The sequence below is a fragment of the Phocoena sinus genome, chromosome 16, assembly GCF_008692025.1.
Source record: "Phocoena sinus isolate mPhoSin1 chromosome 16, mPhoSin1.pri, whole genome shotgun sequence".
In the NCBI taxonomy this organism is placed as follows: domain Eukaryota; kingdom Metazoa; phylum Chordata; class Mammalia; order Artiodactyla; family Phocoenidae; genus Phocoena; species Phocoena sinus.
Genome location: NC_045778.1, coordinates 50,516,728 through 50,805,085, shown reverse-complemented (window position 1 = coordinate 50,805,085; position 288,358 = coordinate 50,516,728). Strand labels below are relative to the sequence as shown.

The window sequence follows — 288,358 nt, the reverse complement described above, 5'->3', positions numbered from 1 at the left end:
TGAAAAAGTCACTAACCATCAAAGAAAAAATGGACATATTGAAGTTTTTCAAGTTTAAAACTGTCTTCTCTTTAAAAGACACCATTAAGAAAAGAAAATGGCAAGCTGCTGACTGGGAGGAAATATTTACAATACATAAATCAGACAAAGGACTTACATATAAGAATATACAAGAAACTCATAAGACAAAAACGTTGGAAAAGAGTTCAATAGATGCTTCACCAAAGGAGATGTAAGTAATGGTCCATATGTACACGAAAAGATAACATCATGAGTCTTGGGGAAATGCAAATTTAAGCCAACAGGAGAGCAAAACTACAGTGAGAAGGAAGATGGGTGATTGCCTGGAGACTGAGGTCAGCAGATGGGATCAAAGGACATAAGGAAACTTTTTTAGAGAAGGCTCATCGACCTCCTCAGTGACTGGGTAAGTCTCTCTTGGTCTTGGATCTCTCGTCTTGGTTGACGATTCTGAGTTTTATTCAGTGGGTGGTAAACTTGTTATGAGGAGTAGGTTTTCCTTGAACTTAAGGCAGTTCAAGAAGAGGTACCTGAATTCTCAGTTGAAAGACACTGGGAAGGTTGCTCAGTTCAAATGCACTGAGAAAATTGTCTAGCTGAAAGACACTGGGAAGGTTTGGACTGGGTGATTAGGTAAGGGCTAACCTGGTGTCTTTCCTTGAATGGGCTACTTTAACAGAGTTTGTTGGAATAAAAATGAAGACACCATATGAGAGCTTTTAGCTCCAAAACAAGAGACAAAATGCTTCTCCCAGCTGGTTACAGCTTTCTCAGGCAACTGAGAAATTTACAGGAGTGGTGGAGGCAAGTCTTCATACCATGCAGCGGTCCCGTAGAGAAACCCATTCATTAATTAAAGATATGCTCATCTGGGGTTGTACACATTAGAACTGGCCATCCAGTGCTTGAGCACCCATGGTGGTTTTAGTCTGCTGAAGGGAGAAACCCAGACACGCTTCTAGGAGGAACTTGCATTATCTCCCTGTGCCTTTGAGATGTAAAGGTACCTGATCTTCTTAGGCATCTTGTTCTGTCTTGAGAGCTTGGTTTGTTGATCAGTGAGAAAACTCTTTCTGGCCCCTGCCATCTGGAAGGTACTCATACAGTGTACATTTGGAAGCCAGTTGAAGAGACTAGGATTCCGAGCAGTCCCTTTGGCCCTGTCAGCTCTCAGGAGAGTTTGTCATAAGGGTTCCCAATCCATAAGGGGCCTTCATCATGTCAACTTTCATTGGATCCACCTGTACAATAAAGGCCTTTACTTTCTTAGACTATTTTTGCAAATAAACTTTCTGGATCTTGTGTCTTACTGCATCCTTCGCACGATCCTGTGGGGACACCTCTTGTGTCTTACTCGTTTGAATCCCTATTCAGATCCTACTCATCAATGGCCAAATCATGGATCCTTTAAATTGGAAAAACTTCTAAACTTCTAAACTTAAATTTTTAGAGAGCTCTCCTCGTAAACAGCTATTTTATTGGTAGCTATGGAAAGACCAAATTAAAAGGTGGACACAAATGTAATGACTAACCTTAAGGACTCCCTTAGTTTAAAAAAAGAAAAAAACATCTGTTCGGGAAGCCGATTTGAATTTGTGAAATCAGCTTCCCTCACTGGGTCTTACAGATGCTAATAAAACATTAGGTTAATTAATGTTAATTAGGTTAACAAGGGAATAGAAAGGGTTATTAAGGGGAAAGTCCTGTGGCCTGGATATTCATGGGATTGAAACAAAGCTTTTGAAACAGCACTACTTAAGGTTGGATGAGCCAAAGGGACCCTCTGTGGGTCCACCCAATATTAAAGGGCCCCAAACAAGTTTGCTCTATTTACCCCAGTTTGGAAAAAAGGGGCTGGAAGGGAAAATTTACACTGAGAGACCCCATCAGCAATTGCTTAGAGCAACAGTTAGGCCAATTAATCAAGTTAAACATTGACAAAAGGGCCTGGGTTCCTTGGCTGGACCCCTCACTGGGGACCCCAAAGCCTTTTATGCAGGAATGGATAAAACAGCTGGCGGATAAAAAGGAAAAGTTTCTGGAACTCCTTATAAGACCAAGACTTGCTGATGGGGTCCTAATGGAGGCTAAGGTTAAAGATTAAAAAAAGGAAGTTATAGAAAGCTTATGGAAAAAGAACCCTGAGAAAAGAGTTTTGTGTATGGTTAGGCCTGGCTAGGATTACAACAAATTAAATAAATGAATCTTAAAAGTAAGGTTGTACAAAACTAGAATTTTATTCTTTCTGTTAAGAGGACAAAGTTTTTTTGGAATATCTGCTTTTGATAACGGTTTCTTTACCTCTTAAGTAATCTGTTGTAACTTTCTATATTTGCCTTTGAAATCTTCTGTTATCACTTTGGTTAAATGAATAAGTACTGTTTCACAGTGATCTACGCTACGATCCTAATTGATCAACTGTTTTTAAAACTTTTGATATTTTTGACAAACTTCCCCAAATCAGATTCTAAATAGAGTTCTTTTGACCTCTAGCTAACTTTGGGATGTTTCAGAGGGCCCCTGAAACATCTCAAGGAGAGGTATTAAACTAATTATACTTATTTGGTTAAACTACATGGGAAGCATTGTCAAATAAGTGATGATAAGCCTTCTTAAGTTATAGTTAGTTAACATCTATTTCTCTCTACCTGATCCATCCAGAATTTGGCTTCTTTGTCTGGCTCCCCTCTGGACTTGGTGTTTTTTTATGATCCAGGTTGCAACTAGTTATACTAATCATTGTTCTAATTGATCTCCCTTTGTAGTTTTTAAACTGTTTATGCTTTGTGACTCTTGCTGCTGTACTATAATCTTAGTAATGTTACTAGTAGTGATACTAGTATCACTAGTTACTAGTGATATCCTGTTATTTTATGATTGTTGTTTCTTGCATCACCTGCTGTGTAACCAGCTCTCTGACAAAGTTGATGACAGCTAAACATCTTGAGGCAATTGATCACATATATAGCTCTGTATAAAATTAATTTTAATATATATAGGAAGAAGCAGCAAGGGAGAAACATTTCCCGGATCATAATAGACTAGTAAGACAGATGATCCAGAGAATTTTTAGGTTATTAACAGGACCGGATCTAGATATAGCACTTGAATGGGCTCTCAATTAAATCCTCACTAAACCTAGGAATGAGACTTCCTAGCACCATGGGACAAATTTGTCATAAAATGCCTCTCAAACCTTAATCGAATTTATGACCAAAAGGGGAGAGACTGTGAACAAAAAAGAATAAACAGCGTCACTCATCACCCAGTTATACAAGTGGGTTAAATCACAACCCACCACAGTCACCCACCAACAGTGCACCCTAAGGGGAATTCAGGATGAAAAAACAGGATGAGGCATTCTGTGCTTTGGCCCCTAGATAATTAGGTGCATATCTCAGGAAGAATGTCTTTTATTTTTATTCTTTTCCTCTTTGGCTGAGTTGGGTCTTCGTTGCTGCGCACGGGCTTTCTCTAGTTGCAGCGAGCGGGGGCTACTCTTCATTGCGGTGCGTGGGCTTCTCATGGCGGTGGCTTCTCTTGTTGTGGCACGCAGGCTCCAGGACGTGCGGGCTTCAGTAGTTGTGGCTCGCGGGCTTTAGAGCGCAGGCTCAGTAGTTGTGGTGCACGGGCTTAATTGCTCCACAGCATGTGGGATCTTCCCGGACCAGGGCTTGAACCCGTGTCCCCTGCATTGGCAGGCGGATTCTTAGGCACTGCACCACTACGGAAGTCTCAGGAAGAATTTCAATGACCCCAGATTCTTGCATCTTCCCACACACAGAAAAACCTAAAATCATTAACTTGAGATGTCTGTTCTTTGTGATTAGCAGTGATCTTTTACCAAGATGCATGCCTGACTACACGTATTTCCCAGCCAAAACAAAGTCATGTGTATCCTGGCTCCTCGCCCACCTCTTCAGAGCAGTTCCTCAGAGCTACTGAGTGGCTGTCTCCAACCAGTGGCAAGCACAGCCCCACACGTGGCAGGTATGTGATGCATTCTTTCTCTTCATAGTAGTTTCCTTTTTTTTTCTTTTTGCGGTACGCGGGCCTCTCACTGTTGTGGCCTCTCCCGTTGCGGAGCACAGGCTCCCGGACGCGCAGGCTCAGCAGCCATGGCTCACGGGCCCAGCCGCTCCGCGGCATGTGGGATCCTCCCGGACCGGGGCACGATCCCGTGTGCCTTGCATCGGTAGGCGGACTCTCAACCAATGCGCCACCAGGGAAGCCCTGGCACTGTAAGATTTAATGAACACAAAGATGAAGGGAAAAGCAGGGTCTGAATGTGCACCTAAGATATGCAAGGGCTCTGTGTTCTTAGGTGAGTGTTTGTACTCAAGAGAAGAGGGAAAACTCATTTTAACAAGTTCTTGAGAGGATTAAATGAGAAAATATGTGAGAAAGTTTTTGGTAAATACATAGGGTATCAAAATTGGGTTGAAATTATTTGACAGTTTTGCCCAGGGACCAGTCTAATTGTGTGTGTGTGTGTGTGTGTGTGTGTGTGTGTGTGTGTGTGTGTGTGTTTGCTTAGCACATTGGGATTGTGGCACCCCTGGTGATCCTAAAGTGAGAATTACCGCTGACGTTGCAAAGATGAATTTGTCCACCAGAGGGAGACAAAGCACTTCTCCATGAAAAAGGCCCCACATAAAACCCATTCTCCGACGTCACAGCTGCGTCAACTCCAATTTATGTAATGTGCCAAGCAGCACAAATGTGGGAAGATAGGTAAAATTATCGTTGGTACTGTTCTTGCCACCACTGGCAAAAGTTCCAGGTCTAACTTAAGGAACAACATGTGGAGAAAAATATATCTTATTCACCCAGGACTAGCATCTAGAAATATTTTCAATTCCTTTTCTAGCTCACTTTGATAAAATAGACCATATAAACTGACATCAAAACTGAAAATAAAAAAGGATGGGGGATTTCCCTGGTGGCGCAGTGGTTGAGAGTCCGCCTGCCGATGCAGGGGACACGGGTTCGTGCCCCAGTCCGGGAAGATCCCACATGCCGCGGAGCGGCTGGGCGCGTGAGCCATGGCCGCTGAGCCTGCGCGTCCGGAGCCTGTGCTCCGCAACGGGAGAGGCCACGGCAGTGAGAGGCCCGCGTACCGCAAGAAAAAAAAATATATATATAAATAAATTTATTTATTTATTTATTTATTTAATTTATTTTTGGCTGCACTGGGTCTCTGTTGCTGTGTGCGGGCTTTCTCTAGTTGTGGTGAGCGGGGGCTACTCTTAGTTACAGTGCGCGGGCTTCTCATTGCGGTGGCTTCTCGTTGCAGAGCACAGGCTCTAGGTGCTTAGGCTTCAGTAGTTGTGGCACGTGGGCTCAGTAGTTGTGGCTCACAGGCTCTAGAGCGCAGACTCAGTAGTTGTGGCACACGGGCTTAGTTGCTCCGCGGCATGTGGGATCTTCCCAGACCAGGGCTCGAACCCATGTCCCTTGCATTGGCAGGGGGATTCCCAACCACTGCGCCACCAGGGAAGTCCCCTAAAAACTTAATAGATTTTATTTGGGGGGGAACAGTTTTAAGTTTATAGAAAAATTGAGCAGAATGTACAGATTCCAAAATACTCCATTCTCCCCCATTTTACCACCCCAACACAATTTCCCTTATTAACTTCTTACTTTAGTGTGGTACATTTGTTACAATTGACAAATCAATACTGATATATTATTGTTAACTAAAGTCTATAGTTTACATTAGGGTTCACTCTTTGTGTTGTACAGTCTATGTACAAAGGGTTTAACAAATACATAATGTCATGTCAACCATTATTACAGTACAGACAGAATAGTTTCTCTGCCCTAAAAATCCCCTGTACTCCACCTATTCATCTATCCCTCCTCTTATAACTTCCGCCAACCATTTTACTGTCTCTATAGTTTTGCCTTTTCCAGAATTTCGTAGTTGGAATAATACAGTATGTAGCCTTTTCAGAATGGCTTCTTTTATTTAACAATATGCATTTAAGTTTCTTCCAAGCTCTTTTTTTTGATAGCTCATTTCTTTTTATTGCTGAATAATACTCCACTGTATGGATGTATCACAGTTTATCCATTCACCTATTGAAGGACATCTTGATTGTGTCTACATTTGGAGAATTGTAAGACTGCTATAAACATCTGTGTGCAGGTTTTTGAGTGGACATAGTTTTCAACTCATTTGGGTAAATACCAAGGAGCATGACTGCTGGGTTTTATGGTGAAACTATGTTTACCTTTGTAAGAAACTACCAAACTATCTTCCAAAATGGCTCTACTATTTTGCATTCCCACCAGCAATAAATGAGAGTTCCTGTGGCTCCACATCCAGGCCAGTATTTGGCATTGTCAGTGTTTGGGATTTTAGCCATCCTAGTAGCTGTATAGTGGTATCTCATTGTTTAATTTGCAATTCCCTAATGACATTTGATATTGAAATAGTATCTTTTCATCTGCTATTTGCCATCTTTGGTAAGGTGTCTGTTCAAATGTTTGGTTCACTTTTTAATGGGGTTGTTTTCTTATTATTAAGTTTTAAGGGTTCTTTGTATATTTTGGTTACAAGTCCTTTACTAGAAACAGTATTTTGCAAATATTTTCTCCCAGTCTGTGGCTTGTCATTTTATTCTCTTAAAGCTGTCTTTCACAGAGCAGAAATTTTTCATTTTAATGAAGTCCAACCTATCAATTTTTTCTTTCATGGATTGTGTTTTTGGTGTTGTATCTAAAAACTATTGCCAGGGGACTTCCCTAGCAGTCCAGGTTAAGACTCCATGCTTCCAATGCGGAGTGGGTTCCAAGGTGACGTGGGTTCGATCCCTGGTCAAGGAACTAAGATCCCACATCCCACATGGTGCAGCCAAAAATAAATAGATAAATAAAAATAAAAACTATTGCCAAACCCAAGGTCACCTCAGTTTTCTCCTATATTATCATCTAGGAGTACAGTTCTGTATTTTTCTGTTAGGTATAAGATCCATTTTCAGTTAATTTTTGTGAAAAGTATAAGGTCTGTGTCTAGATTCTTTTTTTTGCATGTGGATGTCCAGTTGTTCCAGCACCATTTGTTGAAAAGACTATCCTTTCTCCATTGAATTGCTTTTGCCTTTTTGTCAAGTATTGGTTGGCTATATTTGTAAGGGTCTATTTCTGGGCTCTCTATTCTGTTGCATTGATCTATTTGTTTCTTGTTTAATACACACCATCTTCATTACTGTAGCTTTATAGTAAGTCTTGAAGTCAGTAATGTCAGTCCTCCAACTTTGTTCTTCAATATTGTTTTGGCTATTCTGGGTCTTTTGCCTTTGATATAAACTTTAGAATCAGTTTGTTGGTATTCTAAAAGTACCTTGGTAGGATTTTGATTGGGATTGTGTTGAATCTATAGATCGTGTTAGGAAGAACTGATATCTTAACACGAGTCTTCCTGTTCATGAATATGGAATATCTCTCCATTTATTTAGCTTTTATTGATTTCTTTCATCAGAATTTTGTAGTTTTCCTCATGTAGATAATATATATATTTTGTATATGCATAATACAACCACATGTTGTCTCAAGGAGGCTTATTTTGGATACAAAGACACAAAGAGATTAAAAGTAAAAGGATGGAAAAGATATTCCATGAAAATAGTAACCAAAAGAGAGCTGAGGTTGTTATATTATTATCAGACAAAATAGATTGTCAAAAAAGGTTATGAGACAAAAAAAGATATTATATATTGATAAAAGTTTCAGTTAATCAAGAATATATAAGAATTATAAACGAATACCTAATAACATAGCCCCAAGTTATATAGAGTAAAAATTGACAGAAATGAAGGGAAAAGTGGACAATTCTACAATAATAGTTGACTATTTCAATACCTCACTTCCAATAATGGATAGAACAGCCAGACAGAAGCTCAATAAGGAAACAGAGGACTTTGACAACACTATAAACCAGGTAGACCTAAACACACATACAGAACACTGAACAACAGCAGAATACATTCTTCTCAAGCACAAATAGAATATTCTCTAGGATAGACTATATGTTAATCCACAGCCAAAACTTAATAAATTTTAAAGGATTGGTATCATACAAAGTACCTTTCTTATTTCAATGGAATAAAACTAGAAATCAATAACAGAAGGAAAAAAATAGAAAACTAACAAATATGTGGAAATTAAACAACATACACTTAAAGAGCCAATGGGTCAAGGAAGAAATCACAAGGGAAATGAGAATAGCGTGAGGAAAATGAAAATAAAACTACAACATACTATATGTATAGCTGATTCGCTTTGTTATACAGCAGAACTAATACACCATTGTAAAGCAATTATACTCCAATAAAGATGTTTAAAAAAAAATACAACATACTAAAAATTATGAGATACAGCCAAAGCAGTGCTAGGAGGGAAATTTATAGCTGTAAATACATATATTAATGAAGAAGAAATTTCTCAGATCAATCACCTAATTGTTTACATTAAATAACTGGAAAAAGAGGAGAAAACTAAACCCAAATGTCACAGAAGAAAGGAAATAATAAAGATTAGAGAAACGATAAATGAAATAAAGAATAGAAAAAAAAATAGAGAGAATCAACAAAGCCTAAATTTGGTTCTTTAAAAAGATCAACAGAATTTGTGCACATGGAGTTGTCATAATATTCCTCTATTATTGTTTTAATGTCTGTGGGATCAGTAGTGCTGGCCTCTTTTTCATGTCTGATATTAGCAATTTGTGTCTTCTCTTTCTTGATTAGCTTGGCTGGAGGCTCATCGATTTTACTGATCTTTCAGAGAACCAGTTTTTGGTTTCTTTGATTTTCTCTATTGATTTCCTATATTCAATTTAATTGATTTCTGCTCTAATTTTTTCTTTTCTTCTATTTATTTTGGGTTTAGTTTGCTGTTTTCTAGTTTACTAAGGTGGAGGCTTACAGATATTAGATCTTCCTTTTCTAACACATGCATTCAATGCTATATATATTTTCCTTTAGCATCACTTTTGTTGGATACTACAAATTTTTATAAGTTGTATTTTCATTTAGTTCCAATTTTTTTTTAAATTTCTCTTGAGACTTGTTTTTTGACTTGTGTGTTATTTAGAAGTGTGTTATTTAATTCTGTTATTTGGGGGTTTTGCAGCTATCTTTCTGGGGTTTTTTTTGTTTTTTTTGTTTTTTTTTTTTTTGCGGTACACAGGCCTCTCACTGTTGTGGCCTCTCCCGTTGCGGAGCACAGGCTCCGGACGCGCAGGCTCAGCGGCCACGGCTCACGGGCCCAGCTGCTCCGCGGCATGTGGGATCTTCCCAGACCGGGGCATGAACCCGCGTTCCCTGCATCGGCAGGCGGACTCTCAACCACTGCGCCACCAGGGAAGCCCTAGCTTTCTGTTTTTGATTTCTAGTTTAATTCCATTGTGGTCTGAGAGTACACTGTATTATTTCTGTTTTGAATTTGTTAAAGTGTGTTTTACACCCCAGAATGTAGTCTATCTTGGTGAGTGTTCCATGTGAGGTTGAGAAAAATGTATACTCTGCAGTGCTGGATGAAGTAATCTATAGATGTCAACAGATCCAATTGACTGATGGTGCAGTTCAGTTCAACTACATCCTTAACTGATGTTCTGCCTGCTGGATCTGTCCATTTCTGATAGAGAGGTGTTGGAGTCACCAACTATGTAGAGGATTGGTTTATTTCTCCTTTCAATTCTATCCATCTTTGCCTCACAAATTTTGACTCTCTGTTGTTAGGTTCATCCACATTAAAGACTGTTATCGCTTCTTGGGGAATCGACCCATCATTATGTAATGCCCCTCTTTATTCCTGATCATTTTCTTTGTCTTGGCTCTACAGCTGGAAGGCCGGCGCTCGTCGCTGCGGACTCGTTCGTGAAGGGGACGCGCAGTTCCTGTTTGTGTGAGGTTGCTTTAGGTGACCTGCTGTTATCTGCGGAGGAACAGCCAGGAACGGGTCATAAAATGTCGCGAATCACTGTCAGAATTTTGGGCCTTAGCCGGCTCCACATCCTCTCCCGCAGTGGCTTTTCGACTTGGTGCACGGTCTACGGGATGAAACTGTTCGCGTTTCCTCCAAGCTCCTCAGGTTCTGCAGTTTGGCCACAGAGTTGAAGCTCTTTTCACCCTGGGCAGGCAATTTGCAAGTGACCTTGTCGTTGTCAAACCCTCGCCTAGCGCTTCAGCGCCTCCCGGAGCTCTGGCGGACTCGGTGGCCCGAGTCCCAGGAGCTGGGGCTCCAAGCGGGGACACAGGCGCGAGGCTGGAGGGTGACGGACAACTCGGTTCTCGGCAGTCCCGCCGCTTGCGCCCATCGCGGCCGTTAAGGATGTTGATTCGTTACCAAACGGCCATCTAGAAAGACAGTCATGATTTAAACTTCCATCAGAGATCATTCAATTACCTCGGGAGAAGGATTGGATCTTACTTTGGTACCCACCTTGCAATTTATTTAATGTTTGGGAGAGGGTGATTTTTTTTTTTTTTTTTTTTTTTTTGCGGTACACGGGCCTCTCACTGTTGTGGCCTCTCCTATTGCAGAGCACAGGCTCCGGATGCGCAGGCTCAGGGCCATGGCTCATGGGACTAGCCGCTCCACGGCATGTGGGATCTTCCCGGACCGGGGCACGAAACCGTGTCCCCTGTATCGGCAGGCGGACTCTCAACCACTGTGCCACCAGGGAAGCCCCGAGAGGGTGATTTTTTAAAAAATGTATTCTTCACCAAAAAGTGAGACTAATTCCTAGTGACGAATCTGCAAATCCAGATTTGTGTGTGGCAACTTGATGTGATTACAGAGCCTCTGAGGTCTTACGGTGTGGGATGTGCGCTTAAACTTTGGAGCCCGACAAATGGGTTTGAATTCTGGTCAGACACTTATCAGTTGTGCAGTCTTAACCCCAATTTCTTTCTCTTTAAAGGATTGCTCGATTATGTCTATGCAAAGGGCAGGCGGATCTTGGTGAATAAGAGTGAATTATCAACTTACTTGGATGGTCACTCCAACTTAGCTGCTCCTCAAGATGTCATTTCTTTGTTGGAGCGAAGCAACACATTCTTTGGCGCCTGGTATGTCTAAGTTGGAAGTAATTTACCTCCTGAATTTTGTTTGCATACATAAATGATACATGTTAGGGCTTCCCTGGTGGCGCAGTGGTTGCGAGTCCGCCTGCTGATGCAGGGGACACGGGTTCGTGCCCCGGTCCGGGAAGATCCCACATGCCGCGGAGCGACTGGGCCCGTGAGCCATGGCCGCTGAGCCTGTGCGTCCGGAGCTTGTGCTCCACAGCGGGAGAGGCCACAGCGGTGAGAGGCCCGGGTACCGCAAAAAAAAAAAATGATACATGTTATTGTAAAGAATTCAAAACATATAAATATAAACAGAAGAGAGTAAAGGTAGCCTGAAAGCTGCACCCTAAATTAACCCCCAATATTCGGGGAGCCTAGTGGACAAGAGGCTCACTGTTTGGTGTGTAGATTCTCACTTGTTCCCGTGTTTTCAGCACAGCCTTACTGCCTACAGGGGAGGCTGGGGCCCTAGAGGCCAGAGCTTTGTTGAATGAGCATCTCCAGGGAGTAAACCTCCAGTCTTCAACCAGTGGAGTGGATATGGGCTTCCAGCCACTGTGTTCAGACTTGCACTGACTTCCCCGAGTTTACACCAACCTGATCCTCCACAGGATCCCTGATGCCTCTGGTCCAGAGCTTCCGAGGGGCTGCAGCAGGGAAGAGCTTACTCACACTCTGTTGCTGCTGGTTAGGTTTTGGCTTCCCACGTTTGCAGAAAAGTTACTACTTGTACACACCCATTCTTGCTTCCAAACTTTTATTGCTATTGTCTTCCTGCCACTTCTGCTTATCCTTGTGGTTTGACCTTGTAAATTATTCCCTTTACTATCATTTTAGAAGTTATAGGAGGGGTGGAGAGGTAAATGCCCTTGTTCATTTTTTGATGATTAGTGGGAACTATCTCATAAAATTCTTATACACATTTTATGTACTATTTAAGTTTAATCTAGTGTCCTAGAACCCTTAGAGCAGAGTAACTGCTGTGTGTGTGTGTGTGTGTGTGTGTGTGTGTGTGTGTATTGAGGATAAGGGTGCATCAGTGCTAGACTCAAATGTTTAATTGACCCTAATTTTATACTATTACTATATTTAATCACAAATGTAATCTTCTTTGTTCCTTTCCCCTCATATTTTATAAATAGCTTAAGTTTTAACATCTATTCTTTCACAAATTGACCTTAAATCTATGTCAATATTTGTTCCTTTCCAGGAACAAGTAGAACCTGCCTTGCCTGGAATGTATAAATTTTTCAAAATACAGTAGGACCTCAACTTTTTGTTAAACATGCTTTTGTCCCACTTACAAATATTAAGAAAAACTAAACATTAAAAACTAAGAAAAAATTGTAAAGAAAATAAAATTTATCACAGTTCTCACAGATGAAGGGTTATAAAAATAAATCTACAATCATTTCTGTTTTTATTTTCCATGTCCTTCTGATATGAATTAAAAGCACTCTCATATAAGTCCATTTATGTCTGTAGTACAAACAAATAGCATCAACAAATGTTAAGTGCCAATTTTATTCAAATATTTCAGATTCTCTTAGGTGCAAGTGACAGAAACTTATCTCAAACTAACTGGTTGAAAAGGTAATTTATTTGTTTGAATACCTGGGAGTTCCAAGGGTTTATTCAGCTCTAGTTACAGCTGGATCAGAGGGGGGTGTCAAATGATATTGTCCGGATTTGAGTGTTATGTGTGTCTGTCTATCTATCAGAAACATTGTTTCATAAAAATGTTATCAGGCTGTTGACAATAATATTTAAACAAATATCCAAACAAGTGTTTCATTTCAGGTGGTTCCCTCAGGAGAATAATTTTTCTCTTGGGTTTTCCTTCAGGTAGTGCAGATTAGAGCCACAGAGTGAAATCGGTCTGGTAATTTTATAATCATAGTTCATTCACTGGTCCCCAACTGATATACTTTCTCTTATGGACACTTCTGTATTGCATCTGCAATCCCTTGGATGTTTGGTCTTTTCCCACCCTTATTAGCCATAGTGGGATGCAGAGGTTGCCTCACTCAATGGGAGATGAAAATGCCAAACTCTTGCTTTCCTAGACTCCCTTGCAGCTAGGGCATGGTCCAGTGACTTACAGTGACTTGGAAGTAGGAACCAGTGACTCAAAGGGGTAGGGACTGGGAGCCTCCACATGGATTGAGTTCCTAGGGCAGCAGTGGCAGCAAATGGTATGCAGGGTGCAGTGCTAGAGGGGTTGGTGGTGCAAGATGTAGACTCTTTTGCTTGCTGGTGGTGGTAGGCATGTCCACACTTGATTAGTTGTGCCATGTGGTAGTGGGCATTGATCCTCTGTTTCATAGAACCTGGCTCTCCATCCATATTGGCAATTTCGTGATCTACCCAACATTATAAATTCCTTTCTTGTCAGACTCAACCTGAGTTGGTTTCCATTGCTTGCACCTGAGACCCATGAACTGATAACCTTGTCTTTCTCTGTGTCATCTCTCCTTTACTCCTTTACTCTCTACTTACATCTTATAGCACTCCCCTGGCCTATGCCACTTGAATCTTCTGAGAATTAGCTGGAAGAGGGGGTCTTGGAGAAGAGATCAGGAGAAGAGGATGGGAGGCCACACTGGGTCTGGGAGGCAGAGAGAGCCCTGCTGGAGGCCGTCAGAAATCAGGCCAGCTGATTGCTAATTCAGCAGGTGCAAGCTGCCAGCCACGGGGACCCACTCCTCTTCCCACCTTTGCATCCATGACCCGGTCCAGTCTACCATCACCACTCGTCTGGAATGTGGCACTGTTTCCTGGCATCCGTCTGCTTCTGCCCTTGTCCCCCTAAACGCTTTATCAAACACAGGGATCCTGAGAAAACATAGCATCAGCCAATGTCAGTTCTCTGTGAAAACTCCCCAATGTCTCCCCATTTCTCTCAGATTAAAAGTCTTTTATAGAGGACTAAAGTTTTTCCCCTACTAGTAATGAGTAATTCTCATTACTATGCATTTGATCTCAGGAGAAACTAAGTGCAGGAGGGGATGCTGGGAGGGGAGGGGCCACCTGCTGGGGTCCCCCTGGCCCCCACCCCATTTGGGAGCAAAGGCATGTTTTCTTGGACCCCTCAGAGCATCCAGCCTGTTCCACGGGGCAGGAATAGGGAGTGGAGGGGAAGGGGAGCCCTTGGTCTAAGTGGGGGATGCAGCGCCATCACTGGCCAGCGCCCATAACCATCCGTCTCCACACCAGCTGCGGGGTTAGCAGGCAGGGAGCCACTCTGCCCAATCTGTCCCCCAGCCCATGGACAGGCGACATTGTCAGGAAGGGATGGCTGGGAGACAGAAAGCCGAGGCAGCAGGGTCCGGTGGGAGGAGCTCACTGCAGAGGAACTAGATTTGGTCCAGATCAATGCAATCCAGGGAAGCGATGGGGAAGAGGATGGTGGGTGGTGGCATAGTGGTGCTTTTAGACAAATGCTCTCCTAGAACGGAGAATGCTGTGTCCCTGTCACCAGGGAGACCAACGACCCAGGGGCCCCAGGGGGAGCCTAATGTCCCTGCAGCCCCTCCACACTCCCAGCCCCAGAGTGCGTGGGGGAGGGATGGCACAGAGCTGGCAAGGAGGACAGCCACCCCTTGCCCAGCGCCCTGTGGAGAAACGCCAGCTCTGGGGAAGGAGGGAGGGCTCAGGGCACACGGTGGAAGGAGACCAGAGCGCCCCCCCCCCACACACACACACACCTCTGCAGCCCAGGGGCTGAGGTCGGGACAGGCTGCGCTGGTGGTTTGCTTGGAGGGGAATGTGGGGCGGAGTGGGCAGAGTAGAAGTGGGCCCTGCTAGGGGCCCGAGCCCCTCCCAGTCTCGGTGTCCCAGTGGAGCGGGGAGGAGAGGGGGCCGCTGGCCAGCAGCTTCCATCAACTCGCCCTGAGCCTTCCCTTTCCACCTGGGAGCTTCCTACCGCCCTGCCTGTCTGGGGTCCTCGCCAGACGCAAGTGATGGTGGCCACTCCGCCGACTCTGAGTAAACAGCTGTGTGTTCTCACTGGAGTCGCCTGTGTTTATCTTACAGGGCATCGTGCCTCCCCACTGGGTGGAAGAGAAGAGGAGGAGGCCGCGGTGGGAGCAGGGTTCCAGGGAGACGCCCGGCCTGGTTGCGAGTTGGACCAGGTGGGCGAGCGCGGCCTCAGCTCGGGGCAGCCCTCCTCTGGTCCCCGGGCGTTGGTTCCGGAGGCGATGCTTCTGGAAGCCATGGAGACGAGGGTCCGTGTTTCGATCCTCCGGGTCGGAAGGCCGCCCTTCCTGCTCGCGAGTCCCGGCTGCTCGCATAGCTGCGGTTCCTGCTTTGGCCGCACCTGCAGCTGCTTGCTTGGAGCGCCGCCTGCCCCCGCATCGTCTCCTGCCTCCGCATCGTCTCCTGTCCCCGCATCGTCTCCTGCCTCGCATCCTCTCCTGCCCCCGCATCCTCTCCTGCCCCCGCATCCTCTCCTGCCCCCGCATCCTCTCCTCCCGCTCCACGGAGCTCGTGGTCTACATCGTCCATCTCAAGTGTAGTGAGCGCGGCTCACGTTTTATCTCTGCCTCGGCTGCTCACCACGTGAGTGAGGGGTGTCATCCCTCTGTCTTGGCTTTCAGGTTCATTCAGGTTCCTCCGGCAAACCTCGATTTCTTCCTGTCGATTTGGACTTGAACTTCCTGAAGAAGCTCCCAGTGGAGCCGATCGTGGCTTTTGCCGCTGGCGGAGGCTGGGGTCTCACCTCAGGGCAGAATGTCTGGGTCTGGCACCTGTCAGGCTGCCCCTGTGGGCGAAGTTCCCTTTGGACAGAGCCGGGGCTCCACTCCCTACTGACCTTGCAGGTAGACGGGTGGACTCGGGGACAGGTGGGGGCTGTGCTGGGCTTGGGCTCCTCACAGGTATTCTCCGCGGGGCGGGGCCCGGAGGCCCCCCGTGGGCTGCACTTGGATTCCTGGTGCAGGCGGGGCCGGGTTAGACTGTGGCCGAAGCCGAAGCCAAGGGGGCCCCGGACCTGCACGGTTAGGCTGCCTTGGCCATTCTGCACGGAGGCCTGGCCGAGGCTGGCCCTCTCCCAGCGCCGGGGATTCCTGCTCTGATTTGTGCCGGTGGAGAGGGCGCTGGGGGTGGGCGGCAGCGGCGGTCTTCTTCCCCTGCCGCTCGCTGGCTGTGCTGTGGCCTCCGCCCTGCGCCCTGATCTTCCTCCACATCTGCGTTCCTCCCCGGCGGAGTGTTCTCAGAGTAGCAGTTAGAGGTGGGAACGGGCTGCCTGCAGCTGGTGGGGACCCTGTGCCGTTCCTGGGGGCGGGGAAGGAGTGCTGCGGTTAGATCCGCTGAAGGCTGAGGCTTCAGGGTGACCCGGTAGCCCTCTGGCTCAGATCTCTTATAACCCAGGAGCAGATATTGGAACATTACCTTGTCTTTCCGGCCTGTCAGTGAGTCCTGGATCTCTGTCTCCACGTGTAACCATGGATGCCATGAATTCAGTCCGCTGGGGGTTTCTGGTAGTCAGAGAGCGGCTCCATGTAGAGCTTTAGTTCCTCATACCCATGACCCACAGTAATCCACGGATCCTTCATGATTTGCTCTTACTTCTTACTGAGAATCAGAGATTTCTTAAACAGATTTTCATTCCATAAACATGCAGAAGAGAACATAATATATTCTGTCCTAGTACCCCTCTGGCAGTCCTTGAAGTTCTGTCCATCAAGAGGCAGGAATCCATCGGCCAGTGTCGACAGAATGACTTCCTGTGCTTCTTCCCTGGAAGAGTTCCGGGCAGCCTGAGGAAGACCACCCCAGAAGGTGTCCAGCTTGTTGTAAAAGGTGCATTTGTTGCTGAAGCCAAAGTGTGATGTTCACATCCAAGAGCAGATTTTCTGCCTTTAAATCTCTGTGGACAATACCCTCCTGGTAGACTCTGCTCTCAGCTGCTTTGCTTTCCTACTGCCATGAGCCACGAGGTACTCAAACACGTCTCCTCCACTAGCGTCCTCCTAACAAGGCGGAGAGTTTCCTCAGCCTCCGTCACTTCAAATACTTCACTATGTTGAGATGATCCAAACCTTCATGATTCCTGCTTTGCAGGACAGTCTCCGGAGGCTGGAGGAGTTCCGCTGAGTCTCATCAACGATCTTCACGGCTCTCGCTTTCCCAGCCAGGATGTGCCGGCCAACTTCACCGTAGCCCAGTCTCCCTTGCCAACCGTCTCGAGGGTCTGGAGGACACCATGTGAATCTGGGTCTCTTCTCAACAGAGACGGCTCAGAGGCCCCGCAGCATGCTGGACTCACTGCTGCGCTTGGAGTCGAGGCGTCCTAAGTCGGCTTACATCTGGGAAGAGCTGGTGAGAAGCTTGGTCCAAATCAAAAGAAAACCAGTTCAAAGTTCACCCCATGAACTGGTCTTTATGACTGAATCAAAACACAATGCCAAACAAAACTAAAAAGAAACAAAAGCAAATACTAACAAGCTAAATTTAAAAAGAAAAAATTGAGGGAAAGAAAAATAATAAAAGTAAAATTAGGGCTTCCCTGGTGGCGCAGTGGTTGAGAGTCCGCCTGCTGATGCAGGGGACACGGGTTCGTGCCCCGTCCGGGAAGATCCCACATGCCGCGGAGCGGCTGGGCCCGTGAGCCATGGCCACTAAGCCTGCGCGTCCGGAGCCTGTGCTCCGCAACGGGAGAGGCCGCAACAGTGAGAGGCCCGGGTACCGCAAAAAAAAAAAAAAAAAAAAGTAAAATTAAAGAATAAAGAAAAGAAGTGAGGAAAAAATAGACCAAAATGCCAAGGAGAAAACAAGCTAACTTTCGTCAGAGTCCCTCAGGTCACTGAAAAGCAGCTTACTGAGCCAGAAGGACTAATAAACTAGTCCTAACTGGGAGCTTATTTGGTTCTTGGAATTCTAAAACAATAGCTCCTTATGAGGTCATAGGAAGAAACAGACCTATCAACAAAGTTGGGGATAACCACAGTGATTTTCTCACTTTTTGATCTCAAGTGAGACCCATTACTCATAAAAAAAATTAGGGACTTCCCTGATGGTCAAGTGGTTAAGACTCTACACTTCCACTGCATGGGGCACAGGTTCGATCCCTGGTCAGGGAAGTTCCACATGCTGCGAGCAGAGCAGCCAAAAAAAAAAAGAAAATTGAGGACCCCAAAGGGCTTTTGTTTATATGGGTTATGCCTATCAATATCTTGTTAGAACTTAAAACCTGTAGGATGCTTCAGTGCCTTTTCATTTCTAGTTTGAAAAGCTGTAATTTTGGCTTTTTAAGAGCTCATAATGTCTACACTTAAAATATTCAATTCCTTTTTCTTTAAACTCAAATTGATTGCTCTCAAAATGATGCCACAACTTAACTGGCATCATGATACTGTGTGAAAATGTTCTGTTGCATAAGAAAGAATAAGGTACATTATTAACATCTATTAAGGGAAGATAGTTCTCAGGTTTTATTTACAGTTTCACCCAGTTCTTAGTAGATTCCTCCCTTCCACAAGCCAGAGAACTCACTGTGTCAGTTTCAGCAGCTTTAAATGTAGAGGTTGCTGTTGTGAGTTGAGAAAGCACGACATCTACTCTTTTTAAACCAACAATACACTGTGTTCTGTTCCCCTCTTATTCAGCATGAGATGCGGGTAGGGGTGGCTGGGTGTCATCACCAATAGTTTAGAGGAGGGAACCAAGACACCCCTGCATGACTTTTTAAAGATGTTTTATCAACCATACTGTAGATACTGAAAAGGGCGCAAATCATCAGTGTGCTGTTTGGTGGCTGCTCGCAAATTGAATTCACGTACTTAACCAGCATCCAGATCAAGGTCCACACAAAGTACACACAATGCTTTAAATTATTCAAAATATTATTTATTTTGCATATTTAGTGCCTGTTGTCTGTCTCTCCCATTTGAGTATCAACTCTGTGCAAGTGGTTTTTTTGTCTGTTCTTTGCTATATCTTCATCACCTAAAACAGTTACTGGCACGTAGTAGGCTTGAATAAATGTTTGTTGAATGAATGAATGAATGAAAGAATGAAGTTCACAACATGAATCTAATGGCCCAAAGAGTATGTCAACATAGTCAGATCTGTTTATTTTCCATCTCTAAAACTTCACGTAACTTTCTGAGCTTCAATTTTCTTATCAGTAAAATAGGGCTAAATAACACCAATTTTGCAGGGTTGTTGTGAGAATTAGACAAAATACGTGTACAATGTCTGACATCTAGCACACGCTCAGTATAGCTATCTTTATTTTTCACTGTAACTGCCTTTATAAGGCATAAGCAGATGGAAGGTATGTAGTAAAGAACTTGGCCCTGCCCAGATTGGTCTGACCTTTGTCCCTGGTTCCTGGGAGATAACCTTTAAACCCCTGGAATTTTCCAAGTGATGGGCATGTCTTCCTTATTCATGTTGGGCCCCTTTGCTCACACCTGATAGTTTATGCTAATGAGGTGGATCTTGGTCTGCTCAGGCCAGGTGATATCAGCCTCACCTCCAGGGGGTGGAGCGGGGCTGGAGTCTAAGTTCAATCCTATGGACAATAAATCAATCACTCATGCTTATGGAATGAAGCCCCAGTAAAAACTCTAGACACTGAAGCTCGGGTGAACTTCCCAGGTTGGCCACACTCCATGCGTATTGCCATATGTCAATATCAACATCTGGAGGGTCATATGTTCTGAGGACAATCGAAGCTTTGCATTTGGGAACCTCCCATACTCTACCCTTTGTATCTCTTCTGGCTAATTTTGATCTGTATCCTTTCCCTGAAATAAACCGTAACTGTGAGTATAACAGCTTTCAGTGAGTTCTTTGATTCCTTTTAGTGAATCTGTCCAACCCAAGGGTGGTTTTGGAAACCTGAACTTGCAAGGCAGGCAGGACCCCTGTGCTCTGGTCCAGGCTCAGTAGCTGGCTGTGTCAACTGGCAAGAGCCACTTGGCCTCACTGCCTCAGTTTGCTCATCTGTGAAACTAGGAGGATAAGCCAAATGGTCTCTTGGCTTCTGTAGCCTTATTGTTAAATGAAGTTCTTTTCTTCTCAGGGAGCATTTGTCTCTGCCTGTTTCTCATATGCAAACACACAAACAGATGTGTGCAGAAGCCAGTCAGGGGAGAGGCCACAGCCCTGTCATGTCAGGTGAGGGTGACACAAGACCCCTTTCCAGGACTTCCCTGGTGGTCCAGTGGTTAAGACTGTGCTTCCACTGCAGGGGACATGGTTTTGATCCCTGGTTGGCCAACTAAGATCCTGCCTGCCGTGCGGCCAAAAAAAAAAAAGACCCCTTTCCCGGAGTAGTTGAGCTGACTTGATGAATTCATGACTTGTTCTTCCTTCCCTGTTCCCTGGAGAGAGTCAGCTGTGTTTGCTTCCAGGGTTGATGAATGCCTGCTGGCTCGGACAGCAGGGCCATTGTGACTGCACAGAAGGGCGCTCTGCTTTCTTCAAGTTCCTCCTGAGGCCCTGCACGGGGGCTCTCACCGCACCAACCCTCTCCACCCACCCTTAATCCTTCTCATCCTTTCCTCCTTATCTCCTTCCCATCCTCCATGTCCCACTTAAAGACTGGAGGAAAGAGGGGCACCTAGGGTTTCCCTGCGGTTCCCCCACTACTCCAAACCCCACGTTATAATCAATCCTTGAGCACTTGAGCCTCTTCACAATGCATGTCATTTCATCCTCACAGCCCTGAGAGAGAGGGATTATTATTGTCCTTTTGCAGATGAGGAGCCCAAGGCCAGAGTGGTTAAGTAACTTGCCCAAACACACTCAGACAAGGAAGTAGGTTTGAATCCAAGTCTGGCAGATCCCAAAGGCTTAATGATTCCGTCATTCACTGGGCCTCTCTGACAGTGGGGTGGCAGATTTGAAATTGGGGTTGGGATGGTACGGTAGATTGATTATGGTCCCAATTTTTCTCCCCTCCCTGGATCCACACATTTGATAATATCCTCCCATCCTGACTCTGGGTTTGACCTCACCACTTGCTCTGGCCAAAGGAGTGTGGCAGAAATGGCAGGTATGTCCATTCCAAGCCTAGGCCTCCAGAGGCTTTGCGTACTTATGTTCTGTCTCTCTGGGGCCTCTACCACCACCTACCAGAGGATAACGGAGCACGTGGGTGGCAGCCCAGGTGTCTCATTCTGGGCCACCCTAGACCAGCCTGCAGACCTGCCCAAACATGGGAGATAGATAGCCCAGCGATGATCAGTGGATCCCACAGCTGATAGCAGCTGCGTAAATGAACGTGGTTAAGACCAAGGAACCACCAAAATCACCTGTAGACTTGTAGGAAGTGATAAATTCTCATTGTTTAAATTTGAGTTTGGGGGTGACTTGTTATGCTGCGATAAATGAAACATGAGGAAAACCTGGTCACAAGGTTCATCAGTTCCTTAAGAGCAATTAGAAAGAAATTCTAAACTCCTAGTTCCTGTGATTTCTTCTCTGGGCCCTTAATACTCTCCTTACTCGAATTACTTTACACCATCTCTCCCTCAACTCCAAAGTAACCCAGTCCCCACTGGCCTTATGTTCTAGACCTCTGTCTACTATTTCTCAACCTGCATGTCCTTCCTGCTCCACAGGCAGCTCCTCTCAGGAGCTCATGGTGTTTCCTTCTTTTTAAGGCTGAATAATATTCCACTGTATGTATATACCACATCTTCTTTATTCATCTGTCAATGGACATTTAGGACATGTCTCCATACCTTGACTATTGTGAACAGTGCTGCAATGAACACAGGAGGGCAGAAATCTCTTTAAGATTCCACAGATGAACCTGTGGACATTATGCTAAGTGAAATGAGCCAGTCACAGAAGGACAGATACTGAATGATTCCACTTACGTAAGGGACCTAAAATAGTCAAGCTCCTAGAAACAGAGACTAGAACGGTGGTTACCAGGGGCTGGGGGGAGGGGAAATGGGGAGTTTTTCAATCGGTATAGTTTCACTTATGCAAGATGCATTAGTTCTGGAGACCTGCTGTATGGCACAGAGCCTGTATTATGCACTTAAAAATTTCTTAAGAGGGTAATCTTCATGTAATCGCATAAAAACCAAACCAAACCAAACCAAAGGGACATAAGGAAACTTTTAAAGATGATGGCTATGTCTATTACCTTAATTTTGGTGATGGTTTTGCAGGTGTATGTATGTGTTCAAACTCATCAAGTTGTATATATTACATATGCACAATTTTTACATATATCAAATACACCTCAGTAAAGCTGTTTTTTAAAATAAGCATCAGCAGCTCATGGTACAGGTGGAGCCAGTCCTTTTCAGCACAGCTGTATGCTGTGGGCTTTGATTAAATTGGCCTGTTGGTTCAGAGGAAACTGGTGAAGCCAGTTTTGCTTTCTTTTCTTTATCGTGGCGGGGCGGGGGCGGGGGCGCGGGGGACAAGGGCGCTGCTGGAGAGAGTACTGGAGCTCGGGAAGCAGAAGCTTAGGAAGAAAGGTGAGCCCTGCTCGCGCTCTTGGCCTTCGAGCCTGTGCTCTGGTTCTACATCCTGCTTCTGGAGACCTGCTGGAGGTAAGCGCGGCCCTGAGGGCCCTAAAAGTAGCTGGTGGCATAGGCTTGTGGAAGCTCAGTTCCCGAATCCAGCTCCTCCCTGTACTTTCCGTCTCTCCCATCCTTTCTTGGTCAAGGAATCACCATTGCCTCAAGGTGCACCCCGGCCACAGGCTCAAGAATTGCCAAACCCTTTTATTCAGAGGGCTTTGAGCAGGAACAGAAAGTATCTCACATTTTAATGGTATCTCTCTGGTTGCTGGTCTGCAAGGGAGAAAAGGCAGAAGCAGTGACACCAGTCAGGAGGTTAAAAATGATGGGGACTTAGACTGTGGCTTGAGCCGGGTGGGTGCCAGCAGTGTGAGATGTGGTTGGATTCTGGATGTATTTAAAGGGTAGAGCCAGCAGGATTTGTTGATGGATTATATGTGCGGAGTGAAAGAAAAAGGCTTTTCCTAAGCATAACACCCTCTAGGTCCATGCATGTTGTCACAAATGGCAAAATTTCATTCTTTTTTATGGCTGAGTAACATTCTACTGAACATACACACCACATCTTTATCCATTCATCTACTGATGGGCACTAAGGTTGCTTCCATGTCTTGGCTATTGTAAATAACGCTGCAACAAACATTGGGGTGTATATATCTTTTCAAAATAGTGTTTTCATTTTCTTCGGATAAATACCCAGGAGTGGAATTAAAAACAACAAAACAAAACAAAACAAAATCCCCCCCAAATGAACAAACAGAACAGAAACAGGCTCAGAGATACAGAGAACAAACGGGTGATTGCCGGAGGGGAGGGGGTGGGGGAGAAGAGTCAAACAGGTGAAGGGGATTAAGAGGTTCAGACTACCGGTTATAAGATAATAAGTCACAGGGGTGTAATGTACAGCACCGGGTATAGAGTCAGTATTTTATAATAACTTGGTATGGTGTGTAATCCATAAAAATATTGAATCACTATGTTGTACCACCTGAAACTAATATAGTATTGTAAGTTGACTGTACTTCATTTTTTAAAAAAAGGCTTCAAGATCTTGGGGCTGAGCAATTGGAATTGCAGAGATTAACAGAGGTTGGGATGAGTGGGGGAAGGTAAAGAGCTCAGGATACTATATATACATGTACACACACACACACACACACACACACACATGCATACATACATACACACCAACGCACATCCTGTCATGCTCCTCACTGCAACCTATAAGGTAGAGCTCATCATTCCTATTTTGCAGATGACAGCAAATGGGCTCAGAGAGGTTAAGCCCAGGGGCACAGTGCAGAAAAGCCAGGACTCAAACCCAGCGTGTCTAACTCCAAAGCCCATGCTTCCCAGCAGACATGAAGCTGCCTCCTGAAACCTATATCCCCTTGCTGGGCCTGATTCTGTAAATGTGCCTAATGTGAGCCTGGGCCTCCCTGTCTGACTGGGGACGTTCAATGCTGACACTCAGTGCCCTGGTTTTGAGAATTGCCTGCAGTGAAAGCAGGACACAGGAAGTGCCAAGATGACCCACATTCTCAACTTGAGGATATTGTGATGTATTATGAATGGATCCTTTTGAAGTATGGTTTTAACACCTAGTTAAATAATAATTCATTCTCTGATATGAGACATTTTGACTGATAGACTCTAATGGGATAATATTATTACTGGTGAATTGGAACATTCCATTAAATATGACATTGCATTCTTTTCTGTCATCTCCAGCTTTCTCCTTCGGGGGAAGGGGTGGTGATGGGGAAACCTGAATTTCTATGGAAAGCAGAGGTTCCTGAGCCCCTTGCATGCGTTTTTCGGTGTCATTAATAAGCCAGTCTTATTGGGAACAGGAGGAGAAACAAAATCTTGTTTCAGGATTTTCACTCACTTATTAAGACCTGATCCTCAGTAGGGAAGTAAGCACTCAAGGCTCTGGTTCCTGGGCTGGGTCAGACCTCTGTGGAAATTCTGGTTTAACTGCTTATTAGCCAGGGGGCCTGTTACAGGTACAGCGACCCTTTAGAAAACCTTTCCTTTGCCATTTCTGCTTTGACCCATGAGTTATTTACAAGTGTGTTAATTTCCAAATATTTGTGGAATTCCTAAATTTCCTACTGTCTTTTATTTCTGATTTAATTCCATTGTGGTCAGAAAACATACTTCATATGATTTCAGTCCTTTCCTATTTATTGAGACTTGCTTTTTCATCCTGTTATTTTTATCCTGGAGAATGTTCTAAGTGTGCTTGAAAAGAATGTATATTCTCCTGTCACTGGGTGGAGTGTTCTATAATTGTCAGTTAGATCTAACTGGAAGATGCTGTATATCCTTCCTGAGGTCCTGTCTGGTTGTTCTATTTCTCATTTCAATTCTGTCAGCTTTCTTCATGTATTTTGAATCTCTATTATTAGGTGCACATACAATTATAATCGTTATACCTTCTTGATGTCATGACTGTTTTATTATTATGACATGTCCCTGTTTGTTTCTAGTATTTCTAGTCTTAAAGTCCAGCTCTCTTTTGGATACTGTTTGCATAGTGTATCTCTTTCCATCCTTTAACTTTCAATTAATTGTGTCTTTGAATCTGAAGTGTGTCTCTTATATGCAGCATATAGTTGGAGCTTGCTTTTTTATCCAATCTGACAATTTCTGTCTTTTTTTTTTTTTTTTTTGGCGGTACGCGGGCCTCTCACTGTTGTGGCCTCTTCCATCGCGGAGCACAGGCTCCGGACGCGCAGGCTCAGCGGCCATGGCTCACGGGCCCAGCCGCTCCGCGGCATGTGGGATCTTCCCGGACCGGGGCATGAACCCATGTCCCCTGCATCAGCAGGCGGACTCTCAACCACTGCGCCACCAGGGAAGCCCCAATTTCTGTCTTTTGATTGGAGTATTTAGTATTTAATGTAATTATTAATAATGTTGGATTTAAAATCATACACTTTACTGTTTTCTGTATCTATTATACCTTGCTCATTTACTGCTTTTGTGTTAAACATTGTTATTGTATTATTCTAATTCTTCTGATTTTTTTCTATTGATTTTAAACTCTTTCTTTGGATTATTTTCTCAGTGGTTGCTGTAGGACAGTGGTTCTCAGCTAGGGGCGATGCCCCCGCCTCTAGCCATCTGGATAGGGTATATTTAGAGACCTTTTTATTGGTCATAGCTGGGAGTAGGGGTGTGCTACTAGGAGGAGGCAGGGATGCTGCTGAACACCCTACAAGGCAAAGGGCAGCGCACCACAGCAGTTCCCGACACAAAGTATCAGTAGTGCCAAGGACCGCAATACACAGCTTACTGTGTCACAGTCTACTCCAGATTAATACTGACTTGATTCTGGTAAAACATAGAAACTTTGTTCCAATAAAGCTCCATTTCCTCCCCCTCTTTTGTGCTATTGCCACATATGTATGTTAGGAATCCAACAATACAGTGTTAGAATTTGTATGTATTTTTTTTTTTTTTTTTTTTTTTTTGCGGTACGCGGGCCTCTCACTGCTGTGGCCTCTCCCGCCGCGGAGCAACAGGCTCCGGACGCGCAGGCTCAGCGGCCATGGCTCACGGACCCAGCCGCTCCGCCGCACGTGGGATCCTCCCACACCGGGGCACGAACCCGTGTCCCCTGCATCGGCAGGCGGACTCTCAACCACTGCGCCACCAGGGAAGCCCTTGTATGTATTTTTGTATTCCCTGAATAGTTTTGAGGTATAATTTATGTCCCATGAAGTTCACATGTTCAAAGTGTCAAATCAATGGTTTCTATTCTGCAGTCATATTTTATAAGAAATTAAGAGAACTGAGAAATCTTTATGTACTCTTTTTTTTTTTTTTTTTTGCGGTACGAGGGCCTCTCACTGTTGTGGCCTCCTCCGTTGCGGAGCACAGGCTCCGGACGCGCAGGCTCAGCGGCCGTGGCTCACTGGCCCAGCCACTCCGCGGCATGTGGGATCTTCCCGGACCGGGGCACGAACCCGTGTACCCTGCATCGGCAGGAGGACTCTCAACCACTGCACCACCAGGGAAGCCCCTATGTACTCTTTTTTTTTTTTTTTTTTTTGTCTGTATGCAGGCCTCTCACTATTGTGGCCTCTCCCGTTGCGGAGCACAGGCTCCGGATGCGCAGGCTCAGAGGCCATGGCTCACGGGCCCAGCCGCCCCGTGGCATGTGGGATCTTCCCGGACCGGGGCACGAACCTGTGTCCCCTGCATCGGCAGGCGGACTCTTAACCACTGCGCCACCAGGGAAGCCCCCCTATGTACTCTTTTTAATTTGCCCATATATTTAGCATTTTGGGTGTACTTCATTTCTTCTTGTGAATTCAAGTTACCATCTGTGTCATTTCCTGTCCACTTGAAAGATTTCCTTTAGTATTTCTTACAAGGTAGGTCTGCTAGCAACAAATTCTCTCAGATTTTGTCTATTTGGAAACGTCTTTCATCTTCATTTTTAAAGGATGGTTTTGCTGACTCTATAATTATTTGTTGACTTTTTCTTTAGTTCTCTATGCCACTTCACTGCCTTTTGGACTCGTTTCTTATGATGAGTGATTAATTGTGCTGTGGATCCTCTGTACACAATGAGTGATTTTTCTCTTTCAACCTTTTCTCTTTGTTTTGGCTTTTAGCAATTCAACTATGATGTATCTAGGAATGGATTCTTTGTGTTTGTGTTATTTGGGGTTTGTTGAGCTTTTCATGAAACTTGAAACATTTTTGGCTCTTATTTCTTCAGTTTGTTATGTCTCTCTCTCCCCTCCTTCTAGGACTCTCATTACATGTAAGTTGGTTTGCTTGATGTTGTCCCACAGGTCTTAAAGGCTCCATTCATTTTTCTTCATTCTTTTTTATTTTTTCCCCTTTGTTCATCAGATTGGATAATTTCTACTGAACTATCTTCAGGCTCACTGATTCTTCCTTCTGCCCTCTCAAATCCACTGTTGAGCCTATCCAGTTGATGAAATTTTTCATTTTGGTTGTTTTCAGCTCTAGAGTTTCCATTTGTTTTGTTTTAGTCTAGTTGATATTTTCTTTTGAGGTTCTCGATTTACTGAATGATTGTCATATTGTCCTTTAGTGTTTTAAAAGGTTTCCTTTAATTATTTGGGCATATTTAAAATAGTTGCTTTAAGGGAACAGTCTTCAGTGCTTTCTGAAAGACTGTCTCCCAGGTTATAATCTTCAGGATGGCTCAAATAAAAATTTCCATTTCTTTCCTCAAAAACAAAACAAAACAAAACAAAAACTCAGTTGCTTTGAAATCTTTTTCTGCTGAAATCAACATCTGGGCTCACTCAGAGTCTGTTTCAATAGAGCGTTTTCCTTTGTGCGGACCACACTTTCCTGTTTCTTTGTATGTCTTGTAGTTTTTTTGTCAAAAGCTGAAGAAAATTCAATATAATATATTCTATAGCACCTAGAGATTCTGATTTATTTTCCTGAGGGCTTCTTTTAGTTTGTTTCTTTGTTTTGTTCTGTTTTGGTTTGGTTTTAGTAACTTGCCTGAACTTACTCTGCAGAATCTGTCTTCCCCACAGTGTATAGCAGCTGATGTCTCTGCTCAGTATTTTTTTTTTTGCGGTACACAGGCCTCTCACCGCTGTGGCCTCGCCCGTTGCGGAGCACAGGCTCTGGACGCGCAGGCTCAGCGGCCATGGCTCACGGGCCCAGCCACTCCGCGGCACGTGGAATCTTCCCGTACCGGGGCACGAAACCGTGTCCCCTGCATCGGCAGGCGGACTCTCAACCACTGCGCCACCAGGGAAGCCCTCTGCTCAGTATTTTTATGCTTATTTTTAGCCTGACTTCCTAAGGGAACCCATGTGTCAACATAGCTTAGTAGTTAGCCATTGATTCGGGCAGAGGTTGTATTTAAACACCTTGAGCCCATAACATTCTCACCCTTCCCTCATGGGTCTGTGTGTGGGGTGAGGAGGGCATTCCCAAGTCTGCTGTGGCTTTCACTTTTCTCTGGGCCCTCTCATGTCTCCCTGAACGTGTGTATAGTTTTCCAGTCAGCTGCAGACATGTGGAGAGCTTACTTAGGCCTTCTATCACCCTGTCACTTCCAGAGCCTTCCTGTCGAACTGATCCACCACCCATCCCACCTGGGACCACAGCCCCAGGCCAGCCAAGCTGCAGGCTTTCTATGTTCCTTTTCTACCGGGCTTGCTGCTGTCAGCATGGACTTTTCACTCTCCATTCCAAATCAAGTTTGCTCCTACTTACTTGCAGTCAAGCTGGTTTTCAATTTTTGTCCTGCTCTAGTAAATCAGCTGCACCTACCAAGCTGGGTGGTGGGATGGAAGCTGTCCTGGCCAATAAGGCTGCAGACTCCTATTGTTCTTACACAAAGTTCCAGCAAATTCGCTAGAAATAAACATCTCTCAATTTGTTATTTGCATTTCGTTGATCTACAGAGCCTTGAAATGGTTTGATTTTGATAATTTCTTCGATTTCTTCCTTGTGTTTGGTGAGAGAATATTTGCCTACCTCTTCATATTGTTATAGCTGGAAGTCTCATTTCTGCACATTTTAAAGATTTTAATACCTGTGATCAAACTTCTCTCAAAAAAGACTTCACGTGCACCAGCTAGATTCGAAAGCACAAGGAGACAGACTTGTACATTTTATATATTGGTCCTAGTTATCCAGACCTTGCCTAACACTAAAGGGGGCTTCTTACCTGGTTTTAGTAATAAAACTCATGTTCTTTAATGGCAGAATTGTTATACATTTGGTGTTTTTCAAAGCATTCATGGAACGTAAGTGGAAATCGGAAAGTGACTTGAAAATTTTCAAATAATCATAAATAAATGAATATCCTTTGCTTCTTTGCTTCTCTTTCTTGGACTGTTGCCCTTCAGTTTCCATGGGAATATATGTTTGGGAAGAAATACAATCACATCGGCTTATGTTCTTAGCTTAGAGAGATAGGGAAGTTTTGTAGAGGACTGAGGATCTTTTTTTTCTTTTTTAATAAATTTATTTATTTTTGCCTGCATTGGGTCTTCATCGCTGCACATGGGCTTTCTCTAGTTGCGGCGAGAGGGGGCCGCTCTTCGTTGCAGAGCACAGGCTCTAGGCACGTGGGCTTCAGTAGTTGTGGCTCGCAGGCTCAGTAGTTGTGGCACACGGGTTTAGTTGCTCTGCGGCATGTGGGATCTTCCCGGACCAGGGCTCAAACCCGTGTCCCCTGCATTGGCAGGCGGATTCTTAACCACTGTGCCACCAGGGAAGTCGCAGGACTGAAGATCTTGAAAAGGGGATATCTGGCCCTAGTAAGCTTTGGTGAAATGAATCCAGGTTTCTCAAGACAAACAGATTTTGGTAGTTTAATGATATTTTAAAGATAAGACATGCAAGACATGATCTTTTTTTTAAACCTCAAACAACATAGAAAACAATTATATCCTCAAAAATATTTCTCCCAACTCTGTCAGGTTCCCAGTTCCCCAACCCAGTGGCAACCACTATCACCAACTGTTTGCATTTTCCTCAAGACATATTCTATGTAGATTCAAGAGTGTTTGTGTGTGTGTGTGAGAGAGAGAATGTGAGAATAAGTGACAGACTCCTTTTTACACAAAAAGTAACTTTTTTCACTCAATAATATATTTTGGAGATTATTTCACATCAGTACTAATGAGCTCTCTTGTTTTATTTCTTAGGCTTGTTAATTTTGAATTCTGAAATAATTTCAGGCTTAAAGATAAAACTGTATAAGTAATACAAGAATTCCTGTATAACCTTTCTACAGCTTCCCCAAATGTTAACAACATCTATAACCACGAGACAATTATCAAAACTAGGAAATTAGTACTGACATAATACTACTAGTAATCTCCTTACCTTATTCAGGTGTCTCCGATTGTCTCACTAATGATCTTTTTCTGGCCCAGGATCAAATCCAGGACCCTGTATTTAGTTTTCATGTCTCCTTAATTTTCTCCTGTCTTGGAGAGTTTCTCAGTTTTGTTTTTGTCTTTTATGACCTTGACACTTTTGAAGAGCACTGTCCAGTAATTTATAGAATGTCTCTCAATTGGGGTTTATAAGATGTTTCATTATGGTTAAATTCAGGTTATGCATTTTTAACAGAACACCACAGAAGTGATGTGTGTCCTTTTCCTTGCAGCATATCAAAAGGCATACGATGCTGATATGTTGCATTACTAGGGATGTTAACTTTGAACAGCTAGTTAAGGAGGTGTCTGCCGTATTTCTCCACTGTAAAGTTACTATTTTCCCCTTTGCAATTAATAAGTATCTTGGGAGAGCTTTGAGACTATGTAACACCCTGTTTCTATCATACATTTGCCCATGAAATTTGGTATCCATCAATGATCCTCACTTGCAATAATTATTACTGTGTTATTTGCCAATTGGTGGTTTTCTATTTCAATCCTTCCTTGAATTTTTATTTAACTGGAATTCTGCTCTAAGGAGGAGCCTCCCCTTTTCCTACATATTAAAGTTTATTCAACTATTTATATCATCAGGACTTATAGATATTTTACTGAGGGCAATAATCCATCATTGTCATTACTTTTTTGCTCAAACTATATCAGATTTGGCCACTGGGAACTTCTTCAAGTAGCCTCCTGACTCTCATTCTTTGTTCTAATAATTCTGAATAATAATTAGAATAACTTTAACTTACCCTTGATTCTTCCTAAGGCAGTTTCACAATTATGTCATATGATCCTTGTCAGATGAGGCTTTTATTATTTCTGCAAAAGATGGAATTCATTGCTTGCCTGACCAAGCCTCATCAAGGAGAGATCTGCACCCACCCACTCCCAACCATGGTCCTGGGCCAGGGATGGATATTTTACTCAAAGAGCCAACTGAAAGACCAGCTAAGAGTTTATAACTTATCCTTGCCCTGACTCCAATGTCATCTCTTGGAGTGGACTTTGAGACAGAAGGGGTCATAGTCATTTGTTGGGCACTCAAAGTGGAAAGGAGAATGGGGGAATGCAGTGAGAAGCAGAACCCATCCAAGAGACACACCCACACTGCCCCCAAGAGAGGCAGACAGCAAATGTTCCCACAAAGCCCTGCCTGATGAATAAGAGTTTGTTTGTATAAGGGTTACAATTTAAGTATAAATGAGAACAATTTAAATCAGGGGACCTAATTACCGCTCCTTACCATAAAAAAATGAAATCAGTTAAAAGTTAAAAAAAAAATTATTGTTTCCAGACCTATGTAGTATATGGAGCAGAAAGGAAAAATGGAATAATAACTTTACATATTATTATAAAACCTAAGAATAAAAAGGAAATAGCCCATTCACCACATACTGGATTTAATAAGAAAAGGCAAGAATAAAGCAAGTAATACTTTGATACACCCTGAGCTAAATTTTAAAATAATATACATGTGTTTTTTATAATAAAAGTTTTCTATTAAAAAAAAAAAAGCCCTGCCTGCTGTACCTCGCTTCTTGTGCTTGTCTTTTGAGTCATCTCTCTCTCTTCCCACTCAGTATCTGCACAGACATATTTCACCTGGGTTGTCTTGAGTCAACTTTGATTTCTTGTACCCAGAAACCATGGACTAGAACAAACCCGATTTTAAAGTGGAAATCCAGGCCTTGAGGTGTGGAGCATCTTGTCCTTAATTCTGTAGCTGGTTGGCTAGAGAACTAGAAACTGAGTCCCTGGCTACTGCTCTGTTCTCACTAAAGCTCCAAAACCTCAAGGGAGGTATTTTAGAGGATACTCTTAAAGCTCTGATTGTGTTCCTCTAACCTAGAATGGAATGAGGAAACATGAAAGGGGTGTTGGTCCATGCTCACCTGAGGAATTCTCCTTGACTAAATCTCATCATAAATGTTCTTCTTTTCCAAAGGACAACCAAGGATTGTTGATTATCAAGGGTCAGAGAGAAAACGTTGGCTTTAAAGATTTGATAGGTCCAAAATAATTCTATACTGGTGATCTGGCCAGAGAAATATTTTGATTTTTATTATTTCCAAAGCCTGTCTCCCTAAATAGGATCAAAGTCGATGGAACTTGGTCGCCGCCAGCCAGCCCTGATGCTTGTGGGACAGGGGCAGGCTGCAGTAAGGTACATCTTAAATGTTCCAGGGTGTGGCATAGCTCCAATTCCCCCTTCCCAACTTCCCCCATAGGATCAAGGAACATCATTACACAACAAAACAGACAAAAAAGAGATGACAGTAGCAAGTCATGGGCCCAAGGGTGTTCTGAACCCTTAACAATCATCACCAGCTCCATCCATACTAAGGAAACAGTTCAGACTATGAAAATCTCCTTGATCTTGGGCTGGAATGGGCCTAATAAATCAGACCTCCCTAAACCATACTGGCAGGTTTTGCCTAGGACCTATGTCCCCAGAGGCACTGTTATGTCCCCAGAGAGGTTAAGCGGTTTGCCCAAGGGACCCAACTAGTAAGTGGCGGTGCTGGGATTGGACCATCAAAGCCTTAAACGTGATCTTAACTGTTACCCTGTATTTATTGTATGGGAAGCAGCCAGGGTGCTACCAAATAAACATCCCTTCATTTGGGTAGCTGGGGGTGGTGATAGCACTTTCTTTTCAATCTTTTTCCTATACGTATACTTATTTCATAGTTTTTATAAATATTTGTGTACATACACATGTTGTAGCCTACTTATTCACTTAACACCATATCATTAACATTTTCCCATATCAAAACTTTTCCTAAACACTCTTTCTAATGGCCATATCATAACATCCCCCTAGAGGATGCTCTCTCCTCCTTGATTCACATCCTTTCTCAGTGACTCAGAATATTTCTCTGTTAGCACTTGGATAACTTTTTCCACTGTTTTATTGTGAAATATATAGAAAAGTTCAAATAACACCAATGTATAGTTTCACAAATAATCCAAGGTGAGCTCCCTTATGACTACTTACCAGACCAAGAAACAGATGAAAACCAGTCCCCAGAGCCCACTCTGTGCTTCCTCCCTCCTCCAGACTTTCAGCTAAAATATTTTAAAAGTTCAGTGTAATATGATGTTCATGATCTAATGACTTTACACCACATTTAGAGGAGCAACCTTTGTCCAAAAGGGACAGATCCTTTTCTTGGGCTTTGCAAATAGCTCAGAGACATCAGACTCTCCAGAATTTGTTTAAAATTGCACATCTCTAAAGAAAGAAAAAAGAAATTGCACATCTCTTGACAGTCATTTAAGTACCACAGCTTTGCCCTAGTATTCTTTTGCTCAGAGTTACTTTCAAGTCATTTCTAATGACCATTCCCAGATGCCTAGATCTGCTTGTCCTGCAATCTGATCTAGCATCTCTGTCCCTAAAAATAGCTTCCTTTTATGTTTTACCCTGGTTTTTCAGATCTCCCCAGTGGTCTTTCATCAGATCCTCTCCTCCTGTCTAATTACCTGTGTCCTGGAATCTCTGTCAAGCAACTCTCCCTTCTTTCGTAATGCAAACGTTAACCCACTTCAACGCCCACTAATTAGACCTTTTTTTCTGCCCTAGCCAGACAGGAATACTCTCAAAACCACATGGAAGGGATATAGGCATTTTTATCATGCTTCCCTACTCCCATATGTACTACCTACTTGGAGAAATGATGCTCTGGAGTTATACCATTGGGGGTTATTCCCTTCAGTCCTGAAAACCTTTTGATCTTTCAGTATTTTTTATTATGGGTTTAAAATTCCTGGGGGTGTAAACATCATCACAGCCAAAAATAAATAAATAAAATAAATAAATTAAAAAAAAAAAGCTGACTGAGATCAACCATGGAACCCATGTAGCATAAACCAAAGATATGGGGAACAGAGTAAAAAATAACAAGGTTTTTGAGATAGAAAATGAAAAAAAAATATGTGAACACTTTGGTGACACAACCTAAGATACCTCTTCTGGAGGTGTATTAACATTGGTCCCCTCTGGTACCCTGAGCCCACCCATTCTTTTGACTCTCCTTCAGTCAAGTGATTTTCAAGCCATGGTTGTTTGAGGTTTAATTCTCCTAGAGTCCATTCCTAGTAACTGATTATTTGGACACATTGTCCAAATTGGAGCCATTCTTATTTCTCCCTGGCAACTTTTCCGCTTCTTTTCCTTGTTCTCACTCTGGCCCCAGCTCTTCTCTTCCACACTGCCTCTTTTCTTGTTTGATTCAGAATTCATAGGAGAGAATTCTTAGGAGATGTGTAAGAGTCACCAGGGTCCTAAGAAATGTTAGTCAGATTTGGTTACAAGTAACAGAAACCCAATTCAAACTGGCTTAAGCAATAAAGACAATGTATTAGCCCTGAAAAGTCCAGGGGAATTTCAGACTTCAGAGCCACTTGATTCAGAGACTCAAACAAGGTCATCTGGACCTGGTCTCCATCCCTCAGCTCTATCTGCCTTTGGGCTGGCTCCATTATAAGAACCAGGGTGCATTTCTAGAAGACTGGGGAATAAAGTCGAACAGGAAAAAAAGCAACAGGGTGCCTACTACATAGGCTTAGGAGCACTAAGCATATCCTAGCAGAGTGATTTCCAAGCTATAATCCATGGAATGACTATCAGATTCATCTGGTCTCTGGTTGTTATCGTTATCGTTGTTAAATGCAGAGACCTACTGAGTCAAAATATCTGGGGGTGGGGCTTTGCAATCAGTACATTTATCTACCTTCCCCATTGACTCAGATTTGCAGCCATGTTGTGAATTACTGCCGCAACTTCTAACTATGGTTCAGGACCAAGGCTAGCGGTCCATGTGCCCTGCTTTGACCACAGACATTCGTGGGCTTGCTATGCTCATGCAAGACAGGCCTGGGCAGAAAGAGGGGCAGGGCTCCAGGGCGGGTGGGGGGAAGTCTCCAAAGAGGCCTCTCACGTAGAAGCCCCTTGTCAAGGCAACGCCAGATGGAGGAATGTGAAGCTGCCCTTCTTTAGCATTCCAGTGCTCACATCTTGCTTTTTTGGTACCAGAGCCTTTGTGCTAGCAAAGCCAGGTGCTTCCTTTGTCCTTTGGTACCTGGATCCAAGGCCTTACAAAACTTTAATCTTTATTATTCCCTTTAATATAGCAATAAATCTATAGTGGGTTCCTGTGAAAGAGGCACCACTGAGAAGGAGTGCAGCTGCTGTCTTAACATTCCATCTTTGTCCAAAAAGTTATGTAAGAGGAGGGAAAAGGTTTTTAAATTCATTGGCTTAAAAAGATCAGTGATGTTACAGCAGAGCCCTCTCTCAGATCTCCCAGATGTCATCAGCTCCAAGAAATCTGATCTAGAGTGAAAAACCCTGTCCTGCTGCCAACAGGAACTGTTTGTCCACAAGTCCTGAGGATGGATAGGAGGAAGCAGCCTGATGCAGACCAGGCTGTGCTGGAATCCCAGGGATGCCTTTTATGGCTCTCCTAGAGCCCATTCCTCTTCCTTCTCTGAGCAGCTCCCCAGATTTCCTGTTGAGGAATCACCTCTTCCCCATGGGGAAGTTGATCAGAGATTAGATGTTTTTTAGGGGCTCTGCCCACTGATTCCCAAATTGTAGCACGCACAGATATGGGGAATCTCTTGAAATGTAGATCTGGATTTGGGAAGTCCAGGGTGGGGCCTGAAACTCTGCATTTCTAACAAGTTCCCGGGTGATGCCAAAGCTGCTGGCCTGTGCACCCATTCTCAAGCATTTGGCCATCAGGTGCTTCCAGATTCTGGAATCAAAATCTGAGTGTTGAAAAGCTTGGACTTGCTTCCTGCCTCTGTCTCATGTCACCTGCGAGATCCTGCCTGTTTCTTGTTCAGGCTCTCTAGCCACCCCTCCCACCCTATAAGCTCCCAACATCCCTGCTTAAAAATCCCCTTCACTTCGGTCAGCCTTGGTTTCTGAGAGGTGCAAACCAGAAACCCTAAATGACGTGGTCTCTGAGCCTCAGTTTCCTAAGCTATAGAAGAGGGACACTAATCCCTAGTGGGAAGGTATTCACGATATTAAGGTGACCAAGATGTAGGACACGCCCTGAGACGCTGCTAGTCCCCATGAGGCCCTGAGTGGAAGCCCCGCTAGGAACCCTCACGGCTCTGCCCTCTCTCCAGCCACTGCTTAGGTCCAGGTAGCAGTTAGGATGAAAGAACAAAGGAAGCTATTAAAACTTTCAGCTAAGAGATTGATTTTTCTAATTACCAGTTAATGTCTTCCCTTCTGGGCCTCAGAGGCCTGTTCATTCTTATTTAAAACACAAATCGTTCAGACTTTCTCGTGTAACTAGCTTAATGTAAAATTCTTCACATCCTAAAATACACTTTCATTAACTGACTTGTCAGGTAGAATAAGTATCTTTAAGTGGTAATGATATAATTTTTCTTAACTACTAATTACTAATTAGCTACTAATTACTACTTTCTCAATTTACTCTGTTTTTTGCTTTCTTGAGAATGATGATAATTATAATAGGGACCATTTATTAATCTTATTGTTAATGATAAACATTAAGAACCAGTATTTAATGAGTACTTGGTGTGCCAAGCAATGAGATAAGCATTGTATATAGTCTGTGTCATTTAATTCTTACAGTATACTCTATTATAGAGTGTTATAATTCTCATTTTACGCTGGGGAAATTGAGGCACAAAGAGTCTGGTAACTTGCACAAGTTACAAAGTGGTGGAATTGGAATTGGTATCAATCCAGGCAGTTTAACTCCAGAGTCCATCCTGGTAACTACTATACTAGACTTGACAAATGCTTGTACAAATGTGTAAAAAGGAAACAACCAAAATGGATTGGGTAAATAGGACTGATATATCCAATACCACTGAACACTATGCAACTATTAAACAGCCAAGACAGAGCTACGCGAATAGACACGGAAAATAGCCCAAGATATATTTTTTGTGAAAAATAGTATGTTACAGAATAGGTTTATTGTGTTAAAAAAAAAAAGCCATATAGATGTCTTAGTATCTATGTAGAAAAACGTCTGTAAAGGAAGATATACACCAAACTAATTCTAAGAATTAGGATGTGGAAGGGAGAAAAATTTCACTTTAAATTTTGATATGCATCTTTATCAATTGAAGTTTTTATAACAGGTACATAATATTTAGGAAATTAAGAAAACAGAAAAGTTTTGCTCTATAGGGAAAAAAAAAAACCTTGGAAGAATATATTCCAAACTGTTGTCATTTCTGGGGGCTAGGGAGTAGGTTGACTTTTATTTGCTATGTTACATATATCTGTAATGTTAACATTTTTACAAAAGGAATGTATTAATTTTATAGGGTGAAAACCACAATAAATGTACATTTTACAAATGGTATTTTGCCTTGGTAAGGAGACAAGGAATCCATAGCATCTCGTCTTGAGAATCATTTTTTTTTTAACATCTTTATTGGAGTATAATTGCTTTACAATAGTGTGTTAGTTTCTGCTTTATAGCAAAGTGAATCAGCTATACATATACACACATCCCCATATCTCCTCCCTCTTGCATTTCCCTCCCACCCTCCCTATCCCACCCCTCTAGGTGGTCACAAAGCACTGAGCTGATCTCCCTGTGCTATGCAGCTGCTTCCCACTAGCTATCTATTTTACATTTGGTAGTGCATTAAGTCTATGCCACTCTCTCACTTCGTCCCAGCTTACCCTTTCCCCTCCTCATGTCCTCCGTTTTGAGAATCTTAATTGCATTTTTCCAGGTAACACAATTCCTTATTCCCAGTATTAGTGTTATTTAAAAGGTGATATTCCATTTGCTAAAAACCACCCTACAGTTGAGATGAACTGTGCTGGGTCTGTGGGGACTGGCTTCTTCTTCAATGGGAAACTTTCACTGGGGCCTGGACTTCAAAACACATCAAAACAAAAGGAAACAAAATCCCCTAAGGCTGAAATATGTTTTTTCCCAGTTTATACATAATTAGTGGTACCCAAGGAATGCTCAGCAAAATATAGTTATCAATCCCAAAGACTTCTGTGAGTTAGTTTAAACTAACATAAAAAAGATGATGGAAATATCAAAAACAGATAGACACTAGTTACATGTGGGAAATGGGATTGAGGATATGCTTTGTTGACCTAAAACAAATAGACTGCAGATTATTTCTCCAGCAAAAATGGGTTTATTCAAGATCAGGACAGAATTGTATTTCAGGGTCTGCAACCAAGGTGAGCCAAGTGCAAGTCCCTTCACAGCAAGAGAAAGAAACTTTTATAGAGGAGAAAGGAAGTTCAGAGGGCTATAGTAAAGAGTGACTGGCTTTTCATTGGCTGAGTTGTTACCAGGAAACAAGAGGAGTCTTTCTTCTTCCTGTTGGGCTCTGCTGTCATCCAGACCATGAGAACTCACCCTTCTGGTCTCCCAACTCTATTTTATTTGAGGTTTCTGTTTATTATTATTATTATTATTTTTTTTACAGATTCTATATCAATTGAAGTTTTTACAACAAGCACATGATATTTAGGAAATTAGGAAGGAAATGGGGCGAGGCAGACTTTAACTTCTTATTTTATACTTTTATGTTTGACTCTTTATAAATTATAGCATACAATACTGTTATAATAATTTATTTATTTTTATTTTATTTTATTTTTTTTTTGCGGTACGCGGGCCTCCCGCTGTTGTGGCCTCTCCCGTTGCGGAGCAGCAGGCTCAGCGGCCATGGCTCACGGGCGCAGCCGCTCCGCGGCATGTGGGATCTTCCCGAATCGGGACACGAACCCTTGTCCCCTGCATCGGCAGGCGGACTCTCAACCACTGCGCCACCAGGGAAGCCCAATAATTTATTTTTATAAAAGAGATATGATAGATTTATATTGTGAATGTGGTATTTTTTGAATGTGTAGCATTTGGGGGATTTTCTTAGACCATTTCTAAACTGACAACGTGAAGTGTTTTCTGATAAAAACTACATGGAACTTGGACTTCCCTGGTGGTGCAGTGGTTAAGAGTCCGTCTGCCAAGGCAGGGGACATGGGTTCGAGCCCTGGCCCAGGAAGATCCCACAGGCCACGGAGCAACTAAGCCCATGCTCCACACAACTACTGAGCCTGCGCTCTAGAGCCTGAGAGCCACAACTACTGAAGCCCGCGTGCCTAGAGCCTGTGCTCCACAACAAGAGAAGCCACTGCAGTGAGAAGCCCGCACACCACCACCAAGAGTAGCTCCCGCCCACCGCAACTAGATAAAGGCTGCTCGCAGCAATGAAGACCCAACACAGCCAAAAATAAACAAACAAATAAATACATTAAAAGACAACAACTACATGGAACTTGGCAATTTCTACAATCCTTCACATTTTTAGACAATGATTACTTTCTACAGGAAGTGTCAGATTTGTCAATATCCAAAGACAGCCAAACACTGGTGGAGAGAGTAAGATACAAAAGAATTTCCTCCTGGTACCTCTATGTTCAGAACTTAGGAAATCTATACTAGTGCCTGGTAAACATGGCATGTTAAGGAGTACATTCTCTAAAAGATACTTTTGGCAGAACTGTAACCACATAAAGGACAGGGTAAGCACTTCTAGCTGGAGCCTCAGGAATAGTCAATTCTTTGAGAGCAGGGCCCCCTGTATTGATCTGTGTAGCCCCAGTCCCCAAGCATGGAGTCTGGCTGGGAGCTTGTCCTTAGCAAAGGATGAAGGGTAAATGGGCACCATGTACAAAATCTACTCACAGTGCAGACTCACAGACAGACTTGAGTTATAATCTTGATTCCACCATTTACCAGTCTGTTGGCCTTGGCTGAGTGACTTCACCTCACTCAGCCCCCATTTCCTCACCTGTAAAATGGGCATAATCATAATTATACTTAGTTCTCAGGACTTTGTAAAGATTTAATAATGTGAGTAAATTGCTTAGAGAAGTGCCTTGCACATGGTAAGCAATCAACAAATGATAGCTTAAAAATTATTTTTCTCCTTTAGATTTCCAGTTTTAAGGATGAGAATAGAAGACCCGTTTAGCCTCTCCAACTCTTGGAAATCACTCCAGAATCAAACCAAACCAATGAGGAACAAAATCACAAACTGTATCTTTGATGAAATTGTAAATCCCAACTACTGCTGTCAAAAAGCAGATAATGGAGTGGGAACTGTAGCCGAGTACAGGTAAATATACAAGCACCTGAAGAAGGGAAAACTAATGAGAGAGACTAGGAATCATAACACCTCAGAAGGCAGGGGTGAAAGCAGGAGGTTAGTTTGAGTTTTTTCAAAGCTCCGGCAATCGAGCAAGTCTACCTCCTTCACTCCCACAGGATACCAGAGGTGTATTCTTTAGAGAAATTGAACCTGAGAAGTTCAGAACTTAAGAACAGTAAGTAGGGAACTCCCTGGCAGTCCAGCGGTTAGGACTCAGCACTCTCACTGCCGAGGGCCCGGGTTCAATCCCTGGTCAGGGAACTAAGATCCCACAAGCTTCGCAGTGTGGTCCCCACATAAAAAAGAAGAGTGAGCACATGGAGAGCAGCAAGTGGGGTTAATAGTAGCTGAGGGCTAGACCGAAAACGAGAGGAATAAAGGACAGACTGCTGTCACTGGTCAGGGAGAGCCCTAACCCCCTACCTGTTCTCAACAACAATTGTAGCTTGGTTTATTCACCCCTGACAGTAGATGGAAGGGCTGTTTAGGGAAAACAATGAGTGGTTTGAAAACACTGAGTGGAATATTAGATTGATTATTTGTCCCAATTCTTTTTTTTAGGTTTTTGTTTTTTTGATGTGGACCATTTTTTTTTAAGTCTTTATTGAATGTGTTACAATATTGCTTCTGTTTTTATGTTTTGGCTTTTTGGCCACAAGGCATGTGGGATCTTAGCTCCGCAACCAGGGATCGAACCCGCACCCCCTGCATTAGAAGGCAAAGTCTTAACCTCGGGACCACCAAGGAAGTCTCTGTCCAATTCTTTTTTTTTTGCCCCGGACGCGCAGGCTCAGCGGCCATGGCTCACGGGCCCAGCCGCTCCGCGGCATGTGGGATCCTCCCGGACCGGGGCACGAACCCGAGTCCCCTGCATCGGCAGGCGGACTCTCAACCACTGCGCCACCAGGGAAGCCCCCTGTCCAATTCTCAACTCCCTAACTCTATTACACTGAATAAAGTTCAGTGTAATAAAGTTCACATCCTCATTCTTGCTGGGCCTCATAGTAAGTAGGGTATAGTGCCACATCCCTTGACTTTGACCATGTGAATTGCTTGGCCCCATTAGCAGACGTGAAATGAACAGAGACTTGAAATAAGCTTGCATGGTTGGGCTGCTGTCTTGCTCTCCTGCTTTTCACCATGAGAACAATATTCCATGGGGACAGACACCGGTATAGGAGGATAAGAGACATGTGGAGCAGACTTGAACCCAACTTGAGGCTTGGGTCCAAGCCCAACAGAGCCAACCTGAAGAGGGGAGAAGGAAGAAATAAATGCTTGTGCTGTATGCCATTGAAATTTTGTGGTGGTTTGTAACGGAAAGGGGCTGACTAATATAGATGCTGACTTACGGAGGTCTTCCCCAAAAGAAAAGTTGGCTCTCTACCTTTTCACTACACAGTGAAGGCCACCAATTGACAGGCATTTTGCATCCCTACAGAGCTTCCAGTCAGCTGTTTAGTGCATTACTTTTATTTTATTTTTTAAAAACATTTATTTATTTATTTGGCTGTGCTGGATCTTCAGTCATGGCACACAAGATCTTTTGTTGCAGCATGCGGGATCTTAGTTGTGGCATGTGGGATCTTAGTTGTGGCATGTGGGATCTAGTTCCCTGAACAGGGATCGAACCCAGGCCCCCTGCATTGGGAGTGCAGAGTCTTAGCCACTGGACCACCGGGGAAGTCCCTAGTGTATTACTTTTAAATATGAAAGGATAACCAAGGATCACCAGGCTCTCAAGGAAAAGAGTTCAGAGGAAATAGGCAATGCAGAGAGTAGAACAAAATATTTTTAAAAAACTAATAATAATCTGAGGAGATAAGAGAAGATATTACATCCACAAGCCAAGGTCAAGGACAGGGTGCTATTGCTATATGGAAAAATAAAAGATGGAAAATTCAGAGAATAATTAAGAGCCCTTAGAAATTCAAAATAGGATAGTCAAAATGAAAATTGCAAGAGAAGGGCTGGAAGTTAAAGTCAAGTAACTTTTGAAAGACAGTTGGATCATCAAAGGCAGAACACAAGAACATAAGAAAATAAGACTTTTTTTTTGAGCTCTAGAGAGTAGTTTGGTGAAAAGCTTTGAAAAGAAATATGATCATCAATACCTCAGAAAAAGAGGGATGTCGAACTGGTTAAATAAAATTTTGCAGAAAGTTTATGGTTTTGGTTAATTACTGTAAGAAGGAAAGGACCATTAACTGACATATAATTACACTGGTGAGAACAACCAACAAAATCAGGACAAGCAGCTGTTAGTGAAGAACAGGGCACAGCAAAGCCTTCAAAGCCTCTTAGAAATCTGTGTCAAATAGGTAAATTACGTTATGTTAGTGGCTGTATGAACTAGAAGTAAGAGCTTTCTTATAAAAGTAGACTGCAAGCTCCATGAGGGCAGGACTCACGTCTTGTCTCATTCATATGTATAGCAATAGATTTCTTTCTATATATACACGAGGAAATAGAGTTATGATTTGAATTATCACTATTCTAATAACTAAAAATTGGGGTTGCTTGATTATTCAGCCAAAGCCATCAAACCCTTGCCAGTTACTAACCCTCTTCTGTAGCAGCCTGAGGGCTGAGGTAGCACATTGGTTGTAACCTTAACAACCTTTGTTAAGAATTACATCATGGTAATGAGATACTATTACTATATACCCACCAGTATGGCTAAAATTAAAAAGATTGTTGATAGATGTCAGAATAGGGTTGTGTCTTGGGAGGGATGTATTAACTGGGAAGAGGGCATTTTCTAGGGAGATGGAAATGTTCTATATGGTGTAGATTGTTGTCACACAGGGGTATACAGTTGACCCTTGAACAACATGGGTTTGAACAACATGGGTCCACTTATATGTGGATTTTTTTCAGTAAAAAAATATATGTGTATAAAGATCCATTGAGTTGTTACCTTTAAAAATTGTTTATTTTACTGTATAAAATTAAAACAATAAAAAAAGACCTCACATTTAAAATCATTGAAATGTGGGAGACATCGCAGTCTTGGAGAATGAGAAAATAGAATAGGCAGAGAAAGGAGAGGGGAGCATTTAGGGCACTTAACCTCCATGTTCTCACATGCTAAATGGGTATAAGAAAGAGTGTAGATGAATAGAAAACAAGTACATCAGGAATTGGCTCATAGGTGAATCATCTAAATAAAAACCAGTTGAAATTGTCCCTCTTCTGCTCTGAAGACTCAAACACTTGCTCTCCTCTGTCCTTGAAGACCAACTAACTGAAAAGCTTTCACGAGGAGGCAGATCCTAGAATGCCCATTTATTAAGTTATGGTGAGAATTATAGTTCTCATATGGACACACTAGCATACTTGTGACCTCACAATCAGCACATTCTTGCCTAGTGGTTAAGCTGCAGGGAAAGACAAAGAGACCATTTTACTAATTCACCCTGGGTACCATCAAGGCCAGGATGGGACACAAAAGATTCAGGCAGCGTCTTCTTTAGGTTGGTCTCTGGGGGCCTCTGAGAACTGTCTGGTGGACACAGCATCAGAGCAAGAAGAGCTGGATAGCTTCAAAGTGTATTGGCTTCAGGGGGAGGGATCTTCATGCCTCCTTCACCACAGGGATGCCCTTAACACCTGAGCCAGAAATACTTGAATTCCACCCCCTAAGATGTCTCACACCAGTAACTAATGGTTGTCACTGCGTGTCTCAGTTATTTATTGCTGCATAACAAACCACTTCGTTTAATTTTGTTGGCAATTGTGTGTGTCAGGAATTCAGGAAGGGTTTAGCCAAGTAATTTGTATTTGATCCACATGGCATTAGCTGGGGCAGGCTGGGGCTGGAGGATTCATTTCCAAGATGGCTCCATCACTCACATGTCTCCCTCACCCCCTCTCTCTCCATGTAGCATCTCACCCTCCGTGCACCAGTCTGCACATGGCTTGGGATAATTTGAGATGATATACATATATGTGTGTGTGTGTGTATATATATATATACATATATAAAGATGTTGACTAGGAAATGCTCATCGGGAATTCACGGGTGTAATTTGGGCCGGAGATAAAAATCTGGGAATTATTATCATATTATAGAAGGTAGATCATCTGATGGATGGTCAGAAGTCTGGATGAGTTCACTTAGGTAGTGTAAATGAGAAAAGTCCAGGGACTGAGCCCTGGGGCTCTTCAACACTTAGACGTTGGAGAGGTAAATCAGATTTAATGAAGGAGACTGGAAATGATCAGCCAGTGAGGTAGGAAGAGAATCGGGAGGGTGGTACTCCAAAAGCCAAATGAAACTGTTTTAAGAATGAAGCTATGACTTTGTCAAATACTTTATATAAGTTAAATGAGGTGACCATTAGATTGGATTGACCACTGGATTTAGCAATATGGTAACTCATGACCCCGTTTAGAGAAGTTTTGGTGAAGTGTGGGATGTAGGGGGTAAAGGCATGATTGGAGTAGGTTTAAAAGAGAAAGGGCCCAAATGTCTATCAGTGGATGAATGGATAAACCAAATGTGGTTTTATCCAAACAATAGATTACTATTCGGTTGTAAAAGGGAATGAAGTACTGAAACATCTACAACATGGATGAACCAAGAAAACATGCTAAGTGACAGAAACCAGACACAAATGGCCACATAATATATGACCCCATTTAAAGGAAATGTCCAGAATAAGCAAATCTGGACAGGAAGTAAATTAGGGGTTTCCAGGGCCAGGCAGAGGGGGACTTTGAGACTTCTGATTGGTATAGGGTTTCTTTTGGGGGGAATAGAAATGTTCTGGAACTAGATAGGGGTAATGGTTACACAACTCTGAAAATACTATACTATACTATACTTCAGTATAAATCACTGATTGTACACTTTTTTTCTGCTGTGTTGGTCTTCATTGTTGTGCGCGGGCTTTCTCTAGTTGTGGAGAGCGGGGGCTACTCTTTGTTGCCGTGCATGGGCTTCTTATTGCGGTGGCTTCTCATGTTGCAGAGCGCGGGCACTAGGTGCGCAGGCTTCAGTAGTTGTGGCACACGGGCTTAGTTGCTCCAAGGCATGTGGGATCTTCCTGGACCAGGGCTCGAACCCATGTCTCCTGCATTGGCAGGTGGATTCTTAACCACTGCACCACCAGGGAAGTCCCTTTATTTTTTAAAATATTTGTTAGAAATATTTTCATATCATTATGTAAACAGCTCTTTCATTGTTTTTTTTAGAGCTATATAGTATTCAATATGGATATACCATAATTTATTTAACCAATTCCCTACAGACATTTAGGTTGATTCAAATTTCTTGTTATTACATATATTGCTGCAAGGAATATATAGTGCAAATATATTTCAAGAAAAATTCCTGGAATTCGAACTGCTGAGTCAATGGGTACATGTATTTGTAATTTAGAAAGATACTAATTGCCCTCCATACCAGTTTACACCCCAAACCATAATATAAAAAAATGGCCCATTTATTATCCTGGATGATATGGTATTTAATCACTTACGGCCCTTTCTGTGAATCAAGTACACCAGAATTAAATGACTATGCCAAACACTTTCAAAATTATTAACTGAAAAGAGGTCAAGATTATATTTCCTTGTGGGGTGGGTGGAGTGGGGGGGGGTCAGAGATCGACTAGGAAAGGCCATAAAAAAGGGCATTACTTACCTGTGCCAAATTATTTTCTCTCAGCTCTAAGTTCACTCTTCCTTGCGCAACTTTGTGATATGGAACTGGATTCTGTATACCGTTTTCCTTTGGAACAACAGAGGGCACTGGAGTGACACTGCAAGGCAAAAATGTATCAAGATTTATACTTAAAGATTGTGCACTTTTAATTAATTTGGCTGCGCCGGGTCTTAGTTACAGCACAAGGGATCTTCGTTGCCTCGTGCAAGATCTTCCTTGCTGCATGTGGGATCTTTTTTTAGATGCGGCACGTGGGATCTAGTTCCCTGACCAGGGACCGAACCCGGACCCCTGCATTGGGAGTGTGGAGTCTTAACCACTAGACCACCAGGGAAGTCCCAATTGTGTACTTTATGTGTCTTAATTTTGGTGTACAATTATCTGAATTGGTAAATACACTGATACATAAGAATACGTTGTTCGATGTGAATTATTAAAAGGTCATGAACGTATTACCTCAGGTCCTGTTACAGATTGTTTCTTGCTAGTTTTAAACTAGAGACAGTCTGTATTTAAGGAGGGCACATCTTGTAAGATTTCAAAGTATTCAACAGCAGCCCATGAATGCTGCTAATTTGTGGAGTAGAGTAGTAAACAAAAGTAAAACACCCTCCCCCCCACAAACACACGCACCCTTATGGATCTTACATTCTTCGGGGGGGTAATATCATAATAAGACTAAGATCTGTTGTGTACTTTGAAGACTCTAAACATCTCAAAGCAGGTTTATTTCCCATCTACCAAAGGATTTATTAGCACAGTGCTTGGCTCATACAGGTGCTCAACAAACATCTGGTAAAGTAGGATATGTTGTTGGCCTACAGTAACCTTGGCAAGCTGTTAGCAGTACGATAAATCCACGTGGGCTTGACCAGAACAGCCGAGCCTCTGTTACTTGTCCAAGTCTTCTACACTGAGCTGCAAATCCTTCTTCTTTTCCCTTTGCTCAGGATCTTTGTTCCAGGAAGGCAATTAAACATTTCATCGCTATACCCATTAGAGAGTGCGTGGGTGGCAGGTAGCAGAGAAGCAGCAAACTTGAGATCCCAGGGGACCAAAGAAAGGATATGGGCAAACAAACCTCCAAGTTGGCACAGATATGTTTAGTTTCTCTGTATATCAAAGTGTCCCAGCATGTTATCTCACTTAATCTGCACAATAACCCAGGAGATTGGTTTTATAATCTTCATCTCATTGATAAGGAAGTTGAGGGTCTATCTGAAAGGTAAAGTAACTTGCCCTACAACCATTAAACATCAGCTAGAATGCATCCAGGACTGACTCTATGGCTCTTTCTCTGCTAGTCTGTCTCTCAGACGGTGACAGTGAAATGATTTAGATACAATACTATACCCATGGATGGAAAGGCCTTTATTTGATGTACTCATTCTGGAAGATTCTAATCTGCTCCAGAAACTAAAGTTCTTAGTATCTTGGAGGAATCAACTTTTTCTGTGTTCCCAACCCACCTGAGTATACTTTGATACCTGTGGCATAAGACCACCCACAGATCTCGTCTAATCATAGTCCAAGTGGCTCTGAGGGTAGGTGAGGGGGGATTCATTTTAAAAATTAGAACATACTTGGAATTTAGGTTCGCCTGCTTATGAAATTAAGACAAATTTCTTTACAGTTCTTAAAAAATTCAGATTACTTGTACTAAGAGAAAATCTCACTAGTATCTCGATTACTATGATTTAAAAAGAATTAAGTAGGTACAGAATAAACAAATTATGTTTTGGAAGTTGTTCAACAGACAAAGTACACCTAGAGGACATAAAAATTCTTTATTTAACCTAATCCAGCCAGTGTTGAGATAGTCTGCTATGTTAAAAACAAGACGTTTAAAAAAATTACAGCACAGTTAGCAAGGCAGTGACTAATTAAGTCACTCAGTTTAATTTTATCTTCACAGTCATTTGATAATCATTTAATGATGAACAATATTTTCTGCCACTTTGGAGATAAGTTAAATTCTGCAAAGAAGAGAATTCTACCAGTTGTCATTGAATTTTATAAAAGAGGTTTAAAACATTAAAGTTTATAGAAATAACACAGTAAAGAAACGTGAAAATAAACTGGAAAACACAAATATACCTGCCCATCCCAAAAGTCTAGAACATCTCTTAATCTGTCCCCTAATGTTTCTCGTTTACTGCCTCGTTCCCTTTTCCTAGTGTTCAGCAATTAAGACACTACTGCTCTGTAGAGGCTATTTTGAGCTTAGCTAAAGTGCCTCTCTGTTTCTTTAATTTCTCAGTTAATCCTAGAAACAGTCTTCTAAGTATTACTTGTATTTCAGAGATGAAGAAAACTGTAGCTGACAGCAAGTTGTCACTTGATGAAAGTCATACATACAGTTATTAAAAGAATTAGGATCTGAACCTAGGTCCACCCAACTTTAGTCAGCCCATGCTTTTGTTGATTCAGGGTGGTGCAGGACACTTTCTGAAGAGGCTGGTACCTGGTACTTCTTGAGCTAAGGCTCTTTAGATTTAAATGTGTTCAGTTCCAGGGCTGAGGCTACTCTGGTCCCCAGGCACTTGCAGTTCCTTCCCCACAGCCCTCAAAACTCCTTCTCCCTGCCCCTAAAGGATTAGAGTTGTTTCTCTGGCCCTCACAAGCCCCGATGCCAAACAAATCCAAGCAATTATTCCCCCATTTTGGGCATAAAGTAATAAATGGGGAACTGTGTGCTTGTGTAACTTTAGTAAAGGCTGCTAAAAGCTGTTCTATATAACAAAATTATGCAGGAAATATCCAGTATGTCTTTTCATATTGAAAATTTAAGAAAGCCAATACATTTTATAAGCACAGCTATATAATCTGTTATTTTTATATATAATCATAGTTTTATATCTCCCCTTCAGAACTGTAGCAGTGATCTTAATATAAGGCTCACTGTCAGTCAAATATTCCCTTCCTCCCCAAGTAATTACAACTTTGTTCAATAGCCATTCACATAAATTTCATGTTACAACTCAAAATTAAGACATTCATACTATAGAAAGGTACCAGTCTTAAATTACTGAAGTTAACATATACTACTGTAATCTAACATAGCTCAATCTATACTTGCTACAATCCTAAAGTGAAGTGGCCACTTATCAGTAAGGGGGAACATTCATATTGCCATGCATTAGATGCTGTGAACAAGAAAATAAATAGGGTTTTTGGAACTATCTTTAAAAAACTTAATACTAATTGATGAAAATCACTCCAAGACCAGATTGCTGAACATTAAAAGGGTCACTACTGAAGAGCTTAAAATAAATAACTGCTTTTGAAAAATGAATATAAAACTAGTTAAACAGTGACTATTAAGGTGCTAGCCTCCTCAGTATGACAAGCAATTTAAATTTAAAAATATTAGTATTGGTTTTTTTTCTTATAATAATTTGACAAAAACAATGACCTTAATATTTACTCAAGACTTGTTTTCATAATTATTTCTTCACTGACTGGTATAAAAACAAAGAGCTCAAGGCCTCACCTTGGTTTACTCACTGCTGGTTTTCTACCTGTTGAAACTAGACTGTAAACTACATAAAAGCAGGAACCAAGTCTGTTTTGTTCACCACTGTATCCCCACAACACTTTGCATAGTGCCTGGGGAAGTAGGAGGTGATCAACAAATACCTGAATAACTGAATCGATGAGAAAGGAGAGGAAAATAACTTTATTTTTTGCAAATCGTTCTCTGTGCTCAAACTACTATAAACTGGCAGTTCTAATTTCTAGAAACACGAATTTAAAAACCTTACTCCGGTGATGGAAGGACCTGATGTCGCTGTCTCTGTCTCTGCCTTTCTCTCTCTCACACACACACACACACACACACACACACACACACACACACACACACACAGAGTAATTAAGACTGCATGAGTCAAAATTACAATATGAACTATGAGATGTCAACATTATATAAATAAAATTTAATAGTGAAAAAGTGATCTGGAAGCCCTGTGAATTTTTACCCTACACGTTTTGGAGGATATCACATGGGTTAAGAAAAACACAGCAAAACTGCATTTGTTCAGATAATCATTTGAATGTTTACATACATTTTTGGTTTGTTAATTATGTATAACTAATTTACATTTCCTCATATTAACATATACTCCTGTTTAGCTTGTAATCAAATTATGCCAGTGAGAAAAATCCTCATAGTACCTTCATTGAGTTGCTGATTCTAAGAAAACACTGAACATGAACATGTACAAAAGAGGCCTTTGAATAAAACAGCATGTGCATTTTTAAATATTTGCACAGTTTGATCTTTACATTTCTGTCTGAAGAAAATATGAACAAAACTCAGGTTCACCATGCCAAGATAATGGTTCAGATGACTGCCATAAAAGTACATACAAAACAATGAAAACAAATCACATCCTTAGGTTCCGTGATTACTGAGAGGGTTTCCCCTTCCCTAAGTGCTTTATTTTACTTCTTAAAAATATGAGAGCAGCAGCTTATCGCAAGTCTCCACTACTGTGCATTAATGATGGAATCAAAACAACATAACAGACTCATAAGAATGAGAGGACTGCAGAACAATGAGAAGTCACAGTTTTATGCTTCTTCTTGCTCTGGATAATTTAGAATTTTGCGGTGTGCCTGACGTAAATATTGCTGCTGTTTGAAGTAAACCTTGAATGCTCCTTTAATGGCAACAAAAGCAATTCCACCCTAAAAAAAGAGAAAAATTAGCTTTTTATAATGCAGATTTAGAGGAACATAATAAAAATCATTTTACTTAAATCACAAAAGACACAAGCATTGTTGCTAATTCAGATGACTGCAAATGAAATAGTTCTCTTTTTTTTTTTTTACTAGGGGGTAAGATAGGAATAGACATTAGAGGTCAGAAAGCCTTTATCCTCTCTGAGTAATCTTCCTTCCACTTAGCTCTAAATCCATTCTCATATAGTAGAGAGAATGCCCAGGCATTATATGCAGGCTGCTACCAGAGGGGAGAAGTGGGAACAATAATAATGACATCAAACAACATAAGGGCTTACTATGTGCTAGCACTTCAAATGAATTATCTGATTTAACCCTCACAATAATCCTGAGGTAGCTACCACTACTATCTCCATTCTACAAGCACAGAGAAATCAAGAAATTTTATTTAGGTTTCTCAGAAAGACAATGTCTGTGATAGGATTTGACCTGGGCAGTCTGACCCTAGAGCAGAATCTTTTCAACACTATCTTTTGGGAGTAATGATTCACGCATATCCCAGGAGAGAACTCCCACAGCATAGTTCCAGAAGACTAGAACTACTGCAGTGGATCCTCCTCTTTTTATTGCTATTGGATGACAGCGGGGATCAAATAGAGACTTAAGGCACAGGAGCCGTAGTATAAATATTTATATAGTCTCATTCTTTTTTTTTTTTTTTTTTTTTCTTTACGCAGGCCTCTCACTGTTGTGGCCTCTCCCGTTGCAGAGCACAGGCTCTGGACGCGCAGGCTCAGCGGCCATGGCTCACGGGCCCAGCCGCTCCGCGGCATGTGGGATCTTCCCGGACCGGGGAACGAACCCGTGTCCCCTGCATCGGCAGGCGGACTCTCAACCACTGCGCCACCCGGGAAGCCCTCTTTTTTTTTTTAAAACAAATATACAGTTCTTTCTCTTTTGCATAGTCACTTGAAAAAAGTAATATTAAAGCCACCTTACCAAGATTGTCCTTTGTAAATTAGAGTTAACACTACTGAACATTAGTTTACCAACTATTGTTGCAATAGTAGGAAAAACAAGGGCTCCACACAAAATTCGGGTCGCAGAGACATGATCTGCTAAAGGATTAGCCTCGGCTGGAATTCGAGGAACAGGACAACCAATCCCTAGAGGAAAAAATGTAGAGTATTAGTGCTAATAAATCAGAATATCTAAAATATCTTTGCATGCTAGGATTCGTCCACAAGATTAATTTGGTATGTTCATTACCACCACAATTCAGGGCCTTACCTGGAAATATACTGTTCAAAATTTGTAGTTTATTTGAGTATTTGCGCCATAGTCTAAGCACATAGTCCTCCCAGCGAATCATCTTGCCTAATATCAGCATGACAGGAATAGTAGGAAGTCCAATTAAAAGGAATAAAGGATCAGCTCTCTCCATAACATCCAGACCTTCTTTATGGCCTACAACCTGTGAAACAGATAGCATTTGCTCCAATCACTTCCTTATCTAATGAAGGGTTCCATGCTTGAGTGCAATTCATTTTAGAGGAAACGCTAAATTTCAAAAGAATACAGAAATAAAAAGTTTTAAAAATAAGCTGGAAAGCTATCAATCCTGATTTATTTATAAGAAATGTCTCTCATTTCTTATAAATGAGAAAAAGAAAAGCTTTTGGGAAAAGCTTTTGGGAAAAAGAAAAGCTCCCAAGCTGTTTCATATTACATTGGAATAAAAGCTTTAATTGATTACATTTCAAAAGAGGGGAGAGGACTTCTGGTTCTTGCTTCCATTCCTCTATTTAATTTGGTTAGACTGGGCTATAATTTTAGGTCTCATGTGTCTTCCAGAAGAGCAACTGTTTTCCTGCTCTTCCTACTAGGAGGTAAGCACAGCCAGCCAAGAGACAGGACCGGCCTTCAGGAGGTAGTCTGAAATCTCATTTCTCTTTGGCTTTCTACCTGCTCAGTGGTGTCTGGGATTGAGTGTGATTTCTCTGGCTGGCTAAATGCCTGCTCTACAGACTTAACTCTCCTAAAATGCAACTCCAAGGTCTATATTTGAGGGAATGCAATAGGAGGTCCAGTTCTGGTTCCAGGTTCCAGTCACTTTTTCTAATCCAGGAACCCAAGGGTGCCTACCTATGGGGTAATAAAGCTAAAACAATCCTTCCCCTCTCATCTGGGTCTTGGAGTTATTTCTCAATTGGTTTAGATCTGAGAGGGCAAGAAGGACATGATTAATTCACATTTGTGAATCTCCATACTTCCCCTCCTGGCAAAATTCTTTTCACTTGTTGATCAATCTTGGTCTTACATGTCTCTCAACATGGCCACTTTGTTGGTGAGCATCTTACTTTTAACTAGAAAATTTCCCTAAAAATTCTTTCACAGGTCTCAAATGACCTCCCTTTAGCCAAAAGTCTCAAATGCTGGCAAATTAAATATATTTCTCTGAGGGATTATTCTTGGCAGTTATGACAGTGGAGACTATTTCAGAATCTTGGGGTTTTAGCCCATCCAGGTATCACAGCTTGATATGAGGAGACTACTATAAAGGTTTCTATATAGTTTTTCTGTACACATTTGAGGATTAAACTATGAAGAAAGGGTTGTTGATATAGACAATTTATGTCTTTGCCTTTGTCTATATCTCTGAGAGGGACGAGGGAAAAGAAAGGAAGGAAAGGCAAGGAGGGAAGGGAGAAAAGAAGGTAGGGAAGACTAAAAGCTCCAGGGACAGTATCTACTCAGGAAAGCAAACTCATGAAAAAGTAAACGGGATGTTTTTTCAAAAATGAGATGCCCTTTACGTCAGCTATTATAGCAGATTTTTTTAGGTGGACTTCAAGAAGATGTGAAATAAGGAAGCTGACAATGGTCACGGCAAATTCAAATTCTAGACAACAGACTTGATCCAGGTAGAAATAGTTTATAAAATTATGTGGAGGGACTTCCCTGGCAGTCCAGTGGTTAAACTCTGCACTTCCAACACAGGGGGCACGGGTTCAATCCCTGGTTGGGGAACTAAGAGCCCACATGCCATGTTGTGTGGCGTGGCCAACCAAAAAAAAAGAAAAGAAAAAGCATGTGGAGAGGACTAAATTGGGTGCTCTTAAAATTTCAGCTAAGGATATAGCCCAGACTTTTGTGCATGATTAATTTATCTAACCAAGATGTAACATTAAAGAACAGAGGACTAGCCTCTTCCAAATGGTCAAAACCCATGGTATCAGTATCTGATATTCTTCTGTGTTTCCACGTAGAAATTAACAACCTCATATCTTGCATGTGAAGGGTGGTTGTTTTCAGCTGCCCTAAAGTGAAATAGTCTGGTTCACCATATTTCATAAACACATATCTCACCCTGGTGGCAAAAGTGGATTAGCCCAGAAACTGTCTTTACCTATAATGCTTGTCACATGACACTCTATTTTTTATATCATTTTATTATTTTCAATATTATGATCACTTTAAAGTTATAACTAAATGTGATTTAAATACTCCCAAAGTGTTAGCAAATAAATTCAGGAATTTGAAAAATTCCTTTGTTGGGTTATGTTTTCTTTTTAGAATTTAGGGTTTAAAAATATAAAGCAGGGCTTCCCTGGTGGCACAGTGGTTGAGAGTCCGCCTGACAATGCAGGGGACATGGGTTCGTGCCCTGGTCCGGGAAGATCCCACATGCTGTGGAGGGGCTGGGCCCGTGAGCCATGGCTGCTGAGCCTGTGCGTCCGGAGCCTGTGCTCCGCAATGGGAGAGGCCACAACAGTGAGCAGCCTGTGTACAGGAAAAAAAAAAAAAAAAAAAAAAATATATATATATATATAAAGCAAAGTGAATATTCAGGTATGGACTATAGTAAGGGAAAATTTATTCCTCATGGGTAGCAGTAAAAACTTTCCAACCAGGTGTCTAAGAATGAGGAAATAAAAAAGAAAACAGGGCAAATGGTGAGCAAAAGCCCATTTTCCCCACCTGTGATCAAGAGTCATGCTTCGGGCTTCCCTGGTGGTGCAGTGGTTGAGCGTCTGCCTGCCAATGCAGGGGACGCAGGTTCGTGCCCCGGTCCGGGAAGATCCCACATGCCGCGGAGCGGCTGGGCCCGTGAGCCATGGCCGCTGAGCCTGTGCGTCTGGAGCCTGTGCCCCGCAATGGGAGAGGCCACAACAGTGAGAGGCCCGCGTACCACAAAAAAAAAAAAAAAAAAAGAGTCATGCTTCGTGCTTAAGCTGAGGCTGACCATTACATGCATACCTGCATGCATTCATTCAACTGAATAATGATTACGTGCCAGACACAGGCCTAGGTGCTGGGAATTAAAAGGTGAGCTAAACAGACGTCTTTTGGAGGTAAGAGGCAATCAAATCAAACAAGTGTGCAAATATAACGTTAAGGAACTAGGACAGTGTTAACACCTGTAGTGTCATACTACGTACTGCTACAGTCAGACTCAAGGGTAATAAATGAAAGTTGAATTAATCAATGGGGCTGATTTAACTCTGGTCAATATAAAACCAGCAGATCTTGTGTAAGATCATGTACATTCTGATGTTATGCCCTAAGACTGAAAAAGAGATAACTTTCAAGACTTAAATTCTGAGGTTAGATTCAGGAACTATAGAATGTCTTCTCTAAGATTTTTCTTTTTTTTTTTTTGCGGTACGCAGGCCTCTCACTGTTGTGGCATCTCCCGTTGCGGAGCACAGGCTCTGGATGCGCAGGCTCAGCAGCCATGGCTCACGGGCCCAGCTGCTCCGCGGTATGTGGGACCTTCCCAGACCAGGGCGCGAACACGTGTCCCCTGCATCGGCAGGTGGACTCTCAACCACTGCGCCACCAGGGAAGCCCTTCTCTAAGAATATTTTATCCATGTACAAAATCAAGGCCTACGGAATTGCAGGTTTAGAGAAAGGTTTGTTTGTTTTTCTGCTTAAGAGCTAAAAGCTAAATCTCCATAGTCAGCTAGTCCTGCGGTTCATCAATGCTAAAATGCTAAGAGTTAGTTTTAATTAAGTTTTGATCTTTTAAAGCACTGCCTATAGAACCCTACTTTTAAATGGGAGGATGGAACAGCAATGAACTAAAAGGTTTCCTTAGAATTCAGGGTAATTAAATGCAACACAATTAAGAAGGGACAATGCGTGTGGGGGCTGCTTTACAGCAGAGGCAGAAGCAGAGCTGGGCCGGGTGTCAGTGTTCCACTGTTCCCGGATACAATGCTCCAGCTGCCTCTGGGACCAGCTATCATTTCAGGAGCCCTAGATTAGGGACAGGAGTCCTAATGCTTCTTCCTTGCTGGAAGGTGGTACTGGTACTGGACATGTAAGCTCTCTGAACCTGTAAACTAGGAATAATTGATAGTATCTATGTCACAATATTGTTGCAAGAATTATATGCATCAGTGCTTGAAAGGTGTTCAGCCAGGTGCTAAGGGAAGAAAAAGTTAACTATTAGTTGTCTTTTCAACAGAAATTTAAATCAAAGGGACCATTCAAGTTCTTTACAACGAAAAGGGATCGAACCTAAGACTGGTTCATGAAGAAATAAATGGGAAAAAACAGTGATCTGATTCCTTAATCTGATTTACCTGAACTTCAGAGTAGTCAGAGAACAAAAGGAAAAAAAATAGTTAAGTGTGAAAAAGAAAATCCTAAATTCTGCTGATGGAGTAGGGGGCACGACTGCTATCAAATATTCAGAAAGATAAAAGTCTTCCGAATACTCTTAAATCACACAACAGGAGCTATCTACTGTCACAGCTAATCACTCCCATTTCTGGGCTAAAAAAAAAATCTTTTCAAGTGAGACAGTACATGTGAAGGTTATATCTAAATGGTAACACATAATATATATATGCATTATCATCATTTTAGTTCTTTTCTGTCACCATTAACCTTCTTTACTGTCACCATTAACATGTTTATTTTTGTCTCCTTGCTCATATCATTTCCTCCTCTCTGCCAATCCAAATCATTCTCTACAAGGGTCAGCTCAAGACTTATTTTTTTCATAACTTCAAATGATCTTTCACTTTTACTGAATTAAAATACTGTTAATGAAGTCTTTCCTTAATTGGCTCCTGTTGTTGAAGTGTCTCATTAATTACGAGAATTCTTTTAAGACTGTGCTAGCCTAATATCTTTTCAAAAAGAGCCATCCTATTTCTTATGGTCAATTAGGTCTTAAAGAGAAATCACTCAATCTCAGAGGGCCTTAGTTTCCCCATCTGCAAAAATATACTTTTGTATAATGTATTTGTACATTAAACAATGTATAATCTCTAAGTTTTCAGGTCTTTGTCAGTCCTAGTGAATGGTCCTGAACTTCCTGGATCTAATGATATACTAATACTCATTACTGGAGCTTAACAAATTATTACAGAACATATAGTCAGTTAAACAAACCTGTTACTACCTGATAGAATTGGTCATGTTAAAAAAATCACTATTTATGAAAGCCTTTTAAAGTTAACATCTGTGTATATGCTATACAGGGAACACCTACGTATAAGATAGTCTCTACTTTCTCAAGGAAATTACCTGCCAATAGGAGGAGTAAGGCCTGAATACAGCAAAAGTTAAATAACTTAGGTAATCTATATAAGAAATAGCACTTGGTCAACACAGGATTGGCTGCCATTTGAGGAATAAAAATGTCATGAATGCAGAGGAAGAAGAAATCACACTGGGCAGGAGTTGCCTGATAAGTTTCATGGAGGGAAAGTGGCTGAACTAAGCCTGGAAGGAGGGTTTAAATTCGGAGAGAAAGGCCTGAAAGGACAGGTATTAGGCAGGGAGGGTGACATAAGCCAAAGGACAGAGGTAAAAAAACTAAACAACATAAGGATGGGTTGGAGGAGACAGCCCCATAGGCCTCAAAGTAGAATGAAGTTAAGATTGTGGAGAACACTGCATAACAAACCAGGTTAAGGAAATGGAATCTTTTTCAAGTCAGTGATTCTCAATCTTTATCCACTATCCTATGACAAATGATTTGTGATTCATTCCAGTGACTACATCCAGATTTCTGGGGTGTCATCAACATTTTATAAAGAAGCATTGCAATATTCTGTCTCACCATGATTATTTAGATAGGTTATGTGGAACTTCTAGAATATTACATATAATCCCTTCGATCCCTTTTTCTTTCATGTATTCTTTTAATTTATATTAAAGAAAAGCAAGTTATATCATCTACAAACCAAAGTGTGTTAACTATTACTGAGTTAGTTATGAAACATTTAACCGGGCTTCCCTGGTGGTGCAGTGGTTAAGAATCCGCCTGCCAACGCAGGAGACACGGGTTCAAGCCCTGGTCTGGGAGGATCCCACATGCCGTGGAGCAACTAAGCCTGTGCGCCGCAACTAAGCCTGTGCGCCACAACTACCGAGCCTGCGCGCCACAACTACAGAGCCCACGAGGCACAACCACTGAGCCCACGTGCCACAACTACTGAAGCCCGTGAGCCTAGAGCCCATGCTCAGCAACAAGAGAAGCCACTGCTATGACAAGCCCGTGCACCACAACGAAGAGTAGCCCCCGCTCATCGCAACTAGAGAAAGCCTGCGTGCAGCAACAAAGACCCAACGCAGCCAAAAATAAAAATAAATTTATTAAAAAAAAAAAAGAAACATTTAACCAATCTAGGTGCTGCTTTTGAAAATGATCACTTAAGTTAGAGGAGACGTTAAGCTTTGAAGTAAACTGTTGAAAGGTATTATTTTAGGAAGATTCATTTGGAAGGATGGATCAACAGAAAAGAATGAAGTTAAAGAAAACAATCAAGAGGCTCCTTTAGCCATCCAGGTATGATGGGAGAAAGACAATAAGTCAAGTATTAAAGATTGTGGAAAGGAAGGCACAGATGTTAAGACATATCTAGATGGAAATTGCTTGGACTTAGTGGACTGGATATAGCGCTATGAAGTAGAAAGAGTTAAAGGTAATCCTCAGAATGTAGGCTATATATCGAGTAGATGGGAAAATAATTGTAGGAATCAAAGATATAGAGAAATGATAACAGAATAAATTTAGGTTTCAATTTGAGGAAAAGACAAGTTTGATTTCAATAATATTGAGTGTGAAGTCATAAGAGGTCATTTAAGGAGAAGGACCATGCTGTTCTTATAGGACTGATTTTGGGAAAAGATTAGGGTGAAAGACATCAAAACGCACAGTTAAGATGGCTGGAAATCTTCAAAGAAGAGGTATACAGAGAGAAGAGTCAAGGGCCTGGGACTAAATCTTGAAATTTAAGTCATTCTAATTTTCATCAACAGTTACTAACTGTAGCATTGTTTTGTAATAGCAAAAAACTAGAAGTAACTAACTGTCTAATCAATAAGAGACTGGTTAGTAAACTGTTGAAATTCTATACAAAGAATGCTATGCAGATTTCTCCATACTCTGTGAAAAGATCTCTAAGATTCATTGTTTTTGGAAAAAGGGGGGTTCAGCTCTAATACATTTCCTTTTGGGGGGATAACTATAATGTGTGTGGGAGAACATATTTATTTTATCTTGCATATGCACAAACAAAGTCTGGAAGAATATATCTGGCTACCTGAGGAGAGGGGAACCTGGGCAAATGAAGGACAGGAGTAAGAAGACTTTCCCCTAGAGAGCTTTTATATATTTTCTTATTTTTAAGCCATGAGAATGTTATCACTTGTTCAAATAATAATTTTAAAAACTCCTAACAAAAATCTATTTAATCTGTTTGATCTTCATATCAAAAGTAACATCATCAAATAGAATAAAATAGTGAACCTGCATCACTGTCACTGCTCCATAAGTCACAGCTGTCCAATAGATAGAGCCAACCATTATTCCTGCTGCAGCAAACGGACAGGCTTTTGAGATCAGTCTATCTGCAAGATCCAAGACGTAAACAACTGGACCTATAATATAAAGAAAACAAAGTTTCAACACAAGACAGATTAAAAAAAGACCAGATCTAAAATATTTTTATGAAGTTGGATGCCCTGATGCTTTAGAAATAACTTATAAATGTAATGGGAACCTAGATTTGAACAGATTTAGAATTTCTCAGTCATCTGCATGAATAGCTGAGTTTTACTTCCTAAATCCTAGGAAATAGCCTCTTCGAATTTTTATCTTTATCAGTAAACCTAAGAGTAAAGCCTTAACACAGCTGCTTCTTATAAAGGAAAATAGTTCTCTTACTTCTCTTAATGACACTGGCTACTGCAGAATGACATGGCCATTTCAACTTGCTCTTCACAAACAGTTCCTGGCCACAATTAGTTTCTATAGTACTTGGTAAGACTATCACTTCTTTGACTTCACTTATTACTTCCTTGATAGTGTGTGAAGGTAACCTAGGCTATTTTTTTGTAGTTACTCAAAGTCAACCTATCTTACTTTGATATCCAATATACTATATTTAGTTGAGTACTATTCTCTAACAAACTACTTTTAATGATCATGCCAGTTTTTATGGCATTCCAACAGCTGTATATGCCCATTATGCTTCTATTATTATGTGCTTACAAAGCAAAATTTGGTTATTATCTCCTCTGGTAGTTATTTGGAATAATTATACTAGGAGGAATTATAATAATTGCAATTAAGCCTGATATAATTTAGCTCCAGAATTTTCCAGAATAGTGGAAAAGTCTTAGACCTGAATTAGAGCAAGGCCTAAATAAAGAATTAAATATCCAAGTTGAACTAAAGGAACATGCAACCTTGACTTGGTTAGTAATCATCATATTTGTTGAATGCCCTCTACATAAAAACTATTACTTAGGACATTTTCTTAGAAATGTATAAGAGGTATTACCTACCTCTGGGGGCTTACAATCTATAGGAGGATGCTGTATACAAAACCAACTTATTTTCATTGTACAAAGAAATTCAAATAGCAATATGATGATAAAATCATTAAAAGAACAAGCATCCATCTGTGGAGCCCTGATCAATAGTTCCCCCTGATTGCTGGAGCCAGTAATATTACTAGTCGCTGTATAAAGGCAGATCATACTGTGAAGAAGGAAGAACATTAGGAGAGGTGTCAAAGGGACCTATGATTTAAATTTAGCATATAAACTTATTATTGTCAAAATTTAACTTACATAACATTTAAAACTATGACAACGCATCTTTTGGGACCAAAGAGATAAAGTAAGCCTAGTTCAATGTATACTGACTCTACATTCTACATGATAGCAGGTGCTGTGCCACACATTACATGTATCATTATTTAATCTCATAATGTAGGGTTTAATCCTTAAAATACACAAATTTGCAGGTTTAAGTTTATAACCCTCTCAGAAGGCATAATAAGAAGCATTTTACTAAGTCACCAAAGATCCCTGAAATGCTGGTACTAAAAGTTAAAGCCAATAGGTATATATAAAACCTCAAAACTTAAGCTTTCATATTCTCTATTGATAGTTCTTTAATCAGAAAATTGAAGCCACAAAACAACAACTACAGACTCTTTACAGCACGTTTCCACCTACCAACATCACACCTATCTGAAGTCAATCCCCACTTATACATCAGATCCCATTCTGTCACCAACTCAAAGACACAGGTCTAGCAATTCACTTTTACCCTCCTACATCATTTCCCCCTACCCTTTATTGGATTATTTTCATCAAACATGTCATTATTTATTCTATCTTAAAGAAAAAAAGAAAGCCCTTCTCTTGATCCTTCTTTTCCCTTTGCTCCCTTTACAACAAAATCACTCAGAAGATTTTTCTGTTTTCACTCTCTCTCTCCAATTCTCTCTTAAATCCACTCCACCAAAACTGCTCATCAAGGTCACTAACAACCCACACATAGCTAAATCCAATGGTCTAATCTCAGCCTTCCTCTTATTTGGCCTACCACCAACATCTGATAGATGTTCCCTTCTTCTTCCCAATAATCATTGCACCTCCAGGACATCACCATCTCTTGGTTTTCTTTCCAGTCACTAATTTTTCAGTCTCCTTTGCTGGTTCCTCCTCTTTTTCTTGACCTCAGTGAGGCCCACCCTGTCAACTTCTACTTCATCATACTCCCTATTTGATTACTCTGCTCTATTTTTCTTTTTCCTAAAGCACTTACCACCTAACATACTCTAATTTACTTATTGTTTCCACCTACTAGAATAGGGGTTGAAAAACTATGGCCCATGGGCCGAATCCACCTCACTGTTACCGTAAATAAAGTTTTCGAGAAAGATGGCCACATGCAAAGTTAGCTGACCCTTGAACAACACGGGTTTGAACTACATGGATCCACTTACACTAGGATTTTTTTCAATAGTAAATACCACAGTTCTACACAATCCTCTGTTGGTTGAATCCATGGATAGGGAGGGATACAGAGGAGCTGTGGATACGGAGGGCCAACTATAAGTTATATGTGGGTTTTTGACTGCACAGAGGGTTGGCACCCCTTCCCCCCTCCAAGCCTGCACTGTTCAAGGGTCAACTGTATTTACTATATATATATATATATATATATATATATATATATATATATATATATTTTTTTTTTTTTTACAGGAAAAGTTTGTTGGCTCCTGAACTAGAATGTGAGCTCCAAAGCGAAAGTGACCTTTTTATTTTGCTTATTGACGAATCCCAATTCCTTTGATTCTCAAAAATTTGCTTAATTCTCTACTGAGGTACTTATGAAAAACTATGATATGAAAATCTCTAGGTCTTCCTTTTTCATTATTCCGTATGAAGCCCAAGTTATGAGACTATTTTCTACCCAGTCAGAATCAGAATGTATTAGGAGAGAAGGTATTTTACCTGCTTCCAGCTGACCTTCGCCCCCCCATCCCCCACCTCTTCAAAAGGGTGCGTGGAAAGATCTACTGATGGAGCAAAGCAATATAATTCCTAAAAAAAGTAACAGATCATCTAGATGAAAACATAGTTCCTAAAAAGTAATCAGTCACTACCGATTTTATCTATTATGAACATGGACAATAGATAGATGTTTGAATTGTCTTTCCTTTAAAGATCTCAAAAGGTTCCAACAGAATAAGCTCAATTTTCAATTTTCTTCTGAATCATTGGGTATGAATTCCTTCTGTACAAACAAAAACAAATAAGTCCTCATACTTCCTTCTGGAAATTTTTTACTTATCCCTTGGGTCATATGCAACAGATGTGCTGGATTAAATGAAGTCACTGGCTGCATTTTATAATCTCTATTTCCAGTTTTTCTGGCAAAATTCTGTCTAGGCTTTTGTCTTAAGTTTATTTTGCCTAAACCTCTCAAGTCTTTTCCAGATAGACTAGTCCAAGATTAGCTTAGTATTTAAAAGGAAGGATAAATGCCTAGTGGTAAACATACCATTAGAATTATAAACTGCCACCCAAGGGAGGTATTTCTGAGAGCTAAAGATTATCTAGGCAAGCTATCTGATGAATAAGAACAATCACTCAAATCATCCGGATGCAGTCCCTCAATCGTATTTTTCTTATTAGGAAGCTTATCATGTACTATCCTATGACTTGAGGTCATAAAAGGAAAACAGCAACAGTCACTAGCCTCTTCTTATTGTCAGATTAAAGTACAAACAGTTACGGGAAATGAGGAAAGGCAAGACTCTAGCCCTTGAAAATCTCAATTCTAATGGGGAGGAAGAAGTATGAATAAACGTACTTCACAAGTTAAATATGCAAGAGCATAAAAAGGTTTTATTTAGTATTTTAAAAAGGTATTATTGAATTTTTAATGCCTCAGTGGGCTTCATCACTTATACTTCCAACAGTACTGTATTTACACAATGAATGGCAATTGGAGAAGCTTTGTATAAATACAAGTTTTGAAAATTCAATAATTTAAAGAGCACTAGGGAAACTTGCAATTAAAAGGAAATCTATTGTGAATTCTTTTGCACAATAAAGCTTTTGTAAAGAAAATAACTACACATAATGTTTTGGGTAAATTCAAATCCTCGCATTTCAGATTTGAATGACATCAAACAGTGAGCTGAGAACTATTAGGGAAACTCTAAGTCCATGTCTACTGAAAAGAAGTAATCAGTTTTATCTGGCAGACTGCAAAGGTAGATTTGTTGTGCAAAGGTAGATTTGTTGTGATTGTTATGTTGTGATTTAAATCTCTGTATGCATGGTGTTAAAGGTACATTTTGGCAATTAAGAATTAATGACTGAAGGGCAGGTAATACTTAGTGTTCAAAATCTCCTGGCACTGCATACAATCATATCCAGAATTCCCAGTACCTTTCTTGGGGACAGAAAGGTATCCTCAAAAACACCTCTGACCAATTCTTGAAAAATAATTTCTAAACACTGCCACGGTGCTAAAGTTTCTAACACAAAACATAATTTAATGCTTCACAAGATAACCTTGTATAAGTCCCTGTGATGATAACAGCTCCCATGAACTCCAAGGTTTCTGTTAAGTGGCCAAATTTATAAAAGAGATTGCCAGACCCAACTCAAATGCCAACTTGCTAATCCAAAACATCAACCCCACTTTCAGGTTCAGGACTGCTGAGAATTGCAGATTTTCGAGGTCACCAAGAGTCTAACAATACAGTTCTAAACTTCTTTCCTTGCTCCAAGTCTTCTTTTTGTTGCACACTATTTCTGGAATGTCCTGTCCCTACTTTGATTAAATCTGTATGAACACCCAAATTCCCAATGAAAACTAACCTAACCTGATAGAGGCTGACTAATTGTTCTACCCCACCCTGTCAGCCTGTTCCACGAGGCTTCCTTTACATACTATCCCACAAAATGCACTTACCCCTTTGCTTGTGCATAATGTTAGTACTTTATGTTCTTGTTCAATGTTTGTTCAGTTGTCTCAATATCCTTTAAGTCTGTCCATGTCAGCATCATCTGAGATTGAAAACTCCCAGGGGGCAGGGGCCATGTCTGTTTAACTCGTTTTGTACAGTGCCTAGGATAGAACCATGTACAGATAGGTGCTTAAAAAATGCTTTTTAATGATGATTGGTATCTATCACTCTCAGGCACTAAGAGACAGCTATCTTCAGCACAGGGCACTTTGGCCTGTTCCACAGGGCATTAGAATATAATGGCACAGGACCTAGCTGCAGCACTCCGTGGCAAGTATTTGACTCAATTCATTGTTTAAAAAACAACTTAAAAAAAGTATTAATTATATGGTCCAACAACAAATGTGGATTTTACTGAAAACATGAATATCACAACCACCAATTCAATTTTAAAACACGTGGGAATTTTGATGGGATAGTAATGAATTTTAACTTTTAACTCTTTCTCTAGCATTCATCACTGTTTTAAATACTAAGATGCCAGAGGCTAGGTCTAAGAGCCCCAGACAAGCTCATGTAAGTTCATCTTTAATTGCTCTGCTTGTAGGTTGAGATTTTACCTTTTTTTTTTTTTTTTGCGGTACGTGGGCCTCTCACTGCTGTGGCCTCTCCCATTGCAGAGCACAGGCTCCGGACGCGCAGGCTCAGTGGCCATGGCTCACGGGCCTAGCCGCTCCGCGGCATGTGGGATCTTCCCAGACCGGGGCACGAACCCGTGTCCCCTGCATTGGCAGGCGGACTCTCAACCACTGTGCCACCAGGGAAGCCCCAGATTTTACCATTTTTTATGTAAAAACAAACATCCTGCAAATTCAGGCTTTAATTTACTTTGCTTAATGATGAAAGTCATTAGATTGTCAACAGAAGAAAGGATATGTTCTTGGACAATTTTTTTTTTCTTGGACAATTTTTTATTTAACCAAACTAATAATTACTGACCAAAAACCCCTCAAAACAAAACTAATGATGAATAAAAGATTCAGAGTCAAAGCAGATGAATATTATGTCTTGGTGTATATATATATTGTATTACCAAGAAAAGTAACTAAAGATCATCAAAGTAGTTCTTTATGAGTACATAGCTTGTGCCAAGGGAAAGCTTAAATTTTTCCTCATTAGAATAGATTAGCCCATAGAATATTTGAGGGCTATAACATCAACTACTAAGTACTTATTAAGCACCTATTGTACACATAGCATTTTACTATGCATTAAAATAAATGTAAATAAAATTTAACACACTAGCCTCTGCCTCCAAGGAGCCTACAATCTAGTTAGGGACAAACAATAAATACACATTAAACAACTGGAAAACTTTATGGCAAAACTGACAAATATATGATAGTATCATACAAACTACACAGACACATGTTAACAAATTTTAAGTAAAGATTATAGAGGGGGTAAGGATGCAAAGAGTTTTCTTTCTTTTTTCTTTTGTGGTTACGTGGGCCTCTCACTGTTGCGGCCTCTCCCGTTGCGGAGCACAGGCTCCGGATGCGCAGGCTCAGCGACTATGGCTCACGGGCCTAGCCGCTCCGCGGCATGTGGGATCTTCCCAGACCGGGGCACGAACCTGTGTCCCCTGCATCGGCAGGCAGACTCTCAACCACTGCGCCACTAGGGAAGCCCAAGACTTTTAATTTACTGTCTGTATGTATGTATTTACTAATTAACAGAAGTGAATCTTGACCTTGAAGTCTATGACCTGAAAAAGGGGGCATGCTAGAAGACCTTCTAACTAGAGGCAAAAGACTTTATTCAAAGGGTTTATATATTTTTAAAAAGCTAGTATGCCAGTAAGGTGGGGGTTAACTGATAAAAATCGTTAGCCAGATCTCTGAAGAACATGACACAATAGGCAGGAAGGAAGTTGCTGGTGACAGGCATGCTAAAATGAATATGATATTTTAGGAAAACTAAGAATATTTAAAGTCAGAATAAACTAGAATAGAATCCACAAGATTTTGTATCTAAAGTGAGTACAAAAAAAGAGAAAGCAGCATCAATCGAAAGTAGTTTAATATAAAAGAGAGTTGTTAGAAAGGATAAAGAAATATTAAATCTTATTAGAGAAAAAATGTTTTGTCTGCTTTTAGGAGAAACCATGCCTAAGGTATGAAATTCTTTGAATTTCCAAATTAAAAGTTGAAAAAGTTAAGCTGTGATAAAAGAAACACCACCATCAATTATCATTAATACATAAAAATAGATGGCAATATTAATTATGCACTTACTACATATATGCCAAGGAATTGTTATTACATATTCTTTTTTCTTCTTTAAATATACCTATATTTTTCAAATTTTCCATGATGAGAATATAGTTACTTTTATTAATAAGAAAAACTACTTTTTAGAGAATAACAAAGGGTTATCATAAAATTCAGGTAACTATACCCTAAGGAAAGTCAACCTGACATTACTGTTTCATTTTCTTTCCCCCTTTATATAAGAAACCCACAGTAGGCTCCTTAGGAGGCAAAATAACAAGGGGAGTAAGGATTAGGTAGGGTCTACCGTGTGAATTTGGACAAAATGCTATCTCCAGACCTCAATTTCTACATCTATAATGATAATGAAGATAATATCTTTCTCAGAGTTTTTGTGAAAATTAATGTATATGAAGTTTTTAATATAGTACTTAGTGTTACACTCTACCAAGTGTTACACTGTACCAACGTCAGATATTAGTTCTTTCAAAAATGGCATACTAAGTTAAGTAGAATAGAACTCTGGAATAGGAGGTATAATCCAAGACAGATGTTTGAGGAAAAATTTATGGTATAAGGCTCTGGCATAAAAATAAGACTGTTTCAGGAAAATCTGAGGTAAGAAATAAAGGACAGATCTTTTTTGCCTAAAGGTCTGGGACAAGGAGGAAGAGGAAAATGCATGGTGCCAGGGAATCTGGGAATGAAGAGGGAGAAGACACCAGACTATAATTAGTAATTACTTTTTAAAAAATGTAAGATTCTGTAATTGTGTTTTGGACCTATAATTCAGCTACCAGTATTTATATATAGTGTGCACCCAGAAAGCCTCACCCTATTGAAGGTACATTGAAGATACTTATTAAAACAAATTTATATTTAAATCTTAGGGAACAAGGCTAGATGTGATCCAGCAATAAACACAAGAAATCCTTACTTTGAAGGTATTCTAGTCATCTCCTCATAAGAGGGCATATAAAGGAGGGCCAAAGAAGATCTAATGAGATGCCTACCTACAAGCTTAACATCAGAGGGTAGGGCTTCCCTGGTGGCACAGTGGTTGAGAATCCGCCTGCCAATGCAGGGGACACGGGTTCGAGCCCTGGTCTGGGAGGATCCCACATGCCACGGAGCAACTGGGCCCGTGAGCCACAACTACTGAGCCTGCGCGTCTGGAGCCTGTGCTCCGCAACGAAAGGCCGTGACAGTGAGAGGCCTGCGCACCGCGATGAAGAGTGGCCCCCGCTCGCCGCAACTAGAGAAAGCCCTCGCACAGAAACGAAGACCCAACACAGCCTAAATAAATAAATAAATAAAAATTAAAACAAAAAAACAAAACATCAGAGGGTACTCAAAGATTGAATCATTATGGAGATTTTGGTTTTTCAATTCCTTTCTTTTGATCATCCATAGACGTTTAGATATAATGCAAAGCAAAAATAAACACTTCTCTGATGGCCAAATGTAAATATTACTAGAAACTCTTAATTATATGAAGAAAGTACCTGAATTCTTAAGTCTGTACTGGTTTTCAAGTAATGAAATAAGCTAACAATATATTTTATGACAGCAGTCAGGCAAGTAACCGCTTGGATTTACGATGAGTAACAGAGGGCCATGTGCTTAGAGGAAACAATGCAGACTATTCTTAGAAAGTAACTGATAGCTTAGAAAATATTAAAAATGTAAAATTCTCATTAAATTGAAGCCATGAAAAACTTTTTTAAATTTGGGGAAAATATATTTAATATATATTTAGTACCCTTTTTCAAACAAAAGGATGCTCAACATCACTAATCATTAGAGAACTGCAAATCAAAACTACAATGAGGTATCACCTCATACCAGTCAGAATGGCCATCATCAAAAAGTCTACAAACAATAAATGCTGGAGAGGGTGTGGAGAAAAGGGAACCCTCTGGCACTGTTGGTGGGAATGTAAATTGATACAGCCACTATGGAGAACAGTATGGAGGTTCCTTAAATAACTAAAAATAGAACTACCATATGACCCAGCAATCCCACTACTGGGCATATATATACCCAGAGAAAACCCTAATTCAAAAAGAGTCATGTACCACAATGTTCATTGCAGCTCTATTTACAACAGCCAAGACATGGAAGCAACCTAAGTGTCCATCAACAGATGAATGGATAAAGAAGGTGTGGCACATATATTCAATGGAATATTACTCAGCCATAAAGAGAAATGAAATTGAGTTATTTGTAATGAGGTGGTTGGACCTAGAGTCTGTCATACAGAGTGAAGTAAGTCAGTAAGAGAAAAACGAATAATGTATGCTAACACATATATGGAATCTTAAAAAAAAAAAAGGTTCTGAAGAACCTAGGGGCAGGACAGGAATAAAGATGCAGACGTAGAGAATGGACTTGAGGACACAGGGATGGGGAAGGGTAAGCTGGGACGAAGTGACAGAGTAGCATAGACATATATACACTACCAAATGTAAAATAGATAGCTAGTGGGAAGCACCGCATAGCACAGGGAGATCAGCGTGGTGCTTTGTGACCACCCAGAGGGGTGGGATAGGGAGGGTGTGAGGGAGATGCAAGAGGGAGGGGATATGGGGATATATGTATATGTATAGCTGATTCACTTTGTGATACAGCAGAAACTAACACATCATTGTAAAGCAATTACACTCCAATAAAAATGTTAAAAAAAAAAAACAACAGCATTCTTTCTTGCTTTCCAATGGTTAGCCACCTCACTCATAAAGAAATGGAAATTAAGACTGAGCTACCTTTTCTTACCTAACAGATTATACTGACGAACTAAAATGTTAGCCAATCTATTGGCAAAGCTGTAAGTAAACAGGCAAACTCATCCACTGCAGGTGCATATAAAATGGTATAGTACCTAATCCAGCAAAATTATATGCGCTATTCACCCCAATTTAGCAATCCCTTCTCGGTTCATCTTTAATAAGTATTCTAAGCTAACAAACTCAAAAAAAAGAGAAAGAATGACAATGTCATTCTTCTGTACCATCTAATGAAATAATAGATCTAGAGGCAATGAATAAAAAAATTATCAATCTCTGCTAAAACCAGTAGGTGGAAACTGCCAGGGAATTCTATTGGATGTATCAGGTTGATAACACCTGTATTCACTTATCAGTCTTATCATAAAAAAAGATAACTATACATTTTTCCAGCTTTATTATTATTGACATATAACATATGTTTAAGGTGTAGAATGTGATAATTTGATAATATATATTGAGAAATGATCACAATAAGGTTAGTTAACACTTCAATCCTCTTACATAATTACCATCTTTGTGGTGCTAACACTTAAGATCTACTCTCTTAACCTTCATTTATATAATACAGTGCTAATTATGGTCACCATATTGTACATTGATCTCTAGAACTGATTCATCTTTTAAATGGAAGTTTGTAGCCCTTGACCAATATTTCCCAATATTCTCCAACCCTCAGCCCCAAACATTCTACTATTTGAGTTTGGATATTTTAGAGTCCACATATAAGTGAGAACATACAGTATTTGTCTTTTGAGAACATACAGTATTTGTCTTTCTCTGACTTATTTCACTTAGCACAATGCCCTTAAGATCTACCCATGTTCTTACAAAAGGCAGGGTTTCCTTTTATTTTTTTAAAAAAAGGCTGAATATTCTACTGTATATATACACACATTTTCTTTATCCATTCATCCGTCGATGGACACTTAGGTTGTTTCCATGTCTTGGCTACTGTGAATAATGCTGCAGTGAACATGGGGGTGTAGGTATCTCTTCCAGACAGTGGTTTCATTCCTTTGGATATCTACTCAGAAGTGGGATTGCTGGATCACATGATAGTTAAACTTTTTTTGGGTAATCTCCATTCAGTTTTTCATAGTGGCTGTACCAATTAACATCCCCACAAACAGTGCACACAGTACCCTTTTCTCCACAGCCTTGTTAACACTTGCTGTCTATTGTCTTTTTGTTAATAGCTATTCTAACAGATGTGAGGTAACATCTCATTGTGGTTTTGATTTCCATTTCCCCAATGATTAGTGATGTTGAGCATCTTTTCATGCATCAGTTGACCATCTGTATGCCTTCTACAGAAAATTTTCTATTCAAGATCTTAACCCATTTTTAAATCAGATTGTGTATGGTTTTTGTTCCTGGATATTGAGTTGTATAAATTCCTTATATTTTGGATATTAATCCCCTATTAGACAGATGATTTACAAGTATTTTCTCATTCTATAGGTTACCTTTTCATTTTGCTAATGGTTTCTTTTGCTGTGCAAAAGCTCTTTAGTTTGATATAGTCCAACTTATTTCTGCTTTTGTTGCCTGTGCTTTTGGTGTCATATCCAAAAAATCATTGCCAAGATCAATGTCAAGGAGACTTTCCTATGTTTTATTCTAGAACGTTTATAGTTTCTGGTCCTAAATTTAAATCTCTAATCCATTTTGAGTTAATTTTTGTGAGTGGAATAAGAAAGACAGGGGCCAATTTCAGTCTTTTGCATGTAACAATTCAGTTTTCCCAACATCACTTATTGAAGAGACTTCCCTGAGTATTCTTGGCTCCCTTGTCAAATATTAGTTGAACATATATGTGTGGGTTCAATTCTGGGCTCTCAACTCTGTTCCATTGGCTTACGTGTCCTTTTACACTAGTACCATATTGCTTTGATTATTATAGCTTTGTAATAAAGTTTAAATCAGTAAATGTGATGCCACCTGCTTTGTTCTTCTTTCTCAGGATTGCTTTGGCTATTTGGGGTCTTTTGTAGTTCCACAGAATTTTAGGATTATTTTTCCTAATTCTGTAAAAAATGCCATTGGACTTCCAGGGATTACATTGAATATATAGATGGCTTTGGGCAGTATGGACATTTTAACAGTATTAATTCTGCCAATCCATGAATATGAGATACTTCTCATTTATTTGTGTCTTCTTTAATTTCTTGCATCAATGTGTTGAAATTTTGTTTTACTCCTATTTTATTGTTTTTGGTATTATAAATGGGATTATTTTATTTCTTTTTCAGATAGCTTAGTGTATATATAGAAACACAACTGATTTTTATGTTGATTTTGTATCCTGCAACTTTACTAAATTTATTTATTAGTTCTAACAGGCTTTTGGTGGAGTCTTTAGGATTTTCTCTATATAAGATCATATCATCTCCAAGCAAAGACAATTTTACTTCTTTCTTTTGGATTCAGATGTCCTTTATTTCTTTTTCTTGACTAATTGCTCTGGGTAGGACGGGAGTGGTGAGAACAGACACCCTTGTCTTGTTCTTGATCTTAGTGGGTACATTGCGTATGACGTTAGCTGTGAGACTGTCATATACAGCCTTTATTACGTTGAGGTACGTCCTTCTACACCCAATTTGTTGAGAGTTTTTATCATGAAAGGATGTTGAATTCTGTCAAATGCTTTTCTGCATCCTGCAGATAATGAGATGCAGAGATAAGATTTTTATCTTTCATTCTATTAATGTGGTATATATCACACTGATTGATATGTAGATATTGAATCATCCTTGCATCCCAGGGATAAATCCCACTTGATCATGGTGTACGATGCTTTAATATGCTGTTGGATTTGTTTTGCTAATATTTTGTTGAGAATTTTTTCATCTATATTCATCAGGGATATTGGCTTGTAGTTTTCTTATAGTGTCCATATCTGGCTTTGGTATCGGGGTAATGCTGGCCTCATAAAATGCGTTTGGGAATGTTCCCTCTTCTTTAATTTTAAAGAGTCTGAGAAGGACTGGCATTAATTCTTCCTTAAGTGTTTGGCAGAATTCACCAGTGAAACCATCTGGTCCTGGGTTTTTCTTTGTTGAGAGCTTTATGATGTCCTTCGTTGTTATTGGTCTGTTCACATTTTTTATTTCTTCATGATTCAGTCTTTGTAGGTTTTATGTTTCTAGGAATTTATCCTTTACTTCTAGGTTATTCAATTTGTTGGCATACAACTGCTCACAGTACTTTCTTAAGATCCTTTGTATTTCTGGGACTTCCCTGGTGGCGCAGTGGTTAAGAATCCACCTGCCAATGCAGGGGACACGGGTTCGACACATGTTTGAGCCCTGGTCCGGGAAGATCCCACATGTCGTGGAGCAACTAAGCCTGTGTGCCACAACTACTGAGCCTGTGCCCTAGAGCCCGCAAGCCACAACTACTGAGCCCACGTGCCACAGCTACTGAAGCCCGTGTGCCTAGAGCCTGTGCTCCGCAACAAGAGAAGTCACGGCAATAAGAAGCCTGTGCACTGAAACAAAGAGTAGCCCCTGCTTGCTGTGAATAGAGAAATCCTGCACACAGCAACGAAGACTCAATGCAGCCAAAAAAAAAAAAGTACAGGGGAAAATATAGTATCAGAGGAAAAAGCATTTCAATCCAGAAAATGATCAACTAAAGGGGAAAAAAAAGAGAAAAAAGGACAAATAGAATGAATAAAATTTGACAGTAAAAACCCAACTATATGAGTATCACAATAAGTTTACACTTATTTACAAAAGAATTCAGAAGAACTGAAAATAAAAGGGTGAGAAAAGATAAGCAAATGTAACATCAAAAAAAGCTGGTATGAAAAAAAAAAGCTGCTATGAAAGGGGGGAAAAAGAGTAACTTTACAGTGAAAAAGCCTGACAAACATAAGCTTACTGAGATGATCAAGGTCAGTATCATGAGTGATAAGTAATATTCATAGTATGTGCCTGTGATGTTTTGTGATGAAAATGGCACTTCATCTCTGTGGTCTTGTACCCCAAAACTCGGAACCCCAGTAGATAATGGGAAAAACATCAGACAGATCCGAATTGTGAGACATTCTGTAAAACATCTAACCAGTATTCCTCAAAACCGTCAAGGTCAACAAAAACAAGGAAAGTGAGAAGCTGTTACAGCCAAGAGGAGCATTAAGGAGACATGACTAAATGTAATATAATATCCTGAACAGGATCCTGGAACAGAATAAGGACATTAGGGAAAAATTAAGAAAACATGAGTAGAGTACGGACTTCAGTTAATAATAATATCAGTACTGGTACAACAACTATAACAAATGTACCATACTACATAAGGTGTTAATAACAGAGGAAACTGGATATGGGATATTTGGGAACTCTCTGTACTATCTTTGAAATTTTTCTGTAAATTAAAAATTGTCCTAAAATAACAAATCTATTTTTAAAAAGCTGGTATAGCTATATTTTCATTCTACAGTTGGCCCTCCAAATTTTTGGGTTCTGCATCTGTATATTCAACCAACTGCAGAATGAAAATATCTAGGGGAAAAAAAATTCCAGAAAGTTCCCCAAAGCAAAACTCAAAGTTGCTGTACACCAGCAACAACTTACCATTTACACTGTATTAGAATATTATGAGTAATCTAGAGATGATTTAAAGTATATAGTAGGGGGACTTCCCTGGTGGCGCAGTGGTTAAGAATCCACCTGCCAACGCAGGGGACACAGTTTCGATCCCTGGTCCAGGAAGATCCCACATGCTGCGGAGCAACTAAGCCCATGTGCCACAACTACTGAAGCCCGCCCCCCCTAGAGCCCATGTTCCGCAACAAGAGAAGCCACCGCAAGGAGAAGCCTGCGCACCGCAACGAAGAGTAGCCCCTGCTCGCCACAACTAGAGAAAGCCTGCGTGCAGCAATGAAGACCCAATGTGGCCAAAAATAAATAAATAAAATAAAATAAAGTATATAGTAGTATGTGCATAAATTATATGAAAATACTATGCCATTTTATATAAGGGACTTGAGCATCCATGGATTTTGGTATCTGCAGGGGTCCTGGAACCAACCTCCTGCAGATACCGAGGGGCAACTGTATTCTATATTATCATGTCTATGTCTATATTATATAGAAGTTTAAGACACACACAAAAAATTCTTATAGATAAAATAGTCATTACTTAATGATAAAAAGTTGAAATCACCAGGATATTTTATTTCTAAACCTGAGGGATAAGTAAATGGATGATGGTTTATTAGTCATTATTCCTCATATGTAGTTATATATTCTTTCTCAACAAATGAAATTTCATAATAAAAGAAAAAACCTTAGTGAACATTCTGCTGAGCTTTGATCAATGCTAAGGCAGCAGATATAATTAGTTCTGTATATTGATAGCAGCATGTTGGTAAAGGCAATGGAAAAGCAGGCACTCCAATACACTGTTGGGAAGATTAAACAGACATAATCTCTACAAAAGCCAATTTGATGATGTCTACTAATGTTATAACTGCACATACCCTTTGACTTATAGCAATTCCACTCTAGTCATTTTGCACATGTGTAAAATTATTTTACACAGTTGTTTATGACAGCACTCTTTGTAGTAGTAAAAGATTACAAACAGCCTGGATGTCCATCATTAGGAGACTGGTTATATAACCACACATTTATGTAACAGAATACTATACAACTACAAAGAAAAAGAAAGCTCTTTATACACTAATATAAAATGGTATCTACCATATATTGCTAAGGAAAAAAAAGCAAGCATAGAACATGATGTATAATAGTCTAGAATATATTAACATATAAACTAATTGTGCTCAATATTCTGTTTGCCTCTCCAAATTTACTCCTCCTCTTTCTCCACCCTGCTTTGTGCACTGGGAGGCTGACCAAACAAACCTGCACCCTCTAGGTAACCTTCCCCTCTAGCTTCTGATGTGCTTTGGCAATTTAAAATCCTGGCTCCTTACTTGCTAGAAACCCATGGGATTCCATTAAATAAATTTGCCAAGTCTGTTTCCTTACCTGTAGAATAAGAACACTACCTATTGTGTAGAGCTTTTGAGAAGCTTAAAATAATATAGGCAAACTGATTGACATAGTGCCTGGCAAAGAGTCAGTGCCTGTTAGGAAGTGATAGCTACTGATATCACTGTTAATATTATTAAAAGAAAATATTATAAAATAAAATAGTAACAACTATTAATTTTATTTGCTAGATTTTCTAGGAAAGGTTTCTCCCAGGAATCATTCCTCATCATCCCTAGTGAATATCTTTTCCTTCTAAGCTTTACACTCCACTTAACATTTGACAACCAGGTTTTGAGGGTAATTGTTAGTTTATCTTGTCTCTACACAGAAGTTTGAATTAATGCTTAGTTGAGAACAAAAAAGAAAAAACAAAGTTGTAATAAAATTTAACTTGAAAATAATCTAAGAATTTACATAGAGTGGAAGTGGCAACACTGATATCAGTTAAAATCAACTTTAAGACAAAAAACTAGAAACAAAGAAGAACATTTTATGATGGTAAAAGGGACAATCCATCAGAAAGACATAACAATTAGAAACATTTATGCACCTAACAACAGTCCAAAATAAACGAAGCAAAAATGGGCAGAACTGGAGAAACAGACAATTCAACAATAGCTGTATACTTCAATAGCCCACTTTCAACGAAGAATAGGTGAAAGAACGACAAGGAAATAGAAGACTTCAAAATTCTATGAGTCAACTAGATATTTATATCACACTCTACCACCACCACCACCACCACCAACAGAACACACATCTTCCCAAGTACACATGGAAAATTTGCAAGTATAAAGTTTGCTAGGCTATAAAACAAGCTTTAATCATTTAAAAGAACGGATAGCAAAGTATGTTCTTTGATCACAATGGAATGAAATTAGAAATCAGTAAGAGAAGGGCATTTGGGAAATTTACAAATATGTGAAAATTAAACAACACACTCTTGAATAATCAACAGGTCAAAGCAGAAATCCAAACAGAGCTTAGAAATTTATAGCTGTAAACAACTACATTAAAAAAGAAGAAAGATCAAGAGAATGAGAATACAAGCTGCAGACTGGGAAAAAATATTTGCAAAAGATATACCTGATAAAGAACTGTTATCCAAAATACACAAAGAACATTTAAAACTCAACAATAAGAAAACTGATGTTAAAAACAATCAAGGGCTTCCCTGGTGGCGCAGTGGTTGAGAGTCCGCCTACCGATGCAGGGGACATGGATTCGTGCCCCGGTCCGGGAAGTTCCCACATGCTGCAGAGCAGCTGGGCCCGTAAGCCATGGCCGCTGAGTCTGCGTGTCTGGAGCCTGTGCTCCGCAATGGGAGAGGCCACAACAGTGACAGGCCCACATACAGCAAAAAAAAACAAAAAACAAAAAACAAAACAAAAAAACAACAATCAAAAGACTTAACAGACACCTCATCAAAGAAGACATAAGACTCTTTTTTCTTCCTTTTTTTTTTTTAACATCTTTATTGGAGTATAACTGCTTTACAACAGTGTGTTAGTTTCTGCTTTATAACAAAGTGAATCAGTTATACATATACATATATCTGCATATCTCTTCCCTCTTGAGTCTCCCTCCCTCCCACCCTCCCTATCCCACCCGTCTAGGTGGTCACAAAGCACCGAGCTGATTTCCCTGTGCTATGCAGCTGCTTCTCACGAGCTATTTATTTTACATTTGGTAGTGTATATATATCCATGCCACTCTCTCACGTTGTCCCATCTCACCCTTCCCCCTCCCCGTATCCTCAAGTCCATTCTCTAGTAGGTCTGCGTCTTTATTCCCGTCTTGCCCCTAGGTTCTTCATGACCATTTTTTTGGTTGTTTTTTAGATTCCATATATATGTGTTAGCATACAATACTTGTTTTTCTCTTTCTGACTTACTTCACTCTGTATGACAGACTCTAGGTCCATCCACCTCACTACAAATAACTCAATTTCATTTCTTTTTACGGCTGAGTAATATTCCACTGTATATATGTGCCACATCTTCTTTATCCATTCATCTGTTGATGGACACTTAGGTTGCTTCCATGTCTTGGCTGTTGTAAATAGAGCTGCAATGAACATTGTGGTACATGACTCTTTTTGAATTAGGGTTTTCTCTGGGTATATATATGCCCAGTAGTGGGATTGCTGGGTCATATGGTAGTTCTATTTTTAGTTATTTAAGGAACCTCCATACTGTTCTCCATAGTGGCTGTATCAATTTACATTCCCACCAACAGTGCCAGAGGGTTCCCTTTTCTCCACACCCTCTCCAGCATTTATTGTTTGTAGACTTTTTGATGATGGCCATTCTGACGGGTGTGAGGTGATACTTCATTGTAGTTTTGATTTGCATTTCTCTAACGATTAATTATGTTGAGCATTCTTTCATATGTTTGTTGGCAACCTGTATATCTTTGGAGAAATGTCTATTTAGGTCTTCTGCCGTTTTTGGATTGGGTTGTTTGTTTTTTTGTTACTGAGCTGCATGTGCTGCTTGTAAATTTTGGAGATTAATCCTTTGTCAGTTGCTTCATTTGCAAATATTTTCTCTCATTCTGAGGGTTGTCTTTTGGTCTTGTTTATGGTTTCCTTTGCTGTGCAAAAGCTTTGAAGTTTCATTAGGTCCCATTTGTTTATTTTTGTTTTTATTTCCATTTCTCTAGGAGGTGGGTCAAAAAGGATCTTGCTGTGATTTATGTCACAGAGTGTTCTGCCTATGTTTTCCTCTAAGAGTTTGATAGTTTCTGGCCTTACATTTAGGTCTTTAATCCATTTTGAGTTTATTTTTGTGTATGGTGTTAGGGAGTGTTCTAATCTCATACTATTACATGTACCTGTCCAGTTTTCCCAGCACCGCTTATGGAAGAGGCTGTCTTTTCTCCACTGTATATTCTTGCCTCCTTTATCAAAGATAAGGTGACCATATGTGCATGGGTTTATCTCTGGACTTTCTATCCTGTTCCATTGATCTATCTTTCTGTTTTTGTGCCAGTACCATACTGTCTTGATTACTGCAGCTTTGTAGTATAGTCTGAAGTCAGGGAGCCTGACTCTTCCAGCTCTGTTTTTCTTTTTTAAGATTGCTTTGGCTATTCGGGGTCTTTTGTGTTTCCATACAAATTGTGAAATTTTTTGTTCTAGTTCTGTGAAAAATGCCAGTGGTAGTTTGATAGGGATTGCATTGAATCTGTAGATTGCTTTGGGTAGTAGAGTCATTTTCACAATGTTGATTCTTCCAATCCAAGAACATGGTATATCTCTCCATGTATTTGTATCATTTTAAATTTCTTTCATCAGTGTCTTGTTCTTTTCTCCATACAGGTCTTTTGTCTCCTTAGGTAGGTTTATTCCTAGATATTTTATTCTTTTTGTTGCAATGGTAAATGGGAGTGTTTTCTTAATTTCATTTTCAGATTTTTTATCATTAGTGTATAGGAATGCCAGAGATTTCTGTGCATTAATTCTGTATCCTGCTACTTTACCAAATTCATTGATTAGCTCTAGTAGTTTTCTGGTAGCATCTTTAGGATTCTCTATGTATAGTATCATGTCATCTGCAAACAGTGACAGCTTTACTTCTTCTTTTCTGATTTGGATTCCTTTTATTTCTTTTTCTTCTCTGATTGCTGTGGCTAAAACTTCCAAAACTATGTTGAATAAGACTGGTGCGAGTGGGCAACCTTGTCTTGTTCGTGATCTTAGTGGAAATGGTTTCAGTTTTTCACCACTGAGGACGATGTTGGCTGTGGGTTTGTCATATATGGCCTTTATTATGTTGAGGAAAGTTCCCTCTATGCCTACTTTCTGCAGGGTTTTTTTTATCATAAATGGGTATTGAATTTTGTCGAAAGCTTTCTCTGCATCTATTGAGATGATCATATGGTTTTTCTCCTTCAGTTTGTTAATATGGTGTATCATATTGATTGTTTTGCGTATATTGAAGAATCCTTGCATTCCTGGGTGTTTGTAGATTTTTTGATGATGGCCATTCTGACAGGTGTGAGAAGGACATAAGACTCTTAATAAGCACATGAAAAGACACTCAACATCTATGTCATTAGGGAATAGCAAATTAAAACTGGTGGCGCAGTGGTTAAGAATCCACCTGCCAAGGCAGGGGACATGGGTTCAAGCCCTGGTCTGGGAAGATCCAACATGCTACGGAGCAACTAAGCATGTGCGCCACAACTACTGAGCCTGAGCTGTAGAGCCTGTGAGCCACAACTACTGAGACCGCATGCCACAACTACTGAAGCCCTCGCACTGCAATGAAGAGTAGCCCCCGCTTGCCGCAACTAGAGAAAACACACGTGCAGCAACAAAGACCCAATGCAGCCAAAAATTAATAAATTTATTTAAAAAAATAAAACAATGAGATATAAATGGCTAAATCCAAAACACTGACAAAAGCAAGTGCTGCAAGGATACAGAGCAACAGGAACTTATTGCTGGTCAGAATGCAAAATGTACAGCCACTCTGAAAGACAGTTTGGTAGTTTCTTACAAAACTAAACATACTCTTACCATATGATCCAGCAATTACACTCCTTGTTATTTACCTAAATAAGTTGAAAATATATGTCTGCACAAAAACTTGCACACAGATGTGTACTGCAGCTTTATTTGTAATTGCCAAAACCTGGAAGCAACAAGATGTCCTTCAGTAGGCGAATGGATAAATAAGCTGTGGTATGTCCAGACAATGGGATATGATTCAGTATTAACAAGAAATGAACTATCAAGCCATGAAAGACACGGAGAAACTTTAAATATATTTACTAAGTGAAAGAAACCAATCTGAAAAGGCTACATACTGTATGATTCCAGCTATATGACATTCTGAAAAAGGCAAGACTATGAAGACAGTAAAAAGATCATTGGTTGCCAGGGTTTAGGGAGGAGGATGGGATAACTAGAAGGATATATTCACAATATATTCCCTATTGACAATTAAGAACACACACTTGCCACCATCCTTCCATTCTGGCTGCCACTAAGTACCAGAAAAGATGCAGACTTTGGCCAGCTAGCCAGATAGACTGAGTCTAAATCCATATGAAAACTCTTTTTTTTTTTTTTTTTGCGGTACACGGGCCTCTCACTGTTGTGGCCTCTCCTGTTGCGGAGCACAGGCTCTGGACACGCAGGCTCAGCGGCCATGGCTCACAGGCCCAGCCGCTCCGCGGCATGTGGGATCTTCCCAGACCGGGGCACGTACCCGTGTCCCCTGCATCGACAGGCGGACTCTCAACCACTGCGCCACCAGGGAAGCCCAAAGTATAATACATTTTTAAACAGGGATTGAAACATTATATAACAGGGATAAGAAGCCACTGAAGCATTCATATAATTTTCAACCACTCTAGTAAACCAATCAATACCTGCATTATGAATTTTGTCACTGAAAGCAAAGATTAAAAACTGTGAAGGAACTTTAAGTTATTTTAACAAAAACAGGTATAACTATGGTCAGCTGCAAAATTAATGATAAATATGCTCAGAAAGAAAACAATTTACTGGTATGTTTCTGTATCAGGTGACACTACTGGACATTAATTACATGTTAGGTGTGGTATTCAGTGAGTAAGAACAGTTACTTTCACAGATGTATGCTCTTAAATATTTTGTTTCATGGCTACAAGAAACCACTAGTATTCAGAATATGAATCAACTCTTGGTATGTACATAATATGTAAATTATGAAATACAAACAGTTCTGATTATCAATGAAAATATGCTTTAGAGAAGGGATTTTCCTTTAACCAACAATTATCTTTGACCTCTGACTTGAAAATGTACACTAGGATCAGTATGGCCAAAAGCACTAGTCATGTGTGTAGCAAGGAAGAGTATAGCACCTGAAAGTCAATTCACACATGGCTTCATTTAGAGACAACACCTGACAATGGACAGTAAATCTTCTGAGTCTGTTAAAGATTGCATGGAAAATTGTGAATATAATATTCAAACTGCAGTCCCTGAGCAGGTATCTTCAGAATGTTATGTCAGGAAAAAAGAAGCAAATACAACACTCTGCTTTCCTATCTTGTCAGGAAGAAAGATGCTAACAAAAACTATTTAAATGAAGTATGTACCTTTTTTTCCCCCATGACACCAGTAAGGTCAGTAAAAAATGTCTATGATTATCTGTGGCTTACTCAAGTGGCAGATCTCTGTGATATTCTGTATCGTGAATAGCTTGAACCTATCATATGAGGGTGAAATAACAAATTCTTAATGATAAAATACAAAGACCAAATCATGATACACATAGCTTAAGCAAAGAGTTTGACTTTTCCAACATGTAGCCATTTTCTTTCCTTGTTGTAGAATGAAATCAGTGTCTTATTATTAGTATACTTAAAAAATGTATTCAATTACCACACTAGACCTAAAAACATGTTTCCTAGAACTGAAATACAACCAGAAGGACAGATTTATCCACTGCTATCTTCCAAACTGCAATATTCAACTTCATTTCTGAGTGCCACACATTTGTCAACTCAGTGCTTCATCGGATATTGTAGGTAGTTTTCAGTGAGAATTCTTGCAGTAATTTTTGTACCCATCCATTTGAATATCTAAAACATCTAAAAGAATCATCCTATACTTGCTGCTATTCCCAACAACCTATAGTTGAAAAGTGGGATTATCTGATTTAGCAGAACTAAGAAGTAGGAAAAGAAACAGTTAAACACTACTGAGTGCGTGTGCCGCAGCTACTGAAGCCCTCGCGCCTAGAGCCCATGCTCCACAACAAGAGAAGACACCACAATGAGAAGCCTGCTCACCGCAACAAAGAGTAGCCCCCGCTCGCTGCAACTAGAGAAAGCCCGCGCGCATCAACAAAGACCCAACACAGGCAAAAATAAATAAATAAATAAATTAAAAACAACAACAACAACAAAAAAGACCTGTCAGTGTGGTCCACAAATTCTAAATGTCAGAAATGCTACTTTCTCTACTACACTATTTTTCTTTCATAGAAAGCTATCACGTCTTCCTATGCATTATGTTAGAGAAATATAGACAGGTATGGAAATTCTGTTTGCCCTTATTATTAATCTTCTCACATTAGAAAAGCACTTCATCATCTGCACTTATGTTGCCTTATTTTTTTAAAGAAAGGTCTGATTTCAATATGTATAGCACCTAGAAAAAAATAATCTAATAATTATTTCCAGTTTCTCCTTGAACTCTATTCCTCCACAAAGTCATTTTTTCCTTGACCTTCCCAAAACCCAAACTGCTTTCATATACCTCTTGATTATAGACAAGTGTCATATTGAAAATGTTGAACAACTGGCATGGCAGAAACACCAAACAAAGAGAATGACACCAGTTCATAATCACATGGATGTAATGGAACATGCTAACTAAATATCAGCCTTAGTTATAGCTTCCTTTAAACAATCTGCTACACTTGTTTCAACACTAGCCTCATTCTCAAAGACCATTGGTTATTCCTTGCCTGCCAATTCACAGAAAAAGGAGTTTTCATGAAAAACAGCCATATAAATTGGATTCCAAACACTGTCTTTTATTAAATATTTAACTTCCCTTTTATTCCTTAATAGAAGAATAAAAATAAGCATTAGAAAGAACACACTATTGTTTTCTTTCTCCCACACCAATGGTTTCCAGAGAATGAGGCTCTCTAGTCAGCCTTTTATTATAGTTTTGTTAACTTGATTTTACCCACACAATTAGATATCCAAGTTTTTTAACCACTCAACCAAATGAAAACACTGAATACACAGACAAATGGATAGATCTGGGGATATATTAAGGATAATGTAAACTGTTAGCAAAACAAGTATCTGACATTTAGAGAGAAAACAACAGAAATGGAATAGAGAAATTCACAAAAAAGCAAAGACATGAGTCACTTAAAAATAAACCTAGGATCATAGTCATATATTATAACATTTTATATATATATATATATATATATATATATATATCTGTGTTGGTTTTAAGGGTCTTCTTACCCAACTTTGGAAAAACTATTAAGTATTCAGCATTGCACTGGGGACATGCCACTCTGGCTGTACTGTTTCCTCTTTGTTTTTCATCCACCCAGCGCTGCAGACAAGCCTGGTGAACCCATTTTGTAGATCCTCTGCATCTGCATGGTCTCACCCATTCAGCTGTTCTATCATCTTCATCAGTGGCAAAACACACCCAGCAACTTCTGTAAATTAAAAGAGAAAATAATGACATTATCATTAACACCCCAGCCTCCTCTTCACTGCAGCTCTCACTTAATGGGATTAGCCTACTATGTTATATTATAGGAACTTTTAATTCTATACTAAAAGACTGAGGAGAAAAACAACCAATACATTTCCAGTAGAGTAGTTTCTTCTTTTTCTGTTTTTCCTTGTATTCTTCTGCAGAATCTTGTGTTTTCTGAATTTTGTTTTTATGTAACTTCCTCCATCTTTCTAGTAAATTAAGGTTTTTAAAAAAAATTAATTTATTTATTTTTGGCTGCACTGGTCTTTGTTTCTACGTGTGGGCTTTCTCTAGTTGCGGTGAGCGGGGCTACTCTTCATTGCGGTGCATGGGCTTCTCACTGCAGTGGCTTCTCTTGTTGCAAAGCATGGGCTCTAGGTGTGTGGGATTCAGTAGTTGTGGCTCGTGGGCTCAGTAGTTGTGGCGCATAGGCTTTAGTTGCTCCATGGCATGTGGGATCTTCCTGGACCAGGGCTTGAACCCATGTCCCCTGAATTGGCAGGCAGATTCTTAACCACTGCACCACCAAGGAAGTCCATCTTTCTTGTAATTCTTCATCTTCTCTAATGAACCAGAATGCAAACAGACAATCCTCAAGCTGCTTTTATAAGACCTAATAATTCTTCGAGGAGTGATAAATATAGGAATATGTGAAATTCAGTGTATCTGCCATTTCAACAACATTAACTTCTTAACCTCTTGAACTTGGAAAACTAAAGTATTACATAAATGATTTCACACATGGTCTCATTCAGTTTTCAACTGAGACAGAAAAAACCCCACTCATTTCTCTTTCTGGTAAAGTATGACTATAAGAGAGAAAGATGATTAAATTAAAAAGCACAAAGGGAAGAAGAAATGAAGATATCAGGATAAATTGTTTTAGGATAGTGATATGATAAATTTGGGCCGAAGGGCTTCCCTGGTGGCGCAGTGGTTGAGAGTCCGCCTGCTGATGCAGGGGACACGGGCTTGTGCCCTGGTCCGGGAAGATCCCACATGCTGTGGAGCAGCTGGTCCCGTGAGCCATGGCCGCTGAGCCTGCGCATCCAGAGCCTATGCTCCACAGTGGGAGGGGCCACAGCAGTGAGAGGCCTGCGTACTGCAAAAAAAAAAAAAATTGGGGCCTACATGTTTCCATTATAGGTATGATTGGTTTTCCTTTTTTGTGGGAATTAAATTATATTATATTCAAAATCTAAAAGTCAAGTCTGGGATGCTTATATTTTAAAAAATTCTATTGAGATGGTTAATTTTTAAACATTTCCCCATTTTGCTTTTGAGGATACTTCATGAACTCTAATTTGTTCTTGTGGAATTAGGTTGCAATTCCTTATTTTTTTCCTGTCAACACAAGTTTTGACACCAATTTCCATTAGGGCAAATACAATTTAACTCAATGACACCATTCACTCCCCTTTACCACGTTAAAGTTTGACTGCACAATAGGAAACTGCTAATTAAAGCTTGTCACTTACTGTGCACATTTCACTTAATTAGATAAATGGCTCTGTCAGAACTTAACTATGCTCAGTGGGAAAGACTATATATAGTCAGGTACTACATATGGGTGAGGTCTCCAGTCTGTAGAACAATATGAATTTTAATTGGGTGAGGTCTCCAGTCTGTAGAACAATATGAATTTTAATTGTGTGCTCCAATTAAAACTTCACAATTAGAATAGGGAAAAAAAAAACTGAAGTGCATACGTGGCAACAATATCCAAAATTGTGCTTTTACTCAGCTTTCAAATTCAGTCAGATTTCATTTGACCTACCTAGGTAAAAACGAGGTAGGGAGCATTTGTTTGAGCATGCCTGACCCTCTGACCCACCTCAGCCAAGCTGTCTGGGCCCTCGTGCTATCTTACGGTTATCCAGAAATGCCTCCTCCTCCACCTCCTTATTCTTTAAAATTTTACTGTGGTAAAATATACATAACATAAAATTTACTACTTTAACCATTTTTAAGATTGCAATTCAGTAGCACTAAGTCATTCACACTGGCAACCATCATCAATATCCATGATTTGAGTGGGTTTCAACCTAGTTTTTTTCATAAAATTTTAATTGACAAGTATACAGCAAATAAACCAGTTATTTGAGGTGTTAGTATATATTTTCCCCATTTAACCAAGGTAATTTTGTAAATATAATTGTATACCTCTGGGAAATGAAAACCATATTTTGGTAACAAAATATAGGCAGAATATCTAGAAACTATATTTCTAGGTTCTTGTAAGTTTTTCATATCAACAATGGAACATATATGTAGCTAAGTACATCTAGACCAGCATAATTAATCAGTATTAAGGTGAACTGAATCTTAAATTAAGCCAATTTCCAGTCATCAGGAAAAAACAAAATAAAATGTAAAGAACCTTAATACTAAGTTGAACCAAATAAAATTGCCTATATTTATGTTTTTAATTTACATAAATGGCAGCTTCATATACCACTATAATGGGAATATTTGTATAGCTATAATCCCCATAAATTCTGGATAAGTATAAGTTTATTCCCCAACATTTAATAGGAAAAATTTCAAACTTTCGAAAAAAGTTGAAAAACTGGTGAACATCCATATTCTTAACACCTAGATTCTACAATTCTTATCATTTTGCTACATATGTACTTTACTACATATTCTTTCATCAATCTTATTTTTTGATGCATTTCAAAGTTTCAGACATTAGTGTACTTCACCCCTAAATAAACACTTTTACAGTTTTACTTTTTAGAAGGTACTCAACTAACATTTAAAAGAGGCACTTTCCGGATTTTTTTTCTAATTTCACAACTATGGTAGATAAGATAGTTGAATGATTTACAGTGAAAATTTATTAGGTGTTAAACCTAATTGGAAGTGTTAATACCCATAACCTTGTTTTTATTGTTTGATTCATAGTGACAGTGAGTATACAGCTTACAAATTTGGATTTTGAAGCTAATGCTCATTAGAGATTAACTGAAATTATCCTATAGATACTAAAAAAAACCCCTTATTGATAATAATACTCTCAAAAAGTCTGATATTCAACATCTACCAACGTACCACATCCATTTTCTATTTATTCTAATCGCTAAACAGTACATCTGATAATGGTCATCTGAGATCAAATAGTATTGCCCACAATACGTAAGCTTCTGATAACACCACCAAATTACTTCACCTAAAAATTATAATTTAGATACAAGTAAATGTTATATAAAATGAAGACTTCTAACTTAATAGTACAAAACAAACAAGCAACTGGAAATTACAGAAATTGCCAGCAACATTTACTGAGCATTCACTGATTCCATGTGGTTGCACAAACAAAATAAATGGAAGATTGTACCTATCTAGAAAACCCTATAATTTAATTGGGGCTACATCCAGTAGATACAAGAGATTTAAGGTTCCAGTGAAATTACCATAGGTACATCCATTTTAAGAAGGAAGGATCAATTTGGATAGATCAGGAAAGGTTTCAGGGAGGAGTGATAGCAGAAATTAGCAGGGGCAAGTGATTTTATTGCAGGGATTGTCAAAACAAAGGTCTCAGGACCAGTAGTTCAGGATCACTAGGGAACTTGCAAATTCTCTGGCTCTACTCCAGATCTAGTAAATAAGAAACTCTAGAGGAAGAGGGCCTACAAATCTGTGATTTAACAAGCTCTCAAGGTGATCCCAATATTCAATAAAGTTTGGGAACTGCTGGTGTAGAAAAATGGCAGGTAAAAAAAAGCAAACATATTGGAGAAAGCAGACTGTGTGAAAGGGATAATTACTGGATTTACTTAAGGTAGAAATAATTGCTTCTGATGACTAAATATTTTTAATATAAATAACAGCACAGAAAATGTTAGGTTCTAAAGAATTTATTAACTGATTTACTACCTTACTAGGTATATGAGTTTAATCTACATAATATGGAAAGAATATTAGTCTGTGAAATAAGGGCCAGGTACATGGGAAATTAAAGCATATAAAAATGTTCACATAAATGTTTTTAGGCAGACAGCCTGTAAGACAGTTATTAGTCTTCAGGGCTGGAAATGAGGGGAGGGAACAAAGTATGTATAGGAATCTTCTCTTCCCTCATTTAAAAAAAAAACTTCTAATAGGCTGACCAGGAATATCACCTAAGAAGGTCTTAAAATTATGCCTTCCCCCTTTGCTTCCCCATACCCTACTCCCTCCTTGATGCAATCTATTTCAGCTATTTATTCCCCAATTCCCCACCTCCTTCCATTTAGGGAGAAAAGAGGTTGTTTGAAAATGATGGGTTTAGAGTTTCTCAAGATCTTAGAATAGAGGAGAGAGTAGAAGCTTGTGGTTTAATGTACAGCACAATTTCTCTTTTTTAGGGACAAAAAGTATACCATACTTTTTAAGGAAAACCACTCTCTTCTCTCCAACATCAGCCATGTATGTGGTTTATTTAGGCAGTTAGTCCCACATCCCCAGCTCCAGGAAGAGTAATCCCTAGATTGGTTTAAGGGAGTATCCCATGTCCTAGATTACAGTTATTGAGAGGCTGGGCCTATAAAGCTAGTTTCATTAGAGTGAACTTCAGAATTTTTGCTGGGAAAGTTGGTACAAAGACTTCCTTTTCCACTGAGCCTGAAGGCAGGAAAAGTGTGAACCTAAATGAGGGTGTGAGGCTCTGCTGCCAGGAGAGCCACAATGTGGAGCCTAAAGAACCCAGAGGAAGCTGAAAGATAGAAACTGATGACTTCGTTTGAGACATGGATCAAGCTGTGCTTAAAGCTAAATATACCCTTGCACTGTTCACTTACATAAACCCACAGTTTTTTTTTTTTTTTTTTTTGGTTTAACCAGTTTGGGGCAGATTCCTATCAGACACAACCCAAACAATCTTGTTATAGATTGTGAGAAACTGGATATAAGGGATAGCCCCGAACAATCATATAATGTAGACTCTTAAACAGCTTTTAAAAGGGCACTATTTTTTGTCAACGGCTTTGTTTCCTACTGACCGCAACTTGAGCTGAAAAGGCTTAAATAAATCTAATTTCCACTGCAAGTACTTTGAGTCTTGCAAGTTTTTCAATTTCTCACACAGGGCAAAAATATGCTCCTGATTCTGGCTACTGGATCAGGTCATTTCTTAGATAAAAACAGCCAACAAAGATAAAACCAAACATTTTGAAATTAAAAATTCTTACTGACAATGCTATAATATTTGCATTGCAGGATCAATTTAACTATAATTCTACTTTATTACATATTTTAATGTTATAGTTTATAGGATGGCAATTTTAATACCCTTAAAAGGTGAGAACTGGCTATTTGCCATTTCAAAGGACAAAGCCAAAAACCTTTCAAGTCCACCCCTAAGAAGAGGTTGTAATATCTGACAAAATTCTAATTAAGAGTTTCTCTTTGAGTCATTTCCTCCCCTTCTTCTCTTCAATCCTCCAATCTCTAAGCAGTGTTCAGTGTGATGCAGAAGCATCATCTGAGAACTTGTTAGAAATGCAGTTTCAGGTCCCACCCCAGACCGGCAGAATCAGAAACTCTGAGGATGGGACCCAACACTACATTTTAAAATTTTATTTATTTTAAATTTCTTTAAAAATTCTTTTTTTATTGCAGTAAAATATATAACATAAAATTTGCCATCTTAACCATTTTTAAGTGTATAGTTCAGTGGTATTAAATACATTTACACTGTTGTGCTACCATCACAACCACCCATCCCCATAACTCTTCATCTTATAAAACTCTATACTTATTAAACAACTCTCCAGTGTCCTCTCTCCCAAGCCCCTGACAGCCAACCTTATACCTTCTGTCTTTATAATTTTGACTACTCTAAGTACCTCATATAAGTGGAATCATCCAGTATTTGTCTTTCTGTGTCTTCAAGGTTCATCCACATTGTAGCATATTGCAGAGTATCCTTCCTTTTTATGAGGCTGAATACTATTCCATTGTATGTATATATACCACATTTTGCTTATCCATTCATTGGTCTTAGATACCAAGGTTGCTTCCAAGTTTTAGCTATTGTGAATAATACTGTTACGAACATGGGTGTACAAATATCTCTTTGAGATCCTGTTTTTAATTCTTTTAGGATATATACCCAGAAGTGAAATTGCTGGGTCACATGGTAATTCTATTTTTAACTTTTTTGAGGAATCACCAACGTGGTATTTTAACAAACCCTTCAGGTGATCGTGATACCGAAGTTTGAGAACCTCTGCTCTGGCCATCCTTCTTTCCTTTTTCCCTTTGTAAGTTTCCTCAACTCACCATAATACAAAAATGAAATTTTATTTTACATTCAATGTAAACATTTTTTAGAAGCTATTTGGTTTTTAATTTAAATAGTAAGCAAAATGCTTGAGATCCTTTTTTCTAAGGAAAAAAGCTAGCTAAATTTGGGGAAAAGATTTTGTGAGTTCAGGATATTCTAACTGGTTAAAGAACTTGGGATGCCTGAGTTCAAATTCCTGCTTACCACTTATTTTAGGTTTAATGACAAGCTCTTTCAGAGTTTTTGTAATGCAGTGGTTCTTAACCTGAGGTTCATGAAACATTTACGGGATTGGTAAATTTGGATGGGAAAAAAAGTAATTATACCTTTATTTTCACTAAACTCTAAATAAAATTCAGTTTTCCTTCAATGGTGAATAAACAACTCATAGTAATATTAGCATACAGCAATTAGAAATTAGTACAGTGACCAGAAATTTTCCTATTACAGCTGTGCAGATCTCAAAATAACATTTAACCCACTGCTAATTTGAAATTAACTATCAGACCCACCAGTAATAGATCTTGTATTTGTTTTAAAGCTCATATTACCATGTCACATTTTTAATATTTTGGTAGCTGTATTTCAACGTAATTTGTCCATTTCTGACCTGTATATTTTGTTTTATTCTTTCAAAACATTCTGAGAAGGAACCCATAAGCTTAACTAAACTTCCAAAGGAGCTCTCAGCATAAAAAAGGTTTTATGTTAAAATTCCCTATTGTAGAACCCTCCTACACTGTTGGTGGAATTGTAAATTGGTACAGCCACTATGGAAAACAGTATAGGGGTTCCTCAAAAAACTAAAAATAGAGTTGTCATATTATCCAGCAATCCCACTCCTGGGCACATATCCAGACAAAACCGTAATTCAAAAAGATGCATGCACCCCTGAGTTCACAGCAGCACTATTCACCATAGCCAAGACATGGAAACAACCTAAATGTCTACCGACAGATGAATGGATAAAGAGGATGTGGTGTGTACACACACACACACACACACACACACAGAAATACTCCTCAGCCATAAAAAAATGAAATAATGCCATTTGCAGCAACATGGATGGACCTAGAGATTATCATACTTAGTGAAGTAAGTCAGAAAGTGAAAGACAAATACCATATGATATCACTTACACGTGGAACCTAAAATAGAACACAGGGCTTCCCTGGTGGCGCAGTGGTTGAGAGCCCGCCTGCCGATGCAGGGGACGCAGGTTCGTGCCCCGGTCCGGGAAGATCCCACATGCCGCGGAGCAGCTGGGCCCATAAGCCATGGCCGCTGAGCCTGCGCATCTGGAGCCTGTGCTCCTCAACAGGAGAGGCCACAACAGTGAGAGGCCCACGTACCACAAATCAATCAATCAATCAATCAAATAGGACACAAATGAACTTATCTATGAAACAGAAACAGACTCATAGACAAAGAGAACAGACTTGTGGTTGCCAAGAGGGAGGGATGGATTGGGAGTTTGGGATAAGCAGATGCAAACAAATATATATAGAATGGATAAACAACAAGGTCCTACTGTATACCACAGGGAACTATGTTCAGTGTCCTGTGATAAGCCACAGAGAAGAATACGAAGGAGAACGTATGTAGGTGTGTGGCTGAGTCACTTTGCTGTACAGCAGAAATTAACACAACATTGTAAATCAACTATACTTCAGTAAAATAAATTTTTAAAAAAAGATTCTCTATTGTAAAGGATTAAACAAGTGATCATGAAACTGCTTAAGAACTGTCTGGCACATACATAACCACCAAATGAACAGTAGCAATAATGGCACCGATAGAGATGAGAAAGATGGTGTCAACTTTACATCTATGCCTAGGTTTTTATGGATGCATTTTCTTACCTAAATTAGCATATACAGCAGTCCTGCCTGGCACCCTGGTATTCAGTGGAAAAGGTCCTGGATTCTTGATCATCCCCAATTGTTCAATAGGCCAACACCACTGCTTAAGATATTTATTCAAATCCTCAATTCATTTTCTCCCACCCCTCTTTTCCTTCCACTAGGTTGTCTAAATGCCACCTGCTTGCTGATAATACACACTCATAATTTACTTCCACACCTTTCCACCAGCCAAGTTAGTGCTCATTAGGTTACAGAGTAACGGGAGATCTGGGAATTATCATGATTGGTTCAGAGATCAAAGAACAAATCACTATTATAATATGAAGACATGAAAAAAGAACTAGACAATTCTAAAGAATATTACTTATTCCTTAAAATAAATGTATGGCCTTACTGGTACTGGTAATGTCACTAATCTGTATGTATGACATGCCACTCTTTATTAAAAAAATCATTTACTTCTATGTAATTTTAAAGTAAAATTATAACTTTTTTCCAATTATTGATATAAATCCTTTTCAACAGTAAAATTTATAAAGTTATAGGAATATACATCTAATTCGCCTTAAATCAAAGAGTATTCAAGATCTCCCCCTAAATTAACTTGAACGCACTTAGTATGCTCACTATTTGATGCCAGAAGAAATACATTTAAGAAACTTACAATCTAGTTAAGGAACAAATATATGCATAGAAGGATCACATAAAAAAAAAACACACAAAACACTGAGTGCCAAGAAATGATGCTGGTGACCAAAGGTAATACAGAAATGTGATGATGACCATAAGAAACACAGGATGAAATAGCTGAGAAGGTTTCATGAAAAGGAAGAACTACAAATGAGATGACAATTGGGGAATGAAAAGAATAAGGGTATCTGAAGTAAGAATAACAGCATAAACAACCTTAGACATAGACATGAGCATATGATCATGGACAATGATAAAACCAATGTGGTTGGAGCAGAAAGGTTTTAAAATAAAGCTAGGTATTACAAACCAGTTGGCAAAGGATGGATGACAAAGGTAACCTCATTTCACAGGGTTCATTTGTGACTAAACTAGTTTATATGATTAAGTTAATTATTTTAAAAGTATATGGGGAAAAAAGGGGAGGAAACATCAATAGAATAGTTTCTCACTGGCACATAAATTAACGAAGCAAGATAGGTATGGTTATCTAATAAAACAGTTGGCAGTAAAGTCTACCTTTGTAGACTCAGACTGTAGGTGTTTATAGTGGATTATTAGAAAGATCTGGAAAATCATAGGCTCCTGCCTATGATCACTTTGATGAAAACTGGAGGGAAACAGAATAGAAGAGTTCCAGAATACAGGAGTGAGAGCAATGAAACAAGCTTTATATTGTTGTTGTTGTTATTATATATGGTGCCTTACCAAAGTATTTCCATGACTGTTTTAAGGAAAGAGAACATGTCCTTAATTCAGAAGATGCTTAGAGGGGGCTTCCCTGGTGGCGCAGTGGTTGAGAATCTGCCTGCCAATGCAGGGACACGGGTTCGGGCCCTGGTCTGGGAAGATCCTGCATGCCGCGGAGCAACTAAGCCCATGAGCCACAACTACTGAGCCTGCGCGTCTGGAGCTTGCGCTCCACAACAAGGGAGGCCCACACTGCAATGAAGAGTGGCCCCCGCTCGCCACAACTAGAGAAAGCCCTCGCACAGAAACGAAGACCCAACACAGCCAAAAAAAAAAATAATAATTAAAAAAAAGAAGATGCTTAGAGAACCATACTCTGGTTAATGCAAGGAACGCCTAAATTTAACAATGGAAAAAACTGCAAACTGCTTGCTTTGTCTCAGGATTAAAAGTGTCACATCCCATGTATTCTTAAACAGGAACTATACCATAAAGACGACTAAAAATCCGGGATTTCCCCGGTGGCGCAGTGGTTAAGAATCTGCCTGCCAGTGCAGGGGACACGGGTTCCAGCCCTGTTTCGGGAAGATCCCACATGCCACGGAGCAACGAAGCCCGTGTGCCACAACTACTGAGCCTGCGCTCTAGAGCCCGCAAGCCACAACTACTGAGCCCGAGTGCCACAACTACTGAAGCCCGCGTGCCTAGAGCCCGTGCTCTGCAACAAGAGAAGCCACCCAATGAGCAGCTCGGGAACTGTAACGAAGAGTAGTCCCCGCTCGCCGCAACTAGAGAAAAGCCTGCAACAAAGACCCAAGGCAGCCAAAAATAAAAATAAAAATAATAAATAATAAATAAATTTTTAAAATTAAAAAAAAAAGACTAAATATCCCTTTATATGTCTGTCCAGCCAAGTGGAATAGAAGTTAAAGTATTTGGATTTATCAAAGAGCTACCACAATTATGACACATTACAAAAAAGGGAAAGGGAAATACCCCAAAATGAAAGCGATCATTTACTAAGCATATATTCATGCCATGCGCTTTGTCTCTGATCTTCACAAACTCTGCAAACATAATTATTTCTGTCTTAAATAAATAAGGAAACAAAAGCCCAGAACGGTTAAACAGTCTGCCCAAGGCCTCATGGTTAAGTAGAAAGGCATGGATGCAACCTAGGCCTCAACTCTAAAATATGAGATTTTGTAAATTATATCCCAATAAAAAAAAAAATTATATTAAAAAATTAAAAAAACACCAAAAACATCAGCTTTTATCACTGTACCATGCTGCCATATGGATAGTGTATTCTGAGAAAATTTTCCATTTCTCATTTCTAAGGAAATTATAGCCAGTACAAGTAATTATGTGTTTCATTTTTTTTTTTTTTGTCTGATCTTATTTATTTGTTACTCTTAGAACATCTCATTTTTGACTGGACTCAGACTTAGAAGTAGAAGCTCTCAGAGAGGACAGCCTCTGTCTCTTGGCAATCTGTTCATGGCATTTTTCTTTGGCCTCCTTCATTCTCTTGGCCAAAAGTTTAGCATATTCTGCAGCCTCTTCCTTATTTTTCTTAGTACACTGTGTCTTCAGAGCAATTCGCCGATGTTTGTGTTGCAGAACACGTGGAGTAACAAGACGCTGAATCTTGGGTGCTTTGGTCCTAGGTTTCTTACCTTCTTTGTTTAGGGGCTTTCTCACAACATACTGACGGACATCATCTTCTTTAGAGAGATTGAAAAGTTTGTGGATTCTGCTAGCTCTTTTGGGCCCCAGGCGACGAGGCACAGTAGTATCAGTGAGTCCAGGAATATCCTTCTCCCTTTTACAATGACCAAATTGAGAACGTTCAGATTGGCATCCACAATGCAACCCCGTACAGATTTGCGCTTTCTTTCTCCAGTCCTCCTTGGTCTGTCACAGGAATGCCCCTTACTCAGTAGCAGGCGAACTTGGCCATGGGTCAAGACACGCTGCTTCATGGGGAAACCCTGTTTGTCGTTCCCACCACTGATTTGGACCACATAACCCTTCCATTCTTCACCCAGAGTGTCAGCAGCAACTTCTGTGGCCATATGCTTCTCATAAAAGGTACGAAGTTTTTGTTCATCGTCCACTTCAATGAGTTTCTGGCAGCCAGTGGTCGGGAAAGAAATGTTCAGCTTTATTCTGAAGCGGCTGACCGCCTCCGGGGCGCCACAAAAAAGAGCTATGTGTTTCGTTTTTGCTAGGGTACTTTTAAGCAGCCATAAGGAGCTTTCACTAGAGATCTAAACCCCTGCCAGTGTATTCCAAGGTGCCATATAAATGTTACCATCTCTCATCTTATGAACTATGGCACGTAAAGAGTTGGGAGGCATGTATGTACATGTGGCCTGTAAAGAACTGCTACATGAATCTGGAGAAGGGGGGAAATATTTCTGGCTGAAATGGTCAGAAAAGCTTTATAAATGAGGCAGAAACTAAACTGGGTCTTGAAGAGTGGGTAGAATTTTGAAAGACAAGATGCTGAAAAGAACACAGGACAGTGAGTGAATCAGTTTGGCCTGGGCAAAACATATATACTTTATGAACTCATTCTTTTTTTTTTTTTTTTTGCGGTATGCGGGCCTCTCACTGTTGTGGCCTCTCTCGCTGTGGAGCACAGGCTCCGAATGCGCAGGCTCAGCAGCCATGGCTCACGGGCCCAGCTGCTCCACGGCATGTGGGATCTTCCCGGACTGGGACACGAACCCGTGTCCCCTGCATCGGCAGGTGGACTCTCAACCACTGCGCCACCAGGGAAGCCCTGAACTCATTCTTAAACAGAAGCAAAGCTTTAAAAAGGTAGCTGGTGCCAGCCATATACTCACTGTCTTAAACATAATAGAGAGCACAATAAATATGATTATGGAGGGTCTTGAAGGCCAGGTTAAAGAATTTGAACTTAAGCTTAATAAGCAATTAAGAAAATACAGAAGGTTGTGAGCAAATAAATATTTGGTGCTTCAGCAAGATTATTCTAGGCACTGATATGTCATAAATAGTGAAAAGACAGACACCATGATTCAACAGTGTCTCCAATGTACCTTCCCCTTCTGGGGAAATGGGATAGGGAACAGTTTCTGTTCTCAGTGAACTTCCACTTGAATGTGCATGGTGGTGGTGGTAAAGGGTATGTGTGGAAGGCTCTGAGACCTGGGATAGGTGCATTAAAAAAAATATTACCAGGGCTTCCCTGGTGGCGCAGTGGTTGAGAGTCTACCTGCCGATGCAGGGGACTGTACAGGTTCGTGCCCCGGTCCAGGAAGATCCCACATGCCGTGGAGCGGTTGGGTCCGTGAACCATGGCCGCTGGGTCTGCGCGTCCGAAGCCTGTGCTCCACAACAGGAGAGGCCAAAACGGTGAGACGCCCACGAACCGCAAAAAAAAAAAAAAAAAAAAAAAAATTACCATACGGTGTGATATACTAAAATGAATGCATAAAGGTTCTATGGAAAAACAGGAAGAAGTAACTTACTCTGCCTGAAGGAGCTGTGTAATGCTTCAAGGTGATACTTGAGCTGAATTCTAAGATGGGTCAGAATTAGCCAGGTGTCAAAAGGGAGGAAGTCATCTAAAGCAAAAATAAGAAGATGTACAGCAGGATATATCCAGAGGACAATGAAGTGCAGTGCAGAACAGTATGGTTAAGGAAGGCTGGGGCTGGATTGGATAATTAATAGAGCTAAACCTCTTCACCAGGGCCTTGAAAGTTTAGAATTTATCCTATAGGTGATGTAGAGACTGACAGGTTTTAAAGTATGGAAACGCCATGATAAGTGTGCCTTGGCCAATTCTGGTACCACTCTATTAAGTCAAACTGGGAAATTCTGGTACCACTCTGCAAGTCAAACTGGTAGAGAAAAACTGGAGTCAGAGAAAGAAAAATCTATAGTATCTGATAAGCAAGTGGATTTGGAGGAAAAAAGCAAAGAAGATGTAGGTATTATGGCTGGTAGACTAGAAGAATGGTCCTATCAAAGGCCAAAATTGGGAAGTCAAGATAAGTAAACACCAGGGAAATAGCAGTAGTTCAGTTTTAGATACGTTAAGGCGCTAGTAATACTCTGTATACACAAATGGAAATGTCTACTGGGCAGCTAGAATGCAGACACTAAAATGTGGGAAAGAGGTCAGGAATAAAGACATAAATCTGGGAGTCACTCAAATAAAGGTGATAGTGAGATAGTAAGCAGGTATACTTTTCAGAGAAGAATGATAAGTGCTGAGGATTGAACCATACTTAATTGACTGAAGAGAGTAAGGGTAAGGTGATATATAAGAGGCGAAAAAAGTAAAAGACAAATAGTGTGGTAGACTAGAACAGCTTCAAGAAGTTAGGGGGTGGTGGTCACCAGTTTCATCTCCACTACATATATGTCAAGGACATGAGGACCAAGAAAAGAAGTCATTAGGTTTACCGATTAAGAAATTATTGGTATAGGGAGAGTGGGAGGGAGGGAGACGCAAGAGGGAAGACAAATGGGAACATATGTATATGTATAACTGATTCACTTTGTTATAAAGCAGAAACTAACACACCATTGTAAAGCAATTATACCCCAATAAAGATGTTAAAAAAAAAAAAGAAAGTATTGATAATCTTTAGTATACTTTTAGTAGAGCTACGGACAAGAAAGGTGGATGAAAATCAAATTACAACAAGAGATAATAAGGAGAAAATAAGAATATAAATGTCACAAACAGGGAAACGGATTTAGAAAGAAAAAGAGTGATAAGTAAATACAATGGATTATATATATATATTCTCTTTAATTGCTGTATATCACAGAACTCAGTATTTTAAAAAGTCAATTGTAGATTGATATATTTAAATTTTAGAAACAAGAACAAAACTATGAATTACATACGGTATATATAAAAGCATTAAACAAAGACTGGAAGAACATAAACCCATTTATGATAGTGGAGTGGGGATGGGGAGAAGATATGGGACTGGGGATAGTGGCCAAAGGGGACTTTATCTGTAATGTTTCCACTTTTTACATAGAGATGGAAGCAAATACAACTAATTGCTAATGTTTTTAAATTCTAGGTATTGTTCTGTAAATGTCAAAATGGGATAGTGATATGATTGGAGTAAATATGCTTCAGAGAATGAGAAGTCGCTTTAATGGAAACTAGAGATGGTTATATAAATAAGAAGATAATATAGTACATTCCTATCAGAACACTCTACAGCCTCTAAAAGGATGTACATGTGTGGCTGACAACACCCTGAGAGTGGGGATTCTAATTCACTTTGCCACTGCAGGAGGCTCGTGGGGAGCAGATGATTCTCCCTGCTTTTCTTCCCATTTGACTGTTCTGGGGGCACTGGCTACATGCCTTACCTACTCACCAGGTGCAAGTAAGTGATGCAAACAACCTCAACAAATTCCTGAGTGTTAAATGTGAAAGGGGTACACAAAAGTCAAGTTTCCAGAAGCATCTCTCACCAGGCTTTAAACCTGAGGTTCATTCCTGCAGTTTGTTACAGTATTCTTTGTATTCTCTATACATTTAATCCTAATTTTGAGAAATAAAAGAGAAAACGAGAAAGTTTAATGGTGATAGAATAATATATAACAGACGTCTCCTTAAAAAAGTATGGCAATGAAGGGAAGGAAGAGAAACTGACCGAGATTCAGAGAGCCTGACATAAAAGGTTTGAGTTTATGAATGGTTATAATTTCAGGGCAATGATTTGTGATCCCAAATCATTCATGACACTAGAAAACCACCCACTTTCCCACCCCCCTTCTCAAACAATTTAAAAGGTTCAAATGATAAATTTATTTAAAACAGTTGCTTACTGTTTATAAAAATGAAAGGCAATCAAAATATATATCTATATATACTCTTTCTACCTACAAATACTGCAATAATAAAATTTATCAAGATAAACAATTGCTAAACTAAATTTAGTTATTCACAAAGGACCAGGCAATTGAACTTCAGTTATTAATAAGTTGCTATTAACTAAAAAACCTTGAAAGACTAAGTGTATAAACTGAACATACCATCCATGTTATGTAAATATAATCTTCATTTTATTTGACAGTTTATGGAACACAAACCTCACTAGAATTAAAGCTCCATATGAGCATTTTTGCTTATGTTCACTACCACCATATATCGAGGACCTAGAATGGTAACAGGCAAATGCATTGATATTTATTAAGTCAATTCATTAAATACAAATGTTTAATAAGCACTAAAATATACCTAATTTTAACCTAGAAGCAGAAGAACAATATATGTTATACACATTTCCTAATCTTCTCAAGGACAGAACTTGCACTGAAGAAATAAAAATAAGGGCAAGTTTCTGAGCTAAATTCTATCCCTCAAAAATTGCCACCCAAAGACCAAGCTGGGGGGAAGCCAAATTCAAAGCAAGAATTCTAGGTCCTAACAGGTTGACATATTTTAGTCTGTTGGGCCTGTCAGTATTCCTCAGATGAACCCATCAAGTATCTTTGTGTTCAATTTGCATGTAGGGCCAGCCCAGATTAAGATGATACTGTAAATATGGAGATGGGTGTGTGTGTGGTGGGGAGAGAATTGCTACATTAGTTGGTTACACTAGAATCTTAAATACCTTCTGCGTGCCTAACATATGAATAGCATTTTATTGTTTTATAAAGTGCTTACACGTGTTCTCATTTACACAATCCTCTGAGGTAGGATATTGCCATTTTATAAATGAGGATGTAGAACCTCAGAATATAAGTCCAAAGTCACATAGCTAGTAAGTGGCAAAATGAGAATTTTAAGATTTCTGGCCAAGCTTACATCACTAAAATGTACTCTTATCATGAAATAATCCCTTGGGATTTAGGGTAGTGGGAATTCCCTGGTGGTCCAGTGGTTAGGACTCCACACTTCCACTGCAGGGGGCCCGGATTCAATCCCTGGTCCTGGTTGGGGAACTAAGATCCCCCAGCAAGCTGTGCCGCGTGACCAAAAAAAAAAAGTGATTTTCAACTACAATAAAATCTGGAAAACTTTTTAAAATATACATGCTCAGGCCCCATTCTCCAGAAATCTGTGAATTAATTGGTTGTGGGCAGAGCCAGGCATCCATCCATATTTTAAAATGTTCCCCCGGTTGATTCCAACGTGGGGCCACGTTGCAAAACACTGACTTAGATAATAAAGATCTTTGAACGTCATCTTAAGAATCTACCTTGGGGCTTCCCTGGTGGCGCAGTGGTTGGGAGTCCGCCTGCCGATGCAGGGGACACGGGTTCGTATCCCGATCCGGGAAGATCCCACATGCCGCGGAGCGGCTGGGCCCGTGAGCCATGGCCACTGAGCCTGCGCGTCCGGAGCCTGTGCTCCGCAACGGGAGAGGCCACAACAGTGAGAGGCCCATATACCGCAAAAAAAAAAAAAAAAAAAAAAAAAAAAAAGAATCTACCTTGAGGTATGTCAAAAAGGTGCCGAAGATGAGGGAAGCCAGTATTATAGTCACCTGTTTCAGTACATGCAGCCAGAATTTCCATGTTTCTATTAGATGTTTTAAATGCCTGGCTAGCACTCCTTGGCTTTTTTACTTTTTTTTTTTTTTTTTTTTTTTTGCGGTACACGGGCCTCTCACTGTTGTGGCCTCTCCCGTTGCGGAGCACAGGCTCCGGACGTGCAGGCTCAGCCGCCATGGCTCACGGGCCCAGTCGCTCCGCAGCATGTGGGATCTTCCCGGACCGGGGCACGAACCCGCGTCCCCTGCATCGGCAGGCGGACTCTCAACCACTGCGCCACCAGGGAAGCCCGGCTTTTTTACTTTTATGGAAATCTCCAAAGAGTGTATGAAAGCCAGATCAGCTTTTGGACACAAAAACTTTTCTAAAAGTCACCTACATAAAAGTGAAAGCAGCAGGCCCTCATGGGGGAAAAAAAAATTAATTACAAAATACCCAGCACCAGAATAGGGTCTCATTTGATTGGAACTGGCAGTGGCAGAAAGTGGTCTCCTGTGGGCATATTTCAGTAGTCCTATATAATTTGTCAGTATGGTAAATTATAATTTACCTCGTAAAACCTGGTAAATTATCAAACCCCTAGACCACTGGGGAAAATGACAAAAAAGTTCATGCATTTATTCATTAAAGAAATATTTACTGATGACCTGCTTAGTGCCAGGCTCTGCTGTAGGTTTCAAAATAAATAATGATGTGTAAGTTTACTGCCTTCCAGGAGCTTGTAAACTACTTACATAAAAAGGGGTTAGTCAATACAACTTGACCTGAATGCTCCCCTCAAACAAGGGCTGGATTAATCACTGGGTCACCCCAACTGGAAAAAGTCAGTACATGATTTCTATCAACTTAGATGTCTCAAAATTCTAAGCTCCAAAGGAAATGTCTGCCACTGTGGAAGAAGATGTACTCTTGAGTGACCTGTGTTCTGGGTGTGATCCAAACAGCATTTAACTGGGTATAATCTCATTTAAGGTTGGCCTTTCATTGCCAACCTTAAAGTTGGACTTTTCCTCAGTAGGAAGACCTGTATCACACGCTGAACTGGGTGGCAAATGCTCTACTGAGAGTTGTAGGCAACCCAACATGCATTAACTGGCTAGGCCAGGAAGTTATGTCGTGGCTTAGGGGAAAATGTGGAGTAAGGGTCTCCAAATATTCATGGTAGAACCCATGGCCTAGAATTTCAACAGCAGAGGGCGGTGCAGCCGATTTCACAGAAAGAGTTTTACTGACAAGCCCCCCCCCCCAGGAACTTGCCCCATGATAAGATGAAACTTTATCAATGAACTCAACGAATGGTAAAATACGCTAAGTGTTCAGGGTTGGACTTACGGCTGTTTTCCATAACCTCTACTCTGGTCTGACCGTTAAAGTCCCTTGCGGGTACTCGTGACCTTATAGTTTGGGGTGGGGATGGGATGGGGGAGGAAGGAGGAATGAAGTCAGTCTATCAGGCTTTCCAAAAGAATGCTTATCCTTGGTTTTTGTAAAGAGTGTACAAATTGGAGGGGGATCACTCCCCAGAGAATTAGTCTGGTCCTTCTTGCCAGTGACAGCGCTGACAAACACGTTTCAACACAGTTTGGGGGGAGGGGAGGAGGACAGTAAGAAAAACTAATTCTCTGGGTTCACACGAACCCCTCTCACTTCGCAACGGCGTTCGGACAAAACCAGACGCCAATCCGTAACTAAGTTTCGCTTTAAGTCTACGCACCCAGGCCGCCCGCTCCGTCCTCCCCCAAGTACGGACTCCAAACTTTCTGCCCCTCACTCGGCCCCCAGGCCGTGGAACTCCTCCCGGCAGGCTAGGCTCCGCTCCGAAGAGCCCCGAGGCCCGGCCCGCGTCCTCCCCCAAGGCTGCCCGTACCTGTCTAGCATCTGCTGTAGGGCTTGGTCCGGCATCTTCGTCGGAGGCGGCGCACTCGCCTCCCCAGTGGGCCCGGTCAGGGCCGGGCCCAGGGACAATAGCACTGAGAGGCGGCGGAGTAGGCCTCAGTCCGGCGGCAGCCGCGAACCCCCCACCCAGCCTCCCGGGGCGGCTCCGCGAGCCCGGCGGTGGCGGTGCGCGGCCCGCGGGCGTCTGGAGGAGGCGGTGGGGAGCGAGGGGGAGGAGCCTGGGGCGGGGAGGCGGCGATCGCGACCCGGGTTCCTGCCCGTCCGCCCAGGGTTCCGGTCCATGGACCGCGGGCGCCGAGTTGCTGCCGGCGGAGGAGCTACCTCTGTGAGGTAAGAGTCACCACTTCAGTGCGCGCCGGGGTCACGACGCAAGGCGGCCCAGAGCAGCCTGGGAGATGTAGTCCTCGGACCGTCCCCGCAAGAGGCTGCACAGCCCGCCCCGACCACCGCCGTCGCGCCCGCCGCCGCTCGGCCGGCGCCCTCCCGTTTCCTTCCTCCAGGGGGAAAAATGTCCTGCGGGCCGCTTTCCAGGAAGCAGCGGGATGTGCCACTCCACCGTCAGTAGCATCAAGGTCAGCCCTCCCTGTCTGTTTCTTTTCTCTCAGCTCTCGTGCTCAGGTGGGACCGAGCCAGGTGAGGGCAGGGGGGCGGGCTAAAGGGCCATTTCTCGGCAGGGTCCCCAGTCGCGGCCGCGGCGTCGGGGCGGGCCGTGGCGGGGGTGGGGGTGGCAGAAGTGCCTTCTGAAGCCCTCGGCGCTGGGGCCAGCGTCTGCCGCATCTGAACCCATTTTGGGGAGTTACGCAACCCCCATGAGGGGTCGGATGCTCTAGTACGTGAGGTTATTCCTGAGGGGTCGGAAGGGCAGTGGCTGCCTAGACGAGGTGGTTCCCACCAGAACCTCTCGGTGTATGTTTGCCCGACGAGGGGTGGGGTGGGGGAGAGGGGCGGGGTAATGGGGGGAGTTTATTCCCTCCCTCTCTAGGAACCTTCTAAAATGTGCCTGGGCTTTCAAGGGCTCGTCACTAGTCTCCAAACGGAACGTGTTCATGAATAAACAGCTCTTGCTTACTCAGCTGTGGGTCGTCAGGGGTGTTTGTTTCTCTCTCTGCTGCTGGTCGCTGTTAACCATTTCTAGTCGCCTTGACACCTCCAAGCAGGTGGATGTGTGTGTGTGTGTGTGGGGAGGGGAGGGGATCAAAAGGGAAAAATCATGAATCGCTCGTTGGTTTATTCTCTGACGCTCTAGGGACAGCTTTGGCGGGAGGAAAAGAGCTGTTGGCTCACAGGAATGCGTCTTTTGGATGACCTGTGACGTTCTCTAGTGCAGCGATTGGTAGGATGTCTGGTAGTTTTCCCCTGATTATGCCTAATTTCTGCCGCAAGAGGTTTGATTTTTCTTTAAATTAAAATGTGTTGCTTAAGCTCTTTATTTTTTTTTTACGTAGAATTTTATAATCCGCTCTTAATTCTCTGCTCAAAGTCTGCTTCCTGAATATATTTGAACTAGAGTGTACATCACCAGGAAGAAAAACAAAAATAACATGTGACCAGAAGTTTATTTGGCCTCCGATTTCTGAAAGATGCTTTTATGAAAAGCTTTGGGAATTTACATGACTAATTATAATTAATGCTTCACCTTTTTCTCATGAAATGAGAAGCAGGCCCCTGACAGGGGAGGGAAATAAGTAATTTAATCAGGGTGTTTGATATTTTAAATTCCTATTTATTGCTACTCCTACTGGGTAAGTCTTCCCTTACTGCATATTTATCTCTTAAGCAATTGTCAGCCACAAGGAGATTGATACATACATGCCGCTCAAAAAATAGAATTTGATCTTAGCATATTGAAAAAAAAGAATTTATAGTAGTATTTTCATGAAAATTCTGTTTCCTGGCTGTGTCAAAAATCCTTTGAAATAGGAAAAAAAATTTCTGTTATTCATCTTAAGAGTGATTAGCAAAAGAAAAGAAAAAAAGCGATAAGCACCTGACCTAGTAATTCCACTCCTTGGTATCTGCCTAAGAGAAATAAAATGTCTACACAAAGACTTGTATGCCAACATTCACAGCAGCATTATTCCTAATAGCCAAAAAGTGGAAACAACCCAAATACCCACAACTGATGAATGGATAAACCAAGTGTGGTATAGTCATACAACAGAATGTGATTAGGTTATAACAAGGAATGAAGTTCTGATACATGTGACAATATGGATGAACCTTGAAAACATTATGCTAAGTGAAAGGAGCCAGTTACAAAAACAACATATTGTATGATTCCATTTATATTAAATGTTAAGAATAAATTCATAGAGACAAAGTAGATTAGTGGTTGCCTAGAGCTGGAAGAGTTGGGGAGTAATGGGGAGAGATTGCTAATGGGTATGAGGTTTCTTTTGGGGTTGATGAAAATTTCCAGAATTAGAGTGGTGATGGTTACACAACATTGTGAATTATATTGCAATTAAAAAAATAAGATAAAACAAAATTAGATTCTCGTGATGGTGGCACAGCTCTGTAAATATACTTAAAAAACTGAATTGTATGCTTAATATGAGTTAATTTTCTACTATGTAAATTACATCTCAGTAAAGCTGTTAAAAAATTAGCTCCATAGAAAATGTTCATAAGGACATCTAAAGAGAAACAGATCAACAGATAACTGATAATTCTTTAACTTTTTATATTTTTTAATTAGTATGGACAAAAATCATGATTGATAGAACTCATAAAATAAATTCCTTCAGATAAATTTGAAATGGGTGACACACATAGCTTGAATTTCAGTATTGTTTGTCAACTTTGTTTTCCTTGTCTCTTGTGTTTTCAGATAAGACTTGGAATAATTGGAATTATAATTTACTTTCTGATTTTGAAGGAAAAAACTTCTTACTTACTTAGATCTTAGTCTGACCCCCCTCAAAATAAAAAGTTGAAATGTACTTATGCATTAATAATTTTATAATGGATTTAGAAATACCTGAGTATGGAACTGTTCTAAATATGTTAGGAAATTTAAAGTAGTATATTACTTTTATGTTCTCCCATGACACTTGTTTTGAACTGTCTGCCAAAAGGGGCCCTGGAGATATTCCAAAGAGATATATAAAGTATCCAGGTGCCTTCCAAGGAGAATTGTCAATTGCCAAATTTGGTGATAAACTGCAGGCTGAGTCCACATTGCAGGCCACAGAATATTCTTCATTAATTTATTCAGCAGACATTTCCAGAGGATTTATGATGTGCCTGGGTACTCTAGTCACAAATTAAACAATAACTACCCTTTAAGAACATACAAACTACCTACCAACACTTACATTAAAAAAAATTAAAACAAGGCATTTACATATGAAATACTACATAATGATACATGGAAGCATATGATTAAGTGCCAAATGAACTGGCCTAGAAATACAAAGTGAGGTAGAAATTTAGAGACTGTTATGGGCTGGTGTGTTAGAGAACTTTGTGAAACAAGGGGAATTTAGGCTCTACCTTGTAGCAATAAGAATTATGTAGGTAAAGAGGTGGAGAAGGATCTTGGGTCTGGATAAGGATGAAAAGATGTAGAGAGAGGAGTTAACCTCTGTAACTGGAACTGTGTCTCTGTTGAGTAAGTGAAAAGTATGATTGGTTAGTTAAGTAGGGAATAGTTAAAAGGCCTTGAAGCTATTAATTCTTTTGTTAAGTATTTATTGAACAAGCAATATTTATGTGACGGGCACTAAGCTAGGTACTGGAGACACAATAATGAGAAAAACAAGCATGGTCCCTACTTTTGTGGAGTTTACCGTTTATAGTGGGAGAGAATCACATGAATACATTTTTTAGGTTGCAAATGTAGTACATGGTGTTATGAGAGATAATAACTAGGGTTTTTACCTAGACAGGGAGGTCAGAAGAGTTTCTCAGGAAGTGTCCATTATGCTGAGAACTGAGGAAGAGCAACAGTTAATTGGACAAAGGGAGGAGGGAAGAGCATCCCAGGCCAAAGGACAGCATGTGCAAATACCCTGAGAAGGAAGGCCCCTTGGTGAAGAGGAGAAATCGAAACAAAGAGAGGACTTGGGGTAAAATGGAACCACAAAGTCAGTCAATTGACAGACTCTGAAGAGCTTTGTAAGCCAATTTGAGGAATTTTGCCTTTATCCTAGAATCCTGCTGGGAGGAGGACATAAGAAATGGACTCCATTATGTAGGAAATGGAGTGTTAACTTGTAGTGGTTCCCAAACCTGCTGTGAGTCAGAGAATTACCCTGGAAATTCTGATCCATGTGCCTGTAGTTGTGCCCAATTAGCTGTTTTTTTAAAAAACAAATTTCCTAAGTGATTATTAGACCAATGGTATCTCTGCAGAAATACCACAGTGGTTGAGAGCTTCAACTCAAACCTACATTTGAGTCTTAGCATTGCCACTCAGGGGCTCAGCAATTTGGGGTGGGTTATTGAATCTTTTTAAGCCAAAGTTTCCTCATCTTCAGGAGAAGAATTACAGAACCTACCTCACTGGGTTACTGGGAGGATTAAATGCGAAAATTCATTTAAATTGTTCAGGACAATGCTGGGTACATGGTTAAGAGCTCCATTGGTGTTAGCTCTTAATTATTACTGAAAGTTCTTGAGTCAAGGTGAGAGTGATTTAGGGGAATTAATTTCGCAGTGGTATGCAGGGTGGGTTGGGCACAAAGACAAGTTAGGACTGGCCTAGGTCTCAGTAACTTAGCCATGGTCTGTAACTATTTCAGAAGTTTGCTTTAACACAGCTATAAGTCCTTGAAGAGCCTTAGATTGGCTAAGTAGTTTTCAAATAGATAATGTTCCTGGGTCTCTTAAAGGACTTTTATAGGGAGACCTTGGTCCCCAGAATACATTTTACTGGCTTAGCATCTATAATGTTACTTTTATATATATATATAAGTTTATTTATTTTATTTATTTTTGGCTGCATTGGTCTTCATTCCTTTCTCTAGTTGCAGTGAGCGAGGGCTACTCTTTATTGCCATGTGAGGGCTTCTCATTGTGGTGGCTTCTCTTGATGCAGAGCACGGGCTCTAGGTGCACGGGCTTTGGTAGTTGTGGCACATGGGCTCAGTAGTTGTGGCTCGCAGGCTCTAGAGCGCAGGCTCAGTAGTTGTGGTGCACGGGCTTAGTTGCTTCTCGGCATGTGGGATCTTCCTGGACCAGGTCTTGAACCCCTGTCCCCTGCATTGGCAGGCGGATTCTTAACCACTGCACCACCAGGTAAGCCCTTTAAGATTACTTTGAATTGACCTTTTCTTAATTCTGGACAGAAGCTTCACTGGCCACTTATAGAAGACAGTCTAAAACCTGTCTCTTTATCTTCATTTGCTATGCAGAGGATAGAATTTTAACAGCTTATGTCAACTCTAACGGAAAAGATATTTACAAAGGGTAAATAATTTTACAAAAAAATCATCTAATTAGTCTTCTTTTCCTCATAAATATTGTGGAAGACTCATTACTTTTCATTGTCCTTGGTTAAATTCCTCTCTCCGGGTTAGGTGTCCCTGGGATAAGGCAGTGGTGTGTCAAGAGTAGGTAAAAATCACAGGATAAGATGCCACATCTTCCTTCTTGTATCTTGTTTCAGGAGTATCAATTTTATGCGAAAATGTATACATAAAGAATTATTTTCTTTTTTAAACAAGTGTGGATGTCAGAGCAGCAGTTCTCAAAAAGTCGTCTAACAGACTCCTAGGGCTACCTGAGAACCTTTCCAGGAGGTATGTGAGGTCAAAGCTATTTTTATAATAATACTAAAACATTATTTGCCTTTTTCACTGCATTGGCATTTACACTGATAGCACAAGCAATGGTGGATGTAACTGCTTGTATCTTAGCACCGTTAAAGGCACTGACACCAAACTGTACTAATGGTTATATAGTCTTCACTACCACACACATAGAATAAAAACAAAAGTTCACTTAAGAATGTCCTTGATTAAGCAGTAAAAAATATTCATTTATTAAATTTTGACCATTGGATATGCGTAGTTTAAATATTCTGTGTAATGAGATGGGAAATATGCACACTTCTGCTGCATCCAAAGTATGATAGTTGTCTCAGAGCAAAACACTTTACATGATTGAGCTACAAGCTGAACTAGCTACTCATCTGACACTATTTTACCTGAAAGACTGACAAACATTTTAAACTTTTGTGCTGTTAAGAAAGTGAAAAGACTTTCACTCGTTTCAGAATGGGAGAAAATTTTTGGAAATAATATATCTGAAAAATGACCTGTGTCTAGAATATATAAAGATTTGTTGCAACTCAATAATAGAAAGGCAAAGAACCCAATTAAAAAATGGACAAAGGATCTGAATAGACATTTCTCCAAAGATATACAAATGGCCAGTAAGCACCTGAAGAGATGCTCACCAACGTTAGCCATCAGGGAAATGCAAATCGAAACCAGGATGAAATACCACTTCACTCTCCCTAGGGTGGCTATAATAAAAAAGATGAATAATAAATGATAAGTGATAATAAGTGTTGGTGAGAATGTGAGGAAGTTAGAGCTCTAGTACACTGCTGATGGGAAGGTAAAATGGTGGGGCCATTTTGGAAAACAGTCTGGCACTTCCTCAAAATGTTAAACATAAAGTTTCCGTATGACCCAGCAGTTCTACCTCCAGATATATACCCAAGAGAAATGAAAACCTGTCTACACAAAAACTTGTACATGAATGTTCATAGCAGCATTATTCATAATAGCCACAAAGTGGAGCAACCCAAATGCTTATCAACTGATATATGGGTAGATAAAATGTGTCCATACAATGGAATATTATTCAACCATAAGGGATGAAGTACTGTTAAATGCTTTAGCATGGCCGAACCTTGAAAACCTTGTGCTAAGTGAAGTAAGCCAGTACGAAAGAGAACATATTCTATGATTCCATTTATATGAAGTGTTCAGAATATGTAGGTCTACAGAGACAGAAAGTAGATTAGTGGTTTAGGGTTGAGGGAGATGGAGTTTTGAGGAGTGACAACTAAGGTGTGCAGGGATGTGCACCTCTTTTTGAGGTAATGAAAACATTCTAAAATTGATTGTAGTGATGACTGCACAACTCTGTGAATATACTAAAAATCACTGAAGTGTACACTTTAAATGGGTGAATTATTTGGTGTTTGACTTGTATCTCCATAAAGCTGTTGTTTAAAATAACACCAGATAAAGCCTTAAAATCCATTGTTAATTGACTGATGTATTAACTTATGACATATCAATATAACATAGTATTATATAGCTGAGCTATTGAAACAAATGAGATATTTCTATATAGGCCATAATGAAAAGTTGCTAAAGATGTAGTGGTCATCAGTTAGGTTTTTTTTTTGTTCCACAGTAATCAACTCTAGCTAATTCAGTCCCACTAGGGGACATTTGTTAATGTCTGGAAACTTTTTTGATAGTTACACTAGCATCTGGTGGGTTGAGACCAGGGATGCTGCTAAACATACTATAATGCACAGAACAGCCCCTCACAACAAAGATGTTGTAGCTCAAGATGTCAATAGCGCTGAGGTTGAGAAACACTGAGCTAACTTAAACAAAAGGAAATTTATTGGAAGGAATTGGGTGAGCTCGCAGGATTGAAAGTAAGGCAGGAGAACCAGGCTGGAAGCAGCCAGATAGGCTACCACAGAGAATCATCTTGCAGCAACATTCCATGCTCTCATATGGGTTCAGCACTGGAATGGATAAACTCCCTCCAACTGTTTGTATTCTGCTCACTGTTCAAAATCTAAGGAGAGAGCATCTAATCAATCTTCCTTGCCACTTGGCTAAAGGAAGGCAATGTACCTTGAATGAAGGCAGTTCCTCAAAAGGAAGTACATTCATTAGCAAGCACTGTTGACTATATAGTTATGATTCATTTACTATCTAGGTGCTGAGGATAGAGGAGAGCAAAAGAGACAAAAATGCTCTTGTGGAGCTTATATTCTTTTTTTTTTTGCGGTACGCGGGCCTCTCACTGCCATGGCCTCTCCCGCTGCGGAGCACAGGCTTCGGACGCGCAGGCTCAGCGGCCATGGCGCACGGGCCTAGCCACTCCGCGGCATGTGAGATCTTCCCGGACTGGGGCACAAACCCATGTCCCCTGCATCGGCAGGCGGACTTTCAACCACTGTGCCACCAGTGAAGCTCCCGGAGCTTATATTCTTATGCTGCTAAATCAGGGCAGATCTTTAATAACTTAAAGAAGGTTGAATAGTTGCCAAACTCCAAAACCAATAAATACTACCCATATGTTAAGTGAAAAAAGCAGGGAGTAGATAGTATCTATAGTGTTATCCAAATTATTATTTTTTTAACTTAGCATGTGTATGTAAGGAGATTTCTAGAAAGACACATAGGAAATGTTTTTTGTTTTTTTTTTAATATTACGTGTGGATGGTGAAACTGAATATGGGGAGAGAAGCCTGCTTTTCATTTTATTCCCTTATGATGTTTTCATTTTCACCATGAGCATGTATTTCACAGTTAAAATTTTTAAATTAAATTAAAAAAAATCATTGGTGCAAGTGAAGGATGATTAAAGGCTTTTAAAAAGTCACAATATTGGGAGTTCCCTGGTGGTCTAGTGGTTAGGATTCCGGGCTTTCACTGCCGTGGCCTGGGTTCAATCCTTGGTCGGGAACAGAGATCCCACAAACCGTGTGGCCAAAAAAAAAAGTCACAACATTATGGTGGTTCTGCTTATTATGGAAAAATGGAAAGAAAGAAAGAAAGAAGAAAACCTGACTGGAAAGTGTGGCCTGTAATCATTTAACATATTTGTTGAACACCTACCTGCCTTAGGTCCTTTTTGGACAAGGTGGAATATAAGTAAGTAAAATATAAAGCAGCAACCATGTGTGAGGAACTATGTGAGGTGCTGTAGCTGGGAGGGGATTGACATTTGAAAAAGACCTGACAGCTGCCCTTAACGACTGCCTGTTGGCATCTAGTTATTGAACACCTAATATGTGGCATGGGCTGGGCCCTATACACACATTATCTCAAACCCTAACAATGACCTTATCAGATGGATGGCTGTGTCTCTCATATCACAGATAAGAACTTGAACACTGGAGAGATGAAGTCATAGCAAATAAGTGGCATAGCTGACCTTTGAATCCAGGTGTATCTGACTTCACTGGAGAACAGTGTATGAATATGTGATAGTTAAATAACAAGTAAAGAAGAAAGTGATATATTGCAAGAGCAATCACAGAACTACCCATGATTAATTTCTGAAGAATTTTACAGATAGGTACCCCAGGAGCTCAGAGAAGGGAAGAGAAGTTGCTGCATATTGGAGTGGTCTGGGCAGGCTTCCTAGTGGAGGAGTGGTTTGAAGGTGGGTCTGGGCAGGCTTCCTAGTGGAGGAGTGGTTTGAACGTGGGTCTGGGCAGGCTTCCTAGTGGAGGAGTGGTTTGAATTGGGTCTCGAAGGAGGAGTATATGGATATGTAAAGAGAAAGGCAGTGTCAATCTTTACTAAATGCCTGCTTGAGTCTAAAAACACTTCACCTAATCCACGTAGCCTCATTTGGGAGGTGAGGAAACAGAGGCCTCCACTTATACCCACCCCCTGCCAGGAATAGGCTCTTAATAGGCCTTAATTTTTGGCAATCTGATAGGCGTGAAGTGAAATTTCATTGTCATAGTCAAATGTTTACCTCTATTTTATAGCTTCTGGGTTTTACCTCTTGGGTAAGATGAATTAATGATAGAAGAGAAAGTGTATGTAATAAACTAAAAGACCAGGATATAGTCTTTTGGGAGAATAGATATTCAGTATAAGTCATTTTCCTCTACTAAAAGAGTTTTAGGCTTTTATGAAGGTATTATAACTAATATGATACCCTACAGCTGAAATCTCAACTCGGTAAGTCTGAGAAAGATCACCTATTTGTTTATTCAACACAAGTTCTTAAGCTCCAACTATGTACCAGACACTGTGGGAATACAAATATATGAATAATACATTGTTAGTCTGTTCTTGTCATCAGGTTGTTTACCATTTAATGGAAAAGACATATTGTCATATATTTACAATATATGGAAATTTGAGCCAATATATCTGCACACACTCCCTGAAACCTAGGAGTCCTCCTTGAGTCATCCTTCTCCCTCATCCCCCTACCCTTCAGTTAGTCACCAAGTGTGGTCCATTTATCTCCTAAATATCTCTCAAATCCATTTATTTTTTTTCCATTGCCCCCTCCCTTCACCCTAGTCCAGTTGCCTGTCATCTCTTACCTGGGACTACTTACTAGTCTCATAATTGGTCTCCCCACCTTTGCTTTCATCCCTTTTCAACTGGTTTGACAATTGGCCTCTCCAATTTACTCTTTCTTCCTTCGATTCACAAGTAGAATGACTTGTTAAGAAATGTAGAACTGCTCATGTTGCCTGCTTGAAGTCCTTCTGTGGCCTGTTTAAATCCTGGTGAGAAGGAGCCAGCAGAAAGCATAAATTTAGCAATTTGGGGAAAAGGGGAATAATCCATGAATTATGCCTTCTAAGCTTCATGAGGGCAGGCCAGGACCATACCTGTTTTGTTCACTATTGTATCCCCTGTGCCTTGCACAGAGCCTGGCCCTTGGCAGGTGTTCAGTAAATATTTAGTGAATTTTTAAAAGGGAGAGACACTTCTAAGGAGAGAATGAATCCTGAGATGTTTGGAATTGGACGTATTGATACAAACTAATGATTTTATAGATATACATACATAGATAAACCCACACAGATGTGTGCATACATATGCTTTTGGCTCTATCTGCTGAGAGGAGCTAGGGCAGTTATACCCCAGAACCAATGAGTATACCTAGTGCTATCTCCAATAGAGGGAACAAAGGCTCTTTGGAGAAACTGCTAATCCTAGACTAGTAGGAAAGGACAAGTACATGAACCTGGAACATCTGCAGTGCCAGAAAGTAGGGATGTGATAAAAAACTGATGGGGCCATGTCAAAAGGGCCTAGGAGTCAACTTGAAGGGACCCCAATGGCCAAATCAGGGACATTTTGAGTAACATAATAAATAATGATAATGAATTGTAACCTGTAGAATAAAATATGAATCTGTGAGTCTATGCTATTAAAAATAAATGAATAAATCAGGGGATAAGGAAAAACTCTTCCTTATAGTGGCATTCCAATTAATTAGAAGCATTGATGAAAATAGCAAATCACCACTTGCAAACACCACAGGAATAATTGATATAGGCAAGAATCATTGATGGATGCTAAAATTAGTGGGTGAAAGTATGTTGATAAACAGGATGTTCACATAGAAAGTATCTTCCCAAAGATATTTAAGTAGAAAGGGGAAAATAGTAGCTTTACAGTGGAGAAATCTGGCAGACACTACCTTAACCAAGTGATCAAAGTTATCATTACCACAATGGGGCATATCCACATCATGTTCCTTTTGGAATGATGCACTAAGAAGGACACAACATGACTTCTGTGGTATTATTGCCAAAAATGCATGACCTGAATTTGATCATGAGGAAACATCAGAGACACCAAAATTGAGGGACATTCTACCAGATAGCTGGCCTGTGTTCTTCAAAAGTTTCAAGGTCAGGGGACTTCCCTGCTGGTCCAGTGGTTAACACTCCATGCTTCCAATTCAGGGGGTGTGGGTTCGATCCCTGGTCGGGGAATTAAGATCCTGCATGCTATGCCGCGTGGCCAAAAAAAAAAAATAAAGTGTCAGGGTCATGAAAGACAAATACTGAGGAATTGTCCCATATTAAAGGAGACTAAGGAGACATGACAACTAAATGCAATGTGTGATTCTTGGTTGGATTCTTAGAAGGGGCATTAGTTGGCCAGTTGGTAAAATAAGGTCTGTAAATTAGATAATAGTACTGAATCAATGTTAATTTTCTGATTTTGATAATTGCACTGCGGTCATTTAAGATGTGAACATTTGGAGAATGTGGGTGAAATGTGGAGGGAAATTCTTTTTTGTAACTTTTTTTTTTTGCGGTACGCGGGCCCCTCACTGTTGTGGCCTCTTCCGTTGCGGAGCACAGGCTCCGGACGCGCAGGCTCAGCAGCCATGGCTCACGGGCCCAACTGCTCCGCAGCATGTGAGATCTTCCTGGACCGGGGCACGAACCTGTGTGCCCTGCATCGGCAGGCAGACTCTCAACCACTGCGCCACCAGGGAAGCCCTTTGTAACATTTTTGTAATTCTGAAATTATTTCAAAGTGAAACATTAAAAGTAAAATAAAACCCCTTTTTTTAAAATTTTATTTTATTTACTTTTTTATACAGCACGTTCTTTTTAGTTATCCATTTTATACATATTAGTGTATGTATGTCAATTCCATTCTCCCAATTCATCCCACCACCACCACCACCCTGCCTGCTGCTTTCCCCCCTTGGTGTGCAGACGTAAAACTCCATTTTTAATGGTTTTGTATTGCCCTCACTTACTTTATCTTGCTTTACTTTACTCCCCACTTGCTTCCAGCTTCCCAAATGAACCCTGAACTCTAGCATGCTAGCTAGTGGCTTTCTTCTTTAGTTCCTTGAATACACCATGCTTCCTCCTCTTCAGATCCTGACGGTAAGAAGCAGCATGGTATTCTCTTTGCATGGAGCATACTTCCTTTGAAATTTATCCTTTTGTGCTTTAAGGCTCATTTTACTTACTCTAGAAAACCCCTCCCTGACTCCCTAATGCAGGTCCCAACGTTGTATGGTTTCATAACATCTGGTACTTTTTCATAGCATTTTTATCACAACTGCCATGAAATTATCATGGAGTTTACTGTTTAAAGTCCTTCTCACTCACTAGAAATGAATGTTCATAAAAGATGGAGGGATTGTCTTTTTTTGCTCAATATTATTTCCCTGGAACCTTGCACAGATTTTCAATGACTATTTGAGTAATTAATGCAAGTCATGCAATGGAGCATCCCCCCTGCCAAAAAAAAACCAACACAACTTGGATGAAACTGGACACAGGAGACGTTTTAAGTTTGAGGAGATGAAGGCGGGGACCAGAATTGGTGGCAGTGACAGAAAAGGATAGATGGAGGAGTCTTATCATGGAGCCATAGGACTTGATAAAGGAGGAGGAAGAGTCAAAAATGACTCAGGTTTAATCATCAGCTGCAAAAAGGTACACAGTTGAAATGGCACTTGAGTCACTTTTCCAGCAGTATTTTTTTTTTTTTTTTTGTGTGTGTGTGTGTGTTTTTTTTTTTTGCGGTACGCGGGCCTCTCACTGTTGTGGCCTCTCCCGTTGCGGAGCACAGGCTCCGGACGCGCAGGCTCAGCGGCCATGGCTCACGGGCCCAGCCGCTCCGCGGCATGTGGGATCTTCCCGGACCGGGGCACGAACCCTTGTCCTCTGCATCGGCAGGCGGACTCTCAACCACTGCGCCACCAGGGAAGCCCTCCAGCAGTATTTTTTGAGAGTATGTTCCTAAACATTTGAAAATGGTCTCTATTTATTTTTAATAAAAATGCTTTAAGTGGTAAAATACTGTATTATGTGGTAAATACCAATTGTCATGCTGATTGGTATGTTTGGCATACTAAAAAGTACTAGAGTATTTTAATAAAAATACTATAAACCCATGGTAAAATACTGCCTTGATTCATATTAAACAATAAAAATGACTATATGAGAACACCTGAGTATCCCTCTGTAGTGGGTACTGTGGTGCTCCAATCCACATCCTCTCATCATGGGTAATGTACTCCTCCCTCAGCTGCTGGGAATTTTAGTTCCTGATGGTGAAAAGCTTTGATTTTGCTGGGTGTTGCCTTAGGTTGCAGGGAACTGCCTCACTTTAGGTTATCCTCCCAGGTTATGCCTCACTGGCCCACAGCCAGTGACTGGCTGATTTAAGATGCAAAGACCCAGCTTCCTTGCCTTATTTGAAGACAAGTCTGAGGGACCTGTCTCAGCTACCACAGGTGTTGGCCAAGTTGCAACCACTCTGGGGTCAGTGGCTCCCTCTGACTCTCCTGGTCTTCCTCATTGCCTTGCAGATGTATTTGCCAGTTGTGTCCTGCCTCATTACGTCTCTTGCTTGAAATTGGTCTCAGAATCTGTCTCCAAGGAACCTAACCTATGACACTATCTAATCTGACTACTCTCTAAAGGTTGCCATCATTGGAACCTCTGTGTGTGTGTGTGTGTGTGTGTGTGTGTGTGTGTGTGTGTGTGTCTGGGTTTTGTTTTTGTTTTCTCCCCCAAATATACCCCAAAAGTGCCCAAATTAAATGTACACCTTGATGAATTTTCAAAAACTCAGCTTCATTTTTATCAAAGAAAGAATAAGAAAATGAGTTTGGGTAGAGTGAGAACCACCTACATTTACAACTTCCTCATGGTGAAAACTTTGAGGGAAGGGCGGGTTGCCAAGGGAAGTTGGAAGTTTCTCTGATTTTAAAAGAGCAAACAGTTTTGCTCTTTTGGTTGACTGCAGTGAGCTCTGAAATGAGAGGAACAATCTCAGTATACTTCATAATACATGTAAATGAAATGGGGAAAACAATGAATGTCAGGGACTAGAGGAGAAACTGAACCATTTCACTAGAGGAAATGATTCAGAGAGAGGAAAAGATGATCTTCCTGAAGGTCAAATATCTATAAATCAAACATGTCAAAATATTGCTAAAATTTTGAGTAACGAAGATTTTTCTGTTAGTCAAGCTTTTTATAGTACTCTTGATTTTAAAGTAAAATTTCAAGAATTCTGTGTTTTTGTTTCTCAGTGACAGAGCTTTCATTGAGAGTGTTTAGTTCCCCTCTGTTGAATTCTTTCTGTCTCTAACATCACCCTCCTCATTCTCTCCTGCCTGGATGATACAATAGCTGGCCTCCTAATCAACTATCTCTCTCTTTCCACTTTTATCCCCACCACAGTCTGTTCTTCACACAGAACCACGATGGCCTTTTTAAAGCATAAATCAGATCATGTCACTGCCCTGCTTAAAACTCTCCAGGGGATTCCCATCACACTTAGGAAAAAAACCCAAAATCTTAATTTAACCTAAAAGGCACTATACCATATGGCTCCTGACTGCCTCTCAGACCTCATCTTGTACCACTTTCTCCTTGTTTACTCCAGCTACAATAGATTAGATGTTCCTCTAAAGCAGGGGTCAGAAAACTAAGAGGGGCCAAATTGTGCTAGAGGCCTATTTTTATACTGCCATTTTTAAAGGATTGTGAAACAACTACAACAACAGGAACAAAAAGAAGAATATGGAACAAGAGACCTTGTGTGACTCGCAAAGCCTGAAACATTTACTATGTGGCTCTTTTACAGAAAAAGTTTGCCAACTTCTGCTTCAAAGGCTTATCCCTCCTGCATTAGGATCTTCACATTAGCTGTTCCCTTTGCGTCCTCCACTACCAGTCTTCACATGGATGGGTCCTTTTAATTCAGGTGTGAACTTGATTCAGGTGTCACTTCATCATTGAGGCCTTCAATGACTACCTAATGTAAATATCTTACCAGATTCTCTCAATCACATCAACTTTTTTGTTCTTTACAGCACTTATCTGATATTTACTTATTTTTATTTTTTCAATAACCATTCCCCCTCTCCCCCACGTAGAAAGATCTTTTCTTTCTTGTATACTACTTTTGAGTATTCTTGATCTTGCATTTAGATGGAAGAGAGCAATAGTAAATGTTTGGAGCCTACTGCATAGTTGGTGCACAGTAAATGTGGTGAATGAGTGAATTTCCAGATCATATCTGCATATGAAGTTTAGGTCTTCTGCTTTCTTTTTGTCCTCTCTGAGAGGACCTACAGTGCAAACTGCAATAAAGAGCTACTTGAGAATGGAGACACCAAACAATGCCTCTCCCTTAAGAGAACAGATAAACTTCTCTTTTCCTTTTCCTTGCTTTCTCTGGGAGAGCCCATTGATAGAAGAGTGGGATGTTTCAAAGGGATGTCTCAAGGACAACTTATATAAAAAAAAAAAGAAAAGAGGAAAAAAAACGTTTCTTTTCATCTTTTTCTTTCGTGAGAGGAATTTTTTAGGGTGGTAAGATTGGTCAAGGTCACATTTTCTACGAGGCTCTGAGGCTTTTGGGTGAAGAGTTTAGGTGGAGGCCTCTGCTTGGGAGATGGATTTAACACTAAGAGGAACCAGGCCTGAGCTCAAAAGAGAAGCCAAGAATGATGTGAATAGGGCTTGTTCTAGGTGGTCAGGTATGAGGGAGGAAGGTAAAAGCCCAATAAGCACAGGTCCTGGATTTTTCTAGAGTTTAATTATTTCACATGGTCAGGCCACATGTTTTGACTTTTGGTAGGAAAAATATGGTTACTAAAGCAATGGGAGGCATTGCCTGCTGCAGCTAAGACCGGTGCAACCAAATAAATTAATTAATTAAATAAATAAAAATAAAGCAATGGGAGGCAGTGATTGTAAAGAAAATGTGGGCACTGTCCTCTGGGTGTGGCAAGATGTAAGGGATAAGATTTAAGCTATAGAGCTTGAGTTTTGGAGTCAAAATAGACCTGAGCTTATTCATCCACTGGTTATGTCACCTTGGGCAAATTATTTAGCCTTTCTAAACCTTGGTTTCCTTATCTGAAAAATGAGAAGAATGATAGCTTCTATATTTTAGGATTATTTTGAGGATTAACTGATAAGGCATGTAAAATACTTATTTAGATGCCTACATAAATAAGTGATCAGTTAGTATAAATATCATCATCATCATTGCCAGGTGGTGAAGAAATTTTCTAAAGCTACAGATGTTGAAACTAATGAACAATAAAATCTGTACCCTCTAGCAGTTTAAGGATATGTCCCACTGTATTTTGCTTCCATGAGTAGGAACACAGGATATGGAAAGAGGTGAGGTAAGAAATGTGTGGGAGCAAGATAATTGTTGTTCGAAGAAGCATGGTCTTAACACAACTCATTTGACTCCTAATGTTAAGTGGAAAGGAGACAAGGAAATCTACTTGTGTAGACCTTCCAGATAAACCCATCTGCATGTCAGTGTTAGCTTTGGATTTCATACCTCTACTGGTTTACAGTTTATTGAAAATGCCCTTGTACATGCTAATATAATTCTGATTATTTGGGTAGGGTAGCTGTTACTATTATCTCTGTTTTATTCTAGAGGAAACAAAGACTAAGAAATTGAGAACATGGGTTTTAGAGTCATATTGCTAGGGTTTGAAACCTGGCTTCTCCACTTCCCAACAGTGTAACCTAGGGTAAGTTACTTGAACTTTCCAGAGCCTCAATATCTTCATCTGTGAAATGGGAGTAATGAAGATACATACCTCTTAGGATTGTGTGAAATTATTCATGTAAACAAAGTACATGGTGTGGCAAATAGTATGTGTTCAATGAATATTTGTTATTGTTATCTCCCAGGGCCAGGCAGCTAATAAGTGGTAATGCTAGTATCTAAATTTAGATAATTGGATTTCATACCTTATGGCCTTTCCACACACCACCACCTCCCATAATATTAATAATGTTGACTCTGCCACTGTGATGATGTATGATCCATAACATTAGGACAGGTGGTCTAATTTGTTTTTCCAAAAGTGGTAGGAGATCCATCTAAAGTATCCCTTTTGGTACAGTTGGTACACATATCTGTTTCTCAGCTTCCTCAGTAAGAGGACAGCTGTGGCTTCAGGACAGAACTACAACAGAAAGCTCTGGACTTTGTTTCCACTGGTTGGAGCAAAGTGCTGAGGATACCAGTCTGCCACATGAGAAGACAGAGATAGCCTACATTAAACTGAACCAATGGGAGACTTGTAGTATAGTTGAAAAAGCATGCAAACTCTAACTAGTAAGTTGGAAGACTTGAATTCTAATCTTGGATCCACCTGTTATTAACTATATCTTGTAACATCTCTGAGCCTGGGTTTCAACATCTTTATTTATTCTTTATTTTTCTAGCTTTATTGAGGTATAATTGATACCCACATATTTACCGTAGGGATCCCAATAGTCATCCTTGTTGCTGTCACCTATTCATACAGTCCCTTTGTGGAAATTAGGAAAGGATGCCTTTTCCTCCAGGCAGAAGCAGCTTTGCCACTAAGGTTCATGAGCTTGGTGACCAGAGCATGTAGATTTCAGTCTCTACTAGCCTCCTTGGCCAGCCTTCTGGTGCACTGCAGAAGCAAACGCGAGGGCCCTGTCTGTGCCGTCTTTCCACTGCACAGGGCTGTTAATATCAAGTGAGATAATAAGTTGAAGGAGTTTGGTAAAGTCTAATTCCCTCTGTGAATGTAAAGCACTGATATCACACAAACACTACCTGATTTCAAATACCAGGATCCAAGGATGACTTGGGTAGACATTCTGACCATTGTCCTTCCCTTTGGTTCTGATGATCTTGGTGACTCGTTAACTTGTACAACACCTATTGTGTACGTCTGTAGAGACTGTGGCCAGGAAAGATTTTCTCCATCATTTTCAGGCCTGGACCAGCCTTACTCTCTAGATATAAGACTAAAATCAGTTCTTTTGATGATTCATCCTCTTGGAAACAATCATGTTGTTTTTAGAGCACCCTGGAGTGGGACTGGGTCTTCCCCATAGGTGGAATTTGGAATCCTTTGGTTAGAATTTATCTTTGGTTTTCAGGCGAAGGTCATTGTATAAAAGCTTTGCGTCAAGGGGAGAAAGAAAATTTTCTGAACCATAATTTGCCCTCTTTTCTCACCTCTGAAGCCCAAGCTATCTGCTGGGCTGTTTAGATCAAGTAGGACAAGAGGACCTGCTTGTATGGACAGGTAAATCACCTTTCTAAGTTTCCATTTTGTTATCTCGAATTAGGGACGATAACAGTACTTACCTCATAGGTTTATTACATGGATTAAATGAACTAATAAGTAGAAAGCACTTGGCACACAGTATATGCGCAATAAATGTTAGCTCTAATTACTAGGCTCCCTGCAGGATACTCTACCTGACTTTGAGGAAGAACAAAAGCATAAATTCCAGTGCCTTCCCTCAAGAAGCTTAGAGTTCTAGCTGGGGAATTAACATAATTATACCAGAAAAGGTAAATAGAAATGCAAAGCTATAAATGTGTGGTACAGATAGATGCTGTTTTTAGGAACTGGTGTTTGAACTAGGCCCTGAAGAAAGGTGAGATTAGGATAAGTAGAGAGGATGAAGAGGGTATGCCAAATGGGATCGGTAACATTAGCGAGGTTCAGGACCACAAGTAGACCAATTTGCCTGGAGAAGTGGGGCCAGTGCTATCTGAGAATATAGGTTGGGATTAGAAGGAGAGGACCCTAAATACTAGGGTAAATGTTTGCTCTTGTCCCATAGAGAACGATGAGTGACACGGTAAAACTTGAATATGGAAATGTCCAGCAGGCAGTTGGAATGCTCTTGGGAAAATGCTCAAAGCTGTAGCTAAAACTTTGGGGATGGAAGTTGAAATTGTGGAAGCTGGTGATACTTCTAAGGTAGCTCCTTGAGAGGTGCCTGTTGATTCCAATTTAATGAGGGCAACCTGTGAACAGCATTTAAAGTGAAATGGTGAAACTGTCAGGAGATTTGAAGAACAACTTAAAACATTAACTAGGTAGGGTTTGCTTCTCTGAAGTCTTTGCTTCCCAGGGGGAAGCTGTATCTAGTGACCAAGAGACTGAGAAGAAACTTCAGAAGTGAAGAACCAGGAGAGCAGTGTCTTCAAAGACAGTGGAGTACTGTTGTGTTAGTTTTCTCTTGATCTGTAACAAATTACCCCAAGCTTAATGGCTTAAAAAAAAAAAAAAACACCACTCATTTACTAACTTACGGTTCTGTAGTCAGCATGACTGTGGGTTCTCTGTTTAGGGTGTCCAATCCACTTTCAGGTTCATTCTTATTGTTGGCAGAATTGACTTTATAGGACTAAGGTTCCTGTTTTCCTTCTAGCTTGGAATCTTGGAGGGCCGTCTTAGAATTCTGCCTAATGCAAGTGTTTTATGAAGGATAAATGGCAAATAAAATAAGAATTGAAAAGGTGTCAGTTGGTCATTGGTGATTTGAGTAAGATCAGTAGCAAGAGCAGTTTTGGCAGGATTGTAGGGGCAGAAGCCAGATGCAGTAAGTTTGTGGAGTCAACTGGAAGTGAGAAAGAAGTAAAGCTTGGGGGCTTCCCTGGTGGCGCAGTGGTTGAGAGTCCGCTTGGTGATGCAGGGGACACAGGTTCGTGCCCCGGTCTGGGAAGATCCCACATGCTGTGGAGCGGCTGGGCCTGTGAGCCATGGCCGCTGAGCCTGTGCATCCGGAGCCTGTGCTCCGCAACAGGAGAGGCCACAACAGTGAGAGGCCCGTGTACCACAAAAAAAAAAAAAAAAGTAAAGCTTGGATTTGGTGGTTTCTTTCAAATGGCCAGGCTGGAATGGGAAGGAGGAAGTTGGACATAATTAACTAATGAACTAGGTCTCAAGGAAACTAGATGGAATGAACTCTAGGCTATAGATGGAGGGATTAGTGTGGACTTGTAGGGGAGCTCAGCTTCCTCTGAGGTAGGAGGAAAGCAAGTATGGGTGGGGATGCAGATAAGTTTGTAAAGAGAGGGTGGGCAGCTGAGAAATTGAGGAAATTACTGCCTAATATCCTGTTTTCTCTTAGAGACAAGGTCAGTAAAAAAGCAGGTGAAGTTTTGGAATTACTACTTTGTGGCTAGGAGGTTTTTCATAAAATTGCTGAATGAAATCAAAACTAATGGACAGAGAGTCAAGAAACATAAAGAACCCCAGGTGCTCTTCAGAGTGCCCACCAAACCATACCTGACTCACCTGGCTCCCCTTTTGCTCCCTTTCTTTTGTTCCGTTCTCAAACAGTCTGATCTAGAATTGCTTAACAGGTCCTTACTCAGAGGAGGTGGACTTCCTGCTAGTAAATTGCCTTAGGCTTTAAGATCTTAAAAGCTTTCTAGATTACTTAGGGGATATCTAATTTACCATCGTTGACCATAATGATTTTTCCTTCCTTAGGCTGTGAGGTCTTTGAAGTCAAGGGATTTAGGCTTTTTTCTGTCTTTGCACTTAGTGCCTCTAATACAAGTCTGGCACATAGGAACTCCCCAGTTTATTTCTCTAGCTTAGATGACCCAGACTTAAGGCTCCCCTCCCTATTTGGCCAGATTGTGCTATTTTTTCCTCTTTCCTTTAGAGAAGATAGTTAACCTTTACAAATACATGTATATGTTTTATAAATTTAAAGAAAGTATAACAAAAATGTAGAAAAGTGCAAAAATCATGTGGTCCGTTTTCTGAATTTTTAAAGTAAATACACTTGTGTAACAGTGTCCAGTTCAAGAAACAGAGTAGGGACTTCCCTGGTGGTCCAGTGGTTAAGACTCTGCGCTCCCAATGCAGGCGGCCCGGGTTCGATCCTTGATCAGGGAACTAGAACCCGTGTGCCACAACTAAGAACCTTCATGCCACAATTTAAGACCCGGTGCAGCCAAATTAAAAAAAAGAAAAAAAAAAAGGATCACCAGCATCCCTGCAGCCCCCTCCTCTTTTTTTAACATCTTTATTGGAGTATAATTGCTTTACAGTAGTGTGTTAGTTTCTGCTTTATAACAAAGGGAATCAGCTATACATATACATACATCCCCATATCTCCTCCTTCTTGCGTCTCCCTCCCGCCCTCCCTATCCCACCCCTCTAGGTGGACACAAAGCACCAAGCTGATCTCCCTGTGCTGTGCGGCTGCTTCCCACTGGCTATCTGTTTTACATTTGGTAGTGTATATATGTCCATGCCACTCTCTTACTTTGTCCCAGCTTCCTCTTCCCCTTCCCCGTGTCCTCAAGCCCATTCTCTACATCTGCGTCTTTATTCCTGTCCCCTGCAGCCCCCTTTTATATCCCCCGTCAATCATTATTGCTCTGCAGAAGTTACCAGCATGCTGCCTTCTAGCCCCATAAATTAGTTTTATTAGAACTTTATATGAATTGAATCATATAGTATATATTCTTAGGTGTCAGGCTTCTTTCACTCAGCGCTGTATTCATGCAGTTCATCTAGGTTGTTTTATAGAGTTGGCATCTATTCATTGTCTTTGCCTTATGATATTCCATTATGTGACTCTATCACAGATTTACTTATTCAGTCTATTGTAGATGGATATTTGGGTTGTTACCAAGTTTGGGCTATTATCAATAATGTTGTTTTGAACATGTCTTTTGGTGAACATATGTTTGCGTCTTTATTGGGCATATATCTAGATGCAGTATTGCTGGGTCATAAGGTGTGTGCATGTTTGCTTTAATAGATCCTACTAAATAGTTTTGCAATGTGGTTGTATAGTTATACTTCCATCAGCAGTATTTGAGAATGAGTTGCCCCACATCCTTGTGAATGTGTGGTATTGTCTGCCTTTTCCAATTTTAGCCATTCTGGTTGTATTTTATATTTCTTTGATTATTAGTGATGTAGAGCACCTTTTCGTGTGCTTTTTGGCCATTTGAATATCTTTTGTTAGAGTCTCTTGCCCATTTTTCTTTGGGATGTTCACCGTTATTAATTTGTAACGGTCCTTTATATATTTGAATTACAAGTCTTTTGTTGAAAAAATATATATATAGCATATATTTCTCCCATTCTGTGATTTTTCACTCTGACTTTTGGTAAACAGATGTTCTTAATTTAATTAGTTTAGTTTATTAAATTTTTCCTTTATAGTTATTGCTTTTGTGACCTGTTGAAGAAATTGTTGCCTGCTCTAATGTCATGAAAATATTCTTTTAAAGGCTTTATTGTTTACCTTTTACATTTAGACTCACAATCCATCTGGAATTGATTTTTGTGTATGGTGGGATAAGGATGAAGGTCTCTTTTTTGCCATATGGTTATTCAGTTTACTCCAATATCCTTTATTGAAAAGACCATCCTTTCTTTACTGCAATGTTACTGGGGTTTTTTTGTTTTTGGTTTTTTTTTTTGCGGTACGCGGGCCTCTCACTGTCATGGCCTCTCCCGTTGCGGAGCACAGGCTCTGGACGCGCAGGCTCCGCCGCCATGGCTCACGGGGCCAGCCCCTCCGCGGCATGTGGGATCCTCCCAGACCGGGGCACGATCCCGCGTCCCCTGCATCGGCAGGCGGACCCGCAACCACTGCACCACCAGGGAAGCCCTGTTACTGTTTTTATAAATCTGGTCACCATGTTACAGGAAGGGCGACCCCTTCCAGGGCCTGAAAGTGGGCTCTTGTCTAACGCTCAGAAATGAATTGTCCAAGGAAACACATGCGCTGACAAAGCAAGACACTTTATTGGAAAGGGGAACCCAGGCGGAGAGCAGCAGGGTAAGGCAGCCTAGGAGAACTGCTCTGCCACGTGGCTCGCAGTCTTAGGTTTTATGGTAATGGGGTTAGTTTCTGGGTTGTGTCTGGCCAGTCATCTCTGGCCCACAGTTTGACTCAGGGCCCTTCCTGGTGGCGCGTGCATCTCAGCCAAGATGGATTCCAGCGTGAAGGAGTCTGGGAGGTGGGTCGTCTCCTCCCTCTTTTGGCCCCTCCCGAATTCTCCCGGTTAGTTTTCAGAGGCAGCACCATGTTCCTTATCGGGACCTCTTGTAAGACAACTCAGGCAAGCGGTTATCATCGTGCCTGGCCAAAGTGGGTGGTTTTGGTCCACAGTTCCTTAACAACTATACATATGTGGATCTGTGTCTGGACTTTTTGGTCCATTTGTCTATTTGCTTATCCTGTGCCAATACCCACACAATCTAATTATTATAGCTTTATAATAGGTCTTGGTATCTGGTGGTGTAAGTCCCTCTAGGTTTATTTATTTTTTGCCACCTAGAGTGTGTTGGCATCCTTGCCCGTTGCATACAAATGTAAATTTAATTAAACAGATATTTCCTGAATACCTATTTATTATGTGCTAGGCACAGTGATAGATGTTGGGAATATAGCTGTCAATAAAAATAGGCCTGGTCCTTTCCTTTTAGTTGGGAAAGCCATTCAAATTAAGTGAGATGAGAAGAGGGCCTAGGACAGAGTGCTGAGGAACTCAATATTTAAAGTCCGTTAGCAAAGAAGACAGAGAGAGAGCTGTGTGTGTGCACATGTGGGCAAGCGAGTAAAACCCCAAATGTAAGAAAACCAAGAAAGGACAACATGAAGGAAGCCAAGGGAAGAAGGTATATCTAGAAAGTGTGGTCAGTTATGTCAATGTTGCTGCAAGGTCAAGCAAGGTAAGACTAACAAAACATCCTTTAGACTTAGCTCTGAATGGCTATTGTGAACTTAATGAAGCAGTTTTTGTGGAGGGGTAGGGTGTGTGTCTTTATTAGATTGTAAACTCTTAGATGGGAACAAAGTTCCTTGTTCACTTAGTGCTTAATGAATGTTATTTCATGATAATAATCCAATGATCTGCATACTGCTGAGCATCATAAAGGTCCAAAATTGTGCTCTATTTTATAACACTTCTGATTCTTGCAGCTGATGAAAAAGGAATTGCTCTTGTAAATGGAGGACAATTTAATACTCAAACCTTGGCTGTTTTATTTATTTTTATTTTTTAAATGAACTTTATTTATTTGTTTATTTTGGCCGCTCTGCGCAGCATGTGGGATCTTAGTTCCCTGACCAGGGATCGAACCCTCGCCCCTGCAGTGGAAGCACTGAGTCCCAACCATTGGGCTGCCGGGGAAGTCCCAAACCTTGGCTGTTTTAGATAATCAAAAACTATGCTTCATCCATCCATTCATTTACCCATTTATTCACTTATCAGCAAGGGTACATGGAGCAACCACCAACTACCTGGGACTCATAAGCACTGTGCTGGAGATGTAAGTAGGGAAAGAAAGGAAAGAAGGAAGCCTAGAAAAATGTATTTGACCCATGTATATCTCAATGAATTAACTTTGCAAGTGCAATCTCTATTTTTACAGCCTTCCATGACTACTCAAAAGGGGCCTATTGTTAAGCTTTGTGACCTAAAGACAAACTTTCAGAAAATGCTTCCTTTTTGGTTAAATAAAAAACAAGATTTCAGTAGAGAAGTTCTTTGTCTTTGTTAGGGGTCCTCCTATAATTTATTGTTTGCTTGGTATTTACTTACACCTTGGTATATATGTATGAGCCATTTTCTTTTAAATTTGAGTGCTCATTTTAGGAACGGAAGAGCAGAGATAGTTCATTTTCAAATACAATAAAATTATGTTAAGTATGGGCTGTGCTAATTATTTATTGTCATTTATCAAAGAGTCAGAGGCCAAAGTTTATTTTTCTTCATTGTGAGAATTATTAGTAGACCTGTACTTGGGGTCAAGTGGATTGATAAATGCCCAGGTAAACCATTTTCAAGCACATCTGCATAACTTAAGAATTTCTACTTTACCAGTAGTCTTGACATATTAATTTCAAATAATTTTTTAAAATCTATTTCTTAAAACAAGTCTTTGTAAGAGTTTTATGAGGGAACTTTTTTCTTTTAACTTAATTGAAGTACTTGAAAATGTGGAAGTTTGGTAGGTTAGGGAAGTATTCAGGAATAAGATTAGCCATGAGTCGATCTTTACAGACTCTGTAAGGAATATGGTTAGTATAGCACGTTGGCAGAGGTAAAGCTTTCTTTAGGAAGGTAAAGGAAGAAAAGAAAAAAGGGGAATATACGCTGAGTTCACGGTAGGAATAAGAAGATAATTTATTTAGTTCTTTTAAAAAGAGCTTTTGGCAGATTCATTCAAAATGATTTTTTCCTCTTAAATTGTTAGTTTTGGTTTTTTCCATAGAAATAACTAGAAACAAAGACTACTAACTGCTGCAAATTGGTAGTCTCTGGTCATACTACTTTAGTTGTAATTGGTGAAGAGGGGAAATAGAGAAATAAGACAGTTTTAAATGGTGCTTAACATTTTTAGTTCTAAGTCCAATCAGCATAATCATCAACTGACATTTACTCTGAACCTCTTGGGTGAATGGCACTGAACCAAATCCCACAAGAAATAATATCTTCTGCCTATGTGAGCATACTGGTAATTGAACTATTGCTCTCAGAAGCTATAGATAATACCAGTTGATAAGATGTTATGAGATTCCAGCCTTGGAGTTACGAGGTTAAAATAGGAAAAATGTACACTGGAAAAAAAAATTTTAGATAGAAACTGTATCTACTTTCTGTCTTGAATAAAGAAGTCACTGCCCTGTACAGTGAAACTCTAAACATGTCAAACATTTTTTTAATGTTTAACCAAACACTATTTTAGCTTAAAAGAGTTGCATTTTATTTGATTGATCATTGTATGAATAATGCAAGGTAAACTTTCATTTTGACAAGTAAAATAAGAAGGTGAGTTGATTTCGAGCATATGAAGTAGAATCTTGAAGTAAGTGATTTGTGCCTTCATTTCAAATACAAAGAAATCTTGGTGGATAGATAAGATGTCAAAAATTTGTGACTGAAACCTATTTTTAACCTGACCTCCAAGGTTTATATCATATTTAATATTAAGGTACTTTTCATTTTATAATATTAAGCATGTGCCTTTTAAGTATGGTCAGATTTTAAGTACCTTTCCCTAGTAGTCGGCCTCCTCCCTTCCTTATTCCTCCCCACCCCATCTCTTTTGCTGTGGTAGGGTTCCTATTGCTGGCTACCCAGTCATTACCATTCTAATACCATTTAAGGTAGCTCTGCTGGGTTTCTTTATTTTGAGTCCTAGAATCCAGTTTCTCTTTTAACCTGGCCTCCTAAATCAGTTGACAAATCGGTTTATTTTCCCCCGTGTTCATCTTAACAACTCGTGATTTAGATTGGTTAGGAAGATACAATGTAATCGGCACAACCTCTTTCCCGTGGAATCAGTATTTTGGAGACTTCCTCCTTTCCTAGCGGAACATTCTCCAGTCGGGCAGCGGACCTAGCTAAGGACTTCAGCCCCCACAGTTCCCTGTGTGCGCATGCCCTCTCTTCTTACAGTTGTCAAAGTGCTCTTGCCAGAGCGGTCACATAATCAACCTGAAAGAAGAAAATAAATACTGTACACTTTTTAATTTTATCGATCCTTAAAAACTGGACCCTCAAAGGTAACTGCTGCTAAGAATTTGTTACTTGAGATTGGGTGATTGCATGTAGAGGAAGATCTATTGTGTGTGGGGTGGGGGGAGGGGAAGGAGGTATCTATTTCTCGGACTCTGCTGTAAATAAGAAAAAAGAAAAAAAAACCCAACAAACAAAAAACCCACCCAAAGGAACAGACTGTACAAGCAGTTACTGACATTGCATATTAACTTTGTAAATGTTATTTTCATCTATTGCTTATCTTTTGTTTAAAAGGGTCTTATTTATTAAAGATGGGTCTTGACCTTGACCGAGTGAATTTATGCAGGCAGTGAAATTCATGTCTTTAAGAAATGTTGAAAAGAGAAATGGGTGTTCCTGGTATGATAAAAAAATTTAATTTAATAAATATATTAATATTACTTATAGCCTTAAAATATTCTGAGTCTAGCTTACTTTTTGGCTTTTTTGCTATAGTACAGCATTAATTTTTCCACCACAGATATATAGTTTAAACTGAAGGCATTAACAGAAAGCATTGATACAAGCATTGGAAAAGCTGAGTGATATTAAAATTCTAATCGAATGCATATTTCAGCCATGATGATATGGCTGTTGTAAAGACAATTCTAGCACACTGGAAGAGACTCAAATCCCAGATTATAATGGTTTACTGCAGCACTGCTTAAACCAAGGATGAAAATGTCTCTTTCTGTGTCCATTTCCTTTGGTAGCAATAGAACTTTGTGCTGTTGTGAATCCAAGCTCTGCTTGCTTCTTTGTCATATTTTACAATACTGATCAAAGCCATTATTTTAGACGAAGGGAACTGAGGAACACAAAGTCAATCTTAAGTAGGTTTTATTGGTAGTAGCTGGCAATTTGTGATGTGTATTATATTGGGTTGGGTTTTTTGGGGGTGGGGGTCAGGGAGGGAGGAGTAGAAAGGAGAATAAGGTGGCTGTGAAGCTTTTCCTCGAGCCCACTATTTTGTCTATGTATTAAACTTTGAAATGAAAGATTAACCATTTTAAAGATACTCTTTAATAAAACAGTAGAACTACTTTTAATCCCATTTCTTAGTCTGACATATGTTGCTTAATAGTTGGGAGGGGAAGCACAGACATTTTCTAACACATTTATCTTATAACATTTATTATCGTGAGAATGTCCAAAGACAGAACTTCTGTGTGTATCTGAATGCCCTTTACAAGTGTCCTGAGAAAGATGCTTTTCCAAGTATCTGAGTTAATTAACTACATTAAACATATTAATAACTTTGTTGCAATTATACTGAATCATCATCTAAAAATAATTGTATATTTGGTCATATGCTCCTTGAACACTTCGAAATACTTGTTTTCAGGGTCTTAGCACTGTAATATTCATATATTTAAAACAATTAATGTGCTCTAAGGGACAAGCTAACTCAGTGATAACTACGTATATGGAAATCTCCTGGTTTTGAGCGATGACTATTTTCATCCTTGAATGATAAAACATGCTGTATGGCAGAGGTGAATATAGCCCTTCTGTGCGAAATGGAAAATACCATACTCTCCTTATATGGCTAAATGAAGCAGTGATGGCAATGCACTATAATTACAATGTATGAGAATTGGGGACTTTGTACTATGCTATTTTTAACACGTTAGATAGCATTTGGTAATTCAGGGTCTTCAAACCATAATCTTTCACTGCTAATACTAGTGATAAGAGAATGGATTCTAAATTTGCCAAAGTCTTGTGACCAAGGCAGTAGCAGGAGGATTCAAAAATGAAAAATCTGGCAACCCCAGAATTATCTTGACTTTCTACTTAAATCTCAGAGGGATTTTTTAAAAGCCCCGCCCCCACCCCATCTCATAGTCACAGTCCCCCGCCCCCTCCCTCCGTCCCTCCGTCCCTCCCTCCTCCCTCCCTCCGCGTCTCTTTCTCTCTCTCTCTCTCTCTCTCTCTCTCTGACCTTAAATCCAACCAGAACATTTCTTCACTCTGCGGAGAAATTCTCAGGCTCCTGTTGAGACCTGAACCACTGAGATGCCAAAAAATCTCTTGTGAGGCAGAATTGGAGACGAGAAAATTGGAGAATAAGCAGAAAAACCCTAATCCTTAGAGTAACAAGAAGCAAGCACTTGAAAGTGTTTCAGTAGATTTTTACCTCTTTAAAAACAATGTGTTTTTTTTGTTGTTGTTTGTTTTAATGTCTCCTAACAAAATGGAGTAGCTGCAGCTCCTGGGAGGCCAGAGAATGATTGTGCAGCTGAGTCCTCCTCCTAACAAATGCCAAGGATTTCCTCCCTCGTGGTTCGCTGCTGCTAAATGAAACAATTATCGAGGCAAGAAGGCAGTTTGCTAATCAAGGGGGATAAGACTTCTGTTTCTTTAAAGTGCCGGAGAGGGGGGTAGAAAGGGTCGTGTGCGGTGTCTTTTTAACCTTGCTGAAGGACGCAGCAGTATTTATTGACGTATGCAAATAGCTAGGGGAGGGTGGTGCTTGGGAAAAAACAGGAACCAGAATCGGTTTCTCATTGCAGGGTGAACGCTCTGAGTTCCGGTGAAGGGAAAAGAGACGTGGCGAAATTGCCGTCTTTCTGTCTTATAAGCACATCTCTCACTAATACAGAAAAGGAACCTAGACATCAGAAAGGGTGAAGACGCTCTCAGAGTATTTTTAGAGACCTTGCATGATATCCCCCCCCCCGCACCCCCCTCGCTCCCCCAGCCCGACCTGTTCTTCTAAATGGGAGATTATGGATTTGCATTGCAATTGGCTAATAGCGGTGGCACTGGATTTTCGCAAGTAAAACACCCGCCCGCTTCAGCAAGGGGCATTAACGAACACATTGACAATAACGCGTCTCTCTTTTTTCCCGTTTCAGCTGCGCAAACCATGCAGGATGATTTACTGATGGACAAAAGCAAAACCCAGCCCCAGACCCAGCAGCAGCGGCAGCAGCAGCAGCAGCCCCAGCCCGAGCCCGGCACAGCCGAAGCCCCGTCCACGCCCCTGTCCTCAGAGACCCCCAAGCCGGAGGACAGCAGCGCAGTGCCGGCCCTCAGCCCCGCCGCTGCCCCGCCGGCCCCCAACGGCCCCGACAAGATGCAGATGGAATCGCCGCTCCTGCCGGGCTTGGGTTTCCACCAGCCCCCTCAGCAGCCGCCGCCGCCGCAGGAGCCCGCGGCGCCGGGCGCGTCGCTGTCGCCGTCCTTCGGCAGCACCTGGTCCACGGGCACCACGAACGCGGTAGAGGACAGCTTCTTCCAGGGGATCACGCCAGTCAACGGGACCATGCTCTTCCAGAACTTCCCTCACCACGTCAACCCAGTCTTCGGAGGCACCTTCTCCCCGCAGATCAGCCTGGCGCAGACCCAGCACCACCAGCAGCCGCCGCCGCCGCCCGCACCGCAGCCCGCGCAGCCTGCGCAGCCCCAGCAGGCGCAGCCCTCGCAGCAGCGCCGGTCGCCCGCCAGCCCCAGCCAGGCGCCCTATGCGCAGAGGGGCGCTGCCGCGGCGTACGGTCACCAGCCCATCATGACTAGCAAGCCGTCCTCGTCCTCGGCTGCCGCGGCCGCCGCGGCCGCCGCGGCCGCCGCCTCGTCCGCGTCGTCCAGCTGGAACACGCACCAGAGCGTGAACGCGGCCTGGAGCGCGCCGTCCAACCCGTGGGGCGGCCTGCAGGCGGGCCGGGACCCTCGCCGGGCGGTCGGCGTGGGCGTGGGCGTGGGCGTCGGGGTACCTTCACCGCTCAACCCCATCTCGCCGCTCAAAAAGCCCTTCTCCAGCAACGTGATCGCGCCGCCCAAGTTCCCCCGCGCGGGCCCGCTCACCTCCAAGTCCTGGATGGAGGATAACGCTTTCCGGACGGACAATGGTAACAATCTGTTGCCATTTCAGGTAATGCTCCAGTGCATCTGCACACGCCTTCCTTCTCTGCTCCCTTTGCCTTGTCTTCCCTGCCATTTAATAGGCCGTTGATTTTTGTTCTTTAAAAAAGGCAGCGATGTTCAACTGCCCTGCCCTTTTCCAGACCCTTCAGTTCACTGGGGCTGTTCCACGACCGGGGACAAGGGTGGGGGAACACTGTGACTGCTGGAGGAATCGTATATATGCACCCTGACAAGATAGAAAAGAGCCTTTTTCTTTTAGCTTATTTTTTCCTTCATCGTGCTTGTGCCTCTTCTTTTCACCTTCGACAAGAAAAGCTGCAAGTGTATGGCAGGGTGCCGGCATAGTCCCAGGATGAGTAGGCTGAGATTTCTGTCGTTTTAAGTAGCTACACATTTCACGTTATGCAATCCCGGGCTCAGGGTGCCTCATGAAAGCCATCCACTCCCAAACAACTCTGGCCCCACTCTTAAAGGGGTTAACAGCCCTTGAGTGTTGCTATTTCAGACAGTTGCATATGCTCAATTAAACTAATGTGAACACATGTGTTTATGTCTCGCGAAGGTGCTGGCATCATTAATAGCAATCAGCATATTGCCCCTGCCGGGAAAATTATGAGTGTGAGATTCCAATAAACACTGGAACTCTATCAGGGACCAGGATGGAAGAGTGGGAATTCTAGGGATAACCCTTCCTATGTTACCTAGAAGGAGGACTTAGAAATTGTTTTTTCCAGAGGAAAGAGACAATAGGATGCGACCTTCAGAGCCATATTGCAATGGAGACTATTTGCTAGCTAGCGCTGAAATATTTAAAGCTGCAGTGTCCTTCAATTGGGTTATTTAAGAAGACAATGCAGATCAATTACACCATCTGAAACTGGGCAAAGTGAAAGTCTTGCAACTTTAATGAAAAATGAGCCTTGTGTCTTGGTGTTAAATGCCAATGAAAAACCCAGGAAGTGCCCCAGACAAAAAGGTTGGAGTGTCCTTATTCTGTTCTCGCTTTCTGATCCAGTGTATGGCCACATCGGTTGGCAGTGTCCTGGACATCTTGAGTTGGAAAGGGGTGGTAAGGGGGAGCGTTCACTGGAGGGCTTTGTTCTCAGGTAAACATTCACCCTTCACTTACAAATTGATTTGGCCATACGCTGGGAGGCTCAGTTAAAAAAGAAAACAAGGAAGGAGAGAGGAGGGCTTTGGATAAGACCCAGTTTGGATCTTTGGATCCAAGGAAATGAAACAGAAATCCTTTGAGCATTGCTGAAAAATGGCAGAACCGACATTTGGCAGAGTTAGTTTAAAGCATCAGGTGCAATTGGAGGCTTCATTTTATTGCTCTTTACATTTCAGATGTGATGTTTGGCATGGCTTCCATCCATGAAGGAGGAGATAGGGTTATTAAGAAGCACATGATTCTCTAAACTAAAGCAAGGATTTTTAACCTCAACAGTTCAAGGGGGGGGTCCCTGAAACTCATAAATTATGTGTATGAGAGTTTTTAATGAGACAGTCTTAACACATTTTTACAGGGGCCCTTCAGGAATGGAAGAGTTTAATATTAAGGTATATTTCTCCCCATTTTTCTAAAGTTTGTTTTAATAAAATGAAGAGACTGCGTGCTGGGATTAGATCCCTAGAGAAAAGGAGGACTCTACTTTCTGGAATTTCTTTGTGTGTGTGTGTGTGTGTGTGTGTGTGTGTGTGTGGTGGGGGGCTGGACAGGGAGGCTGCATTTGGTAGGAGAGCCCCTCTTTTTCTAATAGTCCTTCGTATTATTCTGATGATCTCTACCCAAATCCATTCTTAGAGGATAACCTAAAATCTAACAGGGAGGTTTTGGGCCTGGAAGCTGATAGTGTAGACATCAATTATCTTTTTTAAGAGTAGAATCTGAATACAACTAGCTTTTGATTATCTCCAGAAATGGGAACTGGGGAGAGATTAAATCCATAAAATTTCCCCCAAACCGATATTGACAAGTTATGTGGGGATTGCCAGTTGTTTCTCAGCAAACCATTTACCAGCCATGCTAACGAGAGCCAGATGGACTGGATTGAGTTTGGATTCTTGTTTTTCATCCCTGGTAGTGCTATTGAGTAGGGAAAGATGGCCAAAAGATTTGTAGGAGGAGAGATTTAATTGAAAATTGAGCTTTATAAATTTGGCCTCAGGAAGAATTACATGGACTTTATGTCTCATTTCTTTTTCTTACTTAAAATGGAGCTTCAGGGTTTTGAAGCAATATTAGAACCAGAGTAGGAGTAACCTGGCTGTGTTTTGGCTTGGAAAATTATCAGACTTGGTTTGTGTTGATAAGCATATTAAGTTTGAAAAAACAAAAACACCTTGAGTCTCGTGTGCAGAATTTTACATGTTTATATATTTATTTAAATCATTTTTCTACAAAAGAGAAAATAACTTAAGTAGCTCCTAATGACTTTTTAAAAAATTATTTTGACAAATAAGATTTTTTTCTTTAAATCTAGGACTGTATTTCATAGAATACCAACTTAATTTTTTTATTTCAGACTCTTTGAGCTAAAAGGGGCTCTTAACAGTAGTAGTGATCTACTCTAATGTATCATAATATTAAAAAAAAATCCATTACCCACCCGCAGCAGTGCTGCTTCACTCTCTTTTGCCAACCCACATAATAGGATATTTGGAGCTTTACTTCTGTGGTTTATATTGTGAAAGCAATAACTGTATTTGAATGTGATTTTTCAAACTGCACTGTGCTTTCTTATGCCCTTCCCTTAATTCTAACAAAGTTGATTGGTTTCTCTGGGTTGGGGTGGCTGCTTCCTTAGGGATTACTTGTATCTAAAAGCCACCTCATTTCTATAAATAAGGAAACTGAGGTCCTGAGAGAAAATGGCGTAACTTGGGTAATAGCGCTTTGGCTAGTTTTGTTGATGTGTGTCCTTAACTTCCTTGTAGCTCTAGTGCTGTCAGGTAGACTTCATTTATGTCAGGTTCTCTTTGGGCTCCATTCAAAGGGGCTTACTTATGGAATTATCTCATGAGATTCTGTATCTGGCTCTTAGTGATGTACCATCCACCAACTCAAAAGCAGTGAGGGGGCTTCCCTGGTGGCACAGTGGTTAAGAATCCGCCTGCCAGTGCAGGGGACACGGATTCGAGCCCTGGTCCGGGAAGATCCCACATGCTGCGGAGCAGCTAAGCCCGTGCGCCACAACTACTGAGCCTGCGCTCTAGAGCCCGTGAGCTACAACTACTGAGCCCGTGCCCCACAACTACTGAAGCCTGCGCGCCTAGAGGCTGCGCTCCGCAAGAGAAGCCGCCGCAATGAGAAGCCTGCGCACCGCAACGAAGAGTAGCCCCCGCTCGCTGCAACTAGAGAAAGCCCGCGCAGCAACGAAGACCCAAGACAACCAAAAATAAATAAATTTATATTAAAAAAAATTTTTTTTTTAAATCAGTGAGGTACCCCACCTGGGGTATCATACATATGCTTCATTCTCTATTTATGTAAGACAGAGAAGCTTAGTTAGGTTTGTAAAAGGACTAGAACAGAGGTGTTTTCTGTATGTCGCGAATTTCAGTTTAAATAGTGTTGTTGTCCAGAGAAGTTTAGAAGGGACTTTTGAGAGCACCTATTCCACTACTCTGCTCATTTTCCAGAAGAGGAAATCAAAGTTCAAATATGTGAAATGACTTGCTCAAGTTCAGGTGGGTAGTTTCTATCAGAAGCAGACTTTGGAGGCAGATTGCCTAGGTTCACATCTCAACGCTGCCAGTTCCTGGGTTTGTAATCTTGCGCAAATTAGGTATATATGTTGACCCTTAATTTTGTCATCTGTAAAATGGGAATAATAATAATTACTTGGTTCATAGGAGTTCAGATAAGAAACTGCATGTAAAGTGCTTAGCACAGTACTTGGCCCATAGTAAAGTACCATATAAATGTTGAGTTGTGATTATTGTTATTTTAATGATGGCCAGAGGCTCTGCGTGATCTTATCTTAGTATGGATTACTGCTTTTTCATCCCATGCAATCTGAAAGACCCCAAACTTCTATGTAATGTTATTTAGTCTTTTTTTTTCTGGCTGAAGGTACCCCCTGGTTACTATAACAACGTGATAATCCACCATTTACCTATGACCTGGGCCCTTTGCTAAGCACTTTACATGTAGTTTCTTATTGGAACTCCTTTAGGTATAGGACTATTATTACCCTCATTATCCTGACAAAGAAATTGAGGGTTAGTGCGTTTACATTATTTCCTCATCATCACACAGCCAGTAACTGGCAGAGTTGGGATTTGAACCCAGGAGATCTGCCTCCAGAGCCAGTGGACATCAGTTAACAGTGCAGTGTAGAAGGAGGAGACTGGGCAGCATCCGTACTTGACCTTATGATATACTCTGGAGATTGTGTTGTTAGAATATATTTTATTGAGAGGAACAGAGGAAGAAAAATATAGTGCCCATACGTATACTAGATTCAACAGTAGTCAATATATTCCCCTATTTATTAACTTATCTATGTATTTTTGAATTTGTATTTTTGGAAAAAAATTCAAATTATGTTCTGCTTTCTCTCTGCGTTTCTGCCTTTATCCCGCCCCTCTTTTCCTACCCCAAATTGAAAGCCACTGTATAGATTTTATATTTCCTGGCATAAGTCTGCTTAAATGTAATTTAATGTTGATTGTGCTGGTGGGTTATCTATAACAGAGAAAGAAATTCCTTACATGAATTCATGGGAGTATAAATTATTTTGAAAAATAAATATGCCTATTCATAATAAATTTTGAAGAAACATCAGTGTTTTCAACGAGCCTAGGCTACTTCTTTTGGAACCATCTTTTCAGGAAGTAATATAAATTGTCTAGTTTATGCTTGCTTTTGAATAAGGATACTATGACCTAGATTTAAAGCTAGAGACTCTTCTGTAGTTGGTTTCTTAACTACTGCTCCAATGCAAAATCACTTAAAGTCCACCCAACTCTACAAACTGTTTCGGAACTTATTGTAGCGTGGTTAATATGTATGCCAGCAAAGCCACATTATCTATATTCTATTTAAAAGAGATATTGGTTAGGAAATATTAGAAAGTTTTCTATGCTACTGAAAACATTTATCTAATATAAACTGTTTACTTTAAAATTGCATGTTGAAAAGTACTTAGCTCTAAACTCTTCATGACCTTGCAGCAAGTTGATATAAAAATATGCTCTCAGAAATGTAATGTGTTTAGATATCCTCTAAGACAAATTTCTGCTTAAATAGCTTTCTCCACTGGTTGGCCTATTTTGCTCTCTTTCAAGGGCTGCACAAGGTGTAATGTTCGTCCATTTGGAAGGTGTCATTGCTCAGGTGGTTTTTGGCGTGTTTTGATCTGCAAGTGTCAAAAGATTATGGCTTCGTTACTACAATATGAAAAATCTGATGCAGCCATGTGGATTTTACTGAGGAAAGGAATGGAGGGGAGTATAGAGTAGTGGGCAGCCCATTAAGCTTGGAATGAGGAAGACACTGGTTGAAGCCTCAGCTCTGTCACTGGTGATTGGAGTCAAGTCATTTATTCCATGTTTCTTTTTCCAAGAAGTCTGCAAAAATGGAGAGAGAGAGAGAGCCTATCTTCTGGGTTTGCTTTGAGAATGTATACAAAATGTTCAAAAAATTAGATACTGTTATGACTCTTAAATGCCTGCCTAACCACCAGTAATTAGACACAGTTCGAGTTTAATAGAGGAAATATTTATTGATAGCTAGTAGTCCAGGATTAAATGCTAGTTGATGACATCTGGAAATGGAGAAGGCCTAGAAAGATGTGTCCAGCAGGGATGGAAGAGCAACGAAGGGCTCTTTGTATGTTATGGTGACTGCCTGTCCTAGAAAGCCAGTCATAGTGCTCTGAAAGTTAGGGAGTATAGAGTTAGTCACAAGGATGGTGTATATTTGTAACTACCTGCTTCTGCCATGGCTGACTCACCAATGCAAATGTGAGATTTTGGTAATTCTGGAGCTCCAAAGGCTCTGATTTGAAGTTCCTTTTCACCACTTCCCTGAAGACCATGCCTGACTCTCTGTAGAGGCCAGCATGGTTGTCAGAGATAGAATTCAGTATAGAGGCCCAAGTTTGGATCTTGAGAGTTGAGGAATGTAATATAGCCACAGCTTCAAAGATGCTTTCCTGGGGAGATTGCTGTGCTAGCAGTAGTAGCCAGCCTTAACAAGGAATTTTCCGCAACTGGTCCTTATACCTTGTACGTGGCTTGTTCTCTGGGGGTTCTGTTATGCTTCAGTTCTTTTACATTTAGTTTTCATATCCTTCAGTGTTCATTACAGGTGCTAGGCATGTAAACTTATGTGAAACCATTGTAATATTTTGACTTAACTTGATGTGGAAAAGTACTAGTGAATTAAAATAATAAATTAGCATCTTAGAATCAACACCACTTTTCTTTCCCCAGAAGCACTATTATATAATTCTCAAAAATAATGACTATATGATATGAATCCTTGTTGGCAGTCTTCAGAGGAGAGGAACAGAAATGGGTACCAAACAGCCTTTGTATCATTTGAAGTGATCATAGAATAAATGTACACAGAGGGAAGGAAACTTTGTGTACTGATATTGTTGTGTGGTTAAGACTGTTGTACAGCCAAATATCTTCATTCTTCAAGTGTTCAAACTTATTTCAAAGGCAAGATCAAATTCAAGAGAAAAAAATGTAACTCCCTATCTTTAGTAATTCAGTGCAACGAATTAAATGGACAGTGCTACCAACTGAACCAGTGTCTAGAAGTTCATGAGCACTTGGCACTTAGTAGGTGCTCATTACATGAATGACTAAACATTTAAATACAAGTTGCTATAGTTTTGTCCTTTCTACAATACAGTATATTTAACATTTTCAAGACAGATTCTCCACTATAGCATTTCTTTACAAGATGTTCACAGAATATGGAAACATAGGTGAATGTACAGAATGTTATAAAGGACATCTTCAATTTGTAAAAATAGAAAATATCTGGCTTTTCAGACTTTATGGACATCCCATAGTTTCTAGGCTGTGAATCTGTTTGTACTTTGGTATGCTAAGAAGTAAGCAGGGTTCTTGCTTTGACATTAGAGATTTTGGCAACCAATAGATGGGAATATTAACTTGTATCCTATGAGTTAAATTTTTCTTTACCTCTTCACTGTTCATCATCTCATTCTTGTGGAGTTAACTTACCCTGTCATGGTGGTCTATTTTATTCCTGTCTTCCCAAATCAAGTTATTAATACTGGAAGTGATCAGAATGAGGGTCAGGATAATTCTGACAATAATACTTAGAAATATTAAGGTGACAATTCTTTGGTCTAAGAGGTTGACAAAGAGTAGGTTATAGTAGGCCCATTCAGCTAGTCGTTCGTTTGAAGATTGTGAGATTGGAAAGCAGAGATGTAAAGGGCAAAAGACTTTCTATCTTAAATATATGGTAGAGTTTTGGGACTAGCTAGGGATTTAAATAATTCAGAGGAAACATTTGAGTGATCTGACACTCTAACCCCCTACTCAAAGTCCAGGAGACCCAGTTCTTAGGTTTCAGATAGGCAGCAATGAAAAAGGACAAGAAGTGAGTGTGCCCAGAAGCACCTCTCTTTTGCAATCTGCCGTGGAAAATTTCCTTTCCTCTTTTGGACTAGAGAAATATAAACTAGATATGCAGGGGATTAAAAATAGTGAAGACCAGTGAGGTTTATGAATAAAGTTTGTGGGGAAAGGCTGAGAGACAGTTTTTGGAGCATGAATCTTTTTTTTTTAATGTGTTTGCATTTGATTTTATGGGTAAGCTAGTCAACTTTTTGCCACATTGTTGTTTAAAGTGGTTGTAATCAATAGTAGAATCCTGAGTTCAGATACACAGTTAAGAAGGATAGCGTAAGCGGTATTTTTGTTAAGCACATATCTATTACAGGATTCCCTGATCAAAGGGATAGGATTTACATTAAGTATCTTTTGGCATCGTCATTCGCAGTCATAATCCATGTACTCCAGCTTTTGGGTATTGTATTATTTTTGATGTCTTCTCCAAATAGATTCAGCTAACAAATACATGGGACTCTGCATGTCAAGCACTGGCCTCACCCTTTGCACATAAATTATCTTATTTAATCCTTACACGTTCTTGTGAATTAGGAATTATCATCCTACTTGAGACTCAGAGAATATCACCTGACTAGTAAGGTGACAGGAGGAGTGGAAATGTAGGTCTTTAGACTCGATGTCCAGTTCTCTCATTTTATTATACCCGCTTGCCTCTTATCACTTATCATCTTTCAGTGTGTCTTTGATGTTGCACTCTTTCCCCAGATCTTCCCTGATTCCCCTCATCCCCCATTGTCTTTATAGCACTCCTTACTGTCTGAAGTGAGCTGGGTTTGTTTGTTTGTTTCTCCACACTAGAATGTAAGTTCCACAAGGGCAAGGACCTTTTTCACTGTAGTGTTTTCAGGGGTTGTGACAGTACCTGGGATATTTTAGGCACGTGGGAAATGTTTGTTGAATGTGTTAATGATTTACATTTACAAATGATTGATAAGACACATACTGGTCATTTAGATGTAGCTAGCAACGTAAGAGCAGTTTCATTTTATAAACATTTACCTGGCTGCTACCAGAGGTCAGGCACTAGGGATTAAAGCTGAACCATATCTGGTCCTCAGACAGCTCCCTGAGAAACATAAATTAAAATACAGGATGATAAGTTTTATACTTGTGTGTGATATGCACAACAAAGAGAATGTATACTTGCAGAGGAAGGAATAATTAAGTTTGTGTGTGGGGGGAGGGAGGGTTGGGAAGTCTCCAGGAAAGTCTTTTGTAATTTAAAATACTTTCGAAGTTTTTCTGATTTTGAAAGTAATGCATATTCACTGTCTAAAACTTGAGGGAAAAACAATTGCCTGTAATTCTGTTACCCAGAGATAAGTACTCTTAATGTGTTGGTGCATTTTCTGCCAGTTCTCTCTTTTTTTTATGTATATGTATTGTGTACTTTATATGGTTGAGATGATTCTGTGTAAACAATTTTATCGCCATATTTTTTAGCTTTTCATATCATTAATTTTTAAACATTTTTTATTATTGCATAATAGTCCATCACAGGAATCCACTGTAATTTAACAAATTATTTCTGTATTTGGAGGATTTAGCTTTTCAGTTTTTAACTGTTAAACATAATGCTGTCATGAACATCTTTGGGCATTTTAAATCTTTATTCAGAAGTGAATGGGTAGGGTTCCATAGACAGACCAGGGCATGGGGGTAGAGGTTGCAGCAAATATTTATTTTAAGCAGAGGGAAAAACAGGGACACAGGTAAAAAACAGCATGGTGTGTTGAGGGAGCAGAAGATTCAGCATAGGGGTGAGGCAAGTGAGAGATGAGACTAGAGATGTAGGTAGGGACCACATCACAAAGGACATTCCAGCATTTCTGTGCCTTCAACTTTGCCCAGTAGGGACACTGAAGGATTTTTTAAAAAATTAATTTATTTCTGGCTGCATTGGGTCTTCGTTGCTGCCTGCGGGCTTTCTCATTGCGGTGAGCGGGAGTTACTCTTCGTTGCGGTGCACGGGCTTCTCGCTGCAGCGGCTTCTCTTGTTGCGGAGCATGGGCTCTAGGCGTGCAGGCTTCAGTAGTTGTGGTACGTGGGCTCGGTAGTTGTGGCATGCGGGTTCAGTGGTTGTGGCACGCAGGCTCAGTAGTTGTGGCTCGCAGGCTGTAGAGCACAGGCTCAGTAGTTGTAGCGCACGGGCTTAGTTGCTCCGTGGCATGTGGGATCTTCCCGGACCAGGGCTCAAACCCATGTCCCCTGCATTGGCAGGCAGATTCTTAACCACTGCACCACCAGGGAAGCCCACATTGAAGGATTTTAAAGCTGAGAGCCATTGTAAGGCTTTAATTTGGTGAATGAAGTGATCACGTCTTTGTCCTGGAAAGATTATTCTGGGATATGGGTTGTCAGGAACCAAAAACAGACAGGGAAACCAGTTAACACGTAAGGACCTAAATTGATTGAGAGGAAGGGACAGACTTGAGAAATGAATTAAGGGACCAACTGGAGGACTAGTGATTGCTTGGATGTGGGTAATAAAGGAGAAGGAGGAGTTTAGAATGACTGTTCAAGTTTTGGTTTAGGCAGCTGGGAAAAATGATTTAGAGGTGAACAGGCTTAATAGTGGCAGATTAGAATTTTCATGACTCATAAGCCCAGGTGGGTTTAGACTGGAGGAACTTCAGAAGAGAAAGCTATGTGTTGGGAATACTCGAGCAAGTGATTTGACATCTCTTATCCACCCATGCTTTTATATGACTCTTAATGTGTGGGAAGGAAAACCTTATTAAGATAGATTACTTTGTGGACTACTTATTAAAAGACTAAATCTGAGAGAAGAAATAACTACCGTTCTAAGTCAAGAGCTTTTTCTGATTCTAGCCTTATTTATTTATTAAAAAAATTTTTTATTGTACCCTGAGAATTAGAGTATGTGTTCGCTTGTTAGTCATCTTGTTTATGGGTTACAGCTAGGCATTGCAGAGAACTGTAAGGAATTGCTAACCAATCAGTCATATGGGAGGACCACAGGAATTAAGAGAAATGAGACCTCGCATCCTTTATTATTTAAGTTGAATAAACTCACTTGAGAGGTCAGTGTATGTTATTAGAAGGTCTGAAATATCGCTAATAAGGTCTTAGCAAAGTTGAGATTAGACCTTATGGAATTTAGTTCTGCTGTACTAATAAAGTGCTTAGTTTTTCAATGGGTGTAAACAGGATAAAATGTTTTGAAGCTTAAGATCCGTAGAGCCACAGGGAGATGAGCTTTCATGGAGCATGAAGGAGAAATGGGGACAGGATATAATATCCACCAGAGGTGTGTGTTAATTCATTTGTATTTCTAGGGAGAGAAGTGGGCTGTAACCTTCATTAAATTTCCTGAGGAATCCATAACTTGAAAATGGTTAAGAATTACAGATGCTGCTACATGGCACCCAATAAATCTTGAAAAGATTTTTAAAACTTAGGCATCTCATAAAATTTGTCTTTCTCCCTCTTCATAACTCACAGGAATTTTGTCTAACTTTAATTTGAGAGCTTTCTAAAGAGAAGGGACCCAGGACTTCCCTGGCAGTCCAGTGGTTAAGACTCTGTGCTCCCAATGTACAAGGCACAGGTTCAATCCCTGGTGGGGGAACTAAGATCTCGCATGCCATGTGGCGCGGCCAAAACATAAATAAATACATAAATAAATAAAATAAAAACAAATAGAAGGGACCCAACTCCTCTTTCATCTAGCTTTTTCTAGAGCATTCAAATTACCTTTTTTTTTTTTGCTGTGTTGGGTTTCGTTGCTGCTAGTGGGCCTTCTCTAGTTGTGGCGAGCGGGGGCTACTCTTCGTTGCGGTGCGCGGGCTTCTCATTGCGGTGGCTTCAGCACGGGCTCTAGGCTCACGGGCTTCAGTAGTTTTGGCACGTGGGCTCAGTAGTTGTGGCTTGTGGTCTCTAGAGGACAGGCTTAGTAGTTGTAGCACATGGGCTTAGTTGCTCCGCGGCGTGTGGGATCTTCCCTGACCAGGGCTCGAACCTGCGTCCCCTGCATTGGCAGGAGGATTCTTGGCCACCAGGGAAGTCCTCAAATTAGCTTTTCATCATAATTTTTTGGCATTCATTTCACTGGCTTGCATATATTAAATCACATACTTATAATAACACTAGCATTACAAAGATTAGGGAAAAACCCATCATTTCTAGGTTGACTTGTAACTAATCTGGTAGGACAGAAATTTATAGGCTTATCGGTCACAGGTTTTATTGGGAAGGTGGAACTCATGGGTTAATGTGGAAAGTAAATTAAGTAAAGCTTCAACTATAGTAGATGCTTATGTATTTTAATGAATAAATGGACTAGAAAGTTTTGATTAAAGAGAGGGATGTTATTCCATTCCTGGTATAGGAGGTACAATTAGAAATACTGACTTTCAGAAATTGCAGATATATGTGACCTCCTTTCCTCAAGAGGAACATGTCCACTCTCCCATTCATGTCTTTGTTGTTGCTTTTCCTACTATTATAACCTAATGAAGAGAGTAGAGAGTAGAACTGGGGGAGAGGGTAGAAATTGGGGGTTTGGGGGGTAGAGGAGCAGTTGTTCTAGATCTCAGTGATGGACCTGCAACACACCAAGAGAAGTGAAACAGATCTTAAGTTTTTCAAATAGAAACAATGTTGCCTATATGATTTAGGGGTTTTTTTGTTTAGCTTTGTAACCAATTAACTACCTCTAGGCTAGTGTGGAAACCTAACTATCATCTATTACTTAGTTTCTATTGGTAAAGAGCCATTTTAACAATAGAGCATTTTGGAATACAGTGTCTTTAAGAAGTTATGACATCAAGGCCTGGTAAGAAAAATTGACCAAACTTTTGCCAGTTCTGAACTCTTCTGCAGCATCGTATTCTGTATATGCCTCAATTAAAACAGAAAGACTTCTGTTAGTTTGCTCATTTGGGGAGGGAGTTGGCTGGGTTTTTTTTAAGATGACAGTTTAAGTTGAAGCTTTACCAGGCACCTTATTGCCATCATGCTCATTCGAAGGTCAGAAGGTATCTGGGGGTGGGGAAAAAGCTTTAAAATAGTTGGCCCTTAAGCTGCAAAAACACAATCTATCAATAAATACTTTGAATCATTTTACAATGCTGATGAAACATTATTTTGCAATGTTTGTCAAATTAAACTTTGAGTTGATTTTAAGCAGAATAAAGGCAGACTAATTGTGCTAATGTTTCAGGATGCTGCAAAGCAAAACTTGGTGAATGGAAAATTTTAAACTCTACTTTCAAAGGCATTATAAGTTTAGTATTTTAGAAAATTTGGGACTGGCTGGGGAGATTGATTTTTTTCATTTTGACCTTGAATTCCTCAATATTCCAAAGACATGAGCTCATCTGAAGGTAACAAAATTATTCGGTTAACGTTTTAGAGCTTACTGCCTACTTCCTACATTTTTGCCAGGGTAGATGACTCCATTTGACCTATCAACTTTGGTGTGATCTAGCATATGAAATGTTATTCCCGAACAGCTGTTTTAAAGTTGGTGAATCATCCAGGTATAACAGAAGATTTTCATTTTAAAATACAGTGGGATATTTGATATTCTAATTCTAATTTAGGGCTAGATTCTGTTAAATGTGAAACATAGAAGGAGACTTAAAGGAAATTATAGTTTAATGTCAAAAATATAAGACCTGGAGTGAGGAGGAAAGGGAGAAAAATCCCTTGATAGTGAATATATTCCTTCACACTTGAGGGATGAGGGCTGAAACAGACAAGGGAGTTGAAGTGACACATTCTGTTAGAGGGACATAAATAATAGAGAATGTATTGAATACTGAGACATCAAAGGACATTGAAAGACAGTGAAGAAGATTTCAACGAAGAGGACAAAGCAAGGTAAAAGGATGCTTCAGCTTTTGTTACAATAATTAAATATTCAAAAAGGCAGCCACTTTATCCTATCCAGGAAGTTAAGCAATTGCCCATTTTATATTCCAGTTTTATGCAAGCAAGCCATAGGCAAGTAAGCTGACATCAGGGATTTATATTAAGAAGTTTCTTCTAGGGAATGTCAGAAGCAAGTTCAAAACCCAATCTTTTAATCTCCTGTAGCATGATCATAATATTCATGATGCCTCTAAGATACTTCGTTTGTTCTAAACCATCAAAGAAAGATAGACTGTGTATTTAGCATAATTTGCATTGTGTGTATTATTGATTTAGTCTAATGACTTCGCACAATAGTCAGAACTGTAAAAAGACAACCTATGTAGAAAAGATGTGTTCTGTAGATCTGTGTTCTATAGAAAAAGCAGTAGAAACTATCTATACTGTGAAAAATTCTTATATACTCTTTTATGTACTTTCTCTTTATTATAAATCTAGAAATTCATGTATATGTGGCAGTGCTGTTAACTGGAGTTTGAATTCAGTATTTACAAAGTACATACTATGTTCTTGGACTGGTGTTAGGTATTGTGAAATATCTGAATCCTATCTTTAGAAACTAACATACATGCAACGGGGCATAATAAGAAAGTAAGGACTAGATTGTGTGATGTTATTTGCCATGAATGGCCAAGTAGGGTCAAGAATAATTTGTCCTAGAATGCTTTTTTGAAAAAAGTGATAGGCAATTCCCCGTGGTTCAGTGGCTGAGACTCTGCACTTTCACTGCCGAGGGTGCGGGTTCAAACCCTGATCTGGGAACTAAAATCCGCAAGCTGTGCGACGCGGCCAAAAAAGAAAAAAATAAAATTTAAAAATTTAAAAAGTGGTAGTGTCCCATAGTTACATTTTGAAGGATAGATAGAATTTGATTGGTTAGAATGGGAATCCAAAATAAGGAAAGAAAAATGAGCCATAAGTGGGGTTATTGAGCAGACTTTTCTGACTAGAGCTGGGGATTTTTCATCTTACTGGGAGATTGAGGATGGATTGGTTGTTCCTTAGGATTAAAATTAAACAAACAAATATTTTATTTACTAGATTCCACTTGGTTTTAAAAAGCATTTAGCATGTCTTTGTACATTCTACACTATAAGAGAACTTAGATTAGAAGTAGGTGAGATAAAGGTAACAAGGATGCAAAGTGGAGCTGAGAATCAGACTAATACTGATGAGACTTATCATGATAGTGACAGTCTTGAATGTCTGGCTTAGGAATGTGGGTTCTCCAGACAATGGAGAGCCCTGAAGAACTAAGATCAGAGCAGTGATACAATAAAAATGTATGTTTAGAAAGACAAGGCAGGTGGATTGGAGAAGTGTGTGTGCCTGCCACAGTGCAACCTGGGGGCAAGGAGACTGGTGAGAAGGCATGATAGTAATCTTGGGTTTAGCACAAATCTAGGGAGGTGTACCTGTGAGAAACCTTACAAAGGAGAATATGTCGCGAGTGCGGATGGAGGGAGTAGAGGATGTGAAGGAGTACAAGATTGTTCTGAGCTGTTATGCTTAAAACAGTATCAACTTAAGGCTACATATATATATATATATTTTTAATTTAATTTAATTTAATTTTTCCATCTTTCTCTTTCCCTACATGGCTTTGCCCCAGCTAAAATGTGGTGACACTGTGTTTCCCACAACATTCTACATGGAGGTCCCCATCCATTAAAAGGATTGAGGGAGAGGAGAAGAAGATGGTCTTTCCCCTTTCTCACTTCGGCACTTACAGAATTTTTCTGCCTTCTCTCTGAATTTTATCATTTGAAGCTCAAGAAGTCAAAACTGCTGTTGCCTATTTTCATCTTAAACTACTGATAGGGATATTTTGACTTCTTGAATCACTGTGCCCACAATAGGTTGAGTGTTATGCTGCCGGAGGGCTATTCAAGTAAAGATGAGCAGCAGGCACGCAATTAAAAGTGAAGATGTAGAATCGATGTAAGGTCAGGCCCTGGCAGTGAGCAAGAGTGTCTTTTTATGCTATAATGTTCCCTGTAAGACCTTCTGTTGCTCTTCCTCCACAGAATTCACAAAAGGGTCGTCTTAGCTGTTTAGCGATTTATATTGGCTCACTATGGGTAGTATATTTGAAGGCAGGCTGGAGAACAGGGTCTCTGCTTGTAATTCTTTGTATTAAAACACATCTCTCCCTTTTACATATGTATGCACACATATATACATACACCCTGTAGAGACATCTTGAATAGACCATTTAATTGTGAAGTGGTATTAATGATATAAAAGTCAAAATGTTTCTTTGATTTTGGAATACTGTTTTGTCAGTGGTCATTCTTAATCATTCTTAATTTTGTTAATATGGACGTGATTGAGTATTCATCAAGAGTGGAGAAATACTTGAGAAACTTGCTGAAAATCAAAGTAAAGCTGTCAGAGTTGCAAAATGATTGTGGTTCATCATATTGATAAATCAAGTAAATGTGTTTTTGTCATAAATGAATGATTCTCAAGTTAAGGTTTTTATTCTGATGTTCTATAGTTAGGTTGTCATAGTGTATCTGATGTCTGTCTATTAAGAAAGTCTTTTAACTTACTGATGTGGAGAACACTAACAAAGTTGAAAGAAAATGGTTAAAATAAACTTAGGTGGGATGGGTGACTATTTTGGGGTAAGCGAAAGTGTGTATTACTTGAGATTAATATGTGTACAATGGTGAAAAGTTGAAAATTGAGTCTTATGTATGGTTTTCTGTTTAGTGATTTGAGGATGTATTTAGCTTTTCATAAATATGGCCTATTTAGGTGGCTGTAATTCTGGAGTTTAAATGTCGCCATTGAAGGGAATCAAAATGGCAGGGTGTAATTCACTCTGTACTGGAAAAACTTGGTGGACTTCAGCTAACTTGCCACATTATAATCAACTCTAGACTAGGGGGTTTACCCTGGCTCCTGGGTTTAAAATGGTATTCTACTGAGTCCTGAGACTGAAAGGAAAGTAGTAAAGATGGCTACATTTGTTTTGTGTCTCCCTTAAAACCCCACCCATTTCTACTCTAAAGACTCAGTCAGGAGTTGGGTACAAATCACAAAAACAATAAGGATTCTAAAAAGTCTAAAAATTTAGATCATGTTTTCAGCCTATCTGTAACACTCAGAAACCTCAGTGAAACTGATATATTATTCCTGTTGTCTAATTTAGTGTTACGTACTCCTACTCTGTCATAGCAGGAACCTTAGTGCCCATATGATTTGCTCTTTCACTTTTCCAAGATAAGGTAGATTGCTGCAAGTGTGGATTTTAATTTAGGTAATTTAAATAACTAGACAGAACAACCTATATATAATTACTTTTTTCTAACCGTTCTTGTTATGCCTCCTCAATACAACTTATTGCATTTTACAATTCTTATTCATTGACTTTGTCAAAGCCCTGTACAAAGACCACCAGGGAAACCTGCTGATCATAAAAAGCTGGGTTTCCTGAACTTGCTGAGCCAGCACCACCTTGACAGTCTCAGGAGTGCCTTAAAAGTGGGGAAGTTAGAGTGCATAAATAAATTTTGGAGGCTGAGGTTAGTCGTAGGGTGGTTTTAGGTCAGAAATTAGCACAGTTTGGGCAGGGATTGGTTAAGTTTGTAAACTAGTCTAGTTGCTGGAATAGTCAGTGATCTTAACTTTGGAACACAGAATTCAAGCTGAGTTACCATTAAATCTATTTGTCTGTAGCTGCGCTGACCAATAGAAATAGACTGCAAAGCACAGTCTATTTCTGTTATCCTGCAAGGATAATGTAAAATTTTTAAAGTGAAAAGAATATTTAAAAAGTGAAAAGAAACAGGTAAAATTAATTTTAATAATATATTGTTTTAAATCTGCTATATCCAAAATATTTCAACCTGTGATCAATATAAAACTTAATAATGAGGTATTTTACATTGTTCATTTCATACTATGTCTTCAAAATCCAGGATGTATTTTATGCCTACAACACATCTCAATTTGTTCTAGCAACGTTTCAATTGCTCTATAGCCACATGTGGGTAGAGGCTACCATATTGGACAGTGCAGATATATTGTCTTAGAACAAATGGATCTGAATGTACTGATGTTTAAAACAATTTTGTCTTAAATAGTTTGAGCTTTATGTCATGATTTGGCACAGTATATCTGTACTGCAAGTCATAGTATAGTTTTATAACTTGTGGTTTCTGTTTCATTTCTCATTTTTATGCATAAATCTATGGTTTTCCATTAGCATGCCATCATTAAAGCAACATATATATAGAGAGAGATACAATATATAATTTACACGGAGAATGTAAGGTTTTTCTTGTATGCTTGACAGACCGTCTACTAGGCTAAGCCTTTGCTTCCCGTAGGTAGAATGTTTCCTCAAATTTTCTAAAGCTAGTGAGTGTTTTGAACAACAACAAATATTGCCCAGAAATGGCTAAATCTTGCATATATTGTACAGACACTGTTTCTATTAATTTTATGTGGTGCTTTCTTTACAGTTGACAAAAGCATTTTACATTCATTCTCATTTGTTATCACTAAAGATATTCCTAGATATTATCTTTGAGCTTTTATGTTTACATTTTGAATTTTATTTATTTTTTATACAGCAGGTTCTTATTAGTCATATGTTTTATACATATTAGTGTATATATGTCAATCAAAATCTCCCAATTCATCCCACCACCACCTACCCTTCCGCCACTTTCCCACCTTGGTGTCTGTACGTTTGTTCTCTACATCTGTGTCTCTATTTCTGCCTTGCAAACTGGTTCATCTGTACAATTTTTCTAGGTTCCACATATATGTGTTAATATACGATATTTGTTTTTCTCTTTCTGACTTACTTCACTCTGTATGATAGTCTCTAGGTCCATCCACATCTCTACAAATGACCCAATTTTGTTCCTTTCTATGGCTAAGTAATATTCCATTGTATATATGTACCACATCTTTCTTATCCATTTGTCTGTCAGTGGGCATTTAGGTTGTTTCCATGACCTGGCTATTGTAAATAGTGCTGCAGTGAACATTGAGGTGCATGTGTCTTTTTGAATTATGGTTTTCTCTGGGTATATGCCCAGTAGTGGGATTGCTGGGTCATATGGTAATACTATATTTAGTTTTTTAAGGAACCTCCATACAGTTCTCAATAGTGATTCTATCAATTTACATTCCCACCAACAGTGCAAGGGGGTTCCTTTTTCTCCACACCCTCTCCAGCATTTGTTATTTGTAGATTTTCTGATAATGCCCATTCTAACTGGTGTGAGGTGATACCTCATTGTATTTTTGATTTGCATTTCTCTAATAATTAGTGATGCTGAGGAGCTTTTCATGTGCTTCATGGCCATCTGTATGTCTTCTTTGGAGAAATGTCTATTTAGGTCTTCTGCCCATTTTTGGATTGGGTTGTTTGTTTTTTTAATATTGAGCTGTATGAGCTGTTTATATATTTTGGAGATTAATCCTATGTCCGTTGATTCGTTTGCAAATACTTTCTCCCATTCTGAGGGTTGTCTTTTCGTCTTGTTTGTAGTTTCCTTTGCTTTGCAAAATCTTTTAAGTTTCAGTAGGTCCCATTTGTTTATTTCTGTTTTTATTTCCATTACTCTAGGAGGTGAGTCAAAAAAAATCTTGCTGTGATTTATGTTAGAGTGTTCTTCCTATGTTTTCCTCTAAGAGTTTTATAGTGTCCAGTCTTACATTTAGGTCTCTAATCCATTTTGAGTGTATTTTTGTGTATGGTGTTAGGGAGTGTTCTAATTTCATTCTTTTACATGTAGCTGTCCAGTTTTCCCAGCACCACTTATTGAAGAGACTGTCTTTTCTCCATTTTATATCCTTCCCTCCTTTGTCATAGATTAGTTGACCATAGGTGTGTGGGTTTATCTCTGGGCTTTTTGTCCTGTTTCATTGACCTATATTTTTGTTTTTGTGCCAGTACCATGTTGTCTTGATTACTGTAGCTTTGTAGTATAGTCTGAAGTCAGGGAGTCTGATTCCTCCAGCTCTGTTTTTTTCCCTCAAGACTGCTTTGGCTATTCAGGGTCTTTTGTGTCTCCATACAAATTTTAATATTTTTTTGTTCTAGTTCTGTAAAAACTGCCACTGGTAATTTGATAGGGATTGCATTGAATCTGTAGATTGCTTTGGGTAGTATAGTCATTTTCACAATATTGATTCTTCCAATCCAAGAACATGGTATATCACTGTATCTGTTTGTGTCGCCTTTGATTTCTTTCATCAGTGTCTTATAGTTTTCTGAGTACAGGTTTTTTACCTCCTTAGGTAGGTTTATTCTTAGGTATTTTATTCTTTTTGTTGCAATGGTGAATGGGATTGTTTCCTTAATTTCTTTCTGATCTTCAGTTGTTAGTGTATGCAAGAGATTTCTGTGCATTAATTTTGTATCCGCAACTTTACCAAATTCATTGATCAGCTCTAGTAGTTTTCTGATGGCATCTTTAGGATTCTCTATGTATAGTATCATGACATCTGTAAACAGTGACAGTTTTACTTCTTCTTTTACAATTTGTATTCCTTTTATTTCTTTTTCTTCCCTCATTGCCATGGCTAGGAATTCCAAAACTATGTTGAATAATAAGTGGCGAGAGTGGACATCCTTCTCTTGTTCCTGATCTTAGAGGAAATGCTTTCAGCTTTTCACCATTGAGAATGATGTTTGCTGTGAGTTTGTCATCTATGGCCTTTATTATGTTGAGGTAGGTTCCCTCTATGCCCACTTTCTGGAGAGTTTTTATCATAATTGGGTGTTGAATTTTGTCAAAAGCTTTTTCTGCATCTATCAAGATGATCATATGGTTTTTCTTCTTCAGTTTGTTAATATGGTGTATCACATTGATTGATTCGCGTATACTGAAGAATCCTTGCATCCCTGGGGTAAATCCCACTTGATCATGGTGTATGATCCTTTTAATGTGTTGTTAGATTCTGTTTGTTAGTACTTTGTTGAGGATTTTTGCATCTATGTTCATCAGTGGTATTGGTCTGTAATTTTCTTTTTTTGTAGTATCTGGTTTTGGTATCAGGGTGATGGTGGCCTCATAGAATGAGTTTGGGAGTGTTCCTTCCTCTGCAATTTTTTGGAAGAGTTTGAGAGGGATGGGTGTTAGCTCTTCTCTAAATGTTTGATAGAATTCACCTATGAAGCCATCTGGTCCTGGACATTTGTTTGTTGGAAGATTTTAAATCACAGTTCCAATTTCATTACTTGTGATTGCTCTGTTCGTATTTTCTGTTTCTTCCTGGTTCAGTCTTGGTAGATTATATCTTTCTAAGAATTTGTCCATTTCTTCCAGGTTGTCCATTTTATTGGCATAGAGTTGCTTGTAGTAGTCTCTTAGGATGCTTTGTATTTCTGCAGTGTCCATTGTAACTTCTCCTTTTTCATTTCTAATTTTATTGATTTGAGTCCTCCCCCTCTTTTTCTTGATGAGTCTGGCTAAAGGTTTATCAATTTTGTTTACCTTCTCAAAGAACCAGCTTTTAGTTTTATTGATCTTTGCTATTGTTTTCTTTGTTTCTATCTCATTTATTTCTGCTCTGCTCTTTATGAGTTTTTTTCCTTCTACTAACTTTGGGTTTTGTTTGTTCTTCTTTCTCTAGTTCCTTTAGGTGTAAGGTTAGGTTGCTTATTTGAGATTTTTCTTGTTTCTTCAGTAGGCTTGTATTGCTATAAACTTCCCTCTTAGAACTGCTTTTACTGCATCCCATAGGTTTTGGATCGTCGTGTTTTCATTGTCATTTGTCTCTAGATATTTTTTGATTTCCTCTTTGATTTCTTCAGTGATCTCTTGGTTATTTAGTAACATATTGTTTAGCCTCCATTTGTTTGTGTTTTTTACATTTTTTCCCCTGTAATTGATTTCTAATCTCATAGCGTTATGGTCGGAAAAGATGCTTGATATGATTTCAATTTTCTTAAAATTACTGAGGCTTGGTTTGTGACCCAAGATGTGATCTATACTGGAGAGTGATCCATGTGCACTTGAGAAGAAAGTGTAATCTGCTGTTTTTGGATGGAATGTCCTATAAATATCAATTAAATCCATCTGGTGTATTGTGTCATGTAAAGCTTGTGTTTCCTTATTAATTTTATCTGGATGATATGTCCATTGGTGTAAGTGAGGTGTTAAAGTCCCCCACTATTATTGTGTTACTGTCAGTTTCCTCTTTTAGAGCTGTTAGCAGTTGCCTTGTATTGAGGTGCTCCTGTGTTGGGTGCATATATATTTATAATTGTTATATCTTCTTGGATTAATCCTTTGATCATTATGTAGTATCGTTCCTTGTCTCTTGTAACATTCTTTATTTTAAAGTCTATTTTATCTGATACGAGTATTGCTACTCCAGCTTTCTTTTGATTTCCATTTGCATGGAATATCTTTTTCCATCCCCTCACTTTCAGTCTGTATGTGTCCCCAGGTCTGAAGTGGGTCTCTTGTAGACAGCATATATATGGATTTTGTTTTTGTATCCATTCAGGGAGCCTGTGTCTTTTGGTTGGAGCATTTAATCCATTCACATTTAAGGTAATTATTGGTATGTATGTTCCTATTACCATTTTATTAATTGTTATGGGTTTGTTTTTGTAGGTCCTTTTCTTCTCTTGTGTTCCCCACTTAGAGAAGTTCCTTTAGCATTTGTTGTAGAGCTGGTTTGGTGGTGCTGAATTCTCTTAGCTTTTGCTTGTCTGTAAAGCTGTTGATTTCTCCGTTGAATCTGAATGAGATCTTTGCTGGGTAGAGTAATCTTGGTTGTAGGTTATTCCCTTTCATCAGTTTAACTATATCATGCCAGTCCCTTCTGGCTTGTAGAGTTTCTGCTGAGAAATCAGCTGTTAACGTTACGGGAGTTCCCTTGTATGTTATATGTCGTTTTTCCCTTGCTGCTTTCAATAATTTTTCTTTGTCTTTAATTTTTGCCAATTTGATTACTGTGTGTCTTGGCATGTTTCTTCTTGGGTTTATCCTGCCTGGGATTCTCTGTGCTTCCTGGACTTGGGTGGCTATTTCCTTTCCCATGTTAGGGAAGTTTTCGACTATAATCTCTTCAAATATTTTCTCGAGTCCTTTCTTTCTCTCTTCTCCTTCTGGGACCCCTGTAATGCAAATGTTTTTGTGTTTAATGTTGTCCCAGAGTTCTCTTAGGGTGTCTTCACTTCTTTTCATTCTTTTTTCTTTATTCTGTTCCGCAGCAGTGAATTCCACCATTCTGTCTTCCAGGTCACTTATGTGGTCTTCTTCTTCAGGTATTCTGCTATGGATTCCTTCTAGTGTATTTTTCATTTCAGTTATTGTATTGTTCGTCTCTGTTTGTTTGTTCTTTAATTCTTCTATGTGTTTGTTCTTTAATTCTTTTAGGTCTTTGTTAAACATTTCTTGCATCTTCTCGATCTTTGTCTCCAGTCTTTTTCTGAGGTCCTGGATCATCTTTACTATCATTATGCTGAATTCTTATTTTGGAAGGTTGCCTATCTCCACTTCTTTTCTTTGTTTTTCTGGGGTTTTATCTTGTTCCTTCATCTGGTACAAAGTCCTCTGCCTTTTCATTTTGTCTTTGTTTCTGTGAATGTGGTTTTCCTTCCACAGGCTGCAGAATTGTAGTTCTTCTTGCTTTTGCTGTCTTCCCTCTCTTATGTTTTTTTTTAAAAATTCATTAATTTATTTATTTTTGGCTGTGTTGGGTCTTCATTGCTGCATGCAGGCTTTATCTAATTGTGGCAAGCAGGCACTACTCTTTTTTGTGACGTGTGGGCTTCTCATTGCAGTGGCTTCTCTTGCTGTGGAGCATGGGCTCTAGGTTCGCGGCCTTCAGTAGTTGTGGCTTCTCTTGCTGTGGAGCATGGGCTCTAGGTTCGCGGGCTTAGTAGTTGTGGCTTGCGGGCTGTAGAGTGCAAGCTCAGTAGTTGTGGTGCACGGGCTTAGTTGCTCCGTGGCGTGTGGGATCTTCTTGGACCAGGGCTTGAACCTGTGTCCCCTGCATTGGCAGGCGGATTCTTAACCACAGCGCCACCAGGGAAGTCCCCCCTCTCTTATGTTTACATTTTCAATGAAATTGTTTTTATAAAGGGTAGATGAGTTGTCAACAAAATCATAAAATTATTGAAATGAAAAGTATTTTTAAAAGCACTGTATATCTATTGAAGTTTTGTTCATACCTACAGTTTTTCCAAGTGACTACAGATTGTTCAGTAGTTTAGGTATTACTCCTTAAAGTCTATATGTGAGGGGAGGGGTGTGTGTGGGTACATATATATAATATTTTCCCTCCTTTCTTTTGTTCTCCAACAACTTTCCTGTCTTCTATTATTTCAAGATAATTGCTGTAGATTTTTCATGTGCATTCAGTTCCACTTGAATGCAATTTATTTGCCATTTGCCTCTTTTATAATTCTGTAGTTTGCAACTTGTAAATCATGCCTTACTTTTACTTCATCATTAGTTCATGAAAAAGAAATTGAGGTTCATTCAGAACTTCCATACTGTGGTATATCACCACCTTCACTTCCCTGCATGATGACAGGGACGAATGGTATTCATTTGTTTATTTTATTTATTTCACACTTACTTGTTGCTACATTATGCTGCATAGCCTACTAAGTGCTTTGCAAATATCTTCATAGCATCCACGTAAGGTGGGTATTAGTGTTATCACCATTTTTCATATGAGGAAACTGATTCACAGGGAGGTTAAGTAGCTTGTCCATTTCTATTGAAATGTGAGTGCTTATCAATTGCTGTGATTTACGAATTTTTACTTCTGTCCAACTTCAGAGCAGCAGTGTTATTCTGGCTGCCACTGGTCATCCCAGTGAAAAGAGTTTTTTTCTTTTTGGCTGCACTTGCATGGCTTGCGGGATCTTAATTCCCTGACCGGGGATTGAACCTGGGCCTTGGCATTGAAAGCACTGAGTCCTAACCACTGGATTGCCAGGGAATTCCCAAGACTGATTATCTTGTGTATACCATTGTAAGAATAGTGAGTTCTATCTGCTTTTTCCTTTTTATTTCTTCTTAGCTTTTCTCTCCTTTTTCCTTTCTCAAATTGTGCCTTGAAATCCCTCTTTTGAGTCTTTGCTTTTGGAATATTGTTTATGCCCCATAGTCTCATTGAATGAGGATAATCAAATCGTAGCCAGTCCACTTGCTTGCTCTTTTTTCTGTCTCTAGAAGCCATGACATATTCTAGTGACAGTAAAGGTTTGTGGAAAGAATAATATATATGTTTTCATACATAAACATGTATTTATGGTTATATATTTATGTCCATATGTAAGTTTTTTTACATTGATACCTCACTTTTTATGAAGTAAAATTCCCACAAGATTTTGGGAATAAAATTAATTTTTGTAAATTGAGCCAGTTTAAGAACCTCCAAATAGCTATACCTTAAAAGGAGGTCCTACTTTAATTACTTTTCAAAAGCAGATTAAGTGAAATTTTCTCACTTAAGTAAACAGTTTCCTCAAAACAGTGTTTGAAACACAAATTGAAGTAAAATGTTAGGGTTTTTTCAGCCCTCTATTAGATGTGGGAGAGAGATTTAAAATTACAGACAGAAAAAAAATCCACTTTAGAATTATTCATGATTTTGCTTTCCCCTTGTTCCTATGGGGTTCAGCTTAATGAATAAGAAACAGTAATATATCAATAAGAAGTTATCATACAACTCTTTTTCACACACACACACCCCCCACACCAGGAATGGTAGAAAAATAATGGTTAGATAATAACAGAAATGAGAATTATTAACTAGGAATGATTACCCACCTTGATGCAGAAGAGCGCAATGGTTTTAAGGTCCAGAATTGCCTGGGTTTGACTCCTGTCTCAGATACTTTCTGTTTGTTATCTTTTTGCCTCAGTTTTTTCCTAAAATGAGATAATAATAGTATTTACCACCACAGACTCTTATGAGGAAGAAATGAGTTGAAACATGTAAAGTGTTTAAAACTGTACTGGGCACATAGCCAGTAGCAATCAGTTCTGCTATTATTTAATTACAGGAGTTTTTGTTAGCCCTGTTGCTGGTTTAATAAGAAGAGAAAGTTTCTGGGATATGTTGAAGTGGAATTGGTCATGCTAAGTAAGGCTCAAAAGAACACCCTAGGGCTTCCCTGGTGGTGCAGTGGTTAAAAATCTGCCTGCCAACGCAGGGGACACGGGTTCCAGCCCTGGTCCCGGGCCATCCCACATGCGGCGGAGCAGCTAAGCCCGTGTGCCACAACTACTGAGCCTGCTCTCTAGAGCCTGTGTGCCACAACTACTGAAGCCCACGCGCCTAGAGCCCATGCTCTGCAACAAGAGAAGCCACCACAATGAGAAGCCCACGCACTGCAACGAAGAGTAGCCCCCGCTCGACACAACTAAAAGAAGCCCGTGTGCAGCAATGAAGACCCAAAGCAGCGCCCCCCCCAAAAAAAACCCAAAAGACCCTAATGAGGTTCAGATGAGCAAAGGTGTATGAAAATGCTTTCGGAGATGTAAAGTGCTCTATAAATAAAAGGTAATAAGAGGAAATCAGATTATTTGTTGCCTTAGTATGCTAGAGAATGAATATTTGCAGATCTAACTTAACAGATAATGGTAATATTCCCCTCCAGATCCCCAAATTTGACTACCAGGGAAAAGATTTAAGGCCACAAAAAAAAAGTCTTTAAAATAAACTTGGACTCTTTTGTGGTAGAATATTATTCTGAAATTGGGCACATTCACCCACAGATTAACCTGATACGGTCCTGGAGAAATGGTTTCCTAAGCTACATCGTTAATGTCAATAGTATTTACAAACAAGTCTTATCTATTTATAGCCTATAGCATATATTTCCTTTGAAGAATCTCTTCTAGGGTCCTTCCAAATTTCTTGAGGAAGTTGGACCCAGGTGTTTGTGAAAGTCTCTGTGCCTCTGGCCTTCCTTTTCTGGAAGCATATTTGATCTCTCTGTCATTTGTGCTCCCATAATTCCAAGCGCATAGCTCTGTCACTGCATTTACCTCATTATATAGTAAGTATCTGTAAACTAGACAGCTGGCTTATGGACAGACTATGTATGCCTCACTTAACCTTTTAATCTTTAATGCTTGGCATATTAAAGTTTTCAATAAATATATGTGGAATAAATGAAGAAAGAGTAAAACAGCCCTCAGCACACTTGGCAAAATCTTGTTAGCACTAACATTTGAAAGTGATAAAGAAAGCTGTTCTTCTAAGAAATATTCTGTGATGTAGGTATTTTAGAAATTCTGATTGAACGTCCCTTAATCTAAATTATTGCATTTTACTGTATAATCTCTAAAGTACCTTAAACTAGCGTGACTAGAATGATACAGGCTTCAGTTTGAACTAAATTTTTTTAACCTTCCAGATACCAAATATTTTAATAAATGTAGATGCTTTGCATTTTAGGTACTTTAATGTGTTCACCTTAAATGTGGTAACATTTAAATGGAAGATTAGGCTAAGGGTTTATAGATGTTCTTTTCTTCCTGGAATTCTTACATAACAAATGATTTGTGTGTGGTTAGCCTTCTTCAAGGATTACCTGATTTGTATTAAGAACTGAATTTAAGATTTAGTTTCCTCATCTGTAAAATAGAGATTATAATATCTATCACATAGGACACTTGTAAAGATTAAATAAAATAATGCACTAAAGTACTCAGCACAGAGTCCGGCATATATTAATTATCTGTTATATGGTAGCTATGACCGAATAAATTCTACAAGCTTATTATGAAAAACAGTATACCTCCGTTTCCCTCTCTACAGAGGCAGATTGGTAGCTATTTTTATAAACCAGCATTATCTTATGTCAGAGACAGTCGGGCATAAAGGGGGAGTAAGCCTGTTCAAATTCAGAAAGAATAAAGCTTTAAAAATGGTTAAGACAGGGCTTTTGACCATATTATCCTATTATATTTGTTTGGTTACTCAGTCTGTTTTTATTATTGGTCTCATCTGGAATCGGATGAGATTGTACAATAAACTTGAGAAGCAGGGTTTGTTTTTTTTTCCCTCCAGTATTTTGTATTAGAATTCTTTAAATGCATAATGAAATAGAGAAAAAACAGCAAAACATAACAACGTAACATGACATAGATATGGTGTTAGCAATAACTTTTTTGAGATTGCTTTATATAATTTAGGGAATTCAACAATTATTTTGTTTTTTAATATAGTGAATATAATAGAAAAGATTAATATATAGCTTAATAATATAATTTATTGTTGCCTTATGCATGGTAGCTTTAAATGTTCTGGTTCTGTGTAAATATTTTATTTGTTGATGTTTTTTTTTTTTTTTTTTGCGGTACGCGGGCCTCTCACTGCCATGGCCTCTCCTGTTGCGGAGCACAGGCTCCAGATACGCAGGCTCAGCGGCCTTGGCTCACGGGCCCAGCTGGTCCGCGGCACGTGGGATCCTCCCGGACCGGGGCACGAACCCACCTCCCCCGCATCAGCAGGCGGACTCCCAACCACTGCACCACCAGGGAAGCCCGATGATTTTTTTTATTGTGGTAAAATATACAAAGGAGGTTTTTTGTGGTTTGTTTTTTGTTTGTTTTCCCTTCTGCCATTAGAAGAGAGGGGTTTGGAAACTGAGAAAAAAATAATACTTCTCTTCTTCTGGTTCCAGTCCATCAACGTGGAGTGAATTTTTTTGGTACTCACCATGTTCCTTGCTTAGAAAATAAACACACAGCACATTGGTGACCTCTCCAGTGGTGGCCAGGGAGTGACAGTGAAAAGCTATATTCCATAGCTCTTAATCTGTGTGTATGCAGGGCACAGCATCATTTGCTGGGCACGGCATCATCTGTTGGTTTCTGAAGTGGGAAGAACCCTAAACAGGTGCTAGCCCAAACTGGCAGAGTTGTTACTTTATTGCTTTCATTGCCATAGGACTATTTGCATAAAAGCAGCTGTGTTTTGCTGATCAGTTTTTAAATACAGGGATCAAAGGATAACGGGGCTACAGCAGAAGCGTTCACATTGCAGCCCCTGTCAGATTCTGGTGAATCTGTGAATTCTGCTGTGTTGCCTCACCTAACCATTGAAGCCAAACAGCAGTTGAAATGAATAGAAGCAGGGCATACTTTGGTGTTTATGGATATAGCTGTCTTTTATAGTCTAATAGTGCCTTTAGGTAGATGTTGGAGCATATCATTCTTTTTTTTTTTTTAAAGCTTTTTAACTTTTAATTTTATTTTTGGCTGCATCGGGTCTTAGTTGTGGGATCTTCGTTGTAGCATGTGGGATCTTTCATTGTGGCGCATGGGCTTCTCTCTTGTGGTGCGTGGGCTCCAGAGTGTGTGGGCTCTGTAGTTTGCGGCATGCGGGGTCAGTAGTTGTGGTGCACGGGGCTTAGTTGCCCCGCAGCATGTGTGATCTTAGTTTCCTGACCAGGGATCAAACCTGCCTCCCCTGCACTGGAAGGTGGATTCTTAACCACTGGACCACCAGGGAAGTCCCTGGAGCATATCATTCTTTTTTTTTTTTTTTTGCGGGATGTGGGCCTCTCACTGTTGTGGCCTCTCATGTTGCAGAGCACAGGCTCCAGACATGCAGGCTCAGCGGCCATGGCTCACGGGCCCAGCCGCTCCGCGGCATGTGGGATCTTCCTGGATCGGGGTACAAATGCGTGTCCCCTGCATCGACAGGCGGACTCTCAACCACTGCGCCACCAGGGAAGCCCAGCATATCATTCTTAAAAGGTTATAAAATGGGGTGATCTGAGTCTCTGAAGGACAGAGTACATCACTATAAGACAGGAACCTCTGGGATTAAAAAAAAACTCATCAGAAACAATAGATGACATGAAAATATGCTGTTTGTGGTTAATATAGCTAATAACTGCTTGTACGTCTCTGGAGGAATATTACAGACATCCTTAGAAATATAAATGGTACATATTGTGACGATGGATGGCATTAGTTATTTACCAGTTATTTACTGACCGTACGGTTGCCTTTTGAACTTTACTACTATGTGGTTTAGGTTTCATTACCTGGATCCTTCAGTGGCTCCTGAATGGAACAGCTGGAGTCAAGACTTTGCCTTCCTTCAATTATAGCTCAAGAAAGTTATTAGGTCTCTTGTCCTGTAACTAAAGTAAATGATTTGTAGGTAGAATCATAGTTCCTATTAAAACCTTAGGAAAGCTTTCTTCTTTCTTTAAATAATAGCTTTATTGAGATATAATGCATATACCATGAAATTCATTCACCCTTTTAAAGTATACAATGCAGTGGCTCTTAATATATTTACAAAGTGTGTGTCAGTCATTACTATCTAATTTTAGAACATTTTCCTCATTCCCCAAAAGAAACCTGTACCCATTAGGTTTCACTCCCCATTTCCCTCCTGACTTTCCTAGCCCTAGGCTATGACCAATCTACTTTCTGTCTCTGGATAATTTGCCTATTTTGGACATCTCACATAATTGGAGTTATACAACATGGGATTCTTTGTGACTGGCTTCTTTCACTTATCATAGTATTTTTAAGGTTCATCCATGTTATAGCATATCAGTAGTTCATTTTTTTTATTGCTGAATAATATTCAATCATATGGATATACCACAATTTGTTTTATCTGGTCACCAGTTGATGGGCATTTGCGTAGTTTCCAGTTTTTGGAAAATAAATAAAGTTGTTTTATGAAGTTTTTATAAACATTTGTGCAAAGATTTTTGTATGGACATATGTTTTTATTTACCTTAGGTAAGTTCTTAGGAGTGAGGTTGCTAGGTTGTATTGTTAAGTGTATGTTTAACTTTATAATTAACTCCCAAATTGTTTTTCCAAAGTGGCAGTACCATTTTGCATTCCCACCAGCAATTTTTGAGACTTCTGGTTGTTCCACATCCTAGTCAGCATTTGGAATTGTCAGGGTTTTTTGTTTTGTTTTGTTTGAGATTTTAGCCATTCTAATAGGTGCACAGTTGTTAGTTTTTTTTGTTTGTTTGTTTTTTCCGGTACGCAAGCCTCTCACTGTTGTGGCCTCTCCCGTTGTGGGGCACAGGCTCCGGACACGCAGGCTCAGTGGCCATGCCTCACGGGCCCAGCCGCTCCGCAGCATGTGGGATCTTCCCGGACCGGGGCACGAACCCATGTCCCCTGCATCGGCAGGCGGATTCTCAACCACTGCGCTACCAGGGAAGCCCACAGTTGTTAGTTTTAAATGAAAATCTTACAGTATGGAACCATCAGGAGGATGATTTTAAATGCAAAGCAAGCATTTACTGAATGCCTGTTATATGCCAGGCCCTCTACTGAGTGATGGAAATACAGAGAAATAAGATATATCTCTGCTCCCATGGAAGTTACAGTTTATTGAGGATGTCAAGCATTATTGCTAACTATCTGGGGTTAAGATATTGGGGAGGGGATCACCAGTAGAGTTCAACTATACCTAGAAGTGGGCAGTTTTGTGGAAGGATTTTGACATATATGATCAGTAAAAAGAAAACAATATGAGGAACCTTATGTACCTTTGCATAATGTTCTAAGATAGGTTTTGGTCGTGAAGGTCAAGCCCTTCCTACGTTATCATGTCCAATAATCAGGACCTAATAAGCTACTTGGGATAATATTCTGATGCTTAACAGTTTGGGGGCAACACCAGCTGGTCACATATGCACGACAACCAGGGAAAGGGGAACTTTAATTTTTTGTAGACATTGGAACTGCTCTTTTGACCCCTGTAGTTACTGTTTTCCCTTTCTGTGTCCATCCTAGGTCTGGCTTTCTGCCTTTTACCTCACACACTGCTAAACTGTATAATCACTCCTTTTAAGAGTGCATATGGGGGGGCCTTCCCTGGTGATGCAGTGGTTAAGAATCTGCCTGCCAATTCAGGGGACATGGGTTCAAGCCCTGGACTGGGAAGATCCCACATGCCATGGAGCAACTAAGCCTGTGTGCCACAACTACTGAGCCTACACTCTAGAGCCTGTGAGCCACTACTGAGCCCACGTGCCACAACTACTGAAGCCCATGTGCCTAGAGCCCGTGCTCTGCAACAAAAGAAGCCACCGCAATGCGAAGCCCGCACACTGCAATGGAGAGTATCCCCTGCTCGCTGCAACTAGAGAAAGCCCACGCACAGCAACAAAGACCCACTGCAGCCAAAAATAAATAAAATAAATAAATTTATATAAATAAATAAATAAATAAATAAAAGTGCATATGGGGACTTCCCTGGTGGTCAAGTGGTAAAGAATCTGCTTTCCAGTGCAGGGGATGCAGGTTCGATGCCTGGTCAGGTAACTAAGATCTACATGCTGTGGGGCAGCTAAGCCCATGTGCCTCAAGTAGAGAAACCATGTGCCGCAACTCCAGAGCTCAGGTGCTCTGGAACCCGCCTGCCACAACTATAGAGCCCACACGCCCTGGAGCCTGCGTGCCACAATAAATAAATAAATAATAAATGTTTTTTAAAAAAAAGTGCATGTGTACTTAGCTCTGAACTGTTTACCACAGTCAGAAGTGGTAGCAATAGGCATTTGTACTTTTTGTCCAGTTGACCCCTTCAGCATTCACCCAGCTAGATCTGGCCTCAGTATGAAGGTCATTTCAGGTGAATAAGATTCCAAGAGTCATGTTTCCTTATGTTTGATAAACTGGGCCTCTTATCGGACCTGTGTGGCAAACGATTGAGAAGAGCTGTGAAGGATGGTTGGAGGTGGCATGGAGTGGGAAGAGACTATGAAATTGCTGGGTCGCGCCTCAAGTTGTCATGCTCATCTAATTTTTGAGCATCTCTCAGAGCAGGTCAAACTATTTTTTGCTTTCTTTTTTTTTGCGGTACGCGGGCCTCTCACTGTTGTGGCCTCTCCCGTTGCGGAGCACAGGCTCTGGACACGCAGGCTCAGCGGCCATGGCTTACAGGCCCAGCCACTCCATGGCATGTGGGATCTTCCTGGACTGGGGCACGGACCCGTGTCCCTTGCATCGGCAGGCAGACTCTCAACCACTGCGCCACCGGGGAAGCCCCATTTTTTGCTTTCTTAAAAACTTCTCAAGAACCTTAGCTTCGTTTGCTGTTATACAGCAAGGAAAAATATGATCTGATAAAAAGTTTAAAGTGATTGGAAGTCATTCTCCTGAAGGAAAAGATGAGAGTCAGGATTTCTTTGTGTACGGCTATATCCTCTAAATTCTTGAGAATTTCTTACATGGAAGACTGGGTTTAACAATAATGTTAAAAAATATTAAAATTCATAGCAGGTGCTGATCAATTTTTATTTTTTTCTGAAGACAGAAAAGAGAGAGTCCAACTTTGTAAGGACTTTAGGTTGGCTATAAGGAGCATTTGCTTGCTATTGAGGGACTGAAGGAGAGTCTACAATCACGTTTTCCAGAGAGCTACAAATATGATAGTCTCATTTGGGATGGTTAAAATTTACCATTGACTGAAGGACTTGCTACCTACTGAAGATGGGATGAAAATCTGCGTTTGAAAAGTTTTTTTTTTTCTCTTCCCCATAGGTTAGCAACATTGATTTTCTTTTATTTGGGAAAGATTTTAATCTTCGGGCAAATGTTTGTCAAGCTGCTCGGTACTATAGTAAAGCTCAGTTTGATACAGGAACCTCATGCTTTTGATAGGTTCTGACAAATAACAGCAGTAATTGGTTTAGAACTATAAATTCCTAGACTTCTACTTTGTGATACATAGAAATTTTATATTACTAGTCATCTAACTGTTTCCTGCCCCTATCTAGTGTTTGTTATTAAATGTTTTGTCTGTTCTTTCTGGTACTCTTAAGCATATTCTGAGCTTGAACTCACTGCATGTTGATCTTTTGGATATATTGCCTCTGAGTTTTACTCAGGGCTGGCAGGTTCTATAGATCCTTATGTTTCATTAGTAGTGGTGTCCTTCCTAGAAATCAGGGATCAGGAAACGACTGTGCCAAAATAGACCACGCATGAAAGAGATGCAATTAAAGGAGCAGAACAGAAATTTTGAGGAAATTGAGGGATAGGAAAGAAATCTCAAAATCAGAAATTATTTTATAGAATATACACTGAGATGATTACTTGGTTCTTTTAACATACTCACTATGCATTTACCCTGTAGGAGGCATGTGTGTATAGTTGGGTGGGGGAGAGGCAAGAACATATATTAAAAGGGACCTACCTCAGAAGCACAATATTGGTCAAAGAAAGCAAGTTGCAGAACAGTATGCATATTTTTACATTTAGGAAAAACATAAAACAATATATATTTTCTATGTATATGTGTGTCTATGTCCATATATATGTGTGTGTGTGTATATATTTTTTAACATCTGAAAGAATATGTGCCAAATGTATATAATGGTCTGAAGAGAGTGCAAGAAGGCAGGAGGATTGGAGACTTTTGCTTTTTCTGTAATATTCATTGTGTGTGTGTGTTTGAGAAGAATACGTTCATATTTTAATTATGTAATTAAATATCCATTTAAAAATAAAGAATATTCATTACCCTTAAACAATGTTTATAGTGTAGGTGGGGAACTGAGATAGTTTCAAATAATGTAAACTAATTAGAAAATAAAAGCAGTAGGGTAGAAATTCAGGAATGGCTAGTTTTGTGGGTTAATTCTCTTTTATGGGTTGAATACACTTAACTTTGAAATGTTTTATCCATATGTACGTATATTGAAGCCATATGATAAATAGAAAAACCTTCCTTCAGGAATTCCTCCTCTTTTTTTTCTGTATCATTTCACAACCCCATTTATCCTTTGCTAATAACACTTTCAAACATCTATCCTCCTTTTGACTTTTTATCTTGTCTGTGCCCCTTTGTTCCCAGCCAGGCTCCCATTGTTTATGGGACACACGTCAACTGATCAGTGTAGAGCATTGGAGCATCACTGGTGTGGACTTGAAAGTCACAGACCTGGGTTCACATCCTGACTTCTGACCAGCTTTGTGACTTTGAGCAGTTATATAACCATGATTAATTTTATCATTTGGTTCCAGAGCTGCTTTTTTCTTCGGATGTTCTTGGCCCCTTGCAGCTTTGACCTTATATCTCTAGGAGAGGAAATGTCTGGGGATAAGCCAGAAAGGGTAGAAAAGGGTCCTGGATTTCTCTCCCAAGAAAAAGGCAGGTGAATGGGGTAGGGCTGGTAGAGGCAGGCCTGGGGCTGTCCTGGAGGGTAGATCAAGCTACTACTTGAATTTAACTGGTTGTCAGTAGAACAAGGGTCATTGACCAAGGGCAAGTGAGGGTTAGGTTGCCTGTGTGGAAGGGTGGGATAAAAGAGTCCTGTCTCTGATTGTGTCAGTATTAGGCTGAAGTGGGTGTTTGTGAAAAGCATTTAAGGTGAAGAGAGTAGGAGGAAGTCAAGGAAGCAGTACACTGCGAGTCCTTAAGAGCGCAGTCTGGATTTAGCTGAGTCCTGGCTCTGCCTCTTACTAGCCTTGTAACCTTGAGCCAGTTACTTATCTCTTCAAGATTTAATTGCTTAATTTATAAAATGGGGATAAAAGTTACCTACCTCATAGAGTTGTGAGGGAATACATTTAGCATTCTTAGAACAGTGCCAGGCACGTATTAAGTACTTGATAAATTTATAAATATTAAGTCAAGCTAGGGGAAGAAGGAAAGCAGGCCTAATGAACTGTATAGTGGGGGTTGCTGCCTCTATGTACATCTAACTGATGACATCTGTCCTTCATTATCTCCAGATAAAAGAGTCAATAATAGGAATCATTATTATTATTATTTTTTTTCCGGTACGCGGGCCTCTCACTGTTGTGGCCTCTCCCGCTGCGGAACACAGGCTCTGGACGCGCAGGCTCAGCGGCCATGGCTCACGGACCCAGCCGCTCCACGGCATGTGGGATCCTCCCGGACCGGGGCACGAACCCGTGTCCCCTGCATCGGCAGGTGGACTCTCAACCACTGCGCCACCAGGGAAGCCCAAGGAATCATTATTTATACATGTTCTAATACTTCCTGATGTGTTTGCTTGTTCAAAACACACTTAAAAAGATGTTTTCCTTATTTGTTATTCCCTATACCTGGAAACAAAACTTATGAAAAAGAAAGACTTTAAATGATTATTTGCCACTTGTAACCTTTGCTGTTAAATGATAAATTGCGGGCTTGTTTTCTCTATGCATAATTTCTGTTGAATTTCACTGTAGATGTTTTAGTTTTTCTGTCTTTTTTGTTTTTTCTTTCCAGTTAATCAGTTATTTCAGCAACATTTACTACTTACAAATCTAAGAAGGATGAATCGTATGCAAATATAAATTGATGAAACATAGAATTAATTTTAGTGAGAAAATAAGTTTCTCAGTACTTATTGAAGTTTGTTCAGTTAAGAAGCCTACACAAATTCTATTGTGCATTTCACGTGTTTCATCTGTTGAGCACTAGTGAACCCTGTTAGGTTAGCATCCATGAACCTCTAGGTTCTAAAATCTATGTTCCAGTACCCTGACGTAGCATCACAGAAGTCTCTTGGTGTTTTCCCTAATATTCCAGTAGCCACCACAGTACAGATGCCTTGTTGTATGTTTGTCATATAGCACTGAAAACAACCATAAAAAGAGAATTATCACCCCCATTTTATAAATGTAGATAATCAAGGCTTAGAAACTTGTTCAGAGTGACATGCCAGCAAGTGGCAGAGCCAGAATTTGAAAATTAGATGTCTGATTTCAAAGTTTGTGCTTTTAAAAACTAGGCCACCACCTGCTTCTCTCACCCACAATCAGTTGGAAGACTGCAAAGCTGACCCTTGGCGAAGTGGCCGGGCTTGTTTATTTCTTGCTGCTATCTAGTCTCTCCCATCACTTTACTGTCCTAATTTTGTGATCAGATTCATGAATGTAAAGGCTTAACTTGAAGAATCATCCAGTCCAGTGGCTCTCGAATCTAGCCAGTCATAAGAATCACCAGGACATTAATTTCTTTTAAAATTACAGTTAAGTTGGTTTTAGCCAGAGCCCAGGAACCTGCATTTTAACCATTCTACATGTGATTTTAACAGTCTGACAGGTTTGGGAACCACTTCAATTACATGAATCCCTTCCAAATACCCCCAGCAATTTTCCTGACAGGTAGTCATCTAATATCTGATAGTCTTCTGACAGGAACTCACTACCACCTTGCTAGGAAGGTTATTTCATTGGTAATTAGATGCAATGCTATGCTTCTATAGGGCTTTCATTTACTGTCCCATATGGGTTGGATTAACTTCTTTGGACAGATTTTTATACTCCTTAGATATTGGCTTGGAGGTCAGATCCACGTTTGAATCTTCTCTGAACCTTACCTTCTTTGTGTAAAAGGAGTATGTTATTATCCACCTTGAAGGATAATATCAAGAGTTAAATGAAAAAAATAAACTGTTCTGGCTGGAAAGGTACTAAAATCAGCCAGATTTTTTTTAGTTTTATAAAAAACTATAGTTTTTTTTATAGTTCCAAACAGCCTTTTTTTTTATAGTTCCTTCACCTCATCAGCCTTTTTGGAAATAGTCCCACGTCTGCAGGGTTCTAGTTAGAAGTGTGGATATGTATGATAGAAGGCGCTTAGACACATTCTCGGATTGTCAGTGCCAGAAATAGGCTGTCATTTTGACTACTCATCAGCACACTTTTTTACCTCTGGCTTTTTCTTTGGACAGAGAATGTGATACTCATTCTTAGGGGTACAAACTTGCGTTTCTGGAAATTCAGCTTTACTCCATAAGTAATTGGAGTTTCCACTGATAACTTGAACCTAAAGCAAAATAAATGATGAGCAGCAAGACCCTAAAGGCAAAAGAAAAGACCTTCTTCAATTATATAGAGACCAAAACGGAGAACCAAAGAAAATATTCCATGTCTCTTCCTTATCCATCAGTAGAGATAGGTAACTGCTGAGTGTTAGTTAAAAAGGGAAAAAAATGGGGTGGAGGTAGAAAGGAGTTGGAGGGCAGCAGTAAAGAAAGAAATGTTGAGCACTTGCTTTTTGTCAAACATAATGTGAGTAAAATGAATACTTAAGTAATTTCACCCTAATCCTCACAGGTAAGATCCCATTTTACCAATGAGAATACTGAAGACATCGAGAATAACTAAGACAAGCCTCATGCCTGGTGTTAAATGTCAGGTCCAGATTCAAGACACCTAGGATTTTACAGAATGTGATTTAAAAAAAAATGTATTATACACACACAAATATATGTTCTTTAAGAAATAGATGTGACTTAGTTTTTATTGTATACATTCCTTTGTTGAAACACCTGTCATGCTCTAATTTTAATTGGTTATGTCTCCCTCTACCAGTTACTTAAAAACAGGGACTAGGTTATAACATTCATCTCTGAATCACCAGGGCCCAGCCCTACACTTGTGCATTAAAGGCTTGTAAAAATGAAATATCTCTCTGTGGCATTTGATAACATCTGTGCCCTCCACCCCTACTCCTCATGTGTGAGTCAAAAAAAATATATATATACTATTGGAAGGGATGTTATAAATAATCTAGCTCAATCCTTTCATTTGTATAAAGGGAGGAATTTCAGGCACAGACTAGAGATCATGATGTACCCAAAAGCTCCTAATTGATTGTAGTTCTAGCACTCTTGCGTTCTGGTTCTCAATTCAGGGCTCTTCTTCGGACCTGCATCCAAACTTACTGCATTCATTCATTCAATAACCCTCTGGGTTCCTTCTCTGTGCTCAGAGTTGAGGAAGTGCCACCTTCCTTTCTGCCTCCCTGGATGGATATACAGCCATGCTTTCCAGAAACCAGAAGAAAACAGCTTCCCAAGATTTTAAGACTTAAACTAGAAAATGATCATTGTAGCTGAGATTTTTACCTGTTGTATCCCTTTTTGCTCATCAAGGCAGTCATTCTGTTATTCTGTTGCTCATAGGGGAGGAGAAGTGATCATTTGCAAAACTGGATAAACTTTTCAAGACCCTGAAAATAATCTCTCGTTGCTGTGGTTTGATTTGGTGTGGTTTTTGATGTTTATGACTGTATTGCTTTTCTTTAGCAAAAGCAAACTAAATCTGTTCTATAGTATTAAGTTAGGCCATGAACTGCATTTCCTTTTAGGCTCAGACTACTAAAAATAATTTGTAGGTGATGCTCTCCCATGGGCTTGAGTGAAATGCAGTAGAACAATTTATTTCTTCACTTAGTTTGTGTTAGCTCTCTGTTTTCAAAATGTTTTTGAATCTAACATCATGAAAACATACTACCTTGGGTTAAAGTTTTTTTCCTGTGAGTGCTTTTCAAAAGGTAGTTTTAGTACTTTGGACACATTTTAATTTTTATAAAGTATATGTAATATATGGAACTTATCAGTAATAATTATTAAAGATACCCAATGAAATTACATTGAAACTACAGTCACCTTTTGATTTTTCAGGGAAGTGATTCTGTTTGTAGACTGAGAGTTCTTAGTTATGGTCTTCCTCTAGGGAAAAAAAAAATCTCTATTCATTTGAATAGAGTATTCAGTTGATAGTAGAGGGAGGGGGGTGAAGCGTGGAGGGCAAAGCCAATTCACTTGACTCTTCCTTTTGAATTTACTTTTTTAGTTCATTTGAGAGAAAATTAGTCTGAAGTACTGGGACATATATTAAATAATTATTAGGGTAAAGGATACAATTTAATTAATTATGGAAACTTGTATTAAACTTAATGTTGCCAAGTCATTATTCTTAATGAAAAGAATGTGTTATTAAAACTACCTGGAATTTTGACTCACGTCATCAATCCATGGCAAGAAGCAAATGATATGGTTATTAATTTTATGAAGTAATTTTATGTATTGTCTTGTTCTGTTTTTATTTTTAGGACCGGAGTAGGCCCTATGACACTTTTAACTTGCACTCGTTGGAGAACTCCTTAATGGATATGATAAGGACTGATCATGAGCCTCTGAAAGGTAAACACTACCCTCCCAGTGGCCCACCAATGAGTTTCGCTGATATAATGTGGAGGAATCATTTTGCAGGTTAGGAATATTCATATGTCCATTCCTTGCTTGGTGTTTTAAACAAAAATCAGCTTTTTAATAATTGTGGTTTTGTTTCTGTTTCTTTTTTGTTTGTTTGTTTTTGTTTGCTTCTGTAAAGCATTGTGGAATGTATTTAAAGTTGATTTTTTTTTAAACCTGGGTTCAGCTACCTACCATAATCAAGGTTGTTTGCTTTAATCATAATGTCTGGCAGAAGCATGTGTTGGGTAGCTGAGGTCATGGTTTATAGCATGAGACCAGAAGCCAAATTTTTTGGGCTTTGTGCATTTGAAATGTTTAGCTGGACCTGGATAATTCATTTAAGTCCAAGTATACTGCAAGGAAGTATGAGATTTAATCTCCAAAGACTACTTCAGAAAACTTTGTAGGAAAGCGTTTCATTTTATTAAAATACAATCACTTTCCTAGTGTAGGAAATAACGCTACACAGACTTAAGAGCAGACAATGACCCTTTGCATTCTCTAAGGCTAAACATAAGGAAATGTTTTGGATTAAATATAAGGCAGAAAGTCCCAAGGTCAGCAATATTAGGACTTCCTATATTTAGAGCCCATGTAAATTCAGAATAGAGGCTGATGTTACAATCATGTTACATTCATGATTACAGATAGTTCTTATTATGCAGTACAGGACTTTTCAGGGGCCCTGTGATATTTTAAAATACTGAAATGGAAATTTTCTGTGGAAATAGCAACCGTACTTGGGTTTAGAGCCTAACTATCTGAAAACTGGAAGCGTTAGCCACAAGGATGCCTGTCTTATATGAACCCTTATGTCCTCTAGAGTTGTGAGGAATTTGAACCCCTGTGGTTCTCTGCAGGCTTTTATATAGGGTATGACTGACTGTGAACCTGATAGTCATTTCCTCATGCCACACCAAAAATCTGTTTCATCATTTTCTTGTCACACTCATGATTTTCTGCTGCTTTCCTCAATTTCCAGTGAAAAGAAACTAGTTAACAGGCTATGAAGAAAATAAAAGATTTTGAGAAAAGCTATATTTTAAGTCCTTCAGAAGTAGGAAAAAAGGCCTCTCATTTAGTCATTGTTATATTTAGTCACTGTTACCACACCTTTCTTCAGTAAAGATTAGGTACATGGTAATTTCACTTAGAAGTGTTTAAAAAAAAATCCAAAAAACAATATTCACAGACTGTTTTGTGTTTTTAGTATCTTCTAAGGCTACATTTGTCTTCCTTCTCTACCACGAACAGCTGTAAGCCCATCCTAATTATTCTAAAATATTCAGTCCTTGTTCTTTATGCATACCTGTTTTATCTTGGTCTGTATTCTTCTAGCAATAAAAGATTATGAAAGGATCTTAGATTATAGTCTGTAAAATAATTTTCTAGAATTTTTTGAATATTGATTAAGCAGGAGCTGTTCTGCCCTGTTGAGAGTAGCACTGTCAAAGTGTAAGGAGGGTACCTCACTATGGGATAATGTAAATACCTTATTCTACTTGTGATGGCTCCTTTTTTATTTTATGTCCAACTACCTCTGCATAAATTTCTCCACTACACTTGCAAATGTGAGGTTTCATCTATAAAAGCCTTCTGAATTGTACTTATAGATATAATATGTCCTAATAAGTTGGAAGGCACTTAACATGTACTTTTTTACAGCCTCAATATGGTTACAACCACCCACATTGATTTCCTATGAATGGACTACTTCCCGTGGTCAATTACATCACCATGTTATTGTCCCCTGGTTAGGGTGTTTGAACTTCAGGCTTCCCTTTTCCAGCTGGGAGACTTTTACGTTTGGTTTATGGCACCATGTGTTTGATCCTTATTACTTCTAAAAACATAATTATGATGCTAGCGTTTTAAGGGAAAGATTTTCAGTAATATTTGATTTTTAAAAATGGAGCAAAGTATAATAACTAAAAGATAATTTAAAAATAAGAGAAACATTGTCATGGTGTATCTTTTTAAAATATTTTCCAGATAATAAACATTATGTTTTTACCGTGTCTTTATAATTTATTGATAGACCTTAACTTTGGACTTTTAGGTTGTTTCCAGCTTTTTCTCCATTATAGGTAATGCTGCCATGGATGAGTTCTTGCACGTAGCTTTTTCTTAAGGTAAATTCATAGAGAGGGTCTCTGGCTCAAAAGATGTAAATGTCTAGGTGAATTGAGCTTTAAGAGAAAGGTGGTAGGATAGGGGAACTACCACATGGCTTCTGTATGAGTCTGTCCAGAAACACTTCCCCCTATCCATCCTGTTCTTCCTCCTAGCTTTAATATCCTCGTGTTTTACTTGAACATTATTTTGAGGGTCTTAAAATTCAAGTTAGAGAGTCATTGTTTTCTTGTGTGCTTATTTGTTTTGGTGTTTTTCTATGGATTTAGGTTTTCTTTAGAAAAAAATACATTCTTGCTCATTGTAAGAAATTCAAGTAGTACATAAAAAGACAAAAACGAAAGTGAAAAAACCACCTGAGACTTACTACCTAGAGATAACAAAGATTATTATTTTTATTAATATTCTTCCAGACATTTTATATTCTCCGTATAGGAAATGAAATTTCAACTCAGCCTTTCTGACTTTGTAGTCATTCAAACCTGGGTTTGAATTCTGGTTCTGCCTTTAGTTAGCTATTGATCTAGATAAATTAGCCTCTTTAAAGCCTTAGTGTCTTCATCATTAAAATAAAGCACCTACTTCATAGAGTGGGTGTGAAGGTGAGATAAAGTCCCTGACACTAGAAACTGCTCAAAAGTTATCTGTGATTTTTTTACCAGCAGTGGTAGTGGTGTGCCTACTGCCTGGCCTGGGTAATAAAGTAAACCTTTATATCCCTACAATATTTACTTCCTTCCAGCTAAACTGTAGCTAAATGTTGAAAGCTTTCGAATACAAGTTGTCAAAATTGTGTATTTGCCATAGATATAAGTAGTGATTCTTGAAGGATAAACATTCTGTCATTATCAAAAACCACCTAAAGGAGAAAGAAAAATAATCCTCCTAAGTTTTGTTGGCTTTACAAAATTTTATACCTGAATAGTGTAAAGAAAGTATAATAAAGTAGAATATCACATTCATGAAAAATAAAAGTACTTCATGATGTACTTAAAGTGAACATGGTGAAAATAAGTTCACAGTGATATTTCATTGTATAAATGTATTCAATAAGAAATCCCTTTATTCAACTGTTCTCTTGATTCAGGCAGAAAAAGGGTTAGTGGGAGAAATGACCAAATAGGAAGTTTAGGAAGTAATAAAACTTGTTTTAGTAAAGAGCTTTAACAGTTTTCCAATCATATTTCTACCTATACTAGATCAGCCTTAAAGATGTTTGTAGGAAATTAAAAATTTTTTTTAATTAAAAAAAACCTCCTCCCCATGTTAAAAATGTCAAGTAATGTAGAGAAAAAGTCAAACTGAGCTTTTTTCACAGAACCCTGAGGAATGTCTTCTGCAGTGTTGCTCAGATCACAGAACGCTTATTTAAACAAAAATTAATTTAAATAAAATAAAAACTAATTTTGGGGGGGCTTCTTAGATCTCAAACTACAGTTCTTGATTGTAGCAGAATAACATTTTAATAATTACCTGTTGTCTCTTACCATAACTTAGGTATGACTTCTCCTGTCTTTCATTTGAGAAAATGTCTCCAGGACATGAGAAGGAGGGTTTTGAGAAGGGTGATGAACTAATAAAAACTATCCCTTATTTCTTTTCTAAGTACAGAAATCCTTGGGTCAGTAGAGGTATGAGTGAGGCCTGGGTGGGAAGAATTGTCCTCTGCCCTCTTTTCTAGTGGATGCAGGGAATGCCAACTCTCCTCATGATTATGAGGATTAGGGGGATTTCTGGCATCGGGAGAGTTACGATTAGGAAAGGGGAAAATGTTCCTCCCTGCACCCTCCTTACAACTGTCCCCCGGCTTGCTACCGATGATGAGGGTTCACCTAGCCACTGGGGAAGGCCTCTGAAAACCCAGGGACGTAAGGTTTGATTATTCATACCCTCTCTTGGGATTATTATTCAAAAAGGACAAAGTGATGAGAGAGAAGAAGAATAGGGAAAAACCAACACAGTGCATTGGGCAGGGTAGGTGACATTATGAAGCAAGGTCCCATTGCCTGGCTGGGGTAGTACAATATAGCAGAGTCCTTGGCAAAAAACAGGGAGGAATCACCTTTCTCTCATCCCGTGTAGTCTCCCTGTTATAACAGAAGAGTAGGCTTGGCTGGGCACTTGGGGGTAGAGCCTGATGAAACATTTTTGTATATTTGAATTTTCTCTTCCTTCACCATTCATGGAACTGAAATTTGAAAAATGAAAAGAGCAGGTGTCAGCTGAGAACTGATATCGAAGGGTTTGTTTTTCAAATGTATACTGAATCTGGGAAAAAATAGCAGCTATCCTCTGATAATAGTGCTTTAAAACATTTAAATTGACAGAAACTTGGAAGAAATAATGCCATCCCTTTGGTATTATAGAGGCATTTTTCTTTATTCATCATAATTTAAATTTAGTATTACAGAGCCTTTCAGAAAATTGGTCCCTTTTGTGGAATGTTGAGGTCACCCTTGTTTTAGAAAAAGTGCACCTTCATTACATTTAGTTTATTCAGAAAAATATAGAGTCTCTTTACGTACTTGAATTATTACTCCAGTTCTAATTTTGTACTACCTCCCTTTGGCCCATATCAGTCTGCTTGTATAAAAGTTTGCAGATCCCAGAAACTGTTAGGGCACAGGTTCGAAGTTAGCAAGAAGTCATTGTTCCTCTTCTACACAAAAGGGAAGACAACAGATAGAAGTTGAGTGATTTTGTTTTTATAGGTTATTCCCATTAATTTGCCCAATGATCCTTTCAATGTAGCACTATAATCACCTGAGAGTAAGAAAAAGGTTAAGGGTTCTTTAATCCTGGGTACTACCTCTGGAAATTCTGATTTAATTGTTCTAGAGTACAGCCTGAAATGAGGCAATGTAGGCACAAAGGAATTGATAACATACCAAAAATTATTCACAACTGGTATGCAAAGAAACAAGGATTTGACCTCAGGTCAAAGCTCACCTTTTTTGCTTCGTGGTTCTTTGGAACACATTTCGAATATTATAGTACCATACTTTCATAATTTTTCCTTAAAAGGAACTTGAAGCACCATTTTATTGTGTTCTTACATATCACATTATTGTACCTTGTAGATACTTTTTCTGAGGGACTGTCTCTTCAACTTTATAGAGAAAATTAGTAGGAAATAGAATCTAGTAGAATATGCATTGTCTTATAACGTTTTCTAGAACACAGCACTCACATTCTGTTATGTAAAGGTCTCCAAAGGACTTGACTTTTTAGAACATGTGGGGATGATTAGAGAAAGATAGTTGCTCCCTATCTCATAAGGAATTGCAGAAATGAAGAGGTGACTTTCATAATTAGTTACAAATTAATAAAAATTCCAGCTTTTATTTTGGACATATGAAAGTATGGGTTTAGTTTGACTCTGAAACTTTGAATAGCAGTAGAGGCAGTTTTTTATAACTAACATCTTAAATATAAATATGAATTGAGCTTATGAGACTTTGATTTTTACAGTCTGAATAGCCATATGTAACCCTATTCTCCAACCTCCCCCTCCATCCTCTCCCACCCCCATTTATCAGGCCTTGTGCAGTGGGGAAAGTGGGACACGGTCTCAGATTTCCACAGCATCATTTAACTCAGTAAAACTAAGTATGCCTTCCAGTTTTCGAAACCTTATATTTTACACTATACTTAAAAGATAGCTAGCTGACAAGAACAATTTAAAAATAGCAGACCATGGACAGGTGACAAAATGTCACGCTGGCAGCACCAGACTGCATTAACAAAAATCACCAGATGTCACACACTTGATTTCTATTTTCACAGCTGATTAAACAGCAGTATTTGTTGGACAAAAGGAAGAAAAAAGAAATGGCCTCATCTGAATTTGGAGTCAGTTTTTCTTTTGCTGTTGGTATTTTCTCTCTCCTTCAAAATCCCATAATAACTGTAAAACTTAAGGTGTACTATATAATAAAATATTATAAAATAAACCTAATTTTAGAAAAGAAACCTTTATACATATATACTTCCTAAACTTGCAGGCTATAAATGAAAATGTTAGCAGAGCTTGTCTTTGATTGGTGATCTTGTTTTCTTCATTTTTCTGTATTGTCTAATTTTTCTCCAATGAAAATAAATTGTATTTTATAATCTAAACATTAATTTTTGAAGAGGTAGAGAAAGTAGCTTAAAGAAGCCTTAAGTGGTTTACTAAAAAGAATTTGGGAAAAAATTAGATTACATTTAAGTAATTGGTTCTTATGGTTCTGACATTGAACTAGAGTTTCGTATGAAATCTTTGGTTGATGATCTTCATCTAGAGATCATTAAAGTCAGAGGCCAACAGAGTTAGGAAGGATACCAGGAAAGGCAAAAGAATTTTCTGCTTTTCAGCAAGTAGTGATGCCTTCATCTACAAAACATTGCCTAAGGCTCTTGTTTTGCCGCATCTTTAGAAAGACTGAATTGGAAGTTATTGGTGTAGGATAGAGGATGATAATTAGAAAACTACTGAGCTTCTTTTCAGTTTCATCTTGCCAGGTTGAAAAGTCCCAAGACCTGATGGAAAGAGTACAAAAAGGATCCAACTTCTAGAGGACTGCAGAGAGGGGCATCCCTTAACGTTAGAGAACATAAGTAGTTCCAGAAACGTATAAAAACTATTATTTGATATAGTGGTTGTAAACTACATAATTCTTTACCATAAATGATTGTAGCACAGGAAATAAAAGAAGTTGAATGAGCTAAATTTGGGCTTGCTTGGATTGCTTGATAACCCGTTATTATTCTGAGAACGTTTAGGGAACATCCCTAGTTTATAGGAACAACACCCATATCTGAATATTCCTAGGTCAGAGATTGAAAGACCCTCTCAATGTGCCATTTCCTTAAATTCTGCTCAGCAGTGATTGGGTTTTTTAGGCAGACTTTCCAGTGACTGGTTGCTTATTGCTTAGTTTGAATACCTCAGAATATGATAAGTAAATCACAAATAATTAATACATCTTCCTTTTCCCCAAGTAATTAATATATCTTCTGCTCTTAAACCTGGAGGCTATTAGTTGAAATATCTTATTCAGACTTGTCATCTTATAGAACAGAGGCTGGCTAACATCATCTGTAAAGGGCCAGAGAGTAAATATTTTAGTCCTGTGGGCCATATAGTTTCTGTTGCACATTCTTCTTCTTTTTTTTTTTTTTTTTTTTTTGGCGGTACGCGGGCCTCTCCCTGTTGTGGCCTCTCCCATTGCGGAGCACAGGCTCCGGATGCACAGGCCCAGCGGCCATGGTTCACGGACCTAGCCACTCCACAGCATGTGGGATCTTCCCGGACCGGGGCACGAACCCGTGTCCCCTGCATCGGCAGGCAGACTCTCAGCCACTGCGCCACCAGGGAAGCCCTGCACATTATTCTTTGTTTTTTAATTTCTGTGTTTGTTTTTACAACTTTTTAAAAATGTAGAAATGATTGTTGGTTTGGAGGCAGACAAAACAAGTGGCCAGCCCCCTGTTACTATAAGGACAAAGGTCTGGACACAGGCATTATGCCCAAGGTCGTATAACTAGTGAGTGGTAGGGGCAGCACAAGAACCCTAAATTTTTAGGCCAGTCATTGTCCCCCACTATATCTGTTATATAAATTTTACATCTTTCTTCTGGTCGCCATTCTGATCATTATGTTGCATTTTTGAGCCACCGTGAAATCTTTATCTTTTAATTCCCTCTAAGCTTCAAGTTTGTATACTTCTTTGAATTCATTATTTTGCCGCTTGAATTTGAAGGGCAGTATGAATTGTTTAAATAAAATGCTTAATCCAGGGAGTGGCATGTTTAAATTGGAATGTGGGAGATGTGTTAATTTTTCCTATTATAAGGGAAGCTTCTTTTTTGTTTTGTTTTATTTCTTTGTTGTTATTGAGACTTTAGCTTTGTTTTAAGATTTTTCATGTGTATGTTTTATGACTTGATTTAAAACTGTTTTAACTGCTATGGCCTTTGATAGCATTGTTATAGATTAATCTGTTTTAGTTTCTTGTAATGTTCATATTGTACAATGTATTTATGATTATATTAAGCATTCTCTGTGCTTAAAGTAAAATTATTTTATTTTTTAGGACGCATGGGAATAAATTTTCATCATCCAGGAACAGATAATATTATGGCACTTAACAGTAAGTCTTCATATGAAATATTCTGTAAAATTAGCAGTTAAGTCTACAGCATGTAATTTCCACTTTCTCAGCTGTTCATTACATTTCGGCCTTCACTGAGTGCAGTGTAGACCATTATTCTATACCAGTGCTTTTCAAAGTGTGGACCCTGAACCAGCAGCATCAGCATCATTTGGGAACTTATTAAAAATACAAAATCTCAGGCCCCATTACAGATCTGCTGAATCAGAAACTTTAAGCATGGGGCCCAGAAATCTGTGTATGACCAAGTTCTGTAGATGATTCTGATGCAGGCTAAAGTTTGAGAACTGCTACTGTAAACCAGGGGTTGACAAACTACAGCCCTGTGAGCCATATGTGGCCCACCGCCTGTTTTTGTAAATAGTTTTATTGAAACACAGCCAAACCCATTCATTTATGGATTGTCTTTGGCTACTTTTGTTCTACAGTGGCAGAGACAAAAAAACCTAAACTCTTTATTGTTTGGCCCTTTACAGAGAACTTTGCTGACCCTTGCTGTATACCACTGTGTTAGGGGGGAGGAAGGAGGGGAGGAAGAAGGAGGGAGATGATAGAGAGGGACTGGGCTAGAGAGTGTGAATAAATAAATCAACTTATTGTAACTCAGAATTTTCTCATTGTGGTAGATAGCCAACAGGTGCTTCAAACTGGACGTAAGGGGTTTCCCATTAGTGGAGTTTGCATAGGAATAGTGGCGATAACTTTGCTGCTTAGAAATGGTTTTGTCAGTATACTTGTTGGATTGGGTTCTGGAGCATCAAAACCTTATTAGCCAGAAAGTCATTGTATTAATACTGCAAGAAATATCTGGCTGGCATCAACTCTCCTTCCTAGTGTCTGTGGACCAAATAGCTTTGCAGAAGAACAGTCTCTAAATGGAAATTGTCCCTTGTCTAAAGGACCATACAAGCCATTGAATCCCTCAGGATATAAGTTTTCTCCTCTATCAAATGAGTGATATCAGGTTGTCCCCTCTCATCCTCCCTGACATACAAGCTGACTCTCAATACACATGGAAGACCTGCTGGGTAAATCTACGGTTGTCTACAATATTACCCCTTTTCTTCTTGCTTGAGTAAGGATGTTGAAATGCCATTAGTGTTCCTTAGGGCATATTTTAGGTTATCTCTAAAATATATATTCCATATTTCTTTTGGTTCTGACATGTAGCCTACCTTCCAAGGAGCACTGGTAAGAACTAGCACTGCTGGCATTGTTTGATAATGCAGGTCCCAATCCACTCCATGCATATTTTGTTCTAAATAGCTAGCATCTCCTCTTTTTGAGGGTCTTGGAAACAATGGGAGTTCCAGACTATCCACCTCTATTTTCTGATTTCTAGAAGAAAGATCACTTTACAGTTAGATTCTGTTACCTCTAACTTTTTTTCTAAAAGTAGGTATTTTTGAGGTGAGGATTAATAAACATGCCTAACTTGCCAAGCCACAGCAATTTTGTGAAACTTTGTGAAAACACTTCAGTTAGATGATGGGATTTAGAAATGAATGTAAAAGAAAAGAACAGTATGATAGTGTGTCTGCCTGCAGGAATAAGTGTGTATTTTAGAAAAGACCTAATTTGACATGGTGTAAGTCCTCTTCTGCAAGAGGGAGAAGATATAATTTATGATTTTCCATGTAAAAAATGAAGCTAAAGGACACTTTTGTTTTTAAAAGGTTTTGATTCTCTTTGATTTGATTCTCTTTAATCTCAGCTTTTAAATAAGAGATTTCATTTATGTTCTTTCCACTTTGTACATGTTGTTTAAATCCCCCTTTCAGCCTTGAAATTTCTTCATCCTTAGTAAGAGATGAGGAGACTGAATTAGGTCATCTTAATGATTGCTTTCAGAATGAAGATTCTGTGATGTTGTAATATTTTTTAAAGTACCAAAAGGGTCATTTTGCCAATATCTATATCATGTTGATGAGTTATGCATATTTCAACATAATGGCAGATACCAGAGCACACCTATCTTCAAATGACTCTGTGGGTCCTGCCCTATAGGCTCCTCAAAGTAAACCGTAAAAACCACTGGGGTTTGACATTTGCATACGTCAGTTCTCTTTCAAAGTTGACTTCTACTTGAAATGATCAGAATAAACAAAATATCCTCCTTGGTAGATACTTGTGAGGTCTACAGGTTTTGACAGATTTGCTGTGATAAAGCTTTTTTTCCCCTTTTGTGTAGTTGGGCCCAGCCCATCTGGTGACATATGTATGTAACACATGCACAAACACACCTATGTATTTTTTGTCTTCCCTTTTATGCCTACCATTCGTCAGCTCAACAGTTACTGTCCTGTGACTGGTCTGTCCTTATTTTCCCTCAGCCTTCATATAGATGAGGTCACAAATCACTAAATCTTTATTAATTCAGAATTTACAATTATTGAAAGGGGCTGGGTTGAAGTTGAACTATATTTTCAGACAAGAAGATACTGGCTAATAAAATTTAAAAGAATTGAGTCAAGGGTTAAATTTTTTAAAAAAGGAAATGTGACACAGTTGTAGTTCCTTTCTTATTAACCGTTTTTGGTATGCAAAATTGATGCTTCCTAACTCTGTTCATAATGCTGCCATTCACCATGTCTTCAAAAAATCTCCCATTCTTTCACTTCCTTGAGCTCACCCAAACCCAAATCTCTCCTGAAAATACCATGTTGTCAGCTCTCCTGACTTGATGAGACAGACAGCGGTGTCAGGGTGAGCATTCTCACTTCTCATTACTACTGCCCAACTTTAATTAATTAATTTGTTTTTAATTAATTAATTTGTTTTGGCTGCGTTAGGTCTTCGTTTCTTCATTGCAGTGCGTGGCCCTCTCACTGTCGCAGCCTCTCTTGTTCCAGAAGACAGGCTCCAGACGCTCAGTAGTTGTGGCTCACGGGCCTAGTTGCTCCGCGACATGTGGAATCTTCCCAGACCAGCACTCGAACCCGTGTCCCCTGCATTGGCAGGCAGATTCTCAACCACTGCGCCACCAGGGAAGCCCCACTACTGCCCAACTTTGAATGGGCCAGTTTCCCATTTTTCGGTGTTTCTAGTGCATGTCTTCCACCTATACCTTCCTCTCAGAATCACCACTGCTGATGACATCTAGAAGCCAGAAAATGGAGCTTGGGAGAAGACGGTAGGAAACCAACTGTAGAAAACAGTAAACCTGTAGATATTTAGGGTGTGGAAAGACTAGCAAAATTTGTGTAAAGCCAAAGACTCTCCTGATTTTTGCTACTCAAGACCATGAATTTAGTTAAGAATTAGCAGGCCAACCTTTGGGGAGGAAACTAAGAGACACATCTAAATTTTGGCTGTTACTGAAAATTTTAGTCCTCAAGTATTGTAGAATACAGAAGTGGAGATGAGAAGAAATTCTGATCCATCAGTAAGATCTGCCACTTGTTTGCTATTTCCAAAATACAGTTAGTTCTGAAACAATATGCCCCTTCCATTTAAACAGTTAATGTATTTTTTCTTAACTTTCTAATAATGCCCTCTTTTCATCCTCTTCACCCTTATACCAAAGATACTAGAAGTTTGCATAATGTATTTTTATTTTTCCTGCTGGAGAAGGAAGGAGGCTATGAGAGTGCTTCCAGCTATATCTGTAGTAGTTTTATCAGCAAGATTTTTTCTAACACTTAAGGGTAGTTTGTGTTTTTTGTTTCTTTGATTGTATGTGGGTTTTGTGTATGTGTGCGCGTGTGTGTATACCTGCACTCTAGGTATAGAGTTGAGTTTAGCAGTTGTGGGCTTGTATGGGATTGATGCCTGACTTGGTGCTTTTTCCTCTATTATGATGATCCTCAGAAAAGGATATTGGTGCTCCATCATTAGTCAAGTGGCCAAATTTATGCTCAAGTTAATGGTCAAATCCAGAATGCCTGGTCTTGTGATTTACTCTAGGAGAATCACTGCTGAGTATATCCACTTTATTCCTCTTGACTGGTCAGCTTCTCTTTTTTCAAGTAGAGAATGGGCTTGGAAAAACTGAAATATCAGGAAGTTGCTTGATGAGTACAACGTTAGAAACAGGGGGAGCAGTGTGGCCTAAGGGATAGTATCACTCAGCTTCAGGGAGGTATCTTCCAAGTAGACTGGAAGGCTTGTGAAACCTGGAGATGAGCAATAAATTAGCATAGCCATGAAAAGCATTGTTTAGAATCCAGCATATCTGGTCCCACTTCTTAGAAGCTGTATGACCTTGGGGCCACATTCTTAACTTCTTTGTCTCTGGTTTCTTCACCTGTAAAATGGAGATAATGATCACTAAAGTGGCTATATATAAATCTTGTAAAGTTTAGCATTGCGGCCTAGTAGATAATGCTCAGGTGAACTGCTGTCATGATTGCTTGTATCAGAGCTTTAGTGCTGCCTTTTATTTTATTTATTTATTTTATTTATTTATTTATTTTTGGCTGTGTTGGGTCTTCGTTGCTGCATGAGAACTTTCTCTAGTTGCGGCGAGCGGGGGCTACTCTTCATTGCAGTGTGCGGGTTTCTCATTGGGGTGGCTTCTCTTGTTCTGGAGCATGGGCTCTAGGCACTTGGGCTTCAGTAGTTGTGGCACGTGGGCTCAATAGTTGTAGCTCGCGGGCTCTAGAGCGCAGGCTGAGTAGTTGTGGCGCCCAGGCTTAGTTGCTCCGCGGCATGTGGGATCTTACCGGACCAGGGCTCGAACCCATGTCCCCTGCATTGGCAGGCAGACTCCCAACCATTGTGCCACCAGGGAAGCCCTAGTGCTGCCTTTTAAAGATTTCCTTTTCTTTGCATGTTAGACTTCCAAAACATATCTTACATTGTTTGTGTTTAGATAGAGGTTTTCCTGATGGAATTTAAGACAGCACACCTACAAATCACTAATAGGCTAGAGTGGCTGTCCTGCAGTATATTACCATCTCTTTTTGTGTGAATCTTTTTTTCTGCGTGAAATGCTTCCTGTCTCTGTCTCCTGACTGAAACATGCACTCTTTGGGGCTTAGAGTTGCTGTATCTTTCATGATGTTTGGCACTTTTGAAGATGCTCTGCAGTCATGTTTGGAATGTAAAATGGGATAGTCATTTTGGACAACAGTTTGGCAGTTTCTTAAAAAAGTTAAACATACACACCTACCATAGGATGCAGCAGTTCTATCTTAAGAATTTACCAATGTCCACACAAAGATGTGTATGTGAATGTTTAAAGCAGCAGTATTCATGATAGCCAAAATTATAAATAATCCAGATGTCCCTCAACTGGAGAATGGATAAACAAATTGTGGTACGTTTGCACAGTGGAATACTATTCTGCAATAAAGAAGAGCGAAGTGTTGGACTTCCCTGGTGGCACAGTGGTTAAGAATCCACCTGCCAACGCAGGGGACTAGGGTTCAAGCCCTGGTCTGGGAAGATCCCACATGCCGCAGAGCAACTAAGCCAGTGTGCCACAACTACTCAGCCTGCGCTCTAGAGCCCGTGAACCGCAGCTACTGAGCCCATGTGCCACAACTGCTGAAGCCCATGCACCTAGAGCCCATGCTCTGCAACAGGAGAAGCCACCGCAATGAGAAGCACACACACCACGTCAAAGAGTTTCCCCCACTCGCCGCAGCTAGAGAAAGCCTGCGCACAGCAACGAAGACCTGCGCACAGCCAAAAATAAATAAATTAATTTAAAAAAAGGGACGAGCTGTTGATTCATGCAACAACATGAATGACTCAAAATAATTATGCTGAATTTAAAAAACTAGACAAAGAAAGAGTACATACTAGATGATTCCATTAATATAAAATTCTAGCAAATGTACTCTAATCTATAGTGACAGAAAATACAACAGCTTTAAGAATATTTTGAAGTAATATTGTCCCCCCTTTTTCAGAGGAGGGCTTAGATTCTTGGAGGAGTCATGTTTAGATAAGGATGGCTTCTGGTTGAGCAAGTCTCTGAATCTCCGAAGTCTCTCTTTAGTTGAAAAAACCTACAGGAGGACAGTTATGATACTCTAACTACCTCATTATTTTTGTGAGATGTAGATGAGATTAGGCACAGGTACAAATAAGGTGTTAGTATTGCTACATTTGGAAAGTAGGGGGCATAGTCTTTTTAGAGAAGAGGGTCTAAACAGTAGTTTTGTAATGTAACAGAGGTTCAGTTTTATTTAAATTAAAAATTTTCATGCAATTCATTTTTTGATATCTCTCAGCTTGTAACTACAGCCTGTTCCAAGTTATGAAACGAATAAGAAATTTGAAGTGCTGTTAGATTATACAAAAGTTATGTGCCTTATTTGTCAGCTGAACTATAAAGCCAGTAGAGCCTTATACATCAGTAGGTATCTTCTACAGCTTCTTAATAATTGCAACCTCTAACCCAGTAATTTGAACTTAATACAGCTAAACTTGCTATCCCATATGATAATTATGAAATAAAAAATTTGTTTCCACAAGTCAAAAAAAAAAAAGAAATTTGAAGTTCCACTTTCGCTCTGACAGGGAGGGATGATTGTTTGCCGTCACTCTTCCTTATCAAACTTTTAAAAACACTGATAAATTGAGGAGTCCTAGAATAAAACCTTGGATGTTTGAAGACTTAAATTTTTAATATCTTTAAAAAAACCCAAAAAGACATTCATCTGCTTGAGAAACTCTGAGGTCATTGATTGTTAACACCTTGTACACAGCTGATGCACCAAGAAACTTGGAGCTTTAGATCATGCTGCCTTCCACTTTTTTCCTCTTATTAATGCGTTGAAAATATTTTAGAAGACTTCACTTCTATTTCTATTTGAACTGAGGGCTGCCAGAGGCAATGTGAAAGGGTTTTGGTATGAACTTTGCATTTGGCAGACTCTGGTGTGGCTGCCGAGACTCCTCTTCCCCCTCCCCACTCCCTTTCATTCTCTGCTGAGAGTGAACTCCTTGGGGAGCGGCTCAGCTGAGAGGAAGTGGCAGAGGGAGCTGAACACATGATGCTTTTATGCCAAAATGGGAATAGAGCCAGTTTTGCTAGAATTTCAAATGGAATTTTCCAAAATTTGAAGAGTACATTGTATTTCTGCTCACCATGAGTGGATATAAGTAAATAGTTTTTTGTTTTTTTTTTTTAGCAGAGTAATAAGATAGTGAAGGAATTATTTTGAGATTCTCAGATTAAAGACTTTGTCTTTGAGTATTTTGAACTTTTGGAAGACAAGATCCCTGTTTCTCTCTGAACAGATTTAGAAGTAAAATTAGTATATAATTGTGGAATGAATATATTGTAAATGATGGCTAATTTAAAAATGCAGAATAGTAATCAGAAGGACATGTAATGATCTACGCTCAAATTTCAAACTATTTTGGGTAGATGCTGCACATGAGCATGGTAGGGGACCTGAGGCGTTGTTGTTTTGTTTTGACCTTCTCATTTTACAGATGGGGAAGCTGAGGTTCAGGAGACTATGTGAACTGGCTAGGGTGACATGATGGAGCCAGAACCTTCTGGATCAGAACCTTCTGCCTCCAGGTTGAGGGTGATAACCTTTGCTTTAAATACTTAATTGTTAAGAGTGGTTATATTATTTTTATACTCGTTTAACACACACAAATTCAGTGTCTCTGGGAAAATCATTTTTCTAATATTACTTGTCACCTTGTTTATGCTCTGAATGCTTAATGAATCCTCTTTTCCTGAAAAGTAGAGTGATATTCCTGGTCTACATGGCCTGGCATTGAATATTGTAAAGAAGTGAACTCTGAAATTCTTGACTTACTTTACTGGATTTTGGAAGAAGTTCTTTGTGTGTGTGAATATGTCTAAAGTGTCAGGATTTGGGTGCTTCGACCTAATAATAAAGATGCAGGAAACTGAAAAGTTACCTTTTTCCTGTGGACCTCCCTGTTTGCTTTGTCCACTTGTGTCAGCAGTAGAACCTGGATTTCTCTTTTATAGCACTCATCACACTTGTGATTAACTATTTTAATGTTGCTGTTTCACTTTAATATGTATGCTTCAAGAGGGCAGAGAATGAACTTCTTTTCATAGCTGTTTGTTGGTTTCCAGTGCAATGCCCAGCCCATAGAGTAGGTACTCAGTCTGGAAGACTGGAAGAAAGGGCAAGATATCTCAGAGAGACTGTGCAAAGCACAGTATAACAGCCTTAGAGAATATCTAGTCCACCTTAGTTCCTTCCTAAAGATTTGTTTTAACGTTTCCTTTTGGAAGATGGTACTAACATATATGGATCTAGCAATTAACAGTTTACAAAGTGCTTTCACACACCTGTCTCTGCCATTGTAATGCTTAAAATGGTTTGCCAGTGCATGGTCAAAATTTTCCTTGAGCACCAATTTCACCCCAGAATTATTCTCTTATCCAAACAAACTATGGCTGTGTGATAGAGCAATATATGAAACTGAATGCAGTTTTTCAGATAAAGCTGGAGACTTCAAAAGATTTTCTAGATTTCAGCAAGTTTTAAGAATGCTTTGTGATTTGTTTCCTTCTGCTATTGGGGCACTTTGATAGAAAACAGAGAATCATGGTCATTCCTTTCATCTTTATTGCATCCTTGTTTAAAACATGGCAGTGTCCTCATTTTCTAAAAAAGGTAAAGGAGCTTGCTGATGTCATACAGCCAGCAAATAATCATCTATGACTTGGACACACAGATTAGCCTGCTAACCAGTCCTTTAATCCGAAAGAGCAGTGATGTCTGCTCTTTTGGGTTTTCCCAAAAAGATCACTCAGGCTTCCTTTAATAGCAGTTAACTAAATAATACTTTATTGATTGTAGAGAATTAGTGCATTTCTGAAAATGATCAGTTTTAATTTTACAACGTAGTCTCCCTTATTAGTGGCAGGAATTTTAACACACTGCCTCTCAGGCCTCTAGTATATGCAGACTGGAAATCTGAGACTTGGACGAAGACTTGGTATGCCGGTGATCCGGAGGGAAAGTTAAGTACCTGAAACTTTGCCTTCTTTTCTTCGTTAGCCTACACACACACATACCTTTGTTATCTGACTAAAGTTGTTGTTGTTTTTCCAGCCTAATATAGTGGAAATAATGTAGTTTGGAGGGACCAAAGCTATCTGAGCTTAAATCCTGGACCCATCATTTGTTTGTTTCCTTGGGAAAGCTACCCATATTTTTTATTTTAAATGGACACATTAATCCCTTCTTTACCAGCAATAAGGTTAAATGTGCAATGCTCCATTACCAAACCTGGCAAGAAATACATACCTAACAAATGCTAGTCTCTGATGCTTCCCTCTTCTACCCATTTGCCCCCTTTTTTTCCTTTTGAGTTAGCAGTAATTCTTAATCCTGGCTCTACAATCAAAATAGGAACCAAAATAAATAACCTATATGGGAAAAGAATCTGAAAGAATGGAAATATGTATATGTGTAACTGATGCACTTTGTTGTACACCTGAAACTAACAGAACATTCTAAATCAACTATACTCCAATATAAAATAAAAAATTAAATTAAGAAAAAAAAGGAACCAAAATAGAAAATACTTGTGACCCCATACGAGAGACTGTAATTTAATAGGTCTGGGAGTGAACCTGGTTGAGGGGGGTGGGTGGAAAAGACCACAGTTAGAGGTAGTTACCTCTTGAGAAATTCAGTGCTGCCCCCCTACCCCTTTCCAGTGTCTATCTTTATCTGAGCATGAAGGAATCAAACAGTATAAGGATTGTGCTGTGTATTCCCTCCTATTGTTTCTTTCTGCTCAAGGCTTGGTCTGCTTTTATTGTTCCCTGAGGTTTTTCCAAGTCCAGGTTACTAGAGGAAGTTGTCTTTGAGGGGTCAGGATGGGTGAGGGGAATGAGCAGTCCTCTGTGTTGCCAGAGTTCATCCCAAATTCTCAGGTCCATTCCTTTCCACAACTTTGCTCCACGAAGGAGCCCTCCTTCCTGCACGAGAGGAGCCTTGTTGGTAGGGAGGAGACGAGGAGGCTGACTAAGGGGCCTGGGCACAACGGCACCCGTTTTGTTCCCGCTCTCTCCCCTCTGTATAATTTCCTACATTATCTGGGGGCTCAGACATGTAGGGTTAGCAAGTATTGGCTGTCCTGAACAATCTAAAAATTGAGTGTTTAAAGTTTGAAGAGACCACAAGACACCTTGGCATAGTGAAGACTTTGGTATAGTGAACATATGCCAGATATCTGGGTGCATGGAGTAGGCATTTTCAGACCTGGTTTGGACAGACGGGTCTGTGTAAAATATAAAATATTCTGGTATGTGATTAGGATCCATAGAACTTTGCTTGATTTTCTTGCTTTTCAGGAGGGCAGTTAGTGTGTCATTTAGCAATGTGCTACTGAGATAAAGGTAAGGTGGTAATTAATTACTCTCAGTGGAATACTATTAGGGCACAGGTGCGAGGGTGCATAGGCACCAGCTGAAACAAATGCACATGCATGCCCACTCTCTCCAACCAGTGATAGCAGTATCATGCAGACATTCTTTTTTTTTTTTTAAAAAATATTTATTTATTTATTTGGCTGCATCGGGTCTTAGTTGCGGCATGCAGGACCTTCGCTGCAGTACGCGGGATCTTTCGTTGCGGTGCACGGGCTCTTCGGTTACGGCGGGCAGGCTTCTCCCTAGTTGTGGCACATGGGCTCTAGAGTGCGCAAGCTTAGTTGCCCCGCGGCATGTGGAAGTTTAGTTCCCCGACCAGGGATCGAACCCACGACCCCTGCATTAGAAGGCAAATTCTTTTTTTTTTTTTTTTTTAATTAATTAATTTATTTTTGGCTGCATTGTGTCTTCGTTGCGGTGGACGGGCTCTAGGCGTGTGGGCTCAGAAGTTGTGGCTCACTGTCTCTAGAGTGCAGGCGCAGTAGTTGTGGCACAGGGGCTTAGTTGCTCCCTGGCATGTGGGATCTTCCCGGAGCAGGGATTGGACCCACATCACCTGCATTGGCAGGCAGACTCTTAACCACTGCGCCACCAGGGAAGTCTCCATGCAGAGATTCTTTACCTAGGTTTATTTCCAGAGAAATCTTGTCAGACATACAAATTTTAAATGATCTTTCTCTGTTTTAATGAGAAATTTAAGACATGGACCTGGAAGTTCTGAAGTGATTACTTTGATAACATGTCACATATTGAGAGATTTAATTAGTAACCTATACGGTAAATGTAGTTCAGAAATTAATACTGGATGTGCATGGACACTACAAGATGCTATAGTGAAGCCTTGGATTTACCATTTTGGACAACATTGGAAAAATAATAGTGGATGGAAATGGAAAAGGGGATTAGGAGTTTCCTAGGAAGCAGAGAAGAACAGATGTTAAAACATGTGGGGGCTTCCCTGGTGGTGCAGTGGTTGAGAGTCCGCCTGCCGATGCAGGGGACACGGGTTTGTGCCCCGGTCCGGGAAGATCCCACGTGCTGCGGAGCAGCTGGGCCTGTGAGCCATGGCCGCTGAGCCTGCGCATCCGGAGCCTGTGCTCCGCAACGGGAGAGGCTAAAACAGTGAGAGGCCCACGTACCGCAAAAAAAAAAAAAAAAAAAAAAACATGGGTATCTAGATCCTTATGTTAAGTGGATAGGTGATTATATTTTAATGATACTATCAGAGGAGTGCGTTGAATTGGTGTGACTGGAATGTATGGGTCTGATTTATGGAATAGTGGGAATGAGGATCTGAAAGGTGGTTAGAGATCAGATGGTAAAGGTCCTTGATTGTTCTTATGAGAAGCTTGGACAGGCAAGTACTGTCTTACTGGAAAATTAGGTTTATCTGAAGGAGGATGTTCAGGATGATGTGGGGTATGGAAAACTATTTCTTATGAGGAATAGCTAAATATAACTTCATTGTAGAAAAGAAAACTGAAAGGAGATAAAGTAATGACCCTCGAATAAAAGGCTGGTGTCTGTGGCGAAGGATAATAGTGAGGCAAGTATAAGAAAGAACTTTCTAACTAGAAAGAATTGTCCTACCATGTAGCATGAGTCTTCAGTTTTTCAGTCATGTTCTATGGAATCTCAGCACCCAAGGAGGTACTTTAAGGACTACTATGGGGAGGGATACCTGACAGGTGGCGCTCCGAATCCCTGTGCTGCTTCAACCTGAGCAGCCTTGTTCAGGGAATAAATATCTCATATTTATTGGGGTTCATTTGTTGGAGGAGAGAGGGTTCTGCTACTTAGAAAAAAGTTTGAAAAGACTGGAAAAGACTGAAGTGAGCCTCCTTATTCTTTTACCTTAACTCTTGATTAAGGTATTCTAGCAGAACCAGGGAGAACATCTTTGTGTTGGTTATAGAAGTAATTCCTGTTTCGTTTGGGACATTGATTAAAGATCTGTACGTTTCCTATAAGATTTTGTAAGCAATGAAACAGAATGTTGCAAAAGTTCAGTTGTTTAGAATGTAGGGCAGTTTCATATGTTATTAATGACAATTAGATTTTCTGACCAATCCATAAAAACACCTATTAAATTCTGATCTTAATTCATAAAATAACAGCTTTAAGTATAGTGATTAATAGAAAACAGTAGTGCTATGGTAGTAATAATGAAATAAAACAAAAAAAATTTGGGTGAGAAGTTTCTCTTTATTAATCTTGGATTATGATACTAAAAGCAAACTCTTGGAGGATGATAAGTTTTTGGAATCCTAAAGGGAATTTCTGGGTACTTTCAAGGATTATACAGGTTTGAAATACTGGCTTTTCTATCTTGGTGGTTAGGAATAAAGGCTTTTTTTTTCAAATGTCCATTGACTGGTGTATTACTTTACTAGGGATGCCATAACAAAATATCATAGACTGGATAACTTAAACAAAAGAAATTTGTTTTCTCATAGTTCTGGAGACTGGAAGTCCAAGATCAAGGTGTTGGCAGGGTTGGTTTCTCCTGAGGCCTTTCTTCTGGGCTGGCAGATGGCTGTCTTCTTGTTGTGACCTCACATGGCCTTTTCTCTGTGCATGGGCATTCCTAGTATCTCCTCTTCTTATAAGGACACCAGTCCTGTTGGATTAGGGCTTTACCCTTATGGCCTCATTCAGCCTTAATTCCCTCGTAGAAGACCCTGTCTTCAAATATAGTCACATTGTGTGTTAGGGCTTCAACGTGTTATGAATTTTAGGGGGAACACATTTCAGTCCCTAATAACTGGTGAATGGATCAATTGTGGTATTTCCATACTATGGAATACTACTCAGCAATAAAGAGAAACAAAATATTATCACATGTGATAACATGGATAAATCTCAAAAACATTATGCTAAGTAAAGGAAGTCAAACACATTGATTCCATTTATATGAAGTTGTATAAAGGGCGGACAAAACTAAGAAAGCAGACTAATGATTGCCGGGAGCCATGGTTTGGGGGATAAGATCAACAGCAAAAGGGCACAAGGAAATGTTTTAGGGAGATGAACTGTTCTAGTTTATGATGGTACCGGTTGCATGGCTGTGTATGATTACCAAAATGGATCAAACTGTAAACTTACAATGGATGAGTTTTATTGAATGTACATACTACCTTAACTTAAACGAGAAAAAGAATAAATGCTTTAGAGCCGGTGTGGACCTGGATTCCATCCCAGCTCTGCTGTTTAGGTAGCTGAATAACCTGGACCAGTCATTCTCTTTGGACCTTAGTTTGCCCATCTGGAAATATATATTATGGTAGTTGCTTTGGGAATTAGAACAGACAACATTAAACATTCAGCATATAATGCCTGGAGCATGGTAAATTATCAGGTTATTATATTTTACTTTATGGTATTTCTTTTCCTTTATGAAGTATGTAAGCAACACTAGTATTATACTTGCCACTTGTTAATGTTACTTTTTAAGCTTGCAAATGGAATGGAAAGATTTTTCTGAGAAAAATGGATAAGAGTCAAAGAGAAGAGGGTGGGAAGAAGGGATTTGAAAACATCCAAATACTTTATGGGAATGTAGTAGATGAAGATGTATTCCATCCGTTCAAGCATCATTTCTACCTGCTAAGTTTATGTTATGAATAAATTGACCTTTTCAATTATAATTTGCCAGATTTGAAAATTGCTGGGCTAAAACTATCTCACCTGCCATTATAAAGACAAAGATAGAGGAGGGGCATATATGGGACAAACTCCATCACTCCTGTGCTTTGGGAATTTACAGTCTGACTAGGGAAAAGGGGATATTTTTGTACTAAATTTAAGATCTTAACCCATCTTAGGTAGAATTTTTTGCGTGACTAATACTTAGATGGAAGTTGAAAGGGACCATTATGTTCGAATAGAATTTAATTTTGTATACTGAAATGGTATTCAAAAAATAAGTTTACAAGGTGTTTTTAAGAAACTGATTTTATTGCAAGGAAGGTGATTAACAATTTGTTACTACAGTTAACTTTTAACAGCCTTGACAGATATTTCCAAGCCAGTTAGTAAAATGTACTAAGATCTCTGTATCTTGTTCATTTGATTTCATAAGTATGGCATCCCAGGGTGCTTAAGTTCCTGAAATGGGTGCATGCTACTTTGATCCACAAGAGAATGGAGATCTCTCTCTCTCTCTCTGTTGTGCCATGCACGAGCGTTTTTGAACCTCTGTGGTAGAATCTGTGTATGATGTTACTTGGCTTACAGAAACATCAGCAACTTTAGATGAATCCATGTAGCTGAAGATTTACTTTAGATGTTAAAATCAGATTGTAAGTTGCCCTTAGGGAATCACATGTGTGAGTGCAGCCATGTAAAACTGAGTGCAGGCCAAGACGTAAGGAGTAACAGATGATCCATTTTACAGTGATGCCTCCTGTGCCTAACCAAACACCATACAATTAACATGAGGTACTAGTCATTGATCATGTAAACTTATTTTTAGAGTAACTGGCATATCCCACTGCAAAGTACATGTACCATTTTATATTATTCTGATGAATTGAAAATAAGTCTAATTTTTTTCAGTTTTGGATTATTCAGGTTTATGATTTAAAGACTACAAAAATGTTAGCATTTTGGACCTTCTACGTTAATCTTATAACCTTTTATCCCAGTGAATCGGTCTAAAATGTTTGTAATATTTTGTTTTTTATTAAAGTATAATTATATACCAAATAGTGTGCAGATCATAAATATATACTGTAGCTTGATATATTATCACAGAATTGAACACAAATTAACCAATACCTAGATCAAGATCAAAACGTTACCAATACCCCAGAACCTCCCCTCAGGTTCCCTTTTGGTTAATACCCCTAGCCAAGGGTAACTACTACCTTGACTTCTAGAAATTGACTGTAATTTTTTATGAGGTCTAAAGTTGTTTAATACATAATGAAACAGTAAAAAGAATTTTATCTGTAATGATGATGATTGATAATAAAGAATTAAAGTTCTTGGAGGAACTAGTTCTTGGACTTTGAAAGTATATCGTATCTTGGCATATCTGGTATAAATCTGTACTAGCATAGAATATATTATATACCCAGAATTAGTCACATTATTTCCTTTTTTTCTATGTGGGATTGTTTTGTGCTGGCTCATGCTAAGTTTATATATTCAATAGCCTTTCTTGTTTAAAAGTCATATTTGTTCTCAGGGGAAAGCACTACTTTTGTGCTCCCAAATTTCTCTCCTTGGTGTCCTCTTCATTATCTCTCCCTCAGGGAAGAGTTTGATTCTAATTAGTCTATTTGCAAATGGCCCTCATGAGCAAAATTTTTTAATATAAATTTATTTATTTATTTTATTCTTGGCTGCATTGGGTCTTCGTTGCTGTGCACAGGCTTTCTCTAGCTGTGGAGAGTGAGGGTTACTCTTCCTTGTGGTGCACGGGCTTCTCATTGCAGTGGCTTCTCTTGTTGCAGAGCACAGGCTCTAGGCACACAGGCTTCAGTAGTTGCAGCACGCAGGCTCAGTAGTTGTGGCTCGCGGGCCCTAGAGCGCAGGCTCAGTAGTTGTGGTGCACGGGCTTAGTTGCTCCGTGGCAAGTGGGATCTTCCTGGACCAGGGCTCAAACCCGTGTCCCCTGCATTGGCAGGCAGATTCTTAACCACTGCGCCACCAGGGAAGCCCAAGATCACTACTTTAAATTGGCTGCCTATTCCATATTCCATCTTTGCCTCCATATTATCAGAGCCTCCAGACTGACATGAACCAATTTTCTGTCTTCGATTAGAAATGGGAAAAAGAGAAGAATCTATAAAAATCATGAACTGTTTTAAGGAAGCTTTGATTATAACTCCCAAGTAACTGTGAAATACTGATGTATTTTTGCAGTTTCAATGTGAGAGATAAATAAAACCTCCTCCAAGGCAAACAAACAAACAAAAACCCAAAAAACAACTCCCAAGTATGCCTTTTGCAGCTCTACCCCGTCCCAAGTTTGGGGTGCTGCTCCCCACCCCCATGCCTGTCTGGGTCTGTGCACTTTGTGTTCTCTATTACCTGAATGGTTAGCAGTTGAAGACTTGAGTGAACAGCATTTTCATTTATCCTTTAGGGATGTTAAGGTCTGATGAGTCATTTGTACCTTAGTATTGTAATCAGATTCTTTTTTATTGAGTATCTGGCCAGAAATCAGATATAATGAAAGAATAGGAATGTGTTGTTTGGGAGAGAAATGAGTAATTTTGAAATACAGAATGTTTGATTTTCTCTCTAAATAGAGGTTTTGCCTTGGGGGGTGTTGGACAGCATGACATCATTGGGGATGGGAGAAGGACAAAAATAAATGGTGGGACATCAAAACTGGTTTTCATCTCTTTTTTTAAGTGTTGTCTATTAGTGTTAATTCACCCATGTTATTATAAGTGAAGTAGGCTTTTGTGGGGGACCCAGCTAGGAAACTACCATTTATTATTCTGGGAAGATGAATTTCAGGTTCCAAATAATGAAAAGTGTAAAAGTTCCTTAAAATTTTATTTTAGAATGCATTCCCTTTGTAAGTGATGCAAACAGTAATTGCTATGTAAATTCAGAAAAGGTGTTTTTCGTTGAGAGTTATACCGAGGGACAGAGTTAGGGAGTAAGTAGGGTTTGAATAATCCTTTTTAAGCTGGATAATACTTTATAATATTTGTGTCATGGGAAAGTGAAGAGGCCAAAGGTGTATCAGTGGGGTGAGTACGATGTCTGAAGAAAAATGGAAACTACAAGAAGATGAGGTTGGCCAACTAGTATTTCAACTTTCTACCTGAAAAGTCTGAATTCTTTTCCTAGGAGAGAAGTAGTTTTATTTAGTTCTACCTTATACTGGGAATGTAACCCCAAATTATCCTTGTTTTTTAGTTTAAATTTAATGTGATAACATTTCATGCCTTTAAAAAATGGATTAGAGTTCTCATTTATTTTTTACAGAACTCGGGGTTTCAAATTTGAAAAACTTTGCGCTTTGAAAGTCATTTTAGATGACAGGATCTCCTAGCAATATATGTATGATGCCACAGTCTAGCTTTATTAAACATTGTAACAATGCATTCTGTGGGCCTTGAGTTTTGAGGGGGAAGAAAATCTTTAAAGTGCTCTATTCTTCAGCATAGCCCGGGATGTACCCATTGCCTAATCCCTTTCTACTTTTTCAGTTCACTTTCTAGATGAAAAATATATTGTTTTCCCTGCATTTGTAATACTGTATGGAAAGTAACTGAGGAGGCTAAGAGAAATGTCACTGAAAATTTTACAGAAATACATTTTGTAAAGCAACAGCTAATTGTGTATAAAATTTCTATACAGTTTTCAGGGGACTCTGAAGTGTGTGTGTGTGTGTGTGTGTGTGTGTGTGTGTGAAGAAATTTAGAATGACCACCACACGCTGCAGATTTTATTTAGAATGAATGGTTTTATCTTTAAAGTGATGTCTGGTGGTAACATATAGTTCAAATGAAGATTTATAAATCAGAAAAAAATTTTAAAGAACTCTATCTATATCTGATATAGATAATGGGCCACAATGTAAATCCTTATAAGACTTGTGAAACTTAAGCACCCATTGTATCTTTTCCAGTGGCTGCCACATCCAGTTGAATTTCTCTTTAAGATTGTGATTTAACTTGTGCTTCATAAAGGTTTTTTTTAATATAATATGTATGTAGTCAAGTTGAACAGTATCTCCAGATTGATTCTGAGAATACTTAGAAAAGGTTTGTGTGAATATTTTTTTATTTCTAAATTCACCATTTTGATACAAATACCCATGGTTTTCTTCTGTGTTTACATGCAGCCAGGAGCTATGGGCGAAGACGAGGTAAATTTTTTTTTTAATGAGATCTTTTGCTTGCCAAATTGTGAGTAAATATGAGTGTGTGCGTGTTTATACCCGTGTGTGTGTAAAACAATAATTATTGTATGGTATGATGTTCTAGCTTAATTATTTTAGCGAAATAATTCTCTTGTCACTTTCATTATAATTATTTTTCATTAGTAGGTAATTTGTTCTTTTAATCCTAATAAAGACATAGCAAAGACTATTTATAACTGGAAGTTTTTGATATATGGTTTATTGTGAATGATCTTGAGGGAATAAAGGCCAAGCATGCGTATTTTGTTGTTGTTCTGTGCCCACCGTGTTCTTTTCACACTACGTAGAAGACAGAAGTTAGGTTTTAGAGGGCAGTTCTTTATCTTAGTAGGTTGGCTGGTGAATTTTTTGTGTGTTACATGCAGAGGCAGATCTACCTTGAAGCTAAATGAAAGTTAAGTTTCAGGTATCCTCACTTTCATGGGTCCCCTCCAAGATTTTTACCTTATCATTGTATTCTTTTTCTTAAAGAGAGAGCCTCAACTTGTATGGGCTCTAAGCCCCATAAAACTTGCATTCTCTCCTGGCCACACCCAGACAAAATAATATTGCTTTCATTTGTGTATTGCTGTAACCTTTCTAAAGCATTTCCATATCTGTAATTTGTTCAAATAATTTTATGAAGTAGGTAGGGTAAGTCTAATGTAGTGGAAAGAGTATGGGGTTTAGGGTCAAAGACTTAGGTTGGAATCACTGCTTTATCACTAACATCTGGTATCCTCATCTGTAAATTATGAAGTAATAAAACCAGTCTTTTCCAACTTCAAGAATGTTAGTCAGTGAAGTTATGGTATGAAATATGGGAGAGGAAAACTTATCCATGAAAACTGAAAGCATTCCATAGATGTCACTTGCTTTGGTGCTTATTTGCAGAAGTTGGGAGAGATGAAGTAATTTCCCCCACTGTGAGATCTCAAAGTCAGAGCCAAGTCCAGAACCTTGGTCTTTTGGCTACTTATTGGGGATGTTTATCATTCATCAGGCTGTCTCTGACTCTGTAATTGAGTCCTGAAGATAATAATATTAAATTCATAGTATTTATTCCACAGTAAATGTTTGTTGAATAGGTGAATACTGGCAGAACCTAATATGTGTTTGAGTTACCAATGAAACCTTCTATCATGATGGAATCATATCGTCAGTTTTGTTCTCATGTGGTGGTGAAGAAAAACATTTGTATAGTTGATTACTTTTTAACCATGGAAATAAAGATCATTTAACATTTGTTAATCTTATAATTTTACAATTTCAAGTGTAGAAAATAATATTACTAGAAATCATTTTGTAACATATATTTTTAAAATTATTGCTAGGAAATTGATGGCTCTCGGGAAGGAATAGAGAAGGACATATCGGGGGGGGTAGACAACAGGGACTATACTCTTCTTAGGCACTGATCAATCACCAGATCTTGTCAGTATTTTCCTTCTAGTTTCTCAGGGCTTAACCCTCCCTTTGCATTCTATTGTTTCATGTCTCTGAAACACCACTTTGTCCTCACCCTTGTTCTCCATTCAGGATCCCTGTCATCTGGCTTCTCCCTGTTTCACCAGCCTCATCATCTCCATTTTTTCCCCCCTCACCTTCCTCTGACCAATCCCTGTGCTTTCCAACTCTCTAGCTATTGCAAATACTGTCCACCCTTCCTCTCATTTATTTAACTAAAACCTATCTTTAGTTCATGCATTCAAGCCTAACTCGAGCCTAACCCCTTCCAGGAAGCCTTGCCCAGTGGCCTTACAGGCAGTGTTTTCCTCTGCTTCTGTTGCCTTACGTTCTTTCTGTCTTTTCTGTATGCCCTGATTCTTCAACTGGAGATAGGTTCTTTGAGGACAGTTGTCTCTTGTGCCTAACACTGTGACCTACATATAGTTAGCACTTATTAAATGCTTATTGATGAGGATTGTTTGGAAGTAAAACCCCATATCTATGCAGACCAGAGTTTGGCATTATATTTTTTCAAAATTATTTTATATTTAAAAATCATAGTATACTAAATACTAGACATCAAGAATATAAGATCACCTGTAGTTTCTAAACTCCTGAAAAAATATTTACTCTTCCTCTTTCTGTGTTACCTTCCCCATCTTTATTTGTAAGGTTTGACTTAATCGTTTTCAGAAGCCATGATCATCTTTGCATCAAGTGCTAAACACTGCCTAGAATGACCTGGTCACTGCTCTTCATAAGTCTGCAGTTTGATAGTTGTAGATGAAGAAGATAACAGCAAAAGAGAGAGAGTGAGAGTGTGTGTGTGTGTGTGTGTGTGTGTGTGTGTGTGTGTTTAAAGTTGAAAAAGAAGAGTCATCTTTTTAAAATGTAGTGACAAAGTCATATGGGATGGAGCAGGTGTACCTCATATCCACTCTCATTGCTTGAAATATACTCATCTGGGCCAGCATTACATAGTATAAATTTGATGATCTGGCAGATTTCCTCATGCCATTTATTTGTGTGATCAGGGATTATATTAATGCTTGATTTCTCTCCTCCAAACAAAATTTAGACTTTTCTCCAAAAGCATAAAAAGTGAACCTGCTGATGTGTGTTAACTGTAACTCATATTCTGTGCTTTACATACATTTTGGTAAACATTTTAGGAGGACTTCCCTGGTGGCGTGGTGGTTGAGAGTCTGCCTGCCAATGCAGGGGACACGGGTTCGAGCCCTGGCCTGGGAAGATCCCACATGCCCTGGCAACAAACAGTAGCTTCTGCTCTCCACAGCTAGAGAAAGCCCGCATGCAGCGGGGAAGGCCCAACACAGCCATAAATAAATAAATTAATTAAAAAAAAAAAAACAAAAAAAAAAACATTTTAGGAAGAGAGGGCAAAGAGAATTATCTGTGACAGTTTTGAGATCTGTCAGCAAAAATTCGGCAGTGAAATCTTTCACCTCTCCTGGAAAAGCTTCCTGGAATAGGTAGAATTTTAGGAACTATTTGGATGATGGAAGAGGAGTAGGAAGCAAAGCACGCCAGGTATCTGATTCAACTTAAAAGAAAGCTTTGAGGTGAGATTGGCATGACCAGATGCTTGGAGCATATGTCTGTGAGTAGATGCAGTGGGGACCAGCTGGAGAGGAGAAGTTGGCAGTGAGATGGTCTGTGCTGCCCTGATGAATGGTTTTTGACACGGATAATGTCAGGCTTTAGAAAGAGAGTTTCGTGATACAAGTAATGAAAACAGGACAGAACTTGGGCATCAGTTGACAGCTTGGATGGGGAATCAAGTGTTGGAGGGTAGACTCTTTGGCAAATCAAGCGCTTCCAGTAGTACAGTTGAAGCAGTAGCAGTTGGGAAGAAGGAGAATTCGATGTGAAAGAATAGGATTTGAAAATGAATCTTGATTGTACATAAAGTTTTAAAATATTCAATTATATTTCCCATTGATACCCACTTTTATTTTAGAGACGGGTTTCAGTAGACAAAAGTTGATTTCCCTTGTGGAATCAAAATGACAGCAAAGAATCTTAACCTCTTCTTTGCAGAGTGTTCTTTCACAAGTTTTTTTTTTTAACATCTTTATTGGAGTATAATTGCTTTACAATGTTGTGTTAGTTTCTGCTATATAACAAAGTGAATCAGCTATACGTATACATATATCCCCATATCCCCTCCCTCTTGCATCCGCCTCCCACCCTCCCTATCCCACCCCTCTAGGTGATCACAAAGCACAGAGCTGATCTCCCTGTGCTATGTGGCTGCTTCCCACTAGCTATCTATTTTACATTTGGTAGTGTATATATGTCCATGCCACTGTCTCACTTTGTCACAGCTTACCCTTGCCCCTTCCTGTGTCCTCAAGTCCATTCTCTACATTTGCATCTTTCTTCCTGTCCTGCCCCTAGGTTCTTTAGAACCATTTTTTCTTTTTTTTAGATTCCATATATATGTGTTAGCATACAGTACTTATTTTTCTATTTCTGACTTACTTCACTCTGTATAACAGACTCTAAGTCCATCTACCTCACTATAAATAACTCAATTTCATTTCTTTTTATGGCTGAGTAATAGTCCATTGTATATATGTGCCACATCTTCTTTTTTTTTTTTTTTTTTTTTTTTTTTTTTTTTTTTTTTTTTTTTTTTTTTTTTTATGCGTTACGCGGGCCTCTCACTGTTGTGGCCTCTCCCGTTGCGGAGGACAGGCTCCGGACGCGCAGGCTCAGCGGCCATGGCTCATGGGCCCAGCCGCTCCGCGGCATGTGGGATCCTCCCAGACCGGGGCACGAACCCGTGTCCCCCGCATCGGCAGGCGGACTCTCAACCACTGCGCCACCAGGGAAGCCCTGCCACATCTTCTTTATCCATTCCTCTATCATTGGACACTTAGGTTGCTTCCATGTCCTGGGTACTGTAAGTAGTGCTGCAATGAACATTGTGGTACATGACTCTTTTTGAATTATGGTTTTCTCCAGGTATATATATGCCCAGTAGTGGGATTGCTGGGTCATATGGTAGTTCTATTTTTAGTTTTTTAAGGAACCTCCATACTGTTCTCCATAGTGGCTGTATCAATTTACATTCCCACCAACAGTGCAAGAGGGCTCCCTTTTCTCCACACCCTCTCCAGCATTTATTGTTTATAGATTTTTTGATGATGGCCATTCTGACTGGTGTGAGGTGATACCTCATTGTAGTTTTGATTTGCATTTCTCTAATGATTAGTGATGTTGAGCATCCTTTCATGTGTTTGTTGGCAATCTGTATATCTTCTTTGGAGAAATGTCTGTTTAGGTCTTCTGCCCATTTTTGGATTGAGTTGTTTGTTTTTTTGATATTGAGCTGCATGAGCTGCTTGTATATTTTGGAGAATAATCCTTTGTCAGTTGCTTCGTTTGCAAATATTTTCTCCCATACTGAGGGTTGTCTTTTCGTCTTGTTTATGGTTTCCTTTGCTGTGGAAAAGCTTTTAAGTTTCATTAGGTCCCATTTGTTTATTTTTGTTTTTATTTCCATTTCTCTAGGAGGTGGGTCAGATAGGATCTTGCTGTGATTTATGTCATAGAGTGTTCTGCCTATGCTTTCCTCTAAGAGTTTTATAGTGTCTGGCCTTACATTTAGGTCTTTAATCCATTTTGAGTTTATTTTTGTGTATGGTGTTAGGGAGTGTTCTAATTTCATTCTTTTACATATAGCTGTCCAGTTTTGCCAGAACCACTTATTGAAGAGGTTGTCTTTTCTCCATTGTATATTCTTGCCTCCTTTATCAAAGATAAGGTGACCATATTTGCGTGGGTTTATCTCTGGGCTTTCTATCCTGATCCATTGATCTATATTTCTGTTTTTGTGCCAGTACTATACTGTCTTGATTACTGTAGCTTTGTAGTATAGTCTGAAGTCCAGGAGCCTGATTCCTCCAGCTCCATTTTTCTTTCTCAAGACTGCTTTGGCTATTCGGGGTCTTTTGTGTTTCCATACAAATTGTGAAATTTTTTGTTCTAGTTCTGTGAAGAATGCCATTGGTAGTTTGATAGGGATTGCATTGAATCTGTAGATTGCTTTGTTTTCCTATGCAGCTGCAGCCCCTGTTAGAAACTAGCCTGATAACTAGTGTCATACATGATCTTTGCCTACACATTAAACAGCACACTTGATTAAAATATATGTTGTGTTTTCATTTCACATGAGTTTTTATGGTCTCTGGGAGACTTTTGTCCATAAACAGAGATGTTGGCTATGCCAATGCTTTAGATGTTTAACAGAATTTCTTAGTTAAAGAGCAGCCAGGAAAATATGAAAGATCTTTTTAAGTAATGTGAATGAGCAAATGGAAAGAATGATTGGAGTCACTTTACTGTTGGATTTACTGTGGATTGGTGTTACTATTGTAAAATGTACTTCTGTGTATATTTAATCCATAAAAACTATTGAAATTAATGGATGATTTAGTCAATAAAAAAGGTTCTAAGAATCCAATAAAACAAACTTGTGTATCAAGTTGGAGTTAGGTCTTTCTGCCAAAAGCCTGCCCAAGGCAGGAGAGATCAGCTGTATCAGTGAGACCATGGTACAAACATGCCATCCTGCTAATTCAAACTGGGGTTATGTGAGCTTTCTTGTCTAAAGGAATGGATGGTCCCAGAATGAAACATGAACAGCTGAGGAAATATCTGAGTGTTCATAGCTATAGTGTCTGAAGTATTGCTGCTTATAATAATAGGAAAATTTTTCACTTTTGCAAGTTGCTCTGGAAGGAGCCTAAACTAATAATGAAGGAGGGGTTCTGGGCTGTCCACCCTAATTTCATTCATTAAATGTTTGTTTGCCCATTATGGGTTGGATGAGATGCTAGACCCTAGCTGTCTCTCTACTGAGTGTTCACTCTAGTGGGGGAGAGAGAGGTAATACATCAGTATTAACAAACATTTTTATACTCAAAAGTTGTGATAAGTACTAGGCAGGAAAAATGGGAGGGTCCCTTTAAGGTAGGATGGTTTTCTCTGAAGAGATGTTATTTAAGCTCAAACCCAAAGGATGGAAAGGATGGAAAGATTTATTTATCTTTAAATAAATGTTTTATTTTGGAAATTTCCAAACATGCACAAAAATAGAATTGTTTAATGAACTGTTTACCCATCACTTAGCTTCAATGATTATCAACATTTTTGCCAACCGTGTTTCATATGTTCCCCGTCCTTTTTTCCCTTAGAATATTTTAAAGGAAATTCCAGACATCATAATACAGCTATTTTAAGAGGCTTGAAGCATAGTACTGATAAATGCTACAAGATTGATAAACCTTGAAAACATTATGCTGAGTGAAAGAAGACAATTAGAAAAGATCACATGTTGGATGATTTCACTTTTATGAAATGTCCAGAATAGGCAAATCTATTGAGACAGAAAGTACACTAGTGGTTGCCTAGGGCTGAGAGGGTTCAAGGAAAATGGGGAGTGACTGCTAATGGGTTAGAAGGATGAATTGTATAATAAGTAAATTATTTCTTAATAAAGCTGTATTAAAAAGGAGTGGTGGGGGAGGGGAGAGGCACCTGAGGCAAGAAAGGGCTTTGTTTGAGGAAGTAAATAGAGCCCCGAATGGCTGAGCTTGGTGGGAGAGAAGGGAGGGTGTATTAAGATGAGGTTGGAGGAAGGAAGGAAATCTGATCTTGCTGGGCTTTAGCTCCTGGTAAGAATTTTGAACTTGGTCCAAGTACAAGAGGAAATCTATGAATGTTTTAAAGCATGGTCAAGTGATCAGTTTTATGTTTTTAAGAGTACTCTGGCTGTTGTTTGGAGTAGAGTGAGAGAAGTGGGTTGTCTACGTTGGAATGATGGTAGTAGTCTAGGCAAGAGATGCTGCTGCTTTAGGATAGGATGATGGCAGTGGAATTGGAAAGAAGTGAACAAATGGGGTTTTATGTAAGAGTTTTGTGTAATAAAAGGAATGCTGGGACTTCCTTGGTGGTCCAGTGGGTAAGACTCCACGCTCGCAATGCACGGGCCCGGGTTTGATCCCTGGTCGGAGAACTAGTTGCCACATGCATGCCGCAACTACGAAGCCCTCTTGCTGCAACTAAGATGTCCGTGTGTCAAAACTAAAAATGATCCCGCATGCCGAGATCCCGCAACTAAAGATCCCACAAGCCACGACGAAGATCCTGCCGCAACTAAGACCTGGCGCAGCCTAAATAAATAATTTTTTTTTTTTTAAAAGGAATGTTGTTGCCCCCAGAGATTTGAAACCTTTCATCTAGTTCAAATCTCTCATTATGTAAATGAGACTCAGATAAGTGAAATGTCCAAGGTCATAGAGTAGAACAACCTAGGCTGGAATCTGACTATCTTGACTTATAGGCAGTTTTTTTTTCTTAAGGGAGACATGCTTTATAATCCATTTAAAAAAAAAAAAAAATCCCCAGAGTGACTTATTTCTGAGCGCCTTGTAAAACTAAGATGGAAAGGGCCAGGCTTGGAGTGGAAATATTAGGCCAGGAGTGCCCTGGAGCTGCTGGATTGACAGCAGAGACGTGGCAGCTCAGAGGTGAGGTCCAAGCAGTTTTAGCAGCACAGCATGGCTAGTGGGCTTTTGTTTTCCCCTCATAAGCTGCAGGAAACGGAACCTCCTGGGGAAGAGTTATCTTCGACAAACCTTCCATGCTTAACTAGGCTTTGCAGGTTTCTTATTTGGCCCTTGTCTTCCAAGTCTCCTTTAGCTTTTTTTTTAAAAAATAAATTTATTTATTTATATTTTTAATTTTTGGCTGTGTTGGGTCTTTGTTGCTGTGCGCAGGCTTTCTCTGTTTTGGCGAGCGGGGGCTACTCTTTGTTGTGGTGTGCGGGCTTCTCATTGCAGTGGCTTCTCTTGTTGAGGAGCACGGGCTTCAGTAGTTGTGGCTCGTGGGCTCTAGAGCACAGGCTCAGTAGTTGTGGCGCACGGGCTTAGTTGCTCCACGGCATATGGGATCTTCCTGGACCAGGGGTTGAACCCGTGTCCCCTGCATTGGCAGGTGGATTCTTAACCACTGCGCCACCAGGGAAGTCCAAGGCTCCTTTAGCCTTAAGTCATCTCTACATCCAGAGACTTTTTGTCCATTTACTGGACCAAAAACTACATTCTGCTTATTAATTGAAAATAGATATCAGAAAACCAGACCATTGGTGGAAGAGAAAGCCAAATGGCCAAAGTGCAGCAGTTGAGAAGTATTTCTCCTGTTTCTGTTGAAATATTGAATATGAATATTTTATGTGAAAGTTTCATGAGATTCTAAAGCACATTTATATGCTAGGTACATAGAATATAATTTTTGGTAAGTAACGTGACTTACTTAAAACATTTTGGTCTTGGGGAATGCCTTTTTTTTTTTTTAACATCTTTATTGGAGTATAATTGCTTTACAATGGTGTGTTAGTTTCTGCTTTATAACAAAGTGAATCAGCTACATACCGAGCTGATCTCCCTGTGCTATGCGGCTGCTTCTTGGGGAATGCTTTTATTAAAGAAAAGAAGTATGTCAGAGAGATACTACTTTAGTGAAGCAGGGCCTCTCATGGGATACAGTTTGGGTACATCCTCTTAAGTTTCAGTTTCTAGTAATGCATGTCCAGGAACTAAAATTATACCAGTCTTCCCAGGGACTGTTTGTCATGGGAGGATAATTTATGCCAACCAAATGAATGCACGAATACCAACCTCTTTAGTCTACTGGACAGATCGGAATACCAGTGTTTCATCTTATCATGGAGATGGATGTAACAGAAATATAATTTCAGTGGCTGATTATTTTTCTGCTAGTTCAAGAGTCACCTCTTCATAATAAGGCACTAAATTCATAGAACAGCCCTTCAGGAGCTTATAATTAGAGCATAGGGAAATAGATGGTTTTCAGGCTTTGGAAAGATCAAATGAGCCATTCTGTCCCACATAGGAGCAATCCCGACAGTATTGTCAAAGTCCTCCTATCTCCTGTTGATATGAGTTAGGTAAATGCTGCAAGTTCTTAGTCTACCCTTCTGTCTTTTAAATGCTTCCTGCATACTAACTTTTTGTTCCATCAGTACTTGAGGCAGTCATGTTACAGTAAGGTTGACTAGATTCTAGATTTTGTATTCCATTCCTGAGCATATACTTTTTTTTTTTTCTTAAGTCTTTATTGAATTTGTTACAATATTGCTTCTGTTTTATGTTTTGGTTTTTTGACCCCAAGGCATGTGGGATCTTAGCTCCCCGACCAGGGATCGAACCCTCACCCCCTGCATTGGAAGGCAAAGTCTTAACCACTGGACTGCCAGGGAAGTCCCATCGTATACTTTTCTTAACTTGATTGAACTTGGATGTTTCCCAAGGCTCCATACACTTCACACAATGTCTCTTTTAGTGGCTGTCTGCTACAGACAGATAATCTGCATTTCAGTGGTTCTTAAGTTTGAGCATAGGAGTCACTGAGGAGATTTGTTAAAAGTGCAGATTTTCAAGTTTGACCTCCATGATTCAATTTAAGTAGATCTGAGGATTGAGTTCTGAGACCTGTATTCTTAGTTCTTTAGCTTACAGTTAGAGAAACATCATGTATGTGTGAATTCTTAGCAGTTTCATTTCCAGGGGCAAATTTATTACTAAAGTCTACGGTACTCTATATACTAATAATAAGACAAGTTTGGTTTTAAAACCTTGGAAAGTTTCTTAAGTACCCATAACCAATTTTTAAAACAGCCCAAATTTTTGCAATTAACATTTGCTTTTATTTTCTTTGCCAAAATACTCCGGGGAAGCTGTGGTTATGTTGGCCATGCAGAAAGAAAGTTCTCTTTGTTCCAGAATGTCTTGAACATCCGCTGCTTCTCCTCACTGATCTGGTTCAAGACTTCCTCATCTCTCAACTGGACAGTCACAAATTTGTTCAGAATTTCACCCCATCCTCCCTCTCCCTGGGTGCAGATTGCTAGTGGAGGTGATGTAGCTATTGTAGGATTTGGGGTGGAGGGAATAACATGGTCCGGGACATCTTAGAGACGTCATTCTGACAGGATGGAAGATGGATTAGATGGGAGTATCAGAGTCTTCAGGGAGTGAGTGTGGTTTTTTTTTTAAAAGCTAGTATTAGAATGAAATAGCAAATTTGGAAAATGTGGAAATTTCCTGTTGCTTTTGTAATATATACTGTAAAATGAATGCTTGAACAAACAGAAGGAGGAGAAAAGGTCTCAATTTTCTAGGAACAGGATCCCATCTCTTGCCGTCCTCACACCTGTATGTTGTGTGCCAGTATTTATTTGCACATACTGTTTTCCTTTCTTGTCTACTGCCTCGCTTTTAACACTTACTGAATACCTATTTTATGTGCCCTTATTAAGACATGAAGATACAGTGGTGAACAAGATTAAATTGGTCCTTGTCCTAATAGAGCTTACAGTTTCACGGGGTTGGGAAACGAGATACCAAATGAAAACCCGTATGATAGCATAATGGTAATTGAGGAAAAAATGTTAGGAAAAGTGCTGTGAGTAGATAGAAATGGGCATCTAATCTAATCTAGAAGGTCAGGAAAGTTCTACCTGAGTTTCAATGACTTTTCAGCTTAGACCTGAAGAATTAATAGGAATTAACTAGAAAATCGGGGAGTTGAGAGGAGGGTGTTTGTTTTGGGTGGGGGGAACACCTTGTCCTTAGGGCCTGAAGCAGGGAGGAATAATCAGGAATTTCTAAAGAGGTCTGGGTGATTGGAGGTTAGTGAACCAGAGGGAGAGGCAGCAACTATGATGAAGGAGAGGTAGGCAGAGGCCTTACAGTTTACAGTGTTTTTGTACTTTATCCAAATAAGGGGTAAGGGGTTTTAAGAATGGGGTGAAGAGTGTAGTTACATGTTCAGATTAATATTTGAAAATGGTGACTTTGGCTGTTTTATAGAGAAAGCATTGTGGGTACAAGGTAGAAATCAGTAGACTAAACAGGTTGTTGTATAGCCTCATAAGGCTGTTCAGGGGAGAGATGATGGCAATCTGGACCAGGGTGTTAGGACTGAAGGTGGAGAGAACTAAATGGATTGAAGAATTATTTTGTAGCTTGAGTTGGTAGGACTTAGTGAGCGATGGACTAGATGTGGAGTATGAAAGAAAGGGATGTCAGGGATGACTCCTAGATTTCGAGATTGAATTGAGTGTGGATAATAGTCATTTTTATTGAGATTGCAGGGGATGCTAGAGGCGCAGGTTTGGAGGGAAAGATAAGAGCTGTTTTGAAAGTTCTTTTCTCTGTGGATTCTTATTCTTCACCTTAGAAACTCCCACTCCCACAAGATTCTGCTCAAAATTGTCCTCCTGTGAAATCACTATAAAGCCCTCCCCACCCCTTGCTACCTTTTTCTGTAGAACAGTAAATTGTGCCATTGTGTCACTTGGTAAAGTCTTCTCTTAGTATTTCTCTATTTTATAATTATGTGCTTGCCTATCTCTCACCAGACTTGATTTCTTTGGCAGCGCCGTCCAAATAACTATCTGTCCTGTTCCTGGAATGTGGATAAACATTTCTTCAAGTGTTTGCCACTGAGTTATACATGTATGTTAAAGTTTCCTTTATCTTAAATCCAAGTAATGCTAGATTAAGTGATTTTACTGCAGAACTTTTCCCAGTCTTTGTATTCTTTTTTTTTTTTTTTCCCCAGTCTTTGTATTCTAATATGGCTTGTGAATCTCTGGGAAGGGCATAAGGTGTGCAGTATTTTCCAATATTATTTAGTTCTCCCAATCCCTCCCCCACCCCCCCACCAGCTTTTGTTTTCTGAGCATCTCATGTTACTAGTGTTGAGGGTAAGAGGCGGGGATAGGAACATAATGTGGGAAATGCTGATTTGGGTGTGTGAGTAGGCCTAGGCACATAATTCACTGAGCGTGGACTATGTGAAAAGCAAATCCGAGAGCCGTGGGAGAACATCTCTGGATGTTTTGGGGAAGCTCGTTTTGCCTATAGTTGCTGCAGATCTAGTTCTTTTACCCCCAATGAACAAAACAGACATCAGGGGATGAGAATTTACTGTCTATTGTTTGTCCTTGCCAGGCTAAAAATGCTAGGTAACACGAGGTGACAAATTTTGTTCTGTTTCTTTGTAGCTAAGCTGGGAAGAGCTGAACAAAAAATTCTTTGGTCCTTTTACTTATTAACTCTCAACATCAAAACAGTGCCTTTCTTATACCACCTGGGTTGTTCATAAAATAAACAGAATTATATTAGTAACTTTTTTACAGAAGAATTAATGTTCAGTATTTTTCTAGGGCTATTTATATTCTGTTTTAGAGAGTTGGCTGTAGTGATGCAGAACCTAGGTCTCAGGGAAATACAGAGAGGAGAGACTAAATAGGGAAGACAGTGTCCTGTTTTTGAAGAGTGTATGATTTATTTTAGAGGGGAATTTTTCTTTTTTTCAGAAGTTAGAGAGCTCAAGATATTTCAGTTTTAGAGTGGATCCTAGTGGAAACCTTTACTAGGAACTCACTGACTCAAACAGGAAAAACAAATATATATATTTTTCTTTTTTTTTAAATAAATTTATTTTTATTTATTTTTGGCTGTGTTGGGTCTTCGTTGCTACATGCAGGCTTTCTCTAGTTGGCGGCGAGCCGGGACTACTCCTCATTGTGGTGCGCGGGCTTCTCACTGCGGTGGCTTCTCTTGTTGCGGAGCTCAGGCTCTAGATGTGCGGGCTTCAGTAGTTATGGTGCACGGGCTTAGTTGCTCCGCGGCATGTGGGATCTTCCCAGACCAGGGCCCGAACCCATATCCCCTGCAATGGCAAGCGGATTCTTAACCTCTTCTGCCACCAGGGAAGACCTATATGTATTTTTTAAACTTAGGTTTTATTTTGTGATGCCAGATGGCATTATTATGTTACATTTATTGACAGACTTTAACTACTGGCATCTTTCTTATGTCATGTGGAGTGGATAGGGCCTTTACAGACTTTATTTGGCTATAGAGTTAACAATAGACATTGTTTTTTTGAGTGATATAAAATACAGCTTAGATTAATAAAGATGTCATAACCACATCTACATCTATACTCCCATATCTTAATTTACATGTCTTCATTTACTTGCCCCACCCTTTTTTATTGTGGATGTTTATTTCTAAATTGGAGTAGCTTGGAATGGCAGGGAAAACTTGATCATTTTTAGTACTGCTATCAGAGAAGTTACCAGCCTCTGTCATCAGTTTAATATTCCATCAGCTATCAGACCCAGTCTTTAGACATGAACCTCTGAAATCACCATAAAGAACAATCAAAATCTGTCAATAAAGATTACTTTTCCATTTATTTTAAGAAAACCCTGGGGTAAGGAAAAACAACTGCTGAATACTTTTAGCAGCAGTGATAGGGACTGTATGAGTAAAATGTAGTAATTTTTTTAGCAGCGAAAACAGCTGCAATTTTTGACGCTTCTTCCTTAATATCGATCCAGTTGTTTCTGTGCTGTACATAGCTTTACACAAAAATGACAATCTAAACTTGTCTAGACCTGGTAACCTGCAGTCGCTTATTCTATTGAAAAAGTCACAGCTCAGGATATATTTTTTGGAATGCTTCACTCTGTGCTTCAACTCCTAATAAAGCATGTGTTGTACAGGAAAATAATTTTAACCATAGAAACTCCCACATTTGTTTCAGGTCGATCCTCTCTCTTTCCCTTTGAAGATGCCTTCCTGGACGACAGTCACGGCGATCAGTCCTTGTCATCCGGCTTAAGTTCTCCCACTCGCTGTCAAAATGGGGAGCGAGTAGAACGCTACTCTAGAAAGGTGTTTGTTGGAGGCCTTCCCCCTGATATCGATGAAGGTACAATGCACTCACTTTCTAATGACTTTATAAAGGCCAGGTTTGTTATTTGTATGATTTGACCCTACCTCTCTTCTTGAAGGCAGCTTCAGGACGTTCATATCATGGTGTCAGGAGATGAGGATATTTGATAGATGGGGAAGTGAGAGATTGTGCACTTTAGGTCTGCTCTTCATACATAGCAGTCTTCAAGCAACTTCCCATTTCCTAGTTATTTGTTTGGGGATACATTTTAAATAATAATGAGAGCTAATATGTATGAAACTCGTACCACAAGCCCATTGTTGTGCCAGGTGCTTTACATTATCTTGTTTAATCTCCATAGCTACCCTGTAAGGCGTCTCCTCCCAGCTCTGTTTTGTGGGTGAGGAAACTAAGGATCAGAGAGAAACAGCTTATCCAGGGTTATGCAGCTAATGGCGCAGCTGGAATCAAAATCAGTCTGATTCCAGAGCTTTTGCTCCTATCCATCACACCATACCATCTCATATTTTAATGTAGATACCTATTAATGAAACACCCCCTCTTGCCTTTAAAAGAATGAAGACTTATTGGAATATTTCCTAATAACATTTTTGAGATACTGCCAATCCAAAAGTGAGTTTCACTTATGCCTAAAGCCAGCCAACATATAGTAGGTTGTCAATAACTATTTGTTGAATGGACAAATGAAATAGAATTGTGACAAAGTTACCTCAAGGGAAATAACAGTGGCTCTAATTCTAAGGCTTTGGATCTGCTATAAAAACATTGTTAAAGCAGAACTGTTTTGCCAGTATTATTTAAGCTATGATATTTCTCTGATTTATCATGATTTTCTTTTTTTCATAATGAGAGAAGAATAGTCTCTAAAAATAGTTTTACTTTAGGCTTACTGCTTTAAGGTTGTACATTTTCCTCTAAACTATTCTTCTACTAGTGTTAATCTCATCCATGGATTGGATTTTTCTTTAAGACCAAGTTTTTGATCATGGCTGAGAGAGTGGCAATTTAAACCTGATTAGGAGCTTAGTTATAACCTTCTGCTTTGAGTCAAAAGTCAGAAGGAAAAGATAAACTTGTTAAGCTATAACTTTTGAAACGTTTTCTTTATAGGCTGTGTAGTAGGTATGTATGAGAGAAAAAGACCATTGGCTTTAGCTTTCTCTTATCCCTAAATAGAATTACCTACTTATTGTCCCTACTCCTCACCAAAGGAATAATATTTCTAAAACAATCTTAATAATAATCTAAGATTAATAATCTTAGAGATTATCTCACCACACAAGTGGAAGTGTATTTTAAATATTTTGTGTATTTTTGCCTCTTTTTCTAAAAACAGAGAACATTCCTATTTTTAGAATCTCCTCTTTACTTGATAGAGAGGTCACCTTAGCTAATGTCAGACTTTTTTCCTTCCAAATTCTTTATATCAGGTTTATTGGAAGTGAAGAAGGGAAGTGAATTATAGTTAGGAACACATTCTGCATTGTTGAAATACAATGGTATTTCACTTAGTAAGTTTGACTTCTGTAAAAATGCTTTAGAATATAGCTCTCAAAACATTTTAAAATAGGACTTCCCTGGTGGCGCAGTGGTTAAGAATCCGCCTGCCAATGCAGGGGACACGGGTTCGAGCCCTGGTCTGGGAAGATCCCACATGCCGCGGAGCAACTACGCTTGTGCGCCACAATTACTGAGCCCGCATGCTACAACTACTGAAGCCGGCGCGCCCTAGAGCCCGTGCTCCACAACAAGAGGAGCCACTGCAATGGGAAGCCTGCGCACCGCAACGAAGAGTAACCCCCGCTCACCGCAAATAGAGAAAGCCCATGTGCAGCAACGAAGACCCAACTCAGCCAAAAATAAAATAAATAAATAAATATATTAAAAAAAGAAAAAACATTTTAAAATAAAAAGACATATTTTATGCTATTCTGTTTGCAGTATTATTTTCTCTTCTGCTAAGAGTCCTTCTTTGTTTTGTAGATGAGATCACTGCCAGCTTTCGCAGGTTTGGACCTCTCGTCGTAGACTGGCCTCACAAAGCTGAAAGCAAGTCGTATTTTCCTCCTAAAGGTAATGCGCTTAAAATGTCTGCACTGCCTGCCTATTGGAGAGCTAACATGATAACTCAATAAAAGGCAGCCTTTTAACTCTGAAAACAGCTGTTGACTTTTTCCCCCCAATTAAGAAAACATTTTAATGTTGATCATCTTTTTATATTTTACTGTTTCCACTTGGAGACTATTCTCCCAGGGGCACACTGATTGTTTCGTGGCATCTACTTTTATTGACAGTGAGATCCTGTGAGTTTATTGTGAATGAGCCTTGGCTAACTTTTCATTAACTGAGAGAAGAGATCCAGGGTTTTGAGGAATGTCAGCAATGGAAAAGAAAAGATCGTTTTGAGTCAAATTTTATTAGTAGCCCATAGCCCTATGGTTTTATAGATCTTATACACCCCAAACTTGGGAAAGCTAGTGACTGAAAAATGACATTATATGAAATTACTTTTATCCATGTCTGTATCTTAAGTGACTTAGCCTTTTAACAGGTAGAGGGCACACTAATAAAGGACTCTTTACATGACCTTGCTTCCCTTATTTTTTATTTTTATTTATTTACTTTTTTTGCGGTACGCGGGCCTCTCACTGTTGTGGCCTCTCCCATTGCGGAGCACAGGCTCCGGACGCGCAGGCTCAGCGGCCACGGCTCACGGGCCCAGCCGCTCCGCGGTATGTGGGATCTTCCCGGACTGGGGCACGAACCCTTGTCCTCTGCATCGGCAGGCGGACTCTCAACCACTGCGCCACCAGGGAAGCCCTTTCCCTTATTTTTGATAGGCTTTTTTCTTAGTTTATGAGGGCATGAAAATATATCACTTTGTTTATAGTTTGTCATTTCTGTGGAATCTAGGGAACTTTTCTGGTGATATTAATTCTACATATGTTCCTAGATTTATACTGAAGAGTGTTTTGAGTTAAAGAGAAAGTTTTCTTCTTGTGTTATGTTCTGTATGTTTCAAGGATGTCCTTCATCTCTAAGGAATGGGGTTTTGATGTGTATTATTGTATAACAGTACTCACCACAAGAAGATGGAGTCAAAATACTTGTCCTTCCTGGGCCTTGTATAGGAATCAAATTATAGCTTAACCTAGGAAAGGCAGGAGCTTCCTTTTATGTCTGGTTTATTAGATTTGTCACCTGTACTTCTCTCCACTCTCTTTATAGCCTATGAAAAATAATATAAGGCTGTTTGTTTGCTTTTAACATTCTTCTGTTAATCTTCAATAATTTTTAAAATTAAGTTTTATGTTAGTCAAAAAAGATAAAGATCATCATGCTGATTATTTCAGTGAAGGAATGTATTCACTTTGTGGTGCATGTATAACACTAAAGAAACATGTTTAAAACATGTTTTTAAGAATGCTAATGGTTTGTTAAATCAGAATAGTAGTATTTCAGTGAATGAATGAGTTCACCACCCTGTGCTGCATGTAATACACTCTGTAAAGTCACATGTATAACAAGATGTTCCTGAGAGTACTAGCTGCACGTGTGAATGAAGGCAGTGTTATTTCAGTGAAAGAATGTATTCACCACACTGTGGTGCATGTAACACACTCTGTTAAATGACATGCATAAAAGATATTTCTAAGAGTACTAGTTGAAAAAAAAATCATTCTGAGAAGGTTATAAAAATGATTCTGGGATAAAAGGTGTCAGGTGATCATTGTAAAAAATAAAAATGAAGATAAGCACATCTATGGTCATGTCCAAAGAAAATTATCCCAAATCTACCTCTGTCAGAGATAATCACTGTATACATTTTATTAAATATCCTTCTTATATCTCTTTATGAATATATACATTTATATGAAATTTAAAATTTTACATAAATGGGATCACACTATATATGCTGTTTAATAACCTGCATTTCCCCCCCAGCAATGTCAACATCTTTCTGTAAGAAACCTATATTATCCTTAATGACCTTGTTTTATTTAATCAGTCCTACTGATGGTCATTTAAGTTGCTTTCAGTTGTTTTTTCTCATGGATGATGCTTCAGTGAATATCCTTGTGCCTTCATTTTTTTTTGCTTTTTTCTAATTACCTCTTAGGGTGAATTTCCAGAAGTGAGGTACATATTTATACATACTGCCAAGCTGCCCTTAACAAAGGTCATACACATTTATGTTCCCAGTAATAGTACCTGATTTGTAAAACTTTGTTTTATTGAGGGTCTAGCGATATGGCTCTTTTTTGATCTTTGCCAATCTGATGGTTAAAATAACGTCTTTTTTGGCATTTTTTTCTCTTACTGGCCATTTGAATTTATTATTTTACTTTCTTACATCGACATCTCATTTCCCTCTGGAATTTATAATGGAGTGAGTCACAAAAAAGTATCCAGCTTTATTTTTCCCGGTATCATGCCAGTTGTCCCAGCAGTCATTTATTGACAGTTCCATTTTTTCCTCATTGATTTGAGTCATTAGAATTAAGTATTGCTTGGAAGATCATCTCTTCTGTTTCCCTACACTGAATTTCAAAGACTTAGTTTTAAAAAAAGGTAAAGAATTTCATTAGTAATTTTGTTTACATGTTAGAATGATAGTTTTTTGGATATTTTAGATTAAAGAAAGTATATTAAAATTAACTTCTCCTGTTTCTTTTTAACTTTTTAAATGTAGATATTGGAAAATTTTAAATTACATATGTGACTCATATTTATTGGACAGCACACCTGCAGAACACGAGTCAGCAAACTATCTTTGGCCTGTGAGCTAAGCATGGTTTTTATATTTTTAAGGGTTGTGGAAACACACACACACACACACACACACACACACACACACACACACACACAGAAGAATAGGTAACAGAGACTATATGTGGCCCTCAAATCCCTTTGCAAAAAGTTTATTGACTCCTGTTCTAAAATAGCCCAGAGAATTGTTCATTTAGCTTCTGAGACATCCAGTGACAAAGGAGGCAGTTTATTTCAGAGGAAGTCTGTGTATTTGCAGACCTAACTAATTATTAAATTTTGTTCTTCTATTGAAGGTGGTCATTGTAAAAAGTAAAAATGAAGATAAACATATATGGTCATGCAGTCTTTACCCAATGGTCAATTGTGTTCGATAAAGTAAAACTGAGTCATTATTGTGACATATATTTCTCGGTACTTAAAGAACTGTCAGTTTCTCTTTAAGTCTTCTCTTTTCCAAGCTACATATTTTCCCATCTCTAGTCATACCTTATGCCTAATGGATTCTGGACCACCATTATTCTTGTTTGCCTTTTCTTTGCATATGTCTTCTCTACAATATCCTACTTAAATTTGTTTCTGAGAGTTGAAGAGAGAACATTTGGGTTGGTATGAGCAGTATAGAGTTTAGCAGCTCTATGAACTCTGTGGTTTTGGTACCACTCCTATGTAACAGCACAATAATAGAGAATTGTAGAACGTTAGAGAAAGTGCCCTTATTTTATAGCTGAGGTTAAGTGTTGAGATGGACTAGGGAGAGCCAGGCCAAGAAGAGAATCTGGATCTCCTGATTCTGGTCCTCAGGCTTGCATCCTCCGAGAGCAGATTGCCTTTCTGGTGATTTTGGGGTCAAGTAGGAGAAATAATTATACTGTTGGCTCCTGTTGTGTTTTGCTCTCAGCTAAAGTCTGAAGGTTTGACCTAGTTTGGAAGGACCTAAAGAAATTTGGTGTTATTCCAAGATTGAAGTAACTTTGAGAATCCATGCCCATTGCTTTGAACATTGGGAACATCTAAGTAGTTCACCCCAAACTGTTCTGTGCCTTCTTAATAATACCTCCTCATGCTGTTTCTATTTTTCCTTAAATTCCTTAGGTTTTAATTCAGGTCAGTGCTTTTTTGGTAATCCCCCTCTTGCCGATTATAGTTTTCTTAGGTCACCTCAGCTTGGCCATAAGGCACAGTTCCTTTGGCTGTATGCTTTAGGCTTATGTATAAATAAGAGGAAAATATGAACCATTCACTATTGAGTCCTCCTGTCTTTTTCTCAGAAAGTGTATGCCTAATGAAATAAACAGAACCATTCATGTATCCAGCAAGTATACGTGTACAGATGTGGAGTACGGTTTGTAAAACCATGGCCATTTCAGTGGACTGTGGAGAACTTAATATCCATGTAGAGAAACAGTGACCAAGCACGTCAGCTGTCCCCTTAAGTGTTGTTGGGCCAGCAGAGTGGGAGGTGATGGAGACTGGGGTTCTCTCCAGCACAAAGCCACTAAGGCATTTGATCAACTCTTTGAGGATATGCAGAGCCCTCTGGATCATTTGTCTGTGGGCCACAAACAGGTAATTGCTTGGTGTTCTCCAGAGCACCTCTGAGAACCTGGAGGCAAAAGAAGGCATGGAAATCAGATCGTGTCTTCATGATATGTTCTCAGACCTCCTGAACTTAGAGTCCTGTGGGGGAAATTAAAGAAGTCAAATAGTCACAATATACCACAATTATAAATCTATAATAGTTCTCTAAAGGAAAAAATGGAGAGTGCGGTGACTCTAAAAGGGGGACATCGACTTAGATTGGGTATATGGAGAGAGCTTCTTTGAGAAAATAGCGATTAAGTAGACCTGAAAATTGAGGAGTTAACTAGAAAGCGTAGGGAAGCAAGTTCCAAGCAGAGGAGTACCATATGGGAAATAGTGAGTATGAAAAGGGCTTTATTACCTTTGAAGAAATGAAGGGAAGGAAGTATGGTTGGAATGTTATGAGGGTGGAGAAAATGACGTGAAAGAAAGTCTTGAAAAAAAAGTACGATTATTTTCCCTTCCCTGAATTGCTGTAGTCCCCCAGAGAGAGTAGATACAAAGGCATTTGTGTGGTGTTTGTCTTTGGGGTAGAGACAGAATAGAGTTGGATCAAATAGAAATATCAGTTTAAAACACTTTCAAATTGGGGCTTCCCTGGTGGCACAGTGGTTGAGAGTCCGCCTGCTGATGCAAGGGACATGGGTTCGTGCCCCGGTCCGGGAAGATCCCACATGCCATGGAGCGGCTAGGCCCGTGAGCCATGGCTGCTGAGCCTGTGCGTCCGGAGTCTGTGCTCTGCAACGGGAGAGGCTGCAACAGTGTGAGGCCTGCGTACCGCAAAAAAACAAACAAACTTTCAAATAGCTATTGATAAAGCTGAAGCAAAGTCTTCCTTTGTGTTTTCTGCCTTTGGTTCTTGATGATGAAAAGAAATTCAACTCTAATCAAAATATTGAGGAAGTTTCCTGAGATTGCATTCTCATGCTTTTTACTTCTGGAATAGTAGAGTTGGAGTTGTGAGTCCTGGAGAGAGGGACGTTCTCCCAAATGTTAGCGCATGAACCAAATCCTGCATTCATACAAAATACTAATCAACATCACTATGTTTTTAGTAGGTAGTAAAGAGTACAGGCTCTGGAGTCAGCTGCCTGGGTTGAATTCCTGTTCCACTACTTGCCATTGCTATATCTTTGGGGTGATTATTAATCTTCCTAAATCTCTCTCCCTCTCTCTGTCTCTTTTTTAAAAAAATTTTTTAAATTTATTTATTTTTATTTTTGGCTGCCTTGGGTCTTTGTTGCTGCACGCAGGCTTTCTCTAGTTGCGGCGAGCGGGGGCTACACTTATTGCGGTTCGCGGGCTTCTCATTGGGTGGCTTCTCTTGTTGCAGAGCATGGGCTCTAGGCGCATGGGCTTCGGTAGTTGTGGCACTCGGGCTCAGTAGTTGTGGCTCGCGGGCTCTAGAGCGCAGGCTCAGTAGTTGTGGTGCACGGGCTTAGTTGCTCCGCGGCATGCGAGATCTTCCCGGACCAGGGCTCGAACCTGTGTCCCCTGCACTGGCAGGCGGATTCCTAACCACTGTGCCACCAGGGAAGTCCTGTGTCTCTCTTTTTTTTTTTTTTGCGGTACGCGGGCCTCTCACTGTTGTGGCCTCTCCCGTTGTGGAGCGCAGGCTCCAGACGCACAGGCTCAGCGGCCATGACTCACAGGCCCAGCCGCTCAGCGGCATGTGGGATCTTCCCGGACCGGGGCACGAACCCGTGTTCCCTGCATCAGCAGGTGGACTCTCAACCACTGCGCCACCAGGGAAGCCCTCTCTCTTTTTTTTTAATCTACAAAGTGGAAACAATAATACCACTTCTGGGTTTATGAGGATTAAATGAGACAGTGCACATAGGATACTTTCTTAGAGCTCAGATATCATTCAAGACTTTTTTTTTTTCTTTTTTTTTTTTAAGCAAGGGAGAGGTTAGGTTTAGTATTTGGTTTTGGTTTTTTAGCCAGGGTCAGCAAAACCATTTAGCTGTTTTCTGTAATCAAGCTCATAAGAAGTAATAAGGACCATGAACTCCTAAGATAGTAGCATTGAGGTATTACTAGAATGAAGGGAGAAAGGGACCAGTGGTCTTACTGATAGAGTAAATCATGATGGTGATAGATTTGATGGCAGGGTTGTGCTAAAATTCCTTCCACTGAATGGGAGAATCGTGACACTATTGAATGTGAGGGAGTCAGCAGAGGGAAAACCAGTTTGGTGTAGTGTTGAAATGTTTGAAGATCTGTAGAGTTTGGTATGTCCTCACATCTTATCTGAGAGGAAATTCCTAATGGGCAGTTGGAATTGTGGCTAGGGAGTTTCGGAAAAGAGTCTGGAGCTGGAGATACACATCTCTTGCGAGTCATCTTTATAGCGTGGAGGGAAAAGAAAATGAAAAGCCATTAATAAGTAGGTTTTGTCAGGAACCAGAAAGAAAAAGAGGACATTGCAGTGGAGATGCAAGTGAGTGAAGGACTTGGGGTATGTCTGTGGCTATGGAGGTGCAAGGAAAGAAGCTTCAAGAAAGAATAGTCAGCACCATCAGATATCACAGCGTTATTGAGAAGTCCTTCATGGAATAGAGTTGCATGTGGCCCTCTTGTCAAGTACGTGGTCATAGTAATTTCTATTGTTATCCTAATTCTAGGCCTTAATATTTTAATGAAGTAGTAGAAGCAGAACAAAGCAATCTGGCCACAGTGAACAAGTGTTATATTATAAGCAGTTAGAATAATCCTGCCTCCCTAGTGGAGCCAACCATCATCAGTTTTGTTTCCCTCCAGTCTTTATTCATATATATCTTTTTTTGTGGGAGTGTAATAATAGCAGAGATACAGTTTTCCATTCTCCTTCCTCCCAAGTTTCTGCTTAATTTTCATATTTTTTAAGTGGCTGCCTAACCTACTTCTGCACCATAATTTACTTGCTTGTTGGTTATGTAGGCTATTATAAATAATGCTTCTGTTAATATATCCTTTTGTGTGTGGTTTTCCTTTCATAGTATTTTCTTTAGGAAAAATTTGCAGCAGAAGCTTAACCAGAGTTAAAAGAAATGAAAATCTTAATGACTCCGGATTTGATATCACATGGCTTCCCAAAGCAATTTTCTTTATGAAGTTTATGCTAATTTGGACATCTGCAGCACATTTTCCGAGTCAGATAAATGGTACATTACAGTTGTGGACTTACCTTTTTGCCTACGTGTTTGGAATATAATGGACCCCTGCAGAAGCCAGGAACCACATCGATATGAATCTTGTACATGAAACATTTAAACCTTTTCCTCTTGGGTCTCATCGGTCAAGTCCTGGGTGTTCTTTGACATCATCTTCTGTCCTTCTCTGCCTTACCTTCTATGGCCACACTGACTCCTTTGCTATTCCTTGAGGTAAACTGAGGCTTCTCGGGCTTAGTACTTCCTTTTGTCTAAAACCATCTTCCCCCAAATTTCTGAATGGACCACTCCTCTCTTCCCTTAGACAGACCTCTGCTCAAATGACACTTTCACAGGGAGACCTTTCTTGACTTCCTCATCTCACATAGCAGCCCCTCTACCCTCTTACTCTCTGTACCTCTTACCCTCATTTTATTTTTCCTCAAAGTACCTATTTTATCACAACCTGAAAAAAATTATATGTGTTTTTCTGCTTTCCAGATTGGAATGTAAGTTTTATGAGAACAGGGATTTTTATGTTTTGTTCACTGCTCTATACTCAGTACCTGCATCAACGGCTAGCCCTCAGATGTTTGTTAATGGATGAATTTTATCTTTGCAAATGATGAGCTCATTGCTTGTAGAGTCCATCAAATTTTAGAGTTGCCCTAAAGATCGTCTCATTCTAATTCAACCTTCATTATTTTTTTTTTTTTGCGGTACGCGGGCCTCTCACTGTTGTGGCCTCTCCCGTTGCGTGTGCTCCAGACGCGCAGGCCCAGCGGCCGTGGCTCATGGGCCCAGCCGCTCCGCGGCGTGTGGGATCTTCCCGGACCGGGGCACGAACCTGTGTCCCCTGCATCGGCAGGCGGGCTCTCAACCACTGCGCCACCAGGGAAGCCCCAACCTTTATTTTAACCTAAGACTCAAAGAGGTGATATGTCTTTTCCTAGGACCACACAGCTCTTATTAGACAGACTTGAACTGGGAAGACTAATAGTTTATACTATTTTACCTGGTGAATTACCAAGAAAATAATTTTTGTTTTGCTAGGGTATATAATTTGTGGGAAAGGAAGATAGGTTTAAACTGTATAATCTGATAAATTATGCTGTTATGTACAGGGCTGGATTTTATTTAAAAATTAGCAACTTAAGCTATATGACCCATGGCACACTTTCATAGCTATTTAAAAATGAAAGTGATCTTTGGCTTTTTCCTGAATTCTTGTATTCTGTTGGCCACACTGACATAGCTGGGGTATTTCCAAAGAGCTGGTTTAGGCTGAGGCTATAGGCTATAGGTCTGAGCTGCCCTTTAGCTATAGCTTAACCATGGGATTTTGCCTCTGGGGTGATACCACACCATTTCTGGACATGAGGATCAGAGGGTTCTATTGTGCTCCTTCAAATTGGGGAAGTAGTTATGAGTGACAAGGAAAGCCCAAAAATAGGAGCTGTGACACAACCAGGTGTCATGGAGACTGTGCTAGGGGGTGGCAGGCTGCAAGGATTTGAACAGTGGGAGCTATTAATTCTTCATTGTAATGTTCCACATTATCATGACTCAGCTCTTCTCTGCATGTGTGCTCCTCTCTGTGCTTCCAGTGGGCAAATTGTTTTCATATTTCTAGTCGGAGTCCAGAGGGAATCTGATTGGTTCCGTTCATCTTTTAACCCCTTGCTATGACATAGGCCATCCTAATGGTAGTGGCCTTAGAATCCCTGACTGCTTAATAAAAAATAAAAGAAGCAAATGGTTTAGCTCTGCTTCCTTGAGCATGGGACTGGGAATGTGGCAGCTAGGAAGGTAAGTTGGGCAGGGCAAACTTTTATGATGGTAGATGTGCTTAGCATCACCTCCTTCATTGCCCCCTGGGAGAATAGCGCATGTCCGAAGTTGCTGTTACTGGAGCTACAAAAAAAATGTCTACCTACCCTGAGCCTTCTACCCCTGCCTGGTTCTGAACCAAGCAGCTGCTCCTGATACTGCCAACAAACAGTCTTACCTCTTGTGGTGGGGCTGGGGCCAGGGAGAGGAGCTGGCATCTCCTGGGCAGTGAGCACAGCTACACTATACCACTGTTGGCAGAGACCTCTGGGGCAAAGGCGGGGACAGCAGCCAGCTGCAGATGTTGGACAGGCGATTGGCCACATGGCTCTGAAGCTGTGTTAAGTCGATGGTGCTGGCATCCTCAGCCCGTATGGAAGCCAGCTTCAGCCCTAGCAATTCAGGTGCACAGCCAGGTGGATCGAACAGTAACAGTCATGCATATTTATGCGAGAGTGACCCATGCCTTGCGCTCTGATGATTCCCTCCCACCTTGAGTAAAGTGTGTACTTCTAAGTGGCTGTTTCTACTGGTGATCACGTATGTCCTGTACACTGGTCAGGCTGACTTGACTGCCAGTCCTTGTGACCAAGGTCATGCAGGCATGGAAGTTTATACAATACCAGCATGGTTCGTGAACCTGGCATAAGCCGGGCCACATGGGATTCAGATTGACTTTGATCTGACCAGCTAAGGAGATGTTGTTTGAAGAACAGGAAAGAGGACTCTACTTGAAATGGGCAAAATAGGTCATTGTGAAGCTACAGTGGGCTGGATTCACAGCATCTCTTTCCTTTTTCCATCAGTTTGTCTAAATCTGGCTTTGGAAAGGAAAGTTTTCAAACTTCACATTTTTTTCCCTTGTAGCGTAACTTGGATGAAAATAAGTCAGTGTTGTTTTAGGCCCAGATTCCAAGTTTTTCCACCTTCTGAGTTATATAAACTGATCGAGTTGGGAACCTAATGGAGTTTTAGCGTGTACTTAACGTTTTGCAGTTTGTAAGCTTTTGAGTAATACTTGGCCCCCCCCTTTTTTTTTTTTTTTTTAATGCAGGTCCTGGCTTATAGTACTCATACTCTTTGGTGAATTATGAATCCTATATTTTAATATTTGACTGATTGAAGTTTTTGCTCTCCGGATGGATTTTCTCATAAAAACATGGAAACTGTATTGCAGAGCAGCAAGAGTGGACTTTTTGTTCTGTTTTGTCCTGTTTTGAACAGATGGAGCAGCATTCTATTGTTGCTTTTAAAAGCTTAGCACACCCTCAGTTTAAACTGTTCTATTAAACATTTCTCTCTTTTGCGTTATATTAAAGAGGAACTGTTAGAGTTAGCGTTTGATTTCAAAGCATTAATAGTTTGAGGGACTGTATAAAACGGAACGGGCAGAAGGAATGTACAGGCCACAGGACAAAGATGAGCAGCCACTTAAATAACATAGACATCTTGTACTGTGTCACAGCAGTACTTGTTATGCTATCCCCAGCCAGAGGTACTGGAAAGGGAGGGATGCTTGTTTAGTTCAGAGAAGCCAAAACCACCCCCATGAGAACGTTCTTTTGAAGAGAGTAAAATTCAGGAACTGAAATGCCAGCTGCAAATTGGGTAGGCTGAGGCAGAGAGAATGTTTTAGAAGAGGGCGTAGCTTGGGGCAGGACTTGCTGACAGGAATTGGATAGGGCTAAGGCTATGAGCAAGAGAGACAAAGAGAGGATGTATCATTTGAAAGAGTTCAGAATGGGAAGCTGACTGAGAGGATCTGGTGAAACATTTTGAAAGCTGAGAGCAAAGACTTAGGTTGTCTTTCAAAATAGAACGGGATAGCCTTCATCCTGAGGAGAAATGGTGACGCCAAGAAAACCCATTGGCAGCAGCATTAAGAACTCATCAGAGGAGCGTTAAAGTGCAAGGAGGAGAAATTAGATTGTCAGAGTTCAGGCAATCTACAAGCAGGGCTGGACTAAAGCTTCATCTTCAGGGAAGCGTCTACTGGGTTAAAATGTAGAATTTGCCAATTGTCTGATGCTGCATGAGGCAGAGCAACAAGCAGTGGGGCAAGAACTAGATATTTGTGGACTTAGACATGGGTGCCAGCAGTTACCAGCTAGATGACCTTAAGCAAGTTATTTAATCCCTGAACCTCAGTTTACTCATCTGAGTTAATACTGCTCATTGTTATTAAAAGGATTATGTGAGACAGTGTACATATGCACCAGCACTTAGGCTTCATAGAGGTTAAATAATATTAGTGTCCTTCCCCCTGATGAAAATACATTGTTCAGTAAAAATAAAGCTGCCCAACTAGTTTGACCAGTTCCTTCCCACACCCCCAGTCTGATCTCAGTTTTCTTGGTCAGGTGCTTGTTAGAACTGACTGTGACTAGAACTGACAGATTTGGCAGACTTCACAAGGACCTCTTTATATAGGGAATGTGTGGTTACGTAAACAGAGCAGACTTTAAGCCCAAATGCCCCAGGTCACTGCCCTGGACTGCAGGACTTTACTAAAAACACAGGAAGTAGACTGCCAGTTTTCAACTCTGGGGTGGTTCTACCCATCAGACTTGTTTTCTTGTCCATTCTCACCTTCCCCCACCCCTGCCTGCCAAGTAACAAGCCCACCAAGAAACAGTCACTAGTGTAATAGAAAACACAAAACAGGCTTGAGCCAAAATGTTTGAGCCTCAGCTCTTTGTAGTAAATACAATCAAAGAAACATGTTTGGTTCTGAATCCAAGGGGAATGTTTAGGCATCCATGGACAGTACCTGCTGAGCCATCTCTACATCTTAATTAGGCTAAATCCTTCCCTTGAAATGTCCTTATCCAATTTTCCACCTAAGATCTGGCTCCTGTGCCACCACCGACAGAAAGTCTTCCCTGATTTCTCTATCCATGTCTTCTTCACTGAAAGATCTGTCTTCCTTCTATGAAATCCAACTTTTAAAAATACACTTAGAAAATACTTCTAAGGGTCCTGAATGCATTGTTCCTAAATTAGAGTTCTCTTTATACTTATTCTTCATGACCTTCATGTACTGGTTTATAAATTTCTTGAGAACAAGGACTTGCTCATGTCAGAATTCCCCTGCATTGCTTAGGGTGCATAGTAAGTGTTCAGTCAGTCTTGGAGATCCGAGGTTCTCATCCAAGAGAAGAATGAATAAGGAATCCAGTTCAGAGACTTACTGTGTTCTCCAGGCAGCAGACGGGGTTGATGAACTGCTTCATCTCTTCCCACCTGGTACCCCCAGTCCTATACTCTTAACTAATGCACACTGCTCACTGTTTTCCAAATAAGCCAATCTTTGGCCCTTTGAAGACTTGGCCTGTGCTGTTTCATGAACTTGGATTGCCCTTGCTTCCTAGAAAAACAGTTGTCCTCTAGCCCATATGTGGCCTTTACTGTATGACTTTCCCTGATGTTTGGGCACCTCTGCTCCATTTGTCTCTGACCAGTGTTTTATAGGCTATAATCCCAACTAGCACTTTTCTTGTTGTTTCTCAGTCACTTATTTACAGGCTGAGTTTTTCCAGGGCAGGGTTCTTTCTTGACTTATTCATCTTTTTAACTTCAGTGCCTAGTATCCTGCCTTGTACCTCCTAAACATATTTGGTTCTATTGAATTGAATCCAAAGGCAAAGACTCCTGAGGCAAACCAGGTAGGTCCTCTGACCTGAAAGCCAAGGTCAGGGAGAATGTTTGGAACAGACTTCTTGTGCCAAAAATGTCTGAACTCATTCAGCTCTGGCTGGAGAGGTGCCCTTCAGGTCTCTCTAGGAAGGTCACAGGAAATCAGGGAGCCTGGATTCTGTGCAAGGAGCGATCTCTCTCTCTGTCCAGACCTTGGATCCTTCCTTCTGGGGCTGACCTCCTGTCATCAGAAACCAGTCCTCCCTTGTCAATCACCGTTTTATGAATGTAGCCATAGCTCAGGGCACAGCTCTACAAGTTGGAATTGTTTTTCCATTGTAGTTGCTACTTAAAACATATAAATCACTAAGAGCATTAGTTGATTTTAAGAACTATTAGGTCTTTCAGAAGACCACACACCTCTTTCAAGAATAAGAGAGTATATTACCCTCTTCTCCAGAGAAACCTGTGGTTTCGATTTTTTTCCACAGATTTTTCTTTTGAAAAATTTCAAAATGTACAGAAAAGTTGTAAGAATAGTACAGTGAATGCCTATACTGCCTTCCTCTAGGTTCACCAGTTGTTAGCATTTTGCCACATTTGCTTTCTGTTTTTTTTTTGTCAGTATATGTATATATACATACATATTTTTTGATGAATCGTTTGAGAGTAAATTGTAGACATTAAGACCCCTCACTCCTAAATGATTCACCATATGTCTTCTGAGAACAAGAATTATCCAGATTATTCTAGTAATGTCCTTTAGAGCTTTTTTTTTTTTTAAATCCGAGATCCAGTCACAGTCTAGCCATACATTTAGTTGTCATGTCTCTTTAGTCTCCTTTACTTTAGATACTTTCCTAAGCTTTTTGTCTTTTGTATCATTTGAAGAGTTCCTGCCGGATGTTTTATAGACTGTCACTTAATTTGGAATGATAGGTTTGTTTCCTCATAATTAGATTCAGGGGCAACACTCTTAGCAGATGACGTGCTGCACCGAGAAGGACATAATACGACAGGCACATGATGTCGGTTTGCCCTGTTGTTGGTGATGTTCGGAGCGATCATTTGGTTATGGTGCTGTCTGCCAGATTTCTCCACTGTGAAAGTACCTTTTTCTCCCTTTGCAAATACTTATTCATCTTCAAAGTGATACCTTAAGATAGCACGAGTATCTTGTATCCCCTCCCAGATTTACCCAATGGTTTTAGCATCCATTGAAGATACTTGCTTAAGCTGATGATCACTGTGATGGTGATGTCCATTTTATTAAAGTCTAATTTAGTGAGATCTGCTCTTTAACTCCCTCAAGAGCCTTCATTCTAAATATACAACTTAAAAATACATTGAAAACAATAAGCATCTTTACTAAATATGATAATTCGATTGACCTAAATAAACTAAAACTAAACTTCTGATTATTTTGAAATTCATCATTTCAGCTCTGCTTAATATAGTTTTTTTTTTTTTGAGCTGAGATTATTTGGTTTTATAGCTCTTCTTAATATAGTTTTGGTGGGCTTTAGAGCAAATATATCTGCATAGACCTTAAATTGTAGGACTAAAGCACAGGTGACCACTTCATGCCACTAAACCACTGTCAAATGATCACTGTCACAAAAGTGACAATAAATAGGCAGGTATTTATTTGCTAGTGATATTGAAAACTTTATCTCATCATTTTTAGGTAAAACAGTATAAGTTAGTGGATAAAGAATGAGGGCTCTGGAAGCTGACCTAAATTTCAATCCCAAATTTAATCTCTAGGTTTTAATCTGAGGTATCCCTTAACCTCTCAGAGCTTCAGTTTCCTCATCTGTAAAATGGTAATAATAACAACTGTATTTACGTCATAGAATTACTGTGAGGTAAAGTGTTTATTATTGGCAAAGTGCGTCACACATTGTAAGCACTTAGTAACTGGTGTTTGTGGTGGTGAAGTTGGTGGTGACTGTTTTTTGTACTAGGGATCAAGTATAAAAAAATTATAACATGAAAAATTATGTATTTAAGAGCTCAGGAAGCTTTGTTTTTGAAAGGTAGCCAAGAACATTTTGGAGGTTGTTATACTCAATGTGTTTTGGGTATTAAGAAGAAAAATATCTTTAATTAAATTTATCCTTCAAAAACTTGGTCAAATAAAATGGAATTATCCCAGTTAAGTCCCCTCTCTCACTCCATACCTCTTTACCCCAGAGAAGTACATTGGTCAGTTCAGGCTTGTCCAAAAATCCCTCACTGTTCTACCCTTCCTTCCCAACCTATTTGGCACCAGTGGGAAAGCAAGCAGCTTCCTGCTCTGCCCATAACCCAGGGTGGTGATGGTGACCATGCCAAGAGTTCCTACTGCTTCCCCAGAGCCCCTGTTTCCACCTACAGACTGGCTCTGAGTTGAGGGCCTCCCATAGCTCACCACACTTCTTAGGTACTTGGGTAAGAAGGTCACCATTTCTGAAACTTGAGTTTTTATAATCCTGTTATCTCTTGGCTGGCTCAGAGGGCAAGGGAAAACAGAGGGAGTTTATAACTTTTGGGCCAAGTTTTTTTTATACCTTTCAAACTAACAGAAGAACCTGCCATCATAGTGACAGTTTGAGGAGCTTGATTTATAGGTATAATAGGCTTTTATTTAAAGAGTGTATGAAGATCAGCAAATAGTACCACATTGGATGATTCTCTCTCCTAATAGAACTTGCTAATGATATATGAAAGCAAATATTGTCACTTTATTGATTTTTTACAGTAATATTTATTTAGCCTGTCATTCAAAAACTGTTTTCCTTTAGTATCTAGATTACTTCCCTTTATTCACCAAATGCTTGCAAATGCAAAGAAGAAAGTATCTCATTAATCTGAACTCTGATTTTTATAATGAGACCATATGCAAAATAATTTAATTTTACATTATCACAAAAATAACTGAAAATGCAGTAAAAGAAAAATTGACACTTGCACGATATCCTAGTTTTCAAAGCACTTTACATATATCATCTCACAGCCTTCATCTCTGTAGGATAATCTTCATTTTACAGATAAAAGAGCCAAGACTCAGAAACTTTTTTTAAAAATTTTTATTGGAGTAGAGTTGACTTACAATGTTGTGTTAGTTTCTGCTGTACAGAAAAGTGAATCAGTTATACATATACATATATCCACTCCTTTTTACATTCTTTTCCCATGTAGGCCATTGAGACTCAGAAACTTTAACATTCAAGTCCATGATTCCACCACTTACTGGGTGATAGAACAATCACCATCAAACAAGTCGCTTAATCACTCTTGAAGTTTCTTTAACTGTAAAACAGAATTTAAAATAGTGACTATCTCAGAGTGTGTGTGAAGATGAAACGAGTTAATACACATAAGGCACTTAGAAACAGTGCCTGGTGCATAGTAGATGCTCAATAAATGTTAGCTGTTAGCTATTATTACTACACAGCCAGTAAGTGTTAGGACTAGGACCCAAATCCAGGCATTTTGACTCCTAGTTCAGAACTCTTTCTGTAGGACCATGTGGAATTTGCCTTTTAGTAAATCATTGATTTAATGTCCATCTCACATTGACCTTGTTATTCTTTTTTTTTTTGCGGTACGCGGGCCTCTCACTGTTGCGGCCTCTCCCATTGCGGAGCACAGGCTCCGGACGCGCAGGATCAGCGGCCATGGCTCACGGGCCCAGCCGCTCCGCGGCATGTGGGATCTTCCCGGACCGGGGCACGAACCCATGTCCCCTGCATCGGCAGGCGGACTCTCAACCACTGCGCCACCAGGGAAGCCCCCTTGTTATTCTTGAAGGAACCTTTTTCTACTTTGTTTACTTTGGCCTCGAATTTCTGAAGATCAAAAGGGAAATGTGTTTGAAGTTTTCTTCCTTCCTGATTTTTTTTTTTAATCCTCTGATTTCTGTTGTTGTCTGGGTTTGGTTGACCTTGAGATATCAGAAGGTGTTTTAGTAGGTGAACGTATCATGAAGTTGTTTTCATGGGTGTGTTGGGGTCTCTGGTGAATTTTGTTTTGGTTGAAAGGCCTGAGGTAGGAGGCAGGGTTGAAGGAAATGGTTGGACTTGAGTTACACCCCTTATCTTTGGTGCTAAGAGAATGTTGTTGTTACTGAGAGTAGCAGCTTGCTGATCAGGGAGGAGAGATGATTTGTTGTAAAAGAGCCATTCTGAAGAAATTGGCCCATTCCCTGGGAAAGGAAAAGAAGTTGTAGATATTTTCCTTGGTAATAATATTTGTAGCAGGCTTTTACTTGTGACTCCCAGTTGTTTTTACTCTGTCTATTGCCAGTGTTGTCATTTATGGCTGTGAGACAGGCCTGAGTGAAAAATCTGTGTGATTTTGTGGTAGCTACTCAGCTGCTATGGGGAGACACCCTCCCTTTCCTCTGATGCCCAGGTTGAACACAGTGTGGGATTTGGTGTGGAAGATTGTAAGAGGTTGGCAGCAATGTGCAGGAAAGTTGCAGCCAGCTCGGTGGCCTTGCAGAGGCAAGGAGCTAGAGAGAACCCCAGCTCACTGAGCTGCCCCATCCCCAGGCCTTTTTGATGTGCCTGCGCGTACTGTACACAGACAGGGTCCTCTCCAAGAACAATATATTCAGCATGCCTCTGAGGACCTTTGTGGAAGATTTGCACCGAGATTTAACTTGGTGAGGCAGGAGGTTTGAGAGGACATGCTGAGACCTCCTCTTTGTGATCTTTGCATTTTTTTTAACCCACTGACCTCAGATATTCTCTTTGGCAAGTGTAATTAATGTTCTCACATTAAATGAAAACATTGAACTTTTAATAGATTCGCTGGGGCTTGGTAATCGTTTGATACTATTTCGAAAAGAGAGGGGGTATGAAGAAATGATGTATTATCCTTTCTAGTTTTGCACATAAGTTTTATTGTTCTTGCCTGGCCATCTGCTGAATCCTTTGACCCATCTAGCCTGGGAGCAAAGCCCAGAAAACAGCTCTGGGTCCTGCCATGTAGGCAGCCTCCATCTTGTAGCTCCATACCCATTCCTGTGGGCTTGGTGCTTTCCGCTTCGTATTGGCTTCTGCCTGTTGCATTGGCCACTCCTGGTGTGCTGAATAATGATTGATCTTTTTCCTACTCTGTTTGCTTGGATGCTCTGTATAGTAGATGAGGAGTTGGGGAAAAGGATAAAGAGTACCCATTATTCACTGTCCACTGCCACTGTCATCACATGCTGCCCAGGACTCCAGAGAGCTTTGCTTCTAGGCCAGTTGATTAGCATCTTTGTTTGATGTGTGAGAAGCTTCTGAACACGGGGGTTCTTATCCTTCTTCACCACTCACATCTTTCTGGCACACAGTGTGCCAGAGGAGAGTCTTATTGGTGATGATTTCCTTTGAGGTCAGTAGCAGGACTGGGAGTGGAGGTGACAGCTGAGAGACTTAGCAAAGCTGAAGGGATTGTAGAGAGGTTGAACAGCTGAATACTCAGGTTTAGACTAGCTCATCATGGGCCTTTGCTCAGCTGCCATTCATGAATGCCAGTGTAGCAGCAAGTGCCACAGTTGGCCCCTTGAACATCTATTATCCTCTTTGACGTCTTTGCTGATTCTCTCAAGTCAGATTCCTTGCTTGTCTGGGTTCCCATAGTACTTTTTATTTCCGTTTATCTCCCTCAGCTTTGTAGCAAGAAGTTAATTGTCTAAAAGCCTGTTTCTTCTATCATATAAGTCTCTGGACAGCTGGAACCTAGTCTTGTTCATCTCAATTTTCCTCATAATCCATAGATTGTGTCTCGTTTGTAACAGTTGCTCAGTAAATCTTACTGAATTGAACTGAACAAAGCTGGCTGTGTCCATGGACATCCTGCAGCTCGTGTCCACATTCACAGATCATGTATTCAGCCGTGAGACAGGAGAATATCCTTGAAGAAACAGAGCATCACCATCAGATATAACATATAAAGACACATTAGCCTATTGTTGAGCTTTTTTTTTTGACAACTTTTGTTGAGATATAATTCACAGTTCACCCATTTAAAATGTACGGTTCAGTGGTTTCCAGTATGTTCACAGTTGTGCAATCACCACACAATCAATTTTAGAAGATTTTCATCATCCCCAAAAGAAACACTGTACCTATTCCTTCCACTCTCCCAGCCCTAGGCAACCACTAATCTATTTTTTGTCTCTCTAGATTTGCCTATTCTGGACATTCCATATAATATGCGGTATTTTGTGCCTGGCTCCTTTCACTTAGCATAATGTTTTCAGGGTACATCCATGTTGCAGCATGTGTCAAGCCTAGAGCTTGGTGGAAGTTGGAGGGCAGGTGATGCTTGTTTCCTGAGCCATTGTGGCTCAGGCCATTGGTGAGTCTGCCTGCTCTCATTAAAGATGACCAAACCTATTTAATAGAAATTCCATAGATGTGTTCTGAACTTGCCCCCCTGAGTAATTATGGAAATTAATCAAAGTAAAGTCTATGAGCACCTAATACAGTGCCTGTAATACCCAATACAAGGTAAAGTCTATGAGTACCTAACACATGAGGGTCTCAATGACTCTTACTTCCCTGTGTCCCACTTCAAGTTCTTAGATTTTAGTAAGAATTTGCCAAAGTGAAACAATAGGTAAATTTTTAATTGGTACTTTGAGTTTAATTTACTGATTCCTCCCCCTACCCTTTTGTTTTTGTTCTCCCCAAGGCTATGCCTTTCTGCTGTTCCAGGAGGAGAGCTCAGTACAAGCTTTGATAGATGCCTGCCTAGAAGAAGATGGGAAACTGTACCTGTGCGTGTCAAGCCCCACCATCAAGGATAAACCGGTGAGTAATATGCAGCCAGCTGTTGCTTTTCCAGAGCACGTATGCAATTGGAATAGCTGATCACCTTTTCCTTGTCATGGGAATGCTGAAACTAGGATCCTCTTACCCGGGGTGACCTTGCTATGCAATAGAGCTGGACTGCTGTTGATGGGAAGCTAATAACAAATTACTCAGTATTTTGCTTTATACCTTTGGGACCACATGTAAACAAATGTGCCCTTGTCTTTCACTTTACGGCTCTTTTATGCTAATTCCTATTCAGAAACTCTGAATTGAAGTAAATAATGCTCTTAGTGGTTTTGGCAGCTGGTTTCTGTCATTATTTCAGATCAAGGGCAGGAGTAATTTATTTATTTTTTTAAAAAAAGATCATAATCATCAACATTTATATGCCTTTGAATGCAAGGCATTGTGCTGGGTGGTACCCATAGCTGGCTAAATAGCGCCTTCTGGGCCAGGAGCTTATAATCTAAAATGGGATAGCTTCAAATAGGGCAGTGGAGGGGAAGGACAGAGAACATGGACCCAAAATCATAGATAATGTACGCTTCTACAGAATTTGTGGTTAAGTTTGTGGTTTCTGAGCCAAAGAGTGTAAGTCACTAGGTAACAGAGGAAGACCGCTTCCTTTCTCCTGGCAGAGGGGCTATCAGTGGAGAAGGGGCAAGACCCTTTAGAGCAGAAGAAAAAACTTGGTTAACATGGCAGAAGTAAAGATCCTTAGGAGGTTGGGAGGGGGGTGAGTTTGTGTGTCAACACTTGGTGCTAGGAGTGGGAAATAGAGTAAAAAATAGTGGCGTGGACTAAGGGACCAAGGCAGGTATCTGTCATGGGGCCTACAGCATCCTCTTACACCAGAGGTGCTGGGCTTGGTTGACAGCAAGTTTTATTCTCAGAAATGTGTATGGGGAAAGAGTTGTGGTCAGATGTAAAGTTCCCAGTTTGAGTCTTGACTAGCATTTAAATATCTACTTGACTCTGAATAAGTCACATAATCCTTGCTGCAACTTGGCTTCCTCACCTATAAAATGAGAAGAAAAATGGTTCCTCTCGGGGATGTTGAGAGGCTCAGATAAGAACAAAATGAATGTGAAAGCGTTTGGTGAGGTCAGGTACTTGCACAAATGGTGCTATTAGTTCTACATAGTGCTAGAGGATTCAGGAGAGCAGCGTTAGAGCTCATCTACCTAGTAACATCTTTTGAAAAGAATGGTGACGTGTAGAACAGGGTTTACAGTTGGTTGCAAAAAAATGATGCTGGGACTTGGCCACCCATAAGTGGGAGATTACAGTATGTAAAGCAGAAGAGGGAGTTACTAAAGAATGGGGATCCTGAGTCGTGGTACAATAATTGATGCAGAGGAAGAGGCAAGGATTTTAGCAAGTTTGAAAGTATCGCTATAATTTTTCAATATCTGGGGCTATTGCCCAATTTTTATAACAACAGTTAACAGCATTGGTTAGGGTAGCTATACAGGTAGCTGTATAGGAAAACAGTAGAAAATAGCAGGCTGGGAAAAAGAGTAAGGAGCCTTTGTTAACCTTCGTCTTAATTTAAACAATGTAGAGAGGCTGTGTGTTAAGAGGGAGACATGGGGACTGACTAGAATGGAAGTGTGCAGTGTTTTCTCTGAAAAAATAATAAGAAAGCTGCAATAACTTCTAAATCTCTTTGGAGTAATATGAAATTAGACAGACTGAGCCCAGTTTGGCAGGGTCAGATGTCAGAGGAAAATGGTCACCCTCCAGAGAGTCTCTGCCACTGACACATCAGTGGGAGTGGGAGTGGGAGTGAGCTCAGAAGGGTTAAGGTGGGGTTGGTCATGCACTGTAGGAGAGGATTTGAAATATGTTCGTATCTGTAAAACGACAGAGGGGTAGAGGTACATACTGAGATAGTTACACCCAGAGTAGATTAAGAAGCTGTTGAATTGAGGGGAGGAGTCTGGAGGTGAGCAGATGGGGCTTGTGTACCTTGGAAGGGCCATGTCACTGGCTATGTGGGAGGAGGTGGGTCACATGTTCCGTCAGGGCAAGCTCGCACCAGGGCTGGACGTCTTGTGAGAGGGGATGAGCAGTGGTGGTTGCAGGCGGCGGTGGTATGGAGGCAACACCATTACTGTTGAGTGTTTTCACTCCAAACATGTGTATCACCCTTGGCTTGAAGGACTTTTGAAATTAATTAGTGTAATTATCTGTTTAGGAAATGTTTACAGGGAAACTAACTTTCATTGTTTGTGTTTCTACAAATTTCTACCTTATTTCAGTTTCCATTTTCTGAGCTCAAGTGAAGCAGTTTTATTGGAGCTTGGTGAATTCTGAATGGTGGCTGCTGATCACGTATTTCTTTGACCCAGGCATACTCAGAATTTCCAGCATACACAATTGAACTAAAACTTAGGATGGGAAACATAGAAGTCCCCAAATGCCTGTAATTCTAATGAACTGGATCCCATTTTGGGTTCTGGCTCTTTTGGCTCCATTTTTGAAACCTCTTTCTTGGCTTCAGCTCCACATCTTCCACTCCCAGCCTCATTTGGTCACACTTCCCTACCAGGTTTCGGTACATTCCACCTCATTTTGGATGCTCCCACAGACAGTGAGAGCTGGGTTGAACATTTGGGAATAAATGAGGACCTGGGAAATAGGTCAAGGTAAAGTCAGCCTCTAGAGCTCATTCACCAAACCTTCTGAGCTGTGGCTCTTTCTGGCTTTTTCTATTTAGCTTGGCTACCTTTCAGGATCTTAGTGCCCTCGTTCTGTTGTTTAGTTCCCTCCAGTCCTCCCAGAATTCCTCCTTGGAAATATACACCATGTTCTAAAGTGACCTCACAGATTTTCTGTCCTTTGCCCTCTCCCTTTCCCCTAAATCAACCCCCCACTCCCTTTGTGTGGATTAGGTTAATCACATGGTTTTCCTAATACAGTGCTTGTAGAAAGGTTCCCTCTCACTTATCCTTTCTAAGATCATGTTTGTTTTTTAACTCAAATGAATCCATACTTAGTGGATTTCAGGTAGTTATATTTTTGGTCAGTGATTACCTTTCATTAGATGATTCCACTATTCTATATATAGGTCTGATCCTGAAAGATGGCAAAAGAAACTGTATTTATGGCCTGATTAATTGACCCCTCAGTCTTTTTTTAATTTAATTTTTATTGGTGTATAGTTGATTTACAATGTTGTATTGGTTTCAGATGTACAACAAAATGAACCAGTTATACATATACATATATCCACTCTTTTTTAGATTCTTTTCCCATATAGGCCATTACAGGGTATTGAGTAGAGGACCCCTCAGTCTTAAAGAATGAAAGACAAATTGGCAAGAGTAGGAGTAATTGCAAAGCCTCTAGATCGGTGATTTTTTCCCCCTTCCTCCAGCAAGAGGAGTTCCATAGCTCAGATGTCCCAGGCATCCCAGAGGATAGCTGTGTTCTTGTCCATGCTTCCAGTAAAGCAGGCAGCCATTGTGACAGTGGTCCCTCTAGTTAAGGGAACTCTACTTTTCGAATGTAGAAATAGGCTGAACCTGAAGGTTCAAGACAGCAGACTGATAGATGAGGAAACCTAAGAGGGTCTAACAGATTGAGGGGCTGAAAAGAGTAACCTTGAAAAGGAGGTGAGGAAGGAGATGTTATGGTTCTTAACTTCTAGAACACTTTGGCCAGAGATGTGGGATTGCAAACACCTTGAAAGGAGTATCAGAAAAGTTTCCTAATTCTTCCTCCTTACAATTTATAGCACAATCACAATTTATAAATATTCTAAAACATGACAGATTGACTTTGCTATATATATATTTAAACTGTCTTACCAAACTGAAGTGTCTTATGTAAGGTGAATTCTTTAGGTTATTGCTCAGGTCATCCACTTAAAACTAGAAAGACAAAAAAAATTTTTTTTAAATGGTGGAAAAAAAAGGAAGCTGGAAATAGAGGCTGGTTTAATTATTTAATTTTTAAATCTGTCTAATCTGTCTGTCACTCCAGTGTCTCCTACCCCCATTTATAAATCAGAGGAATCTCTAGCATTTTTCATCACTTTTTTTAGTTACAAAAATAGGCCGATCGTTTTGCCTAGGATTTAAGCTGTCTCCAGCCCACATACAGCTTTTAAAAATGCTGTGCCTTCCTTTCTTCCTTCAAACCACATTTGAGTGCCTACTATGGGCAAGGCTTTAGTATTGGTTACTATGAATCAACTTATTTTGAATCAGACATAAAATCCTGTGTTCAAAAACTTAATAATATAATGAGTAGATAAAACAAGTGTATAAATAGACAAATCTGTAGAGCCTGGTGCATAAGAGGTTCTCAGGTATTTGTCAAATTAAGAAAAATAATGAATACAGCGAGGTAAGATGTAGATTAAGCACTTTGGACAGTTTATACATACCAGGAGTGATGAAAGAAAGCTTCTTGGATGAAGTGTCTTTTAAACGAGGTCTTGAAGGATGAAGAGAGTTTGGAGATTGGCCAGGAGAAGTATCGAGGTGTGGGGGAATAGACATTTTGGAGAAAGGCAACAGTGTGAACACAGAAATGAGAAATTGTGTGGTATGAATGCAGAACACTTAGGATGGAACACAAATATATGAAAGGGAGTAGAGGGAAATTAAATTGGGAGAAACAGGTAGGGGCTTGTAGGGCAGTCTTGATTGATGGCCTCAGTCCTTGGGTTTGTGGTATATTTACTCAAACTTTCATTCCCTACCTACTACCTCCTAAGACAATAACTATAATTTTATCTTGGCTCAGTCAAATCTGGTTTTGTGTCATATCCCACCTTGGAAATCTTTAGCACTTCTAATCTTCTTGATTTATTTATTTGTTCCTTGGTCTAAATTCATGCTTTGGGCACCTCCCATCATAAGAATTTCTCCAAAGAAAGAATTCCTCCTTTAAAATGAGAGAAGTACCTCCTATTCATAATAAGTCTTATTTTTTTTTCTCCATGCATCTCTGATTTTGCAAATGGGTCCAGAGTTTCTTAGTGCTTGAGTCTTTGGAAGCTGTTATTCCTTTCTAGGGAGGTCTAAAAGATGCTGCAGTTTCAGTGTACAAAATGGTAACCAGGGGGCAAAATAGCCAATACCATCCCCTAATGGATCATAGTCCGTGTTTTCCAAAGTGTGTTCTGAAGAACGCTTGTCTCATCAAACACTGGTCTCTTGAGAGGATCATTGACAGAACGTTTGCTCTTAATAATAATAGGTGTCCCTTATTGAGCACTTACTTTGTACATTTTATATCCACTTTCTCCTTTAATTAAAGATTCCATAGCCAAGAACATTTGGGAAACATTGATATATTAAAGTTCTGAGGAGTTTTGCAATAAATAAATGTGTGTAATATTGTTTAATCCAGCATATTATATACTCTTTGGGGATTATACTTGTGAAGATTCTGGTAGAATTAGTATTTCATGAAGCTCACTCATAGAATAGGCTTCTTCCCAGGAAAAACTTAGGTAACGTGAACTTTAATGTGTACATTCCTCTCAAGAGTTTGAGTGATCGGCATGCCAGTGACAACATCCTTGCCCTAGCGCCATGGAACTGAAAATACACATTTATGTAGACATTGGACAAAATTGTCTGGCTGCAGCGCAAGAGTGCGTGAGGCTGTGAACCTAGAAGTTAAAATAGCCAGTTTCATTGCCAAATCATATTTGAGCTTTTCTAACTGCTAGTTTTGTTTAGTAGCTTTGAGAAGAGTCTATGGGTCATTTCTTAATGTGTTGAAAATGGGCCAAATGAGATTGGAAAGAAGAGAGAGGTTAATCATTCACAAATAAAAATGCATTTTGACGTTTCCAGGAGACTCTTGGGAAGCAGAGCTGGTGGCCAGTAGCCTGGAGGACAGGGAGCCTTGCAGGCACACAGCATCATTGCAGTGGAAAGAGTGTCTATAGACTTGGGGTCAGATAAACCTGGGTTTCAGTCCTGAGTTGCTGTCACACTTCTGAGTCTGAGTTTCCTTGTTTTTAAAGTAGAGATAATTTTTACAGCATAACAGTTATGGTGAGTTTAAATGTGACAGTGTATGTAAAATGCCTAGCACAGTGGTGCAGTGTAGGTGCTCAAAACTGCTAGTTTCTTCTTTCTTTCAAAAGGGAATCATCTATCTCGCTTATACTTTCTAAGTGATGCGGGAATATCAGAAGTGATGATGAGCACTAGATGATTCTGATCACCGCGTGCGTCACCTAGTGGCATCAGAAATTTGCACTGATTAGGCCCAAGCCCTGGCGTACCCACTGGTGACCAGACAGTGTATTTCCATGCCTCTAGAAGGTAGCTTTCAGTGGATTGAGGAGAATGATTGGGGAGCTATAGAGGGGCAGCTGCTGGAGGAGTTCTTACAGCAACACCGTCTGCCCCTCGGGAAAACCTTCGTTAATTCACCAGCACGCTGAGGAGCACAGAGCACTCACTAAGGGTTGGGTGCTGTGCTGGGCAGTTGGGACCCACACAGAGATATGGTCTCAGCCTTAGAGGCACCCAGAATCCAATGGAGGGAAATAGCCAAGTGAATAGTAAGTGAAGTAAGGAGTCACAGGTGCTATGATGGAAGCATTATAGACGGTAGTTGATGTGGGGTGGCTCAAAAGCAAAGTGGTCAGGTGTTCCTGAGGGCGTCTGGAAAGCCTTTAGAGGGAAGATGTTTCTTTGAATCTTACGGTTGTAAGTACGGGTATTAATCATAGCATCTAATTGATAATGGCTTTATTATATCAAGCATAGAGCAAGGATGTACATCACCATTTTCGGGGCACAGTTTATGCGTGCTCTGTTTTTGTACTGGGTGCCCTTATGAAACAGTATACAGAGTGTTATTTGCATTGTTCAACAGTAACTGAAGTTCCCAGTGGGGCTGTAAGCCTGTGGTTTCCGTACATCAGGCTGTGTAGCCTGGTGCGGATGGCAGCAATTTCCTTTCTGTACCTGCACTGTTTCTTGATGCTGGTGGTGGGTGTGGAGCATCCTGGGAGAGTGTAAGAGAATTTCCCAGGGTTACTTTCGGCTTTCTGTCTAAGAAGAATCCAGGCTATTTTGCTGAGGTTCTTTGGGGCCTGTGATCTACTGGTATCTGAGGAATAGTCTTAGTGTGACAGTGAGAGCTTTTTGCTTTGAGTCCCAGTGGAGTTCTGCCTGGAGGCCCCAGAGCTGCCCAGGGTACAGAAGTCTCATCAAGGCCAGTGCCTCTGAGCAGCTGTTAAGTTTCTTTCTGGCCACTTACCGCAGAAGGTACAGGGAGGGCATCTTCTTATCCTCTCTATTGGGTGGAGGGCAGCATTTGAGAATCACAGGTAGCATCTAAACTCCACAAAGGTGGCTGAGCCGTTTGTTTGGGAGCTATGTGGTAAAAATTAGGTTGACATGAGATACCAAATGTGAATATACTTTGAAGAGTCCAAACCACAGTTCTTGCTGTTACGGCTGTTAGTTTTGGTGGTTATAATAATAAAGCAGCCCCTTACACATGGAAGAGATAAAGATGCCTCACAAACCACAAACTAGTTTATTTGTGATATTGTGGGGCACTCCAGTCATTCTGTGAGGTCTGTGATTCTTAAAATAGAATTGCTGACAGCTGGGGTGGGTCTGAGTTCATTACCACTGCAGCTGAGCTGTTGCAGCTGTATCAGCGGACCTAGGTTTAGCTGACTCATCCTGGTTGTCAGAAGAGCCGGGATGCTGCTGCTTACTGGGGAGAGCAGTCCTGATGGTTCTGCACTATTGTTTTTCTGATTCATGTACATTGAAAGGATTGTAGGATTAGGGAGAGAAAAATGGAGACTTTTTCCTGAAGAGCTTGAGTAGGAGTTTGAAGAGTGTTGAAAAGAGGAAAAAGGAAATGGGGTGGGGTTGGGGCGATGCTGAGCTATGAGCTTTATGGATACTTTGTGGGAAAGAGATCAGATGACAGGGAAGGGGGATTTGGTCAGGTGATTTCCTGAACTAGCCACCAGATTGCACTGTTGACTCTGAACAGTTTGGTTGCTTTTTGGAGCTGCTTTGAGCCCAACAAATGAAAAGGAAGGCACTGTGCAGTAGACCCTTCACATGGTAGATGTTTGTAACCTAAGGAGAGCACCAGACCACATATAGGGTGAGATGTTTAAAATGAGCTCAAGATAACATTATTTACTGGTAGATAATGTCTAAATTCTAAATAGTGGTCTAAACTGAGAGAATGCTAGAGCTATAGGGAGATTTGGTCATGTTCAGAAACTTGAAGTCCTAAGGCTTGTGTTTAAAACTGTTCTTACTAAAACTGTATGTTTTCTCTTATGCGGTTATTAAAGATACAATAAAAATGCATTTTATATTTAATTTTAACTTAGAGGCTTTTGCAAATTTTCAATGAAATTATCTTTTTAGGAAATGATGTTATCTTGTAGCATCCTGTCAAAATAAGTGACCTCTATTGCATTTCTTTAATTTTTTTCCTAGAAATTAGCCTAATCCTATCCCTATTAATGACTTTCAGTTTTAACCAGGATGAAATTTTAGTTAACTTTTTGAGAGCAATAGCAGGAAATAAGTGAGGAAAAGGCCTTGGTTGGAGTGAAGTTTCTATGATGTTTTGTTCAATTAGTTCAACCTTATTATTGCCATATTTTGATACATACTAAGAGTAAGATATAATAGGGCAGTATTACCCAAAGTGTGGATATTAATAGGTGTTACACAAAAAAATAGGTTCCATGGAAGTAATTTTGGAAACGCTGGCTTAAACAACATTCGAATAGATTCATTTCCTGTAGAACTTCTTAGAGCCTTTAATTAATATACACCAGTGTCTGCTGTGAAGCTCCAAGAAGGAAGTTTATAACTTTTTCCTAAACACTGCTTTTAGGAAACACAACCCTAGGGATCTACACTTCACAGAACACACTTTGGGAAACCTTGAAAAGGAAACTTAGTGCTTTTAATACTAACTGTTGCTATTACATATTAATGTTATGTTCTTTTAGATTTCTTGACGGCTGTTGAAGTCACTTTATGGTATAAATTGGTATATATATACTGCCAAGCTTTATGTTTGGTTTTTGCCTTTATCCTTAAAAAGATTTTGCCTTTGGAGATAAGCAGTTATACAAAACCAATTATTAATTGAGATAAAAATTTAAAAGACAAATAATTCCGCTAAAAGTAGGTTTATGGTCCTGACCAGAACTTCCACAGGAATACATGCTTAAAAAAGAAACTAAAGAAAAACCATTTTTAAATTTTGTCTCGTAAGTGTTTATGCAATAAAACATTCCATCGTGAGGAGCTGTGTGGTAACTAAACCTTTCTAACCAGAGATCACAGACTGGGGCCCACAGGATAGATCTGGCCTGCAGATAGTTTTGTCTAGCGTGTACAAGTGACTTTATACATTTGAATTAGTTCCCAGCATTCAAAAATCTTGAAGTTTCATGTAAAAATCTGAATTTCTAGCTACTTTTGAGAAATGGAAAAGTCTGACAACACATTCGCAAATGATAACTTCTAGCTGGAGCTGAGAGGTGTCTGCTTCCTTTAAAAAGAGTGGTTTAACACTGCTGTATTTAAAATAGGTAACCAAAAGAACCTGCTGTATAGCACAGGGAGCTCTGCTCAGTATTCTGTAATAACCTAAGTGGGAAAAGAATTTGAAAAAGAATAGATACATGTACATGTGTAACTAAATCACTTTGCTGTACACCTGAAACTAACACAACATTGTTAATCAACTATGCTCCAATAGAAAATAAAAATTTTAAAAAATAAATAAAAAGAGTGGTTTACTCCATTGTGTCACTGCCTGCCTACTAACGAGTTGTCCGGGTAGCTTGACATGTTTATGCTGCCTGTCTGGCCCTACAGACATTTGTTTTTGTGTATCCTTTACTGTAAGGTCATGGCATGGCCAAAGGGCTAGTGGGTGCCCCCTCCCAGATGGCCTCTTCCTAGGGTCACCTTTGTTATCAAATGTGGTCAGGTTTCTTCAGGAGGCAGTGTTGAAACCATGTCAGGCTCATTTAAGGTAATCTTCACCATTCTTCACCTTATCCTTGTCCTTAGGATGTTGTGGCTTTTACTGCCCAGTATAGCCTATTTGACAACATCCTGCAAGAGTTGTTACACACACACACACACACACACACACACACACACACAGTAATCCCTATGTATGTAAAAGCTGTTTTGCCAGGGGAAGTTTATGTTGAGTTAGGACAGAGATCTAATTTCATCCTTTCTCAAAAATTATTAAAGAAATAAAGATAATAAAAAAACAGTTCTTTTACTTATATTCTACCCCTTCTACAAAATATCTGAGTCAGCTTATAAAGTATGGGATTAAAAGAGTAGAGAAACACGTATATATATTTTTTTCGAAGAGTAAGTCAGAAAGATAGAACATGGATATTAGACCCTGAGAATAAACCTTAGAAGATGGAGAACATGCCTGTATGAGAATGGTCTTATATTTCAGAGAGAAACCAGAGTGTGAATGGAACTTCTCAGTGCAAACAGTACCACAGTATTACTTTTTGCTTAGCTCTTAGAGTGTACTGATGTTGGCCTGTGTTGACATTTCTCTGAATCTGCAGTGGTGTGAGCTCTGAGGAGCTGTTCTGTGGTGGCAGCTGGGAAATGTGGGTTTTGTGAATAGGATTAATCATTACTGTCTCCCTAGTCCTCTTCCTGTATTTTTACCAAGAATAGGGTAAGGGAATGGGTTGTGTGTGATGTAATGAAGGGGTGGGGAGGGTGTCAGAGGGAAGAAGAGGCAGCAATGGAGACCCTCAACAGGCAGGTTTGAGATCGTCTGCAGAGTTGTTTTGAGCAGCAGTAACCTCCAGCTATTGTACAAGGCTACATTTTCTGTACTTTTGATTAAATGAAACCAGAACACTATGGATACTACACAGGAATTGTTTTCATTTGTGAGCCATATGAGCAAACTCAGTTATCATAAAGTTAATGGAATTACCTGGTCCTGAAGCTGCCTTAACTACTTAATAAAGGATGAGACTAGGAGAAGAGAGGGCTCTGTGTAGAAAAAGATTTGCCCTACTTTTTTTTTTTTTTGGTGACGTTAGAATCCTTTTTCTTAGTGTCAGGACATTGTGTTTTTAATTAAAAATTAATAATGGGCCCTCATGAAGGCATTTGAAAGTGGTGTTTTATGGTATTGGTGAATCTGCCTTTGTGGTAAATGTCAAGGGAACAATAATTTAGTCAAACAGACAAAATTTTACAAGGAAAGAACTGGAGTTTTTTTTTTTTTTAAGTGATAAAGGTAGAGCAGATGCCTGAGTGTTAACAGAATTACAAACAGGTCCAAGGTTTTAGGGTCTAGGGAAGAAGTGGAGATTTTATGGCTTCTGGCTAACTGGTGAAGGCAACTGTGTCATAAAAGCCCAAAAAGCTGCGGGGCGGGGGGGTACATTTTGTAATAATCATAAGGAACGTGTAGCCTGCTTCTAACTGAGCGATGCCAGTGTTAGAGATGACCCAAGATGTTTTGAAAGTGTAATTGACAGATTTACTACCTTTCAAATAGGAGTACTCCTGGATATAGCCAGGCCACATAAGAAATTATCGTATGTGTTTCCTTGCATTATGTTGTTGATTAATGGGGCAAAAGAAGAATTTTGTTGATACTAAGAAAATGAAAATTCAGCTGTTTTGTTTCCTATCCTAATCGATGAGGGGAAAGGAGAGGGGTGTTCCTTAAAGACCGACACTATTTTCTCTGCTTCTATACCTGGCCTACTTCCCAGCGCGCATGGCCAGCTGAGCGACTGGTTGGTTTTCAGGCAGTGCTGAAACTGGCCTTTTGGTATGAGAGGGTTTTTTGTACTTTTTTTGTTTTGTTTTGTTTGGTTATGGATTGAAAGGAATATGCTTTAAGGTTACGATTCTGATGGAATACCTTATTTTATATGATAATGGTAAAACAGTGTAAACTATGGGCAGGAAGTCAGAGTCCCAGTGAAGAGACATTACCAGTTAGAAATATGTCATAGAGATTTCTTTTTCTATTCTTTGAAAATTTGCTTCATTTCCTAGGCTTACCTTTATTTAACCAGACTTGTTTAGGAAAATCAGATCAACCAAAAGTCGATAAATCTTTGACCTTCAGTATTTGATATTGCTGGTAATTGTGTGCTAACTTGATAAGTGTTAAACTGTGTTAAATCATATTGCTGAAAGAGAAATGTTTTAATTTTAGGGGGTGATCATTTAAAATCCAGACATATGGATAATTTTTAGAAAATATTCCCAATGTTCCTGTCCCTCTTTAGGTGAGCTCTTAAAAAACTAAGTGCTGTAATGTGACAGGTTATAAACAGTCTAACATGTGTTAAAATTCAAAACCCAGACTCTATAAAAGACTGCCCTTTTTTAAACCACAGGTGGTTTCTGAAGGTTTCATGGTATATGTCTAGAGTGTTGAGTCTAATAACCTGTAAGTAGATTCCCCAAGAGTTTTATTGAAAGGCACTTAATGCAGATTACATTAACTAATAACTGGATTTTGTTTGGGTTGTGTATGTTGTAAAATGCACAAATCAGTGGGTTTGTCTTTAGTCACCTTATTCTCATTTGGGGTTGATGGAAATGAAGTAAGGACCAAGTAAACGACTTTTTTTCAGGTGCAAATTCGACCATGGAACCTAAGTGACAGTGACTTTGTAATGGATGGTTCTCAGCCTTTGGACCCCAGAAAAACTATCTTTGTTGGGGGAGTTCCACGACCCCTTCGAGCTGGTGAGTGGAAATAGTAACACCACAACAACAAAACCAACAACAGAATCCCCAATGTGTTTAGTCTTCAATATTTTCTAGGTTTCTGGTCAGCTATGCACAATCTCCAAAAAGAAGGCTGTCAGGTCAGTTTCACTGAGCTGACCCTTAAATGTTTTCTCCCAAGACGTTGTATTTTCTTATGGTACAAGAGTGAATTTCATTAAATTGTTATTTCAGAGGGATGAATTCTAATTAGTGCCTCCCTGTTCAAGCAATTATTTTTAAAATAATAACAATACATTTGGCAGTGTGCATTCTTATGCCAGTTAGCACTGTTACCTATGACAGAAAAAGAAGTCACCCCATCAGAAATCTGTCCAGTGCAGCTGTGTGCCCACTTAGTCAGTGAGGAACCAAACCACTGCTAGAAATTGTGTCACTGGGAATCAAACTGAACTTTTCCCAAGTGAAACAGGTTCCTATTTTTTCTTATGTACTTTGAAAAGTGAGGTATGTATTTGAGCATCTTTATTTTGACTTCTTGAAAGCTCCCCTGTTTTTTGTTTTTTAAGTACCTTTCCAATGATGAAATAATTGTGCCTGCTGGGATTGGGCAGAATCATTATTGACTGGGGCATTTGAAGTGATGCTGTGCTGGTGACTTCAATATTTAAATCCAGAGACAAATCTGATTGGTTGTGGATTAGTGTGATTGCCCGTGGAATATAATAAAATTATTTGTAAGAACAAAGTGCTTAAAATAGTTGAGTTTATGTTTTTTTAAATAAGATGAAAAAATAAGGTAGCTGTTGCCACTGTAGTAGCAAAAAGGACAGTGTTATCTCTACGTTAGTGTAAGCAAGTAGACTTAGTTCTACTTAAAAAGTAAAAGAAAAAGCAGAGGTCATTAAAATCAAGTTGTGAAACAGAATTGTAAAATGTACCTACAGCTCTTTGGCTCTATGACTTTGGGGACTTCTTAATTCTGAATGTTCCTCAACATTTCTAACATATTTATTCAAATCTCAACTCCAATCTACTCCTAAAAGATAAGTTTTAGGTCTGTATAAAGATGTATTCGTTATTCCATTTTGAAGGACTTTAAAACATATTAATCATGACTGTGGAGTTTGTAATCTTATGGTACTTCAGAAAGTCAAGCATCACTGGGTCTTTTTCTCATTCTCATGGAAAACCTGCCCAGAGAAGGAAAGCAAAACGGCAGAGATGCTTCCCCCTTCATCTGCTGTCAGAAAATAAAGTCTAAGCAGGGCTAACTCGCACGTGAACAGCATTATGAGATGAGGGCCAATGCAGCCCTTTGTTTCTAAACAGCTTGTGCTTTAAAAGAAAAAAAAAATGTGGGTGGGGGCACTGTGTAATATTCCTGGCTTTTTCTAACTGGTGGTGTGTTTAGGAGTGGAGAGGGAGAAAAGTCCCCTTTGATAGTGTTTTAACTGCAAATGGATTCTACAAAAATGGACATTCATTGCTAGTATTCTAGCTGTTCTTTTCTGCAACTAAATACAAGCACAAATTAGTTTTAATATCTCAGCTCCTCTCCTTTTTTCTTATCTGGGAATCTGAAAAAAAAAAATTTCTGAAAGAAAAGTTCCCACAGTCGTAAAAATAACAGAACTGTCTTTAACCTCTTGTGTCTATTTTTAAGTCACAGACACAATAGTTTATAAACTAAATTCCCTTTTTTATTAGCCACTCTTCATTCTTTCTGTTTAAATCATTTGAAAGGATAGGTGTGGGCCTCTATATCTTTTTCTCTCTATAAATCTTGTGATGATATGTTTTTCACACTGTTCTTATGATCGCACTGACACTGCAAGACAGGAAACCCAAGATGCTAAATTATATTCTTTCTTTAACATTCTGTGTCTATAAGATGCTGCAAGTTCTATGGTTAAACAAGAATTATGTTTAGTTATCTAGTCAGAAATGGGATTTTGTGTTCCCTGCCTAGATAGTATATAATTTGTAAATTTCAAAGTTCTTTTTTCTCTAACGTAAGCTAAATTTTTTTGTTTTAAAATTTTGTTTTTGCCATTATTGGCTAGTAATCTACAGTCACTTGGTCTAATGGCAGTGTTCCCCCATGCCAGCACCTCCTATAAGTGTAGCTAGTTTCTAGAAGGCTAAACCATCTACATTAGCATCTTAGAATTTTACTCTATCTATCCAAGACTTCCAGATTGGAGGCCACGTAATCTTGATGAAAAGAGTTAACATCTGCAGCTTTTATCCCTGTGCATAGAATTAGTTTTCTTTGGAACACACTGAGCTTTGTGGATTGGTGTGTGTCTTGGAATAGAAGACTGTTTTTAAAGGAATTCATTTTGACTTTGCTAGACAATCTTAAATTGAACGCAGTGCAGTTCACTTGAATAATAAACGTATTGAGCACACACTGTGTTACTGGCACTGAGAAAGTGCCCATCATGCCACACTGAATGGACATCCCACTATCATGTTGAACAAGTCGTCATCTACAGAATCAAAGATTTCAGAACAGAAGAAAATGAGAAATGTATGAATAGAATACTAACTCAGTTAATTGATGCTAAATTATACTCCTTAACATAATGATGCTCAAATTTTGGTTTTTAAGTACTTCAGGGCATTTTTTTATTATTTCCAGGGGTGCCGTGGTTATGAATTCTGAAAAGTCTTAAAACTATTTCAGGCACTATATACAAGGTGATCCTAGACTAGATATCAGTGATGAGACTCAACAGGTGACATTTTATGTGTCCAGATTGATTTTCACCTTATCCTGGGCCAAAAATGGTCCTTTAGCACTTTACAGTGACTAAAATGTTATCACTCAAGAATTATTCCTTTGGATCTTGTGAGGCTTTTTATCTTTGATATTTTCCCATTGTAAGACAGGGACCATTATCACTAATAAATTATTCTAAATATAGTTATCCCACCGAACAGAAGTGCAGAAACACTTCTAAAGAAACAAGGCAACCTGTTTTAAGTGGTATTGTCTTGACTGAGGAGTTTAGGTTGCTCCTTCTGACCTTTTGACAAGCGTGACTTTTAAAACTTCAGGTTGGAAAAAATCGGGCCTAGAAAAATTAGCCTGAAAATGGGAAAATATCAGTGGAAAATCTAGATGAGTTTCCCCGAAGTTGGACTGCCTGATTGTTGCCTTCTCTAAGTCAAATAATACACATTTCTACGTCTCTTGTCTCTCCCTTCCAACACTCCTGTCAGTGACAGTGGCAAGCCGAGGATGGTTTGCCTGAAGTCTCCTGGTGTTTCTCCATCTTGCTTTCCTTCAACTCCCCACCCTGACGCTAGGAAAGGCCGTGGGTGGACTCGCCATGCCACCGTGTGGCTAAAGAGTACATATTCTTCAGAGAAATCAGTACAGGGAAAGGGGTGGTCTGTCTGTCTGGTCTGTCTCTCCTCCCGCTACTACCTGGATGTGCGACAGCATGTTGCCACTCTTCATTCAAGTGTTGTAAGCAGCATGTCTTCCTAAATCTCAGCATGGAAGTATCGCTGTTGCATATCCCTATGACATTAGAACCTCTCCAGACCACATCTCTTTGCTCTGAGAGCAGCTAAGTGCCAACTAAGAGCTTGGGGGTTATGAGGAGACCACCAGGAAAAAGTGGAAAATGAAGGATCTGGTCCCTGTATTCTTCCCTGGTTTGTAAACGTGAGTGTTCTCTGACTCTAGCTTCTTGGCTTAGACATCTCATTTGGGGGCTGCCTCAGTGATCAAGCTTTGGGACCCATCCACTTCCAATTTTGATCAGGCTTGAAAAACCCTCAGTCTTCCTCTCTAATTAGAGGCATCTGTGAGCTGTTCCTCCACTTTATGACTTCCTTCTGACAGTTTATCTGACCAGGTCCTGCAGAACAGATCAGTCTTGAGTTCCTAGAGCCTACCATTTGCCCATCATCTTTGGGTCTCCCATCTTCCTAACTATTGCTCTGATGATTCTTTCCTGTCTTTTTCTCCCCTGCTAATATTCTGTGATGGATCCTGAAATTTCCTTCTCCACCTTCCCCCGTCCCAACTCCCCCCACCTCACTGTTGTGAGGATGGCTTTCTATGGAAATTCTAGGGAAAAAAATTTTTGAGGTAAATATTCAGTAAGGTATGACATACATCTAGAGAACATACATGATGAATTTTTCTAAGAGCATTTATTTCAGACATTCTGCAAACATTCTGGTAGTCCACATGTATTAGGAATCACATCCTGATTTATGATTAAGGAAATAGGAGTATTATAACCATAGCCTTTTTGTTCAGTGAAGTGGTAGCAGGCAGAAATCATCTGTATGTCAAGTTTGTCAGCACTAGAAGCTTTTTCTTTTTTTTTCTTTCTGTCTCTTTTTTTTTTGGCTGCACCATGCGGCATGTAGTATCTTAGTTCCCAGACCAGGGATGGAACTCGCACCCCCTGCAGTGGAAGCACAGAGTCTTAACTGCTGGACCTCCAGGGAAGTCCCCCTGCCAACACCTTTTTTTTTTTTTTAACATCTTTATTGGAGTATAGTTGCTTTAGAATGTTGTGTTAGTTTCTGCCGTATAACAAAGTGAATCAGCTATATGTATACATCTATCCCCATATCCACTCCCTCTTGCATCTTCCTCCCACCCCTCTAGGTCTCACAAAGCACAGAGCTGATCTCCCTGTGCTATGCAGCTGCTTCCCACTAGCTATCTGTTTTACATTTGGTAGTATATATATGTCAATGCTACTCTCTCACTTCATCCCAGCTTACCCTTCCCCCTTCCCTTGTCCTCAAGTGCACTCTCTACGTCTGCATCTTTATTCCTGTCCTGCCCCTAGGTTCATGAGAACCTTTTTTTTTTTTTTAAGATTCCATTAGATGTGTTAGCATATGGTATTTTTCTCTTTCTGACTTATTTCACTCTGTATGACAGACTCTAGGTCCACCCACCTCACTACAAATAACTCAATTTCGTTTCTTATGGCTGAGTAATATTCCGTTGTATACATGTGCCACATCTTCTTTAGCCATTCATCTGTCAGTGGACACTTAGGTTGCTTCCATGTCCTGGCTGTTGTAAATAGCGCTGCAATGAACATTGTGGACACCTTTTTTTTTTGGTAGAATCTTTTTCTTTCACCAAGTCCTAAGTTCAGAATGAGTTGTCTCAGATAAACTCCAGAATTGGCATACTGACTTGATTAACTGCATTGCCCTTAGGCTTAAGGATTTTATAATGTCTGTGTTTGTTTGCTCCTCCTCCAAAAAAGCAAACTCTCACCCACAGCCGATGTCAAAGTTTGCCATATCAGTGGCAGTTTGAGCAACATTAGCATAGAGCCAAAGTAAGACTGGGATGAACTGGTGCTTATGGAGCAGAAACCAGGCCAAGTAAATGTTAAGCAAAGATTTATGAGTAGAGGGAAAAACAACTGCTGGACAAAACTAAACATTTGAGCACTGCTCTTTGCCCAGCAGTGTGCCCAGAGCTCTCATGTATGTTTAATCCTCATGATAACCCTGTGAGGTTATAAGTGGTAGACTTTTCATTGTAGAGATAAGGGAGCAGAGTTCAAAGGGGGTGATTAGTCAAGACCACAACAAGTGAAAAAATCAAGGTTCAAACTCAGATCTCCAGACTTCAAGTTTGGGGCTCTTTGCACAGAAGGAAGCTGCTTTATCAAGCTGAGATCTGAGATCTGTTGTCGCAGTAACAGCAATAACAGTCAATCTGGTACCAGCTCGATTTAATCAAGTTAAAACTCTTATCCTTCTTACTTAGTTGGTTGTTCCTATCATTTATTTGAAAATATTCTTAACTTCCCAATGTCTCATGCAGGGTGGAAGCTAATGAGCACATTTCCTCCACTAAAGATGTGTGAACTGCTCTCATGAACCAACTCAGCAATCGTAAACCCAGAAAGTCCACCTTCAAGTTGAATTTTCCTTTCTTTCAGAAGTCCAGACCTCTTGTAATCCTGAGGTGCCTTATGCCTCTTTCCTGTCTGCTTTGTTATTTCCAAAGAGGAGAAATGTAGCTTCTAGATTCACAATTTAGAATTGTGTGTAGTATTTCCCTCAGGAATCCTCATTCCTGCTCTACCCCGTTTGGCTCTCACAGTGTCTCAGACTTATACATTGCCTTAGGCTAGCTTTGAAATCTAATTAAATGACAGGAACAGGATCCTGGGATGGGACAGGATGGGGAGTCATCATGATTTTCTTTCTGATGAACTGAAGTCCCTTTCAGATCTCTGTGAAGAGTTAGGAGCAAAACAAGGAACCACAGTTGGGGTTCAGATTCACCTTCAGGGCATAGTCACCACAACCCAGAGGAATTCATGGAAACGCTATATACTACATACAACTGCAATATTCTTGTTTCCTTCTCCAGTCTGGGACATGGTGAAGCTCATCACAAGAGCCAATGTGTGGGTTATACTCATAGAAGTGTACTGTTACCATGGAACAGTTGTTTATGAGATGACTTGAGTTGTCTTAAGAGCACAGAACATCTTATCCAAAGTACAGAATACCCTTGGATATAGCTACCAGAACTCCTAATTTCCCACCCCTGTGGTGACCAGACAGACGCCGTGAACACTGTCTGGATGGGAAGGAAAAAATAGAAGTGGTTTGGAGATTCCTGACTTCCTCATGGACTCTATGCCTGCTGTCACCTCCATCTGTCTGAATTTCAGCCTCTACCTGTATGTCCTGCTCCGGTAGCCTCATCTTCCTCAGGTTAAATGTTAAGAACGTGCTCTGGGGAGCTACGCTGTCCTTGTCCTCTACAGAGGATGGTTTAGAATGAGGTTTCACTGTCATAGGTTTAGTAGGTGGTTTGACTACATTTTCCAGATAAGACACTTCCTTGATCAAGGACTCACATTTCTTTTTTTTTTTATTATTTTATTTATTTATTTATTTTTGCGGTACGCCGGCCTCTCACTGTTGTGGCCTCTCCCGTTGCGGAGCACAGGCTCTGGACGTGCAGGCTCAGCGGCCATGGCTCACGGGCTTAGCCTCTCCGCGGCATGTGGGATCTTCCCGGACCGGGGCATGAACCCGTGTCCCCTGCATCGGCAGGCGGACTCTCAACCACTCCACCACCAGGGAAGCCCAAGGACTCACATTTCTTGAGCAGGATTGAGATCATAAAGTATAGATAGACCCACGAAGGTTTTAGTTGATTTCTACCTGATCCTTACTGCTTTTTTTCTCTCTTCCTCCCAAGTAGTCAAAATGGTAGCCCTCTTCTTGGCTTAGCTCCCCCCTAATCAGAGGAAGGGAATTTATATGGGACTTTCCTACATTAACTGATAATACTCACTCTAAAGAACCCTTTAAAACCTAGTCTCTAAAAGTAGTGGTACATTATGACATCTGTAGGTGAATTTGTATCTTCCATATTAAAAATATTTTCGGATTGGGAATTTGTAGGATTTGAGGAGAGCTTGCTCTGTGTTTGTTAGTTACCTGTGTAGTGGATGAATTGTTAGTATTTTTTTTAATGCTGTTTTTACCAACTGGTTACTTTTCTCAATAATTAAAAAGTCTGTTTAGTACTTAGGTGACTTACCTATTGTGTTTGAGCCCAGCATGAGTTTAGCCTGCAAGAAGTATTCACTAAAGTGAAGACTTGCTGATTGAGTAAAGGACCAAAAACAAACAGCAGTTGTTTGGTCATTATTTACTTTCCTTCAAGGGTCATCACAGTATTAGAACTTTTGTAGTTAAAATACAGATTAAGGTAGAGAGATGGGTAATCTTCATGTTCTTCCCCCCCCCAGAAAACTTCCTTTAGTCACCTTGGTTTCTTTCTTGTAGCTTCTCAACAAATTGCCCTTCACTTGAGTGAGACTTCATTGGCTCAAATGCCTGCAGAGTTTTGGGTGGCCAAGAAAATGACTGTATATAAGCTTTTAAGTGGAAATTATTTATTTATATAGTTTTCATAAAAACAGAAGTGACTGAGGGTTTCTTCCTCCTATCAAAAGTACATAACTGCCAGCAGCAGCAGCCATGACCTAATCTTTGGCACGTGAAGATGATTTTCCAGCAGCCAGATCCACAAAGTGCTTGTGGAAGGTGCCATCTGTGGCATTTGAGGATCCCTAAGGTTCCTTTGGAGACCAAGATGCAGTAGAAGAACCCGTGGTTACGGTAACTCTTCTCTTCAGCTGGAGCTTCAAGCTCACAGCTGGTATGTATACCTTCTTTGTGAATTAGATATTTTCTTGAATCCTTCCTAAGGGTGGAAGACAAGTGTATTCAGTCCCTTGACAACATTCTTTTCCTGGCCATTCACCAGGCTGAGGGAGTTTTCACTGTCTTATTCCATTCCAGAGGAAGCCAGGTCTTTGGAAAATTAGTGTTTAATTTCCAGGCCCTGAGGTTACATATTTTACTAAGCCCACTTGACTAATAAAGGAAATTCATTAATGACTGCAGTGAATTAATCCCACGTTCAGTTTCTTGTTCTCTGTAACTGGAATAATGTTAGCTATGTGAGGAAGTCCCCAATCCATCAGAAGTTGTCGGGGTGAAGTATGAGGACCTACTGAACTCTGATATTTAGGGTACACACATGATTCTTATTGCATTGTTTGAATGAGTGTGATTCCTGGATCCTGCCCCAAGACTGCAGTCAGGGTTCACTTGGGCTCTAACCAGCAGTGTTCCCTTGGCTGATGTGACTCAGTAATTCTGATCATAATGGGATCATTGGGATAGCTTTCTGCTGGTCTGTCTTTAAAATCACTTATTCTCTGGCTTAATTATTGCTAGTTTATTTTCTCACCTTCTGAAAATTACCTGTTGGTTGGAAGTCATTCTTCCAGTTAGAAACAGGCACTTAGAAAACAATTACCAGTATTAGGCAGTCTGGTTTGGGGACAAATTTTGAAGAAGTTGAATAGAAAGACAGCCCTTCTGTCTGGCGATATAGCTTTCTTACTGCCTCAGCAGCTTCCTATTACAGGAACCAGTAGTTTGGCTTTCCTTCTGTTTGTAGAAATCTTACACCGTTCAGCCCTTCAGCCCTTGTACCCGCTGCAGAGTTCTGCCCCTACCCCTCCAGGTTGTGCTGCTTTCCTTCTCCCCAGATACTGATTCCTGTGGAGCTCTACTGTCTGATGGTCTTTGCACACTGGCTGTGTCCGAGGTCATCATCTGTCTTCCCTGTCTGCTCCTTTCCAAATGCCATGCGTAGGTGTTTGAGGGAAGTGGATTCTTGGGTCGTTCGCCAGGGGTAGGACTAAGTCTTTTGGACTTAAACCATGTGAGTGGACTGAAAGGAATGGTCATACCTGGAGGAGGTGCCATCCAGTATCAAGTAAACAATTACCTTCAGGCAATTTGGATCCAGGTAAGTAACTGCTATGTGTCTCTCCATGGTACCTTTTGATGAGGACAATTTTAGAATATCAGACCTTTGGAATGGTCCAATTTCCAAGTGCCTTCTGTACAGGTGTTTTGCAAATATACCAATATAAAGGTATACTTAGAAGAAATATGGTGAGGTGTGCAGACCAGACCTCTGGATTTATAGTAGGGTGTAGGATGGGTATGTTTTTACTGCCTTTGTAGCAGCTTAGTGTTTCCTGGCACATTGTAAGTGCTCAATAAATCATTGCTGCTGTGATCATTTTTAGTACTATTATTTAAGAATTCAGTGTGAGAAGTTAGTATGGAGAGTTCTCAATTGGGATAGTATATACTCTTAAAATCTTATTTTTTTTAATTGTAGAGATTTACTTTAAGCCTGTAAACATATTGCCTCTAGTTAAAATGAATTAAATTCTTTTTTTTAAATTAAATTCTTCCTATAGCTTGATCTTAATATAGTAATGTGACTTCAGTAATTGCTTTCAGTCCTAGAGGTCAGTAAGTAGAGCTGTTTCTTATTAACTTGTTGGGGTACCTGAAATGCTTTGCCTACCCAGGGCCCACTCCAGTGGACTAAGCGGTTAGAAATTAGAACAGGAGGATTGCTGATAGATCATTTCTTTTGTACTGTTGCTGAAATTCTGATTGTGTAAACTCTTAAAATTTTTTTTCATTTTGTTTTCAAATACCCTATGAGGAGCTCCCCTTCTTGAGTTGTAAGACTGGTGTAGACACTCTTCATGAGACTTAACACGGCTTTTCTGTTTCTTAAATTACACTGCATGATCCTTACATAGTCCTTCCTTCTCCTGGGCAAGAGTACCTTCTAAACATTTATAACGAACAGTGTTTATTTTCTTGCAGTTGAACTGGCAATGATCATGGACCGTTTGTATGGCGGTGTCTGCTATGCTGGCATTGATACGGACCCAGAGCTGAAGTACCCCAAAGGTGCTGGCCGCGTGGCATTCTCCAATCAGCAGAGTTACATTGCAGCCATCAGCGCTCGCTTTGTGCAGCTCCAACACAATGACATTGACAAACGGGTAAGCAGCTGCTCAGGTTATAATTGCTATGGGAAAGAAATGAAATTTATTCTGTGGGCCCCTGGGGAGAGAAGCACCTTGTGATCAAAGTGAGCAGCTCTGCCTTACATGACATTAGTCCATGAGTCCATCTAGGCTGCCTGAAAAAGAGAGTGCCCTTTGTATTTAAGGCGTTAATGAACTTTCTGCCTCACCCATCCCCAGGGTGATGTTACACTTATGAAAATAACACTGCAGAATTTAGCAAAGCAAACCAGTGCTGTTCAAAATATGATGCCAACAGCACGTTAACGAAGATTGAGAGCTGGTAATCTGCTTGACCCATGTGGTACTCTTAAAACAAACAAACTTGAACTAACATTTAATGTTAATATTCAGGAGTATGCATAAAATTTTGAAGTTCTGGTTTCTTTTAAAATTTCAAGAACATAGGGACTTCCCTGGCATTCCAGTGGTTAAGACTCCGTGCTTCCACTGCAGGGGGCACGGGTTCAATTCCTGGTTGGGGAACTAAGATCCTACATGCCACGCAGCATGGCCAAAAAAAATTGCAAGAGCATACATGGTAGCAGTCATTGGAGCCAAATAGCTGCGGTCGTCTCCAGTCCCCTCTCCAACTCCCATAGTTCTCCTGCTCATACCAAATATGCATATCCATTACCTGCCTCTTTGCTCATTGGTGTTACCTACCTGACCAGTAGAGGCACTCAGATTTGCTACCTCTCATCTAAACAGGGGGCAGTAGAGCTCTAGGGCATTGGTGTGTTCAGTTGGGTTTGGAGACAGACACAGGTTTAAATCCCTTAAATTCCAGCTCTGCTGCTGTTTGGAAGCTTGGGGGGAATAGAAGGTGTCAGTAGCTAATCTGGGACCTGTATTGATAGATTAAAAGATCAAGTGGGAGAACATCAAGTCTAAACACCTCCCTGTGCAATTGTACAGTGGTTGTTAATGCTTCCAGCAAAGGCTGTTCTTGGGGCATACACTGGACTAGAATATGTAAAGTAGTAAATATGTTGTATTACAAAGTTTCACCTATACTCTCTATGGTTGACTGACTAATTTTGCGTAGTAGACCTAAGTTTCTTAGGAGGTGAAAGTTTCAATTGGTGATGATTTTTTTTTATAGTCAACAAGATTACATTTTCTTTAAGACATAGATCAAATTACAAAAGCCAGTGCTTAAAATAAATAGTCTATTTGCTGCATCTACTGGGATCCTTAAAAGTAAGTAGTGGTGGTTTGTTTTTTAATTAAAATGAATGAAGTTTTACAGAATTTTGAAGCACTCTGAATCAGTGGAAACTCAGGGGTGATAAACATTCAGCTCCATTCCTAGTTTTCAAGTGCCCACAGCACCCCTTCTGTATCAGTAATTCCTCTACAGACTGTAAGCTCCACAGAGCTTACCCATTGCTTGATGTACAGACACAGTAGATGCTTGATAAACCTTTGTTGAATTGACAAATGGTGTTATGTGGAGTGTTCTCTTAACTACTGCTGCTGGTGGACTTGCTAGTGCCTATACATTTGTGAGTCTGAAGCCCCAGATCCCATTACATTTAGACCGCTCTTGCCCCCATCACTGGTGATCCCAGGCAATAAACTTAACCTGAAGAGCGCTTATGTTTTCATCTCTATCACAGTAGCTTTCTTTGTTCCCCTCTGAAGCCAGAACTAATGAGACTTCTCAGGAGGTAGGTCCTAGAGATGATAAAAGAAGGTTCCACTTGCTCGTGCTTATATCTTTCCTTTGCTCTCACCCTAACAACCTCCTGGCCTATTCCTTAGTTAGAAAGAAGCACACTTATCCCAGGGATTACAGTAATCTTTGAACCCCTTTAAGCATCATAGAAAATTCAGGCACTATTTGTTTTATTGCCTGCCTCTACTCTCACCCCTGCTATGCTCATGCCCTCAGCATTGACTCCCATACGACTTTGACGTAGGTAAAAAAGAAAGAAGTGGCTTTTCTTTTGTTAGCGTAATCATAGGCCATGCTACAGAAATGTATTTGGCACATCAAACTTCTCAAGACTCAGGAAAGCCATTGACTGTTTTCTGCTCATTGTATTTGGGTTAACCATATCCTCCATATCTTAGAGTAGTTCTTGATAAACATTTAGGGTTAACAGTCAGTTGTAATGGAAGGAGTATGGAGTTTGAAGCTAGAACAGATTCCACTACAGTTAAGCCTTTGCTGCACCAGTCACTGGTGACTCAAGCAAGTTACTCAGTGCCGGGAGCCTTGGGGTCCTCATCTGCAACTCCCTCCTGGGGATGGTATGAAGATTAAATGAGATTTGAAGATTGAACAGCCAGAGTCATACGGCAGTTAATAGATGCTTAACTGGCACTTGCTGGTTAATAGTATTCATCTTGCTGGAAGTATACTTACACTGTTGTTAATATTATGTAGCTTGAACTTTATCGGTTGCTCTGCTGAAGATGCAGTGAAAAGATACACTGGATAGTGAAAAGGGCACTGGCTAGAGTCAGATGACCAGGTTTAGATCTGGTCCTGTTCCTGGTGGGCTGTGTGATTTTGAGCAGGTCACTTTTAAATTCTGAGTTTCAGTGTATAATGAGGGCAGTAGTAATAGCTTTGTGTATCCGACTAGATTGTTGAGAAGCCCAGAAGAGATACTGAGCAAGAAAGTAATATATACAGTGTGACTCACTGGACACATGTAGAGTGGGACTATTGTGGGCAAAAGAATGCCATCTCCATCCACATGGTGTCAAAAGGGACCTATCAGTTCCTTCAGTGCCCTAGGATGAGAGTCATGTAAGTGGGAGAACTGGAAATCATTGAAAGTGATGGATTCCTTTCTCTCCCTGTCTCCCAGCTCCATCTTCATGCTCTTTGTTTGCCCTGACCAAGGTGCAGACCATTTTCTTTATTATAAGAGAAGGAAGTCAGCTTCCATCTTGAGTGGGGCTCCTTTTTCACCGGTCTTCTGTGAATATTACGCTCCTCTCTCCCAAACTGTTACTTCATCCTCTTGTTTTCTTCTTGCTTTGAACATGGCCAGCAATACCTTATTTTGTTGTCTCTGGCATCCTGAGCCTCTGTTAACAGCACCGTTTGCTGTAGATGCTTTTTTAGGTTGATTCTACTTTTATATTTATGTGTCTTTCTTCTAAAGCTTAAGTTTGAGCTTTCCAGAGAGCTCCCATTATGTGTAAGCATATTAGTATTTCCTTAGGTAATGCCCTTTTTCTTTCTTAGGGGCTCTGTTCTTGATTGACCGTGGAGAATTTCTGTTGTCGGGCACACCCTTCTTTCTTGAAGAACCCTTCCACGTTTTTAGCAATAGTCTCATAGCTAAGGTTTTGAAGCTTTGAAAGTCAGTGGCAGGTGTCTACCTGTGCCCACAATCCCTTTTCCTTGCTATTGCAAATTCCAAGATGCTATAGTCTTTTTCTCCTTCATTCTAATGTTAGCCTAAAGTTGCTTTTAAACCGAGGTCTTGACTATTTTGAATAGCTTCAACCTTTATTATCCTCCTGGTCAAAGGAATCTCTTTTGCTGTCTGTATCATTATAAATGCAGATTCAGTGGAATCAGCAGATTTAAAAAACAAAAACAAGTATAGATGGCATTTTACAGGCCACTTGCTTCGTGTTTGCAGCCCCTTCCTCTTTCACTGTTTGCCCTATATGGAGAGTGGGAGAGGGCCTCCTGCAGAGCAGCAATGTCTGGAATCATGGAAGTTCTAGCACTGCTTAAGGTGTATGTTCTCAGGCTGCACCTTTCCTAGGTAAACTGTGGGAGGTAAATGAAGAAGGATCTGATTGATATATTTCATTAACCTCTTTTATATCCAACCACCGTTTTTCAAAAAAGACATCTCTTTTGAGAGTTTATATGTTTATGTATCGTCGTCGTCGTTGTTATTGCTGCTCTTTGGCTAAGCTGGAAAACACAACCTTTATAGATTAGATTTCTTCTCATCATCGTAGAGACTTCTGGCTTGCCTATGAATATAAAATATGCCAGTATGCAACAGTTACAGAAACAGTTGCACCTATGGCTTTGGCACTTTTATCTCTGCTGTCGTCTCACTCATCCATGTCATCATCTTTAAAGAAGAGGTGATTTAAAAAATTTTTGTTTTGGTAACAACTTTATTGAGATATAATTCATATACCCTACAAATCAACAATTTAAAGTATTCAATTCAGTTTTTAATATATTTACATAGTTGTACAATCATCACCACAGTCAATTTTAGAACACAGGAAAAAGTATTTGAATGTGCATCCTTCAAGTCTGCAATCAAAGGATCAATTGAATAATGACCCCAGTGAGGACACAGGGAGTTGGGGGATAGTGCATTTATCCTGTATAATTTTACTCAGCTCATTATAGGGAGGGGATCCTACTTATTAACTTGTGCTCTTTGAAGTCACAGGAACAAGGCAGCCCAGGCTGTTGGGGCAAATTTCTGCCCCCTGCTATGGCAGTAATTAGGGTCCCCCGAGAATATGTGACTTGTTGGAGTGGGCTGATAAATCTACGCATCAACAAGCTTTTCGCCATAGTATGCGTAGCAATGGGAGGACTAGCAGAAGTGGAAGAGGCTTCTAATGGTAGTTCCTTACGCAGCTGCCATGATCTTGACTCTGCCACCTGTGCCCAGAGGTCTGAATGGGAGTGCTTGGCACTTGGCTGACACTCAGTGAGTGTGTAGAATAAACTAGGACGGTATATGGGAGAGCAAGGACTAGAAGCAGCTCCAATTTCAACTTTTGCCCAACTCCAATTCATTCTTTACATTAAAAAACTAAAGCGATCTTTTAAAATCATGATTTGAATCACATCTTTCCCTCCTTTAAACCTTTTGATTATGTTCTACTGCTCTTTGGTTAAAGGTCAAAATCCTTAACTAACACTGCCTACATGACCCTTCGTGTACTACATACTACCTCTGCCTCAGCTCCCATTTCCTCATCTTGAGCCAATCACAACTGGCCTTTTTCTCTATTTTACAGGGTGATTATGGATACTGTTTCCTCTGCCTGCCTAAAGCTCACTTTTCCTTCAGGTCTCAGCTTAATTATGAAAATTGTAGGAATCCTTTCTTCAGTGGATCTTACATCTTCCCCATAGATCATTGTCATAATACCATCTATTATTCCTTTGTGGCATTAAATACCTCTGTAATGAAGCAATGCTTTAATGTCCACCTATGCTTCTAGACTGCAGTCGATGAGGGCAGTCAATGACTGTGTGTCTCTCGTGTTAGCTACTGTATACTCAATAATTGACACACAGTGGACACACATTATTTAATTATATTTGAATGAATGAATGAGTTGTTGAATGAATGCTGATTGAGAGCTTCCAGATGGGAAGCCCTTTGGCATGTCCAACTGTCCACCAGAGGGCACTCTGCACAGCTTTCTTTTTTTACTTAGTTAAGCACGCACTTGAGTAACAAAGTTTAGGTTTTGCTGTTTAGCGTATCAAAAAGTATTCTTTGACACTTATAGTACATTAAAGCTAGACTTTAACTTGGGCATGACTTCATCCAACCCCCTTTATTTGCAACAGAGAAGAATCTAGGAGAGGCTTGGAGACTCTCAAGGCACCTGTAATTGACATGAGAGCTGCCTCTGCTTATGGAACTCCCTTCCCGAACGCTGCTGCTCATCCAGGGTCTAATGTTTCTTTAAATCCACTTCTTCTATGAAGTCATTTTTCCACAGACCTGGGTAGGAACCCCTGAGTTGTATTATAGGTCCTTTAGTTAGTTTTATACATGTTTCCATATTTCATGTAACTTTTCAGGTGAACATATACTGCACAGAACAGGGCACATCTGGAGTTTGATATCAGAATTTGTCAGTATGTCTATAGGTCATTTTGAATATTAACAAAATGAATTTGAAATTTTTTTTTGCAATTGTTTTGATTTTAATTTTTATTTTGTCTTCATGTAAACCCTTTTTTAAGTCAGTGTGAGCCAATGCAAGTCCACTGGATTATAACGTTTAGTGAAACTGGCATTTTTGCTGTCATAATGACCCTTGTTATTGAACATTATTATAAATGAGACAAATACAATTCATGCCTCAGTTTTTGCTTCAAAAGAGAAGTTATTAACATCTTGAAATAAATCCTTTAAGGCTTACATTTATGCATATTTTATGGCTAATGTTCAACAGTTACTGGTCAACTGGTTATTCATCCCTATGATGACAATATCGAAGTTGTATGATACCCAGCACAGTGTTCTCAGCATTTCTTCTGCCTTGGCATACACTCTCATGGGTAACGGAAGCTCCCTAGAACACTAATGCGGGGGGGGGGGGTGTTTATGTATCTGAGGGTCCCACACCCACTCCTGCCATCACCACCCACAGAACCATGGCTGTAGTAAAAAAAAAAAAAAGTGTCCTGGCTTAGGAACTGAGAGATCTGAGTTTATACTCCTAGCTCTTCTCCCAGCCATAATGTGACCTTGGGCAAGTTACTTAACCTTTTGAGGCTTGATTTTATTGTCCCAGAGTAATAAGAACACTAGCCTAACAATCTTAAGGTTTATTACACAGATAAACAATGAAGGTGAAGAAGTGCTCTGGAAAGTGATTAGGCTGTACAGATGTTGATTTGTGTCATTGCTGAGCTTGGCCTATTTAAACTGTGCTGTTGGTTCCTAACCATATGTCCAAGACTAATAGTTGATTCGTTCTCTTTTTTTTTTGTCTTTTAAAGTGCCTACTCAGTTTCACTCAGAATCTTTAATATAAGGATAATGAAATAGTTGAAGTTGACACTAAGAAAAAATAAAAAGAAAAAAGAAAATTTAACATAAGTGCCCATCTGTTAACACGCAAGTTGGATGTTAGTCAAGACATGTATGTAGAGACTCAGGTTTCCTTTAAAGGTGTAAACACCTGGATGCATTTTCTATTTAAAGGATTGAAGGTATTTCTCTCTTTAGTCTAGAAAGAGGTGTTTTTACCATTACCTTCTCTGATAATGAAACGATTTTGAACCTGACATTGAGTAAAAGGTTAGGATTAAATTTTACTTATATTCTTTTGAACAGTGTTTCTGTGAAAAACTGGAGCAGTTTAAAGTATTTAAGTACAATAAGGGCAAAAGAGGGCACCTGTACTCATTCTGTCTGTTTTAATGGTATTTTTAGAAGTGATGCCAAGTGAACACTTAAGATGTGAAAGCTCTGCTAAATCCAGTTTTCTTTATAACTCGTCTAGGTCACTTACATATGAAAGATTTTTGTAGTGTGAAAAATGAGATCATTAGAAAATGGGTAATCTTTTTAAAACATGGCCATTTTTCTGCTCTTTTGTCTACTCTCCATGGTCCTGAGAAAATTTGTAAGGGTAGAATCAGTTGAGTCTCCCTTAATCTAAAAAAAACCATATGATTTGATTTATGTGAACTATTTCTTTATAAAAATCTCAGGGATCCCTCCCACAGCTATTGTTTAGCACAGCTATTGTTCTAGTAGAAAGGATACTAGACTAGAATCAGCCGATCTTGGGTTTAGTCTTAACTATACCTACTAATTGTGTAGCTTGAAGGAAGGACATGTGTATGTGTGTTAAAGTGGTTTTGAAAACTATAAAGTACTCTGTCAATACACAGTGACACTGACAACACATTAATTTACATGAAATAATAAATGACTAATATTTGAGCTCTTCTGGAAGATGTTTATTAGACAGTCTAATTGGAATTTCACATTATAAAAGGAGTTAAATATTTCAGGCAAGATAGGGGTAATGTTGGTTGGTTATTTGGGTTTGTGAAACAGGAGGAAGAACTCTCAGTAGGCAGGTCTGCCCTGCCCAGGAATCTGTCCCTAAAATTAGTTCCCCAAATCATCATTTCCTACATTGTTCTCCATGAAACATGAATCCCTTGGGATTTTAATATTTATTTTATAAAAGAAAATCTTTTTCTGAGTCAAATGAGTTTAGAAATGCTTTCTTGAAGAAAGTTAAATTGGCTAGTTTATTCTAGGACTTCTTAGAAGCTTTTATATACTAATCTCATTGTGAACATCCAAGAAGGAAACAATATGCAATTTTTCACAAATTTTTTGGTCATGGAGCTCTTCTAAAATGTACCATCTCTTGGGAATAGTGTTCCAGGGAACCCAGTTGAGTAATTAGTGTTTTCAGCTTCTTTTCTTCTTTCATGCTCAAAATCAAAAGTTTAGTAAGCAGTTGATTGTTTTTCCCTTCCTCGGTCCTTTTCCCAAGTTTGTCCCGCCCACCATATAGTCTCTCTCTTTTTTTTTTTTTGTTTTCTTATTGTGGTGAAAAAAACACATGAGATCTACCCTCTTAACAAATTAAGTGTACAGTACAGTATTGTTAAGCATAAGCCCAATGTTATACTGCAGATCGCTAGAACTTTTTCATCTTGCGTAATCGAAACTTTATACCCTTTGAACAGCAACTCCCCACTTCCCCCTGCCCCCAGCCCCTGGCAATCACCATTCTACTTTCTGCTTTCTATGAGTTTGACTACTTTAGATTCCTCATATGGAATCATGTGGTGATTGTCCTCTTGTGAATGGCTTATTTCATTTAGCATAATGTCCTTAAAGTTCATCCATGTTGTCACATGTGACAGGATTTCCTTCCTTATTACTTCTGGATAATATACTGTTTTACGTATATACTACATTTTCTTTGTCCATTCATCTGTCAGTGGGCATTTAAGTTGCTCCCACACCTTGGTTATTGTGAATAATGCTGCAGTGAGCATAATAGTGCAGATATCTCTTCAAGATCCTGCTTTCAGTTCTTTTGACTACCCAGAAATGGAATTGTTGGACATGAGTCTTCTATCTACAAAGGGTTGGGGTGGGGTAGCTGCATATTCAGAATGCTGGGAAGGGCACTGAAAGCGTGGTTGCTATTCTCTTTAGTATTTGTAGTCCTTCATCTCTTGATTTCTTGAGATTATCTATTGTATCTTTCTAACACATCAGTCTCTATACAAGAAGGGAAAATAGTTTTGAAATCAGTATACCATTGGGAAATAATGTTCTCTTGACTCTATTTTAGCTTAGTGTAGAAGACCTGAGAGTCTGACTTTGTTAGCTAATTTGGAGCTTTCTGATACTTTTATTTAAGGAACATTGTGATAGTTAAGCCATAGCACATCGTATTTGCTTTGAATAGCACTTTTTAGAATAACCCATTTTTTATTTAGTGAGATGTTATCCACTGCACCTTTCTTTGCAAGCACTTCAAGTACTTCACACATTTAATCTTTTTTTCTCTCTTCACTGAAAACATGCTGGGCCTGAATTTTAGCTAAAGGTTATCAAAGGCTTTATATTTTTAGCCTACATGAAGATTAATATGAACTAGTAACCATACTAACAGAAGTGCTGGTAATACTACTCTTTGTCCCTGGCCACAGCTAGAATATATGAGATGACTCGATAGCAAAAGAAGTGAGGGTTCTGACGACCTGTTTCCAGACTATTTCTGGTCCTAGCCTTAGTCTGGGACTCCGACAACCCAGCCTTTTACTTGGTGCTGTTACTGGCCCTGGCCTTGAGCTGGCTTGAACGTTTCCCAGCTGTAGCTATAGCTATGTTTGGTTTGACCCTTTGAGAGGAAGCAACACCCAGAAGTGAGTTCAGGTATTTTCTGAATACCACATGGGCTTATTTTGAAGCCCTGGGAGTCTCAGAGCCTTTGACTAGAAATAGCTTTTAAAATAGAGTTTGGGTCATGTTAAGAAAGAGAGAAAAATATTCCTCTTCTCTGAATGGCATGGGACCTTTTTGTCTTGTCTCTCCTTCCTGGTCTTGATCCCTCATCTCTTCTGTCCTTTGCTCTCTTTTTATGTCTTCTCCTGTGGAATTGTGATAATTTTTAATATGAAAACTCTTTAGAGTGATTAAGTGTTCTTCTTTCCTTCTCATATTTGAGTTTAGACACTGGTTATGAGATTACTAATGGGAAAAAGACAACCACAGTTTTTTAAAGTAGTTATCTCAGTAGGATATTCAAGTTCTTTGACCCCAGAAGGCAGGGGTATCAGTCAGTTAGCAATTTCTTGTTGAGTGCTTATTTTTACTTGGAAGAGCTGGTCCAAACCTCTAATATAGTAGAGGAAGCTGTGGCCTGCAAGGTTATGATGTAGCCAGTTAAGTGGATAGAGCCAGAGGGCTCTGCACGTCTGCATCCTGGGGGGTTGGGGAGTGGTGATGCCATGGCAGTCATGCATTTTATAGATTTTAAATGACTTTCTTACCCATTGTTCTCTATATGATATACTCTTCTACTACTAGAAATTGATTTGGGGCTGATTTATACCCTCACCTCCATCCCCACTCCCAAGCAGCATGGAAGGAAACGAGATTAGAGAGTGAATGTATGGAGTATGCAGGATTCTGTCAGCTGGACCTTCTTCGTTTCATGAAAAAGTAATCTTAAGACCAAACAGAGCACTCACAGATCTCTCTCTGTTCTATAGACGTATAGCAAAGGTGTCAACATTAGCACACATGAGTACGTTTCCTTGTGGGAAAGGCATAAGGGTGATTTAAAAACCTTTCTTCCCCTAGCACTTGAAAATATGAAAAATGGTCAATCCCATCCTTTGAAAGGTAAAAAGAAAATAAAATTCAACCATTTTCGCTGTGTTTATTTTAATCTACCCCAGATTTCTTCTAAAATTAATAACTGCGAATTTGCTATAACTGGAAGGTTGTGGATAACTTTGTTGCTAAGGAAAAGCTATTTTCACGTTGCTGCTTTAATTTCCTAGGCATCTGTCATCTGCTTTCTAAACAGCAGGATTCCAGCTCATAGTTGAAAAACTAAAAATTTATGTTTAAACATTCTTAGTATTGCCTGCCGGTGGAGGACTTGCTTTAGCAACTGTAAAGACACCGTGTTTAGTGGGAATGGTAATGAGGTTACTGTGGATTTTAGGCCTGGATAGATGTACTCTGTGACACATGCCAAGAAGATTAGGAATGCGTTATGTTTAAAGCTTTGAGTACACCAAACAAATTGGTCTTTCCAGGAAGCATGTCGCTCCAGATGATAAGAAATGGCCTACCTGACTTCTGGGCAGGCCTTTCCAGACAGTTATCCCTGTTAAATTATACCTCTTCACTTGGCCTCTTTCTCCAGTTTGTCCAGAGATAATGGCCTCTGACTCCATTATCTGAAATCATTGCTGCTACTCATCTTCCAGCCACCTGTAAACATGCCTTGGGACGGCTGGGTATCTGACAGACTTAATTTGTTTTTTTTCCTGTCACCAAAGGGCAGACTGCAGCAGGGGCCAGCTGTTCTTAATCATGACCTTTAGCACATAATTCAGGCTGAGCCTGACCTTGGCTAATGCCTCCTTTCTCATTTCTACAACCTTTCGGGTCCAAGGAGAGAGAACTCTGGACCTGTGAATAGTTTATGGTCTCCCTAGGTATCACCTCTGTGCCACCAAGAGCTGTTAGTCATTGCTTTATTTACTTTAGGAGGTCATTATGTTGACCAATATCAAAATGACTGCCAAGCAAAATATTTTCCCTAGCTTGTTAGAAACACAACAATGCCAACATTGAGATTAGTTTATTAAAGTATTGCTTTTTCTTCGCCTATATCATTCTACCTATATTATTCCCTTTTTCCATCTTTTTATAGCCACTTATCCAGCATTCCCCATCAGTCTTCCTTATCTTTAATAGTTATCCCTCATCAATAAGTTACACATGTTCTCAGCATCCTTGGGTATGATCACCTCCATACATTCACCTATGGTCACCATTAGGTGTATAGTATGAATTCAAGCGTTTCTCTCTGTAGGAAGTTCTCATCTCCTGGTCCTGTAAATCTCTTTGAACCACAAGGTCAGCTTGGTGATTTGATTGGCTCTGTGAAGGGCTCTAGTATTTGAACTTTAATGGTCATGTAGATCACTAATGTGATCGCAATAGGTTGGTGTCTCCAAAGTGCTGTAGCTTAATGATACTCCAGGTGTTTTAGGTGGTTAACAGAGAAGCCTCTTTTTATTTTATGTTATTTTATTTTAAATTTTATTTTCATTTTATTTGGGGGTATAGTTGATTTACAGTGTTAGTTTCAGGTGTACAGCAAAGTGATTCAGTTATAATACACATATATCTATTCTTTTTCTGTGTTTAATAATTATGTAGATGTGTATTGGGAAAAATAGAATTAATCTGGATAGTCAGGTAAAGCATCAAGTAATAGTACAGATGGCATTAGGATATGGCAAAAACTACAAATGGTTGGGAATACCTTTAAGAAACTCTCAAATAGACCATAAATTATTTTAGGGAAGAACTGTGTCTTGTTCTCCATCGTATTACAGTTTTCAATACAGTGGCATATAAGGAATAGGCACTCCACAAATATTCATCAAATGAATGAATCCATTTGAGCCAAAATAATCACCCTTCTTTAGCATAAGGACCACCTAACTACCAGTGTCCTTCATAGTCTAATGCTCAAAAGACCCAAACTCCCTGATAGCTTTCACGGAAGGGCTTTGAAAGGCAACATTTGAGGTGAGGGTTGCAGGGGGCATGACTTTCTTCTGTTTGGTTGGTGGTGAGGTAACAGGGTGGTGTTTCAGGAATCTTAATCATCAACCTTCTGATTCTAACCAATCAGGGGTCTGTATGCTTATGGTCAGCATGTCGTCACCATCCTCCACCTGGGTGAGGGTCTTAGTCCTGCAGAACAACTCAAAGATATGTGTCAGATTGTTATGTATTTCCCTTGAGGAGGAACTAGGACTGTGTTTTATCACTGAACTGTTGTTTCTTGACTATTTTTCCTTTGTTTCTGCATTTCTTCACTCCCCTAATTAGTAACTGCTTGAGTCTGCTCTTTGGAACTCAGGAAAAGCCCAGGAAACTAAAGTCTTTTTCTACAAACAAGAAATGGGGGACCCAAGGTGGGGATTGTATGCAGGAGGGCCCCACACCATCCTGCTCCTTTTCAATCCCCTCCCCTTTTAAAAATTTATTTATTTATTTTTAATAAATTTATTTATTTTTGTCTGCATTGAGTCTTTGTTGCTGGCCGCGGGCTTCTCATTGTGGTGGCTTCTCTTGTTGCGGAGCACCGGCTCTAGGTATGTGGGCTTCAGTAGTTGTGGCACGTGGGCTCAGTAGTTGTGGCTCGAGGGCTTAGTTGCTCCACGGCATGTGGGATGTTCCCAGGCAAGGGATTGAACCCACGTCCCCTGCGTTGGCAGGCAGATTCTTAACCACTGCGCCACCAGGGAAGTCCCTGTTCACTTTAAAATGGTTAATTCTTTATGACTTTAACCTCAATTTAAAAAATTAATTTAAGCTCTCAAAAAAAACTGAGGGACAAAATCCCCCACATAAACACACTTTTACACCTAAACAATGCCACTTTTACACCTAAACAAAAGTAACATTAAAAAAAAATATATATATATATATATATATATATATATATATATATATATATATATATATATATTACTGGAAAGTGCCCTTCCTGCTAGGCTTGAATCTCCTTAAGTACTCTTTTCACATGTGTATATATTACAAAGGGCTATTGTCTTTCTCCTCTGGCAGCTTTCTTTTGCTGAATGTAAAAGACCAATCCTCTCTCTCACTGCTGGATCCCCTTTTCTGAGCTTTTTGGGACTCAGATCTGGTTGCTGGAGCACCCTGAGTATAGGCATCTACCTGGTGGTAGAAGCAAAGCAGTCCTCAGCTCATGGACCGAAGGTAGAAAAGCTGGCTGCTCCTAGTTCCCCACAAACCCTGCCTCTACCAGTAGTCCTCCCACCTCAGGGCAGAGGGGACTTAGTCCACCACTTCGCTCCTTCTTGGCCTTCAAGTACAGGGAGTTCAGGCCAGGTTATATACACTTTCATGAGCCTACAGCTCCCTCCCCCCAGGAGCCCACAATCTCTGCAGATCACATTCTTCCCCAGATCTATTCTGTCCTCAGGTTGCTTGAAGATAAGGAGAGATGCTGACCAAGGCAGAACTATAGATAGGAAATGCCAGAGGAGCAAAGTGGAGTATTAAGTTCAAAGGAGAAAGGAATAGTTCCCTGTGGGACTGAAAGGCTGGGCCTGTAGTTAATTTTCGACAAGGTTGGTGAGACCATTCAATGGGTAAAGAATAGTCTCTTCAACAAATGGTCCTGGGGCAATTGGATATCCACATGCTAAAGAATGAAGTTGGACCCCTGTTTCACACTATATACAAAATTAACTTGAAATCAGTTAACCTAACTATAGGAGTTAAAACCATAAAATTCTTAGAAGAAAACATAGGGGCAAGTCTTTTTCTTTTTTTTTTTTAAATAAATTTATTTATTTTATTTATTTATTTTTGGCTGCGTTGGGTCTTCATTGCTGCACGTGGGCTTTCTCTAGTTGTGGCTAGTGGGGGCTACTCTTCGTTGCGGTGTGTGTGCTTCTCATTGCGGTGGCTTCTCTTGTTGTGGAGCATAAGTCCTAGAGCATGTGGGCTTCGGTAGTTGTGGCATGCGGGCTCAGTAGTTGTGGCGCGTAGGCTCAGTAGTTGTGGCGCACGGGCTTAGTTGTTCCACGGCATGTGGGATCTTCCCGGACCAGGGCTTGAACCCGTGTCCCCTGCATTAGCAGGTGGATTCTTAACCACTGCACCACCAGGGAAGTCCAGGGAGTGAATCTTCTTGACCTTGAATTTGGCAGTGGATTCTTAGCTATGACATCAAAAGGAAGAACAGCAAAAGAAAAAAATAGATAACTTGGACTTGCTCAAAATTAAGAACTTTTGTGCATCAAAGAACATTTTCAAGAAAGTGAAACACAACCTACAAAATAAGAGAAAATATTTGCAAATCATATATCTGATAAAAGTCTAGTATCTAGCATGCATAAAGAAGTCTTACAACTCAACAACAGAAAACAATCCAATTTTTAAAATGGGCAAAGGGCTTGAATAGACCTTTCTCCAAAGAAGGTATACAAATGCCAACAAGTATATGAAAAGATGCTCAGTGTTGTCAGTAGGGAATTGCAAATCAGAACCACAGTGAGACATCTCTTCATACCTATTGGGATGACTATAATCACAGAAATGGAGAACAAGTGTTGGTGAGTATATGGAAAAATTGAAACCCTTTTACATTGCTGGTGGGAATGCAAAATGGTACAGCCGCTGTGGAAAACAATTTGGCAGTTCCTCAGAAAGTTAATTATAGAATTGTCATATGCCCCAGCAAGTCTACTCCTAGGTATGTAGTGAGAAGAATTGAAAACAATTATTCAAACAAACATATGTACATACATGTTCATAGCTGCACCATTCACAATGGCCAAAAGGTAGAAATAACCCAAATGTCCATTAATGAATGAATACATAAACAAAATACCATATATATACATGCATATACATACACAAACAATGGAATACTATTCAGTCATACAAAGGAATCAAATATTGCCGTATACGACATGAATGAACCCCAAAACATTATGATAAGTGAAAGAAGCCAGACACAAAAGGTCACAATTATGTGACTACATTTATATAAAATATCCAGAATAGGTAAATCCATAGAGACAGAAAGCAGATAGGTTGTTGCCGGGGGCTGGGGAGGGAGAGAAGGTAGGGAAAACTGCTTAGTGGCTACAGGGTTTCCTTTTGGGGTAAAGAAAATGTTTTGGAACTAAATAGAGGTAGTGGTTGTACAACATTGTGAATATATTCAACGCCACTGAATTGTTCACTTTAAGATTGTTAATTTTATGCTAAGAAGGAAAGAGAAAAGAAAGACGGGGCCTTACCGGGTACAGGAAATTGTTGGGTGGGCTGAGTATGTAGGGTGGGAAGAAAGTGCGGGTAAGTTAGAGACCAGGTTGAGTTTGAGTTGGGGACTAGATGGGAGGGAGATTGGGGCAAATCCTGAAGGCTCTGGCTTACATTTGAGTCGCAGGGGACAGGGAGTAAGTACCCCGTTATACTGAGGCAGCTGGGCTTACTCCTGAAGGTAGGGGAGAGCCTGAAGGGCTTTTGACCAGGCAAGAAACATTGAGAAGGGAGATGATTGAAACATCTACCTGGACATAGGAGAATTGACCCAGGGAAGGCCTGGAGCTTGGTGGCCAGTGCAGAGGCCATCAGTATTGGCCAGGTGTGGATGCACGTTGTGGTGGCCTGGACTAGAGAGGAAGCAGGGGGAGTGATAACTACACTTAATGAGGGCATCTGATGTGCCAGGCACTGTTCTGTGTGCTTTATGTGATTAACTCATTTGCTCCTCATAGGAACCCTATAAAGTATGAACTGTTCTTTTCACCCAGTGTACAGATGAGGAAACAGAGGCTCAGAGTACCTGAGAAATTTGCCTAAGGTTGTACAGCTAGTAATGTGGCTGAGATTTGAACCTAGGCAGATGACCCGAGAGCCACTACAGTTTTAATTATGATGCAGAGGTGAATGTGAGATTTTTTTTTTTTTGAAGCCCACTCTCTAACCTGTTAGATCAAGGAGGGAAGAATAGGAGGAAGGGAACTAGAGCCACAGAGCAAAGACATTTTCCCCCTTGGGTAACTAAGGGCTGGGACAGGTCATCTCCAGTGGGTCTTCCAAGCAGAGACAGAACTCCAGAGGAGGCCGGCGAAGGGGCCTTCAGAAGGGAAGGTCCAGGAATGCCAGAGTCCAATCCCAGGTGTTCCCTGTGTCCCTGCTCACCCCACGCTGTTCCCCATCAGCCCCTCGGTACCCTGCCCCGTGCCCTGCTGGAACCTCCGGGCTGCATCCAGAGGCAGCCCAAACTGGTCAGGCAGTTGGCTCATGTCAGAAAAAATGTGGGTCCCCATCTCCATAGCCCCAGCGGCCACAGTGCTTGCTCTTCCCCAGAACAGCTCTAGAGGTCAGCGTGGGAAGGAGCCTGATCACAGAGACTTGCCACCTTCCTGCTAATTTCTAACATTTGGGATGAAAACATTAATGATAGTCCGTTTCTGAGGTTCTTGAAAGCGGACATGGGGGAAAACTGTGGTAACTTTTGTTCTTCCTTGCTTCTGGTTTTCCTCTAACATAGCCTGCAGGGCTGTGATGAAAAGTTCTCTATTGAAGCTTCCAGTCTTGGAGGGAGATTAAGGCAATAAAATCTAAAAAATAAAAAAGCCTCAATTGTTAGAGTAGCTTCTTAACATCCCCCTAGTCCCCCTTTCCCTGCCATCCATTGTGAACAGTACTGGGAGGTTAGTCTTTTGAAAGCCTTGTGCTTAAAACATTGAAGCCCAGAGCCTCACGGTCACCCTTCAGCTAGGCTTGCCAGCCTCAGTGGGACTTGCCCTTTGGCCCAGCTCCTGCCAAACTTCCCCAAGTACGTGCTCTGCCTTTGCCTACTTTTGGGCTTTGTCCTCGCTGGTTCCTCTCCCTGAAATGCTGTTCGTGCATAGCCGGGTGCTTCCAGCCTTCAGAATTCAACTCATGTGCTTTTATCTGTGCTGCCTCTCTTAATCCTCACCAGCACCCTTTGAGGTAGACCCTGCTATGCCCATCATACAGATATCCAGATGTGTGTGTGTGTCCGTGTATCACCATTACACCCACTTTACAGATCCGCATATAGAGCAAACAGAAGCACAGAGAGAGGTTACTGCCATCACACAACTAGTAAGTAGTAAGTCAAGGAGCAGATCCCATACTCTCAGCCACTGTCTGATACCAGCTGAGTTCAACACCGAGTCTGACTGGGACATATTAAGCTCCATTATAAACTCTTAAGAGGAAGAAATGTGAGGAAGCTTTGCTAAAATCTTTTTTCCTGTCTTTCCTCTTTGGGTCCAGGTGGAAGTGAAGCCATATGTGCTGGATGATCAGATGTGTGATGAGTGCCAGGGCACACGCTGTGGTGGGAAGTTTGCCCCATTCTTCTGTGCCAACGTCACCTGTCTGCAGTATTACTGCGAATACTGCTGGGCGAGCATACATTCCCGCGCCGGGCGGGAGTTCCACAAACCGCTGGTGAAGGAGGGAGGTGACCGCCCTCGCCATGTCCCGTTCCGCTGGAGCTGAGCCCAGGGTATACCCAGCCACAAGTACTGGAGTAGATAACAAGGAGGGGAAAGAGAAGGCACTGCCTCAGGGCTTACAGTGTTCTGGAAATCTGTGCATTTGTTCTCGATTTTTAAAGAAGAAATGGGTCTTTTTATTATTATTATTATTATTTACAGTCATATTACTGAACTCAGTGTCCAGTATAATGCAGAATTGCAGAGTGTATAACGGTACTGATTTGCACTTTGATTCACACCTTTGTCTGCTTGGTACCTTAATTTCTTACACCTGATTTGTCACTCGTAGACTGCCATTCTCATCAGCGGCCATCAGGTTGATGTCTGTGATTTTTTTGTTTGTTGTTGTTGTTGTTGTATTGTTATTGTTTTGATCGTTTTTGAACTGGAGCATGCACTTATTTTCAGAAACTTAGAGAATCGCCCCTAGGAGAAGACTTACCAAAGGTAATACTCGTGAGTAGGTGGCAGATGTAGCAAAAACTTCACAACAATTCAGCAATCATTAGCTGGGGTCATGTAGAGTAAGGAAAACCCTTAATGAAAATAAGCCTTTAGTTGCTCTCTATTTTGACACGTAAGGATACCTCATAAGCTGAATCTTTATTTTTCCTTCATGTTTAATTTTTGTTTTGCTGAGGATTTTGGTTAGATCTTTTAGTGTTATGTAAATTTATGCTGCAATAGCTTTTGCTGCTATTAAAGTGGTATTATTAATACCATAATACTCTATTCAGGCTAAGGTATCAATTACAAAAAACCCAACAACATACTTTTGTGATTTAGGGATAGAATCAGCTGCCGAAAGGAGATCAGAATAGACTTGAGAAAGCTTCAACGGAAGGTCACTATTTCTGACTGCATGTTTACTTAATCAGGTTGCTGCATGCAATAAATTTTATATCTGATGTCTAGTATAAAACCTTCCCACAATGCACAAATTAAGAATCTATATAAGCTATAAAATACTGACTTTTTTTAAAAAAGATTTTTTTCATTCAAAGAAATGGTAATTGACTGGAGGAAGGCATGCCTCAATAAATGGAATGCTTCTGAAATTAGGAACAGCCCATAACAGAATGACCTATATTACAACCAATATAAAACCTAGGTGTAGGATATTCTTAAAGCAAATTTGTGGATGGTAGATGAAGTACTTTGCGGTGCTCTGTTACATATTGTGCAGTTTATTTTATATAGTAAAGTGATTATGTCTAACTGTGATCAAACTTAACTGTTTAAAGCCTCTGTCAGACATTAACGAACTTGACAGTTCATAACTGGTATATTATTAACTAACACATGAGCTCTTAGTTACAATCTCCTAGTGCTTGCACCATTTTACATAGCTTCAGACCTTGTCCAGAAAACCAAAGAGCTCATCTTAGCTTACAAACACTAGGAATATATACAGTATATAGAGATAAGTTGTCAATTGACAAACTAGGCACATTTTAAGAAAGTTGCGTGATCGTGATGCTAAAGAAATGTCTGTACAAAATAAGATGGCCTGGGCAGGGTTGGTTATCTGGGTGAGAAATTAACTACTTAATTCCCTGGATTTATCCTGTAAAGCTTGAATAGAATTCAGACCTGCTAGTACTACCATGGACATTTTTTTAGCATTCACTCTTGGGCTGCAGATAGTAATATATAAACACACACAATGATTATGAGACTATGTAAATCTTTTTTTAAATCTTCTTCCTATGTTTTGGAATTATGGGGACAATCTGACTGGATATGACACTGCAGAATAGATTTAAGTCGCTGTGTTTTATGTGCTGTGATGTCCTTGTACTGTCTTAAGTTAATATTGCTTGGTTTTGTTTTGTTTCTCCAGTGTTTAGTTGCAATTAACAGCTCTCAAACTATAGTTTGTTTTCAAAAAGGAAAAAACAAAATAGTTTTTTACTGGGTTAAAAATGCTTATTAGAATTCTCCCCCTTTGAGGTTACCTCTGGGCTTTTTGGTAATAACTGCTTTTTTCCAGCCCAGCTGTGGTTTTCTGTTTGTTTTTTTCTATGTTTGTGGTTTTTTTCATCTGTATGAGAAATTTTGTTATGCACTACTACTTTTTGTATTCTAGACAGTTTTCAAAAGTTGGCCGAAGATTTTTTTGTTTGTTTGTTTTTAAGGAAAAAGGCATGCTTTCTGACTGACATGATCTTTTGCAATACCTCAATTTTGAAATATAGGAAAGAAAATGATATTTTCTAAGTAAGTTTATTCAGAAAAATATATATTAATTTAATTCTGCAAGAAAAATGATTTAACAGATGGGTAACTTTATTTTTTTCATGCTTATTTGTGTTTTTTGAAAATGAAGAAGTTAGAGCTTTATAACTATAATATTAAAGATCATATCTAACCTACAGAAATCTACCTAATTATGTGAAAGAAGCAAAACTTTTTGAAGAAGCACCCCTCTTTCATGTACTAAAATAATACTGAGATTTAAAAAAAAAAGCTGGAATATTGTACAGCATAAAGCTGAAGTGAAGGTGAAAAAGCATTGTCATAAAGAATAGGTTTCAAAAAATAAACTCCATTTGGTGCTGAAAGTTGTGAATAGGTGGTGGAAACTACTTTCCCTTAATTTGTATATTTATAATCAAGCGTTGATTGTGCACGACTGACCAGGATTGTGAAAGAGTTCTTCTGTTTGTATTTTTTTAAAGAGAACTTTTTTAGTTTATTAAATTATAACATGTTCCGTTTTGTTTTGTAAATAAATGTGCCCCCAAGTTGTTAATGTTATATTAAAAGAGAGGGTCCTTCAAAAAAAATTATTTTTTAAAACACAGAGGTGTTCTGACCTGCAACTTGATGGGAAGCCCCCGGGTATCACAGGTCCTGTTGTGGCCTTTCCTTGATGTGACACTTGAACTAGTCGATTTTTTGAAGGCTATAACCTAACCTCGACTATTTGTTGTTATGTGCAATACTGTTTGTACTGTTTGTATAAAAAATAGAAAAAAAAAGAAAAGAAAAAAGGCATAAATCTTTATTGCAGATTTATTTTCATTGCAAACTTTAGACATTGTGATTCACTGAAATCATTTTTCTACTGTCAAATATGTACCTTTTCTTCATGCTGGTATTTTTTCAATAGTAATGTAGCCTTTGTACTGAGACAAATTTTCATTGTTATTTTTAGAAAGATTTTTTGCTAAGAAAAAAATTAAACATATTTACATATTTTTCATTTTATTTCGTATTTTCTTTAAGGAGTGCTTTCTCAATCATTAATAGAGTTGTTTCTGGGAGGGACTTTCATATCTGGTCAATGTCATAATATTATTTTGTATTTTTACTTGGAATAAATTAATTTTATGATGCTAATTCTTTAAAAGTTTATTTTTTTCATTTTCAGTTATTTTTGAAGCTAAAACCTTTGTAATATTGTTACTAAAGTGTCTAGTTTTTTGAAATGCAAAGCTTTATGTATTAACTTGCTGATGTGGTTTACAATAGTGTGACAACGATGAAAATGGTTGGTTATGTAAAGTGATTGGAAAATGTAATGGATAATTGGGTAATAAAATGACAGAATGAGCAGAACATGTGAGATTTTGACAAGCCTTTTCCTTTATTACAGTGGTTTAGTGTAAGACTAGGGATGTCACAGTACAGTTCTCTAGGGATGTCACAGTGGATTTATACAACACCAGGTGCAGCCAAATCTGTGGCCCTGATGATGAAGTCACCCCTTACTGAGATACCACCAAGTTGAGAACCTGGCCGGGTTGACAGAGTGTTTTATTGCTTTTCCCCTCTAACTCTTCATTCTGTCGTGTGTGTGTGTGTGTGTGTGTGTGTGTGTGTGTGTGTGTGTGTGTGTGTGAATCTGCCACCGACTGCTGTCCACATGTGAGTGGGTACCTTTCGCCAGGCCGAATCTTTGCCCTGCATTTACAGTGGTGACGTCTGAGAGTGCAAGGAGGTCTCTGAGAGGACCAGCCCTCTGGGAAGTTAGACTTGTACCGCAGTGTCTCGCCTGAGTGACCTCCCCGAGCACACGGGTGGCCTGGCAAGGCGGCACACTCCGAGGTCACCACTGTAAACGGACAGTCTCAGACTTCGTCTTACTCTACCCTCAGCCTGCTCCCTGGTATGGTGCCCCTTGTTTGTCCCTTATTGTGGCAACACATCTGGCCACTCCGAGCATGATCTGTCTGCCCTCCTGCTTCTTTTCCAACACCCAAACTCACCTTGAAGCTGTGCTGTTAAGGCAGCGTGTCATTGTCATGGCACCTAAAATTAAACAAAAATCATACAACTGCAAAACTGGTGTTGCGTAAACAGAACATCCAATGACTCGCTCTAGACAGATGGTGTGTTTCTCCCAGTCCTTGATGGCCTCTTCCAGGCCTCCTGCCACGGAGGCAAGGTTATCAATGACTCAGAGAAACATGTGTCCAGAGTTGGCTCTTGGGTATGCTCTATGTATTCAGTTTTGTAAATAATATATAGATTAGATCAAGTTGTGATGTAAAATTTTAACTCAAATTGGATATTACTGGTTGGAATTTTACATTAACTACAAATAAGTGATTAGGAACAGAAGAAAAGAAATTGGAAAACTTTTGCTTAGTGGTATAAAGATTATGCTTAGATTTCTGCCTATATCTTGTGTTTTATAGCTTGTTAGTGAGGCATGGGCTAATGCAGAATGTACTGCATTTATGCAATTAGCAAATAACTGCTAGTTTTCATTTTATCTATTATATTAGCAACAAAATGGCATTTAACTGGGTAAAGCTCCTACCTAAATATTTGAGTATTGTGACATCTCTACTTGCAAGGTTTGAGTGAAAGATTAGTCACAGATTAGTGAAAAAAAAGTTATCTTTTTGTTAAAACTGGCTTATTTGTATGGATTGTTGCTTTTTCACCAGTTTGTGTGGTATGTCAGCTAACATTTTCTGTTGGTTTTTTTTATAATAACCAAACTTCTCTATCTCAGCTGCAATAGTGTTCCATTTTACCAGAGTATTTTATAATTAATGCTGTTGACTTTATACCCCAAAATGGGTCAAGAAATGGATATGTGATTTGGGGATGTTTAAATTTGTATGACAATGAAGTTAATCACAACAAGTAGAAAACCTGGGTGCTAATACAGGACAACTTCTGCTCTTTTTCTTTTCTGGATATAGTTCCGTTGGGGTATAAAGTATTAGGTATTTGTATTTTTGCTGTCAAAATAATGGACATAACTTTTAGAGTGTTCACAGCTAAGATCTCTGTATTTGTTTTTCAACTAACAACTAATTTTAAATGTATTGTATCTTTTATTACCTGTTCTCTTAGATTGTTTTTGCTAGTAACCCTTACTCAGCTTCCGCCTTTGGGGCTTGGACTGATATTGCTTGTGTGGAACTGCAGTACTGTGACTAACCATGGAGCTCAATGCAGCTATTGCTTACAACTGCTTAAACTTTGTAGTTTGGACTTCTTTTTTTTTTCTGTAATAACAACTTATTAAATCTAGTTGTATGAAGTACTGACACTTGTCATCCTTTGCACTTGCCAAGGAGTATCTTGGAGTACATGGATTGCGCCTGGGAATGTTTGTACACTCCAACTTGCTTGATGAGCTTTTGGGGGGAGGGGGGACAAACTCCTTTAAGCAGGTTAAATACAGCAACATTCACCTTTTTTCTGACACGAATGACACTCGTTTAAAAAAAAGAACACGAGTGTATTTAAAACAGGAAGGTGTTTGTTGACACAATGTGTATGCAAGATTTTAAGGTGCACGTGGGCATGCCAGCACTTGCCACATGAAACCAATTTTCAAAATTAAAACCGAGAAAGTCAACGAAAACGTTAAGTACGCCCCCTTTCGTTTTACGCTAGGCTCTCTGGGATCCTCTCGGAGAATGGGTCCTTTTACAATCCCGTAGCGACTTTGGACGTGCTAGAAGCTTTCTTGTAGGCACTAACTTCAATCCTTGTAGAAAACGGACCACAAGCGGCCACACCCAAGAATCCCCTGGCAGCTTTCATAACATGCAGGTGTCAGCGTCCCAACCCCGAGCCGTAATTCCGTGGTGGGGGAGCGGGGTCTGGCACAGGTGTTTTCCACTCGGGGGTTCCAGCGCCGCCGGAGAGTCTGCTGGCGCCCGAGGGGGCGGGGCCGGCGCCGAGCAGCGCTCCGCCCCTCGGGGTCCCGACTCCGCCCTCCGGCCGCTCGGCTTTGCAGGGGAGCTGGCGGGGCTGCGCGGGGCGGCTGGGCTCCCTCCCGGGCTTTCGCGGCCCCTCTCCTGCCTGGCGCCCCTTCCCGCCGCTGGTCCCCAAGTCCGGCCCCAGTCTGCCCTCCCCCAGGTGGCCCCGGCGCGTGGTCGCGGCCCACAGGTAAGCTATCCTGCGACCGGTGCGCGCGCGCCCACCCCGCCGCCTCCCGGGCTTCGGGCGCGGCCGCTGCAGCACCAGCCTCCCGAGATGCCATCAGGGTCCGGAGGCCTGAAGCTCGCGCGGGAGGCCCGGGGTTCAGCGCAGCCGTGTCACCGGACGGCATCGACCATTTGGAGCTCTGTGTCTATGCCTCGTGCAAAATGGGGAGAGGAATTATGTTTCAGGTCCCTTTTACGTTTGATTTTCTAAAACTGCATCATGCATGCACCAAGCACCAAATGGAACCCTGTTTTCAGAATGCTGGTCTGACTTGGGCCCCACGTTTGTCTCCTGGCAAAAGCGTTCTGGGATCCTAACTCGGAGGAGGAGTAGGTAAATGAGTGGTGCCGAGGTGACGAGCAGCTTGTTATTTCTAGGGTGTAAAAGCCGGGAGGCCTGGCGTTCCTGGGGCGTGCGTGAGGTTGGAAGCGGCGGTTCTGAAGCAGCCCCGTTGCTGGACGCTAAGCCCTCGCTGTGAGGGGATGTGCAGGACAGACCCTGACGGCTGAGAAGGCTGGGGTTAGGTCTAAGGTACCCGCTTAACAGAAAGAAAACTCATTACCCACAAACACTGATGAACACAGCTTAAAAATTGTAGTTGGGTGGTTTTTCACAAGACCCATGGCACATGGGTCACTTGGACACTTAAATTGGAAGACTTAAAGTCATGTATTTTAACTAGAACGGTTGTACTAGATAGGTTAATGATTGCTAATGAGATGAGGGGAGTCCAAAATTGAGGAGTCCTATTGCTGTTCAAAGGCCTGTTGGGAAGAAAAACTTTGCTCTAATTTAGGCTCAGTGATTTAGAAGCCTGTGAGTTAACTGGCAAAAGACAGATTAACAGGAGCTTATTATGCACATGAATCCAGCAAAAGAAGTGGCCCCTCCATAATTAGAGGTAGGTGTCTATAACCTAATTTAACAGGGGAAAAGAAGGGGGGAGAAAGGAGCTTCTATGGGAAGATCAAATGGTTTCTTATTTTTTTTAAATCAATTTTCCAATGCAATTGTTTTTTAATTAGCAAATTTTTAAAAATTAAAGTATAGTTGATTTACATTATTCGTTTCAGGTGTACAACATAGTGATTCAGTATTTTTATAGATTTAGGAAAGACGGTGGGTTTTTAGGGGAACAAATGGGAGATAAGAAAGTTTGTGATAATGTTTGTTTATGCAGGTGTGAGCGTTTTCTGTGTTCTTTTGGCCAGTGAAACTCCCCAGGAGAGGGCGTTCATTGATTGATTACAGCCTCGCTCTCAGAAGCTTCTGCCTTTAGTCAGATAAGGGAAGCTTTGAAAAAGCATCTTTTGCATCTATTGAATTTCCAATGTCTTCAGTTTAAAATCATCTTAATATCAACTTTGGAGGTCCGAGGGGTCCCCACAGATAAATGGCTGGAATGACTCTATCACTGGAACAGATAACTGAAAGTTATCTGTATTCTGTCCCATTACGGAGTATTATGGAGGGAACAAATTCTTTGGTCATTGTGTGTGTTTAGTTAAAGGACTTGTCTGTAACTCCATGTACATTAACCTCAATATTTAATTCTGGCCCTGTAAGGGTCAGCCCAAGTCCTGGAGTTTTCTTCTTTGCTGTTACTGTTCAAATCTTTGGTTAAGATGGTTTGAGCTGAACTGTTAAGTATAAGGGAAACATTCCAACTTGTCTCCTTCAGTGCAGGCCTGAGCCAAGTGAGACTCTTTTTTTTGTAAATGGAAGAAAGACTCCCCGGGCAAGTTCTAGCCCTTAAGGTGGGGAGTTGTCTTGCGTGCCTGGTCTCTCCTTTCAAAAGGGCCCTTCTGCTCGATTTCATTACTCATTATTAAAAACAAACAAAAAAACGCAGTTCCAATACATACCCATAAGAAGGACTAAAATTTAGAAGATGGGAAATACTGAGTATCAGGAAGAATCTAGATAAGTGCTGATAGAGGTGTCAGGTGGTGCAGCCATACTAGAAAACTGTTTACAAGGGCTGAATGTGTATATCCTATGATTCCGCCTTTCCACTCATAGGCAGAATCCCAACAGATGTGTAGCATGTTCCCAAAAGATACTACAAGAAGGGTCACAGCAGCATATAGCCCCAATCTGGAAGCTATCCAAATGCCCTCCAACATTAGAATGGATACATTGTAGTGTATCCACAAATGGGACACTGAATAGCAATAAGAGTGAAGATCTACAAGTATATGCCACATTACGGAAGGCCATCACAAACTTAATGTTGATCAAAATCGCCAGAGTACATGATGTATGATTCCATTTGTATAAACAGGGAAGGAGTAACTGAAAGGGGGCATGGAGGCGGCTGCTGGGCTGTGGGTAACTCTTGATCTGGGTGTTGCGTACAAGGTGTGTGCAGTTTGTGTAAATTCACTGAGCCATACACTGAGATCTGTGCACTTTTCTATGTTTTAATGGAGCATTAAAACAAAAAAAAAAAAGGGGGCTCTGTGAAAGGTAAAAGCTGATGCTTGGCACAAATGCAGTTCTTTCCAGGCAGCCTCCATGCAATTCACTCTTATTCCTGAACCAGACTTCTTTTCTGGCTGTCACTGCTAGCAGGCGCCCATCCAAACTGGCCTGCTTTCCCAATCACCCAAACCTCAGTCTCCCTGCTCCCTGTCTTCCCTGCTCCCGTGTCTAGGCTCCGTTCCACTCTTCCTTAAGCTTACCAACATCCAGGAGGATTTGTTTTGTTTTAGTCAATTTGGGAGGAGGGGTGGAATCGAGAAACAGTTTAAAAACCCTCCATCCACTAGTCTCTGTAGTTGATGGTAAAGCATCAAACATTGAAAGCCAGTTAATCTCACATGTGCATGTGCGGACTGGGTTATGTGATGTCTTGTTTAACATTTAACAAGATCTGTTGGCCCCCGCTTCCACATTTATAGCCTGATTGACTTTTTAACATTATACCTTTTTTATTTTTAGATAACGTGTAGATGCAGACACTGTTGTAAGAAATAAGACAGATTCCATGTATTCTTTACCCAGTTTCCCCCTAATATCTTGCAAAATTGTGTTAAATATTACACCCAGAATACTGACATTGATACAGACAAAATGAAAAGTATTTCCGTCACCATAAGAACACCTGCTACCCTCCCTTTCCCACCTCCCTAGAGCCATGGCAACGATGACTAATTTGTTCTCCAGTTCTATAACTTTCTCATTTCAAGAATGGAATATAGGGACTGCCCTGGCGGTCCAGTGGTTAAGATTCCACGCTTCCACCACAGAGGGAACGGGTTCAGTCCCTGGTCAGGGAACTAAGATCACATATCCCGCATGCTCTGCAACCGGAAAAAAGAAGAATGGAAACATAGTGTGTAACCTTTTGGGATTGGCTTTTTTCTTTTTATTTTATAAACTTATTTATTTGTTTGTTTTTGACTGTGTTGGGTCTCCATTGCTGTGCGTGCGTGGGCTTTCTCTAGTTGTGGCGAGCGGGGGCTACTCTTCGTTGCAGTGCGTGGGCTTCTCATTGTAGCGGCTTCTCGTTGCAGAGCACGGGCTCTAGTTGCACGGGCTTCAGTAGTTGTGGCGAGCGGGCTCTAGAGCGCAGGCTCTGTAGTTGTGGCGCACAGGCTTAGTTGCTCCGCGGCATGTGGGATCTTCCCAGACCAGGGATCGTACCCATGTCCCCTGCATTGGCAGGCGGATCCTTAACCACTGTCCCACCAGGGAAGTCGAGGATTGGCTTTTTTCAATCATTATAATTCTCTAGAGATTCATCTTGGCTGTTTATCAATAGTTTGTGTTTTTTTTTTTTTTCTTTTTTTTTGTGGTACGCGGGCCTCTCACTGTTGTGGCCTCTCCCATTGCGGACACAGGCTCCGGACACGCAAGCTCAGTGGCCACGGCTCACGGCCCAGCCGCTCCGAGGCACATGGGATCTTCCTGGACCGGGGCACGAACCCGTGTCCGCTGCATCGGCAGGCGGACTCTCAACCACTGCGCCACCAGGGAAGCCCAATACTTTGTTCCTTTTGATTACCAAGTATTATTCCATGGCATGGATGCACCATGGTTTGTTTAACCACTTGTTTGTAGGACATCTGGATTGTTTCTAGCTTGGCACTATTAGAAATCAAGCTGCTATAAACATTTGTGTACAGGTTTTTGTGTGAACATGTCTTCGTTTTCTCTGAGATAAATGCTCAGGAGTGCAATTGCAGGGTCGTATGATAGTTTCATGTTTAGTTTTTGAAGAAACTACCAAAATGTTTTCTAGAGTCTGGTATACCTTTTTACATATTAACCAAAATGTATGCATGATCCAGTTTCACTGTGTCCTCTCGGGCATTTGGTTTTGTCACTGCTTTTCAGCTTACCCACTCTGATAGGTGTGCAGTCTCATATCCCATTGTGTTTTTTTGTTTGTTTGTTTTTGTTTTTTTTGCGGTTCGCGGGCCTCTCACTGTTGTGGCCTCTCCCGTCGCGGAGCACAGGCTCCGGACGCACAGACCCAGCGGCCATGGCTCACGGGCCCAGCCACTCCGCGGCACATGAGATCTTCCCGGACCGGGGCGCGAACCCGTGTCCCCTGCATCGGCAGGCGGACTCTCAGCCACTGCGCCACCAGGGAAGCCCCCACTGTGGTTTTAATTTGCATTTCTCTAATGGCTAATAATGTCAAACATTTTATCATGTTCATGTTTGTCATCTCTATACCCTCTTCAGTGAAACGTCTCTATTGTTGCCCATTTTCTAATTGGTTTGGGGTTTGGGTTTTTTTTTATCGTGTAGCTCTTTTTTATTCACTTT

General features: G+C 39.9%; 4 protein-coding genes across 9 annotated transcripts; 2 read left to right on the top strand and 2 right to left on the bottom strand.

The window, feature by feature from the left end:
• The first annotated feature begins 3,653 nt into the window (after positions 1 to 3,653).
• LOC116742046 lies at positions 3,654 to 17,567 on the top strand. 3 transcript variants are annotated; one of them, XM_032609335.1, is made up of 5 exons: positions 3,654 to 4,011; positions 9,871 to 10,462; positions 10,952 to 11,099; positions 15,135 to 15,232; positions 15,698 to 17,567. In XM_032609335.1, exons 3-5 carry the CDS (start codon positions 11,054 to 11,056, stop codon positions 16,172 to 16,174), a joined length of 621 nt encoding a protein of 206 aa, XP_032465226.1. In that variant the 5' UTR covers positions 3,654 to 4,011; positions 9,871 to 10,462; positions 10,952 to 11,053; the 3' UTR covers positions 16,175 to 17,567. The 3 variants fall into 3 exon arrangements, with proteins under 3 accessions (XP_032465226.1, XP_032465227.1, XP_032465225.1); XM_032609336.1 differs by lacking the exons at positions 3,654 to 4,011; positions 9,871 to 10,462 and having other exon boundaries at positions 10,751 to 11,099; XM_032609334.1 differs by lacking the exons at positions 3,654 to 4,011; positions 9,871 to 10,462; positions 10,952 to 11,099 and having other exon boundaries at positions 14,348 to 15,232.
• A 30,576-nt stretch (positions 17,568 to 48,143) lies between these two features.
• On the bottom strand, positions 48,144 to 103,379 carry MARCHF5 (membrane associated ring-CH-type finger 5). The gene is made up of 6 exons (XM_032608005.1): positions 103,019 to 103,379; positions 83,877 to 84,079; positions 59,837 to 59,967; positions 52,352 to 52,535; positions 52,061 to 52,227; positions 48,144 to 51,067 (listed from the first exon to the last, which is right to left on the bottom strand). The coding sequence occupies exons 1-6, from the start codon at positions 103,051 to 103,053 to the stop codon at positions 50,951 to 50,953; spliced, it is 837 nt and encodes a 278-aa protein (XP_032463896.1). The 5' UTR covers positions 103,054 to 103,379; the 3' UTR covers positions 48,144 to 50,950.
• Positions 95,036 to 99,694, bottom strand: LOC116741887 (40S ribosomal protein S6-like). The gene is given in 4 exon segments (XM_032609057.1): positions 95,036 to 95,465; positions 95,468 to 95,851; positions 97,143 to 97,238; positions 99,688 to 99,694. Coding segments are annotated over 4 exon segments (888 nt in total). The 3' UTR covers positions 95,036 to 95,064.
• Positions 103,380 to 103,466: 87 nt separating the features above from the next.
• CPEB3 (cytoplasmic polyadenylation element binding protein 3) lies at positions 103,467 to 282,686 on the top strand. 4 transcript variants are annotated; one of them, XM_032608004.1, is made up of 10 exons: positions 103,467 to 103,619; positions 132,956 to 133,971; positions 173,301 to 173,391; positions 181,656 to 181,712; positions 214,064 to 214,231; positions 216,200 to 216,289; positions 235,843 to 235,961; positions 248,605 to 248,719; positions 258,947 to 259,128; positions 276,951 to 282,686. In XM_032608004.1, exons 2-10 carry the CDS (start codon positions 132,967 to 132,969, stop codon positions 277,176 to 277,178), a joined length of 2,055 nt encoding a protein of 684 aa, XP_032463895.1. In that variant the 5' UTR covers positions 103,467 to 103,619; positions 132,956 to 132,966; the 3' UTR covers positions 277,179 to 282,686. The 4 variants fall into 4 exon arrangements, with proteins under 4 accessions (XP_032463895.1, XP_032463891.1, XP_032463892.1 ...); XM_032608000.1 differs by having other exon boundaries at positions 173,301 to 173,460; positions 276,951 to 280,745; XM_032608001.1 differs by lacking the exon at positions 103,467 to 103,619 and adding an exon at positions 132,082 to 132,724 and having other exon boundaries at positions 173,301 to 173,460; positions 276,951 to 280,745.
• The last annotated feature ends 5,672 nt before the right edge of the window (positions 282,687 to 288,358 follow it).

What these genes read in the sequence shown, in the direction of transcription:
- CPEB3 (XM_032608000.1), top strand. Translation starts at nt 132,967, where the DNA reads ATGCAGGATGATTTACTGATGGACAAAAGCAAAACCCAGCCCCAGACC. An exon ending in GTCGTATTTTCCTCCTAAAG is followed by an intron (nt 216,290 to 235,842) that starts GTAATGCGCTTA and finishes GTTCTCCCCAAG; the next exon opens with GCTATGCCTTTCTGCTGTTC. An exon ending in CCACCATCAAGGATAAACCG is followed by an intron (nt 235,962 to 248,604) that starts GTGAGTAATATG and finishes ACTTTTTTTCAG; the next exon opens with GTGCAAATTCGACCATGGAA.
- LOC116742046 (XM_032609334.1), top strand. Translation starts at nt 15,062, where the DNA reads ATGGTGGCCACTCCGCCGACTCTGAGTAAACAGCTGTGTGTTCTCACT. An exon ending in CTGGTTGCGAGTTGGACCAG is followed by an intron (nt 15,233 to 15,697) that starts GTGGGCGAGCGC and finishes CTTGGCTTTCAG; the next exon opens with GTTCATTCAGGTTCCTCCGG.
- MARCHF5 (XM_032608005.1), bottom strand. Translation starts at nt 103,053, where the DNA reads ATGCCGGACCAAGCCCTACAGCAGATGCTAGACAG. An exon ending in AATAGTTTTTCCAAAGTTGG is followed by an intron (nt 59,968 to 83,876) that starts GTAAGAAGACCC and finishes TTTATATTATAG; the next exon opens with GTCCAGTTGTTTACGTCTTG. An exon ending in GAGCAGTGACAGTGATGCAG is followed by an intron (nt 52,536 to 59,836) that starts GTTCACTATTTT and finishes TCTGTTTCACAG; the next exon opens with GTTGTAGGCCATAAAGAAGG.